The sequence below is a fragment of the Rosa rugosa genome, chromosome 2, assembly GCF_958449725.1.
Source record: "Rosa rugosa chromosome 2, drRosRugo1.1, whole genome shotgun sequence".
NCBI classification, from domain to species: domain Eukaryota; kingdom Viridiplantae; phylum Streptophyta; class Magnoliopsida; order Rosales; family Rosaceae; genus Rosa; species Rosa rugosa.
In genome coordinates, this window is record NC_084821.1 from 41,453,331 (window position 1) to 41,735,755 (window position 282,425).

At 38.5% G+C, this 282,425-nt stretch overlaps 17 protein-coding genes, 3 long non-coding RNA genes and 4 pseudogenes across 42 annotated transcripts; 20 read left to right on the plus strand and 4 right to left on the minus strand.

The window, feature by feature from the left end:
- The first annotated feature begins 251 nt into the window (after positions 1-251).
- On the plus strand, positions 252-6,165 carry LOC133733927 (kinesin-like protein KIN-12F). Its single transcript, XM_062161583.1, has 17 exons — positions 252-665; positions 775-828; positions 918-1,043; positions 1,322-1,405; positions 1,491-1,616; positions 1,725-1,784; positions 1,893-1,946; positions 2,061-2,153; positions 2,256-2,351; positions 2,516-2,664; positions 2,931-3,080; positions 3,209-3,338; positions 3,427-4,332; positions 4,448-4,543; positions 4,631-4,702; positions 4,800-5,543; positions 5,679-6,165. The coding sequence occupies exons 1-17, from the start codon at positions 381-383 to the stop codon at positions 5,919-5,921; spliced, it is 3,468 nt and encodes a 1,155-aa protein (XP_062017567.1). The 5' UTR covers positions 252-380; the 3' UTR covers positions 5,922-6,165.
- Positions 6,166-6,763: 598 nt separating this feature from the next.
- On the minus strand, positions 6,764-9,398 carry LOC133732357 (small ribosomal subunit protein uS8my-like). Of its 2 annotated transcripts, none has more exons than XM_062159895.1 (4): positions 9,239-9,398; positions 8,439-8,622; positions 7,347-7,507; positions 6,764-7,165 (listed from the first exon to the last, which is right to left on the minus strand). In XM_062159895.1, the coding sequence occupies exons 2-4, from the start codon at positions 8,566-8,568 to the stop codon at positions 7,067-7,069; spliced, it is 390 nt and encodes a 129-aa protein (XP_062015879.1). In that variant the 5' UTR covers positions 8,569-8,622; positions 9,239-9,398; the 3' UTR covers positions 6,764-7,066. The 2 variants fall into 2 exon arrangements, with proteins under 2 accessions (XP_062015879.1, XP_062015880.1); XM_062159896.1 differs by having other exon boundaries at positions 8,439-8,645; positions 9,239-9,390.
- Positions 9,399-13,219: 3,821 nt separating this feature from the next.
- LOC133733928 (chloroplastic import inner membrane translocase subunit TIM22-2-like) lies at positions 13,220-16,292 on the plus strand. Its single transcript, XM_062161584.1, has 5 exons — positions 13,220-13,505; positions 14,360-14,424; positions 14,606-14,678; positions 14,758-14,811; positions 15,907-16,292. Exons 1-5 carry the CDS (start codon positions 13,316-13,318, stop codon positions 16,143-16,145), a joined length of 621 nt encoding a protein of 206 aa, XP_062017568.1. The 5' UTR covers positions 13,220-13,315; the 3' UTR covers positions 16,146-16,292.
- Positions 16,293-17,485: 1,193 nt separating this feature from the next.
- LOC133730764 (uncharacterized) lies at positions 17,486-18,610 on the plus strand. Its single transcript, XM_062158292.1, has 3 exons — positions 17,486-17,506; positions 17,654-17,729; positions 18,288-18,610. Exons 1-3 carry the CDS (start codon positions 17,486-17,488, stop codon positions 18,608-18,610), a joined length of 420 nt encoding a protein of 139 aa, XP_062014276.1.
- A 996-nt stretch (positions 18,611-19,606) lies between these two features.
- On the plus strand, positions 19,607-24,030 carry LOC133732269 (uncharacterized). Of its 9 annotated transcripts, none has more exons than XR_009857009.1 (10): positions 19,607-20,405; positions 20,565-20,677; positions 20,800-21,140; positions 21,241-21,400; positions 21,986-22,096; positions 22,577-22,758; positions 22,869-22,965; positions 23,077-23,224; positions 23,805-23,854; positions 23,940-24,030. It is a non-coding gene; the product is annotated as an uncharacterized LOC133732269 (long non-coding RNA). The 9 variants fall into 9 exon arrangements; XR_009857012.1 differs by having other exon boundaries at positions 21,244-21,400; positions 22,565-22,758; XR_009857006.1 differs by having other exon boundaries at positions 19,608-20,405; positions 20,555-20,677; positions 21,244-21,400.
- An 11,245-nt stretch (positions 24,031-35,275) lies between these two features.
- Positions 35,276-36,511, plus strand: LOC133730765 (uncharacterized). The gene has a single exon (XM_062158293.1). It carries the CDS (start codon positions 35,276-35,278, stop codon positions 36,509-36,511), a length of 1,236 nt encoding a protein of 411 aa, XP_062014277.1.
- An 8,144-nt stretch (positions 36,512-44,655) lies between these two features.
- Positions 44,656-56,311, plus strand: LOC133730766 (leucine-rich repeat receptor protein kinase HPCA1-like). The gene is made up of 19 exons (XM_062158294.1): positions 44,656-44,794; positions 44,968-45,076; positions 45,166-45,237; positions 45,538-45,612; positions 45,709-45,780; positions 45,914-46,075; positions 46,153-46,227; positions 46,501-46,572; positions 46,676-46,747; positions 46,839-46,907; positions 52,457-52,531; positions 52,684-52,755; positions 52,954-53,088; positions 53,242-53,717; positions 53,863-54,017; positions 54,164-54,292; positions 54,381-54,600; positions 54,979-55,214; positions 55,599-56,311. The coding sequence occupies exons 1-19, from the start codon at positions 44,656-44,658 to the stop codon at positions 56,058-56,060; spliced, it is 2,877 nt and encodes a 958-aa protein (XP_062014278.1). The 3' UTR covers positions 56,061-56,311.
- Positions 56,312-100,840: 44,529 nt separating this feature from the next.
- On the plus strand, positions 100,841-109,365 carry LOC133733943 (leucine-rich repeat receptor protein kinase HPCA1-like). 2 transcript variants are annotated; one of them, XM_062161602.1, is made up of 20 exons: positions 100,841-101,082; positions 101,216-101,312; positions 101,541-101,658; positions 101,745-101,816; positions 104,129-104,203; positions 104,290-104,361; positions 104,451-104,612; positions 104,708-104,782; positions 105,059-105,130; positions 105,232-105,303; positions 105,408-105,476; positions 105,612-105,686; positions 105,855-105,926; positions 106,119-106,253; positions 106,401-106,885; positions 106,995-107,128; positions 107,209-107,337; positions 107,750-107,969; positions 108,075-108,310; positions 108,731-109,365. In XM_062161602.1, exons 2-20 carry the CDS (start codon positions 101,225-101,227, stop codon positions 109,193-109,195), a joined length of 2,826 nt encoding a protein of 941 aa, XP_062017586.1. In that variant the 5' UTR covers positions 100,841-101,082; positions 101,216-101,224; the 3' UTR covers positions 109,196-109,365. The 2 variants fall into 2 exon arrangements, with proteins under 2 accessions (XP_062017586.1, XP_062017587.1); XM_062161603.1 differs by having other exon boundaries at positions 107,212-107,337.
- Positions 109,366-113,576: 4,211 nt separating this feature from the next.
- LOC133733944 (DNA-directed RNA polymerases IV and V subunit 2-like) lies at positions 113,577-123,695 on the plus strand (annotated as a pseudogene).
- A 425-nt stretch (positions 123,696-124,120) lies between these two features.
- LOC133733942 (leucine-rich repeat receptor protein kinase HPCA1-like) lies at positions 124,121-131,130 on the plus strand. Of its 2 annotated transcripts, XM_062161600.1 has the most exons (20): positions 124,121-124,261; positions 124,543-125,815; positions 126,143-126,260; positions 126,353-126,424; positions 126,663-126,737; positions 126,827-126,898; positions 127,003-127,164; positions 127,275-127,349; positions 127,667-127,738; positions 127,842-127,913; positions 128,000-128,068; positions 128,170-128,244; positions 128,363-128,434; positions 128,585-128,752; positions 128,882-129,363; positions 129,431-129,564; positions 129,672-129,806; positions 129,892-130,111; positions 130,216-130,451; positions 130,556-131,130. In XM_062161600.1, the coding sequence occupies exons 2-20, from the start codon at positions 125,713-125,715 to the stop codon at positions 131,006-131,008; spliced, it is 2,865 nt and encodes a 954-aa protein (XP_062017584.1). In that variant the 5' UTR covers positions 124,121-124,261; positions 124,543-125,712; the 3' UTR covers positions 131,009-131,130. The 2 variants fall into 2 exon arrangements, with proteins under 2 accessions (XP_062017584.1, XP_062017585.1); XM_062161601.1 differs by lacking the exons at positions 124,121-124,261; positions 124,543-125,815; positions 126,143-126,260 and having other exon boundaries at positions 126,356-126,424; positions 126,663-126,735.
- Positions 131,131-133,742: 2,612 nt separating this feature from the next.
- On the minus strand, positions 133,743-136,768 carry LOC133729075 (uncharacterized). 9 transcript variants are annotated; one of them, XR_009856221.1, is made up of 7 exons: positions 136,259-136,768; positions 135,681-135,912; positions 135,429-135,538; positions 134,909-134,993; positions 134,649-134,714; positions 134,271-134,353; positions 133,743-134,017 (listed from the first exon to the last, which is right to left on the minus strand). It is a non-coding gene; the product is annotated as an uncharacterized LOC133729075 (long non-coding RNA). The 9 variants fall into 9 exon arrangements; XR_009856215.1 differs by having other exon boundaries at positions 134,645-134,714; XR_009856218.1 differs by adding an exon at positions 134,431-134,478 and having other exon boundaries at positions 133,743-134,353; positions 134,645-134,714.
- Positions 136,769-149,923: 13,155 nt separating this feature from the next.
- Positions 149,924-184,165, plus strand: LOC133730770 (DNA-directed RNA polymerases IV and V subunit 2-like; annotated as a pseudogene).
- Positions 184,166-186,992: 2,827 nt separating this feature from the next.
- LOC133733948 (leucine-rich repeat receptor protein kinase HPCA1-like) lies at positions 186,993-192,649 on the plus strand. Of its 2 annotated transcripts, XM_062161606.1 has the most exons (19): positions 186,993-187,241; positions 187,536-187,653; positions 187,746-187,817; positions 188,052-188,126; positions 188,215-188,286; positions 188,391-188,552; positions 188,662-188,736; positions 189,055-189,126; positions 189,230-189,301; positions 189,388-189,456; positions 189,570-189,644; positions 189,746-189,817; positions 189,996-190,133; positions 190,266-190,747; positions 190,815-190,951; positions 191,061-191,192; positions 191,276-191,495; positions 191,600-191,835; positions 191,940-192,649. In XM_062161606.1, the coding sequence occupies exons 1-19, from the start codon at positions 187,139-187,141 to the stop codon at positions 192,393-192,395; spliced, it is 2,838 nt and encodes a 945-aa protein (XP_062017590.1). In that variant the 5' UTR covers positions 186,993-187,138; the 3' UTR covers positions 192,396-192,649. The 2 variants fall into 2 exon arrangements, with proteins under 2 accessions (XP_062017590.1, XP_062017591.1); XM_062161607.1 differs by lacking the exons at positions 186,993-187,241; positions 187,536-187,653; positions 187,746-187,817 and having other exon boundaries at positions 188,052-188,124.
- A 4,800-nt stretch (positions 192,650-197,449) lies between these two features.
- LOC133733946 (DNA-directed RNA polymerases IV and V subunit 2-like) lies at positions 197,450-204,011 on the plus strand (annotated as a pseudogene).
- An 881-nt stretch (positions 204,012-204,892) lies between these two features.
- On the plus strand, positions 204,893-210,294 carry LOC133733947 (leucine-rich repeat receptor protein kinase HPCA1-like). The gene is made up of 19 exons (XM_062161605.1): positions 204,893-205,034; positions 205,352-205,469; positions 205,563-205,634; positions 205,823-205,900; positions 206,002-206,073; positions 206,197-206,358; positions 206,460-206,534; positions 206,712-206,783; positions 206,879-206,950; positions 207,068-207,136; positions 207,246-207,320; positions 207,482-207,553; positions 207,750-207,887; positions 208,020-208,507; positions 208,575-208,708; positions 208,818-208,949; positions 209,033-209,252; positions 209,357-209,592; positions 209,695-210,294. Exons 1-19 carry the CDS (start codon positions 204,932-204,934, stop codon positions 210,148-210,150), a joined length of 2,844 nt encoding a protein of 947 aa, XP_062017589.1. The 5' UTR covers positions 204,893-204,931; the 3' UTR covers positions 210,151-210,294.
- A 1,919-nt stretch (positions 210,295-212,213) lies between these two features.
- Positions 212,214-215,780, plus strand: LOC133730771 (uncharacterized). The gene is made up of 5 exons (XM_062158297.1): positions 212,214-212,225; positions 212,688-213,160; positions 214,758-214,845; positions 215,510-215,549; positions 215,652-215,780. Exons 1-5 carry the CDS (start codon positions 212,214-212,216, stop codon positions 215,765-215,767), a joined length of 729 nt encoding a protein of 242 aa, XP_062014281.1. The 3' UTR covers positions 215,768-215,780.
- Positions 215,781-216,176: 396 nt separating this feature from the next.
- Positions 216,177-217,383, plus strand: LOC133728335 (uncharacterized). Its single transcript, XR_009855785.1, has 3 exons — positions 216,177-216,373; positions 216,879-216,952; positions 217,112-217,383. It is a non-coding gene; the product is annotated as an uncharacterized LOC133728335 (long non-coding RNA).
- Positions 217,384-227,259: 9,876 nt separating this feature from the next.
- Positions 227,260-230,227, plus strand: LOC133730772 (probable LRR receptor-like serine/threonine-protein kinase At3g47570). The gene is made up of 6 exons (XM_062158298.1): positions 227,260-227,302; positions 227,743-227,886; positions 228,173-228,385; positions 228,599-228,652; positions 229,127-229,744; positions 229,830-230,227. Exons 1-6 carry the CDS (start codon positions 227,260-227,262, stop codon positions 230,225-230,227), a joined length of 1,470 nt encoding a protein of 489 aa, XP_062014282.1.
- Positions 230,228-230,619: 392 nt separating this feature from the next.
- Positions 230,620-233,290, minus strand: LOC133732082 (probable cytokinin riboside 5'-monophosphate phosphoribohydrolase LOGL10). Of its 2 annotated transcripts, none has more exons than XM_062159544.1 (4): positions 232,813-233,290; positions 231,934-232,062; positions 231,567-231,751; positions 230,620-231,483 (listed from the first exon to the last, which is right to left on the minus strand). In XM_062159544.1, exons 1-4 carry the CDS (start codon positions 232,999-233,001, stop codon positions 231,117-231,119), a joined length of 870 nt encoding a protein of 289 aa, XP_062015528.1. In that variant the 5' UTR covers positions 233,002-233,290; the 3' UTR covers positions 230,620-231,116. The 2 variants fall into 2 exon arrangements, with proteins under 2 accessions (XP_062015528.1, XP_062015529.1); XM_062159545.1 differs by having other exon boundaries at positions 231,934-232,057; positions 232,813-232,973.
- Positions 233,291-242,407: 9,117 nt separating this feature from the next.
- LOC133731796 (uncharacterized) lies at positions 242,408-243,166 on the plus strand. Its single transcript, XM_062159210.1, has 4 exons — positions 242,408-242,523; positions 242,612-242,737; positions 242,835-242,950; positions 243,078-243,166. The coding sequence occupies exons 1-4, from the start codon at positions 242,437-242,439 to the stop codon at positions 243,124-243,126; spliced, it is 378 nt and encodes a 125-aa protein (XP_062015194.1). The 5' UTR covers positions 242,408-242,436; the 3' UTR covers positions 243,127-243,166.
- A 4,168-nt stretch (positions 243,167-247,334) lies between these two features.
- LOC133733957 (transcription initiation factor TFIID subunit 6b-like) lies at positions 247,335-254,768 on the plus strand (annotated as a pseudogene).
- On the plus strand, positions 252,790-255,936 carry LOC133730773 (receptor kinase-like protein Xa21). Its single transcript, XM_062158299.1, has 7 exons — positions 252,790-253,051; positions 253,343-253,611; positions 253,771-253,984; positions 254,192-254,262; positions 254,417-254,627; positions 254,711-255,340; positions 255,429-255,936. Exons 1-7 carry the CDS (start codon positions 252,790-252,792, stop codon positions 255,830-255,832), a joined length of 2,061 nt encoding a protein of 686 aa, XP_062014283.1. The 3' UTR covers positions 255,833-255,936.
- Positions 255,937-256,277: 341 nt separating this feature from the next.
- On the minus strand, positions 256,278-258,825 carry LOC133733958 (probable cytokinin riboside 5'-monophosphate phosphoribohydrolase LOGL10). 2 transcript variants are annotated; one of them, XM_062161613.1, is made up of 4 exons: positions 258,414-258,825; positions 257,547-257,675; positions 257,181-257,365; positions 256,278-257,097 (listed from the first exon to the last, which is right to left on the minus strand). In XM_062161613.1, exons 1-4 carry the CDS (start codon positions 258,600-258,602, stop codon positions 256,731-256,733), a joined length of 870 nt encoding a protein of 289 aa, XP_062017597.1. In that variant the 5' UTR covers positions 258,603-258,825; the 3' UTR covers positions 256,278-256,730. The 2 variants fall into 2 exon arrangements, with proteins under 2 accessions (XP_062017597.1, XP_062017599.1); XM_062161615.1 differs by having other exon boundaries at positions 257,547-257,670; positions 258,414-258,578.
- A 14,080-nt stretch (positions 258,826-272,905) lies between these two features.
- Positions 272,906-273,759, plus strand: LOC133730774 (uncharacterized). Its single transcript, XM_062158300.1, has 2 exons — positions 272,906-273,402; positions 273,495-273,759. The coding sequence occupies exons 1-2, from the start codon at positions 272,906-272,908 to the stop codon at positions 273,757-273,759; spliced, it is 762 nt and encodes a 253-aa protein (XP_062014284.1).
- Positions 273,760-282,425: the final 8,666 nt, after the last annotated feature.

Below are 282,425 nucleotides of genomic sequence, written 5' to 3' on the forward strand. Positions count from 1 at the left end.
TTTTTCCCCTTGCCCGGTCAACACATCATCAACCCCACAAGGCAGCCGGTCAATACCAGACCGGTGGAAATGCTCTCATCTCGACGGAAATAGATCTGGAAGAAAAATAAAAAGGCATGAGGCATAATTATCATTTTCGAATAACTTTAACCAAGTTCATTAATTATTCTTTCTTTTAAAAAAAAAAAAAAAAAAAAAATCCTTGGATTTGAAATTTCACCTATAAAATTTCGCTGTATAACGGTCATCTATCTCCCTACTCCACTTCAAAATAACGCTCTCTTCCCTCTCTCTCTCTTCACCGTTTCAAATTCAAATCTGTACAGCTCTCTCTTTCTCTCTCTCCACCAAGCTCTTTCTCTCTCTTCGTCTCAGAAACAATGAAGCCGAAGAACACCGCCACAGAAACCACCGGCGAGTCCCGATTCTTGGGAACCATCTCCGCTTCATCGATTCGAAACCTCCTCCCCAGATCCATCTCAACCAAGCACGGCAAATCCTTCTTCAGCCACAAAATCACCACGCCAAATGCCGAAAACACCCCTCCTCCTAACCCTAACATCCAACCCGGCGGCGACGAATCTGCTTTCGCTACCAAGCCGCTACCAGTGCCGTCCGATTTGCCCAAATCTCCGACCGCCGCAGCTCAGAACATTCCGGCAAAGGTACTTAAGAAATGGAGTAGCTTAATTACTATTTTATTGTTCTGTAATTTGAAATTTGAAATTGGAGTGTGAATTGGAAAGTTGAGTATCGAAATTGTTTGGTTTGCAGGGTGAGATTGATGGATCTGACGAAATCCAGGCACCTTCGGACCCTGCAGTGAAGGTATGTTTGATAGTTTTTTACTTTTTCTATTGCTTGCTTTCATTGTTTTGTTTTTCTCATTTTTGATTTGTGGTTTGAAAACTGTATAGGTTGTGGTGAGAATTAGACCTACTAAAGGAGGAGACTGGACTGTCAACAAGGTTTCTCCCAATACAGTGTCGGTTGGGGACCGTGAATTTGAGTTTGATTCGGTTTTTGATTCGAAATCCGATCAGGTATGATATACTGAACTAATCTTCAATTATGAGCGTTTTCAGTTTTAGTTTAGCTAGGTGTAGATTTTGTTTCAAAGAAAAGAATACAGAAGATGAAAAGAAATTAGAATTGTGAACTTCTAGATGTTGTAGTAGAGGAATTGTTAAATAGGCACCATACAAAGCGAGTTACTTGAACAATATAAAGAGTGAGGAATGTTCTTATCGGTAATTTTCTTAGCTTCTCAGTTTCTAGGCTAGTGGATTTTGATACATGAGTATTGTTTGGTTCCCACCAGGAAGATGTTTTTCAGACAGTTGGTGTGCCCTTGGTTAAAAATGCCTTAGCCGGTTACAACACTTCGATTTTGTCATATGGACAGGTATTCATTCATATCCTACATTCATTTCAAGTATAAATGAATTCTGTAATGCCTATGTGAAAATGTTTTGTTGAATTTTTTTTAGAGTGGTAGTGGGAAGACATACACGCTGTGGGGTCCGCCAAGCGCCATGGTTGTGGATTCATCTCCTGATAGTTGCCAGGGCATTGTTCCTCGTATGTTCCAAATGTTGTTCTCGGAGATAGAGAAAGTATGTCTCTTGTTTTTCTACTTCATTTTGGTAAGTTGAAATGTAGAAAGTAAAATCATGTATCTGACATGTGTAAGTGAATGTATGTTTGGGATGATTATTGTATAGGAGCAAGAGAATTCAGAAGGGAAACAGTTTAATTACCAGTTCCGTTGCTCTTTTCTTGAGGTACATTTTTGTTTTCTTAATTAAATTCTTTTGGAAACTATAGGGCAACATTTGGTCTCTTTGGTCTTTGTGTAGTAATGTCTGTTGTCAATTTCTTCTTTATCACAGGTATATAATGAACAAATAGGAGATTTACTTGATCCAACCATGCGGAACCTTGAGGTGGGGATTTTCTTTATTTAGTTGTTTCACTCATTGTTGCTTTCATTTTCTTTACGTGTTTGCTTCATTAGAATATGATACGGTACAAATGAGTTTTGTTTTAAATTGCTGTAGATCAAAGATGATCCCAAAAATGGATTGTACGTTGAGAATCTGACAGAGGAGTATGTGACTAGCTATGAGGATGTGACACAACTTCTGATTAAGGTGGGAAATGTGCAATTTTTCCATTGACTATATAAAGGTCCAGATGTCTATTTCTTTGTACTGTGCTTTGCATACTCATCAATTTCTCTCTATATGGAGCAGGGGCTTTCAAGTAGAAAAGTTGGAGCAACTAGCACAAACTCTAAGAGCTCTAGGTCCCATATTGTTTGTACCTTCATCATCGAGTCATGGTGCAAGGTATCATCTCATATTGTTTACTGTGATGATTCAAACCTTCTTTTCTTTTCTGTCTTAAATGGTTATGTTTACTAGTGGATATTAATTTTTCTGGGATAGAAGGTGGTTTACTAGTTTTTTTTTGCCTGTCCCTTCGTTCAGTGATTTATTACTTGATTCCACAGGAGACCTCATCCAAGTGTTTTGGTAGTTCAAAAACAAGCAGAATGAGCTTTGTTGATCTTGCTGGTTTGGATAGGAATAAAGACGAGGATGCAGGTAGACAATGTGCAAGGGAAGGCAAATATGTAAAGAAGTCCTTGTCGCGACTTGGGTAAGAGTCCATAATCATTGTATTTGTCTATTTGATAAAGTTTCCATCAAGCGCTAGTTTGTAGACAACTTGCGGTGGTATCGTTATGAACTGAGAGATGCATTTCTAAAGAAGATATAAGAGAAACAATTTTTTTGATCAATTGAACATTCTGATATATGTATTATCATGTAACATGTTTATGGAAACAGCACAAAGACAAGTGTATTTCTAGATTTTGGGGACAATGATGTGACTTTTTAGTGGTTGATGCTAATTTGGTGCAGGCTTTTGGTAAATACTCTGGCTAAAGTGCATCACTCTGGAAAATCTGAAGATGTGCCATACAAGTCTTCTTGCTTAACACATTTACTTCGGGAATCACTTGGTGGCAACTCAAAACTAACAGTCATCTGCGCTGTTGCCCCAGATAACAAGTAAAGTTTGATTCATATACTCGTATATATGCAAGTACATACATGTGGTCATTGTGTAGTCATCCGTTTGAAAGTGCGCTTGAAAATTGAAAGAAACTGAAAACTGACTCTGCTTGTTGTGAATGCAGCAATCACAGTGAGATACTGCAAACACTAAGATTCGGAGAACGAGTGAAATCTATCAGGAACCAACCAGTAATAAATGAAATAACCGAGGATGCTGTTAATGATCTGAGTGATCAGATTCGTCAGTTGAAGGTACCATATTCTTTGGAGCAGATGTGGAATTCTGTCACACAGGTTGAATAGAATGCAATTTTAAGGTTTTTCATATTTTTGTTTGCAGGATGAACTTATAAAAGCGAAGTCTACCTCAGAAGGTGGTAGGAATGGATGTTTTGAAGGGAAAAATGTACGTGAAAGCTTGAATCAGTTACGAATTAGCCTGAATCGCTCTTTCTTACCCCGCATAGAGGATGATTCTGATGAAGAGGTATATGTGGATGAGGAGGATGTAAGGGAATTAGGTCAGCAGCTAGATAAGCTGCATAGTTCGTGTGAGGAGAATATAGGAGACGGGATGGACTTGATGAGTGAAGATGATGACTTCCATTCCTCAGAAGAAAAAGAAACAGAGGAATTTGAAGAAGTTAATATGGAAGAATCTCAGGATGAACTTCCTCCTAACACTAACTCAGAGGCTATTAATCCAGCAACTAGAAGTAGTGGCATCTCTATTAGCTTATGCAGTCGGTCTCCCATCCTTCAAGAACCTACATTGACAGAGTCTCCAAAAATTGGAAATACACAACGGAAAAGTGTCACTTTTGCATCAAGTTGTTCAGTCAGTCAGAACAAGGTACCAGACAATTCCAAGTTTAAGTCGGATGTGGTGAGAGAGTCCCTTGAAAACATCCAATCCTCTTTGCGGTCAAGTAGGAATTTTTCTGGTCCCACCGAGTCATTAGCTGCCAGCCTTCAGAGGGGCCTAAAGTTAATTGACTATCATCAGCAGAACTCTTCATTGAACAAATCTACAGTCTCCTTCTCCTTCGAGCACTTGGCACTGAAACCTTCTTCAGCTCAGACATTACCAGAAACAAGACCATCCATAGATGAGCCTTCTGTTTCTTTCCTTTGTGCATCTTGCAAAAGAAGAGTGCCTGAAGATGGTACCAATGGGGGCCAGAACAGTGTGAAGACACTGACTATAGCAGTTGATGAAGCAGGGAATTCTAAGCCAATGAAAGAGGTGTGTTGAGCTTAACCCACCTAACTCAGGAATCTATGAATGCCTTCTTATGTAGCTAGATAAGTGTCTATTACTGCCTTCTTATTTCATTTCATTTTTTTTTCCCTTAAATCAGGGTGCAGATGATGTAATGGAACCACCTACAACGAGGGAAGAGCTTGAGAATCGTTGCATGGAGCAAGCAGCTAAAATTGAGCAGTTAAATCAATTGGTAACTTTTTCTTTTTTTTGGTTTTGGACCTCAATGATTTTCTTCTCCATATTTTGGGTCTTACATGAATGAGAATCTGATTTCCAGGTAGAGCAATACAAACGTGAAAAATGTAGTTCAGTTGCAGAGTATGGTAAAGAAATGATACCATATGAGGAGGTAGGTAGTAGGTTAACTTCTTCATTCCAGTCCACATATGAAATATAATTTCATATGTTTTTTAAGTTCTCTTACATGTTCTCACTGTTTTTTGCAGGAGGAATGTGAGATAAAAGAAGTTCATAATGAGTTGGATCTTGGGTATGGGACTGCAAATTTTGATCAGAATGAGAAGGAAGCACTTCTTAAGGAAGTTCAGGTGCTAAGAAGCAAGTTGCAGTTACAAAATGATCCATCTGCCAGAAGGTCTACTGACAAACTGAGATCCTCCTTATTGTCAAGATCTATCCAACTACGAAAAAGCGGTTCATATCGAGATTTCAGTGGGGAAGAACTAGAGAAGGAAAGACAGAGATGGACAGAAATGGAGAGTGACTGGATTTCCTTAACTGATGACTTGAGAATAGATCTTGAGTCCATCCGCCGGAGAGCAGAGAAGGTGGAGATGGAACTGAACTTGGAGAAGAATCGCACAGAAGAGTTGGATGATGCACTTCATAGATCTGTCCTTGGGCATGCTAGAATGGTGGAACACTATGTTGAACTACAAGAGAAGTATAATGAGTTGGGTGGAAAGCACCGTGCCATCATGGAAGGGATAGCAGAAGTGAAGAGGGCAGCAGCAAAGGCAGGACGAAAAGGTCGTGGATCTCGTTTCTCCAAATCCCTGGCAGCAGAGCTCTCTGTATTGAGAGTGGAAAGAGAGAGGGAGAGGGAACTTTTGAAGAAGGAGAACAAAAGTCTCAAGATTCAACTCAGGGATACTGCAGAAGCTGTTCATGCTGCTGGAGAACTCCTTGTTCGGCTTAGAGAAGCTGAACATGCTGCATCAGTTGCGCAGGTAAGTCATGTTCTATGCTTCGAACGTAAAACTAATAAGTGCATCTTTGATGTGCATCAGTTGCACAGCTGTAGTAAAAGTTGTAGAGTGTTTGATGCTTTAAACTAATCTCAAGTGTTTATCCCCATAACACAGGAGAACTTCATGAATGTGCATCAAGAAAATGAAATGTTGAAAAAGCAAGTGGAGAAGGTTAAAAGAAAGCACAAGATGGAGATGATCACCATGAAGCAGTACATGGCGGAGAGTAAACTGCCACAATCTGCTCTGCAACCAATGTACCGGGAGGACTCTGACATTCCACACAACAACACAATCGTAGATGATGATCAGGCATGGAGAGCAGAATTTGGAGCAATATATCAAGAGCATTACTGAACTGGTGAACAATGATATCAAGCAAGAAGATTTATTATCTGGCTCAGGGAAACTTCTTCGCTCTGGGGGACTGGCATTGCAACCTAACTTGGGTTCATGCAACATACGACATTGAATTTCATTCCATTTATATTTTATCTTGTATGCTTTAATATATAACATTCATGCCTATTCATTCTCATAATTCTGTCCTGTATCAACGGCTCTGTCCTGTATTGCTGAAAATGCATACAACTTAAATTTATATTGTTGAGTGAGATGTATGTGAGTATTTAATTGCTTGCCCAGTTCACATGATCAAACAGTTACGGATGTGACTAGTTTCCTGAGAAATGATTCTTACATAAGAACCAAGAAAATTGACAGTTTGGATCAAAGGATTTCATGGTGTTGGTAATGGTAGAGGTCATATTTGAGGAAGTTATCTCTAGCTAGGTGCTGCTGTAAAAGGAAGAAACTGCAGGAAGAACCATAAGATCATAACTTAGCATCCAGCATGATATAAATCCATGGATTAACCCCATCGTGATATAGCTGTATATAGGAAACAGTTTAACAGTTCTGCACATTACATTTGCTTGCACTGGTGGGAAATTGGTTCTAAAACTGTTTCTTTTTTCTCTTCTTATTTTCGACAATAGTAAGACAACTGGTTTGTTACCAAATACTTCTCTTGGAAACAACTTACATAATATATCTAGACAAGCAAGTTCTCAAATTCACGGAACAAATATAATCATTCCATGTCCCGTCAACAACAATCCCAAATTCCCAATCAAGAACAATATTAAGACTGAAATAAACCTGAAAAGATATGTGTTGTCAAACTTATATCCAGTTTATACAGCGTGAAATTAACCCAGATAGGATCATTAAAGGATTTAAAGCCACAGACCATATGTTCCTCGTAAGGCGCACACACTTAGACACATAAAAAGACAATGAGGCAGCCATTTATGTGAAATAGAAAGTGATTGCATATGTTTTAAAGAGGAGCAATCATGTTCTACCATTGATCTAAATCATCAATTGGCACAAGATTCACATAAAATTGATTTGTAGGTAAACAAAACAACAAATTCTTGCTGGTGAAATCAGCCTCTCATCATGTACGAGAATCTTTACTGTTTCCACTAAGAAGATAGCTAATGAAAATAGCCAAGAACCTGACCCCCCACATTACGAGTAATAGCCTCTTCGTGATCCATTACACCTTCAGGAGTTGTAATCACAACATAACCCCACTGCACAGATGGAAGGAAAAAAAGGTATAAACCATTATCCTCTCATGAACACATTCGACCCCTAAAAAAAAATTTGCAGACAGATCTTCCGTGACAGGTATTTCAGGTATTTCAATAATAAAAGTGAGAATCAACAATTTTGACAGATCTTTACCCTTTAGACATCAGGAGGATAATATACCTGGTGCGTTGGAAGCTTGCGCTTTTTATACTCTTCAATATCTCTTGCCTTGACGTCTTGCCTGTAAGTAAGAGCTCGACAATCATTAACCCTGCCTTGTAGTTGAACTGTAATTTTCCCCACTCTATGCGGCTCAAAAACTTCAAAATCCTTGATATATCCTGAAAGGCACTCGGGAACATTATAACATGCAACAATTTTAACGAATATCATTCAAAGATAACAAGGATTTGTTATTCCTTCATACAAAGAAACCAAACAAGTGTTATGCATTTGATATAGAGCGAAACAGTACACTAGCTACTTATCTTTCTGACTGCCCATTGTATTCATAATACAACCTCCCAATGACCCACCCCTCTCATATAGCAAATGCTGTGAAGAAAGAATCCCATTTTTCTGGCCGAAGAATGTAGAATCTCTTTTCCATGGTCAAAGAAGTTTGAATCCCTTTTCGGGCTGAATATAGAATCTCTTCTTTTATGGCCAAAGAATTTAGAATCCCTATTTGGTTTCCAACAAAGACTAAAATTCATACCCAGTTCTAAGCTGTTACACATTTCCAAATTATTTCAAGCCAATATATATTTGAGGCTCATTGTTCAAACTTCCCGAATTATGCCTCACATCAAAGTGAAGATAGAATTGTCTGTTTTTCATAATTCTTTTACAGATTGACCATTGAAATCCCATGACATCAACAAATGTAATGTATTTGACAGTGTTTTACATCAGAGGTACGGTCAGATGAAAATAAAAATGAAACAGCAGGGCACTAAGCTAGTCAACCTGTTCAGGCAACCATCTTGTTGCTTGTGTGAACTAATGGAAATGAACAATAGAAAAGTTAAGTCGAATGAAGCCGAATTCCTAGAGTCCATATCATATAAGTCATATATTCTTAATCAATAAAAGTTACGACTTCTGAAACCCTCTGAGAGACAACTTTACGTTAAAGTAAATAAATATTAATGCAGAAAAATGACTTATTTAGTATTGAACACTAACGCTATTAATTGTAAGAAAATGGCTTATTTAGTATTGATTAATAAAATCAATTTCTAGAAGGAGGCGGCGAATAAAGAGTTTTACCTCGATTTTTCATAATTTTCAGGAAAGATGACATGACTGTGGAAATAGGTTGCAACTCCACCGTAGCTTTCTGCCTTTTCTCTGCATTCACTATTGCTCTCAATGCATTATTCAATATCATCCTACCCATCCTTGTCTTTTGCAAAATGCAAACTCAAAAATCCCACAGACCCAGATGAAGTCTCTGTACGGAAGAATACAATATTGCTGTGAGGTAAAGCAACCAACCATTTGGTAAAAGACTATGAGTTCAAAAGCAATGTCATAATACAACATATATTTCGATGTTCAAATGTGTCAACCGTGAATCACTAAATGTGTCAACTGAACTTCAAATAACTCGGTTCTGTGTTCTCAAAAACTAATTTGACAGTGGAAGTATTTTATAATACAATGCCCAATTGTTCTTCATGCTATCCAGTTCAAATCAAACCAACACAGTAACACTCAGCCTTTCTTTCCAACTCGAAATAGTAACTAGAAAGCAACAACAAAAACAATTATGTTTAACACAGCATTACAAAAACGTAGTATAAACTCACAAATACTGTAGAATTAGGGTTTAGGGTTTTAGGATTCGAATACTAAAATTTGCTTCAAAAAACCAAATAACATATGCTAAACTTGCCTGAAAAACCAATTTATGTCTAAAATTTTTCATCTTTATTACTGTTATTGTCGTATAATAACAAGCAACAAAACATGTAATACTGGAGATGATTATAGGCTTATAGATCAGAAATGAGAGTAAGAAGAAAAACCAGGAAGAGAAACTGGTTTAGAGGACAATAGAGCAATACCTCGACCCTTTGTCGGAGAAACCCAACAGCAAGTTGATCGGGAAATCTAACGAGGAAGCGAACAAGGGGGTGGCGAACGAGTGTGGAGTAGAAGGACCAAGCCGAAGCCTCCGAGTTTGAGAAAATGTTTTGGATTCCAACGACACAGAGATTCTCTTCCTCATATGACAACTATAACCCTGGACATGGGAAATAACAAATATGTCCCTGTAAAAAAGAAAACAGAAAAAACCTTCTCTAACAATTTGGCCAAAAATGTTTGGAAAAAAAAAAAAAAACAATTTGGCCCTATTACCCTCTTTTTATTTTTGTTTTTACATCAAAATGGCATGAAAAAGAGTATTTACAATGAAATACCCTTTTAACACATATGTTGACCATTGTGTCAAGGGTGCGTCTATTTCCACCCTACTAAATACTTTGTTCACCCTATAACCAAATATTTTCTTTAAAATTCTAAAATTGTCCTTAACAACAATTATTAACAGAGAAATAATGAAAATGAGAAATCCATTTTGTTTTAATTAAAACTTTACATCCCAATTATTATATCAGCTTTCTATACCAAAAATAAATAAAAAATCATCTTAGCTTCTTCATCACCAGCCAACCAAACAAATAATTAATTAGACAAAACTTTCAAGCTATAACAACGAGTGAAAAGAATTGTCGGTTAGTATTATTTTGTTATACTTCATGTGACTCGTGTTTTATTCTATGTCATAATAGTTGATGAAGGGAGAAGATAGAGAAGAGAAAAAGAAAAATGAAAGAGTAAAAAGAGACTAGAAGGCATGAGGTTTTTTTTTTTTTTTTTTTTTCTAAAAGATGATCAAATGGTTTCACTCTTGCACGAGGCATCAGACAAGGTGATCCTTTGTCACCATATCTTTTTATTCTATGTGGTGAAGGTTTATCGACATTAATCTCCCAGGATGTGAGTCAACGAACCATTCAGGGACTCACTATGTGCCCTCAAGCCCCTACATTGCACCATATTTTCTTTACAGATGATACTATACTCTTTGGTTCTGCCATAGATGAAGAATGCATGCAATACAAGTTAATTCTGGATACTTATGCAAGGGCCTCTGGACAAAAAGTGAATTTTCAGAAAAGTAGTGTGGTCTTCAGTAATAATGTTCTGGAGGATAGGCAACATCACTTGGCAGCTATTTTGGGGGTTCAATGTGTCAAGGAACATGATAAGTATCTGGGTTTACCTATGAGGGTGGGGAGATCCAAATCTGCAATTTGTGCGTACATCAAGGAAAAGTTGACAAAGACTTTAGTTAACTGGAAGGCAAAGATCCTTAGCTCGGCAGGAAAAGAAATTCTCATCAAAGTAGTAGCTCAAACCATGCCACTGTACGCAATGAACTGTTACTTACTACCTAAAACTCTGTGTGATGACATTTATCAGCTCTGTGCTTCGTTCTTCTGGGGTGACACCGATGACAAGAAAAAGATCCATTGGAGGAGTTGGGAGAAATTATGCCTCACCAAACATGAGGGTGGAATGGGTTTTAAGGATCTTTATGCGTACAACCTCGCCATGCTTGGCAAACAAGGGTGGAGGATACTCTCCAACCCTCATTCTTTGATTGCAAAATTATACAAGGCCAAGTATTTTCCACATTGCTCCTTCTGGGAGGCTGAAATGGGAGACTCGCCATCTTTTTCTTGGCAAAGCATTCTAAATGGTAGACCGGTGCTTAAGGCTGGGGTGCAGTGGTGTCTTGGCAATGGCACACAAGTCAATATTTGGAATGACGTACAAATGGATTCCTAACTGCCAGCAGTATATGATCCACAAACCTAGGGATTGTGTTTTTGAGTTTGTCTCGGATTTGATTGACTCACATACAAGACAATGGATTCCAGAGGCAGTAAATGCCATCTTTCCACCTGAAGTAGCTCACAAGGTATTTAGTATTCCTCTCAGTCGTCGAAATCATTGTGATAAGATTTGTTGGAGTCCAGAGAAAAGAGGCTTCTATTCTGTTAAAACAGCATACTGGATAGCTCGAACTCGGGTTTTAGAGAATGTTCTTGTCTCTACCTCTAGTGGTGATCCATTTCAGGAACTGTGGAAGAGACTTTGGAGTGCCAAAGTTCCGGGGAAGGTGCAGATCTGCGTATGGAGAGCATGCTCCAATTTGCTTCCTACACGAGCTAAACTTCTAACTAAAGGATATGAGGGAGACCTTCATTGCCTGCTGTGTTCTCATCTGTATGAGGACACCTCCCATATCTTTTGTACGTGCCCAACTGCAGCTGCTATTCTAGCTGCACCACCTTTCCAGTTTAACAGCACTATACTGCCTCGTATGGACCTAAAGGAATGGATGCTTGAACAGGCGTTGCACTTGAAGAAGGAGGTGTTTGATAAACTCTTGATGGTTATGTGGGCAATCTGGAAAAATAGAAACAACATGTTGTGGAATAATACAAAGTAGTCAGCGGATGCACTAGTCCTCGGTTCGCTTGCATGGTTGGATGAGTTTACCAAAGCGACACGAGTTGCACACTTGGCTCATTAAAAACTGAAAAAGACCTGGAAGCCTCCGGCAGTGGGAACGTGGAAACTTAATGTTGATGGTAGCTTCATTCCAAATACCACTCTGGGTGGTGTGGGAAGTGTTTTACCCGATGACAGAGGTAACTTTAGGGCTGCTTTTGCGAAACCTATCTCTAATGTGGCCTCTGCAAAACAGGTGGAACTTAGGGCTATCAAAGAGGGTCTCAACTTGGTGGCAACTGTTGGCAACGTTGTCATCGAAACTGATTGTTTGGACGCGGTATCCAGCATTGCAGACATGCAGTACACGTATTTGCATGAGGAAGGTTTGCTGGATGACATCAGGCACGAACTTCATCTGAGGAGCGACATTGTAGTGCAGCATACCTCCAGAGTTTGCAATAGAGTTGCTCACTGTCTAGCAAACTCAGTCTATGACGTGGGAAATGCCTGTATTTGGCAGACCTAAGCTCCAGCTTTAATTATGGAGCTACTGAAGCATGATTGTAAACAATTGGGATAAACCCCATTCTATGAATGAAATTTCTTTGGATCAAAAAAAAAAAAAAAAGGGTTTCACTCCTGCCCCCATGGTGACTCAAACCCATGACTTCGTACATAGGTAGAAGGCATGAGGTTGATGGTGGGCTAAGTTTTCTATTCCAGTTTTGCATTTTCAATGGTAATATCTTTTTTTTCATTTTAAAATGATTTGAGGGTGAAATTGGAAGTTTTAGGATAAAAATTTAATTGTAAGGTGAACAAAGCATTTAGTAGGGTGGAAATAGCCTCACCTTTGTGTCAATTGATTCTTTTTTCCTTTTGTTATATTTTTCTATGCAAAGTAAGTTTCTTTTATTTAGATAATTTTTGTTTTTCTTCAAAATGCAATAAAAGAATATGCAAATTACTCATAGGTGTCTGTTTTTATTACATTTTTGTAATGGCATTTTTGTAAATAATGAAAAATAAATATTTTGGTGATTTTATAGGAGATAAAAGCATATAGAAGATTATGGACTCTCTGTCTCGTTTGGTTCAATGGTTCGTGGAAAGAAAAGTAATTCCTTTATCTTTCCCATGAAAATTCATTTCTCTTTTTCCAAAAACTTTCCATTCCGATGTTTGGTAACATAAGAAAAGATATCCGGAAAATTGTTAAAAAGTTTGTAATTAATGCAATAAAATAATGTGTTGTAAGTAATAAATGCAATGAAAGAAAGAATCCTTTTGAAGTATGGAAGGAACCATTTCCCCCATATTTTCCTTTGCTTAAATATTTTCCTTTTATATCCTAAACGCAAGAAAGGAATAGATTTCCTTTTCCGATGCCTACTTTCCGCGAACCAAACCAGGCCTAAGTGTGGGAACAGCCCAGAGCAACAAAAACTTGGAGGTGTAAAGAGGCCCAAGAGCGAGCCCATGAAAATGAAACAAATTGTTAAACAAATAGAAATGGAAATGAAGTTGGCTCGGTAGTTTTGGGATTTCAGTCTCTCTCTCTCTTTAAGAAGATAGAATCGTAGAAAACTAGAGCAGTTGCAGCAGCAGCAGCCATGGCCGCCGCGTCGCCGTTGGATCCTCCGAAGCCCGACTCCGAAGCCGCCGACACCGACCCAAACCCTAACCCTACTAATCCTTCAAACGCGTTATTCCCTGTTTCCCCAAACGGCTCTGCTGTCTGCCTTCTCCGGTTCGCTGGGGACTCCGCCGGCGGCGCATTCATGGGCTCCATCTTTGGCTATGGTCTTTCCTCTTCCTCCTTCTCTTTCTATTCATCTCCCTATTTCATGGCTTATGGGAATTTGAGTGATTCTCGATATGGAATTTCGAATTTTTGACAATTTGGGATTGTGCTCTTTCTTTTAAGAATAAAAAGGATTGTTCTTTTTGTTCAATATTGCTTATTTTGAAGTATGCTAGTGTTTGAAAGTTTGATGTTATGGTTTGTATGGTGGAATTGAGTTCAAGCTACTTAATTTGATGCATGAGGGTGTGATTTGTGTCGTGGCCGTATGAATGCGATATGATTGTAAGTCAGTGATTGAGGTTAAGTTGTTAGAACAACACCAAAGGTTAGAAATTGCACGAGTCTGAGGGTGGAGATGGGTTGGTGCAGGATATATGACTGGTTTTGGCCTATGGTTTTATTGGTTATGTAATGCCTTTTATGTTCGGCATTGTTATCTTTATATTACTGCTAATTGCTTGGAACCATGTTTTGCTCGATGCAAGTACCATACCTTTAGAATTTGTCATCCAAGACAATTGCTTTAACACTGTGGTAGTGTGGTTTATATACAGCAATCATTGACTCTGTCACGAATTGACAGTGGCAGTGATTTCTGGGTAATTATGCACACATGGCAAGGGATGAAGAACAAACCATCCCTCTTAAATTTGGCTTTTGATTTGAAAATTTTGTACTTGTAAAAGGAAGAGATTCAAGGATATAAGTTTAGCACCAAATCAAATTTGCACAGACCCTTCTTAAGAATCTATGCCCAACTATCTCAGTTAACATGTTATATGCATATATGCAGTACATAGATCAAACTTTAAGAAACTTTTCTTTACCTTGCATCATCAATGTCTTTCAGGTGCGGGTTTGGTTAAGAAAAAAGGCTTTAAAGGATCCTTTGCAGAAGCAGGATCTTATGCTAAGGTATGAAATTTAAGTGATAGTGTAACTATTTGAGTAAGTTGGTTCATTTTCTTTTTTAATTTAAATATACTTTACTGAAATATTCATTATATTAACATTCTATTGATTTATTCTTAAGTTTTTTTAATAGTTTAGTTTCATTTCAGAATTTAAGGTTCCTTCATATGTTTTCCTTCTTCAGACGTTTGCAGTTTTGTCTGGAGTGCACAGTTTGGTTGTCTGCATTTTGAAGAGGCTTCGAGGAAAGGATGATGGTATGGAAGTTTGAATTGGAACTGGTACTACATATTGTTCATTTATTTAGATCATGATCATACTTTCTCCCTTGTGCAGTCATTAATGCAGGAGTAGCTGGATGTTGTACCGGTCTCGCCCTTAGTTTTCCAGGTAATACTTAAAAACAATATGACCAATCTCCAGTATCAATGTCCCTGGACACTTTAGCTCCTATACTTGCTATGTATATTAGTGCATTTCCTTGATGCAGCCCCTTCCTAAACCTCTTCTTCCACCCTTCTTAGAAATATGTACCAAAAATGGCACATTTATGTCAGTGAGATAGTAACTTGTTGACATGTAGTCTTTACATTTGGTACATGTAGTCATGATAGATTGTGTCCTCTGTTTCATTCATGCATCATATATAGTTTAAAGATATGCTTCCTCTGGGACGTATTTTCTCATATCCGGACATAGTACATTTGTTATATTACTACCTTTAGATGTTAAACTTGAGTTTTTATTTTCATATCTTTTGTCTAATATACCGACTTCTAATACATTCCTTTTAGTCTCAGCTCTAGGAATAATTTTTTTCGCTATCTTTTTTCGCGAACCACCTAAAGTTCCAACTAAAAAGTAAAAGGGTGAAATGATTTTTCATTATCTCAATTGAAAGTAATGATCCTCCCAATAGTGGGAGGATCATTACTTCGACTAGTCCCTGTGTTCCTCGAATGGATCTCTTAGTTGTTGAGAGGGTTGCCCAAACGCAGTATATAAGGCGTACCCAGTAAAACTTTCAAGTAAACCAGATAAAAAGATGGCGACTAGGGTTGCTGTTTCCATTATTATATAGTTTTAAGACATTATGTAGTTTTAAGACCACAATGGATCTATGATAAGATCATTTATTTACAACGGAATGGTATACAAAGTCAACAGATCTTAATGAATATAAAATATTATGGCTACACAAACCGTTGAGGGTAGTTCTAGATCTGGCCGCCCAAAATGAACTAATGCCGGGAGTTTATTGAAACCATTGAAGGGTGTTTGGTTGTTATTTTCTTGATTAAAGTAGTTTACAAATGAGTAAATGGTGACTTTGTTACTAAAGATCCTTTGTAATTACAAATTCTTGAACATATATCTCTGGTCTTTGCTGCACCTGTGTCTATACCCTGCTGAACACAGTTATGGTTGGCAAGTTCTTCGGTCTGGAGTAAGATTTTTATGCACGATTTGATTCTAATTTTGCAGGTGCACCCCAGCAACTTCTACAAAGTTGTCTCACTTTTGGGGCCTTTTCATTTATTCTTGAAGGCTTTAATAAGCAGCAGCCAGCTCTGGCACAATCATTTCCTCTGAGAATCAAAAGTGAAGAACGTCCTTCATTGGTGCTCCCTCTTCAACTATCACTTACTGGGGAACTGAAAGAGGGTTTCACCGCCTTCTGTAACTCCTTGAAAAATCACAAGGGCACTCCTCGCACAACCTAAGAAGTTTTGTTTCATCACTCTTAAGCGTTTTGATCTTTAATTTAAGTGGTTTCTTTTTGTTTCCCTAGTGAGATCGGGATGTTATCTTTGATGTAAATTTCTAGTTGAAATTCTAGTTGCAAGTTATGAAATTCGCCCATTGCTTTATTGATTCTGAATCCAGTATATTGGTTTTGACGACCATGGAAATTCATGGCCAACAACGAGAAATATCTAGTAATTGCCTAATCAAATGGAAACGGAGTATCCATGCATGTGGTACAATATGCACTGGAAGAAGCTTGGATGGATTGGGAACCTATTTTAAATAATATGCATTTGGGTGCACGAGCAAGTTAGTTTGCGCTCACTGTGGTGAGTCACTGCAAAAGGGAAAAGAGGGAAATGTAAATTCCAGAGTCCTGAGTCCGGAGTCCAGACCCACCTTAGCCTACATGTCATGTTGATGCCTTCATACAGAGATGCTCGTTGTAGGATGTAGTTACGAACTCGGTCAACCATCTCTATGGGTGAGGGCCACTACATGTTTGTATGCATCAAAATTTTTGATATGGTGGGCTTTAACTTCGATTTTAAAATGTTGTTTAGTGTACTGAAGAATTTGTCGCTCATTTTATATTGTATTAGATATAAGAATGTATATTCAGGTCTATTGATTTGACTTTGATTTAGAAGTTGGTCTCTTCTATAACTCGTGTTGTATTGAAACCCTAGTTGTAGCTTTTTCTTCTACTTAAATGAAATTGATTTCATTGTGATAAGAGACCTACTTCAAGAAAGTGTTCCCAAAAACTAGGCTCTTTCAAGAAAAGAAATTCTATTCGTTTAGCCCATATACTGCCATAATGAAATGAGATATGCAATATCCTGAGATGTGTGACCCCTAATTAATTGTTCCTTCTTATACCCATTACTAATTAGCTCGATCACTTTCCAAATAGATCATAATTTTTTTTTAGGGGCTAAGGATCCATGTTTTTGTTGTGATACTTATTTCTAGGGATCGTAGTTCTTACCATATTTGAACCATGAAAAATAAAAAGGAAAAATGAGATCATATCAACATTTTAAATTGTCACGATTCATTTCTTATAGTTTTAATTTTTAGACATTGTTAACCGCTGCAAATCTTAATCAAAACCTTCTTAATTTACACACTTCAAAGATTTTATTACCATTTGATCATAAATGACCAAAACCTGTATAAATACCACACCTTCATTTGACAATTTTCTCAAATCCATTGGCATTCAAAACTCGTACTATAGCCCGTATCGACCTTCTTCACTTTGTCTCTTTCCAGAAAACCCTAATTTTTCCAACCTCTCTTAAACCTAGCTATGGATTACAGTACTAACATGGTCAGAGACGATTTCTTCTTCTTTTTAGTTGTACATGTTCTTAAATTTCTTGTTACCAATTACTTTCTTCGAACTATTTTTTCCCATTTTCGATATTCTTTTTAGCTCTGAAATTTTGAGTTATGGTGGATCATTGTTTCTCTGCAGAGCTGTCTACTGAAAGTTGACACGCAATCTGGTGGATGGGAAAAGTGCCTGACCAAGATGCTGAAAAAAATCAAAGGTATAGTTACACTATTATTCTTCACTATGCATCCATCCATGTCTTCTTTTTTTATCCCTTTTTTATTCATAAAAACCTAGGAAAAATTTATTTCCCATCTCTTTGATTCTTTGAGGATGACAGATTCAATAAAACATATATCCATGCATGCAGTACACAAAACTTAGTACTTTATTGAGTAATAGAGCAATATTGTCAGTCATCAATTTCAAACAAAAGAGATTTTATTCGGCACATGCATGTTTCTCCTATAAGTGCATGCAGTACACAAAACTTAGTACTTTATTGAGTAATAGAGCAATATTGTCAGCCATCAATTTCAAACAAAAGAGATTTTATTCGGCACATGCATGTTTCTCCTATAAGTTATTTTAATAGAAATCGTTTTATCTCAAAGAAGTTTTACTTGCAAAAAGTAAATAAGAATTTGAATTTGTTCAAATGTGTTAAAAAAGTTTTACTAGCTAATTAAATAGGAATTTGTTTATGTATTTGTAATTTTGGGATTAGATTGAGTGAATGTATATGTATCAAAGTCTTTGTGTTTGTATGTTCTAGGAGCAAAGTATTCTTTAAATGTCCAAGAAGGAACGCTCCGTGTTTCTGGGAAAGTAAACCCGACGAAAGTACTGAACAAGCTAAAGAAGGCTGGGAAAGTAGCAGAGATCTTGTGGGTGAATAGTGGAGTAACTGACGGTGTTTATTTTGAAGACCCAACCTTGTATAGTAATCACTATAGTCCTTATAATAATGATTACAATTATGTGAACAATGGTTATGCAGCTGGATACCACCTTTCTTCTTCATACAGCCATCATCATCAGCTTCCTATCACCCATCATTATCCCTATGGCGGCCATGGTTATGGTGGATTTTATTGAGCCAAGAACAGTTTACATACTAATATCACCAATTTTTTGTGGGTGCAATTATATGAGTCAGCGTTGATCAGAAAAAGATCGACCGTCTTATATATTTAGAATTAGTATCTCCATCGACGTAGTATTCATGGTTTTTTGAGATTTGGGTACTACTTGATGTTTGAGATTAGGCATTTTGTTTCTGTTATGGGAGATTAAGAGTGTAACATTTCCTCGAGTTTTTTTCAAGAGGAAGCAGATTTTGTTTTTCCGGATGTTATTTTGTTTTGGGTGTTAATCGAGTATACTTTGTCATTTCCTTGATTAAGTATTATATAGTTATATTCCATGTTATTTGAATAGTTGAAATTTTATGTTTATTAACATCTGTATCAAGAATGAGAACTATTACAAATGAGTAAGTATGATATGGCTCTGTAAATGTCATGCATAAAATTAGACATTTCAACTTCAACGTACTCTGTTTCATGCTTCCGATAATGAGAAGCGCCATGGTCACAACCTCGAGACCTTGAAGCATGAAGAGCAGAAGCCGTTGGAGCATGACGGGCAGAGTGAAAGATATTTTGGAGAGGAGGAGGAGGCCATTAATGGAGAGGCGAGTTTTGGTATTTTTGTGTGTTTATGTCGTTAGACGTTTTGTGCTCTTGATACCATGAAAAAGATGTAATTGAGAGAAAAACCACACAAAACATTTGTGGGCCTGCCTGATGTATTTATATTGATATGTACATAGAACTTAATATTGAAGTGGAACTCCACTACACCAATTTCGGAATCAGACAACACATATCAGACGACAGCAAACATTTTAACTGTCGTCTGATTTAATCAGACGACAGCAAGAAATATTATGTCGTCTGAGTTTTTGAATCAGACAACAGTTTTTTCTAGGCTCTTGTGCAATAGCATTTCAGACAATGGTTGATTTTTTTCATGTTGTCTGAATGAATTAATTCAGACAACAGTTATTATGTGATGTTGTCCAAGGTTCATTTATACAATGGTTGATTTTTGCTGTTGTCTGATTATTTTCAGTCACACAACTGTTATTAGGTGTCTGTTGTCTGATATCTTTTAAGTCAATATCTGCTGAAAGATGTTGTCTGATTTGAGTGGTTCACACAATGCTTTTTAACTTGTCTGTTGTCACATGAGTTTCAGACAATGCACCTTATATTTGATGTCGTCTGAGTTTTAAAATTTTTTTTTTCCTATACAATGGCTGACTTTTAGCTAGGGTTGATATATTGCTTTAACACTTGGACAAAAATCAAAAATTTAACTTTTTCCCTCTCCATTCGACCAAAACACCCGAGCTCCCGCTTCTCTCTCTCAAAATCACTTTCGATCTCACCAACCCTCAGTACTCTCAGCCATCTCTCTCTCTCTCTCTCTCTCTCTCTCTCTCTCTCTCTCTCTCTCTCTCTCCCAGTGACCAGTGACCGCCAATCGACCACCACAGTGACGGCCTCCGTTCGATTCTCTTCCTCCTCCGCCTCGGAACATAAAAGATTAAATCCTGCGATTTCCTCCACCTCGAGAACGATCAAACAGCTTCATCTTCACCGCCATTCCTCTCTCTTCTCTTTGAATTTTGCAATTTTTGATTGCATATTTCTTTCATTTTCGATTAATCGCAGATTTTCATCATCTATTTTTGTTTTCTCTGTGCCTCCTTCTCATATTACTGTGCGAATTTGTGGGTTCAGGTACTATGGATTCATCAAGAAAAGCCAAGTCCCAGTACCCAATTCAAGATCCACTCTTTCCAAGACAGCATAGTCGAGAAAATGTAAGGAAACCTCTGGGTTCTTTAATTTGATTCGATTTTATTTCAAATTTAGGGTTTTTCTTTGTTAACAATTTGCCCCAATTCTGGGTTTCATTCTTTTTGAGAAAAAGAATGCAGCTTTTCTTTTGCTGATTAACGTGTGTTTCTAGGTTTGATTAGTAATAGAATTTATAGTCTTGTTTCTTACTGGAGGGCCAGTTGGGGCATTGATTGTTGCTCCTACGAGGATGAAGCAGCCTGCCATTGTATTGATGATCTGGAAAAAATGAAAAGTAGGTGATCTTTTATTGAATGTCCTAGCATTTGATTTTGACTTGGAGATAATGTTGTAGTGCTTGATTGATAAGCATATTGTTTTTTGTTTTTGTTTTTGTTTTTTTTTTTTTTTCCTCAGGAATTTATCATTGTGCAGTGGAGGGGAATGCTCTTAAGGCAATTGAACTGATAGAACAGCTGGCGAATGACTTACGGGAGAAAAATAAAGACTTGCATTTTGATCTTCTCAGCCTTCACTTTGTTGAACTTGTTTGCTCTAGAAATAAAGGGAGCACAGATCAGCATGCGTGAGTTTTCAATTTACTTTATTAAGTTTATCTATATCTTGATGTATCTTGTGCAGATACATCCAACAACTGAGAGATGCATGGCGTACACAATTTCTTTGTGACATTCATTGAAGTACTACAAGATAGGCCTCCTAGTCACATGTGGTGACTACCTATTTGAATGCTACAGGTTAGATTCATCACATTAACTAGTTAATGTTATCTGGAAAAGTGATTTTCAGTCGTACTTTGCTATTTTAAAATTCCTGCCTATCTAAATTGACTTCTAGCAGGGAACACGATCGGCTCTTTATTCTAATGACCGAGAGTCGATTACGGTTTCTGTGGAAGAAGTGACACCTAGATCTGTAGGTGCTCTTATAGCACTTTATGAGAGAGCGGTTGGGATTTATGCCTCACTTGTCAACATTAATGCTTACCATCAACCTGGTAAGTAAAACTGTTTTGACCATCCTTGGTTTGGCTTATGGTTGAATTCAACAACTGGTGGATAAGTGGTTATCTTGCAAGGTAAATCTCTTGCAAGATAATCAAAACTAGGGACTTTTACTGCTTGATGATTTAACACTTGAGTCGATTATGATAGCTTGTCAAATATGATTTAATATATTGTGAATTCTAATTATATCCTTTCTTATTTTGTATACTATAAATACCTTGAAGTTTGTAAGAACTGTTGAAAGAAGTCTGTCTCCTATTTTGTTTTGTAAGGTTTGTAAATTTTGACTTTGTTGCTGAAGTGAATGCAATTTGTGGTTTTTGGAGTTGCAGGAATTGGGTTTTGATGGATTAAAGTTTAATTTTTTGTTTTGAATTCTGTGATTGTGAGTTGAATATCTGATTTGCTTTAGTACTACAGTCAATGTATATGGGTCGGATATAGTCATTTTTCAAATCTGCATGTTTTTCTTGGTGCTTACTTTGGACCTATCATTGCTTGGAAAGGATAGTTCAGTATGAAAATAGATAATTTTATTGTTTTGAAGTCTAAGATTTGTATTGCATTTGTGATAGGATGAGTTGCTGCAAATGGTGCCACCTAAAAACTTAACACTATCTTTCTCATCGGAGAGTTCCGTTGAAGAACTTGAGAGAGAAAGCATTGCAGATGCTATTACAATATTGGTGAGTGTTTTCTCTGTTACATGTTGGTTCCTTTTAGACTGAACTGAAGTGTAAGTTATGTATTGTTACTATTTTGGTCTATTAATTTTATTCTTTGCCTACACTGATGATAAAATGATTGTTATTGTGATTTTCTGATTTAGTTTACTTTTTAGTATCTTAGTTTTCCCTGTTCTAGATGCACCTTGTGAGATTTTGGCCTTCTCACACCATGCCCATTGGTGTGATACCATCTTGCACACCCTTTTAAGCTATATGTTCTGGGGTGTTATGCATTTGGCATAGTTTCTATACGTCATTGAAGTCCATCTAAATTAGGAATATGTTTCATGATGAGTTTGTTTCTGTAAGACGCTTACACAATTTTAACTTTTGATGAGCCTCTCTTTCTCACGGAACTGCAAGTAGTTCATTTTTTCTTTATGGGCTTAGAAGTTTGTTTGTGTAAGACGCTTACATGATACTAAGCTTAATATGCAGGTTAGAGCAAACCGCTAAATGAAATGTATAAGTGAATGATAGAAGAGACATGGGCTGGATAGCGTATTGAGCTAGATGGTGGAAATGAAAGGCAATGTGCAGTCATTGGGAGATCAAGCTTGGAACACATAGCAAATTGTATTCTTCCTTAAAGTGACAGTAACAAATGTGATCATCATCTTGTGAGACTTTTCCCTTTGAAGTTTAACTAGGACAAGATTATGTCAAAAGTGATCTTCAGAACCTTAGCCATTATAGAGCATCCCTGACCTTAGATTCTCATAAAATCTAGGTTCTGATTCCAGTGCAACGGTTATAATTTCTTGCAGCGGGTTACCTCAACTCAGTGAATGGCTGAGAGTTCAGTTCTTGATGCACATACTAGTGAAGTAAGTTTTCCAAAAACTGTATGTCTTCTTTCTAGCAGCATTTTCAGTAGATTTATATCTTCAGACTACATGGTTTCTTCATGATTCTTACAGCAGTTATGACTCGTGCAGGCTCAAGAATCTAACAGTTACCGGCACTATGTGGCTTCAACAACCGAACGAGATGGTGGGGCAAATGCAAGGAAAATAGAGAGCCGAGAGGCTAGTTGAGGAGGAAAATAGAGATATGAAATGCAAGGAAATCAGAGTTTTCTTTAAGGTAGTAGAAATCATTGATGTATTGCAATTGAGACTTAGAACTGTTAGTTTACTTTCATTGATGATATATCGAACTATGTACAAAGTCAACATGGTGAACTTACAAAGGGGGCTCATTTAATTTTGAGCAAAAAATAGTATAATATGTACAACTGACACTAAGAAGATTTAAAAGCTACAAGTGAACGCTTGAATCTGGTTCACAGCTAAAAGTATAGTGGCTAGCAGATTAATCCTGAGATGTTGCAGAATATTCAAAAATGAGGCGTTTTGAAGGAGCAGAGCGTACGAAAAGCTTGCTTTAGATCCATAATGTTATTCGTCTTTCTATGGCAGTTGTTTTAATTCCTCTTATCTATTTTTCACCAACATTTTGGTTCCACTTTTCGTTTTTCTTTTTCAATCTTCATTAGTTTTGCTTTAGATCCAATATTATATGCTATCTATGTCCTAAGTTATGGATTTGTGATCTCGCTTTTCATTTTCATATTGTCCAGTCTGGTATGGTGAACCAGTAAGCATTTTTACCTTTGGGTGAGATTTTGGTTTCTCTTTAATATGATTTTTAACTCCTCTGACAGATTCAATTTGTTAATGGACGTGTACCACAATCTATACCAGAAATACAAGGGTATTTGGAGAATAATTTGTTACAAATAATTGAAATCTGAGTTGCAATTCAGCTCTTAATACTTTCTGTTGTTTTATTGTCTAAGGTTGGTGTGCGAGGACATAACTGGGGGTCTAGAGGATATTGCCATTCCAGCTAGCAATTTGGTCGATGATCCGCCTGTTGCTCCTACAGGCAAGTTGATTAATCATGGAGTAATACTTGTTACTTAGATAAAAAAATGTTTAAAGGCAAGTTAATTGGAATTCAAATTTCATCCAGTTGTCTTGTTGATTTGAGTCATTCTTCCTTATCAAATTACTTTGCCCTCTTCAGTTGCAATGGTGGAACTTTTTAAATTCCACATGTACTTTTCCTTCTATAAGTATCTCTTGGCAAGATGAGATTGGATCGAAGCAAAAGAATAACTTCCCATACCACACACACACACACACACACACACACACACACACATATTTATCTTTGGTATTTGTTGTTTGTATGCCACAGTTTTCATCACATAACTGAGGTTGATGCTTTTTGATGTAGGGCCTTCCCTCCTTGAATATCAAATGGTGAAACCCACAAGTCCAGCTTATGCTTTGCCAGTTGATGTTGTAAATATGGTTATCTTAGCAAGCATAAAGGAGTTAAGGCTTAAAGCTGCTGGTGCATTGTTTTCACTTATTTGTGAGGGTTAGGATGTTAATGCGCATCACATTTATGGACAAGTATAAGTTTATGGTTAGTGTTTTATGGTTAGGGTTAATGTTGGGATGGAATGACTTTGTTGAATATATGGATGAATGTATCGGATCTTTACATAAATGAATTTGTTTTGAATGTGTTGTCATTTGGATTCCATATATGCAGAATGTCGGTCTTTTGAATGTCTCTCAGACCATTCTATTCCAGCTAAAAACTATTGTCTAATAATTATTCATCATAAAATGCCTAGCAAAAACTGTTGTATGAGCTATCTAACTATAATACATTAAGGACTAAAATAATGAGAAAGCCATTGTCTAGCAAAACAACAGACAACAGTTTTTCGGAGAAACCTATAATATCAATAATGGATAGACAATGGGAATTTCAACTACATGTTGTCTGACCCAACCTTCAGACAACAGCAAGCATATAAGCCCCTGTTGTCTGACACAACCTTCAGACAACAGCAAGCATATAACCCGCTGTTGTTCTTTCTGGTATTCAGACAACAGACAGCATAGTAGTCGCTGTTGTAGTAAACTTTATCAGACGACAGTTTTTTGGTATTGTCTGATCCATGTATCAGACGGCATTGAGATAGACAACAGCAAAGTATATAATCAGACGATAGTGAAAAACTGTCGTCTGATTGAAAAATTGGTGTAGTGCTCAATCACCAAAGTGATAATAGAATACAAAGAGATCAATACGTTCATGTAACTGCATAATTATCTAATGAGATAATCATATGTAAATGATAATCACTAAGGTAAGAATCTTCAGGTGAGAGTGGGAGAGATACATTTAACATGATTAGCTTGAGTAAATGAATACTAGAAACTGCTCACACCCTATGGGTGTGGAGAAGTGAGTGGTTATCAGTTCTAAAGTGGGTAGCTCATTTCTGAAAAATAATATTTATTTTAAAAAATTATTTAATTTAAAATTTGACTTTTTTATCCCTGACATTTAAATAGATATATAAAGTTATTTAATATTTTGAGGGTATAACAGTAAATTTTTTTAATTTTGACTAACAAAGTTTATTCTCTTAATAATAGTATAGATTTATCATGTGAAACAGGAGATTAATTCGAAAAATAAGTAGATGAAGACAAATGTGAACCAGATGAGGATGAAGAGGATTGTGTTTTATCTTCGAGTCTCGAGGTTCAGGACTAGGACTTTGACATAATTAAGGATTCATTTTCTTTCTGACATAATTAAGGATTCATTTTCTTTCTTAATAAAAGTTCTAAGTGTTTTATGTAGATTTTGCGACATTTTAACGCTTACTATATGACACATGTTAAAAGTCGAAGATGTTTGTTTAACAAAATTGCTTATTCCCCAAGCAACATATGTAAGCCCAAAAGCAAGAAAAGGGGACGGTCCACGGTGAAAAACCCGAAGATCGAAAACAGATCAAACCTAGGACATCAAGAACTTGAAAAAGAACACCAGCAAAACTGAAAAGCCCCACATAAAAAAAATGTCCCAAAAGCAGCAAACCGTACCATGGAAACTACTGGAAGAGTAACCCTAGAAACCAACATGCACAGTTGCACACCACAGAGAAGCCACAGTTCTTTGTGCGTTTGAATTCAAAAGGAGGCCAAGGTCCTTTGTGGGATTAAGCAAGACTCTGAGTGGGACAACAAGAGAACTGGAGGCTATCTTAATTTGCCGGCCTCCACAATTCTGACAACAGTGAAGTCATTGCTTTTGTCTTTGTTGGTTTTATAATACATATTTTGAAAATGATACATAACATATTTGATTGTTAAGTTTCTTCGTTTGAATGTTTCTTTACAACAACTACAAATCATGTTACTACTACTACGTAAAGATTTTGACTTCCTACCAATCCAATGCCATCGATGTACTCATAATTTATTGAAACACCTTTGCATCCATATCTTTCTGGGGCAGAACTTATTCAGGGTTGCCCTTTGCCGGTTCCGTCATGTAAATTTCTCATACGGTTTTTGTTTGCTTTATCTAATATAGGCATTTTGAAATTTGGTGAAACCTTGAGGCTTGGCTTTATAGTAGAGAGACATATATTGGCTATTGACGTCTTTCCCAGTAAGACCTTAGAGTTGTACTGTTTTCATTTTTAATCCAATAAATTGTCGCACCAATCGGTTAAACTGTGGAAGAGTGTTTACTTTTGTTGCAAGGTTTGGAAAATCTGACCACGGACTTGGTAAAGTAGGATTCTCAATTATAAATGGCTTCATTTCCTGAGAGTAAATTAGTTTCGTGCACAGAAAATGGCGCATGAAATGGCTAATAAGGTTTTGATGCCCATTGCCTGTAAAGTAATGGGTCGAGCGGTCGAGCCCTTGTCACTCATGTATTTATGCTTGTCTTAACCAAATTTGTTGGTATTGCAGCAGAGGCAAACAACATGGATTGTAAGTTGTGTTCAATCCTCCACGTCGATTAGTGTATTGTTGGCTTGATTTTTCTGTATTCTCTGATGGAATTACTCAATGCATTCTGCTGGAATCATATCTCAGCTCCATAAATCATAAATCCATCTGGAGTGTTAAACTAAAGTTTCTGACATGCAGATATTTCCCTAGAGATTCTGATGCAAGCGTGGTGTAAGATCAAATATGGACATAACACATATCATCATAAAGTAATTGATGATTAGCTTAATATCAATCCTAGTTTAACATGGATATAAACAGTAAATCAATACTAGTGACTTAATGAAGTAGTGTATCAATTCATTAAGGATAGTAATCCATTGCTTAGTCGACAAGAAAGGCTATAAGTTGTGATACATTAGGAATCTAATAGTGAAACCTAAACCGACAAGGAATGCTTTAATGGGAAGCTTCTTGAGGTTTAAGTCTCATATATATACAGATGAATTGGTCCCTGATTACTACCACGACTATTGCATAAGTTCTGTCCATTGAGAAGCAAGTTGGTAAGTAACAGAAGACCACATTCAGTGATCGAGTTAAGCAGTTGCATAAGATGGAATCCATGTCTGTTATTGCTGAAGGTAAGCCTTAATCCTTTTATGATTGTTGTGCATATGTTGTGAGCATGTAACTATGGTTTTACAATTGGTATCAGAGCATAGGCTCACAAATATGAAAAATCGTTTTAGGGTTTTGCAAAACAAACATAAAATTTTTTAAGAGTTTTTTGCTTTACGGGTCAAGTAATTGATCAGGTTACTGACCAAGTCACTGGTCATGTAACTGGTCAGGTATCTGACCAAGTAAGTAACTGACCAGGTAACTGACCAAGTAACTGGTCAGGTACCTGATCAAGGTAAGTTACTTAAGTCGACTGCTGCATCTGGTTAATTATAAAATTCACGCTTCCGCTATGATTTCTTAAGCAGCAAATTGGGGAAAAAGCAAAAACAGGTTTTTCTGTGAAAATTGTTTTCGATTCATAGCATGATAATTAAGTTTTGATTGTGCCCAAGAACCCTAGTTGCATTCCCGGCGTGCGTTAGGCTAGAGTAGATGGTGACCGGATGAAATTTACAATTTCTTGATTGTTCCCTGGTTTCTTGGAATCGAATCAACTTTGGTTATGCTTGAATATGCATGTTGAATTGATTGATGATATGGTATTGTATCTGTGATTGTGTAAAATTGTATGAAGAACAGAAATCTCCCAGATTTTGTTTACACGTTAAAGTTGACAGATACAAGAGCTTAATTTTCTTACAAGGATGAATCTGGATAGAATGTAAAGTAAAAGAGCTCATATGTTTTGTGGTTTTCTGTTGGCATAAGTGATTATGATGCACAAAGCATCCTTCATTGATGTTGGCAGAAAAACATTGATCAGGTACGTGTAACTGGTCAAGTAACTGACCAAGCAACTGACCAAGTAACTGTACCTGATCGAGTAACAAAACTGAAATTGTGTTTTGTGTTTTAAAACTATGCTTCAGTTTTATCTTCCAAAGAAGTGGTTAAGTATGGTTTTAGAATACAAAACAGCAGTATGAATGCTTGATGAAAATAAATACGGATACTTAGAAATTTTTCTTCTGTCTAAAGATGTGGATAAATTTCTTTGGATAACTTGTTTTCATTGAACATGGCATATTGATAAAGAACTCCAGGATATTAAGTTTCTGCTCAAAAGTGATGCTTAATATTGTTTTGTTATGGACTGACATGAATGCAAGTATGGTTGTTTAGGTTTTCTGTATGTTCTTGTTTTGGTTACTTAAAGCTAAATAAAACACAGAAAACTTAAACATATTTTCTTTACAAACTGAGAACTCACTCGAATTTTTTGTTTTGCTCCTTAGGCAACTCTTACATGAACTTGAACAGTGTCTTGATGTTAACTGGAACCAACTATAGAGCTTGGCTAGACTCTGTGGAAAATTATATGGGAATGCATGAGAACATAGACTACTGCTTTACTGAGGATAAGCCTGAAGAGTTAAATGAAAAGAGCACCAAGAAAGATACTGACCTTTACAAGAAGTGGCATAGATCCAATAGAATGGCTAAGAACCTCATCAGAACATCTATGTCTAAGACTGTCAGGGGAAGTATAGAAGAGCCTGAGCTAGCATCAGATTTTCTGGAACTCATAGGTGCTAAGTTTAAAGAAAGTGAAAAAGCAGAAGCAGCTAGGCTGACTAAGGAGTTTCATGATTTGAAGTACATGGGTTCAGGGGGAGTTAGAGAGCATATTATGAAGATGATCAATATAAATGGCAGACTCAGGGAACTCTTAATGGGGGTTAGGGATGAGCAAGTAGTGCATTATGCACTACATTCCTTGCCTAACAGTTTTAGTCATCTTAGGACCAGTTACAACTCTCAAAAGGGAAACTGGACTCTAGATGAACTTATATCCATCTGTGTGGATGAGGAATCTAGGATCAAGGAAGAAAAGGAACCTGCTACAACCATTAACCTCATTGAGAAGCCTAAAAGGAAAAAGCCCCAGAACAAGCTCAAGCCTACCAAAGCCATAACTAAGAGTTCAACAGCTGCAGTGGCCAAGGAAAACAGGCCATTCAGGTTCAAGTGCTACTTTTGCAAAAGAGTAGGACACATGAAAAAGGACTGCACTGGCTATAAAAATTGGTTAGCCAAAAAGGGTAAGATTTTTTCTAATACAGTTTTTTCCTTAGAAATTAATCTTATAAATGTTGAACCACAGTCTTGGTGGATAGATTCAGGCTCACCTATTCATATTACTAATTCTTTGCAGGGATTCATAAGGAGGAGAATCCCAAAAAGTGATGAAGTGAACCTGTGTGTAGGCAACGGCATGAGAGTGGCAGTCAAGGCTATTGGAACCTTAAAGCTCGATTTAGGATTAGGAAAATTATTAGTTCTGGACAATGTTTTTTATGTACCTTCCATGAGAAGGAATTTGGTTTCAGTTTCTCTTTTAGTAAAATCTGGTTGTAGACTTGTTATGGATAGTAATGGAATTCTTATTTCTAAAAATTCTGTTCAAATTGGTTCTGGTGTTATTATGAATGATTATTTACAGTTAAATTGTTCAATGGCTCAACAAGAAATTTTACTTGTTGAAAATAACACCAACAGTACTAGCACTTTAACAGGTGTTAAAAGAACCAAACTAAATGAAAAGTCTGCATTTTTATGGCATAGAAGACTCGGCCATGTTTCAAAAGAGAGATTGAAAATTTTGGTGAAAAACAACATCCTAAATGAACTTGATTTTTCTGATCTAACAGACTGTGTTGAATGCTTTAAGGGAAAAATAACTAATACTAGAAAGAAGACTGCATATAGAAGCCAAAATTTATTAGAACTCATACACACCGATATATGTGGACCATTTAGGCATCAAACTATCTGTGGGAATGTGTATTTTATCACATTTATTGATGACTTTTCTAGATACAGTTATATTTATCTACTTTCAGAAAAGGCACAAGCATTGAAAGCCTTTAAAATCTTTAAGTCTGAGGTAGAAAATCAACTAGAAAAGAAAATCAAAACAGTGAGATCAGATAGAGGAGGTGAGTTCTATGGCAAGTACACTGAATCCGGCCAACAAAAGGGTCCATTTGCCTTGTTTTTACAAGACAATGGAATTAAAGCTCAATATACAACACCCTATAACCCACAACAGAATGGTGTTGCAGAGAGAAAGAATAGGACTCTTTTGAACATGGTTAGATGCATGATGTGTACAACAGGTTTGCCTAAATTTCTGTGGGGTGAGGCTTTAAAAACTGCAAATTATATTTGCAACAGAACACCTAGCAAAGCCATAGAAAATACTGCTTTTGAGCTTTGGTGTGGCAGAAAACCTAGTCTTCATCACTGCCATGTTTGGGGATGTCATGCAGAAGCTAGGATTTATAATCTAAGCTTGAATAAACTTGATCCTAAGACAGTTAGTTGCTATTTTATAGGTTATCCAGATAAATCTAAAGGCTATAAATTATATTCTGCTTATCATTCACCTAGAATTTTTGAAACACATCAAGTAAAGTTTCTAAGTGAAAAAGTTCACAATACAAACCTTGAGGATTTATCCTCAGATTTTGAGGAAATTGTGTCGGATGAGAATATAAGCGTAGCATTGCCTTTAGAACAAGAAGTAACTGATCAAGTCACTGGTCGAGTAACTGACCAAGTAACTGATCACGTACCTATAACTAGTCAAGCAACTGACCATGTCACTGACCGAGTAACTGTCACTGGACAAGTCACTGACCATGTAACTGGTCAAGTATCTGACCAAGTCACTGGTCGAGTACCTGTAACTAGTCATGTCACTGACCAAGTAACTGGTCAAGTACCTGTCACTGGTCATGTCACTGACCATGTAACTGACCAAGTAACTGTCACTGGTCAGGTAACTGACCACGTAACTGACAACCCTCAGCCTAGAAGATCACAGCGAGCAAGAAAACCAACTTATGGGGGGGAAGATAGTGACTACATTGTTTATCTGCAAGAAGCAGAAATTGAAATAGATTGTGCAGAGGACAATGATCCAACTACATTTAACCAGGCCATTGAAAGTAGTGAATCTCATCAATGGCAGCTAGCAATGGAAGCAGAAATTAATTCCATGAGTCAAAATGCAGTTTGGGAATTAGTTGAACCTGACCCAAATCAGAAACCTATAGGTTGTAAATGGGTTTTCAAAACCAAAAGAGATGCAAATGGCAATATAGAGAGACATAAAGCAAGATTAGTTGCCAAGGGTTTTACACAGAAGGAGGGCATTGACTTTACTGAGACTTTTTCTCCAGTTTCTACAAAAGACTCATTTAGAATAATCATGGCTTTAGTTGCTCACTTTGATATGGAGCTACACCAAATGGATGTTAAGACAGCCTTTTTGAATGGTGAACTAGATGAAGTGATTTATATGAAGCAGCCAGAAGGTTTTGTGCAAGCTGGAAGTGAAAACTTAGTATGCAGGTTAAGAAAATCAATTTATGGCCTTAAACAAGCTTCTAGACAGTGGTACAAGAAATTTGATTCTGTGATTTCTACTTTTGGATTTACAGAGAATCTTGTTGATGAGTGTGTTTACTTGAAGACAGTTGGGAACAATTTTATTTTCCTAGTTCTCTATGTGGATGATATACTTTTGGCTAGCAGTAACATTAAACTGCTTAAAGACACCAAGAGCTTTCTGTCAAAGAATTTTGACATGAAAGACTTAGGAGAAGCATCCTATGTACTAGGCATTGAGATTAAAAGAGATAGAGCACAGAGACTACTTGGTTTGTCTCAACAGAATTATATTACCAAAGTTTTGAAGAGATTTGGTATGGAAAAGTGTGCAGCTGGAGAAGTTCCCATGTCCAAAGGTGATAAGTTAACCAAGAAGCAGAGTCCTAATAGTGATGTTGAGAAAGAAATTATGGAGTCAAAGCCTTATGCTAGACTTGTAGGAAGTCTCATGTATGCACAAGTCTGCACTAGGCCAGACTTGTCTTTTGCAGTAGGGATTTTATCGAGATTTCAATCTAATCCAGGCCATGAACATTGGGTAGCTGGGAAGAAAGTGTTGAGGTACCTGCAGAAAACTAAAAGTCACATGCTAGTTTATAGGCAAGTGGAGGATCTGAAACTCGTTGGATTTTCAGATTCTGATTTCGCAGGGAACTATCCAGACTCCAAGAAGTCAACTTGTGGATATGTGTACATGCTAGCAGGAGGTGCAGTTGCTTGGAAAACCATGAAGCAAACACTAGTTTCAACCTCCACCATGCAAGCTGAATTTATTGCAGTATATGAAACTGTGTGTGAAGGACTTTGGATCAGGAATTTCTTGATGCAGACCAAAGTGTTAAGTCACATTGTGGCAGGCACACTTGTGATTTATTGTGATAATGAAGCAGCAGTTTTCTTCAGTAAGAACAGTAAAAGGTCAAATAATTCTAAACACATTGATTTAAAGTATTACAGTGTTAGAGAAAGGGTTAAGCATGGTGAGATAGCTGTTTTGAACATTGACACGAATTCGCAGCTAGCAGACCCCTTCACCAAGGCCTTGTCAGTAGCAGCATTCCAGAAACATACAGCCAGCATTGGAGTTTTAGCTAATCTAGATGCTTAGGTTCAGTATAGAGTTAATCCAGTTGGAGCAATTTAAATTTTTAAAGTTTTTGAGTTCTTGTATTTTTTAGTTGTGATCTTTTGACTTTATTTATCACAACTTATTTGTAATGACAAATTTTATTATTAATAAATTTTGAGGTATTTTCAGATTCTGGTTATTGCTGCAGTTTTTGTTGAATGTTCTGAAAATTATCGATTTTGTGTTTAAAGTTATACTTGCTATCAGATGGCTTAAATCATGTGAAGCATGATGTTAAGGTTCAAGCAATATTTTTAAGCCATCAGTGTTCAGTGAATTTGCTTGAGTTTCTGGTTTTAGAAACATAAAGTAGGACCTAATATATGTTTACTTGTTGATACACATTAACATATATTATATCACTTCTGGTTGAACATATGTGGATTGCAGAAGCTTGTGTTAGTGGTTTTGAAACTCTGCATTTTTGTTAAAATGTATACTGTTTCTTGCTCTGCATAAGTAACTGTGATCTGACCATGTTGGAATGGATTTTCGATTTGAGTTTGTTATCTGGCGCGCACTTCAGTAAGTTAAGTAGGTTTTGATGTTCTCTGGTGCAAATCATCGAGCATGATATGTGTGAGTCCAAGGGGGAGATTGTAAGATCAAATATGGACATAACACATATCATCATAAAGTAATTGATGATTAGCTTAATATCAATCCTAGTTTAACATGGATATAAACAGTAAATCAATACTAGTGACTTAATGAAGTAGTGTATCAATTCATTAAGGATAGTAATCCATTGCTTAGTCGACAAGAAAGGCTATAAGTTGTGATACATTAGGAATCTAATAGTGAAACCTAAACCGACAAGGAATGCTTTAATGGGAAGCTTCTTGAGGTTTAAGTCTCATATATATACAGATGAATTGGTCCCTGATTACTACCACGACTATTGCATAAGTTCTGTCCATTGAGAAGCAAGTTGGTAAGTAACAGAAGACCACATTCAGTGATCGAGTTAAGCAGTTGCATAAGATGGAATCCATGTCTGTTATTGCTGAAGGTAAGCCTTAATCCTTTTATGATTGTTGTGCATATGTTGTGAGCATGTAACTATGGTTTTACACGTGGGACATAAGTTGGGTGGGTTCAGTCGTTCAGATCCTTGTGCTCATGGCTGGAAAGGTATTGACTGCACAAATGCACGTGTTACCTGTTACCTCCATGCACAAGAGCACCCACTACCTAATGACGAAGTCATGGGTTCGAGTCACCATGGATGTAGAAGTGAAATCTTTTAATCCTCTTTTAAAAAGAAGTGAAGAAAGAAAAAAAAAAAAGTTGTTAGTCTGTTTCGACCTTCTAATATTTCCGAAAGTTACTTCCTTCCATTTTTGGACAGTAAAATGGCTGCTTAGAGCAAGTTCACCTGTAGTCAAGAAATGTCAAGGCGTAGACCAGTTAAGTAACTGTTCACTGCCATTGGACATGGGTTTCCACCCGTTTTTTTTCTTGACCAGTTTTAACTGTTCATCATTTTTTATTATTCTTTTTAACTGTTCATTGATTTTTTTCACTGTTCATTAAATTTTTATTTTTTTATTTTAAAATTAAAATATATTTGATGTAAATAGATGATAATAATGGAGATTTATGGATAATTAATGTCATAATTATGTAATTTACTATTTGGTTAATATTTACTGTGGACAAATTATGAGCCACCTACAGTTATCGATAATTTATCTTGAAATGAGTGAAGGCACCACTGACAATTTTTCATGAAATGAGTGAAGGCACCACCGACAATTTTTCTTGAAATGAGTGAAGGCACCACCGACAATTTTTTTGAAACGCTTGAAACAACCACCGACATCTTTGAATGGACCAGATCATTTGCATACTATTCAATCTAACAGTTATTGTTGATGTAATCTTATCTAAGATTTCAGATCAGATTACGTCAAACCAGGAGTGGACACGTGTCCTCGAAGTCTGATCACGATTTATGTGAAGATTATAAATAAATAGAGCAAGAGGCAACACATCATTCACACACAAGCTTATATTCGCAAATCTCCTTCTTTTTCATATCTCCAGATCCAACACATTTCCTCTCCTTCCCTCATTTCAATGAAGAGATTGTGGGCTAAGTATCGATAATCTCGAGATGAAGATCATGAAGAGATGTGTACGACTAATGCTCTTGTGGTAGCAGCAGTCGCTGAAGCTGAAGCTTCCTCTCAAACACGACGAGGGGGTTCTCGACCGGGGCTTGCACCGAATGAGGAGCGATTTAGGGAATCAAGAGGGAAAAACATGATGGAAGATTACTTTGTGGAGCGTCCAGTTTTCAGTGAAGAGGAATTCCGGACACAGTACAGGATGGGTCACAATGTTTTCAACCGCATCTCCAGTGACCTTTGTCGCTATGACCGGTACTTTGTCCAGAAATCAGATGCTGCAAAGAAAGTTGGACTACTTCCCCAGCAGAAGCTGATATGTTCCTTAATAATGCTTGCTTACGGTGTTGGGGCAGATCAATGCGCTGAGTATTGTCGGATGGCGAAATCTACCGCCATCGAGGCTCTGAAACGATTTACAAGAGGAATCGTTAATCTGTACTCAGCAGAATACCTCCGGGCTCTTACTCCGGCCGACCTCAGAAGACTTCTCGCCAAAGCTGAGAGAAGAGGCTTTCCTGGGATGATTGGAAGCATTGACTGCATGCACTGGCAATGGAAGAATTGCCCAACAGGTTGGGCTAGAGAATACAGCGGTCGAAAACGTGTGCCCACTATCATCCTCGAAGCAGTCGCATCTTATGACACATGGATATGGCATGCCTTCTTTGGAATGCCTGGATCATGCAACGACCTCAACGTGCTTGCTAAGTCTCCGTTGTTTGACGAGCTCACTACTGGTCGAGCCCCTCAGATCCAATTTCAAGTGAATAACAGAATTCACAATTTAGGCTACTATCTCGCTGATGGTATCTATCCGCAATGGGCGACTTTTGTGAAATCAATTCCAAGGCCTACACGACCCAATGATCTGAAGTTTTCCCAGGCTCAAGAGGGGTACAAGAAGGATGTGGAAAGATGTTTAGCCATTTTACAGTCGTGCTTTAGTATTGTTCGAGTAGCGGCTCGTGGTTGGGATAGAGAAGACCTTCGATACATCATGCTGACTTGTATTATATTACACAACATGATATTCGAGGATGAAAGACCAGATGACAGCGATGAGGATTTGGAGTCCGATGAAGAAGAGGATAACAATATGAGGCCCATGTTTGGGAAGGACCGACCGGTGATGACTTTGATCCTGTTGGTAGAGATGGTTATTATTTCAACGGATTCATGGATCGATACGATGCCATTAGAAGTGCAAACAGTCACTCAAACCTTCAAGAAGATCTGATAGAGAATTTCTGGAACATTCAAGGCAACATGGAGATCTAGATCAGCTGGTATAGGTTTTTTGGAATAATTGGCTAATATCTATGTTTTGTTATGTTGGTGTGCTTTGAATTTGGCTTGTATTATGTTTTGGGAAGTTGGTGTGCTTTTAATTTGGCTAATGTCTATGTTTTTTATGTCAGTGTGATTTTAAATTGGTTTGTATTATGTTTATTATGTGCTATGATTTTGAATATAAGGTGTGTGCTTTAATAAGAGGAATTTTCAAATACAACTTTTATTTCATAAAATCTATGCTTACATAAATGAAAAATTAGGAATAAGTACAATACAATTACACATCATGCATAATCACCTAATTATTCAAATCATGATCCACATCCTCTCTAGGAATCCAATTTGTGTTTGAAGGGTCATATTTAGGGTTAAGGTTGGTGGAATCACCCGTAGAGAAAGGTGAAAATTGTGGTTATGTAGGATATCTCCCGGGGTAAGGTGGTTGCGGATAATATCTACCGGGGTAAGGGGTTGTGGGAATCCACCGGTGAAGGGAGGTGGTGGGAATCCGCCGGTGAAGGGAGATTGTGGGAATCCATCGGGGTAAGGTGGTTGTGGGTATGCACCGGGGTAAGGTGGTTGTGGGTATGCACCGGGGTAAGGAGGTTGTGCGAATGGACCACCAAAATTTGGTTGTGGGAATGCACTACCAAAATTGGGTTGCGGATAGTATCCACCCATAGAAGGTGGCGTCTGCTCGCCAAGATCTTCTCTCTCCGCTATCTTCTTTTGCTTTGTTGACCAATAACGCTTTTTAGTTGGCGTCATCTGACTTGTATCCATCTCCATAATACGCTCTTCCCTCTCTTGTAATAGGATTGCCTCTTTTCGCATTTCCATTTGCAATCGGATACATTCTCGTTGATTTTCCTCTTGAAGACTTCGAGCGAATTCCTCATCGAGTTTTTTCTTGCCGGCGGTTGCCTCTATTTGGTTGTTCGCTATACTCAGGACTTTGATCTTTCACTGTCTTCTTTCCTTTCCGAATTGCTTCTTTCGCAGTCTACCTTCCTTGAGGCCTCACATTAGGATCTGCAGTTTCACCGGCAATTACCTCATCTACATCCATGTCCAAGTTGATGGGAAAATTTTCAGCAATTGGTTGTGTGTGCGTATGTTGACTTCCTACATTTGATGTTCCTCCGGATGTAAGGCTAGAGATGTCTTTAAATTGTGCAAAGCCCTCCACAACAGCGTAACTATCAAAACTCTGAAAATTGTGTCTACTTTTCTTCCCTCTTCTCTTCATCCCGACATGCCACAATTTATGTGCTTCCTCTTGCTACGCAATTAAAAAATATAATAAAAATTGCAATTAGTTCAAATATAAACGCTATTATGAAGGATTATCTATTATAAAGGTCATAATTTTAATAAGAAAGTATCTCACCGTTTTACAATAAAAATTAATAAGTACAAATATAAACATCGTTGTAATTACATCATTATTTATCAACTAATTATTTTAATTATAACGAAAAGCTATTACTACAATTAAAATGATATTATAATTAAAAAATTATTTATCAAGCAATATTTTACTATAATGTATCAACAAATTAAATGATTTATCAACAAATACATACCTCATCAACCGCATTCGAACCGCTCTTGTACCAATTTTTCGCTTGCCTTAATGCACAATGCCACTCAAAGAGTTCAACCTTCAAAATTTTCCACCTTCCCTGCAAAGAGGAAGATGATCGACTCTTGGGCCAATTTGCGACAAAGTGTCGCTTCACTCGCCTCCATAAGTCGTTTTTTTTTCTTCTGATTTATGCCCACAGCTGGATCTTGGCCTACAGCTTTCCAAGACTTGCACAATTGAACATCTTCCTCATCCGTCCATCTCCTCCCGGATTCGGTATTATCATCTGAACTTTGATCTCCCTCTTGTCCGGCCACTGGACGTGTGTTTCCCCTTTGTTCGGCCATTTTGGATATAAACAAATTTGGATGATGAGAGCTATATGAAGAGGAGGAAGCACAAAATTGGGTTACTATGAAAGATAATTTTTTGGGTGTGAGATGTAAAATAAATGGTAGGTATTTATAGAGAAATGTTTAGAATTTTTTAATTTTTTTTTGTTACCGTTTATTAACGTTACAAACATATATATACATGTTAATTGTAAGCCGTAGGATTGCCCATTTAATTGAAATGAAGGGCTGAGATTAATTGACCGTTAGGCCCAGATTTCAAATAGGACCAACAGCTATCTTCCACATGGCAAGGCCGACCCCCTCTCTCTGTCGCTACGCGACAAGCGACTGGCTTCACGCCTAAAGGCTTTGCGGCGCCACGCGTCGTCACACTGTCGTCCAGTTCCCTCCCTCGGCGCTTCGTCGTCTGCTGAGATGGTGCTCACGTTAGCCACGATCAGGGCTGGGCCTAGCTGTCATGTGGGTTTGGTCGGTCATGGAAATAGTCATGGACTTGACTATTTTCTTGGCTGTAGTCAAGAGGGGGTGGGTTTTGCCCGGTCTTTTACCCACCGTTGGAGCTGGTTTTCTCCCACTGTCGGTCACCAGTCAAGACTCCACCGGTGGAGTTGCTCTTAGTGTCAGAACATTGGCAGGCATGGGTTTGAAAGGTCAGCTACCCAGCGATATTCAGTACGTTGTTGTCCGAGCTAGAGACTCTGTAGGTCTTTTATTTCCACATTGCGTTTTACAGCAGTTATTGCTCAATCCAGGATTGCAGTGCCATATATTAAGAGGTTCAATGCTCAATATGTGTCATAGGCACTAACTGTTTTGAAACATATGTCATCATTGATAGATTATTTTAACTGATGTTGATCAACTCCTCAGTTATTCACTGAATTTATTATTCTATTTGATAATAGGTTCGCCAATTACTGCTTTTATGTAACTCATGTCTCATGATTTTTCATACAGGGACCTATCTTTGAATAAGGACATGACAGGACCAATTCCAACATTAATTCTAACAATCAGTTGGTTAGCCCAGTACCAAACCTTACCGACATGAATCTCCTCAACTATGTTCAAGTATCAACAATATTACTGAAGTTATGATTTCTATCAGTTGTTTAGCATTATACACTAGAGTCAACATGATAACTTAATTATGCATTTGTTTTGCCCTTTAGGAGAATACTTATCTGGTTAATTCATGCTTTTGTGAGAGTTGAATACTATTTTCACTATTATTCATCATACTCACTAAATTTGATGTGCAGGGATATGAGTAATAATACTTTTGAAGTGTCAGAAGTTCCTGATTGGTTTTCAATTAATCTTGCAGTTCTTGAAGACAGTGTACGTCTCATTCTTCCTCCATATACCTCTGTGTGTATCTGTATGTGTTTTGGGTTAAACATGTAAAATGTATTTGAAATATCATCAAACTAAAATTAGAAAATGCTCAGTATTAATGTATCTATCATTGATGGCAGAATGATGGAAAGCACACGGCTTCAGGGACAAGTTTTTCAAGCCCTATTTGGCTTTTACAATTCGCAGACGGTGTAAGTATCAAACTGATGCCCAGAAGCACACCACACTCAATATAATAAATGCTGCACCAATTTTAACGGCTTTAGTTTTAAATGTGGACTCTGTTCCAAAGAAGATAATGTAAACATAGGTAACACCGGTGTAACTGAATCCAGCCATCTTTTCCAACAGATTTGATTTCCATTAATTAATTTAGTTTGTGGTTAAATTATTACATGCTAAGAGCAACTTCAACATCTTCTCTATAATTTTTATATTATACGGAAGCAAAAGTCAAAGTTTTCCATAGTTTTTCTTCTCCAACTCCAATAGATTTCCTATTTTACAGTAATTTCTAAAATCTCCATAATTTTTTCCTTAAAATTTTAGAGAATTGCTATAAATTTAGGAAATTTTGTTTTCTCTATCCTCACTACCCCTAAAATGAGGAATATTGGAGCAGAAGTGGCTCATTTAAATTGAGAAAAATCAAAATATGAGGAACCTGTTGGAGTTGCTCTAAATTATCACATGAGTACAAGAAAATAAAGGAAATAAATAAATAACTAATCATAATAACTTTTATTTTTATTCCAGGCGAATGAAAGAAGTCAAAAATAAAAGAAGCTTAAAAGCTGAAATACATCTAAGCAACGCTTAAAAGCAGACACTACAAAAAAGGAGAACAAGAGTCCCAAGCAAAATCATGTCTAAAAGGAAAAGACATCTGAATATCTATTATAATACAGTTGGACAATATAACTTTAAATAATCAATTATTTTCCAACTTAGACGCTCTAAGGAGCTCCAAAAAAATCGGATTACCCTAGGTCTCCGTTTTTGAGAATTTGCTCGTCCGGCGGCGCTTGGGATCGGAGAGGTTTTTGCCTCGCTGCTACTGGGCCGCTGCCGGACGGGAATTACTATTCACTCTGAGAGGTCGTGAGAGGGGCTTTGAATCTCGAGGCTTGGATGGGTGGAGGTGGTGAGGTCTAGACGACATCGCTGGTTCTGTTCGCGTTGTGCAGGGATGGAAAGCTTTGGCTGGATTCTGCGGATCTGGGTAGCGGCTGGGTTCTGATGGGGAGCGACGACGGGGCTCGGAGGAGCTTTGCGGCGGTGACGATCTGGATGCTCCGGGCTGCTGCTTGCGTTTTCTGGAGAGGTGAGCGCGAAGTTGGCCAAGTGGGGTTGTACGGCGTATGCTGGGCCGGCAGGATGGTGTTGGTCTGTGCGGCACAGATATGGCGGACTGGTGGTGGAGAGTGGTGCAGCGTGGGCGGATGTGAGACTGATGGTGTTTTGGGCCTTGCTCCAAATCCTGTTGAGCCTTGCAGTTTTGGGCTTCCTTCTTTCGAGCTGTCCATTGGGCTTTAATTTGGGCTAGGGCTTTGCCTTTGGCCCAACCCTATGTTTTTTAGTTTTTATCTAAATAACAATAATTCCTTGTATTAGGAAACTAGGCACCGATGTGCACTCTATGTCTCCTTAGCGTCTCTGGAGTAGTACCGAAGGAGGATATCAGCTATTTCTACGATTTGAAATGTATAATGAGTGAGTCTATTTCTACGTACAATTGTGGTTACTACCACTACCTTCTTGTCTGTCTATGTCCTTAAATGACAGCGGCAGGATATGTAATGGCCTATTCTGGCTTGTGATGAATATATTATTTCACCCTATGGGCTTGATTAAAAAAAAAACTTTAAATAATCAATTAACTTCTAGTACTACTTTTCTCTCTCCAACTTGCTTGAAGAAATAGCCTGCTCAATCTCTAGGAGTTTGTCTTTCACACAATCAAACTTCTCTTTTAGAGGACCCAATCCACCACACATGAACCAGCCACATTCTTAGCCAATAGACCCACGTCCTTGACAAGCTGGATGGTAATCAGAGATGTGCTTTTTTCATGGCACTCTAGGTCATTTGGTCTGAATGAAATAATGTGTTGTGGAATGGGAGTTTCTCTTGTGCCTCAAATGCAGCCCAGTGGGCAAGTAAATTTCTTGAAGAATATCAGCAAGTTCATGTGCGTGAAAATGCAAAAGCAAGGAGGGAGAAGTCTAAATGGAGGAACCCTCCTAGTGGGCGGCTGAAGGTGAATGTCGATGGTAGTTACAGGGCTGAGTATGGTGATGGTAGAGTGAGAGTTGTGATACGGGATGAAAATGGTATGTGTCTGGCAGCATTGGCTCGTTATTTTCCACATGCTTCATCTGCCCTACACATGGAAGCTGAAGCATGTCGGGCTGGACTTCTATTGGCGATCCATCAGGACATGCCTGCTATTGACTTGGAGAGCGATTGCTCTCTTGTGATTACTGCTCTACAACATAATGTGGAAGATAGATCTGAGATTGGGCGTATTATTGATGATTGCAAGTCATATTTGACATCTTTTCACCCTTTTCAGGTTAGACACATATTCCGTGAAGCAAATGGTGCAGCCAATAGGTTAGCGCACCTCGCTAGTACGTTGTAATTATATTTCTGATGTATGGTTAGAGGAGACTCCTGTTATTATTCGGGATGTTCTCTAGCTATGAGGACTCTTGTACTGATGCTCGAGGTCAAGGTTTTATGTCCCCCTCTACGCATTTAGTTCATTCTAATATAATAAGTCAGGCGTGGGGCTGAGCCTCCCAGCTTGGCTGGGTTCCAAACCACTTCAAAAAAAAAAAAAAAAACTTCTCTTTTAGAAGCTACCGGCCTTGATCCTCTTTTTCTTTGATAGATTCTTTCAGCAAATTTATGACTTGTTTTTAACTTGCTCCTTATCGGCTTTAATATCAAGTTCTATAGCTTGCAAGTCTTCGAGTTTTTGGAAGAATTTGCTAGCCGAGAATCTAAGACCTCTTTGACTTTCATGCATTGTTCATAGTCAGGAATTAGATCATTGGCGAACTCAACATGAACTCTTGTGTTATTCTTAAGAAGTGTAATAGTTCTGGAAGATTTCACTGTCGCCATTAGGATATCTTTGATGGTGGATGTGAATGTCTCAAACAGGGGTAAAGCTATGGTATGTTAACATTTCTCATACATCAACTATTTTTACCACTTGAATGACTCATGTTACCACTTTGAGGACTAATATTACTGTTTTCATGACTCACTTTACTATATGCCTACTTGAGAATTCTGACTTTTTTGCCTCGATAAAGATGAAATTTTAACCTTCTTTCTGAAGTCCATAAAAACTTCAGCAAATTATGTCACCAAAAAGACACGGCAGTCGCGCTTTTTAGATTTCTAGTGAGAGTCGTAGAAAATGAAAGCCCTAAATACGGTGTACAAGCCTTAAGCCACCATTTGTAATACCACCAGGTGCATTCTCCCTCATGTGTTAATCTCAGGATATAAAATCGACTGTTGGTATTCCATTTCTGCTTCTGGTTTTCCTCCCTTCTGGCATGGAAACATTGACGCGTCTGATGAACACCTCCACTTCCTCTGTTTTCTCCGGCTCCTTAATTGAAGGAATCTCCGACCTCGAGGCTTTCTGCAAACAAGTGGGAGTATGTTCAGAGGTCAGAAATTTATTTTCTAGCTAGCTCAACGACTCGGCGAAACAATTCTTCCCCAGAAAGAATAGGCTGCAGCGAGTGAAGGCATGAAGAGTACATCACTCCTACTCGAGATTTGGAAATGTCTTCGAGGTCAGCCTCAGATGCAAATTGAGCAGCACTTCATCCTCGACACAACACGTGCCTTTTTAATTAAAGTGGTGCGAGTCTCGTCGAGGACAGAATCCACCGAGGAGGGCACGTATTCTGCATGGACAAGTAAATGATCCCGTGACATTTTGTATGTGAGACGACTATCAAGCAAAAAGAGAAAAAGGAAAAGGGGGCATACCATTAGCTTCACTCTTCCACCCTGAAAAGTTAATTTCTCTTTAAAATGCACACCACAGATGGAGAAGCCACAGTTCTTTGTGGGTTTGAAAAAGGGAGGCCAAGGGTCCTTTGTGGGATTAAGCAAGACTTTACGTGGGACAACAAGAGAACTGGAGCTGAATTGGGCTATCTTAATTTGCCGGCCTCCACAATTCTGACAAAAATGAAGTCAATGCTTTTGTCCTTGTTGATTTTATCAGACGTATTTTGAAAATGAGACATAACATATTTGATTGTTGAGTTTCTTCAGAAGAATGTTTCTTTACAACAACTACAAATCATGTTACTACTACTACGTAAAGATTTCGACTTCCCACCAATCCAATGCCATCGATTTACTCATAATTTATTGAAATATATACCTTTTTATCCATATCTTTCTGGGGAAGAACTTATTCAGGGTCGCCCTTTGCAGGTTCCATCATGTAAATTTCTCATACAGTTCTTGTTTTCTTTGTTTAATTCGGGCATTTTGAAATTTGATGAAACCTTGAAGCTTGGCATTTTGATATATATTGGCTACTGACTTCTGTCCCGGTAACACCTTAGAGTTGTACTGTTTTCATTTTTAATCCAATAAATTGTCGCACCATTAGGTTAAACTGTGGAAGAGTGTTTACTTTTGTTGCAAGGTTTGGAAAATCTGACCATGGACTTAGTCAAGTAGGTTTCTCAATTATAAAAGGCTAGCTTCGTTCCTTGAGAGCTAGTTTTGTGTACAGAAATGGCAAATGAAATGGCTAATAAGGTTTTGATGCCCATTGCCTGTAAAGTACTGGGTCGAACCCTTGCCACTCATGTCTTTATGCTGCTTGTGTTAACCAAATTTGTTGGTATTGCAGCAGAGGCAAACAACATGGATTGTAAGTTGTGTTCAATGCTGCACCCCGATTAGTGTATTGTTGGCTATTGATCTTTCTGTATTCTCTGACGAAATTAGTCAATGCATTCTGCTAGTATCGTATCTCAGCTTCATAAATCATAAATCGATCCATCTGGAGTGTTAAACTAAAGTTTCTGACATGCTCACATGCAGATATTTCCCTGAAGATTCTGATGCAAGCGTGGGACATAAGTTGGGTGGGTTCAGATCCTTGTGATGGCTGGAAAGGTATTGACTGCACGAATGCACGTGTTACCTCCATGTAAGTTGTTGGTCTGTTTCGACCTTCTGATGCTTCCGAAAGTTGCTTCCTTCCATTTTTGGACAATGAAATGGCTGCTTTGGTTTCAGAATATTGGCAGGCATGGGTTTGAGAGGTCAGCTACCCAGCGATATCCAGTTGTTGTCCGAGCTAGAGACACTGTAGGTCTTTTATTTCCACATTATATTGCATTTTACAGCAGTTATTGTTCAATCCAGGATTGCAGTGTCACATATTAAGAGGTTTAATGCTCAATATCTGTCATAGGCAGCAACTGTTTTGAAAAACATGTCATATTGATAGGTTATTTTAACTGATGTTGATCAACTCCTCATTTATTCATTTGAATTTATTTCTATTTGATAATCGGTTCCTCAATTACTGCTTTTTTTTTTTTTGGTCAGAAAAAAGGCCTCAATTACTGCTTTTATGTAACTCCTGTCTCATGATTTTTCATACAGGGACCTATCTTTGAATAAGGACCTGACAGGACCAATTCCAACATCAATTGGAAACTTGACAAAACTAGTGAACTTGTACCCAAAACATAAAAATAAACTTTTTTCTCATCTTTTATAGCTAAATATTCGGTACCTGACCATTATCCTACTAAATACTTGTTTGCATGCTAGAAACCTTGCTGGCTGCAGTTTCTCTGAGCCTATTCCTCACACTATAGGAACTTTGAAGAATCTATATTATCTGTAAGGATCTCTAAAGCTGCAATACTTTTATTTTTTTTATTATTAACTATTTTTGGTTTTAATGATGTTATGTCTGGGCCATTATGCTCTAAACTCCGGAAGCTTCTTCATATATATATATACACTTCTGCAGAGATCTGAATAACAATAGACTGAGTGGGCAAATTCCGCCTTCAATTGGTGATCTTTCAAATCTTTTCTATCTGGACCTAACTAGCAACAAACTTCAAGGATACATCCCAGTCAGTAGTGAGGTTACACCGGGTCTTGATATGTTACACAAGGCGCAGCATTTGTATGTCAACTCTTAGTAGTTTAGAGTTGCTTAGTCAATTTTTTCCCATCTGATAATTGTTTTTTCTTTAAATGCAGTCATTTAGGAGACAATCAGCTCTCAGGCGGAATTCCAACTCAACTTTTCAGCTCAAAGATGGTTCTGGTGCACTTGTAAGTTTTGTTAAATCACCTAATTGCTAGAAGCTAGGTGTTCGCTTTGTTCATTTGTATGGGGAAGTTTATATCTACATGTCTCTCCTTAGTGCACATTTCTTTTTCAAAGAGTATCGCCTTTTCTGCATCTTTCGGTATGGAATACTGTACGAAATATTTTTGATGTGTAATTGAGTAATTGAAGCCTTTTCATTTCGGAATCTCCAATTCTAAAAACTCCAATTCTGAAAACAGATTAAGTTTATCTTCTTGATCACTTTTTTGTGGCAGGCTCTTGAATAGAAATAATCTAACTGGCGAGATCCCTTCCACACTCGGACTTGTACAGACTCTGGTGACAGTGTGAGTATCTGTGCTATCTCCTCAACTGGCTTTATACCAAGTTTAGTGAAGGCTCATGCCTCTGTAGACTTGGTTGCACTGGATATAACTTGTTCTGTTACAGGCGCCTTGATTGGAATTCATTAAGTGGGCTGGTGCCTTCAAGCCTCAACAATCTTTCAAACATGACTGTACTGTAAGCTCACATGGAATGTCAAACAAAGTTTTGATATCTTGTTTGAATCCAACTTAGTAATATAACCTATTGATCATCGATATGTTTTCAGGTACTTGTCTAACAATCAGTTGATTGGCCCAGTACCAAACCTTACCGGCATGAATCTCCTCAACTATGTGTAAGTATCAACAATATGTTGGTATATTTTTGATAGTTGCTTCTACTTTGTATTTGAACAAAACATAATCGAAACCACAACTTTGTTGATTTGATTAATTTGCAGTAGCAAATGAAGCATCAACAGATCAACTTAACCCAGCAAACTTGTGTACTTGAGTTTTTGAACTTGTTCCTTCCTTTACATCAACCATCTCTTCCCTTATATAGGGTATAAGATTAACCTACAAAATATCTAAGATGAAAGCATATTAAACTAGATTAAAAGTACTTTAGATACAAAATATCTAGCTTAATTTGAGTGGAGCAAACAGTAATGCCAGTGGTTGTAAATTCACTGCAGTTAAGACTTTCACCGCAGCAAGTTTCGCGACAGCGAACGAACTCAACCTTTAGCGAACAGACTTAGTTATTCCGCGAACTGGTATTCGCGAACACTACTTCTTAGCGAACTCGCTTCAGCTTTTCCCCGCAGTGACCTCATCTCGCGAACGCACTTTAGCGAACATTCGCAGCGATCTCACTTCGCGAAGGCACTCATCTTGCGAACGCACTTTAGCGAACATTCGCAGATGGAGCAGGAAAGCATTAATTCTAACACTACTCCTTCTTAATGCTTTGCTTCTTCATTCCAAGTAGGCCTCTGAGGTATTCAAACCTCTCTCTTGGTAGAGCTTTGATGAAGATATCTGCAACTTGGTCTTCAGTATTGCAGTAGACCAAATCCACTTCATTCTCTTCAACTGCATCCCTAATGTAGTGAAACTTCAAGGAAATGTGTTTCGTCCTACAGTGATACACATGATTCTTGCTCATGGCAATTGCAGACTTGTTATCGTAGAGAATGGTTGTTGCAGATTCTTGTTTCTCACCAAAATCTTCAATGACTCTTCTGAGCCAAATTGCTTGCAAAGTAGCTATTGATGCAGAAACATACTCAACTTCAGCTATAGATAGGGCCACTGATTTTTGCTTCTTTGAAGCCTACGAGAATACACCAGTTCCAAGTGTGAAAGTATACCTAGATGTGCTTTTCAAGTCATCTACACTGCCTCCCCAATCACTATCTCAGAAACCAAAGAGTTTTGGTTCCACATTCCTCTCATACATGATTCCAAAGTCAATTGTACCTTGAATGTATATCAGGATCCTCTTTGCAGCTCCATAGTGTACTCTGGTTGGTTTGTGCATAAATCTGGATAACAGACTTGCAGCATACATAAGATCTGGCCTTGTTGCTGTCAAGTAAAGCAAACTTCCCACTAAACTTCTGTATATACTCTCATCTGCACTACCACTTCCATCTTCTTTTTGAAATTTTTCATTGACAACTAGAGGTGTTGCAACATATTTGCAACCAAACATCTTGAACTTCACAACCAAACATCTTGAACTTCTCTAGAATTGCCTTTGCATATTTTTTCTGTGTAATGAAGATTCCCTCCACTGATTGAACTATTTCAATTCCCAGAAAATAATGCATGATTCCCAAATCACAAATTTCATATTTCATCATCATATTAGACTTGAAATTTGAAATCATTTTTCACAACTTCCAGTAAATACCAAATCATCAACATATAAGGAGACAATAAGAATGCTTGATTTACCTTCAGTTTTGGTGTAAAGGGCAGGTTCATTTTCACTCCTTTGAAACCCTTTTTCTGTGAAATAGGAATCCATCTCACCGTACCAAGCTCTTAGGGCTTGTTTCAAACCATAAAGAGCCTTCTTCAGTTTGTAAACTTTCAGCTCTTTACCCTTGATGATGAAACCTTGTGGTTGTTCCACAAACACTTCTTCTTTCAGCACTCCATTTAGAAATGCAGACTTTACGTCTAACTGGTGTAGAAACCAGCCTTTTTGTGCAGCAATGGAAATCAGACCTCTTATAGTCTCATGCCTTGCTACTGGTGCAAAAGTTTCATTGAAATCGACTCCAGGTATGTGCGAGTACCCTTTTGCTACCAATCTTGCTTTGTTTCTTTGTACAGAACCATAAGCATTTAGCTTGTTTTTGTAAATCCACTTTAAACCAATAACATATTTGTTATCTGGTTTATCAACCAGCTCCCATGTATTCTTCTTCACAATCACATCGATCTCCTCTTTCATCGCAGTTCTCCATTCATCTTATTTCACAGCTTCTTCAAAATGTTCGAATTCAAACAAGCATGCATTGCAGCTTTCATACACATCATTCAAGCTTCTCAACCTGATCGGTGTTGAGCTTGGAGTTGATTGTGCATTTGAAGGTGCTGGTGAGGGTTGTTGAGGACTGTGAGGCAGTGACTGTTGCAGTGGATCAAGTTCCAGCTGTTCTGAAACCTCTTGTTCATTTTGAACAATATTATCTTGCACATCTTGTTGCAGGACTGAACCTTGATTCCAATCCCAAGATGATTTCTCACTGAAGAGAACATCTTTGTAGATAATCATTTTTTTCTTTTTCAAATTGTAGAGCCTATAGCCCTTTGTATGTGAGCTGTATCCCATGAACACAGACTTTTCGCTTGATTCATCAAGCTTCCTTCTCAGCTCCTTTGGAATATGTGCATAGCAGATTGAACCAAATACCCTCAAGTGGTTAACACTTGGTTTTCTTCCATTCCAGGCTTCAATTGGTGTCATTCCTTGCATAGCTGTTGTTGGATACTTGTTCATCAAATACACTGCGGTGTTGACATGGCTTCTGCCCAAAATTCTTGAGGCATCTTCTTGTCATGCAGCATTGACTTTGCCATTTCCACGATTGTTCTATTTTTTTCTTTCAGCTACCCCGTTTTGTTGCGGTGTATAGCTTACTGTGAGTTGTCTTTCCAAACCAATGTCTACACAGAAATTTCCAAACTCATTTGATGTATATTCGTCTCCTCTATCTAATCTTAGCACTTTGATCTTGAGATCAGATTGTCTCTCAACCATTGCTTGAAACTTCTTGAATACTAAGAACACATCAGACTTCTGCCTTAGGAAATAAACCCAGGTCATTCTTGAATAATCATCAATGAACGTCAGAAAGTATATGTTTCCAGCTTCTGTTATGGTTTTCATTGCACCACACACATCAGAATGAACTAACTCAAGTGGAACTTTGGCTCTCCATGCTTTCCCTTTTGGAAATGGATGTGTTGTTTTCCCAGTGCACATCCTTCACACACATCAGTAACTTCTTTGATTTTTGACAATCCCTGCACCATTTCATTTTGATGTAATTGCTTGAGACTTTGAAAATTCAAATGTCCAAGTCTTCGATGCCAGAGCCAAGGATCATCCTGTAGCTCCATTTTTCTTGCACTCTCTGTTGCATACTTGAGAGTCAAAAGAAAACTTCTGTTCCTCTTCATCTCAACTTCTACCATCAGTTTCTTGCTGCTCCCTCTCTCGAAGATATTGCAAGTGTTGTCACCAAAGTGTAGGTGATATGAGTGCTCAATGAGTTGACCAATACTTAGCAAATTTGAATCAAGATCTAGAACTAACATAACATCTCTGATGAACATTTTTCCATTTTTGGTTTCCACCGCAATACTTCCTTTGCCTTTTGTGTCAACCAACATCCATTTCCCACCTTCACTTTAGTGATGCTGTTGTAGTTAATATCATATAGAAGATTAGCATTCGCAGTCATATGACTACTGCAAGCACTATCAACAAGCCACACATTCTCACTCACTTGTGTAGTTGCAGCATAGCTGACAGAGAACATGTTGGTATCACCTTGTTCTTCAATGCAGTTTGCTTGTTGATTGCCTTTGTAGTTACAACCCTTCTTGACATGACCAAACCTGTTACAATTTGTACACTTTGGTTTTCCTTTAAACCGACATTCACCAGTATGAAGTTTTGAACAAATAGAACACTTTGAATAACTTGAACTGCTACTTCCTTCATTGTTTTTCTTTGTTAACTGATCTGATTTTCCTTCCCACTTCATGCCTTTATTTTTCCAGTTCTTCTTCATCTTTTGGTTTCCCTTTTGTGAATTAGAACTAGATGGCTCATCATTTTTCTGATTTGAGCTAAGACTCAGTGTTTGAAAAGCTTTTTCAAATGGTTCATCATGACTCATTAACCTCTGATCAAAAGCCTTAAGTGTTCCCATGACATCTTGAACACCAAGAGTTTCCATATCCCTAGTCTCCTCTAAAATACAGATTATAGCATCATATTTTCTATTTAGACTCATTAGGATCTTCTGGACTATTCTCTTCTCTGTAATGGACTCACCATAGGTTTTCATTTGATTTACAGTATCAGTCAGTCTAGTACTGTAATCATTTAGCAATTCAGTCTCATTCATTCTAGTATACTCAAAATCTCTTCTCAAGGATTGAAGTTTAACAGCTCTAACCTTTTCTGAGCCTTTGAACTCAAGCAGCAGAACATCCCAAGCTGCTTTGGTTGTTTCTTCATTTGAGATTCTTGGAAAGATCTCGTCTGAGACTGAGTTTTGCAGTATGCCTAGAGCTTTTACATCTTTCTTTATGTTTGTCTTCAACTCCACTCTCTGAGCATTAGAAATATTTTCAATTTCTGGAACTGTATAGCCTTCATCCACATAACTCCATAGTTCATGTGAGATGAACATGGTTTTCATCTTAATCATCCAGAAGTTGAAATTCTCTCCACTGAAGATTGGAACTCTGATTTCTGATGAGTTGCTTGAACTAGCCATATTAGATCAGTGCCTTGTGTTTGGTTTTTTTGATTCAACAGTTGATATGACCCAGTTGATATATATTGATCAACAGAGCTCTGATACCATGTTGGTATATTTTTGATAGTTGCTTCTACTTTGTATTTGAACAAAATATAATCGAAACCACAACTTTGTTGATTTGATTAATTTGCAGTAGCAAATGAAGCATGAACAGATCAACTTAACCCAGCAAAATTGTGTACTTGAGTTTCTGAACTTGTTCCTTCCTTTACATCAACCATCTCTTCCCTTATATAGGGTACAAGATTAACCTACAAAATATCTAAGATGAAACATATTAAACTAGATTAAAAGTACTTTAGATACAAAATATCTAGCTTAATTAATTTGAGTGGAGCAAACAGTAATGCAAGTGGTTGTAAAATATATTTCACCTCAGTTAAGACTTTCACCGCAGCAAGTTTCGTGACAGCGAACGAACTCAACCTTTAGCGAACAGACTTAGTTATTCCGCGAACTGTTATTCGCGAACACTACTTCTTAGCGAACTCGCTTCTGACTTTTCCCCGCAATGACTTCATCTCACGAACGCACTTTAGCGAACATTCGCAGCGATCTCACTTCGCGAACGCACTCATCTCGCGAACGCACACCTTAGTGAACATTCGCAGATGGAGTAGGAAAGCATTAATTCTAACACAATATTACTGAAATTATGTTTTGTATCAGTTGTTTAGCATTATACGCTACAGTCAATATGATAAGTTATGCATTTGTTTTCCCCTTTAATTAGGAGAATACTTATCTGTTATAGTCATGCTTTTGTGAGAGTTGAAAACTATATTCACTACTAGTCATCATATATACTCTCTAAATTTGATGCGCAGGGATATGAGTAATAATACTTTTGATGTGTCAGAAGTTCCTGAATGGTTTTCAACCTTGCAGTTCTTGACGACATTGTATGTCTCATTCCTCCTCCATATATCTCTGTGTGTATCCGTATGTGTTTTGAGTTAAACATGTATAATGTATTTGAAATATCATCAAACGAAAAGAAATCAGAAAAGCTTAAGTGCTCAGTATTAATGTATATATCTATCATTGATGGCAGAATAATGGAAAACACACGGCTTCAGGGACAAGTTCCTCAAGCCCTATTTGGCTTTTACAATTTGCAGACAGTGTAAGTATCAAACTGATCGATGCCTAGAAGCACACCACACTCACTATAATGAATGCTGCACCAATTTTAATGGCTTTAGTTTTAAATGTGGACTCTGTTCCAAAGAAGATAATGTAACATAGTCGTCTAACACTGTAGCTATATGCCATGGTAGATTTGCTGTGATAAATTTAAAGTGATTATTCTGACCTAGTACAGGGTACTAAGGAACAACAATCTCAATGGCTTCTTGGATATTGAAACCAATTACGGCAACCAATTGCAACTAATTGATTTGGAAAAGAACTCCATTACTAATCTTACACAAAGTGGAGAATCCAACTATACATTGATGTAAGCAATAGCTTCCAAACTTTGTCTGTAATTTCCTTGGGTACTGTTGAAGAACTAAATAATTTAGTTACTTAATAGATTAATTGTGAAAAGCTTTAGTGATTAATTTTTACCTCTATATGTCAGAACTATTTTTCGATTATCTTTTTGCAGACTTGTTGGTAATCCAATTTGTAATCAGACAAACATGGCCAAGAATTATTGCATTGTTGCTTCATCAGATTCCTTATACTCAACACCACCAAATAACTGTGCGCCCATTGGCTGTAGTTCGGGAAAAGTTTCCAGCCCGAATTGTAAATGTGCACATCCTTACACAGTAACTCTAGTCTTCTTATATGTCAGTTTCTCAGACTTTGGAAACTCAACTTATTACACAGAGCTAGAGATCTCTTTCATCCAATCTTTTCGGACTTACAACATTCCTGTGGATTCAGTTTCTCTGGGTTCTCCTTTCTTCGACTTATTTTATTACTTTCACCTGATACTAGAGGTTTTCCCATCTGATCAAGATCACTTCAACAAATCAGAAGCTTCAGCACTTGCTTCTGTGCTTAGTAACCAGACTCTCCCACGTCCCCCCTATTTTGGACCCTTCTCTGTTGCATTAAATTATGCTCACTTCGGAGGTAAGTGTGGATCTCACATTAAACTTGATGAGAAATTTGAACGTACATACTGCTTAAAAATATTTGCAATGTTAAACTCAGTCATATCATCAAATGTTAATGACCCAAGTGTATTTCCATTTCTATCATTTTGGGGTTCCTACAGGATCAAACAAGGCCTTGATAATTGGTGCAGCAGTTGGCTGTTCTGTGCTTCTGTTATCAATAGCACTTGTAGGGGTTTATGCTCTCCAACAAAAGGGGAGAGCAAATGAGCAACGAAGCAGAGCAGACGAGCAACGGAGCAGAGCACTCCCTTTGGTATGTTGTTCATCCCTACAAAAGTAATGTCGAGTACATTTTTATACAGATTTTCTTATGTATTATTTTTGGGGTAAATATGTTTTAATTGAGGTGAATGCACAATAGTATTGGTTGATTACTTTCCTTCATGTCATCAAATGCAGCAGGCTTGGCTATCAAAAAGCAGTCTTCCTCAGTTAAAAGGAGCAAGATTGTTTTCTTTTAAAGAGCTTAAGGATTGCACCAATAGTTTTTCAGAAGCAAATGATATTGGTTCCGGGGGTTATGGAAAGGTTAGCTTTTACTATTTTTAAATCTTCAATGTCTCATATTCCCACACTAAATAATTGTAAACTTACAAATGTGGTCAACATTTTACAGGTGTATCAGGGAGTACTTCCAACAGGCGAAATGGTTGCCATTAAACGAGCTAAAAGGGAATCTATCCAGGAAGGGATTGAGTTCAAAGCTGAGGTTGAGCTGCTTTCAAGGGTACATCATAAGAATCTTGTGAGCCTTGTTGGTTTTTGTTTGGAGCAAGATGAACAAATGTTGGTATACGAGTATGTTCCAAATGGTAACTTGATGGATAGTCTTTCAGGTAATCCATATACGGTATTGTTCTTCAATATAAATAAGAAATTAGGACCTTAATGCTTTTTATGCATACATACACTGGTCCAAGTATCTAGCTTATATTGACCTGTAATAGAATAGAATCTCCGATGATCTGAGAATTAGCAAATATGAAAATAATCAGCAGAATTCAGCAGTGTCATCCAATTAGGAGTGTATATAACAGATCCACCCTAGTACTGGTCTGGCATCCTTGAAATCCGGAAATTAAAAATTCAGCTTTGTTAGCTCTAGCTATTCTACCAGAGAAGAAAGGCCTGGAACGGAATCCAATTTTAATTACCAGGATTAATTATTGTTTCAGTTTGTTCTTATGTGATATATTAGAAAGTTTTCTGTGCAGGGAAGTCAGGATTTAGGTTGAACTGGATGAGGAGACTTAAAGTAGCCCTTGGCGCAGCGAGAGGACTGGCCTATCTTCATCAGCATGCAACCCCATCTATTATACACCGGGATGTTAAACCAAACAATATCCTACTAGATAAAGATTTAAATGCAAAAGTTGCCGATTTTGGTCTCTCCAAGTCTATGGCTGATAGTGGAAGGGATCATGTGACTACTCAAGTTAAGGGGACAATGGTCAGTAATCTTCGGACACCTCTGACATCAAAAATAGTGCATGCAAGTTCTTTTTCTTTTCATAAATGAAGGCTAAAACGATAATCGGAGTCATGGTCGTTCATCGCGTTAACTGATCGAGCACAGCATTTTCATAACTTTTTCTTCTTTTGGGAATTATGGTTTTCATTAGATTTGAGTTTATCGTATAGTTCTTGACTGCGACCAACTAAACACAAATTGGAAAAGCATGCCCCTGAATCAATCTTTAGATCACAAGCATATATTTCATCCAAGCAATGAAGACCAAATTTCTGTAGGTTAGAAAATACCAGAGTATATCATTGTAAATTTGTAACTTGTAAGTCATAACTGATCGAGTAATGATTTTGTTTATCGGTGTAGGGGTACCTGGATCCTGAATATTATATGACTCAACAGTTGACTGAGAAGAGCGACGTGTATAGCTTTGGCGTGGTAATGTTGGAGCTGATAACTGCTAGAAGGCCAATAGAGCGTGGGAGGTATATTGTGAGAGTGGTACAGACGACAATGGATAGGACAAAAGATTTGTACAACCTGCAAGAAATTCTTGATCCAGCCATCGGTTTAGTAACAGAGCTGAAAGGTTTAGAAATGTTTGTCGATCTGGCAATGTCGTGTGTAAAAGAATTACGACCTAGAAGGCCTAGAATGGGGGAAGTGGTGAAAGAGATAGAGAACATTATACAGATTGCAAGTTTGAACGCCGGAGCAAATTCAGCATCCACTTCAGCAGGTTATGAGGACGTGAGTAAGGATAGTAGCGAGGATCCCTACAGCGGTCATGTCCTTGATCATAGTGGGGTTTTCAACCTACAGAGATAGAGGCACAGGGAGAATGATATGCATTTAGAATATTGTTGAACTCGGTAGAAGTTGGATAGCTCTGTTGTATATATTAATTGTAGAATTTTTCTTGAATCTTTTGATGTTTATATCATAGTATCAGTATCATGTGATGTAGAAATTGTACGGCTATTGGAGACACAGTCAGCTTGTGATTAGGTAAGAAAAGAAGTAAAGAACCTATCTGCTACATGGTTAACCTGTAGTATTGGAGTCATAGTTATCATAGTATCAGTGTCTTCGATGATTGCTGCATGTTTAAGTAATTGAACTCTTTTCGATATGCCACCATATTGTTCCAATTAAGTTTCTCTCATAAGATTATGCGTGTATGATAACCGGCAAATTGGCCGGAAACCCTCATGACTATATAAACGAACACTGTTACTACACACACTCTGCTGGGCTGACAGTAACACTCAGATGCGAAAGTTAGGGTAATAACCGCTAGTTATTACTAAAAATTGTACATCATAATTTCAAAGTAAGAAAAGTAGATATGTAGTGGTAGAGGGGGTGTATTTTGAATGAAATTCAACATTTCTCATTAATAGTCTCAAGCTAGAGCAGTACATTACATACATTTCCACTGCCTTGAAAAATAGAGGGCAAATAAGAAAACGTGGTATATATATCTAGTACCACTCATTAATGAACATCCATGCTCACTTATTCTAAATAGGCCTATCTTACTATGATCGAAACGATTGCATAGTAAATAAGCATAGTACATAAAAGACTTAATTAAAAGGAAGGCTAAAGAAAAGCCTTATGAGCCCATACCCTCCACCAGGATCCCATAACCGAAACCCTAGTAAGCCGGAGCCCGCCTGTTTGGTCCAAACTTGGGCCAAAATCCACAAACTTGACACCCAATCTGTTTTGAGCACCCAAAATGATATGGGCACCCAAAGCTTCCCAGAATTGGGCTGCAAACATGACCTGGACCATACAGCAGATTTGGGCCGCCCAATCGAGTTGGGCCTAGAAACTGATCTTGGCACCCAACCCAGAATGAGCATACCCACTCCTGCTCTGATCACTGTCACGGCCTCCACCTTCACTGCACATACAAGATGCAGGCCATCTCGTCTCCGACCCATATCCACGACCGAATTCAGATCTCGCAAAACTCGAATCCAACACCGAGAATCATCAAGACTTTTGTCCACCTTGAGACGCCCCCGACGCGGCCGAGACCGACCACCGTCATCAGACTCTTCTTCCTCTACAAGTTTTCTTCGGCGAAGAACCGCTGACCTCACCATTTTCCTTAGATCCCAGAGCTCGATGACGCCAGAACAAGGCCTTCTTAAGTTCAAACCCGAGGGCCAGCCTCCTATCCACCCCCATCTTGAGGCAAGTCGGAGATCCGATTCATCAGAAACGGCGGATGCAGGAGCACCATACCGCCAATTGCCGCAAACTTTACCCGCTTCTAAGAGCAAGCCACCGTTGCCGCTTGGAGGAAAGCGCACGAGGCTCGTCCTTAGAGGTCTGCCGCCGACGCCTTCTTGATAGTTTCCACCTCTCTCCCCAACGGGTAAAGAGTTGGCATAGATTGAGAAAGTGATTGACGATAAACATTGCCATTGAAGCCTCAGCCTAAGGCGGCTAGGGTTGAGAGCCATAGTATGTGTTGGTAGTGGGGGTGTATTAGCATTCTGATAAGCAATATATTCTAAAAATAAAAAATAGAATTGGTAAACAAAATATTACAAAAACAAAAGAATTGACAAATATGTTTTTGGCCGACCTAGAATTGAATCTGGATGATGACCTTCAGATACTTGGAAAAACAAAGTCAGAAAACAAGATTGACTGACCCAAGTCTTCGATCATTAAAAGCTTGTTAGTCCAATACAATGTTGTGCGCAGGATCTTTTTAGCCATTTGTTAAAAATTTATAAATTTTTTGTTTTCTTAGAAAATCTTGATTAGTTATGTATTAATAATAAGGTTAAAGAAGACTTGCTCACCTAAGGGACAGTTTTTAAGGAACTGTGAGGGACAAGTGAATCTGACGGCTGAAAATAAATGCACAGTTTTAAGTTGTTATAATTTCTGCTTGTATATTTAATACATGTGGTTGAGATGCATTTGTCCCTCACAGCCTTAAAACTGTCCCTTAGGTGAGCAAATCTGAGGTTAAAGAACATTAACCGAATAAGTGTTGTAGACGAACTCTAGAGAATTTGTTGACTAGAAGCAATTAAGAACAAGATGAAATGAAAGTATAATAAGTTCCCAAAGGCAATTCCTAATATGTAAATGATAAACATTTATGACACGTTTACATATCTGGAATGGGAATGGAAATGAAAGGAGTGATTCTGGTGTATGAAATTTCATGCGTTTACTAACATATATAGGTATTAGAATAGGTGTGAGTCCTACCTCATTATTAGAAATCAATTCCTGAATCACTTTTAGTTTGATAACCAAGAGGGGTATGAGTTTAGGAATGATTCCCATACTAATTTTTTTCTTCTCCCATTCCAGTTGTCTTCGATTCATGACTTCTTCCATTCCAGTTGTCTCTGATTCATGACTTTTTTCATTCCAAGTAAGTAAATGTGCCACAATATCCCTGAGCAAAAAAATAGCAGATGCCTGAGTTAAAGTTGACCCTTCAGTTCCAACAAGAAAATTGACAGATCAGAACAAACACTGGAGGTTATTCATCCACCAAATAAACTAAAATAGATACTGCCATGAGAAAAATGACTTCAAGTGACATTTGAATGGTAAACAACTTGAACATAGAATCAAGACTCGAGTCCGACTTGAATTCAAGATGTAAACTCGACTTGGAATCCAAATCCAAATCCAGATTTGACCTAAGATACCAAATGTGGCATTGGAACCAACTAGAAATGCCCGACCCCACCAAGAGCAAGCAGAGCACACCAAGAAAATTGCAATCTTTGAAAATTGAAAGTTCGTATAGGGGAACTAAGGAGAAACCTAGCCTTTGTTGACGAAAAGAGAAGGATATCGAGAGCATTTCACTCCTACAATTTTCTCAATAGCGTTGTTCTTCAATGAAACACATTGTACGTATAATGATCTACCTTATGATCAATAAAAACACAAAGTAAAGTCACCATCAATCTTTCAGTTTCTTTATCGAGTTGTGTTCCCAAAAAAAGACCGCTCCCAAAACCTAGCCGCCTGTGCTCGGTGATCCAAACATAGCGACCACTACCAGTGTAATACCCTGAAAATTCGTTATTAATTTCTGACGATCTTTCAAAAATTATTAAGTTGGTCGTTTGTATGATTTCGTGGTTCGAGGGTGAGCGAAATTATTTCAAACAATTATTCGCTCGGAATGCTTCGATTCAAGGATTGACTTTTTATACATTAGAATTCTATGGAAACTTTCTTCATGAAAGTCGTAGAACACGTCGATACGAGTTCGTGGATATGTGGAACGCAAAAATCAGAGTTCGTATGAAGAAGTTATGACTTCCGGAAAAAGTTTCCATTTTTATATAAAGCCCAAAAGTTTGCAAAAATTGCAAAGAAGGACAGATTTCCAAAATTGAAAACCCGAGACCCAAGCCCTTCTCTCTCTCTCTGATTTGGAATCGCCTTAATACATTCGTCTGGCGATTTCTCCGCTGTCCGGCCACTGTTGGTCGCGCCACTGATCCCAAAAGCTTCGCCTCACCTTCCTCTCCAAGTCTGTGATAGCATCGGAGCACAAATCTAGTTATGGAAGGCGCAGCAAGAAGGAGAAGATCCACGGCGGCGCTGCGTAGGGGGGCTCGTCGGAACTCGAGATTCCGGCCACTTCAAGCGACAATTCTTAAGGGCTTTTAGAGCCCAGAGGATGTAGATGCTTCCCTCTAAGCGGCTTGCAAGGAATCGAAGTGTGGAGATCAAATTTTGGAATTGAAATTCTAGGGTTTCAATCGACCCTCTTCCTTCCAAGGTAAATTCCGGCCAATTACAACTTGACTTCAATGTAGTTGTGAAAGTTGTTGTACATGTTGTGAGGAAGATTTTGGCATAGGTATTCTGGCCCAATTTTGGACGTCGCCGGCAGCGGCCCTTGGCGGCGTTTCCTGCTATGTCAGGAGCAATTTCTGGTTCTATATATCAATACGAGCATTTTGATATATAATACGTAATTTTTGGAGATCGTATGAATATGTTAGGGTTTTATGATTTTAATCATCTCGGTTTTCGATCCATGAGGATCCGGCTGTCCAATCGACTTGTAGTTTTGAAGTATTGACCGTAGAAGTGTTCCGGAGACTTTGAGTGGTCTCGGATGAGGATCCGACCTTTGGGTCGTCATATAATTTTGAGAAGATGATCCTAAATGCGATCTGTGAGGATCCGACTGTTGGGTCATCGTTTTATTTTGAGTAATTGATCTTAGAAGTGTATTGGAATTGTGATTAGTGCTTGATGGAGTGTGTTCTGTACTTTATCTTGGCTGTAAGAGAAGACACAGTGGGATTTTGAGGTTAGTAAATCTCACGAGGTTTATTTATGAACGGAGTTATTTTACTATCCCAATTTATTTATTAAATTGTGAAATCGTTTTCATAAATAAATATTTATTTTAAATTATATGAACTTGATCGTCAACGGTTCATAGGAAAGTAAAATGAAGTTTTATTATAAAAATGATTTTTCACGGGTTTTGTATGTGTGAACTATAGTTGGTATTAGTAGCATTCCTGAACGGGTGACTACGTATATATATATATATATATATATATATATATATTTATTTATTTACGTGGAATATATATATTGGTGCAGTTGTGTAATGAGGTGGAATTAACATGTTTTGTGTGTTCGATGTTGCTATTGTTGTGATTTAATTTTCTAAGGAAATGAATGAATTTTGGTTGATTTGGAATGGGAACAATTTTATTATTAACGTTTCGTATTCGAGAGTTTTACTTATCAAATTGTGCTGGTGGTTTAAGGGGTGAAAACAATATTTCAAAATTGATTTCTATATTATTTTTGAGATGAGAGTTGAGCTTTGAAAAACAATATTTGTACGTTGCAGTCAATTATATTGTTTTGGAAAGTGTTGAGGTTGTGTAACATTTTGAGTCTTGAGTGACTTTTTAAAGGTTTTGGTGTTTGTACCGAGGGTCTTTGTACCAAGGGTCACATTAGTGACCGAGGGTGGTTATCGGAACCATGCCCTTGGCCGGGGTATGGTTACGACTCAGTTAGAGCTCTAATCTGTCCACCATTATATGTCATGGTGGGTAATAAGCAAGTTACTTGCGACTCATGAGTACTTGTTTTTAAAAGAGAGTTTGGAGTGTATTCTTTCTTTTAAAATGTCCGACGAGGGACTTCATTTCATATTATAGTGTGAGTTGAAATAATATGATTTTATCACTTTAGTGATGTATGTTACCTTGAGAGGTAAGGATGTCGAGTTTGAAAATGAGTCATTTTGTGGGATCGTTTATTTGGAATTGGAAGAGTGGTTTCTTGAATTTAAAGTGAGTCGTTTGATTTCCTTATTATTTTACTTTTTCATTTCTATTGCTTGATTTTAATGAAATCTCCTGAACTAAACTTTATGTATGGATTACTATGATTTCTTTTGTTTGATTTTAATGTAATCTCCTAACTAAATTACTTGCAGGGATTACTGTGGTTTTGTTTTGTGTGCTTTTTGGTGATCTCCTGAACTAATTTTCTATGAAGGGATTACTAATTTTTACCTTGTGTGATTGTAAGTTCGGTTGTGTTTTTTGGAGTTAAATGTCGTTGCTTTAATCTACCTCATGAGTTGAGAAATTATAAGCATGTGTTGTTTGAGTCTTTTTAGTTCAGTTTACTCATATGGGCTTAAAAAGCTTACCGGGTTTGTTGTTGCAACTCTTGTACTATTCCATGGTGTAGGGGTTCTTACTGCAGGTCAGGGTAACTAGGGTTAAGGCGCAGCTCATTGTCGCAACAGTATTAGGTTTAGAACCTATTTTGTTTATTTTATTTACTGCTGTTTGTAGTATGCTCCTGGTGAGCGTTTACATTTACCTGATACTTTCGTGTTGTGTAAACACTTGATGATGTAATATGTGACTCTAGAGAACGAGTCGGTATTGACATTTGGGAGCTTGGTTATTTTGTTACTTAGTTTAAAACTTTAAATTGAAAAAGCTTCTACGGATTATGAGCTAACTGTTGAGTTATCGCGTTTCAAATTTTGAATTTTCTTTATTCAAAATTCGGGGCGTGACAGCCAGTCTTTATTCTAAGTGGAGAAACCCGCTTCACATCCCGCAATCCAATCTCAGCCCTCCAACGCTGTTTTTTCCCGGCAACCACCCAACAAAACCAAGGTTTTTGAAACTTTTAGGGTTTCTGATTCTTGCCGAATTGAGTTCGATCTAGACCGCGGCGGACCTCCAGGGCCAAGCCTCAAGCACTTTCCTCCTAGAGGCAGTGGCGGCTTGCTCTTAGGAGCGAGTAGGGTCTCTGGCAATCGACGGTGTGGAGATTATGCATCCGTTGTTTCTCTTGAGTCGGGTCTTCGATCTACCTCATGTAGGTGGTCGATATAAGGCTTCTCTTGGCCTCGTCCTGCATTGGTCAAACTCGAGGACCTAAGGAAGATGGTGAGATCGGTGATTCACTGCCAAAGCAAGCCCGTAAGGGAAGATGAGTTTGGTGGGACCCGACCACGTCGGGGGCATCTCAAAGTCAGAATTCTTGGTGATTCTCGGCGTTGGATAAGGCCTATGCTAACATGGAGAGAAATGGCTCAGGATCCAGGGCGGAGATGAGATTGCCTACATCTCTTATGTGCAGCGGCAATGGTGGCTGCAACAGAGATTGGTGCAAGAGAGGGTGTGCCCAATCTAACTTGGGTGACCAGATCATTGTTGAGGCCCAACTCGAGGCCCAAAAATTGGCGGCCCAAATCGATGTGGATGCTGAAGTCCAAAGAGCTTTGGGTACCCTCAACATATATGAATGTTTTCTGAACTCAAGTTCTTTCATGGACCAAATTGATAGACTTTAATTCTATGGGATTTTGTATTTGGGATCTAGGAGGATTGGCTCAGCTAATCGCCATTTTGTTATCTATGTTTAAAGGGGGCGTCTATGTACTATGTTTATTTTCATAGATTTATAGGCTTGCTTTTAATACGTGTGCACTGGTCGTCTAATGAGTGGTGCCAGCATGCTACTTTCTTACTTGCCCGTTGTGTTGGCAGTAGAAGGTATGTATTCGTGTCGTTCTGGCTTGAGATGAATGAGAAACTACTATATCTTGATTCAAAAAAAAAAAAAAAACACACACACACACACAAAGTATTTCCTCTTAGGTTATCAATAGTACCTGAAGTCTACCCCCATTTTATTGATGATACCCGACCAAACTTTAATTTTTGTCATATATAGCCAATACTTAAAGTTTTCAATCTTATTTAAAATGGTACCTATGACCAACTTCAATTAGAGCTCCCTTGAAAAATGATTTATGTGGGAGCGTGAATCTCTGTTCATAGTCAAATGACCCATTTGCCTTTGCGTTCATTCTTCTTCCCCATTATGACACACCTACCAATCCTAACATTTTCTACTGTCTTGCACTCCTGCTAAATAATTAGAGGTGGCAAACGGGTCGGCCCTGCCGTCTTGGCCGACTTAATTGGGCTTCAAGCGGTGTTCAGGCGGGCTCGAGTCAGCCCTGTTATGGAGTGTTTCCCCTGAAAATGGGATTCTGTTAGTATAAGTTTATGTTTGGCATTCCCTATTTTAACAAAACTCTACTCTCATTAAGAAGCCCAAGTATGCAGCCCAAGTCCATAATTGTTTAATTATACCAAGTGTGGTTGTCTTGCTGTCGAAGACCCACTTGAAGTCTCAAAGATTAGTTTGTTGCTTTGCTGTCAGCTTCCCTATCTTGGCATAATAGTTTAATTGCAACTTGCTTCTTCTTCTCATTTGTGTGGTTGTCTTGATGTCAAAAGCCAAGGCCAAGTTTGAAGATTAGTTCAATTACAACTTGATACCTCATCACAGTTTGCTGCGTTGCTGCCTTGCTGTCGTGCTTCCCCATCCCATCTCATCTTGCTGTCTTGTCCAAGATCAAGCTTCAAACTTGAAGATCAAAAGAAGACCCCTCTTCATCATGGCTCAGGTAAGCTCATACATGTCATCTTTTTCACAAAGTCAATGGTTTTTCATGGGTTCCATTCGGGTGTCAGTTTTGATTAAGGAGTTGGAGTGTTTGGCTTATAGAATTGGCATTCCCAATGGAAATTAGGAGCATGGGTTTTCATGTGCAATCTGAAATTATGGGTATGAGTTTACCTACTCCAATTGAGCTTAAGGGTTCTTTGAGTGAACTGTCCTTCCTCTTCCTCCTCTATATATATGGGTTCTCTGTTCCTATTCGGGTATTGAAAATATTTGGGTTTTCAATCCCTTTGTTGTTTAAAGAACTATCTCTTTGGTTTTCTGTTTTTCAAAGTGTCTTGTTCCATGTTGAAAACAATTTGAAAAACAACAAACCATTCAATCATTCATACATATCATATCTTGCATCCCATGAGGTCATTTGGGTATTGCAAACTTCAAAGGTGAAATCTCCAAGAAGAACTTGAATCTCCAAGAAGAACTTGCTGCGTTCATAGCTGAGATTTCTGAGTTGTTCACTTGTGTAAACAATTAGCAAGGAGTGATTACAACTGTTTAGTGAGTTAGTCTACAAGGATTGCCACGTCAGTGCAATCCCTGAGTTGTAAACTTGTAATCTATTTTTCATTAGTGATTTGGTTTTGGTCTTTCAAGAGTTAAAGGCCACGCAGATGTTTTTCTCTCGATAGGGTGTTTACTGCGTTAACAAAAATCTGTGTTCTTTAATGCTTTAGTTGGTTTGTTTGATCGTTCAATATCAGCTCTCAGGATTGATCACCCAGTTGCAATCTCTGAGAAAGTTTTTGAACGAAAAAATTGGTTGTGAGCCTATTCACCCCCTTCTAGGCTCTTTCTAGGATCTACAAATTCGCAGGAACTAGACCCGTGATGTCCCGCCGTTCCTCTTGTTCGCTAAAAGCTACATGGAAAGGAAGAAGTTTCACTCCTCCGACGCTCAAGTCAGGATACATTTTATGTGGGAAAGTAGGAGAGGTTAGAGCTCAAGAAATCAATACCGCACAAATGAGGAGGCCAGGGGAGCTTCTATTTATAGATGTCGAGGGTCAATAGAAGTTTGTGCCAGCTGTTGCATCGATTCTCGCCCAGAGGATCATGTCCCCACACGTGTACGTCTACACTGCATCCTTCTAGAAGTCTTCGCCTGGGAAGCCCATGGGGTCGGGATAGGTCCCACGGTAGAGCTACTCGCTCTGCGCGAGCGTGGTGTTCACACTCAAGTGTATGGATACGCCTACAAGCCCGTTTCTTATCGGGCTCGGGCCAGCCCATATACTCAAACATTAGGCCCAATGTGGCCCACGGTCTAAGCCCACAACGTGTCGGGCCGTGATCGTGTTAGGGTAATAGGCAGGTCGTAACGTGCTCGTATCGTGTCGAAAATTAAAATTAGTCCAGGCCAATATTATAAATATAAGTTGCAACTCATGTACCACCGAAACTACTCATTAAAATTTAATGTTATAAGTTTATTATTTATAAATTATATATTATCTAATAAATATTGTATTATAGAAGTGAAAACTATTCATGTCTCATGTATCACTTAAAACTATTCGTTAAAATTTAATGTTATAAATTATAGATTATCTTTATATTATAAAAAATATATAAGTTGTAACTCATATAAAGAAATTAATTTATATTGTTTATAAATTATATATTATTAAAAAAAAACTACATTATAGAAATGGGTCGGGCCGTGGCCCGTAATATGTCATGCTCGGGCCGTGTCGGACACATAACTGGTTCGGGCTAGGCCATTAAGCCAATATTTCTTAGTCCAGCCCCACCCGTTAGAATAACACGTATGAGCCGCTTTTAAACATGCCGGGCTCGTGCCATGCTCGGACCTAACGATCCGTTTGCTACCTCCATAAATAATCATGGGGGGTGAAATTTGCACACCCAAAATTGCAAACCACACCCCCTTTTATGTTTTTAATAGAGAAAACTTCAGCTACCATCCCCAAACTATGCTGCCAAGGCCAATTTGATACCCGAACTCTCAAAAGTATCAATGTGATACCCAAAGTCGTATTTTGACATCAACGTGATACTTCCGTCAAAAATTTTTAACGGCTCCGTTTGTTTGCTGACGTGGCAAGCACGTGGCCCCCCAAAAAAAGTGCAATGACCGATTTACCCTTTTTTTTTGTTAATTCATTTTTTTTTTCTTTTCATTTCTTTTTCTTCTTCTTCTTCTTCTTCTTCTTCTTCTGGGATTTTGTTCTAGCCAAACCCCTGCAACCTCAGCCGCAACCTCCGTTCATCAAACCCCCGTCTTCGCCGGACACCAATTCACTTCCAGTTGAAACTAATTTTGTTCATCCATTGATACTTCGATAGATTAGTGAGCGGGAACTACGAATTCCATGTTCTTCTTCTTAACTTATGAACCCACAGGACAAGTACTCAACTACATTGAAGCCAAAACTTCGTAATCCAGAGGCTAGAGACCTAAACTACCAAGTCCCCCAATCCGGCCCATCTCTGACCCAAATTGACTAATACCGCGTTAATTTCCGGGACAATTCCGACCTGCCCATCCCGTAGTTCCTCGCCGCTGATTTTGTTCCTAGCTGCCCTCTGCCCATTGGTATTGTCCCGTCACCGACTCCATTGTCCATCACATTAAGCAAAACCATCAAACAAAACTACGCCTACAGAGCCATAATTACGTCTCTTAGACCCCCAATTCAAAATTCAAAGTCACCTCCTTTATAAATACCCCATCTTCTTCTTACTCCCACCAAAACAAAACAGATCGCAGAACCCAGAAAGATTTGCCTTTTTTCATTTTCGTGGGTTCCAATCAGATAAAGGGTTTTCGGAGATTTGATGGTGGGGGAGAAGAGTAAAGGAAAGCGATGGGGTTGGGTGGTGGGAGCTGTGATTGCACTGTACCCAATCTACGCCTACAGTGTATAGATCGGGTTAGTAACAACAGCAGCAGCAACCGGCGCCGGCTTGTCGTCTTCCTCCTCCACCTCTTCATTCTCCCCTCTCAAAATCGCATCTTTCATATTGTCCGCCGCCGTTTTGAATTCAAACATGAGCTTCTCTCACCGCCTCGATCCCCTCCTCTTCGCTGTCGCCGGCGCTCTCGATCCTCCGCCTGTCAAACTGCCCCTCCAATTCCCCTCCCCTCCTTACCCTTCTCCCCACCGCCTCGATCCCCTCTTCTTTGCTGTCAACGGCGCTGCCGCTTCGCCATCGGAATCCACTTTCATGCACCGCAGGTGCTTCTGGTTCGATCTGCCTTTTTGTGATAGAAAGGAGAGAGGAGTAGATTGGGAAAGGAAGAGAGAGAGAGAGAGCGCGATTGATCCCAGAAGAAGAAGGAGAAAAAGAAATGAAAAGAAAAAAAATGAATTAACAAAAAAAAAAGGGTAAATCGGTCATTGCACTTTTTTTGGGGGGCCACGTGCTTGCCACGTCAGCAAACAAACGGAGCCGTTAGAGATTTTTGACGGAAGTATCACGTTGATGTCAAAATACGACTTTGGGTATCACATTGATACTTTTGAGAGTTCAGGTATCAAATTGGCCTTGGCAGCATAGTTTGGGGACGGTAGCTGAAGTTTTCTCTTTTTAATAATATTTCATGTTACCTCTTTTTGCACTTCCTACAACACCCTCAGTCAGATTTCTTTTTCTTTTTCTTTTTCTTTTTGGGTCTTTTCTTCTCTCTCTCTCTCTCTCTCTCTCTCTCTTTCTCCCCCTATCTCTTCCCGACCACGACCAACACTCTCTTCTCTCTCTCTTACTCCAAATTTCATGTCACCTCTTTTGGCATTTCTTGCTGCTGTTACTGGTTTTGTTTGACGGAGTCGGGTGGATTGGTTTTGGGCATGGAATTGAGGCTAATCAGTATTGGCGGTTTGTTCAATTTTGTTGATTTTTTGTGAGTTTTGGTGATTTGGAATTTTTCAGGGTTTTGATTGGGGGTGGTTTTGGTCGATAGAGTGAGAAATTTTTGAGATTTCATTTCTGGGTTTGGTAGAGAGAATTGGATTTGTTTGTTGTTTTTGCTTTTATTTCAATGGGTGAGGTTATGGTGGATCTGAAAGTTGATGTTTTAAACAGAGATTGATGCGGAAAGCCCGTGGGAGACTGCTTTCTTCGTCAAGATAGTGTCTAGAATGTGCAGAATCAAAGTCTGCTCCTTGGTTTTACCTTTCTTTGGTGTTTGGTAAGACTCAATATGATAAGCCGAGACACAATGTGCTCACCCTTCTCTCTTGGTGCACAATAAGTACTCTGAAGCCTGTGGCCTTCCATGTTGGGGAACAATGCTCTCTGAATTGAGCTCCATGCCCACGGTTTTGCATCTTGTTGTTATGTAATCTAGGTTTTGTGCAATTTGATATGAGCTAGAAGATAATTAAGGAACAGTAACAAGGATGGAATTGCAGAAGAGAAAAGCAAATTAAACATGAAATTAGAGTAGATATAGTGAGATAGTAAAGAGAAAAGTTGGGATTGTGACCTGGTTTGGAAAAACGAAGGGTTGAGATTGGTAAAGTTTCAATGGAGAAGAGAGTGTAGTTGTTTAGAGAAGAATCTGAGTTTTGGTCGTGGTCTGGAAGAGAGGGGGAGAAAGAGAGAGAGAGAGAGAGAAAAGAAAAGACCCAAAAAGAAAAAGAAAAAAAAATATGACTGAGGGTGTTTTAGGAAGTGCAAAAAGAAGTAACATGAAATATTATTAAAAAAATAAAAGGGGGTGTGGTTTGCAATTTTGGGCGTGCAAATTTCACCCCATCATGATTCACTCTCACAACTCACATTCGGAATAGCATCCAAATCAACCGCTAATGCTTTCTGCAAAGAATTTCATATATTCTCATGCGAAATTCTTTGTCTGCGTCTTCGAGAACTCCTCCGAAGTTAATATTGAATTAATCATTGTTATAGATCTCCATTGAACAAGGATTAAATTAGCAAGCTGTTAATGAATCAATTTAATAGTCAAGAATTCCACCTAATCGCGATAGGCAAGATGAAACAAACTATATTTGATAATGACCCTTTCTTCTTTCTTCTTTCTTTTTTGTCTTTTCGTTCTATATAGGCAAGTTCGCTCTTTACAAATCTGGACCACAATTCTACTTGATTGTTCAACCACTCAATTCGTATTTTGTAAAAATTTATGGAGAGGTGTTCACGAGGAGGAGGCAACGACGACAACTCCTCAGCCAGCTTTGCGCCATCGTCCATTAGTCGTCTTAAATTGTCTTTCATTTTTGCTCTCTGATCGGGTCTTTTTAGCTCTTCAATGGCAGCCCTGGTCTCTTTTCCATTATACAAGTCCTCTAGCTCCCAACTAAGCTGTCTCAGGTGGGATTCAAGCTCTGCAATATTGCACCGCCGCTGCTTGCGGCGGAAGCACATTATCTAATACAGAGAAAGAGAGATTTTCTAGTGAATTTTGTATATTCATCCCCATCGTCGATCTATTCTGCTATATATATATGAAGAAGAAGAACCATCCGATAAGCCTTTCTAATATTATTAGGATTTATATTCCTGGTCTTGTAATATTTCCTATTTCAAAGTTAGAGCAATGCTTGCTATAGCTAGTCCTTATTTGATCAGGGTTACACTGTTGTAGTTTCCTAGTTGAGGTAAGTTTCAATATTTCCATGATTTCATCAGCAAAATCAAATGAATGAATCTTCTAGAGACTATTATACAGCGGCACAAGGAGACAGCTAGCTAGAGTATTGTTATATATACTAATATACACACACATGCACAGTCTATGGAAGGTAGGATTTCTGTTCAACCTACCTGTTGATCTATGTTTTGTATCGCAGTATCAGTATCCTGTGAGGAATGACTACTAGAAATTTGGCTATAGGACACCATCAAGTATTGGTGTGAGTTGACTACAATTGACACCATTCATCACATTAGCCACTATGCAGCCACCCTTCAAATGTCAGTCCCCTTCGATCCAGTTTCTAATGAGACAAAGAGCACCAATAGCCTAACGGTGCCTTGACAGCCATCATCACCTAAAAAACTACTGTCAGATGTCAAATCAAATTTGGCACCATTCTTACGGTGTCAAAATGTGATTATTCTAAATTAAATTTTTTTTATAAATAATGCCAAATTTGGCACCCTTCTTATCCACCTACATGCCATGCAATGCTTACAATCAATAGAAAGCTAGTGGAGCCAATTCTCAAATAACTCGAATAGTATACATTCATTGCAAAACTGGTTTACATCTAGTTTCAGGTTACCGAATAATTGGAAAGACAACAATAAATTCCTATAGGAAAGGGAAAAAAACTAAACAAATGTGCGTTATCCAACAACCTTTGCACAATTGCTTGATCACACAACTCGTTGCTGTTCTGATTTCCAATATCTGCCAAGAAAACAAAGGGTGCAATTAATACAGAGGTCATCTCCACCATGTGTACTTAACAATGCTAAATATGAAGTTACTAACAATATGGTCATTAAAATTAACACAATTTGTTAACAAATCAAAAATACAAAATCAATTACTCCATCTAAACCCACAAATCATTCTACATCTAAGAAAAACTATATCTCCCAAATAGAATGATTGATTATAATAGTTAAGATACCCAAATATTAGATCAATTCCAATCCCTTCTCACTACAAAAATTAGAAATATCGCAATCTCTTATGCTTTTCATTTGTCAATGCAATCTGATTTGATTAAATATAGCATATCATAACATGATGCTTTGTTATCTTCGATATTCTTATATATTGCAATTTCCAAAACATATGATGAAGTGAAAAGCGAAGGAAAATATTTTACATATACAAAATATGAGAATAAAGTTAACTACCTGTATTTAGAGGCATGTCAGCGACAGCCCCATATATCTATATATACATCAGGATATTACATGCATACCCTTCTGCATGCTTAACATAACAGTGCTTCATAGTTCATACTTGCTGTTATTATTTCTACCTGACAAGAAAAAATATATACACAATATAAGCATGATAAAAGCTTGTTGATAAGTTCTCCTAGTTTAGTTATCACTAACCAACCTACAAAATGAGTATCGTCAGTAAAATTACCGCACTTGTTTGCAGGCCTAAAGGTAACTCATGGCACCATCTAAGAATGCAACTCATTCTACATGTAAGCGAACCTACAAAAGCAAAACAGAAAAATATAGTTGAAACTTGTCCAGACGATAGTTCAAAACTAGCACCCTAATACTTTATTTACTAAAACATACAAAAGATTCAAACCCTTTCCTTTAAGGAATAAGTATAAAGTAAGTTAAGAGTAACAATTAGTATATACTTTGTGGCAAATGCTTATCTGATCAACCAAATACATATATAGCAAAACAATTATAACATACGGACTTTTTATCTCCAAAATTATTCATTAGGTAGCCATATATATTAACGTTCTCAATCCATACAATAAATTAAATGAGGAGTTCATACCTTAGTTTGGGAAACCTAAGACATGACACAATATCATAATATTTGTGATGAAAAATCTTGTACAAACATGATGCCCAAGACCTGTTAAGTCAAAAAAGTAAACTCAAAGTTAAGAGTGGCTTGAACTAATTAAACAAGCTAAACTGCAGAGATGAATTGAGTGGAGCTATATTCTAGTTCAAACTTTGATTGACAGATACACATAGGACCTGAACCTGAACCTGATATAGGTTGGGGAACAAATTAGTCTGATAGCATAGCAGAGGAGTAGAACAATATGATGTGTATATCTCATTAATAATTGCACTAACCCTTAAAGATAGGAACTTTTAGAAAAGAAAGTCACATCTCCTCAGAATGAGAAATAAGTATTTTGATGGATGTGATTGATTCACAGAGCTCGTTCAGAGCGTGTCACACCTATAAAGAAATCCATCAGAAGTTGGAGAAAATTCGCAAGGGCAAATTTAAATGTCAAGAAGCACCGAAACCCACTGTGAATCTGTGATATAGCTTTCTGAGATAGAGCAAGCTATTAAATAAGAATGGAGCCACTACAAATTAATTATAGAAATAACAAAAAATTAAATGGGGACAATATTTCAAAAATATATGTTTCTTAAAGAGAGATCACGAGTGATCTCAAAAATCAAATCTGGCAACAACTGCTATATTGAGTAGCAACCGGGGCAGCTTTTACTTCAAGTGCCACTAATTTGAAAATTCAATTCCTTTAACAAACTTCTTTGCAAGGTGCACTGGATTGCCAAAGAAGTTTATGTGACAAAAAAGTACCCAAAAGATGGAATTTCATATCAAACCCATTTTCTTAGCAATAAAAGCATGCTGATTTATTAGAGGAACTAACCCATCTTGCAAGTGAAGTGGCAACCATGATTGAAGTTGCAATAGAAAGGAAACATGAACAACTTTACTCATATAGTCACACATTACAATTCCAGGGTTTGCCCAGAAAAAAGTAAACGAAACTCAACATCGTCAGCTAAAGAATTCTACCATGAATTAAAAATTAAAAAGTTAAAAAATAAAAATTGAAGCTAGTACCTAGAGAAGCAAGCTCGATCGTGCTTCCCTGACCGATCACCAGTGTCAATCAGACTCAGGCCGCACAACCATAGCCCAGTAGCACCTGCCTGCGTGTGAGTTTGTCATTTTTCTAACTTAGAGTTTGAGGGGTATAATAGATCGTAGCCTCCGAAGCTCAATGGGGTTTGTAGGCAACAAAATTAAATCATCCTATATATACAGGTTATGTCAGATACAGAGAGAAGAAAAACCAATTAAAGCCACTCAAAAAATTAAAGAAGAAAACTCGCAACAAATCATACTAAGCACATACCTGATTGGAAAAGGGTATGAAGAAAGCAGAGGGGAGATGGATTAGGGTTTGAACTTGAAATCATGTAGCACAGTGAGTGATTGAGTGAAGAAATGGTCGAAGATCTACGAGCACCAAAACTGAAAATGCAACAAAATTGAAAAACTCACCAATCCAACGCAATGGTGGCATACTGCTGAGAATGGAGACCAAAATTAAATAGTGGCCCAGATCGGTGCTCTTTGGCCCATATTGTAGTAGTGATGCTAGCAACCTTCCCCTCCAACCTTTTCTTTTCCCTTTCTCTTTCTACCTTTCCCACTTATCTTGTGCCATTTGGATTCATTTATGATAACAATTCTATGTATTTACTACCTTGAAAAAAAACAACTAATTTCATTCCATGTTTTACCCTTATTTATTTTTGACCTTATTAAATGCTATCTATTAATATGAAAAAAAAAAAAAAAACTCTTGACTCTTTTGTTTCTTTAACATTTTTTTCATTTCTTATATAGGTGGTTCTATTCAGACCTCTTAATTTGCTCTTTGGACCTATCTACATTTTTGTCAAAATTTAATCCCTATTTTAATCCTCTATTATAGTTAAAAAAAAACTGAATATATAGAATGAATACCATTGATACACAAGAGTCATTTTTCTAAAAATACTCTCTTCCTTTGCAATTGTTTTTAGCCAATTGACAAATATAAATCATAGAGTTTTTATTTTTTATTTTTTTTATTCAAAATTTGTGATGCACTTCATAACTCCATAGCCATGAGAAATTAAAGAGGAAAAAAAGAACGAGTAAAGAGCATATTACATCACTTGAGATATGCAGGTGGTTTTAAATTATGCAAGAACCCATAAATTTTTGTGGGTTTTTGGGTTGAGAACGTAGCCTCCAGCTTGGCCTTTCTTCTGTACTCCAACACAATTGTACTTGTAGTTCTCAATTAAATACTCTACTGTATGCCTGTATTTATCCCTTTTGACGAAACTGTCGATGGCCCTTCATGCCATGTATAGAGTTTAGACATTAATTTCTTATTAAGAAATTTTCTCAAAAAAAAAAAAAAAAAACTTGATTAAGAAATGTATATTTAGTTAAGATTTATAGAGTGATTAAATCATTGAAATGACTAAATTTTTTATTTTAAAGATAATAATTTGTTTGTAAATTATATGAGTGAGGTTATTTGAGGAAGTTTAGTGAGGTTTAGTGAGTAAATTTAGTATTTGAAAATTTGATAAGAGGTGTGAAAAGCATAGAGGTCAAGTGGGTAAATTTGGAGGTTTCAATAGAAAAACTCTAAATATATATGTACAGAGAAACTAAAATTAATTACTTAATAAATGCATGTGAAACTAAATAAGGGTAAAGAGGGGAAGTGAAAACTTGTCTTTTAATTGTATTAATTAATTTGGGTGCGGCTATTGCCACCCTACTAACTATTTTTTTTACCCTACATTCTCTTCTCACCCTACAAATATTTTTTTAGTTTCATGTTTATTTTGTTCACCCATTTGCAGTACCCAAAATCTCCTTTTTCAATATAGGATTTAACTCAAAATCTTTTTCTATTTGGCTTCCTCAGTGGCTCTCTCAGTTGTTTTTGGCTTCCTCCTCGTCTTTCTCAGTCAATCTCATGAATCTTACTTAATCAGTCTCACCAAGTTCAACGATGAATGAAAAGATTAAGAATGAAGTTTAAGTACATATTCTGTAGGGGTAATAAAAAAAATTAATTGTAATTTTTAATGGTCTTAGTCAATCAATCTCGCCAGGTTTAACGATGAATGAAAATATTAAAAATGAAGTTTAAGTACGTATTTTGTAGGGTAATAAGAAAAATTAGTTGTCATTTTAAGTACGTATTCTACAGGGATAATAATTTGTTTGTAAATTATATGAGTGAGGTTATTTGAGGAAGTTTAGTGAGGTTTAGTGAGTAAATTTAGTATTTGAAAATTTGATAAGAGGTGTGAAAAGCATAGAGGTCAAGTGAGTAAATTTGGAGGTTTCAATAGATAATAATTTGTTTGTAAATTATATGAGTGAGGTTATTTGAGGAAGTTTAGTGAGGTTTAGTGAGTAAATTTAGTATTTGAAAATTTGGTAAGAGGTGTGAAAAACATAGAGGTCAAGTGAGTAAATTTGGAGGTTTCAATAGAAAAACTCTAAATATATATGTACAAAGAAACTAAAATTAATTACTTAATAAATGCATGTGAAACTAAATAAGGGTAAAGAGGGGAAGTGAAAACTTGTCTTTTAATTGTATTAATTAATTTGGGTGCGGCTATTGTCACCCTACTAACTATTTTTTTTACCCTACATTCTCTTCTCACCCTACAAATATTTTTTTAGTTTCATGTTTATTTTGTTCACCCATTTGCAGTACCCAAAATCTCCTTTTTCAATATAGGATTTAACTCAAAATATTTTTCTATTTGGCTTCCTCAGTGGCTCTCTCAGTTGTTTTTGGCTTCCTCCTCGTCTTTCTCAGTCAATCTCATGAATCTTACTTAATCAGTCTCACCAAGTTCAACGATGAATGAAAAGATTAAGAATGAAGTTTAAGTACATATTCTGTAGGGGTAATAAAAAAAATTAATTGTAATTTTTAATGGTCTTAGTCAATCAATCTGACCAGGTTTAACGATGAATGAAAATATTAAAAATGAAGTTTAAGTACGTATTTTGTAGGGTAATAAGAAAAATTAGTTGTCATTTTAAGTACGTATTCTACAGGGATAATAAGAAAAATGAATTGTAATTTTTAATCTAATATTGTCCTTTATTGTAATTTCATATTAGGATATTTTTTTTTAATAGTCATATTATGATATTTTAGTATTTTAATAAATCAGAAACTTGTAAGGTGAACAAAATAGTTATTAGGGTGGCAATAGCTGCACCTATTAATTTTTGAATTTTTTAGATAGTGGAATACACATGACATGCAATGAATGGGAAAGGTATAAAGGAAAAGGTTGGAGGAGAAGGTTGCTAGCATTCCTCTTCAAATGTTGTGATTACTATTTTACCGTAAACGCGCGTGAAAGTCATTTGGCCATGGCGGTTGGACTAGTTTTTTCGTGAAGCGGTTTCGATTTTTATCATTTGAGAATTGCTTCGGGAATGATTAGGTGATCCAGCAATTTGAAAGAAAAGTGCTTCTTTTTCTGTTCCATTTTTGTAGTTGAATTATTACTAAAGATTATGAACGTATGTATTGTCCAGGGTGAATTGGCCGAAACCCTTCAGATTTAGGTTGTAAAACTTCAAATTTTTACTAATTCAACATGTACAAGAAATACAAGAGTATTTGCTCTACCTTTGGATCAAATTAAGTAGTACATGGAATTAATAAAGGGGATTGAATAGATCAATCTTGACATATCAATCATTATACACATAATTCTTGTATATACAATGATCGATACCTTAGTGGCGGACGCAGAAAAATATGTCAATGGGGGCCGGCAGTAAAAAAAATAAACGACTATAAAATAAAACTTCGATTAATAAAACAAAACTTCAATCAGTACATTTTATATCAAATAGATTGATCGATTTTCATTTAGTACATGAATTGCGAATAAAGCACCCAAATAATTAATATCATAAACAACTGGAAGTAGATTATTTGAGGAATCAAGCTGACAAGCAAACCGAAACCATCTAGTCCAAATACAATAATAAAAGTAGGGGGCTGGAGCTGAGTATTAGATCGATCTTATTACCAGAGCAAAAATAAAGTTTCTAAAATGATGGTATCATCTTGCTCTCTTCTCCGAAACTCATTTGTCTGATCATAATGATGAAACCATATATTAACAATATGGCTGCAAGACACCATCTGCTTGGATTAAAAGAGAACAAAAGCCTATTTGTAGAAATGGTAGAATGATAGTCTACATCTTTCATTGCTGCTGTTTTCCAACACTTAGTAAAAACTGAATCTTTTCAGTTCTCGCCTTCAATTTGGAGTCTTGGGCGATAGTTATTGGAAAAATTTGCATCTTGCTTGTTCTAGAAGTGGTATTGAAACGATCGCAAAAAGTACATAGAGGGGTAGATCAGGGAGAGGAAGATGCAAATGAAAGTTCTGATTTTTCAATCGGGTCCATTTACAATGAATGAAACATAATTTTTGAATATTTCGATATTGCTAGCATAGAAGATGTTTAAAACCTTGTTACAATTTAATATTAGTAATCATCATGTGCTTCTTAAAAAAAAAAGTCAAAATTGATTAATTATGAAATCATGCACATAGTGTCCTAGTAAATAGTATGTGAAACTCTCATAAATTAGAAATATAAAATTAAGAAGAGAAAGAGGAATGAGGAATGGTAAGATCAAATTTAAAATAGTATGTGAAACTCTCATAAAATCATGCAGACTTGTAGACAAGCCAAATACTTTGCATATATTTACACGTGTAAGTTTCCTTTGTTTAGCTGTTGTGAGGCAGCAGATTACACAATATTCATGGGGCAGCATATTCCTTTTCCTCTGGGGGCAAACACCAATGAACATAGCATATATATGAAGCTGCTTAGTAAACCAAAAAAGTTCACTGGGGGTCCTCACGTGCGTCCGCTACCTAATCTGTCGAGCAGTAATAAAATACGCGTAGAAAAAATACGCGTAAAAAAAATACGCGTCAAAAATACGCTAAGAAATACCCACAGTATCGCCTATAAAATAGTAGCGCACTACTCTCTTCTCACTTGGCTTCACTCATTCCCTCTCACGCTTCCATCGTTCTCCATCTCTAAATCTTCTCTCTCCTTCCGATTTCGCAATCCGTCAGAAACCCTAGTTCGGTCCATCGCTCTCGATCTTTCAAGATGCAAGCTTCGCGACCCTTGAGCAATTTTCACTACCGCATTTCCGTCTCCGACAAAGATCCGGCCGAGCCCAGCCGAAAAAGAAAGCTCCGGGAGGATCATCACATGAGGGTCACGGTGGCCTGGGACGTGATGCGAACCTGCTACTGCTCCGACGATCCCACCAGGCCGATCGTTGATCTCGATTTCGAAACCGCCACTTTTCGCGATCTGGAATATCGGCTCTTCACCGTCATCGACGACGACGACGTCGGCGTCGTAGACAACATGATAACCCGAATTGGGCGTGTTGTTTATGGAGGCGTGCCGTTTGATGAGGTTAATGAGATGGTGCACCGAATACGGCGTGTCGTCGATGAAGCTTTTCGGTCTGGGCGACCAAAGGAGAAGCTGGATGTAACGGTGACGGTGAAAAACGAAACTGGGTTGCCACTCGAGGACTACGAAGCACTGCTTTGGGCAAGCAAGCGTCAATAGGATTAGGCTAATTTTTTTAATCAATTTTTTTAATTGATTTATTTTTTTTCTTTTCAAATTATTCAAATTGTACAAAATTCACAAATTCAATAACAAATTGATTTAATTTTTTTTTCCCAAATTATTGTCTTGGATTGATTTTTTTCTTTTCGTTTTCTTTTATTTGAATTTTACTTCCTATATACTTTTAACAAAGATTTCTGTGTACGGGTCAGATACATGTACTAGTAGACTAACTGCATATATTGGTAGGATTAACTAAATCTATTTGATGTATCATAGAACTTTTCATTTAATAAGAGCTAAGATATGAAAAAAAAAGGCGGAAGAAAAAAGGTTGAAAAGAAGGTGAATTAAAAAAGTTGTGCTTGTAATAGTTTTGAATATCTTGTTAGGAATCCAATTTATGCATAGAAGGGATTTATAATCTGATTTAACAAACCTTGCTGGCATGCATCGCGTCAACTATGTATGAATAACTAGTACCGACTTTTGTGAACTGTATCAGTTCTTATAGCACTGTACTCTTGTCTCTTGGATAAAAATGATGATTCATGAAAACTATTGCTATTTGACCGAAAAAAAAAAAACATGAGTGCTATGTTGTAAATTTTGCCAACTTTGGAGGTAAACCAGGATATCTCATTGAACTTAAAAACATGGGAAATTCGTCCAAACAGTGTCTGAACTTTTCCAGACTATTAATTTTCATACCTATAGTTTGAAAAATGTCATAATGGTACCTGAAGTTTTGGCCCCGACCCAATTTTCGTACCTAGCAACAGTAAAGTCGTCAATGACGTTAAATTTTCAGGGATATTTTCGTCATTTTACTATTCATCTTCTCTCACCACTCGTCTCCATCCTCTTCTTTTCCTCCACCGAAACCATGACATTCCCAGAAAACCCTCTGTGCTCAAATCTCTCTCTCTCTGTCTCTCTCTTTCTGAGGATGGAAATAGACGGCTTTGATCGGCTCCCGGACCCCGTGATCCTCCAGATCTTCGACCTGGTCTCGGACACCAAGACCCTCATTCGCTGCCTCGCCATTTCAAAACCCTTTAACTCCCTCGTCCCCCACATCGACTCCCTAGTCCTCATCGTCAACCACCTCATCTCCTCCGACTCCGACAACGACGTTTCCAACCTCCTTGCCTCTGCACTTTCCGTCGGTGTCGGTGATGCGATCGATACAGGGTTCGGGAAACGATGTGTCGTTGTCCCAGACGAGCTCGTCGTTGATGACGATGTGTTTGCCGACGCTGCTTAGTCTTTCGCCCATGATTTCCGGGGGACGCTGGGATGCAGGGTGGAGTGGGTTGCAGTGTTCAGAGCGTCGTCTCCTCCGACTCCTACTCCGAATGACTGGCGACGGTGGCAGAGTGAAGCCCGAAAGCTTCTCGGGTTTTCCGATGTAGTTTCTGAAGAGAGAAGAGAGAGAGACAGGGTTGGCCTCGGCACAAAACCGAGGCATTTTGTTCAAAACCATCTACCGAGGCAAATACACCATACAAGCTGACGAGTTTGAGGTTTGATCTCCAGATATATTAACAGATATGGAGGAGAAGAAAGGAGATGAAGAAAACAGAGAAAAAGAAAGAAGAAATAGAAGAATTGGAGAAGGAACAATTGAGATTTTGGGCTACTGGTATTTGCAACTTAAGAAGAAAAATTAATAGTAAGAAACTTTGTGGCTGGGAATCTGGAATGAAGGAGGAAGAGAGAGAGAGATACTTGCAGAGGCTGCAACACGAGAAGGAAGATGACAGAATGGTCAAAGAAAAAGTGTTTTTAAACTAAATGATATATATAATTTTTGTTGACCAGATACTAACGACAGGCAAGCATCCTGGTGGTTGGGGCGTTCATTCCCATATGTGTTGGGATGGGTTGGGGTTCGAGTCTCCCCAACGTTAAAGTTTGGTGATTATTTTGGATTTTCATTGTTTTAAAATTAATTTACTGTACCAAAATACATGAAGTACCGCTTTTACCCCTGAAAATTTAACGCCGTTGACGACTTTACTGTTGCTAGGTACGAAAATTGGGTCGGGGCCAAAACTTCAGGTACCATTATGACATTTTTCAAAGTATAGGTATGAAAATTAATAGTCTGGAAAAGTTCAGACACTGTTTGGACGAATTTCCCTAAAAACATTAGTTGCACATCCTGCTTGTCAAAAGTGTGCATGGTAAATTCAAATTTATTGTTGATTATTTGATGCCACATTTCTATTTTATTTCATTGGTGCATACCGTGCTAATGCTTGTGTTATTATTAGCAGTTATAGGGTTTATGATTTCTGCTTCACAACTAAAAGAGGAGGAGCAAATGAGCCATGAAGCAGACCAATCCCATTGGTACAATTAATGTTCATCCCTAAAGGATTGATCACCTTCAAGTTTGATGCATTAATTGATTACCCCTTTTGGGGATCATCTCTGTAATGTTACTTTCAGATTTCGAAAAAAAAAAAAAAAATTGATTACCCCTTTATGCATACATACAAAATTATGGATAAAGATGCTATTATTACGTCCATTTCAATCTGCACTGAATATGAATCTGCACTGGATTTAGGTTGAAATGGATGCGAAACTTAATAGTACGGATCATGCAACTACTCAAGTTAAAGGAACAATGGTTAGTATTATAATCTTCAAATCTCTCCTCTGTCAAAATAGTGCAATTCTCCATCAATTGGAAAGCTAAAGTGATAAATGGAGTTAAACTCATGGTTGAAGTGTTAATGTACGTGGAGAGGCCTTTGAGAAATTTTTTTTCCATACATGCTCTGCATGTACAAGTTATTAATTTTTTTTTTCAGAAAATAAAAAGATTTTTTTTTTTAATCAAAGGAAATAACTTTATAGATAGAAACTCAATAGAGCTTGGTTACAAGCATATCGTAACACATCTAGATAACAATCGCGGATGTTAACAAATTACTAGAAATTTGTGTTAGCCTAAGGCCAGAGTGGCCATTACATACCCTTTCGCTGCCATCTATAGACAGAACAAGAAGATATGGTAGTACCCATGGTGGTATATAGAGATAGGTCCACTCATTTGATGTTTCATGGTCCCCCATTACAGAATAACTTGAATCCTCCTTCAGTACTACTCCAGACGATTCAATAGTACCATTTATGTCAAAGTAAACATATTTTGCTGGATCAAAACCTCCAGGATCCCAAATATGAAACCCTAGCAGATTAGAGCTCATCAGTTTGGCCCACAAGAGAGCCCAATTCCAGCAATCCTTCACCCATTTAGGTCCCAAACCTCCATTGGGCCCCCAATCATATTTTACTGTGGGCACCCAGCATGGTTCGGACACCCAAATTTGTTGGGGCACCCTATCAAAATCTAGCCTCCGATCTCTAGCAGCACAGCCGCTTCTCAACCGGTCGACCAACTGCGTCATTGCCATGCAATCATTCGAAGCAGACTCCGCCGCCGCGCACACTGATCGATGCGTGTCTCTTCATCCTCAATCTGCATCACCTTAAGTAATTAGACTGCATCGTTCCCAGCCTCCGATCACAGTCGGATGCAAACATTGCTCGCCTAATTTCAAAGACCTGCTGCAATGGTAGATCTGCAGCCTGCCGCCGCCAGCCCGGCCCAAATCTCTCCTGCTCCCATCCTTTATGCCAAACACTAGAAGCTCTTTGCCATCTATGATTTGCGATGCCAATCACCGCCATCTTCATATCCAGATCGTATAGATGGTTGCCTCCCCCTGGTTTCAAGAAATGGGCTCCTCCAAACAAGCCTAGGTCTATCTTGAGCCGAGCTCTACTTGGGCGAATCCGAGATAAATGATTTCGCACCCACCGAGCCTTGGGTCTCCCCGGATCAGACCACCAATCCATCTCATTCACCTCATCCACGTCATTCTAGCGAGAGTCAAAAGAGGTGATGAAGGTTTGCGGGTTAGATTGGGTGGTTTCCACATGAGGTGGGCGTTGGAGGGCCATCAGCAGATGGCTTAGGACAGAGACCGTAGCAGGCAGCCATTGTTGGAACGCAAAGCCAAGGAGGCCAGGCTTTAGGAGGCTAGGGTTGGAGCGCAGAGCCGGCATTCTCTTATCTAGCAACATTCAGATTGCTAACGTTGTCGTACTTCGGAGTCAGAAAATAAAAAAGATTAAAGTTGGTTATTGCAGAGAAAAGAAAGTGGGTTGTGGATACTTTTTTTTCGAATTTTTTTTAATAAAAAAATATTTTGTAAATGTCTTAATTATCCTTGTGATTTAATTAATTTTCAAAGTTTATTAATCTTCTAGGGTCAATTCTGTCAAAATTTTAGATTTTGGCTAACAAAGTCTCTTCTCTTAATAATAGTATAGATATATACATGGCCCTTCTAGTGAGGTATCCCTTTTTTTGGTATTTTCTAGTGATAGGGCATTAGACCAACTTTCCGATCATATTTTTGCATCTCAACCGTTCAGTTTTTAGGTCATAATGTGTAGATTACTTCTGTAAATTTTCAGCCAAATTGATTATCATTAAGGCATTCAAAATGGCGATTTAAGATTATAAGTATGAACGGTTCAAGTTTGACAGATTTGGTTCGTCCGTTGATTTAATCTAGTTTAATACCTTAACGATTACCGATTTCGTTGAAAATTTGCAGAAATGATCTATACATTAGGACCTAAAAGCTGAACGGTTGAGATGCTGAAATGTGATCGAAAAGTTGGTCTAATGTCTTATCCCTAGAAAAACCAAAATAAGGGATCCCTTAGTGGAAGGCCCCCCCCCCTCTCACTCTCTCTCTCTCTCTCTCTCTCTCTCTCTCTCTTTATATATATATATATATATATATATATATATATATATATATATATATATATATATATATATACAGAGCTTCTCCGGTGCGGACGTCCTCACTTTTTGCTTAGGTGCGGATTTCCGGTTTTGACCCACTTTTCGATCACATTTTCACATCTTAGCCGTTCAGTTTTTAGGTCATAATGTATAGATCATCTCTGCAAAATTTCAGCCAAATTGATGCTCGTTAAGGCATTCAAAACTGCAATTTACAACAATTAACACGAACGGTTCCGGTTCGACAGATTCGGTTCGTTCGTGTAAATTGCAATTTTGGATGCCTTAACGATCATAAAATTGGCTGAAATTTTGCAGAGATGATCTATACATTAGGATCTAAAAACTGAACGGCTAAGATGTGAAAATGTGATCGGAAAGTGGGTAAAAACTGGAAATCCGCACCTGAGCAAACTTTTATATATATATATAGGGCAACTTGGATCCTGATTCCTGGATATTAGATGACAGAACAGTTGACTGAGAACAGTGATGTGTACAGATTGGGCATGACAGCGTTTGAAGTGATAGCTGTTTGTTTAGTACATTCTTGACCAACCATTTGTTTAGTAACAGAGCTGGCGAAGTACATTCTTGACCAACCATTTGTTTTGTAACAGAGCTGAATTCAGAAATGTCTGTCAATTTGACAATGTCATCTGTACAAGAGTTACGCCAAAAAGGCCTAAAAGGGGGGAATGGTGAAAGAGATACAGAACATTATACATATGTTGGTACTTGGAAGGGCGGTGCATAATTTAGCATCGACTTAAGCAGGTATGAGGATGTGAGTAAGGCTGGTGCCAAGGATCCTTACAGCTAGCGGGCATGTCCTTGAGTAGTGTGGGGTTTTTATCTAGAAAAAATATAGGCAGAGGGTGAATCATATGCATTTAGAAGGATTAAACTTGGCAGAATTTGGTTAGTTATATGTTAGTTAGTATTGTAAACTCAGTTAGAAGATAGGGATTGTCTTGAACCTTTTGATGTTTGTATCACAATACAATCATATGATCAAGAAACAGTCTGTAGTCTTGGAAACCTTCGTCAGCAAGTGAATAGGGTATGATGTATATATTTTAGGCACAAGTCATCACTCAGCTTTCCCCAATTGACACTTGCTCACTTTAAAGTGGAATCGAAAGGGATTTAGCGCAACTTGGTTGAGTTTGACAACCATATTTGTTGTTAGTTTGACAACCATTGGATTGAGTTAGGCTGACATGGCGGGCTCACATAGTTATCCAAACAAATCCTAGCAATAGTTTTTCTAGCACTGAAGCCGAATCCAACTAAAAGCTCCTTTCAAAGGTTGTGATTACCATTTTAACGTAAGCGCGCGGGAAAGTCATTTGGCCATGGCGGTTGGCCTAGTTTTTTGTGCAACGGTATTGATTTTTATCATTTGAGAATTGCTTCGGGAATGATTAGATGATCCAGCAATTTGAAGGAAAAGTGATTCTTTTTCCGTTCCATTTTTGTAGTTGAATTGTTTCTAAAGATTATGTACGTATGTATAATCCAGGGCGAATTGGCCTAAACCCTTCAGATTTAGGTCGTAAAACTTCAAATTTTTACTAATTCAACATGTACAAGAAATACAAGAGTATTTGCTCTACATTTGGATCAAATTAAGTAGTACATGGAATTAATAAAGGGGATTGAATAGATCAATATAATCTTGACATATCAATCATACACATAATTCTTGTATATACAATGATACCTAATCTGTCGAGCAGTAATAAAAGAAACCCAAAGTTGTTTTCTTATTCTTTCTTCTTTTTCTTTTTGTTTTATAAGCTGAAGTCTGCTGTTTATAGAGCCAAACAAGAATTCTAGAGGACGATTGAAGCACTCGAGTTGCTTGTTGTAAGAAACTATGGAAGAGTGTTCACTAAGAATGAGCAAACGGGGGATTCCCCCGCCTCCGCGCCCCTGCCCCCACCCCCGCTCCCCCATTCCCCATTTGGGGATATTTTCAAATCGGGGATTCCCCGCCTCGCCTCCTCGGGGAACAGGTTCCCCACCCCCGCCCGTGCATTTGCCATTTTCTCTATATGAACTTTTTTGTTTTTATATTTCGAAATTTTCTATTTTCTATCTTTTTAGAAAATAGAAAATTTCAAAATAGCATAAGATCACAAAATCACAAATGATCGGTCAATGCAATTCTGTCAAGCACCTAATCACATACGATCTCAACTTAGCATACAATTCACAAATCACAATTATACGACGATCCAACGGTCGGATCCTCACAGATCCCCTAGAGGATCATCTTTACCAATTTATACGATGATCCAATGGTCGGATCCTCACGGATAGCCTAGAGGATCATCTTTACCAATTTATACAATGATCCAACGGTTGGATCCTCACAGATCGCCCTTAGGATCATCCTCTCAAAATTATACGAAGATCCAACCGTTGGATCTTCCCGGATCGCCTTTAGAATCATCCTCACAAAATTATACGACGATCCAACGACCGAATCCTCATGGATCGCCTAGAGGATCATCTTTACCAATTTATACGATGATCCAATGGTCGGATCCTCACGGATAGCCTAGAGGATCATATTTACCAATTTATACGATGATCCAACGGTCGGATCCTCACGGATAGCCCTTAGGGTCATCCTCTCAAAATTATATGAAGATCCAACCATTGGATCTTCCCGGATCGCCTTTAGAATATTCCTCACAAAATTATACGATGATCCAACGATCGGATCGTCATGGATCACCTTTTGAATCGTCTTTTCACAATTATAGATGATCCAACGATCGGATTAGTGTATAGGTTTTTTTTTTTTTTTTTTTTTAGAACAAGAAAAATTATAAAAATGCCCTAGTTGAAAAAAAAAATTGGGGAACCCGCATGGGTAATGGGAAACCCCGCTCCTGCACCCCCGCGGGGAAAATAAGTCCCCCCGCTTGACAAATGTGGGGAAAACCTGCGGGTATACCCCGCCCCCGCCCCCGTTTGCCCATTCATACTGTTCACCGGCCAGGAGGAGGAAGCGTTGTTGTTTTCGATAACTCTTCTGTTAGCTTTTCACTGTCATCCATTAGTCCTCTTAAATTGTCTATCGTTGTTGCTACCAGGGGATTCTTGAGCTCGAAGGAATTATAATCTTCAAGCTCTTGAATGGCCTTGGCTCCTTTTCCCTTACGTAAGTCCTCTAGCTTACATTTAAGCCGTCTCAGCCGGACTTCAAGCTCGCCAATATCCTTACAGTAGTCGCACTGCATGTGCTTGGGGCGGAACCCAATGATCATCGATCTACTGCAAGCACAAAATTAAGAATAAGAAACTGATTGAAATTGTGAGAGAGATTGAAAAGTTTATGGTGAATTTTATATATTCATCTACATTGTGTTTTGTGCCATAAATAAAGAAGAAGACCAATTAGCTAGCTAGAGCCCTATATGGTTTCCCAATCTTGGTTTGATTTGGATTTCATATTTTAGTATTCAGTCCGGTTCGAAGAATTTGGAATGCTTGTATCAAAACTAAAATGAGGGATTTTTTTGTTTTTTTTGTTTCATGGTCGAAAGAATATGATCTTGTTTGAGTGACTAATGAAACCACACTATTCCACTACCAAAATCAGAACAAAACATCATGATGATTTAGAAACTTAATTGCTTAGATATTTAAACCAAAAAAAAAAAAAAAAGAGACCGGGGTTGTCATAGATTTTCTTGAGGAATGAGGAATGGTAGGATCAAATTTAAGTAGAGACTCTTTTTTTAAATCAAAATAAAGCTTCATTCAACTTGATATAAATTTGCAATAAAGGGTAAATAGTGACTTTGTTAAACTTAACAACCAAATCAATCAAAATTGAGAAGAGTACCACAGTCCACTCGACAAAACTTACGACTTCTATTTTAAATCAAAAACAAGTATTTATTTTTTATTTTTGAGAAAGCAAGTTGCAAATGAACAAATTTTGGTTTTCATTTTTTTTTAAATATGTTTTCATTTTCATTTTTTTATGCATTTTTGTCATAATCCTAATTTCACAAGGAGTAGGCGTAAAAAAATTCCCGTTACAAATACGCGTAAAAAAAATACGCGTAGAAATACCCAGTAATCCAGTATCGCCTATAAAATAGTAGAAGCGCACTACTCTCTTCTCGTTCTCACTTGGCTTCACTCATTCCCTCTCACGCTTCCATCGTTCTCCATCTCTAAATCTTCTCTCTCGTTCCGATTTCGCAATCCGTCAGAAACCCTAGTTCGGTCCATCGCTCTCGATCTTTCAAGATGCAAGCTTCGCGACCCTTGAGCAATTTTCACTACCGCATTTCCGTCTCCGACAGAGATCCGGCCGAGCCCAGCCGAAAAAGAAAGCTCCGGGAGGATCATCACATGAGGGTCACGGTGGCCTGGGACGTGATGCGAACCTGCTACTGCTCCGACGATCCCACCAGGCCGATCGTTGATCTCGATTTCGAAACCGCCACTTTTCGCGATCTGGAATATCGGCTCTTCACCGTCATCGACGACGACGACGTCGGCGTCGTAGACAACATGATAACCCGAATTGGGCGTGTTGTTTATGGAGGCGTGCCGTTTGATGAGGTTAATGAGATGGTGCACCGAATACGGTGTGTCGTCGATGAAGCTTTTCGGTCTGGGCGACCAAAGGAGAAGCTGGATGTAACGGTGACGGTGAAAAACGAAACTGGGTTGCCACTCGAGGACTACGAAGCACTGCTTTGGGCAAGCAAGCGTCAATAGGATTAGGCTAATTTTTTTAATCAATTTTTTAAATTGATTTTTTTTTTCTTTTCAAATTATTCAAATTGTACAAAATTCACAAATTCAATAACAAATTGATTTAATTTTTTTTCCCAAATTATTGTCTTTGATTTTTTTCTTTTCATATGTTTGCTTTTATTTGAATTTTACTTCCTATATACTTACTTTTAACAAAGATTTCTGTGTACGGGTCAGATGCATATATTGGTAGACTAACTGCATATATTGGTAGGATTAACTAAATCTATTTGATGTATCATAGAACTTTTCATTTAATAAGAGCTAAGATATGAAAAAGAAAGGCGGAAGAAAAAAGGTTGAAAAGAAGGTGAATTAAAAAAGTTGTGCATGTAATAGTTTTGAATATCTTGTTAGGAATCCAATTTATGCATAGAAGGGATTTATAATCTGATTTAACAAACCTTGCTGGCATGCATCGCGTCAACTATGTATGAATAACTAGTACTGACTTTTGTGAACTGTATCAGTTGTTATAGCACTGTACTCTTGGATAAAAATAAAAATGATGATTCATGAAAACTATTGCTATGTTGTAAATTTTGCCAACTTTGGAGGTAAACCAGGAATAATCAGGCCCGAACTTGAGATTTTGAGGCTTGAGGCGAAAAATAAAAATGGGCCTATATTTTTTATAGAGAAATAACCAAAAAATATTTACAAAAAAAAAATTGAAAAGAAAAATAAATACACAACAGAAAGGAGATTCAAACCTAGGCTAGGAGTAACATAAAAAAAAGGAATGCAACTTGCCAACTAAACCAATTTCATTTTTTTTTTTGATTGGGGGAGGTTAGCGTTAGGTAGTTAGCAACACACACACCCTTCGGGAGGTATCCCAGCAGAGCCGGACTAATCCATTCCGAGCGCCACGGGGCATTAAGCACCCATTAGCTGGCCACCAAGGCCTCATGGGGATTCGAAAGCCAGACTTGGGGGTTCCAGATTGGGACCTTCTACCACCCCACTATCCCTAGTGGCTACCAATTTCATTTTTTAGTAAAAGACTTACATTTTATTTACTTAATAAATTTTTTTAAATACCCCCAGAAAAAAAAAAAAAAAAATTAGGCCCCAACGAGACATTGAGCCTGAGACGACTGACTCACGGGTCTCATGTCAGGTTCGACTCTGAGGATATATCATTGAACTTAAAAACATTAGTTGCACATCCTGCTTGCCGAAGGTGTGCAATGGTAAATTCAAATTTATTGTTGATTATTTGATGCCACATTTCTATTTTATTTTTGTAGTGCCAATGGGATCAAAAGGGCCTTGATAATTGGTGCATACCGTGCTAATGCTTGTGTTAGTTATAGGGATTTATGATTTCTGCTTCATAACTAAAAGAGGAGGAGCAAATGAGCCATGGAGCAGACCAATCCCATTGGTACAATTAATGCTCATCCCTAAAGGATTGGGCATGAAATCAGCTGTCCCCAATTACGCTGTCACTATTCTGTCCCCATGCATTCATTGGTCCACAAAGAATAAAAAATAAAACAAAAGATTAAGAAAATAATTTTTTAATCTTTGTGAACCAATGAATCAATGAGAAGAGAATAGAGATAATGTATTGGGGACAGCTGATTTCATCCCAAAGGATTGATCACCTTCAAGTTTGATGCATTAATTGATTATCCCTTTTGGGGATCATCTTTGTAATGTTGCTTTCAGATTTCAAAAAAAAAAAAAAAAAAAAAAATTGATTACCCCTTTATGCATAAAAACAAAATTATGGATAAAGATGCTACTATTAAGTTTTGCATCAATTTCAATCTGCACTGGATTTAGGTTGAAATGGATGCGAAACTTAATAGTACGGATCATGCAACTACTCAAGTTAAAGGAACAATGGTTAGTATTATAATCTTCAAATCTCTCCTCTGTCAAAATAGTGCAGTTCTCCATCAATTGGAAATCTAAAGTGATAAATGGAGTTAAACTCATGGTTGAAGTGTTAATGTACGTGGAGAGGCCTTTGAGAAATTTTTTTTCCATACATGCTCTGCATGTACAAGTTATTAATTTTTTTTTTCAGAAAATAAAAAGATTTTTTTTTTTAATCAAAGGAAATAACTTTATAGATAGAAACTCAATAGAGCTTGGTTACAAGCTTATCGTAACACATCTAGATAACAATCGCGGATGTTAACAAATTACTAGAAATTTGTGTTAGCCTAAGGCCAGAGTGGCCATTACATACCCTTTCGCTGCCATCTATAGACAGAACAAGAAGATATGGTAGTACCCACGGTGGTATATAGAGATAGGTCCACTCATTTGATGTTTCATGGTCCGCCATTACAGAATAACTTGAATCCTCCTTCAGTACTACTCCAGACGATTCAATAGTACCATTTATGTCAAAGTAAACATATTTTGCTGGATCAAAATCTCCAGGATCCCAAATATGAAACCCTAGCAGATTAGAGCTCATCAGTTTGGCCCACAAGAGAGCCCAATTCCAGCAATCCTTCACCCATTTAGGTCCCAAACCTCTATTGGGCCCCCAATCATATTTTACTATGGGCACCATGCAAGGTTTGGACACCCAAATTTGTTGGGGCACCCTATCAAAATCTGGCCTCCGATCTCTAGCAGCACAGCCGCTTCTCAACCGGTCGACCAGCTGCGTCATTGCCATGCAATCATTCGAAGCAGACTCCGCCGCCGCGCACACTGATCGATGCGTGTGTCTCTTCATCCTCAATCTGCATCGCCTTAAGTAATTAGACTGCATCGTTCCCAGCCTCCGATCACAGTCGGATGCAGACATTGCTCGCCTAATTTCAAAGACCTGCTGCAATGGTAGATCTGCAGCCTGCCGCCGCCAGCCCGGCCCAAATCTCTCCTGCTCCCGTCCTTTATGCCAAACACTAGAAGCTCTTTGCCATCTATGATTTGCGATGCTAATCACCGCCATCTTCAGATCCAGATCGTATAGAGGGTTGCCTCCCCTGGTTTCAAGAAATGGGCTCCTCCAAACAAGCCTAGGTCTATCTTGAGCCGAGCTCTACTTGGGCGAATCCGGGACAAATGATTACGCACCTACCGAGCCTTGGGTCTCCCCGGATCAGACCACCAATCCATCTCATTCACCTCATCCACGTCATTCTGGCGAGAGTCAAAAGAGGTGATGAAGGTTTGCGGGTTAGATTGGGTGGTTTCCACACGAGGTCGACGTTGCAGGGCCATCAGCAGATGGCTTAGGACAGAGACTGTAGCCGGCAGCCATTGTTGGAACGCAAAGCCAAGGAGGCTAGGGTTGGAGCGCAGAGCCATTCTTATCCAGCAGCATTCAGATTGCTAATGTTGTCGTACTTCGGAGTCAGAAAATAAAAAAGATTAAAGTTGGTTATTGCAGAGAAAAGAAAGTGGGTTGTGGATACCTTTTTTTCAAATTTTTTTTTAATAAAAAAACATTTTGTAAATGTCTTAATTATCCTTGTGATTTAATTAATTTTCAAAGTTTATTAATCTTCTAGGGTCAATTCTGTCAAAATTTTAGATTTTGGCTAACAAAGCCTCTTCTCTTAATAATAGTATAGATATATACAGGGCCCTTCTAGTGAGGTATCCCTTTTTTTGGTATTTTCTAGGGATAGGGCATTAGACCAACTTTCCGATCATATTTTTGCATCTCAACCGTTCAGTTTTTAAGTCCTAATGTGTAGATTACTTCTGTAAATTTTCAGCCAAATTGATTATCATTAAGGCATTCAAAATGGCGATTTAAGATTATAAGTATGAATGGTTCAAGTTTGACAGATTTGGTTCGTCCGTTGATTTAATCTAGTTTGATACCTTAACGATCACTGATTTCGTTGAAAATTTGCAGAAATGATCTATACATTAGGACCTAAAAGCTGAACGGTTGAGATGCTGAAATGTGATCGAAAAGTTGGTCTAATGCCCTATCCCTAGAAAAACCAAAATAAGCCCTATCCCTAGAAAAACCAAAATAAGGGATCCCTTAGTGGAAGGGCCCTCTCTCTCTCTCTCTATATATATATATATATATATATATATATATATATATATATATAGGGCAACTTGGATCCTGATTCCTGGATATTAGATGACAGAACAGTTGACTGAGAAGAGTGATGTGTACAGATTGGGCATGACAACGTTTGAAGTGATAGCTGCTAGAAGGCCAATAGAGCGGGCGAAGTACATTCTTGACCAACCATTTGTTTAGTAACAGAGCTGAATTTAGAAATGTCTGTCAATTTGACAATGTCATCTGTACAAGAGTTACGCCAAAAATGCCTAAAAGGGGGGAGTGGTGAAAGAGATACAGAACATTATACAGATGCTGGTACTTGGAAGGGCAGTGCATAATTTAGCATCGACTTAAGCAGGTATGAGGATGTGAGTAAGGCTGGTGCCAAGGATCCTTACAGCTAGCGGGCATGTCCTTGAGTAGTGTGGGGTTTTTATCTAGAAAAAATATAGGCAGAGGGTGAATCATATGCATTTAGAAGGATTAAACTTGGCAGAATTTGGTTAGTTATATGTTAGTTAGTATTGTTAACTCAGTTAGAAGATAGGGATTGTCTTGAACCTTTTGATGTTTGTATCACAATACAATCATATGATCAAGAAACAGTCTGTAGTCTTGGAAACCTTCGTCAGCAAGTGAATAGGGTATGATGTATATATTTTAGGCACAAGTCATCACTCAGCTTTCCCCAATTGACACTTGCTCACTTTTAAAGTGGAATCGAAAGGGATTTAGCGCAACTTGGTTAAGTTTGACAACCATATTTGTTGTCAGTTTGACAACCATTGGATTGAGTTAGGCTGACATGGCGGGCTCACATAGTTATCCAAACAGATCCTAGCATTAGTTTTTCTAGCACTGAAGCCGAATCCAACTAAAAGCTCCTTTCAAAGGTTGTTATTACCATTTTAACGTAAGCGCGCGGGAAAGTCATTTGGCCATGGCGGTTGGCCTAGTTTTTTGTGCAACGGTATTGATTTTTATCATTTGAGAATTGCTTCGGGAATGATTAGGTGATCCAGCAATTTGAAGGAAAAGTGATTCTTTTTCCGTTCCATTTTTGTAGTTGAATTATTTCTAAAGATTATGTACGTATGTATAATCCAGGGCGAATTGGCCTAAACCCTTCAGATTTAGGTCGTAAAACTTCAAATTTTTACTAATTCAACATGTACAAGAAATACAAGAGTATTTGCTCTACATTTGGATCAAATTAAGTAGTACATGGAATTAATAAAGGGGATTGAATAGATCAATATAATCTTGACATATCAATCATACACATAATTCTTGTATATACAATGATACTTAATCTGTTGAGCAGTAATAAAAGAAACCCAAAGTTGTTTTCTTATTCTTTCTTCTTTCTTCTTTTTGTTTTATAAGCTGAAGTCTGCTGTTTATAGAGCCAAACAAGAATTCTAGTGGACGATTGAAGCACTCGAGTTGCTTGTTGTAAGGAAATATGGAATAGTGTTCACTAAGAATGAGCAAACGGGGGATTCCCCCGCCTCCGCACCCCCCGCCCCCACCCCCGCCTCAAGTTTCCCCCGCTCCCCCATTCCCCATTTGGGGATATTTTCAAATGGGGGATTCCCCGCCCCCCGCCCCTGCATTTGCCATTTTCTCTATATGAACTTTTTTGTTTTTATATTTCAAAATTTTCTATTTTCTATCTTTTTAGAAAATAGAAAATTTCAAAATAGCACAAAATCACAAATGATCGGTCAATGCAATTCTGTCAAGCACCTAATCACATACGATCTCAACTTAGCATACAATTCACAAATCACAATTATACGACGATCCAACAGTCGGATCCTCACAGATCGCCTAGAGGATCATCTTTACCAATTTATACGATGATCCAACGTAGGCCTGGGCGTCTGGACCCGAGAACCCGACCCGACCCGATCAAAAAAGCCCGATTCAGTTCGGTTTTCTGTTGGAAAATATCGATTCGGTGCAAAACCCGACCCGAATTACAGTTTATCGGGTCGAGCTCGGGCTTGATATTTTCCGGGACCGAAAGACCGAGAAGAACCGATTTCTCCTCCATCTAGGCCTCTCTCAATCTCCTCTCAAGCCAGCTCCTCCTCCTCCTAAACCTTTCCCCTCCATTTGCAAACCTAAAATGCTCCGACGACCCGAAACAACAACCCATCAACCACAACTGCATCATTTCCAGATCCAACATAGACACTAATAATATTTCATACACCCAGATCGGAGAAGAAGATCAGAAGGCTAAAAAAGATTGGATTTTGATTCCAATATCTGAAACCCAGTTTGTCCAATTAGTTCCAAAGCTAAATCACTCACCATCACCAAACCCAAATCCAAATCCAAAATCGAATGAGGAACCCATAGTCATTTGAATTCAGGCCCTTCTTCTTCTTCTTCATCGTCTTCCACTTCTTTTCTCTGCTCTGCTTTGCTGGCAATCATTCCCTTCGGTGAGCATGATCTAATTGATGATGATTTGATGAATATATGATAAATAGAGAATTGAATAATGGGGATTGGGGAGGAAGAAAAAAGAAAGAAAGAAAAAAAAAAAAAGAAGAAGAAGAAGATAAAGATATGTAGAATTGCAGAGGAAGAAGAAGAGTGTCGAAGAAAAGAAAGAGAGAGGAGAAAGTCAGAAAGTAAAAGGCATAGAGTCTCGTGCAATATTTATATTTAAATAGGTTCTGGGATGACCAAGGACGATATAAATATAAACATTGCACATAATATATTGAGAGAGTCTTGTGCTCCAGTGGTTGGGAGTAAGGCCTCTGTGTAAGAGGTCAGGGGTTCAAACCTTGCTTCTTACCCAATTTTGTGCATATTTTGCATATTATTTGGACAAGCTGGGAAACTGGATTTTGGGCCCGAAAAGCCCGAAGACCGAACCGGCCCATTTGAGATCGGTTTATGTCGGTTTCCAATTTTGAAAAAGCCCGAACCGGCCCGGACCGATTGTTTCGGGCTCGGTCTCGGTCTTACCAAATTTCAGGCCCGGCCTGACCCGAGCCCAGCCCTAATCCAACGGTCGGATCCTCACGGATAGCCTAGAGGATCATCTTTACCAATTTATACAATGATCCAACGGTTGAATCCTCACAGATCGCCCTTAGGATCATCCTCTCAAAATTATACGAAGATCCAACCGTTGGATCTTCCCGGATCGCCTTTAGAATCATCCTCACAAAATTATACGACGATCCAACGACCGAATCCTCATGGATCGCCTAGAGGATCATCTTTACCAATTTATACGATGATCCAACGGTCGGATCCTCACGGATCGCCCTTAGGATCATCCTCTCAAAATTATATGAAGATCCAACCGTTGGATCTTCCCGGATCGCCTTTAGAATATTCCTCACAAAATTATACGATGATCCAACGATCGGATCGTCATGGATCGCCTTTTGAATCGTCTTTTCACAGTTATACGATGATCCAACGATCGGATCCGTGTATAGGTTTTTTGTTTTTTTTTTTAGAATAAGAAAAATTATAAAAATGCCCTGGTTGAAAGAAAAAAAAAATAAAAAAAAAAAATTGGGGAACCCGCATGGGTAATGGGAAACCCCGCCCCTGCACCCCCGCGGGGAAAATAAGTCCCTCCGCTTGACAAATGATGGGAAAACCTGCGGGTACCCCGCCCCCGCCCCCGTTTGCCCATTCATACTGTTCACCAGCCAGGAGGAGGAAGCGTTGTTGTTTTCGATAACTCTTCGGTTAGCTTTTCTTTCCTCTTAAATTGTCTATCGTTGTTGCTACCAGGGGATTCTTGAGTTCCAAGGAATTATAATCTTCAAGCTCTTGAATGGCCTTGGCTCCTTTTCCCTTACGTAAGTCCTCTAGCTTACATTTAAGCCGTCTCAGCCGGACTTCAAGCTCGCCAATATCCTTCCAGTAGTCGCACTGCATGTGCTTGGGGCGGAACCCAATGATCATCGATCTACTGCAAGCACGAAATTAAGAATAAGAAACTGATTGAAATTGTGAGAGAGATTGAAAAGTTTATGGTGAATTTTATATATTCATCTACATTGTGTTTTGTGCCATAAATAAAGAAGAAGACCAATTAGCTAGCTAGAGCCCTATATGGTTTCCCAATCTTGGTTTGATTTGGATTTCATATTTTAGTATTCAGTCCGGTTCGAAGAATTTGGAATGCTTGTATCAAAACTAAAATGAGGGATTTTTTTGTTTTTTTTGTTTCATGGTCGAAAGAATATGATCTTGTTTGAGTGACTAATGAAACCACACTATTCCACTACCAAAATCAGAACAAAACATCATGATGATTTAGAAACTTAATTGCTTAGATATTTAAACAAAAAAAAAAGAGACCGGGGTCGTCATAGATTTTCTTGAGGAATGAGGAATGGTAGGATCAAATTTAAGTAGAGACTCTTTTTTTAAATCAAAATAAAGCTTCATTCAACTTGATATAAATTTGCAATAAAGGGTAAATAGTGACCTTGTTAAACAATATTCATGGGGCAGCATATTCCTTTTCCTCTGGGGGCAAACACCAATGAACATAGCATGCTTAGTAAACCAAAAAAGTTCACTGGGGGCACCAGCCCCCACTCGTCCTCACGTGCGTCCGCTACCTAATCTGTCGAGCAGTAATAAAATACGCGTAGAAAAAATACGCGTAAAAAAAATATGCGTCAAAAATACGCGTAGAAATACTGGATTACTGGTATCGCCTATAAAATAGTAGAAGCGCACTACTCTCTTCTCGTTCTCACTTGGCTTCACTCATTCCCTCTCACGCTTCCATCGTTCTCCATCTCTAAATCTTCTCTCTCCTTCCGATTTCGCAATCCGTCAGAAACCCTAGTTCGGTCATCGCTCTCGATCTTTCAAGATGCAAGCTTCGCGACCCTTGAGCAATTTTCACTACCGCATTTCCGTCTCCGACAGAGATCCGGCCGAGCCCAGCCGGAAAAGAAAGCTCCGGGAGGATCATCACATGAGGGTCACGGTGGCCTGGGACGTGATGCGAACCTGCTACTGCTCCGACGATCCCACCAGGCCGATCGTTGATCTCGATTTCGAAACCGCCACTTTTCGCGATCTGGAATATCGGCTCTTCACCGTCATCGACGACGACGACGTCGGCGTCGTAGACAACATGATAACCCGAATTGGGCGTGTTGTTTATGGAGGCGTGCCGTTTGATGAGGTTAATGAGATGGTGCACCGAATACGGCGTGTCGTCGATGAAGCTTTTCGGTCTGGGCGACCAAAGGAGAAGCTGGATGTAACGGTGACGGTGAAAAACGAAACTGGGTTGCCACTCGAGGACTACGAAGCACTGCTTTGGGCAAATAAGCGTCAATAGGATTAGGCTAATTTTTTTAATCAATTTTTTAAATTGATTAATTTTTTTTCTTTTCAAACTATTCAAATTGTACAAAATTCACAAATTCAATAACAAATTGATTTAATTTTTTTTTCCCGAATTATTGTCTTTGATTTTTTTCTTTTCGTTTTCTTTTATTTGAATTTTACTTCCTATATACTTACTTTTAACAAAGATTTCTGTGTACGGGTCAGATGCATATATTGGTAGACTAACTGCATATATTGGTAGGATTAACTAAATCTATTTGATGTATCATAGAACTTTTCATTTAATAAGAGCTAAGATATGAAAAAGAAAGGCGGAAGAAAAAAGGTTGAAAAGAAGGTGAATTAAAAAAGTTGTGCATGTAATAGTTTTGAATATCTTGTTAGGAATCCAATTTATGCATAGAAGGGATTTATAATCTGATTTAACAAACCTTGCTGGCATGCATCGCGTCAACTATGTATGAATAACTAGTACTGACTTTTGTGAACTGTATCAGTTGTTATAGCACTGTACTCTTGGATAAAAATAAAAATGATGATTCATGAAAACTATTGCTATGTTGTAAATTTTGCCAACTTTGGAGGTAAACCAGGAATAATCAGGCCCGAACTTGAGATTTTGAGGCTTGAGGCGAAAAATAAAAATGGGCCTATATTTTTTATAGAGAAATAACCAAAAAATATTTACAAAAAAAAAATTGAAAAGAAAAATAAATACACAACAGAAAGGAGATTCAAACCTAGGCTAGGAGTAACATAAAAAAAAGGAATGCAACTTGCCAACTAAACCAATTTCATTTTTTTTTTTTTGATTGGGGGAGGTTAGCGTTAGGTAGTTAGCAACACACACACCCTTCGGGAGGTATCCCAGCAGAGCCGGACTAATCCCTTCCGAGCGCCACGGGGCATTAAGCACCCATTAGCTGGCCACCAAGGCCTCATGGGGATTCGAAGGCCAGACTTGGGGGTTCCAGATTGGGACCTTCTACCACCCCACTATCCCTAGTGGCTACCAATTTCATTTTTTAGTAAAAGACTTATATTTTATTTACTTAATAATTTTTTTTAAATACCCCCAGGAAAAAAAAAAAAAATTAGGCCCCAACGAGACATTGAGCTTGAGACGACCGACTCACGGGTCTCATGTCAGGTTCGACTCTGAGGATATATCATTGAACTTAAAAACATTAGTTGCACATCCTGCTTGCCGAAGGTGTGCAATGGTAAATTCAAATTTATTGTTGATTATTTGATGCCACATTTCTATTTTATTTTTGTAGTGCCAATGGGATCAAAAGGGCCTTGATAATTGGTGCATACCGTGCTAATGCTTGTGTTAGTTATAGGGATTTATGATTTCTGCTTCACAACTAAAAGAGGAGGAGCAAATGAGCCATGGAGCAGACCAATCCCATTGGTCCCATTGGTACAATTAATGTTCATCCCTAAAGGATTGGGCATGAAATCAGCTGTCCCCAATTACGCTATCTCTATTCTGTCCCCATGCATTCATTGGTCCACAAAGAATAAAAAATAGAACAAAATATTAAGAAAATATTTTTTTAATTTTTGTGAACCAATGAATCCATGAGAACAGAATAGAGATAATGTATTGGGGACAGCTGATTTCATCCCAAAGGATTGATCACCTTCAAGTTTGATGCATTAATTGATTACCCCTTTTGGGGATCATCTTTGTAATGTTGCTTTCAGATTTCAAAAAAAAAAAAAAAAAAAAAATTGATTACCCCTTTATGCATAAATACAAAATTATGGATAAAGATGCTACTATTAAGTTTTGCATCCATTTCAATCTGCACTGGATTTAGGTTGAAATGGATGCGAAACTTAATAGTACGGATCATGCAACTACTCAAGTTAAAGGAACAATGGTTAGTATTATAATCTTCAAAATTCAAATCTCTCCTCTGTCAAAATAGTGCAGTTCTCCATCAATTGGAAAGCTAAAGTGATAATTGGAGTTAAACTCAAGGTTGAAGTGTTAATGAGGAGAGGCCTTTCAGAAAAATTTCTTCTTTTGGGAACTTGTTTAGCGAAATAATGCCTCTGCACTTCCGATCCTAAACTGTAGATTACCTTGGTCAACAGAGGTTTTCATTAGGTTTCAATTTAATGTAGTTGACCGGCCAAGATAACCATGCCTCATGAGTTTAGAAAATTTCTCATTATAATTTAAAGTTATGACTGAGTATTGATTTTCTTTATATATATATATATATATATATATATAGGGCAACTTGGATCCTGATTCCTGGATATTAGATGACAGAACAGTTGACTGAGAAGAGTGATGTGTACAGATTGGGCATGACAGTGTTTGAGGTGATAACTGCTAGAAGGCCAATAGAGCGGGCGAAGTACATTCTTGACCAGCCATTTGTTTAGTAACAGAGCTGAACACTTCAGAAATGTTTGTCAATTTGACAATGTCGTCTGTATAAGAGTTATGCGCAAAAAGGCCTAAAAGCGGGGAGTGGTGAAAGAGATACAGAACATTATACAGATGCTGGTACTTGGAACGGCGGTGCATAATTCAGCATCGACTTAAGCAGGTATAAGGATGTGACTGAGTAAGGCTGGTGCCGAGGATCCTTACAGCTAGCGGGCATGTCCTTGAGTACTGTGGGGTTTTTATCTAGAAAACATATAGGCACTGCAGGGTGAATCATATGCATTTAGAATGATTAAACTTGGCAGAATTTGGTTAGTTGTATATGTTAGTTAGTATTGTTAATTCGGTTAGAAGATAGGGATTATCTTGAACCTTTTGATTTTGTATCACAGTACAAATCATATGATCAAGAAACAGTCTGTAGTCTTGGAAACCCTTGTCAGCAAGTGAATTGGGTATGATGTATATATTTTAGGCACAAAGGCATTAATCATCACTCAGCTTTCCCCAATTGACACTTGCTCACTTTTAAAGTGGAATCGAAAGGGATGTAGCACAGCTTGGTAGCGCAATTGACATGTTATTTATGCTCCCCAAGAAACTGAGAAATGGCTTACAAATTACAAGTTAATAAGTACATGGAGTTCAAGGGTGCTGGTTTTGGACTCAAGAAAGTAGTCAGAGTTAACTTGATCGTCTTGGCGCCAAAATTTCTGGCATCAAACAAAATGGTTGCAACATCCGCCCAATCTTTTGTCAACGACAACTTTGCTTGGCTTAATTTGTTTTGAGCCTTGTCGTGTTCACTGGGCTCCATCCCAGTAAAAAACTAATAACGAACGCGTACTCTTTTTTCTTGTGAATAACAAATTAATATTTCTCCTTGTTGCAGTTGTTGAATTCGTATTATATGATTTTGTCCTACATACACTTGGAATAGTATATGCCAGTTTTGGGTTTTCCTTGTGATCATCTGAATATTTCTGTACGGGCCGGGGATGAGACTCAATCCATGCTACTAGGTACAGATAATGACCTTCAACCAATGAATATACTGAAAACTTTAGTTTAACACTTTTTGCCTCAATTTTCTGGGGAAGACTTATTCAGATCGTCCTTTTTATCCAAGATCCTTATGTGCTGTTCACAATAATCATTCCTTTGTTTTTGATCATGATCAATTAATATATGAATGTTGACTTCATAATCCAAAATTATCGGACCAATTGCTTTTATTAAAAGTTTTGGAATCTGACCAACTTTCTAAAAGTAGGTACGTAGCTTAATAGTTTAAGCTAGCTAGCTCAATAGTTTAAGATCTTGATTTGGTTTCATCTGAATTAGTTCTTCATAAGTTCTTATGCACAACAAGACAAGTGAAAGGACTTACAGGGCTTTGGTTCCAGTTTTCTGTAATGGGTCGAGCTCGAGCCATTGGTGCGTTTCCGGTGCTTGTGTTAGTCCAGTTCTTTGTTATTGCAGCAGAGGCAAACACTGAGGAATGTAAGTTCTCTTCAATTGTTATGTTCTTTCTCAAAGTGAAGCTAATCAGTTTTCCTTGATGGTATGGCAGCAGACATTGGTTTTTCTTCTTTAGCTTTGTTAATAAGCACCTTTTTGCATCCCCTAGTTGTACAAAGAGCTTTATGTAACTGTTTCTGCTTTACAAGCTTCTGGTAAGTCACTGACTGTGGATTGAAGCATTAAACATGATTTGAATTTTGGTTGCAGATGGTTATATGCAGATTCTTATGGATGAGTGGAATATAAAACCTCCTAGTTGGGTGAGTGCCGATCCTTGTGACGGCTGGGAAGGTATTAAGTGCACCAATTCACGCATCACTGCCTTGTAAGTTCTTGGTCTTCACCTTTTTAGTGCTCCTGGAAGTTACTTGCTTCATATTTTATGAGGATATTTCGTTTCTTTAATTGCAGAGTGTTGGCAGACATGGGTTTGAAAGGCCAGCTACCCACTGATATCGAGTTGTTATCTGAGCTACAAATTCTGTAGGTCTTCTATTTTCAATTGGCATCTTACATTAGTTATATCTGGGGCTTAATATCTATAATATGTGAGACCAAATTCCAGGAACACGGTTCAGTGCTCAATGTTTCATAAGTGTTCGCTTCTTTGAAGAATTTATCATCATTACTAGAATTCTGTTTGAAATGTAGTCCCAATTATCTGATGCATTAAAATTATAACAAATTACATATAAGTTATTGACAAAAGATGACTTAACAAATACATCCTCTAAATATTGAATTAAACATATTAGGACTAAATCTTACAAATAAGGACAATGTGCTCTCCACTTGCCACATGTTATGAGTTAATTTACTTTTTTACCCTTAACTACTTCTTTTAACTTCTAAGCTCTTTATAAGGATCAAATCTTATAAATAAGGACAATGTGCTCTCCACTTGTCACATGTCATGAATTAATTTATTTTTTTACCATTAACTATTTCTTTTGACTTCTAATCCCCTTATGTTACTTTTTTTTTTCTGAGAATAATTCTTTATGTTACTTTTTTTTTTTTTATAATAATCCTTTTATGTTACTTTTTTTTTTTTTTCTTCTGAGTATAATCCGTTTATGTTACTTTTTTTTTTCCTTGAGAATAATCTCTTTCTGTTACTTCACAAAACCTTACTCTCCTACTACTCTCATCTCATCATCTAATCCTGCTACTGCACTCATACTCGTCCAGTTCTGCTACTCGTTTTCTGCTACTGCACTCGTCATCGCCTAATCCTACTACTGCACTCATACTCGTCCAGTTCTGCTACTCGTGTTCTGCTACTGCACTCGTCATCGCCTAATTCTGCTACTGCACTCTTCATCCCCTAATCCTGCTACTGCACTCATACTCGTCCAGTTTTGCTACTACACTTGTACTTGTGTTCTGCTACTGCACTCGTCATCATCTAATCCTGCTACTACACTCACTGCACTCATACTCATTCAGTTTTGCTACTACACTTGTACTCGTGTTCTGCTACTGCACTCGTACAATCCTGCTACTGCACTCATACTCGTTCAGTTCTGCTACTACACTTGTACTCGTGTTCTGCTATTGCACTCGTCATCACCTATTCCTGCTACTGCATTCGTCAAATCCTGCTACTGCACTCATACTCGTCCAATTCTGCTACTACACTTGTACTTGTGTTCTGCTACTGCACTCGTCATCGTCTAATCCTGCTACTACACTCTTCATCATCTAATCCTGCTACTGCACTCATACTCGTCTAGTTCTGCTATTGCACTCTTACTGATCTTAATTTAAGAGTTTGATAATAAAGTTCGCGACAAGACGAGTTTGTAGGAATTTTCGGAGAATTTTTCGGATACCCGAACTAATTTTTATGAATTTTAGCAGTTTTAGTATTAAAGAAATTATTTCAGAAAATAAAAAAAAATATTGGCCCGATCTGGTCCGTGTGTTATCTCCATCACTTGATATCAACCGTTGAGATCAAGAATATAGTGGCTGGAATAGGACCGAGCACACCAGATTTTACCTGAAGCTTCAAGCTTCTTCGACCCCGATCGACGACCCGCGACCCAAATCAAGATCCGACCGGAATTCTTCGCTCCGACCACCTCCGGCCTGGAAACTTGTCGCGTTCGGTTCTTCACACCGTCGCCGTCACGCTTGTGGTTGTTCTGATCGTGCACCGTGGACGGAGTACGAACGCCGGAAAGCGTATAGCAGCTCCGGCGGGTTTTGCATTTTCCAGAGCTTCGAGTTGGACTCGCCGAAATCTGACGTGAGATCAACCACCGGCACCGAAGCTGTGGCAGTGTCCGGAGTTGGAGGAGGCGACGTTGAACAAGAATTGGAGATCTATTCCTCGAAGCCTTTCATGAATGAGTCTGTTGCCGGAACGGGATCGGAATCGTTGAGGAAGTCCAGTAGGTCTTCTCTAAGTCGCTTAACTTCGACCGAGTCTCCGAGTCGAACTCGTAGCTCCCAACTTGCTTCTTGATATTCATGTCTTCCATTAGAAATCGAAGAAAATCTGAAGAGAGATGAGAGATGAGAGATGAGAGGTCTGATAATGGCAGTGCAGTAATTTTAATGAAAAATTGTATTAATTCGTAATTACACATGAAATTTCAGAGGTTAAGTCTACTCTATTCCCCTTGGGCTTGGGCTTTGTGTCCTTAATTGTATAAATGTAATACAAGATGGGGTTTCTGTTTTTGTAAATTTGGTCTGTTACTTGTATGTAATTTTCTATTAAAATTATGGTTAATAGACATGTCAATTAGTCTTGTGGAACTCATTTCTGGTCATGTTTCATATAGGAATTTATCTTTCAACAAGGGCCTGACAGGACAACTTCGAGCTTCAATTGGAAAATTGACGAAACTAGTACACTTGTAAATGAAAATTACTGGTTTCACCACTCGTTGGTTTCTTATGCAATTGCCTATCTAACTAACTTGCTTTCTTGTTTGCACATCAGAAACCTGGTTGGTTGCAGTTTCTTTGGTCCTATTCCAGATGCTATAGGATCTCTAACGAAGCTGTCTTACCTGTAAGATGTCTGGTCTTTCTATTCCCTAGTGCTTTTTTTTTTTGGCAAATATGCAAAGTATGGCAATCTTCATTGGTTTTCTACTGCAGATCTCTGAAAAACAATAGTTTCAGTGGGCCAATTCCGCCTTCCATTGGTAATCTGGCCAATCTTACTTTTATAGACCTATCTGACAACAAGCTTCAGGGATCCATCCCAGTCTCTAATGGGACTACACTTGGTCTTGATAAGTTACTTAAGGCGAGACACTTGTATGTCAACAGTACTTATAATTCTTAGCTGACTAGTTTTCTTTACCTTGTATTTGTTCTGTCCATATTTTTCCTCTGATCTTTTTCAAATACAGTCATTTTGGGAACAATCAGCTCTCGGGCCCAATTCCACCTCGACTTTTCAGCTCAATGATGGCCATGATACATTTGTAAGTTTAGTTAAACTTAATAACTATGGCTTGAGGATCTAGTAAAAATCAATACCATTTGGCTACCGACAAATAGGAAATAGGAGCTATTTGTGTGAAAAAAAACATGTATCTAATTGTCTCTACTTTTGCACACATTTCGTATCTTAAAGGGTATTGCCTCTGCTAGCTGCGTCTTTTTGTAATGGAATATTGGATATAATGTCTCCGAATCCTGAGCTTTCATCATTTGGAAATGCAGATGTTAAAGGACACAATTTACTTTTATGTGTGCAGAATTTTTGACAGAAACAATCTAAGTGGTAGCATCCCTTCAACTGTTGGACTTGTTCAGACATTGCTGGCGGTGTGAGTATCTCTCTAATATTCACAAGTGTAGTTATACTGCTATTAGAGATGTGGCCTGCATACAGTTATTTGTACTGAATATTTTTCTTTTTCTGGTGCAGACGCCTGGATGGAAATTCATTAAGTGGGCGTGTGCCTTCGAGCCTCAACAACCTTACTAATGTGTCTGAACTGTAAGCATGGGAGGCATAACCAAATAAATAATCAGCATCTCTTTCAGGAAATCTTTGAACATTTTGTTTGGATTTCACTTTACTTAGAGAGGCTAATGTTTCAGGCACTTGTCCAATAATATGCTGACTGGCCCTATGCCCAACCTTACTGGCATGAATTCCCTCAACTATGTGTAAGAAGATAATATGCTGTCCATCACTTCTTTCCCATGGAGAATAATTTTACAGAATCTTTCTGTGAAAATTTCAAAACCATATTCAATATTATCGATATCATTTCTTGGCCCTTGACCAAATTTAATCTGCAGGGATTTGAGCAACAATACTTTTGCTGTGTCGGAGGTTCCTACCTGGTTTTCTACCTTGAAGCTTTTGACAACATTGTATGTTTTCATTCTTCTTCCATACATCATTAGGGAAGCTAATGGTAACATGTTTTCAGGCACACATGCTTGCACGTTGAGTTTGAGTGCCTGCATTTGCATTTGAAATATCATCAAAAAATTAAGAAAGACTAAGTTCTTGAGATTGACAGCAACCCTGTATTGCAGAACGATGGAAAACACGGGGCTTCAGGGAGAAGTTCCTCGTGCCCTCTTCAGCTTTGGGAATTTGGAGACAGTGTGAGTATCGTACTCATCTTTATAGCACCACCACCACATTGAATGTAATAGAAGTTACATGAATATAAACAATGTTAGTTTTGAACATAGGACTCTGCTCCAAAGAAGAGAACACATCAAAGGATCTAGCACTCCATTTACTAAATATTATGTCCGAAAGTTATGAAAATAATTATATCTGACATGCGGCAGGGTACTGCGGAACAACCTTCTCAGTGGCATATTGGATGTTGGAAACTCCAGCAACCAGTTGCAACTAATTGATCTGCAGCGGAACTTCATTACTGAACTTGCACCAAACAAGGAAGGATCCAACTACACATTGATGTAAGCAAATTACATGATATATTACATATTTGTCACTCGCATCTTTTTAGGGTGTCAGAGAGAAATGGAAGATTAACTGCCAAAAGATGTACCTAGTTATGTGTTTTATCAAATTGTTGAGCTTAATTATCCATTATCTTTTTGCAGACTGGTTAATAATCCAATTTGTGAGGGGAGTCAGACTAATAATTACTGCATTGTTTCTCCAACTAATGCACCAAACGAAATGTCACCAACTTTAAGTAACTGTACACCTGTTGCTTGTCCTTCAGGCCAGGTTTCTTCCCCCAACTGTAAATGTGCATCTCCCTACAGAGGAACTCTAGTCTTCATATTTGTTTCTTTCTCAAATTTGGGAAACTTTAGTTATTACAGAGAGCTTGAGAACGCTATCATGAAAAGTTGTCAGTCCTTTAACCTCCCCGTGGATTCAGTTTCTCTGGGTCGTCCTTCCTGGGGTTCATCTTTTCATCTTGAGCTAGTCATAGAAGTCTTCCCATCTGGTGATCAAGTGCGCTTCAACCAAACAGGAGCTTCAGCAATTGCTTCTGTTTTAAGCAACCAGACTCTCGAAGGGCGTCCAAGATTTTTTGGACCCTACTCTGTGTTTTATCCTTCCGGCAGCTCTGGAGGTACTCTGCATTGAACTTAAAAATACTAGTTGCATGCATTTCCACTTCAGAAAGAGGGAATGCTAACTTACTCAACACAATTGGTTGCATCATTTTGAGGAGCCTGCAGGATCAAATAAGGGACTGCTAATTGGTGCATCCATTGGTGGTTCTGTGCTTCTGTTATTAATAGTCCTTGTAGGGTTTTATGCTCTCTACCAAAAGAGGAGAGGAGACTCGCCATCACGTGGATCAATCCTCATGGTAAGACCATATACAACTGAAAAAATACAGCACTAGCCCTTAATTTATATGACGTTTAATTTCATGCGATATACATGCAGCAGACAGGGGTTTCAAATGTCAGTGGTCCACAGTTAAAAGGAGCAAGGTTGTTCTCTTTTGAAGAGCTGAAGAAATATACAAACGATTTTTCAGAAGAAAATGATATTGGATCTGGGGGTTATGGCCAGGTTAGCCTGAACTGTCTTTCATTGTGATAGAGATTATTTTCTAAATGTACGATTCCACCATGCTAGTTGGCCTAAGGACACATCATTGCTTTGTTTTGCCCACTCTATAAGATGGCGATCTTAAATTCTTAATTACTGCCGGAAATCATATACCACTGTTTTGTTTTTATGTTTTTACAAAAGTTGCTCTAGTTCCTGCCCTATATTATAAATTCACAACAAAAAGTACAGAAGTAAATATTAGATTATGCTCAAACCCTGTTTCCTTTTATTTCGAAAATAATACTCCCTAATGTTCTTGTGGTTGCTATCAATGGTGAAGCCAAGATTGCCACAATACATGGCAGACATGCCATCCCATTGGTAACTGCTACATAGTTATACTATGTATAATTTGGTAACATTTTCTCAGGTGTATCGAGGAACTCTTCCTATGGGCCAAATGGTTGCCATTAAAAGAGCTAAACGGGAATCTATGCAAGGTGCGCCTGAGTTCAAAGCCGAGGTTGAGCTTCTATCAAGAGTACACCATAAGAATCTTGTCAGCCTTGTTGGTTTTTGTTTGGAGCAAGGTGAACAAATGTTGGTATATGAGTATGTTCCAAATGGTGATCTGCTGGATAGTCTTTCAGGTATTTCATGCAGTTCTTTACCTTCATTAATTTATGAATTCTAGGACTTTGAGGCTTTAATCGGTTAATTGTTGATCAATACATATGGTTACTTTGTCTATGCAGGAAAGTCAGGAATCAGGTTAGACTGGATGAGGAGACTGAAAGTTGCTCTTGGTGCAGCAAAAGGTCTGGCATATCTTCATGAACATGCAAACCCTACCATTATTCACCGTGACATCAAATCAAACAACATCCTACTTGATAAAGATCTGGAAGCAAAAGTTGCTGACTTTGGTCTCTCCAAGTCTATGGCTGACAGTGGAAAGGATTATGTTACTACTCAAGTCAAAGGGACAATGGTCAGTATACAAAACTCCAACTTTTCATTATTGGTGGTGTGATAGTTAGTGAAGTATTTTCATAGCTAATAGTGTCAAATGAGTCGACCTCTATTTTTCTAATTACTCTTAGTGAAATAATACAAGCCTGATCTTGTGAAGAATCACTTCAAAGATTAGAATGAAAATATCCTTCTCTAGCAATAAAATGAAAGAAAATAAACACTGTTGAGATACCTTCACGTTCTCATAGAAACAGTATGCGGTATATATAAGGACTAAAGACTTAGTCGGAATTTTTGGTTTTAAATTCCATGATTTTATGCTCTCTGACCCTGCAGCTGTCTGAAACATCTCTTTTATTCAGGCTTGAGTTCAGAATATTCAAAATACCGCAATATCATCTTCATTTTAACCAAGTGTTGATTTTCATGATTACAGGGCTACTTGGATCCTGAGTATTACATGACTCAACAGTTGACTGAGAAGAGTGATGTATATAGCTTTGGTGTGGTAATGTTGGAGCTGATAACTGCGAAAAGGCCAATAGAGCGAGGGAAGTACATTGTGAGAGTGGTACAGTCGGCAATGGATAAGTCAAAAGATTTGTATAACCTTCATGAAGTACTTGATCCAGCCATTGATTTAGAAAATGATCAGCTGAAAGGTTTAGAAATGTTTGTCAATTTGGCAATGTTGTGTGTAGACGAATTACGGGCTAAGAGGCCTAGAATGGGGGCAGTGGTGAAAGAGATAGAGAATATAATACAGATTTCTGCTACTAATTGGAACGCCGGTGCCAATTCAGCAGCTACTTCAGCAAGTTATGAGGATGTGAGTAGAGAAGTTTCCAAAGATCTTTACAGCGTCTTGGATTATAGTGTGGCTGTTCAAGGACGAAGATAGAGGCATGATATATGTATAGTAACTTGCACAGTACTTAGACTATTGAAATTGGTAGAATTTAGATTGATGTGTGAATATCAGTTATTTTGGTTTGAACAAGGGATTTGAACCTGCTGATGTTTGTATCAGTATCTTATACATATATATATTCATAAGAGATAATTACAGATAAGTGCATCTTTGGATGTTTTTTTAGCCATAAGGCCACCAACTAATTTTTTCCCTCATAAGGCCACTAAATTAAAAATGGTATTATATTTTGGATATAAAAACCAATATATTTACATAAAGGCCACTAGAGTAAAAAGTCAACACCATTCTCTCTCTCCTCTCCGGTCAATTCCGGCCGACCTCCGCCCAACTCCGGCGAGGTCTCCGGCGTGTCTCCGGCCAACTCCAACCAACTTCCGGCAAACTCCAGTGACCACAAAAGCTACTGTTACTAACACTAAAAGCTACTGTGGCTAGCAACAAAAACTACTATGATGAGATTTCACTGTGGCTAGCAACAAAAGCTACTATGATGAGATTTCCGGCTACCTCCGGCGAGATCACAAAAGCTACTATCACTAGCAATTAAAGCTACTGTCACTAGAAATAAAAGCTACGCTGGTTAGATTTCCGGTGAGGTCACAAAAACTATTATCACCAGCAACAAAAGATATTGTCACAAACAAAAACTACGCTGGTGAGATTTTCAACGAGGTCAGAAAAGCTACTGTCACCAGCAACAAAAACTACTATTACCACAAAAAAAGATACTGTCACTAGCAACAAAAGCTACTGCTACCAACAAAAACTAGTGTCATTAGCAACAAAAGCTACTCTCATGAGATTTCCGGCAACCTCCGGCGAGGTCACAAAAAGCCACTGTTACCAGCAATAAAAGCTACACTCCTCAAAACCAAAATCTACTATCCCCACCAACAAAAGCTATTGTTACAAATACCAAAAACTACTGTCATCAACAATAATAACTACTGTCATCAACACCAGAAAACTACTCTAACCAGTAACAAAAATTACTGTTACAAATATCAAAAGCTACTGTCATCAACAATAATAACTACTGTCATCAACACCAGAAAACTACTCTCACCGGTAACAAAAACTACTGTTACAAATATCAAAAGCTACTGTCACATTGTATATTCCTTTGAAACATGCAGAAACTATATGGTCTCAACACACAAATCTACCAACAGAGAACACTAATCAGTACATGTCCATAAATCAACCACAAAATCTAGTGACAAAAGCCAACAATGCATCAAATCAGGCACAAGGAACAAATGAGTTTCTACCTTTTCCAAAAACAGTAACAATACAAAATTCAAACCACAATCTATACCAAAATCAAAAACTCAGCAAAATGAATGGCATTGAGGACAACTCGTCACCGGAAAGAAGCCGAACGAAATCGAATCAGGGACCGGTGCCGGAATCTCATTTTCAGATGCGAAGGACGGCGGCGTCAGCCACAATTCTCCCAGCTACACGCTCAATTTCGAGGACGACACCACATGCGTCGACGACATCCTCCTCCGGTCGCAGCTGTCGGCCTTCGCCTCCTGGAGTTTGACCCCGCCGGAGAAGTCGACCACGAGTTGGCGTATTCTGAACGACTTTCTAGAGGAAGATGAGGACAACTGGAGCTGGAGGTCACCGACGAGGAACAAAGCTGGAGGTCACCGAAGGCGAACAATCTGAAGGAGAAGCGTCACCGATCGATGCGTCGTCGGATCTCCCGAGCTCAGATCTGCTTCGAATCGGCGTCGAAATCAGAGAAAACGTGGGAGAAAGAGGAGGAGGTGGTGAAAAGATGCCGTCTCGTTTCGCTCCGATCCGTAACAAAGCTTCTCTCCGTCGAGATCGTTCGGCCAGCGATGAGCAATTGTCGGTTGCCACCAAGGGAGAGCTTCTCACGTCGGAGATGTTCTTCATCAGCGACGCCATGGATGACAGCCACGGAGAGAGAGAAGGTTGAATCGCCGGCGAGAGAGAGAAAAGAGAGAACGATGGGTCTGTTTTTTTTTTTTGTTTGAAGAGAATGGATTGAATAGGATCTCAGGTTGGTTTTGACGTCTTGTTAAATAGAAGGGTAAATTTGTCAGAGACAAAATAATTTGAAGGTGAAAGTGGCCTTAAGAAGACAAAAAGAGTTGTGTGGCCTTATGGCTAATTTGAGTTTCAAAATGACACTTTTATGTAATTTTCTATATTCATAATGTCATATTGTTGGAACCATAATGGTTCCATTATTTACATTTGTTTGAGACGACACATAAAATTGTGGCCCAAGTAATAGACTGAAATGTTTTTGTTCATAAAATTATAGCGGACATGAATTTCTAGATAAAGATTTCATAACATAAAACCAAATGAGTTCAATCAATACTTTATGAAAGGAAAATATTGTTAAATCCCCTGTTAATAATAATTTTTCTTTTCTAATTCTACTAAAAACCCTAGCTTTCTTTCTCTCCCATAGCCGTCCAGGTCTCCTCCTCTTCTTCTAGTGTCGTTCGTCCGGCGGCGGCTCAGCGTCGGTGTCGACCTTGGTTGCGTTGATGCTATAGAGTTGCTGCCGGACGGGTGGTGTTTTGGCTTGCCTTCGGGCCTGGGATGGGTTTGCTTGGAGGCGGATCAATGGTGGTGGTCAGTCTACGGTGTGGTCTCACTGCAACGCTTGAGGCGGTATGGTCATGATCGGTTTCCTGGGTCGGCGCTAGGCGGCGTGGGATGGTCTCACCAGACGACAGCGGCTGTGTGTTGGCGTAGGGTGGTCACCAGATGGCGGCGGCTGTGTTTGGTTCCACGGAGGTGGTGGATCGGGGTGCGGTTTTTGAGAGGATTGTTGCCGCAAGCCCTCTGGAGATGGTGTCGAGGTTCGTCTGGCTCTGATGGTGATCCGGTATGTGAGACGGCGGTGGCGGTCGTTGGATCTGATGATGCTGCACAGCGAAGCAGGGCTGGGCTGGGCCAGATTTTGGTTTGCGTCTGGGCTGGGCCTCGCTTGGGCTTTTGGGCTGCTGCTCTTAATTAGTTTTGCTTGTTTTTTATTTGTCAATAAACCCCTTGTTCTATAGGGGATTGTTTTAGTGGGCTTCGGCCCGGTTTAGGCTTTTTTCTTGAGTCGTTAGTTAGGTGACAAACCTCGATCATTTTTAGCTCGATCGGGTTTGTCTTATCTATGCTCGTTGAAGCTCCTCTAGGAGCCTTTGTAGAAGTACTTGGTTTCAAAGTACCACAATTGCGTGCTCGGCGTTTGGAGTCAGGTAGAATAGATTGCCTACGAGGCGAGATGTTTTTACTAGCATAGCCTACTCTGCGCTATCAATGTATATACAGAGTAGTCTTTTGTACTATTCTAACCCATGATTCAGGGTCATATATATTAATGCTATGAACTCTTTATTTCACAAAAAAAAAAAAAAACTTTATGAAAGGAAAAAAAAAAAAACACCAATATCCCGAACAAATATGCAATAGATGAGCAAACATATGTAAACGTGACATTGCAATATGACTTGGTATACACTTTATATGCAAAGGTGATTATTAAACTTACATAGTCAATAAATAAATTAAATCAAAACAAAATATTTCTTATTAATTGTAACAACTTGATTAAAATTATAAATTTGACGAATACATACTACAATACATCAAAATATAAACCAAGTGAGTTTAATTACCAAAAGCCCAAAAGGCCCAACAAAGGGACAAGTTCAGACAATATCAATTAATGTACTAGAGCAATTAGAAAAGACCCATCTACTTTTTTTATCCTTGCATTTTTTTTAGGCTGGTTAACATAATTTTTTGTCTAATCCACGTCTCAAATACCACATATCAGGCAAAATAGAAGTGAGGATACTTTTGGTATCTCATCCCATGATAGCATAGGGGCAGTATGAATAAGGAGTTAGAATAAAGAATTACGATCGGTGAATCAGATGTGTCATGTGACACATACATCTCACACTATACTTTTCCATTTCTAAGAGATAGAAGAGTCTTCGATCAAGAGGTTGACCGTTGAATTTGTTCAAGTGACTGTATACATAAGTTTCAAGGCAAAAATGATATTCTCAGTGATTCACTTGAAAAGCAAATGACATTTCATATATAACTATTTATTGTAAGTTATGAAATTTGATTGGTCGGATGAAGATGTTATGTGTCACGAGCAATATGTTTGAGTTTTTCCTTTGTAATTTCTTTTTATACGAATTTTTCCCTCGTAATTAAAAAGTTAAAAAAACTCGTACATTTTGAGTCATGTTCACTTATTCAATTGATTTCTTTTATTGGTTAAGTAGGTCTATGAGACCTACTTAAAAAGAAAATAATTTAAAGGAAATGTTAAACGGCAATATAGGAGTGTTGAGAATCTTTAGACGTCTTAGCTCCTGGCGCGTGGTACCAAAAAGACGGAGCAGATCGGAGACAGAGAGAGTGATCGACTGGAAAAATCCGAGAACCCTCTCACCCGCATTGTTCTTAAACCCTAAAAGGTAAGACCTTTCATTTCTCACTAGTCTCTCAAAAACCAAACTTTAGACAAAATCAGGGTTTAGGGTTCTATCTACACTACTCTGCTCATGTCTGTACCTATCAATTTCCAAACTTTCTCTATTTTCAGGACAGAAACTTAAGATAGGATGAAGCTGGTATTTGTTTGGTGTGGAATTTGGGTTAATTTTATTGAAATCTGTACTCTTCCGTGCCAGAATAATGAAATGAGAGTTGGGTTTTGGTGGATGAGAGAGCGAGCACACACTTCTAAGTGGTTCTAGTATTTTTGGTGCATTAACGTTAGAAATGCTACTAAGAATTAGCATGGAAAGTATGACATGTATAAGAACTACAGCTATAAGCATTTCTTTTGGAATTAAATGTTGCTTAGTAGATAAATAAGATATGAGCTGGTTATCTACTATAGGAAGAAAAAAGGTGCTCAACTGGAATGTATATTTCAAATTCTTCACACTTGAATGTATAAGAAACAAGCCTGTTTTCTCTAGTATTGAAAACAACCTTTCTCATTCTTGGTGAAAAAGTGCTGCCTCGTTGTGGGCCGAGTACCTTTATTTGTTTTTTTTTTTTTTTTATAAAATTATTACTGTTTACCTTCCCTCCTGTTTCTCTACAATCAATTAACACATAGGGATATTGTTTATTGCTAAACTGATATTGTATGCGCTTTTCATTTTCTTGTGCTCTCGACAGTTTTCAAATCCAATTGGGGCTTCATCGGTTGCCAAGGGAGATATTGGTATGAGTAGTAAGGGGGAAAGCTTTTCCAATCGGGTTGACATGGATATTGATGATGATAATGAATCTGTTGATTTGACTAGCATACATAATCTGGGAGAAGCTTTTTTGAAGGATTTCTGTAAGGAGGCATCAGTTTCATTCTTCAACCAGTATGGCCTCATTAGTCACCAAATAAACTCGTACAATGACTTCATTAAGGGGGGTGTATTCAATTAAGAGTCTGTAGGATTGTTTTGTATTTTAAAAGTCCTTTAAAATCTTGTGGTATTCAATCAAGATTTTAAAAAGTCATTTAAAATCTTGTGGTATTCAATCAAGATTTTAAAAAGTCCTTTTAAATCTAGTGGTATTCAAAAGGCCAACGATTTTGAAAGATTTTATTAAATGCTTGATTTTGTAGGATTCTAGGGTGCTTGGTATAAATACCAAACCCTATCAGAAATCCACCCTCTAGACATGAGATTTTGACGTCTTTTTTTTTTCTTTCTCTCACTCTGAAGATGAAAAGACGTCAAAGAGAGAAGAAGAACTTACCTCGAGCTGACCTCAACCTGTGAATCTTGGTGGAAATTATCACTTGTTAAAAAGGTATTTTTGATACTCATGTTCAATGTTGATTGTACTGGTTTTGGGTATTAATTTGATCAGATTAGAACGTTTATGTGGACAGATTATTCTTCTTTTGACATTGAAAGAACATTTTTATTCAATTTGCTTAAGGATTTCATATACCTAGTTTGCGTATTATGTGTTGGATTCTGCATATTTGGTTTGATATTGTTTCTCAACTACTTGGCTTCTTTTGGGGCTTTTTCTTTTTTAGGTTGAAATTTATGTTTGGCTAGCTTTGTATTGGACTATTGAGCTTTATAGAAAGATTGATGTCCTTATTAGAAACTAATCAAATTATCCTTATTTGTACCAATGAGAACAACAAGGGTTTGTTAGCATTCAAAAATATGTTGTTGCTGCTGAAAACAATACGGATCTTGTTTTTGTGATCGGTGCAATTTGGTTCATGGCAAAGTTGAGACGGACTTTACTGATGATTTTGTATCATTTTGTAGTTATCCATTGAGTGCTGCATACTGTATCATTGCCAGGCATATAGGCTTTCTCTAAACTTAAATGAGGTTGTCAATTGTTGGTGCATACACTTGCTAGCTTTAGAATTATGCCATTTAAATCCGTATATAAATATATGGAGCTCCCCTGGAGTTTTACCTGTGACAGGTACTCAACACGTATGCATTCTTGCACTCACTTGTGGGATGACCTCAGATTGTAGATTGCTATATGAAGAAGTCCTAGTTAATTAAGTTGAAACTCGAGTTACAGTGAAAGCCTCCCTTGAAGCAGTCATTAGAATTGTATGTTTAATTTTAACCTAAACTATCAACTGCTCTTAGAGCTTTGCAATTTGAATTGGTGCTTGCTGATCATTAGAATTGTATGTTTAATGTGCTATCTTTCTACCACATATGCATTTTTTTTAGAGAACACAAACTTATGATTAAGATAGAAAGTTGTCATACATTCCAGTAGCATATTCATGGTGCATCACACAGTTACCTTAAATATTAGAACAAACTAAAAATACAATTCAAATAGCAAACTTGAACGATATATAATATCCAAATAACATGTTCAAGAGGGGATGGATTGTGCAGAGTTGAGTTCCTGGAGCTCAGAAACCGTGACTTTTGATGTTATCCTTCTTCACAATGCCAACCTGAACTAAGAAGGCAAACACATTCTTTCGCTGATCACCTTGAAGTTCAATCACTTGGCCTTGTTCTGGGTCCTGGACAACTGTACCACTGCAGCAAAATTCCTTCTTAAGGTCTTTGAGAGTCTTGTTGTAGCTAAATTCCTTCTTCAGTCCCTGCACTGTTGTCAGGCTTTTCCTGCCATTTCGTTGCTGTATACGAATGTGCACATACTCTTTTGTCATCAAAAAAAAAAAATGTGCCATCTTTTTTATTAGTTTTGACCAGAGTGGCATATTATTGTTTTTATCCAAATCTGCTATATTGTTTGGATTTGCTACTATTTGCTAGCTTTTACCATAATAAGGTATAGCTAAGTGAATTCTTTTTCATTTATTTACACCCTACTTTTCTTCTCTTTCAAATTTTCGCATTGTCTTTTCTCCAGAGTGCGACGAAGTAAAATTTGGGATGCTATCAAGGAGATCCCAAACTTGGATGAAGCTACCGGTTTCAAGGCTCTTGAGTTGCTTGATACCAAAACAAAAAAAGATGGATTCTTGAATATGTCTCCTCAAGAGCGATCAAAATGGATATTCCACAAGATGGGAGGACTATAAATTGTGACTTGCAATGTTATGACGTCTTATGTGATATTATTATGAATTATTGTATTATGTTTGTCCAAAAAATTATAGTATTTTATTATATTCTTTATTCCAATTATTGTTATAAGGACAATCCATGCACTTATGAAATGTAAACAAATCTAAACAAATCCTGCTAATACAATACATTAAACTCTGTTTAAATCCGTGTGGAGTTAAAACAATCCGTGGATTCTACAGAATCCACGACAATCCACGGATTATAAAAAATCAATCAGAATCATTTAAAATCTAGATTGAATACACCCCCCTAAAAATGGTATACAAAGAGTCTTTGATAGTTTTGATGAGATTATAGTTTTGATGAGTATAATATGCTACCTAGGCATGCTCGGCTTCAAAATATGACATACTCAGCCAAGATCAAAGTGAACGTTACTGTTGAGGTAAACAAATTAGATTGCTAGTTTGATTAAATGCATGAAAGTTACTAGATCGGATTCACATTAGGTGATTTGTGTACAAAACTAAAAACTATTGCAGTAATATTTGTCTCGTGTTGTCTTTGAGACGTATGTCTACTCCACTTTTCTAACCAGGGTTTGATTTACAATACATTTGGCATAATGTTATTTGAATGCATTCACAAAAAGGCAGCTAAAATTGCAGGGGACACTTTCATAGTTTGATTATAATATGCCTGTGGGTGGGCATACACATAGAGTAATATCATCTTATGGAATACTAATCTGAAAGGATTCGTTTATATTTCGAAACTTCTTAAACCTTCTTATATATCTCTTTTTATTTATTTCTTTATTTATTTTTAATTTTTTTATGTACAGGTATATACTCAAAATCTTGTCAGAAGTGAAAAGTTTAAAACTGGGAAAGAACAATGTCTTGACAAGCAGATTGTGACTACAGAGAGTAGAGATGTCTTTATTGGTAAGCTCCCAGTGATGGTGAAGTCTGACTTGTGTTGGATGAAAGACGAGAAAGCTGACTGTGAATTTGACCATGGAGGTTATTTTATAATCAAGGGTGCAGAGAAGGTGAACTCAAAACTGTTTTACTCTGTTTCCTGAATCAGTTATTTTCTTGAAAATCTGTCTGCAAATATCATAGGATTTTACTTGCTCCTTGTTATTCAATGCCTTTAAAAAAATTCTACGTGTGGTTTTCTATACATAATTTTAGTGACATCTGTGGGATGCCTATTGCAGACCTTTATTGCACAAGAGCAGAGCTGTCTGAAGAGACTTCTAATTACAAATAATCAGGGGATCACAGTAGCATATAGGTCTGAGGTAAAGCGGCATAGACTACTAATAAGATTATCAGGGATTTCTCAACTTGAAAACATTGAAGGAGTAGAGAAAGTTTTGTCAGTGTACTTTATGTCAGCAGAAATCCCTGTCTGGATTTGGTTTTTTGCCCTTGGGTTTCTTCGGACAATGAAGTTACAGATCTGATTGATTATGGCAAAGAAGATGCTAGCATTTCAAGCATTCTAGTTGCCTCAATTCGTGATGCTGACCAACGAAAAGATAACTTCAGGAGAGGGAAGAATGCTCTCACATATGTTGAAGAGATGATAAAGAATACCACGTTTCCTCCTCGGGAAAGCATTGAAGAATGCATCAGCATGTATCTGTTCCCCAATCTCAGGGGCATGAAGCAAAAGGCTCGGTTTCTTGGCTATATGGTGAAGTCTCTTTTACAGACCTTCAGAGGCCACAGGAAATGTGACAACAGAGAAGAATTGAAGAACAAAAGGTTTCACTTGGCTGGTGAGCTTCTAGAGCGAGAGCTGAAGGCACACGTAGGACATGCAGGAAGGCGCATGGCAAAGGCTTTGCAGAGAGACCTTTGTGGTGACCGTGTTGTCCGCCTGGTTGAGCAATATCTAGATGCTACAGTTGTAACTAATGGCATCTCCAGAGCATTCTCAACTGGAGCGTGGTGTCATCCTTTCAAGAGGATGGAGAGGATGTCTGGTGTGGTGGTAAATGTTGGGAAAACAAATCCACTGCAAACAATGGTAGATATGAGGAAGACACGCCTCCAAGTTCAATACACGGGGAAGGTCGGAGATGCCAGTACCTTCTCACTTATTTTATGTTTTGTTTCATGCTTTTCTTGCAATGACTGTCCCTGTCAATGGTGAAATGACCGAATGTTATAGCTCAAATATTAGTGGCCAGCTCTAGATATTTATGTTTTGGTCAAAGGGTCTTCCTTGTGTGTTTTATTTATTGAAATGAATTAATGACCTTCTGATAGTGAGAGACTATCAGAATCTTTACATAATGATATTCCTTCAGTATTATGTGCTGTGCTTTCATGTGGCAAAAAAAATATCACAAATAGAGTCCTGGACCTATTAAGTTTCTTATCTTGGTTGTAATTGGACTGATTAGATAACTTACTGAGTTTTGGTTGAATTTGTGAAGTCACCTGTAAGCTTTTGCCGTTCTGTTATTGAAGAGAATGCTCTACGAATAGATCTAACAGTGAATTCTGTTAAAGATAGCTCAGTCAGTTGGAGTGCTGGACAAAGATATAACCCTTGTTTTTTCACTTTTATCTTCATCAGTTTATTCGGATGCCATTTCTATAATCTGAACAGAAATGATTTCTGTTGTTCGGGTTGTGTCCCAGAACCTCTACACACACACGCCACCACCACCACCAATAGTAGTTGCATGTGTTTAGTCTAGGGCGTCTTAATTTTTATTTATTTTTTATTAATTTTTCTTTTTTCACTCTTGAGATAATTTTTTACAGAACTGTGGATAATAGAAGCTTGTGGATGCAGGCATCCTTCTCACTGGGGTGGGGTTTGCTTTATCTCAACCCCAGATGGTGAGAATTGTGGGCTTGTGAAACATTTGGCTACCACTGCACTGGTAAGTACAAACATATTGGAGCCCATATTGCCCGACTTTTTCTCTTGTAGCATGGAGGAGCTGGTAGATGATACTTCAACATCACTTCATGGGAAGAATAAAGTTTTTCTCAATGGGGATTGGGTTGGCGTTTGTGAAGATTCCCATGATTTTGTCACAAAACTAAGGACATTGAGATGCAGGAAAAAGTTGCTACATCAGGTTTTCTCTTGTTCAGAATTCACATTGCCTACTTTTATTTGATCGCCATGATTTCATTGTGCTGCAGTTTAGCAAATTAATTGAACTATGATGTATAAAAAGTGAATTTGGATGATACTGTGTTATATAACAGCTTTAGGGGCATATGTTTTCTGATTATCTTAAAAGGCTAAAAGCTTTTTCTTTTTGTGTTTCTTCTCTTCATTCCAAAGCATATATACATTAGAAGTGATGTGCTTTGATTCTAAAAAAGCTATCAAATGGCAGTTGCATGGGTTGTTCCTTTCACACCTTTTCTATGCTCCTGTCTTTTTTTGACTGAGGATTTTTGTTTTTTGTTTTTTTCATATTTCTTGCTTTTATACAGTTATCAATCTTTATGTAGCAGGAGCAAACAAAGTTTTAATTCACCTCCTATCTAAACAATGACTTTGCAAATAAACAAGTTGCATGTGTATAACAAGGATGTTTCAGTTATTAGGGAGAATTAATCTTTGGTAATAATATTGTCTTAGGTGGAAATCAAAAGAGATGAGCAGCTCCTGGAAGTACGCATATATTCTGATGCTGGAAGGATTCTACGTCCTTTCCTGGTAGTTAAGAATTTGAATAAGATTAAAGAATCAAAAGGGAAAAAACACACGTTCCAGGATCTTCTTGGCAATGGAATAATCGAGCTCATTGGAGCTGAAGAAGAAGAGGATTGCTGTACAGCATGGGACGTCAAGCATCTATTTATGGAGGGGAAGTCAGCAGTCAAGTACACACACTGTGAACTGGACCTATCATTTTTGTTAGGCTTAAGTTGTGGTATCATTCCGTTTTCAAACCATGATAATGCAAGGAGGGTTCTATACCAGTCTCAGAAGCACTCTCAGCAGGCCATTGGTTTTTCTGCCACAAATCCTAACCACAGAGTGGATACTCTGTCTCACCAACTACACTACCCTCAGAGGCCGCTTTTTCGTACTATGATATCTGATTGCCTTGGCCAACCAGGAAACCTAGTGAGCCATAAGAGAGTTATGCCCAAGCCTGAATACTTTAATGGCCAAAATGCAATTGTTGCGGTCAATGTGCACCTAGGATATAACCAAGAAGATTCTATTGTGATGAACCGCGCATCTGTGCAACGTGGTATGTTCAAATCTGAGCACATACGGAGCTACAAGGCTGAAGTTGAAAACAAGTTCTCATTGGGAAAAAGGAGGAAGCCAGATGACTGTATAAATTTTGGCAAAATACAGAGTAAATTTGGAAGTGTTGACAGCCTTGATGATGATGGATTCCCCTGTATAGGTGCATATCTGCAGAGTGGTGATACTATTATTGGGAGGTGCAGTGAATCTGGTACTGATCATAGCATCAAACTGAGGCATACTGAAAGAGGAAAGGTTCAGAAGGTTGTACTTTCCTCTAATGAAGAGGGAAATAATTTTGGTGTTGTATCCTTAAGACAGGTATTCCTATGCAATTGATTTAATATGTTATCTTAGACATCTATTTGGATTGCCGCATATCTTCAAATGCATGTAAAATTATGTATTTTGAGGGACACCGTGGTTTGTGGTTAATATATGATGTGTGTGGAAGATGGCAGCAAAATGCCCTTAATCTTCTGCAGATGAATTGACATCGAATAGTGTTTTGTATATCGCCTGCCTATTGCTTTCTGTATTTACTTATGAGAAACCAAATTCCATAGACTAATGACATTTATAATCTTTTGGCTTAGGTTCCTTCTCCTTGCCTTGGAGACAAGTTCTCAAGCATGCATGGGCAGAAGGGTGTCCTAGGATTTTTGGAGTCTGAAGAGAACTTCCCCTTCACAATACCGGGGATAGTTCCAGATATTGTAATTAATCCACATGCATTTCCTTCACGACAAGCTCCTGGTCAACTCCTAGAGGCTGCTTTAGGGAAGGGGATTGCCTGTGGTGGCTCAATGAGATATTGTAATTAATCCACATGCATTTCCTTCACGACAAGCTCCTGGTCAACTCCTAGAGGCTGCTTTAGGGAAGGGGATTGCCTGTGGTGGCTTAATGAGATATGCAACTCCTTTCTCTACTCCCTCTGTTGACGACATCACAGATCAGCTTCATAGGTAACTCTTCATTCTATTCATATGACTTTTACCTTTAACTTTATTTTATATTTGACAATTCGATGGGGGATCTAACTTCTTTGAACCATACTGGAAACCTGCATTCCTGTGGTGGCTTCTTTGAAATGTATCTCTCTATGGATGTGCCTGCAAAATTTAATGCCTGTCTTTCCTCAATTTCCAAAATGAGAAGTATTATAGGAAATTAAACAACCAGTCATCCATATGAAAGGGAGGATCAAAATTTGATCATAAGAAATCAGTTGAATAAATGTGAATCTGTTAATGTTTGTTTCTGAGGTGCAGTAAAGTTGGCTAACTTGCTTGGATTTGAGGTTAGTTGAGTTGAGTTGTATATTATGTGTTGTGTTGAGACATTTACTTCTTCGATTTTTGGGCAATGTTGCTGAGTCTACATCATGTCTGGACTTTTATTACATGTTTGCCACTATAAAAAGTGGTTTTCTTCTGTTTTATAAAACTAGCAAAATTAAATAACGTTAAAAAGTGTTCAGTACTGTGTTTCATGACTCTTCAGAATGTTCGTGCCATGAAAACCTTGCGAAATGTAGTGTATTTTGCTACTATGGCACCAAGTACCACTGTTTTGTCTCTTCATTTTTTAGTTATCCATTCTTTTCCAAATGGAATTTACATGGTTACCTACAAGATTATTCTTATGTTTAGAAAAGAATATTTAGTTATTGAACTCCCCACTCTCCGCTCCCCCGTAGATGGATTAGAGTGTTCAGTACTGTGTGTCATGACTCTTCAGAATGTTCGTGCCATGAAAACCTTGCGAAATGTAGTGTATTTTGCTACTATGGTACCAAGTACCACTGTTTTGTTTCTTCATTTTTTAGTTATCCATTCTTTTCCAAGTGGAATTTACATGGTTACCTACAAGATTATTCTTATGTTTAGAAAAGAATATTTAGTTATTGAACTCCCCACTCTCCGCTCCCCCCTAGATGGATTAGAGTGATTCATGTAGTGCTTAATATCTTTGACAGAGCTGGATTTCAAAGATGGGGAAATGAGAGAGTATACAGTGGTCAAACTGGTCAAATGGTTCGCCAACTGATATTTATGGGCCCAACATTCTATCAACGTCTCATTCACATGTCTGAAGACAAAGTGAAGTTCAGGAACACTGGGCCAGTTCACCCTCTCACCAGGCAGCCAGTGGCAGACAGGAAGAGATTTGGTGGGGTAAAGTTTGGTGAGATGGAGCGCGACTGCCTTATAGCCCATGGAGCATCAGCAAACTTACATGAACGCCTTTTCACTCTTAGTGACTCCTCCGAAATGCATGCTTGCCTGAAATGCAAAAATGCGGCTAATGTGATAGATGGAACAGTTGTTGGCAGTAGAATCAGGGGTCCATATTGCCTGGTCTGTAAGTCTGTTGATGACATTGTCAGGTTGAATGTTCCATATGGGGCCAAGTTATTGTGCCAGGAACTTTTCAGCATGGGCATAAGTCTCAAGTTTGAGACCAGGCTCTGCTGAGTGAGCACTAGAAACTCTGTTTCGGGAGCGCTATAGAACTTTGTTTTGTAAATGACTATGAATATCTCTCAGTTACTGCCCCGTAGGTTTTCAAGGATTCTAGTTCCAGTGGTTGATTGTAATTTCTAACTCTCTTTTAACTTATATGTTTTAGTTTTGTGTGACCAAGTCATGAGCATAATTAGGCTTTCTTAATTGGCTGGGGCCCAAAACGTTTTACTAATGGTTGCAACATCAATCAACTAATTTGCTGGATTTGGTTAGTCATGTAGTATTCACGTGTACATTTGGAGTGTTGTTGCAGTTGTTGATTTTCAATTGCTTCATTTGATTGTTTCAGAGACGATGACTACGTAAAGATAATGACTTTCTACCAATCCCATGTTAATGGGTATACTGCTAACCTAGTTTAAACCTTTCTGGGGATGACTTATTCTTTCTCATGCTGTTACCTCTGTTCTTTGTGCAATATATATTCCGTTCTGTCATAACCAGTAAAACCTCGGACTATCCGAGGGTCGATATCTCAATAGACTTAAATACGCTCCATCTGACTTACTTCTTCACAGATTGTTTGTTCTACACAGCAAAAGTTGGCTAGTAAGGTGACTAAGAAGGTTTTGATGCCCATTTGCCATAAAGGCATAAAGTAATGGGTTTTGCCACTCGTGTGTTTCGGCAATTCCTGTTAATCCCATTCTTTGTCATTGCAGCAGAGGGAACTGTTCAGGAGTGTGAGTTTTATCCAACAATTTAGTTCATAGGTTTATGACAGGCTATTGATATTTCTTCTTCAGCTAGCTTGATAGCACCTTTCTGCATTTCCATAGTTTAAACTTGTTCAGTACTCGCCATTTTGTTGATGTACTTGCTTCTTGTCCATAAGACAGTTGTCTTATGTAGCACTCAAGAGTTTCGATTAACATTGAGTTATAGAATGTAATATTGTGAATTCCTCAAGTCAGTCTCAGCTCATTGCTGAAGAACTAAACTGATGGAAAGAATCTTGATGCAGTTAATGCTATTACGGGACTCCAGCATGAGTGGGGCATTAAACCTCCAAGTTGGAATGGTTCAGATGATCAGATCCTTGTGGCAACTGGGAAGGTATTGAATGCACCAATTCCCAGATTACTGCTATGTAAGTTCGTAGTCTCCACCTTTTTTACTCAAATCTGCCAGTTTAGTGCCCAGACAATCCGAGATTGTGGTGATCATACCAAATTAAAAATTGAAAAGGAGAAGACTTGCAAAATCTTTAGCTCAGACAACGATTCAATTTCCCTGGATAGTGTAAAAGATCCCACAAAAGAAAATATAACTTATAAGTAGGTGGTTCTTACCTAATTATACCGAGGCCTTTTGTGATTAAAACCCCACACCTAACGGGTAACGGGTGGTTAAGTTAGGACAATATCGGTATAATGGTAGGCCATGAGCCACACTTGTCACTATTTAACAAATAGCCGACCTTTCAAACCCATGTCTGCCAATGTTCTGAAATAAAAAGCAGACGAATCAGTAAAAGGAAAATGGTGGAAGCAAGCAATTTTGTGTCTGCCTAATACCATGAGCATGGGATACAACTCCGCTATTCAAAAAAAGAAAATTCACCCTTTCAAAAAAAAAAAAAAATTATGAGGTTAACTAGGCCTTCTTAATTGGCTGGGGCCTAGAATTTTTTACTAACGGTTGCAATATCAATCAACTAATCTTCTGGATTAACTTGGTTGAGTCGTGTTGTATTCACGTCAACATTTACATCATCCCCGACATATCTAGGACTAAATTAATAATTGTTGGCGCTGTAGTTGTTAATTTTGATTTGCTTCATTTGATTGTTTCTGAGATGATGACAACGTAAAGATAATGACTACCAATTCAATATTAAGGATTTACTAATAACTATCTTTCTGGGGATGACTTATTCAAGATCATCCTTCTCATGCTGTTTCCATTTCTGTCATGTTCGGTAATACCTCGGACCCTTTTTATTTCCAACTTATTATATAATTGTTGGACCACTTGATTCAACTATGGATGGTTCCGTTTGTTACAAGTTTGACCATGGACTGTCCGGAGGTCGATATCTGAAAGGTTTAAATATGCTCCACCTGAATTACTTCTTCCTAGATTGTTCTACACAACAAAAGTTGGGCTGGTAAGGTGATGAAAGAAGGTTTTGATGCCCATTTTCCATAAAGTAATGGATCGAGCCACTCAAGTATTACGGCTGCTCGTGTTAATCCCATTTTTTGTTATTGCAGCAGAGGGAACTGTTCAGGAGTGTAAGTTTTATCCAACTTCAAGCTACCTATTTAATCTTTCCATCATGTAGTCAATCACTTTTTGTTGATAGGTTTAAGACAGGCTATCAATCTTTCTTCTTTAGCTTTCTTCATTAGGATCTTTCTGCATTTCCATAGTTTGAACTTATACAGTGCTAGCCAAGTAGCCATTTTATAGATGTGCCTGCTTCTTGTTAACAAGACAGTTGTCTTAAGTAACACTCATGAGTTTGGATTAACATTAGAGTTGTATAACGTAATTTGTAAATTCCTCAAGTCATTCTTCGTTCATTGAAAAACTAAACTAATGGAAAGAATCTGATGCAGATAATGCTATTATGACACTCAGGGGCGAATGGGGCATAAACCCTCCAAGTTGGGTTGGTTCAGATCCTTGTGGCAACTGGGATGGTATTACTTGCACCAATTCACGGATTACTGCTATGTATGTTCCTGATCTGTTTCCACCTTATTTAATGCTCATATATTTGCCTGCATCCATGTTTTTTTTATTGATTTGTCTGCTTTTAATTTCAGAACGTTGGCAGACATGGGTTTGAAAGGCGGGCTACCTAGTGATATCGAGACGTTATCTGAGCTACAGATTCTGTAAGTTCTGTTCTACAATTTTCAAGTAGTTGTTTATCATTTGCCAAAAAAAAAAAAAAGGAGAGGAAGTTTACCACAACCCAGGAGTATCTAGGCACTGACTAGTTTGAATAATTTATCATCATTAGTAGAATTATGGTAACTACTTTAACCAGTTGCTTCATCCTCTAATAGTCATTGGTAATAGATTTGTCCATTCCTTGTTTTGTTAACTCATTGATCATCATTTTTCGTATAGGAATCTGGCTTTCAACGAGGACCTGAAGGGACAACTTCAAGCATCAATTGGAAACTTGACCAAACTAAAAACCGTGTAAAAGAAAATCTATGATTTCTCCAGTAGAGTAAATATTTGTATCTATGTGATTGTTTATCCTCCTAACAAATTTTGTTGCATACCAGAATCCTGGATGGTTGCAGATTCTCTGGTCCTATTCCAGCTACAATAGGATCTTTAAAGCAACTTTCTTATCTGTAAAGTTTCCAAATTTTTGATCCCCTGCTCTCCTTTTTCTTGTAATTATATGTTAGGCTGATATGTAGTAATTCCGGAACTCTTGATTTGTATGCTACTGCAGATCTCTGAAAAACAATAGATTTAGTGGTCCAATTCCACCCTCCATTGGCAATCTAGCCAATCTTGTCTTTCTGGACATATCGGACAACATGCTTGGGGATTCCATTCCAGTCTCTAATGGGACTGCACCTGGTCTTGATATGTTAAATAAAACAAAGCACTTGTAAGCCCGCTCTTGTTAGTCATTTTAACTTAAACATTTACATGGTACCTTGGCATTGTTCTTTCCAATTTATGTCCTTCTGATTCTTTCTGTATTTTCTTTAAATACAGTCATTTTTCTAATAACCAGCTCTCGGGCAGCATTCCACCTCAACTGTTCAGCTCAAATATGCCTCTGATACATTTGTAAGTGTTGTATGTTAAAGCGTTCATTTTCTAGAGGAGAAACTTGAAATATGGGAATGATTAATACAATCTGCAGAATAGAACAGGAAATGTATGAGTTCATGTTTATATGCGTTGCATTTCTAATTGTCTTTCCTTAGTCCTTACCGCACATTTCAGTTTCAAACAGCATTTCTAACTAAATGAAAAGTCATTGACATAAAAACTTAGGAATCAAAGCTAATTTTTTTTTTTCGTTTTCATTTGGAAAATTCCAATTCTGAACTGCCAAAGGAAACACATCAATTTCATCTGATCCAGTTCTTTTTTCTGTGCAGGATTTTTGACAGAAATAATTTCACTGGCAGCATCCCTTCCACACTTGGACTTGTGAAAACTCTGGAGGCAGTGTGAGTAAATATTTCATATCCTCGAGTGAATTTATACCAAGGCTATTACAGATGTGGTCTATATAGTTATTGAGTACTGAAAACTTTTCTTGTTTTGGTGCAGACGCCTTGATAGAAATTCATTAAGTGGGTCTGTACCTACGAGCCTCAGAAATCTTACAAATGTGTCTGAACTGTAAGTATGAGGGGCATACCAGATAAATAATTAACATCTATTTCAGTACAGTTTTGAACTGTAAGCTATTTGTAATATGTTTTCAGGCACTTGTCCAACAATAAGCTGACTGGCCCGGTGCCCAACCTTACTCTCATGGATTCCCTCAACTATGTGTAAGTACCAACTACTGTGTTTTTACAGAATTAGCTATCAATTAGTTTTTTCTTATAAAGAAAACTGTTCAAGTCATGGCTTATGAAATTTTAATCTGCAGGGATATGAGCAATAATACTTTTGATGCGTCAGATATTCCTAATTGGTTTTCAACCTTGAAGTTCTTGACAACATTGTATGCTTCATTCCTCCTCTATATACATACCTTTGTGCTTGCGAGTATGAAATGTCATTGATCAGAACACAATAATCAAGTGCTCAAAATTAACATACCTATCAACCCTCTGTGGCAGAATGATGGAAAACACAGGACTTCAGGGACAAGTCCCTCAAGCCCTTTTCAGCCTTCAAAATTTGGAGACAGTGTGAGTATATCATAATGACATTTAGTAGCACCACACTCACTGTAATGGATGTTTCATGAATCTAAATGACTTAGTTTTGAAGTTGGCTCAGCTCTAAAGAAGAGAACAAGGATAAAATTTCATTTATGCAACTTATATACGGTTGTATAGTTACAGTGATGATCATATGACCTGCTATAGGATACTGAAGAACAACAGTCTCAATGGTACATTGGATATTGGAACAAATTATGGCGACCAATTGAACCTAATTGATCTGCAGAAGAACAACATTGCTTATCTTGCACCAATTGATGAGGGATCCAACTACACATTGATGTAAGAAATAGTATGCATATTTAGTGTTTCCTTTTCTTTAGGATGCTGGATACTGAAATATCAACTCTCTAAAGACTAACCAGTTATTTTCTTGTCATAGTATTAAAAGTAATCATTCATCTTTTGCAGTCTAGTTGACAATCCAATTTGTGAGGGGAGTCAGAATAACATGGCAAAGAACTACTGCAATGTTTCTCCTCCTAATTCCTCAATTTCAACTACACCAAGTAATTGTGCTGCCTGTAGTTCCGGCCAGGTTGCTTCCCCCAACTGTAAATGTGCATCTCCCTATACACGGACTCTAGTCTTCTTATTTGTTTCTTTCTCAAACTTGGATGACGTCAATTATTACAAAGCTCTCTCAGACAATCTCACAAGATCTTTTCAGTCCAAAAACCTTCCTGTGGATTCAGTTTCACTGAGTCATCCGAGCTGGAGCTCATCTTATCAACTTGAAATTATCATAGAAATTTTCCCATCCGGTGATCAAGTTAGCTTCAACCAAACAGAAAGTTCAGCGATTACATCTGTTATTAGCAACCAGACTCTAGAGGGACGTCCAAATTCTTTTGGACCCTACTCTTTTCTTGTTCTTTACACCAACTCTGGAGGTAAATATGAAAACCACATTTATATCTATACTTCTTTCTATCTCTCATCATTTTATGGTGCCTACAGGATCAAACAAGGGCGTGATAATTGGAACGGCAATTGGTGGTTCTGTGCTCCTTTCATTATTAGTCTTTGTAGGGCTTTATGCTCTCCACCAGAAGAGAAAAGCAGATGAGTCATTGAGTGGATCGATCCTTTTGGTAAGCCATCAATAACTTAAAAAGTAGTTAGAGGACTTGACACAGTTTGTTTTGTGACTTACTGATGAAGGGGGTAATTTTATTGAGTTAATTTTGTAAAAATGCAGCAGACAGGGATTTCAAATAGCAGTGCTAGTGGTCCTCAACTAAAAGGAGCAAGATTGTTCTCATTTGAAGAGCTCAAGAAATGCACCGATGGTTTTTCGGAAGCAAAAGATATTGGATCTGGGGGTTATGGCCAGGTTACCTTTGATCATCTTTCATTATTATAGAGACTTAATCAAACATATCACTACACTATATATGACTTTTGGAAACATTTTACAGGTGTATAAGGGAATTCTTCCAACAGGGCAAATGGTTGCCATTAAAAGAGCTAAACGGGAATCTATGCAGGGAGGAGTTGAGTTCAAAGCCGAGGTTGAGCTCCTATCACGAGTACATCATAAGAATCTTGTTGGCCTTGTAGGTTTTTGTTTTGAGCAAGGGGAACAAATATTGGTATATGAGTATGTTCCAAATGGTGATTTGAGGGACAGCCTATCAGGTATTCCATGCACTTGCACTTTACAAAGCTTGTTATAGAAGGGAAAGTATATATTTTACTCTGTTATCAGAAACACTTCTTGATTCATTTGTATCTTGGTTCAGGGAAGTCCGGAATCAGGTTGGACTGGATGAGAAGACTTCAAGTAGCACTTGGTGCAGGGAGAGGTCTGGCATATCTTCATGAACATGCAAACCCAACCATCATACACCGGGACATCAAATCAAACAACATATTACTCGATAAAGATTTAAATGCAAAAGTTGCTGATTTTGGTCTCTCCAAGTCAATTACTGATAGTGGAATGGACCACTTATCTACTCAAGTTAAAGGGACACTGGTCAGTAGAAACTCTTTTAACTCCCCTCGCAAAAATAATTCAATGTAGAAATTATTACAATAGTACCTTAAATATAACTGAACTGTGGTTTTCCATGATTATAGGGCTACTTGGATCCTGAATATTATATGACTCAACAGTTGACTGACAAGAGCGACGTGTATAGCTTTGGCGTGGTAATGTTGGAGCTGCTAACTGCTAGAAGGCCAATAATGCAAGGGAATTATATAGTGAGAGTGGTACAGATGACAATGGATAAGTCGAAAGATTTGTACAACCTTGATGACATTCTTGATCCATTCATTGGTTTAGGAACAGAGCTGAAAGGTGTAGAAATGTTTGTGGATTTGGCAATGTCTTGTGTAGAAGAATTAAGGGATAAAAGACCAAGAATGGGGGAAGTGGTGAAACAGATAGAGAACATTATACAAATTGCTGCTTTGAACGCCGGTACTAATCCATTGTCAACTTCAGCAAGTTATGAGGAATATGAGTGTAAGGACAGCGCCGAGGATGTTTACAGCAGACCCTTTGATTATAGTGGAAGGGGTTTTTGACGGATGAAGATGGAAGTTTAGTGAGTATGATAATTCTTTTATAAAATTGAACTTGGTAAAGTTTGGAATGTTTTTAGAATTTTAATACCTTAAATTGATTTGAATGGGGGATTTGTGTTGAACCTTCTGATTTTTTGTGACAAGGAATTGCTAAATATGGAACTGTAGGTTGCATTCAGTATCATATGAGTAAGAAATAGACCAACAAGGATTGCTTCTCTCTTGTCTTGGAGATTGTTACCTGGTGTAAGTGGAGTTCTTTTTTTTTTTTTTTTTTTTGGGAAAAAAGAAATGAATTGTATTAATACGCAATTTAGATAGTTACATCAGTTCTAAGTGCATGGGATAGCCATTGTGGCGCATCCGCAACCCAAACTCGAAATGCAGGAAACAAAAGCGCGTTGCAATTGATGTCATCAAAAGAAAAAACGTTTGTTTCAATTGATATGATTTAGTTTAGGGGAGTGAATCCCCACTTCATCTTCTATGGGAAATGGACATATGTACTCACAAATAGTTGAGACGGCGAGTGATTGATCTGGGCGAGGAACCTCCTATGGAGGAACTGATGGATACTGAAGCAAATGGCACGCTGCAGGTGGTGGAAGCAGAGGCAATGGCATCTTCTGCGGTTGAGTTGCGGTCTTCCCCCAATTAGTTTGTTTCTTTTAGTTTCTTGAATAATGTAGGGTGAATAAAAAAAAATCAAGAATTAAGATAATTTTTTTTACAATTGTCACGGATTCAAATCTTACTAATATAAGGAATGCACAGTTTTAACGGTGAGTCAACCAGTGTTAATGCAAGTGAATCAACAAGATCAATTGGTGATTTTCTCAATAAGTTCGCACAGAGCAACTGAACGATTTCTAGTGGTAAAACTCAATCAAGGTTAAATACTTTTCCTCATCATATATTAACCTCTGACCTATCCCGGTTACAAAATTAGATCACACAAATTACTTTTCCTCATCATATAATAACCTCTGACCTATCCCGGTTAGAGGTTATTATATGATGAGAAAGAAGTAATTTGTGTGATCTAATTTTGAATGATCATCGATCTATATTATACATTACTTGATATTAAGTATATTAAGTTTTCATAATAAATATAGATACAGATACAATGTCCATATTGTAACAGGATTAGAATCTTTAAGTAATTTTAACAAAAAAAAAAGTAATTTTAGTACTTTATTCTTAGGGTCCTTGACCAAAAGCCCCAAAATGAGCCAAAGTTATCCCACTTACCCCAGCAACAGATTTTTATTCCCACTAACCCAATTTAAATTGAAATAACAAATTTACCCTTAGTCTAATTAATGAATTACAACTACCCGCCCTTCTCTCCTCTCTCTCTCTCTCTCTCTCTCTCTCACGCTCACGCTTCGAGCCACTGCACGGCCTTCAGCTCCGTTCTCTGGTCTAGATGGCCGGCGGCGAAACGAGGACGACGATGACGTCGATGGAGGTGATTCTTGGTGAAGGCGCAGATCCGGCTCCATCGATCATCGCCGATGTTGGTGGATCGGTGGTCGCAATTTTGGAGGCGGTTGGGTATTTTTTTCTGTTTGGAGGATAGAGCTCTGCTGTGTAGGAAGTGTGATGTTGCTATAATACCTCACTGTGAATAGTTTTGTTTCCGGTCACCGGAGGTTTTGCTGACCGGAATTAAAGTTGGGCCGGAGCCCGATCAACCTGGGTCTGATGGTGGCGGCGGTGGTGTTGCTGGGTCGTCTTCTTCTGTCAAATCGGACTCTGGGGCTGTGTCGAAATGTGAAGCGAACATTCAATTGGCGGAGGAATGCAAAGTGGCGCCGTCGAGTGTAGCTGGGATGTCTTTTGCTGGTGGTTCTGCAGCTGGGTCTGTTCCACAGTGGCCTATGGATTCACTGATTTCGATCAGAGCTTTGGGTACATGGATAATGGATCGTATAAGGTTTGTGCTCATTGGTTACAATGTGAAACTGATTATACATTGGATAGTAATTTCGTATTGAGATGATGATATTGCAATCTCTATTATGGGTTCCAATTCTGCATTGGCCATTAGCCAGTCAGAGTGGATTTGATTTTCTTGAGGCCGTTATTGACAGTTGGTTTTGGTGAAAGTGAAACCTCATAGATTTGTGTTATCCTCCTTTAGCTTTTGCGAAATGGAATCCAAACTTTGCAAGTTGGGTCTCCATCGGCTGTGGAACTCACAAAATTGCACTTTATTTTTTCCAACAAGAAATATCCTATACAAGGGCTTGTACTCTAGGTTTTTTCCTCGAACTTTTATTTTGTCTTGAAAAAAACCACCCTTGTGTCTGATCACTACTTATTGTTGTGAACTTGTGATTATCAATTTAGCACTGCATAATGTTGCTTATTTATTTTGCCAGGCTGACTGCGGTAAACTTGGGGATTCTGATTCATCAATTTTAAGATCATCTGAGGCAATAGAAGTGTGTTCACTACTACAAAAAATGGATTTAAGGACATTCAAAAAACGTCCTTAAAAACTTTTAAGGACGCTCGAAAAAAACGTCATCTATCAAGGAGTCATAGTAAGTCATCTTTTAGGACGTTCAAAAAACGTCCTTAAATGTCTACAAGGACGTTGAAAAAGTGTCCTTGTTTCTATTTTCAAACGTCTTCTAATGTCTACAATGACACTAAAAAAACGTCATTATAACTCAAAAAAACGTCATTTAATATCTAAAAGGACACAAGAAAAACGTCCTCGTATCTCATACAAACGTCATCTAATGTCTATTAGGACGTAGAAAAGACGTCCTTGTATCTTTTACATGACACAAAAAAAAAATTAAAATATACATAATTTAGTACAAGACTAGTGACCAATGTATCTATTATAACTAAAATACAATACAATGAGCACAAAGTTATTAAGCAATAACTAACGATTCAATAAATAACTACTAACAATAATCTAACTATACAAGTTCAACCCACAGCGTATTCATTGTGGATGTCCATGAATTCGTCTCGACTCTTGAACTGTAAAAATCAATAAAATAGTAAAGAAAAATAAGTGTTGATGATAATATGTCACATTTTGAAGTACCAACAAGTGTAAATTTAAGTTGTTTTAGAGTCTGTAAAATAAAAAATGAGTTGTAATAGGTTTTCTGGAGATTGCACTTCTGGACAAGATAGAAGCAGTAAGCAATCAGATTAACTTCTTCAGTATAAGAAAGCAAACGAGCAAGAAAACTAATAGTATTAGTCATGCCTTTAGATAGTTACATACCTAGTGAAAACATTGCAACTTTCAAACAGCCTTAATGAATGGTCTCAACTCCAAAGACGATTTCTCACTTAGATTATAAATGTCTGCAAGCAAAAGCAGAAGTTTCTTCATATATATCTTGTAAAAAGGCTAAATTGTAATAATGAGTTTTGCATGGCACCTATAAGCTCCTATGTGTTGCCACTAAGCATTCAAATAGTTATTTCCACTGAACAAAGATAAGTCACATAAGTAATAAATTCCCAAAATGCAACTTTCATAAACGCATCGTATAGGCCATATACATATAACTAACATAGCATGAATCCACAATCCACAAAAACAAGTATAAGACAAGCATAGACCTATTAAGAAAAACAAGAGCTCTGGATTACCTACAGCTACAGATCTTCCCATCTTTGCAGGGCAAACCAAGTTCCCATCCATAATTATATAGTTTAAAATCTGAAAAAAGAAACATATTATCTGTTATACAGTAATACACTACCAATTAAGTGCTGCTGTTGACGTAACAAAGGGCACAGAAATGACTATGTTTGCTAATATACAAATACTGTAGGAAGGAACATAATTGTTTATTGTTAAATAGAAGACAAGGTATATGAAAAATTGAAAATAAGTCTGGAAAGAAACATTACCTGAAACAAATGCATTATTTGATCTTGAGTAAGAGACAAGGGGAGGGATTACTCAAGTTAAGCCTAGAGAAATTATAGCAGGGAGCTGCAAGATACAGAAACCAAAGTAGACACATTTTAGTACAAAGTGGTGAACATCAAATTCCTGTAAAAGAGGGAACTCTAGAAGTGCAAGTACTCTGCAGAGACACATAATCTATACGTTCTCATTGATGCATGTCGAAGAACCATAAAGGGAAGAAAAACGTATAAAACAAGTAATTGGAAATAATCCATTATTTCATAAAAAGATGGAGCAGGATAACCATGATACTCCTGGGAAAGGTTAATTACTAAATAGCAAAAGTCCTAACAGTTGTCAACAAGAGCCAAAATGCAAAATATGGCAACTATCTAGACTAGAAACGCATATTTTGTTAACAAGTAAAAGAATGGATAAGCATTAAACATCAATGCAAAGGATATTTTGATAACCAAGAAAAACTGGTAGCAAAAGATCATTACCAGTCAAATGGTTTACCTTTTCCTATTCATACGAACGGAAAGTATTGAAGTCAAAAAGTTCAATTCTCGAAGAGCAGTTCCAATTGTTGTATTGAACAAACAGAGACGACGCGGAGATAAAGATGGCTGTGGCAGTGAGAATGTCATATGATTAATAAAAGAGTAAACCATAAGTAAATATTTGGTGCTAGAAGTGAAACAACATACATACTTATTTTCAAAAGAAACAGATTCTACTGATAAAAAAATTGATGCAAAAATAACATACCTCTTCACCAGCTCCAACAATGGCAAGAAGACTAGAGCTAAATAGCATTTCAACAATAGCGAAAGCGCCAATAGCTAACCAAAAATAAATTAATTAAATTGTAAACCACAGTTGTTAATTCCAAAAATTACAAGGAGTAAATAAATTGGATAACTTGCCTCGTTCATAGCAGAGTCTCCCTGTATTAGAATTGAATACTTTGAAGCCATCCTTTGTGCCTATGGCAAAGCAACTGCCGAATTCGAAAGAAATACAAATTTTCAGAAATAGAAAGCCCCACAATCTTTTAAAAATATTAAAATTCAAATTCAATATTAGCTCCCTTAGAATCCATTTATAGTAGAATATATTATAGAAGAACCCAGATTTGAAGCAAAACTGACAAACTGACAAAATCTTGAAAACAAGCCATCTCAAGTCAAAATTGAATGAATCAGACCTCAATTTAAGAATAAGAAACAAGAATGACGAAACCCATAACTCAAATTTGCAATCCAAACAGCTGAAATTATCATACAATCATGAATTAAAAAACAAATTCTATAACATGGATTAGAAACCCTAAATCAGATGGATACCATAGATTAGGCAGCTAGATTCGCGCATAGCTGAGAGGCTGGTCAACGCCGGAGTATGAGATCTTGCCCTTCACGAGGTTACAGTCGAAGTGGTGGAGGTCGTCCCGGCGATGGTGCGTAGTGATGAGGTTGAACACAGTGTTATCGGGATACTTGGCGTGTTGGAGGACATCGAATAGGCCGATGGTGGTGTCCAAGGTCATGGTGATATCGAAGATGGAGGAGGCTAGGCAAAGGAAAGATTTGGGAGGAGAGACAGAAGAGATTTGAGGGGAGAGAGAGAGAGCAGAACGCGAGAGTGATTTTCTAGGGAGTGAATAGTGTTTTATCTTTTTTGTTGTGGTTTCAGAAATGACGACCTAGACTTCCGCTACTACACTGCGCTTAAGGGAAAAACACGGAAGATTGTAAAAAATTAAAACGCGACGTCCTTATTAAGTTATAAGGACAGTTAAATAAAAAACTGTCTTTGTATCTTTTAGTTGGGTGTCTACAAAGCCCATTTCTGTAGTAGTGGTTAAGAGTATATTGGGGGGCAATAGGCGTCTATTGGGGGCCAATAGACGTTTTTAAATTGATATAATCTCTTCATTTTTTTATTTAAACAAAGTTTTATTTGTCTAAATTTAGGGAGATTAGTTCATATTCTGACAACTGAAAGTTCTATTGGGGGACAATAGACATCTATTGGGGGGCAATAGATGTCTATTGGGGGGCAATAGACGTCTATTGAGGGGCAATACATGGCTGATAGACGTCTATTGGGGGGCAATAGATGTCTATTTGGGGCAATATCTAAACGTCTATTGGGGGGCAATAGACGTCTACTCGGGGGCAATACATGGCTGATAGTCGTCTATTGAGGGGCAATACATGGCTGATAGTCGTCTATTGGGGGCCAATAGATGTCTATTAGGGGGCAATAGATGTCTATTGGGGGCAACAAAACTTTCCGGTGAGATTTTCAGCAATTTCCGGTGGGCGGCAGCCGGTGACCGGAATCCGGCGAAAGTTGGCCGGAATCCGGCGACCGGTGACCGGATTCCGGCGACCGGTGACGGGATTCCGGCGGCCGGTGACGAGCTTCGGCGAAGTCTCCTATAGTTTCTCTCTCTTCCATTTTCTCTCTCTCTCTAAGTAACAAAGGGGTGAGGGGTAAAATGGTATTAAAAAAAAATTAAAAACAAAAAAAAAATCTTAATGGGGTATTAGGGAAGACTCCCTTAGAGTGTATTGGGTAAGAGGGAATTAAAAAAACTTAATGGGGTAAGGGAGAAAAAAATCCCTAGAAATGGGGTAAATGGACAAAACCCCTTATTCTTAAGTCATTAGCTTGTTATTGTAGTTACTTTATATAAGAGAAAAATTCAGGTACCGTCCCTAAACTATGCTGCCAAGGCCAATTTGATACCCGAACTCTCAAAAGTATCAATGTGATACCCAAAGACCTAAATTGGTATCAACGTGATACTTCCGTCAAAATTTTCTAACGGCGCCGTCTGTTTGCTGACGTGGCAAGCACGTGGGTCCCAAAAAAAAGTGAAATGACAAATTTACCCTTTTTTTTTTATAGAAAAATTCATCTACTGTCGCCAAACTATTTTGCCAAGTCCAATTTGATACCCGAACTCTCAAAAGTATCAATGTGATACCCAAAGACCTAAATTTGTATCAACGTGATTCCTTCTTCTTCTTCTTCTTCTTCTTCTTAGGGTTTCGCAGCGCCAAGCAGCTTGGGGCTGAAGCTTCCAATCGAACCCGATACTGGTCGAAGAACCTGCTGGTGCTGAGATGATCAACGACCCGTCCGCGTAAATTGGGGCCGTCGAGCTGTTGAGCGAGACGAGGCGTTCAGCCGGAAGGTACCGTGAGAGAGTGACCGTCGAGGCGGAGTATGTACGGTCTCCGAATGGAAGGCGGTCCAGTTCTAGGGATGCCATTTTAGCTATTCTTCTTCTTCTTCTCTCTCCTCCTCTCTCTCTCTCCTCTCCTTCTCCTCCGCCTAAACCATCAGTAACGCCGCCGAGATGGATTTGTAGCAGGAATTGGAGAGGATCTCGGCGGCGTTAGTGATGGTTTGGGCGGAGGAGAAGGAGAGGAGAGAGAGAGAGAGGAGGAGAGAGAAGAAGAAGAAGAAGAATAGCTAAAATGGCATCCCTAGAATTGGACTGCCTTCCATTCGAAGACCTTACATACTCCGCCTCGACGGCCACTCTCTCACGGTACCTTCCGGCTGAACGCCTCGTCTCGCTCAACAACTCGGCGGCCCCAATTTACGCCGACGGGTCGTTGATCATCTTAGCACCAACAGGTTCTTCGACCGGTATCGGGTCAATCGCTTCAATGCCCAAGCTGCTTGGCGCCGCAAAACCCTAAGAAGAAGAAGAAGAAGGAAATCCCAGAAGAAGAAGGAAGAAAAAGAAATGAAAAGAAAAGGAAAAAAATGAATTAACAAAAAAAAAAAAGGTAAATTGGTCATTTCACTTTTTTTGGGACCTACGTGCTTGTCATGTCAGCAAACATACGGCGCTGTCAGAAATTTTGGACGGAGGTATCACGTTGATACCAATTTAGGTCTTTGGGTATCACATTGATACTTTTGAGAGTTTGGACATCAAATTGGTCTTTGCAAAATAGTTTGGGGACGATAGATGACTTTTTCTAAAAAAAAAAAAAGAAGGGGTAAATTGGTCATTTCACTTTTTTTTTTTGGATCCACGTGCTTGCCACGTCAGCAAACAGACGGCGCCGTCTGAAAATTTTGATGGAAGTATCACGTTGATACCAATTTAGGTCTTTGGGTATCACATTGATACTTTTGAGAGTTCGGGTATCAAATTGGCCTTGGCAAAATAGTTTGGGGACGGTAACTGAATTTTTCTCTTTATATAAATAATGATGAGTCCACAAAATCATTCTTACATTCTCCCACTTGGACCATCATTACTTATTCAATTACAAGATTAACAAAAATCAAGGAAGCAGCTACTAAAATGTGCACATGAAATTGCATAGACTTCATAACTTAATACAGGCTTAGTCAAGTTACAATGACTAGTATAGAGCTAAGGAAAGAACATGCTTACAAAAGCAAGTCACCCCAGAACTACTAAACCAGTTTTGCAACTCACAGAAGCTCAATTGATACAACATTTTTTGTAGACACAATTCTTGCATAAGAATCTAAAGGATCAACGGTTGAAATCATTGAATTAGGGTCTCATACTAGTGTAAAATAGTAAAAATCCTCAAATTCTTAGTCCTCTCTAGAACGGGCATATATATAAATATATGGAGGATCAAGAGAGGACATCCTTACTTTAAGAATTTGAGAATTTTTACTATTTTACACTAGTATATAACCTAATTCAAGGATTTCAAACGTTAATCCTTTAGATTCCTATGCAAGAATTGTGTCTACAAAAAATCAACTAAATCCAACCTGTTGACCTGTACAACAGGTTTCACTAACTAATGTAATTTAATATATATTCATTAAAAAGTTGATGTATGGAAAACATCAACACACCTTAGACTTACCCTTGATTTACATATACATTTGGCATATTGTTATTTGAATGCATTTGAAAAAAGGCAGCCAAAATTGCAGGGGACACTTTCATAGTTTGATTATAATATGCATGTGGGTGGGCATACACACAGAGTAATATCATCTTATGGAATACTAATCTGAAAGGATTCGTTTATATTTCAAAACTTCTTAAACCTTGTTATATATCTTCTTTTTGTTGAAAAATGTTGACTTTTAGTGTGCCTTGTCAAACTAGGATTAGTTCTATGATTGTAATAGGAGAGAAGGTTCTAGAATTCCTAGTCATATTCGGAATAGTTTTTCTTGTATCATTAGAATATGTACTTTTTAATCCCTATATATAGGGTTCATATTATCAATAGTGGAATATACAATTCTCTCATCAACCTCTCTCAATTCTCATATCCTTAAACACGTTATCAGCACGAGCCCTAACCACAAAACTCAAAACCAGAAAATCCTTCACTGTGAGCTTTGCTTGCATCTAGCCCTACCGCCACTGCCATCCTCACCTGTGTGCCTGCCCTACAGCGCGCCCGTGCGCCCTTTCTTGCCCCTGCAGCACTTTCACATTGCAGCTAGCGTCGCTAGAGCTTTTCTGGCTCGCACCCGCGCATCAAGGAGCCACCCTCGGCCCTCACCTTTGGCAGCAACCGTCCACTACAACCGGCAAGCCACCGAGCCATCCAAAACCCTCCAACGACACCAACTCAACCAAGCTTCCAAGTTTTCAAGGTTTCAAGCTCCAAATTAACAATTAAGTATTTAAGATTAAAGTTCCTGCTTTCTGTATTTAAATTCTTTTCTTTTCTTAGGGACTTGCAACCTCCCTTCTTCTACATCCCACCTTTCTTATAACGTGGGTTCGATTCTTTGAAAAACGGAATCGTGGGGATTCACGCTAAACGAACTAAGAGCGTTAGTAAGACTTCAGACTAAGAGCGTCTGTAAGCATCAATCGATTTATGACCATATAAACATCATTGTTTCGATCTAATCCAAAAAATTCTTGGAAATAGATTTCTTGGTAGCATAGCTCGGAAATCTTATTATTATTAGTTTTCGTGGAAGTTTTTAACTCTGAAACTAATCTATTTTTCCCCTTCTCTTTTTGATGCCGAATGAGCCAAAGCTCGACTTCCCCATATTGGACTCAACAGGGTCCGAGTGCCATAGCTGGGTAACCGATGTTGAGAATTGTAGGGGCACTTTTGATCGGAGTTGTACGGCAGTGGATATTCATGGGTAAGGACCCAAAACTTTGCCCCTTTATCTGAGTTAGCGAAGACTAGGCCCAACAAACTTCGAAAGACCTGAGAATCCTAGGAAGCTTGCTGTTGTGTTCTTCCCGGCAGCTCCTTGTATATGCACGGCAGTGAGTTGATCATTTCAAAAAAGGCTTGGCAAGATGCATGTGGCGTGGGAGCTAGAAAAGCATGAGTTTCAGAAGAAGAGATCTCAGCAGTGATGGCATATTGGTTTAGGTAGATAGAATAAGAGATTTGGGTAGGATATGAATTGGAAAGGATGGAAAACTAAAGGTGGATTTGGGAGAGATGAAGCATGGCAGAAGAAAAATGCTAGAGAGCTTGCTAGCATACCCCCTTCTCATCCTCCCCCTGGTTACAGCAGTAGCTATTTATATGCAATTCTAGCAGCCAAAGGAATCTCGGTGGAAGGTCTCTACTGCTGGGTAAAGAGATGGCTTGGGTTAAATGCATGTACTGGATTTTGTATTGCCTCTTGATCTGTCAGGTTTTGTCTAAAGAAGATTATGGAATAGGTTTGGCAGATTTTCTGCCGTGAAATCTGCTGCTGGGATTGCAATCCCAAGATTTCTGCTGTGTTGCTGGGATTATGGGATTATGTTATGCAGCTAGGATCAAGAATCCTATGTTTAGCATTTACTATTTTGTTTGGTTCTAAAGGATTTGGGCTCTCTCTCTTCTTCACTTACCCGTATTAAGAGTTAGGCTGTTGGGCATGAATTTTGGTCCCAAGTCCAAAATTATCAACAAGCCTAAAACTAATAACGAGCCTCATGCAATTCCGTTACCTTCCACACCACACCCATTCTTGTAAGCCCCAAGTGCGTGAATGTGGCTTGGGTCCACGTGCGTGGCGTGATGTTTGCGGGTGTAATTTGCCTCAAAATATGAGTTGGGCTTGTTAGCTGGAAATTTGGGTGTCAACATTAGCCCCCTTGATTATGTAGGTCGCGTGACTGTATCTCGGGCTACATAATCAAAAATCTAGAGACTTACTGCGTGATAACAATTTTTTTTTTTTTTTAGTTGGCTTGCGTATCTTACCGATACGAACTATGACTTATCAAGCTTCTCACGTGACAACAGATTCTCGTCATCATTGGACTCCTAGTTAGAAGAGATGAGTCATACTTTTTGGTTACTTTCCTTCTAGGGAAACGGCAATGGCGTGTAAAGTCTTCTTCTTTTCTCTTCTTTTCCTTCCATATTTTGATTTGCACAAGACGCCTTTCTTCTCAAGAGTCAGACCCTCGATCTAAGGAAAGAATGCTTTTCTCCTTTCAAATTTCTTTGGCTTGAGAGACTCCATCTCCACTCCCTTACTCTTTTACAGAACAAATTGAGTGTGTCGGGCCCATTGTAGAGCCGATTTGCGATTCCTTCTGTGCTTGGTAAGCTTGGCCGACTGCATCTTCTTTTGCTCGGTGCGATTTTCTTCTTCTTGATTCTGCATTTGCTCATATTGTAGCCTTATGTTGGTTCACGCAATATCAATTTGCTAACGTGATTAAATATTGCTCAGCGACATTGCCGATTTGCTGCCGTGATTAATCTGTTGCATGTCGCGTGCTTTGTTCTGGCGTTATCAATTCTGCTGCTGTAATTGCTTGTCGCCTTAGCCATACTGGTTCATTGCTGTGATTGACCTGCTACTGCTGTGACCAATTTTGGTATCAGCATTGATTTGTTACCACGTGTTTTGGAAGGTACCCAACCTGTAAGTATTTCCTCCCATTCATAACGCGTCCCCATTTTTTCTTTTACTGCCATGATAGCGACGGGATTGATACAGCAGGGTATTATTGGATGTGTCTTCTCAGCTTGGGCTCAATGGCCTTAATTTTTTTGCTTAGTTCTTTGCTTGATGTGTGATAATAGATTGATTCGGCATGAGTGGCTTGGACTATTTCTTCTCTGTGTTATGCGTGGAGTTTTCTTTTTATTGCTGTAATTGCAATTAAACATGATGGAGCTTGTTGTTAGTCTATTTGGTTCATCATGTAAGTTGCTTCTATTAGCTTGGCTGGGCTATGTGGATTCAATAGTTTCAATTTTAGCTTAGTCCCTTGCTCAGCGTGTGATTATGGATTGGTTGAGCGTGGAGTAGCTTGGATTCTTTTCTTTTGGCATTATGCGTGGAGTTTTTACTGCTGTGATTGCAATGGAACATGATGTAGCTTGGTATCATATAGTTTAGTTCATCATGTAAATTGCGCCTGTTAGCTTGGATTGACCATGTTGGTTTTAGTTTTGCTTGGTTCCTTGCTTGGAGTGTGAACAACATGTAGCTTGGCATGTAGTAGCTTTGCTTGGGGTGTGTGCTTTGGTAGCTTGAGCTTGTGGCCATCTTAAGCATTTTGAGAGGGAATCACTATTAAAAAAAGAATGAGCTTGATTGCTTGGCATGGCCCTCATATGTTCCATGGTAGATGCACGACCTTAAGAGAGGAGCGTGGCATGGCTTGTGTATGTATGTCTAATGCTTGTATGCTTACAATTACTTTTGCTTAGCATAAGCTTGTTTAAGTATTGGCGTGTTTCTCTTGGTCGTGTATCTGCTTGGCTTGAGCATGAGCAAGTGCTTAGCATGATGTTTGAGTGGCGTGAGCACAAGCTTGGCATTAGCATGGACTTGGCATGATATATTTGTTCATAGAGTTAGGCTAATATGCCATGTATTAAGCATGAAATTTCTCGTGATTGCAACCTTATATAGGGTTTAGACATATTTGGGCTCAGATTTCATTGATTTCTTGTTTACCTCTACACTTTATAGATCCATCTCAACAATGATTTTTCTTTTAGAAAATCAGGTATGATTTTCTCCGTGATGCTTTGAGGGAGAAATTAACAGCTTGGATTCAAGATTTTCTGCCTTTAATCAAAACATGTACAGGACATTTAAATGGTAATATTTGATGTGAAGAATGGGCACTAAATTTGGTGATAGACCGGATATGTAAATGCTTGTGTAGAGTAATAAAGGCTTAAAGTATGGTTGTAGATGCTTGTGTAGAGTAATGAAGGCTTAAAGTATGACTTTGGTTGCTGAATTTTGTATGGGTAGCAATATTTGGATCTGATGTTGAAATCATTGCTTGTGAAAGTTTGTATAATGCTTGCTGGATCGTAAATGCTTGCGCTTATGACTTCTCCACATTTTTTGCTTCAGATGAGATACCCTGTGCTTGAACTCTGACTTCACAAAATTGATTACGGCAGCTTTTGTTTCAGCAGTGGAGTAGTAGAGGCCAATGACACAGGATATGAGAGTATCAATTCCGATGATAAACTAGATGTCAGTAAACGGTGGAAGCTTTGAACACAGCAATGAAGTGAGCTTTAACTTGATCACGGTAACTGAATTTTTTTTTTTTTTTGCTTGAATTGCTTAGCTTGCTTTTCCTTCATTGTCACAGATTTGCATGATCATGTGCCTGACTAGCATATCTGAGTCATATACATTCTTTTTACTATATCTTGCTTGGTGTTATCTTCTAGATCAATAAATGCTTTCATGTAGGATTTTCATTTGTATAGGATTTCTTTGTGGCTTGGCTTTGGCTTGCTTACTTATTTTAGCATGCTCTTTGTGGATTTGTATGACTTATGGTAGCTGTGGTAACGCATTGACCACACACAACCTTGACTTTATTGCAGTGGTGCTAGCTTTGTCGTTGCTTTGATTGGCTGTTGGAAATTAGCTTACTGGGCTAAATCGCTGCATTGTGGTCGTCACGATATCCAGGTGAGCATCAATACAAGAATCTTCTCGTGAAATATGCTTTGCATTTGATTATTCAAAGTTGTATTCTTGAATGCAATTGAAACATCGGTTGATCTTTTCTCTGGTGGTGAACTCTTTATGCTTGCTGCTTGGATTTGAATTTGCTCAATAATCACAACGATTGATTGATAGTATATGAATATGGATATTGCTTGTCAAGAATTGAACAGTGATATAGCATGAATTTGCATGGCATGTTTTGCTGTGGCTTGTTTTAATTGTTGCAGTTATCACATAACATACTTTGTTTTGTTGCTAGGATTGTGATGTAACCTGCCTTTGTGAGCCCTTTTTTTCTTGCCGTTTGTAAGCCTTTCCTATTTTACTGCTATAATTGTGAAAATGAATGTTATAGCTTAGCGTTGCTTGGCTTGGTATATGTAACTTTCTTAGCTTGGCCTGATCATGTTACTGACACTTATATCAGTAATTTGCTTGGCTTGAATTTGCGTTGGTTTGCATGGCATGGTCTTGCTTGATTAGCTTTGATATTGTAAAACAAAAAATATCTTTGCTTGGCTTGGCTTTTGTTTCGATTGAACTTGTGATAGTCATGCTTGGGCATATTCTAGGCATGAGCTTTTGATGGCTTGAGCTAGCAGATGCATGATTATTTCAGTTATATATCAAGGGAGAGCACATTGGCATTGAAAAGAATGAGTTCAGTTGTTTTGCATGGTTCTCACATGGTTACTTGGTGGACGCACTCGTTTGAAAGAGAGAAGTTTGTATGCTTGGCATGGCTGTCTTGGTTATGATCTGATTGACATATGCATGAGGTGTTCTAGGTATTAGCTTGGCATGATGGTTGTTTAAAGGGTTAGAAGTATTTGTTGCTTGATAGGAAGGTGCTTTTGGTTATTGAAACTAGGTCTGGTCATTTTAAGAAGAATTGAGATTTGGTCTAGCTAGCATGATAAGAGGTTGTCACAACAGCAAGAGATTGTTTAGAAAACATTTGGTATGGATAAGGTTAAAAATAGGTTAGCATGTTGGTTTAACGAAGTACGATTATCACAAAATGGTTTGGAAAAGACTATTGATTTGAATTATATGGCATGGCAGTGGTTCGTGTTGCTTTTACAGCAGCGTTTGGCAATTTGGTTTTTCGCACTGTCTTGCTTGACTCTCCAGGTATACATGTCTTGATTAATTTGCTGTCATGTAAGGAATTTGGCTTGGTAAGAGCATGAGCTTGTATGATGTCCGCCTTGCTTGTTTTGGTTTGAATAGATTCAATTAGTGACCATTATGCTTGGGCACGTCGTAGGCATGTGCTTGATGGTATAAGCTTGTGACTTCCTCAAGTTTCTTCAATGGTCAAATGAGAGTGCATTAGTGTTGGAAAGCATGTGCTTGGATGTAATGGCTTGGCGTGATTCTCACTTGGTTTTCGATGCATATAGGATCTTGCAAGATACGAGCTTGGAATGACTTGCCTTTGTATGCTTGTTAGTTCGTTGTTGGATGCACGACCTTAGAGAGAAGCTTGGCATGATTGGTGTTTCTATGCTTATATGCTTGAAAAATATTTTTGCTTGGCATAGGCTTGTTTAAGTATTGGCTTTTTACTCTTGGTCATGGATCCGCTTGGCTTGACAATGAGCTTGCCATGAGCATGAGCTTGGCATGATGTATGAGTGGCATAGGCATGAGTTTGGCATTGTGTAGATGAATTTTTGATTATTCGAACATCATAAGAACTTTGACTCTTTCTGTTTTTTCTTTTTTCTTTTCAAAGTCATGATGCCTTGAATGGGTAGAAAGTGATTAGAACTGATCCAGCAGTAGCGTGCTTGGAAGCCTTAAATTCTAGTTTGTATTTTCCAATGAATCAATAGACTATAGGCCTGTGCTTTTCATCATGAAGCCCCCAAGTATACCTTACTTCAAGCAAAACCAATCTTTTGCATGTAACACAGCAGTGACACAACACCATAGATATGCATGCATAAAGGCTGTCATGTTTGCTCGCAAGTCATGATTCATGCTTGAGTTACATAATAGATATTTTAAGCTCAGGTCTAATTTGATATAGCTAGCATGTTCCAACTATACTCTCATGACTATCACTTGTTGACTAATCGCTGGCTTGGCATGGCTTGGAATTGTTGAATCAGGATTTAGTAGGAATTGCAGCCACTGCATGAACTTCTGTTGGAATTGCTTTAGTACAAGCTTTAATGACTCGTGTGTATGCTTGGTTGATTACGATGATAAGCTATTTTGTCTTAGAGGGAATAAAGACAACAGGTGATGAAAAAATGGTTAGAAGTGTTTATTTCTTCATCTAAGAAAATGAAGGGGATGGCATTAGACGTCTGATTATAAGAATGGATGGCATTTTAGTCAGGGGGTAGACTCAGATATTGAAAGGATTGTGGTGCAAAGTTTGGTTTTAAGAGTATGCATGTATGCTTGATCGTCTGAAATCAGTAGCACATGGAAGCTTGAATCTTGAATAAGTGCTTGTTGATCTTTGAGTTTGAATGATACCTTGCTTGCTCAAATTCTTTGAATTGAATTGTTTTTCCCAGAGTGTGGCAGACCCTTCTCCTTCGGGATTGAGGGTGGGACTTGCTCCCTACATCGTCTGTTTCCGAGGAACTAATATCGCCTAATCCCTTATTTGTTAAAAAAAAAAAAAAAAATTGTTTTTCTTCTGTGGTCAGATAGGATTAGCATACTAAAAGTTCAGTTTCTTCGTGGATGTATTTGGACGTCATCTTTATTCCCAGCAATAAAATGGGTCGAGTTGTTGATCTCAGAGCTTCGGGCCTGCAAGGTAGTGAATACCTTAATATCGGCACTAGAAAAGCTTAGAATATTTGAGTTATTTTGGGCATAATGGTTTTTTTTTTTTTTTTTCCGAGCTCCTTTTAGCATGGCGGTGAGTGGTGACTTGCATGATTTACTAGCAACTTGATCATGAATAAGCAACGTTACAGTCTTGGCTTTGTTCCAGCAATGAACTTTCTTTTTCTCTTGAAGTTGTCAGGGCATTTGAGCACCTTGAACAGCTTAAATTGCTTGGGACATTGCTTGAGTTAGTTGCATGATGCTCAATCCATTTTGCTTGGTTGCTCCCGTCTTCATGCATGAATTTTTTTTTTTTTTTTAACAGAATGAATGTTGCGCTTGAAGTTTCTTTTCACTTCTTCTGTATGCTTGAAAGACTTTATTTTCAAAATAAGATTGTAAATTTTGAATGTGTGTGCCTGATACGAATATGCATGAGATCCGTCAATAATATAGTAGTTCTTCTTTTCTTCAAACTTGCTTGTTGCTGGTTGGTTTGGCGTATGGATCTGGCATGGAAAGGTGTTCTTGAATGACGCAATAGATATGGTAGAAGCCTAATTATAAGAGTGCCTATGCTTGATGTATTGATTCTGTTTTAAATCAGTACGCTTGAGTTATACAATAAATTGAAATGGTATGACTGATTGTGGATAGTGGATTTGCTTGAGGTGTTGTCAAGATTTGTATATCAATGTAATTTGGTGCTGGTTATGGTATGTAAAGGGAATGATTTTGCCTGATTTGAATATTTTTTCTTTCAGATGGATCAGCTTGATGCATGAATATGAGGCTCAAAAGTTCAGGATGGATGAGCTGCTGTTAAGGTAATCAACATAAACCAACTCATCAGCCCCTAAGTGCAGTAGCCTGATTAAAAGTACAAGATTTAACTTTTGCTTGCATGTTCTCCGTCAATGAATATCGCTTGAGAAGTGTGAGGGGCTTGTGCTTATGGCCATAAGCTTGTTTGCATCACTTTGAACTTTGTTGCTGTTTTGCTTGATTGTATCCAGCTGTGTTGTGACAGCAAAAGCATAGATAGTTTGAAGAAAATTGTCATCCTACCATGGAATAAGAGCATGATTTTTTTTTTTGAAGCATAGAGCACTGCTATGAAATGGAAGGAGCCATGGTTAAATCACAGCATGTTTTTTTGAAATTCATTAAGCAAAGCCCCCAAGTATTCTTGCATGATGGTTGAAATTACTTGTGCAGAAAAAGGATAGCTTTGAGTTTGAGTATACTGAGTTGATTTAGACATGGTATTGACACAAATAAGGACTGATATATTTTTTTTCATGTTGTTGGGAAGGTTTATGACAAATCTGGTAAATAGGCTCGAAATGCTTGAAAAATGGCTAAACAAAGGTAAGGTAGTTTTGTGGCACTGATGGTTGTGATGCTTGCAGGATGTTTATATATAGCTCCCAGCAGTGGTACTCAAGATCCGGCGTGAGATATGTTCAGCAAGGAAGAAGTTAGCTGCTGGAATCATGGCCTAATTTCCAGGCAGAAGGTTCAAACCTTATCAGATCTAGAAGAAATGCATCAACTGGTGATGAGGTTATTTGTGGTGGCTTGTTTGGTTTTGTTGAAGCCTCAAGGTGAGATAGCTTTTATAATAGGACTCTTAATTTGTTCACTCAATATTGAAGCTTGAATAATGAGTGACTAAATTTGATTTTGATAGCTTTCATGATTCCTGTTACAGAAACTCATGGATTGAAGTCTCATAGTCAATACAATAAGCAACAAGCTTGTGTTTCAATGAGTATTGGCATGTTCATCAAGAGAGCTCCCCTTGATTGCATCTGATACATATTGTCAGTGATAAAGCATGATTGGTTTGAAGTGAGCATGGTAAATTTCTGGAGAAAAATGCTGCTGTTAAGGAAGCTGAGGTGGAAACACAGCCTAGTCCCCAGCAGTGTCGCCAAAAATGTAGGGGCACTTTTGATCGGAGTTGTACAGCAGTGGATATTCATGGGTAAGGACCCAAAACTTTGCCCCTTTATCTGAGTTAGCGAAGACTAGGCACAGCAAACTTCGAAGGACCTGAGAATCCTAGGAAGCTTGCTGTTGTGTTCTTCCCAGCAGCTCCTTGTATATGCACGGCAGTGAGTTGATCATTTCAAAAGAGGCTTGGCAAGATGCATGTGGCGTGGGAGCTAGAAAAGCATGAGTTTCAGAAGAAGAGATCTCAGCAGTGATGGCATATTGGTTTAGGTAGATAGAATAAGAGATTTGGGTAGGATATGAATTGGAAAGGATGGAAAACTAAAGGTGGATTTGGGAGAGATGAAGCATGGCAGAAGAAAAATGCTAGAGAGCTTGCTAGCATACCCCCTTCTCATCCTTCCCCTGGTTACAGCAGTAGCTATTTATATGCAATTCTAGCAGCCAAAGGAATCTCGGTGGAAGGTCTCTACTGCTGGGTAAAGAGATGGCTTGGGTTAAATGCATGTACTGGATTTTGTATTGCCTCTTGATCTGTCAGGTTTTGTCTAAAGAAGATTATGGAATAGGTTTGGCAGATTTTCTGCCGTGAAATCTGCTGCTGGGATTGCAATCCCAAGATTTCTGCTGTGTTGCTGGGATTATGGGATTATGTTATGCGGCTAGGATCAAGAATCCTATGTTTAGCATTTACTATTTTGTTTGGTTCTAAAGGATTTGAGCTCTCTCTCTTCTTCACTTACCCGTATTAAGAGTTAGGCTGTTAGGCATGAATTTTGGTCCCAAGTCCAAAATTATCAACAAGCCTAAAACTAATAACGAGCCTCATGCAATTCCGTTACCTTCCACACCACACCCATTCTTGTAAGCCCCAAGTGCGTGAATGTGGCTTCGGTCCACGTGCGTGGCGTGATGTTTGCGGGTTTAATTTGCCTCGAAATATGAGTTGGGCTTAAAGCATGAATTGGGCTTGTTAGCTGGAAATTTGGGTGTCAACAAGAATCATCTCACTTCAAAGGGAATTCTACCCATAATCAGGGAACCAAATCCGGAGCTCGTATTTGAGCGCACGACTATAAGACATGCTCAAGCTCTCATCTTGATGCGACGACACATGGATAAATCACTCCGTTTGGAGTACATGTCGATCAGAGATGCAAGAGAATTATGGGTAGCGCTTGAAGAGCGTTTGAAATATGTTGGATTAAGTGCGTTGCTTAATTGACTAAGTAAAGGGAAGTAAAATAAGGGACATTGGTTGCGTTGATCTTTGTTTCTTGGTTGATGATGTTCCATGGTAATTGACAAGATTAAGGGATGCATGAATATGTTGTTCTTGAATTGTTCTTGATAAGTTGTTCTTCGAAAATTCTTCTTTTCCCACCTTTGTATAGAAACGATTTTAATCTTTTATTTGTTTTCGAAAATTTATGTTTTTCAATCTTCAAAAACCCCCCAATCTTTATGTTATGTGTTTTTGTATATTTGTAAATAATTAAAATTAACTTAGAGTTATTAGGTAGCATGTTCATATAAATAAGAAATAATAAAATAAAATAAAATGTTTTTAAAAATTCGTGAATAGTGTCTCCGTGAATAGTAAATATGTGTTAGTGTTTTCTAGGAATTAATTTAGTGTTTTTTAGGAGTTTGTTTTGTGTTTTTTAGGTGTTCCTAAATTTTAGGGATGCTTTGGTGTTTTTTAGGAAAAGTAGTTAGAGTTAGTTTTGACTTAGGATTTCTTGTTTGACTTGGTCAATAATATGTATCCTTGTTGTATATGGATTCCCTATGTGATATGGATTTGTAATTGTGTATAAATAGGAGTGGGATTTCCAAAACCTTTTCTAACTTGTATTCTCTCTTCTTTTCGAATTGTCTATATATACTTGTATATTTTTGTTGTTCTCTCATAATCCTTTTCTCTCTAATTTCGTGTGATATATGTATGTGTTCTCTCTAACTCTTTGTTGTTTCTAATTTTAAGCATGCTTGTATTTGTAAACTTGTAATATTTTCATAAAAACTTGTATATTGTATCTTTGATTTCGTAAATTGTATATTCTTTTCTTTAATTTGTTTCTCACATGTTAGCACCCTCAATCCCCGGTTTAGAACGATCCCTGCTTACTCTATACTAACGCTCGACATTTTCAGGGTTTAAATTGGCGATGCTTTTGCACGTATCAATTTTTGGCGTTCCCCCACACTTAGCTTTTGCTAGTCCCTTAGCAAAATCAACATAACAAACCAAAAAGACTACAAAACAAAAACAAAGAAAAAGACTAACGAAAATAAACTAAGTATGGAAACGAAAAACACTAAAACACAAAGACTCAAAAACATTGACACACAAATGACTTCTACGCCCTTTAACATATTGTCTCAGCAATCTCATACTTTCAAGTCACCAAGATTAGCACTTAACCAAGTATCACATCTTCAAGATATTCAAGAGCTAATTACAACATATAATCCACATATAAGCATGTAAGACTTGGGAGTAAACAATTGTGATGGGGGGAGCTCAACACACTTCAAACAAGTCATGATTCAAACCTCACATAGGTATATCACTCTTTCTTCTCTCAGATTCAAGGCTCATGCTTAAAAGCTTATCACTCAAGTATATGTGAAAGATTACGAAGTAGATCACATACATAAGAAACGAAAGCATATATATATTTTTCTTAAAGATCTCATGAAAGATATTAACCACATGCACGAATGAACCCAAGCCATAAGTTCAACAGTTATAACTCATCTCCACATCAAAGGCTGTCCCATCTTAAGGATCAAAGAGGTCTTACAATTAAGGGTTGTAATGGGGCCAAGGCTTAAGGTTAAAAGAAACGAAGGGATAGGAAAATCACAAAGTATCCTAAAAACCTAGTAGAGCACTTGTAGACGTAGAGAGACTGTCTTTGAAATCCACCATGTGCATAGCAAAACGTCATGTCTTCCTTTGGGCTTATAAAAGGGCCATGTGTCATCATGTTGGGCCCAAACTTCATTCTAACCTTCTTTTGAACAAGTGTGAATCGGACAAAGACCAAATTCTTCAACAATGGGCCTTCAATTTAAAGTAAACTCCAAATCCACTAAGTATATGGGACTAAAATCCATAGAACTTAAACAATAATAACACATTTTTTCTTTTAATTGCCGAAATATTCTTTCTTTCTTTTTTTTCACGATTTCTTTTTCTTTTCTTTTTTTTTTCTTTCGGCAATTACTTACAAATATTCATATGGACAAGTCTACCCCCACACTTGAACTTCTTCATGCCTTCAAAATTCATCCTTGACGCCAAAACTCCAAGCAAAGTCTCGAAAATATGCTCCACTAAGTCCTTAGAACAAAGGGTAAAGATATAACTATACTAGGGTTAAGGTTAAGGAATTTTGAGGGTGATGAAAGAAAAGGCTTAATGTAGGCTCAAATGGGTTAAACTAGGGGAGTCCCGCGACGGGCACAAATGGGGACACAGGCTTTATTTGGCAATGGTGGTAAAATCCTAAGTAAGTTACCTTTATCCTTTCCAGAATCAGGGACATGTATTGATAAAAGTCTCAACAAGCATAAAAGTGAATTCTAGCATTCTCTAGTCTATTAAACTTAATCTATGGCATGTAATCAATCAAGATGAAAGAATAATGAGATCAACAAAATCATCGCCAAGAAAATAAGAGTATAATCATTTTTTCATTAATCACTCAACAAAGAAAGGGCACATGGCTCAAATTCTCACTAGGGTTATTATGAATCACCACTTATCTTCCACATGTTCATATTCTGTACCAAAGTTACGCATGCACCATATCTACTACACATTCATATGCTTTTCATAAGTCATAATTAACCAAAGAATAACATCAAACATTATCTCAATCTTGTGATCCTCTTTTAGCCTTAATTTCAGAGATATAAGCACATCCTAGACAGTTAAAAGGGCATCCTAAGACTCAAAACACAAAACAAAAACAAAAGAAAATTTTTTATTTTTTTTTAATTTTTTTGTGAACAGTGACGATTTATTATTAAAGTGACGAAAATAATTTTTTTTTTTTTTGTTTTTTTTTTTTTAAGACCACAAAACTAGCTATCTAAAAACAAAGTGAATCGTTAAACCCTTCCCCCACACTTAAATCATGCATTGTCCTCAATGTATAAACAATTATAAAGCATGCAAAGCATCAATCAAGCATAGAAGAATAGTTAACGCAACAAATCCTAAAAGAAAAGCAAAGTTGACGAAAATAAAAGAGAAAAGAAGAGTTCAAGAAAGCAAATCTGCGTTGATGGCTCCTCCACAGCTACGGATGGAATGGGTTGCCTCCCATGCAGCGCTTAATGTTTAAAGTCTTTCAGCCTAGACTTGTAGCTCCATTTATTCCAATGTATACACACAACAAAAGATCACAAGTATGGATATATACAAGACCAACGAAATTTTATGTATATATTTACAACTTTTACAATTTTTACAATCTTTTAAGTAGTTAACTCCAATAAGGAATCGTGAATCAAGGTATAGACACACGGCCCAAAGATTCTAATTTTAATACAAGTCTCCCTTCCCTTTATCTTTTGGTAACTCTTTTCACACAGAGCCAGGTAGTAGAGGAACGATTTTGGCGGAGCTCAGCTCACTTAATTAGCAGGGGACGAGAGACCCTTTGCTAGCACCTCTCATATCCAATCAACCTAGACACCCTATGCTAATAAGGTGCGCCTACTTGATAAAGAAAACTTTGACAAGTATTAACAAGAGAATATTTCATCTAGTCCATTATGACTCACAACTTCTTACCAAACCCAACTATTCTCCAAAATTGTCTAAGGAATTGACTTCAATAAGACATCATGGACTATTGTTTTGGACGTGCGGCCCAAGTCCTTGCCTCCACACATATTTCTTCTCAAATCCTTTGGGCAACCTTACTGAAATGGCCAGTGCGGGGGAGGACGAACACGAGAGGTAAGAACCATTTTGGCACAAGCTACTCCCACATAGTGGTTTACGCTCGTTTGTATGCCTTTCTGGATTCAAAACCCATCATGAGCGTTGTCCCCTTCCTAGTCACCATCTCACATAGGCTATACTTACTTAGATAAGAGAAAACCTAAGTGCAAGACATTTTTCAAGTGTTAACAAAAGCCGCCCTCAACCTTAAGAGACCTGAATCAGGCACTAATAAGGGGTTAAGGCTAATGTCAACAAAAGAGACTTCACCTATTCCATAATAGTTCATAATCCCTTACCAAAATCATACCTTAGTGGCGTTTTCATCACATGAAGACTTTTCAATCCCCGGCAACGGCGCCAAAAATTGATACGTGCAAAAGCATCGCCAATTTAAACCCTGAAAATGTCGAGCGTTAGTATAGAGTAAGCAGGGATCGTTCTAAACCGGGGATTGAGGGTGCTAACATGTGAGAAACAAATTAAAGAAAAGAATATACAATTTACGAAATCAAAGATACAATATACAAGTTTTTATGAAAATATTACAAGTTTACAAATACAAGCATGCTTAAAATTAGAAACAACAAAGAGTTAGAGAGAACACATACATATATCACACGAAATTAGAGAGAAAAGGATTATGAGAGAACAACAAAAATATACAAGTATATATAGACAATTCGAAAAGAAGAGAGAATACAAGTTAGAAAAGGTTTTGGAAATCCCACTCCTATTTATACACAATTACAAATCCATATCACATAGGGAATCCATATACAACAAGGATACATATTATTGACCAAGTCAAACAAGAAATCCTAAGTCAAAACTAACTCTAACTACTTTTCCTAAAAAACACCAAAGCATCCCTAAAATTTAGGAACACACCTAAAAAACACAAAACAAACTCCTAAAAAACACTAAATTAATTCCTAGAAAACACTAACACATATTTACTATTCACGGAGACACTATTCACGAATTTTTAAAAACATTTTATTTTATTTTATTATTTCTTATTTATATGAACATGCTACCTAATAACTCTAAGTTAATTTTAATTATTTACAAATATACAAAAACACATAACATAAAGATTGGGGGGTTTTTGAAGATTGAAAAACATAAATTTTCGAAAACAAATAAAAGATTAAAATCGTTTCTATACAAAGGTGGGAAAAGAAGAATTTTCGAAGAACAACTTATCAAGAACAATTCAAGAACAACATATTCATGCATCCCGTAATCTTGTCAATTACCATGGAACATCATCAACCAAGAAACAAAGATCAACGCAACCAATGTCCCTTATTTTACTTCCCTTTACTTAGTCAATTAAGCAACGCACTTAATCCAACATATTTCAAACGCAGGTATCACACAATCAACGCAAGTCATGATCTCATGCATTCGAATCATTAAGAACAAGTGAAAGTTTGGTCAATGAACATGCAAATCCAAGTACTCAACGCAAGTCAATTCATCACATGCATAATCTGATCTCGACCTTTGTCCAAAGCCTTTACTACCATATTGAATTAGGGTCACAACGCATGAACCTAATTACTAGCTCCAATTACATGCAATCATCCTAAGCGTGCACTCAAAGAACAAAAACATGCAAAAGTTATCTATAAAACAAAATCAGATTATCAATCCATATTTCGGCAACCTACAAGCATCAAAGACACACAAACACATCAATCATTAAAAAGAACATCAAAATAGCATCCAAAAATCAGAAAGTTAACTCATGGTTTCGGTTTTACACAAAGAAAATCAAAACATAAATTTCTATCTAACAAGTCATAAAACCGAGAAGAATACATATGAAAGGTGGTATGAACAACCCTTAGTTACGTCCCAAGGTCCAACGCAGATCCAAGGCGGTGGCACAAAGTGAAGATCATGGCAAAGATGGAGGATGGCACGGCTAGGAACTTGCAAGATGCGAAAACCTGAAACTCAAGAGCAAACCGGTGAGAAACGAAATTGTGGAGAATAATGTGTGTCTACCCCTGAACTTCATACACACAAGGTATATATAGGAAGACGTCCAAAGCACTCCCAATTCGTTTCTACTTGGTTTCTCCAAAGTTGTGTTGATTTAGGACTTCTTTGGCACAAAGCAGATTTTCGGTAGTCTTGACCTCAGTGTACTAAAACGGCCATAACTTCTACTAGAATATAGATATCGCCGAGATGTAAAATGTTCTGGAAACTAGACATCTGTAGCTTTCCAACCATATGAAGATCATAATTTTCTGAGCTCTGAGAGATTAATGGCACTCCGTTGAAGTTGACTGATCTGCACAGGCAGTAATCCGAATCTGAAATGGATTTGACTTTAAAGCATAACTTGTGTCCATTTAGGTTTTCCTTCACATCACATGCCTTTCACATGTCTTCCACGCCACTTCTAGATGCTTCATGAATACTCCTTAAGCTCTCCTAGCTTCCACAGGTCTCCAAGTGCAAGTAGAACTCCATATGCAAGTAGGTTTCCTAGTCAAATACTGCTTCCTTTTCTGCGAGATATTCTGGACTCTTCTGGAACCTTCTTGAGTAATCCTTATCCAACAGGGACTCCTTATCACAATAGGTTTCCTTATCTGAGTAGAATTGGGTTTCCTTGTCCAAGTAGAACTCCTAGTCCAAGTCAGCTTCAGACTCCTACTCCAACTGGGATTCCTTCTCCTAGTCAAACTGGGATTCCTTCTCCTAGTCAAACTGGGAGAACTTCCATTTCTTCATTTCTTTCCATTTATGCGCCACTTGTGCCTTCCTTAGCCATTTTGGACTTTGAGACTCCATTTACACCTACAAAACACTAACTAAGTTAAATTGATCAAGATAAAGGAAATAACTTAGCAAAATATAGGGTTTAAACATTATAAACGTCGCATTTTATGCTCCTATCAGAGCGTTTTGGCAATGTCCAAGATTCCCTCATCCCCGACTTGAAGGTCCAATGGAGCAATTTTTGTTTTGCCGACTTCAAGTCCGTTGCTAAATATAATTCAGAAGCTCTTTGCCTACAATCCATGTTGAGATTCTGTGGACAACCTGTCACCGAGCAAGAGCTAATTGAGAAAACTCTCTCTACCTTCCCCGTCTCAGCAATTTTGGTTTCAAAGCAATACAGAGGTGAATACAGTGCTAGACGGATCACGAGGTTTCATCAGCTAATTAATGTCATGTCTGTAGCTGAGAAACATGATAACATCCTCGTGAAGAATTATAATTCAAGGCCCGTTGGGACTAAGAGAGTTCCTGAGGCGAATTATAATGCACCTAAAGGGTGCAAGGAGCGGAATCCTAAGAATAAGGGACATGCTGGACGTGTGGGTCCATATGACTGCCCTAAAAAGGAAGGAAACCTCCAAAATGGAGCAGGAACACGTGGCAAACATGCCACACGTGGGAGACGTGGCCATGGTGGTGGCGCCAATCCCCCTAGGGGACGTCCACAACGTGCACAAGGTACGTGCACCTCAATTGAAGGGAGGCAACCACAATGACGTGTGTCATCGATGTTGATCAAGTGAGTATTAGTTCAAACAATGTAAAACAAGCAATCAATTAGTTGCATGATACAAGGCATATAGGGACCTGAGAGAGCAAGAAGTCTATCTTGCCGAAGAAGGAGATGATGGTGATGACAATGATGTCAATCTCACTATAACGGACTTCAAATCTGACAAAGAAGTGCACAAGGATGCCGCAGATTTTGATTAGAATAGTCTCTCTCTTTTTTTCAAGAATTATGTAATGGCAATTATGCCTTAATCAATAAATGACATTTTGTATTAACTCTTTCTCACTAGGCTCATCCAAGATTAATTGTGATGTCTATGAAATGTTTGAACTGAGAGAACGGTTTTAAAAGTGAGCACTGCTCCACCAAAATCTCGCCTTACCTTACTTGGTCACAACCAAATTGGAGTTACCGAACGGATTGAGTGAATACAATTTGTCTACGTTTGATTTTTATTTTGGATCGAATTTGGTCAAGAAACTTTGATGTAATCATTGGATATTTTATTAATAAAGTATCGATTTATTTTTTGAATGTCTTGGACATATTTTAATTTTGAACTTTATTATTTTTCAGTATGTTTCCCAGAGAGCTAGAATGCCTCGTGGATAGTGCAACCTCACATACTATACTTTGAAATAGGCAACTCTTCTCATGGATGACGCCTACTCGATATTCTGTGACTATAATGGCTGGATCATCTAAATTGATTCATGGTAGAGGACCAGCCCAATTTATGTTGCCAAATGGCACAACTATTAATGTTACCGAAACTCTTTATGCTCCTAGGACTGGAAGAACCCTATTGAGTTTCAAAGATATAAGAGCCAATGGTTTTCATGTGGAAACACATTGTGAGAATGGACAAGAGTTCCTTGGCATCACCTCTAATGACTACGGACATAAACGAGTATTAGAGAAACTTATGTGTCGCTCTAGTGGGTTGTATGCAACCACTATTCGAATTATTGAATCCAACCATGTCATGAGAGATGACTTATGGGATTTTGACACATATAGGCTTTGGCATAACCGTTTTGGGACATCCCGGTTGTGATATGATGATCCGTATATTAAAAACTTCACACGGATATCCATTCCTTAGAACGAAGAGAAGTAAAACTCGAATTTTGAACCATAAAGAAGCATCTGTGCCTCACGGCGCCATTCCTATGCAAGTTCGGCCATCAAAGGCCGGCACCGCTTTCCGCCTGCGGCCCAATAGTGACATTGACACCACACGTGCTTCCTTGCTTCAAAATTCTACTTCTAAAGTCCATTGTGACTTCATGGCTCAACCAAAATCCTCATTGGTTGTATCAAAGCCCATCTTTCATTCTGCAAAGCCTGCTCTTTAGCAAAATTAGGATCAAGACCATCCCATGCAAAGGACACTAAAGAAAACATACCATTCTTGCAAAGAATCCAAGGTGATATTTGTGGACCTATTCAACCACCTTGCGGACCATTTAGATATTTGATGGTGTTACATGTCATGCTATTGTCCACAAGGAATGCTACATTTGCTAAACTCCTAGCACAAATTATTAAGTTAAGGGCTCACCACCCTGATCATCCTATTAAGTCTATAAGATTTGACAATGCTGGGGAGTTTACATCAAAAACTTTTGATGATTATTGCATGTCCATTGGGATTGAAGTTGAACATCAAGTTCCTCATGTTCACACCCAAAATGGTCTCGCAAAAGCTGCCATTAAACGACTACAAATGGTTGCTAGAGCATTGGTTATGCACACCAATCTCCCTATTTCTGCTTGGGGCTATGCAATATTGTATGCAGCTGTGCTTATTCGTTTGAGACCCACTGCCACTCAACCCTTTTCTGCGTCCCAGATGGTGACTGGGTATGAGCCTGATGTCTCACACTTACGCATATTCGGGTGTGCAGTTTATGTGCCAATAGCGCCGCCACAGCGCACTAAAATGGGTCCTCAAAGACGATTATGCATTTATGTTGGATATGACTCTCCAACTATTATCCGCTACTTAGAACCCTTGACAGGGAATATTTGCGGATTGTCACTTTGATGAGACAGTCTTCTCGACGTTAAGGGGAGATAAGAACATAAATGTTCAACAGGAACGACATAAATTGTCGTGGTCTGTCCCCACTTTGTCTCATCTTGATCTTTGAACCGCACAGTCTGAAATTGATGTGCCGAGAATTCTCGATCTTCATAACGTAGCAGATTCGATGCCTGATGCGTTTTCTGATATCGCTAAAGTGACGAGATCACACATATCTGCTGCAAACGTGCTTGCAAGGATTGATGTCCCTAAAATTAGAGGACATGACGGCATCTCAAGGGAACTTGAGCATGGCGCCAACGTCCCCTCCTATGGTGATGTTATGGCTAGGCCCATGGCTCTTGCCAGGAAGCGCGGGAGGCCCAAAGGTTTGATGGATTCTCACCCAAGAAAGAAAGCGAGTTTGGCACAAAATAATCCATTAATCATCAATGTAAATAATCAATCTCATGAGAATATTCCGGATTATGGTTATGTCCAAGAGACATCATTGGGGGACACTCCAATGTCAGAACCAATTCCAAAGAATAGGGAGATATCCATGAATTACACTAGTGTACATGAGATGATGAATAGAAACTCTATTTCTATTGATGATGCCTTTGCATATTCTGTTGCAAAAGGAATTATAGAGTATGATGATATCGAACCTCTCACTGTTGAAGAATGTCAACGAAGAGCGGATTGGCCTAAATAGAAAGATGTGATCCGGGCTGAATTAGATTCACTAGCAAAGAGACAGGTATTTGGGCCTATAACGCAGACACCCCAAAATGTAAAGCCTGTTGGTCATAAATGGGCATTTGTTAGAAAGCGTAATGAGAAAAATGAGGTTGTTAGATATAAAGCCCGCCTTGTGGCCTAAGGTTTCTCACAACGCCCTGGAATCAACTACGAGGAGACATATTCTCCCGTAATGGACGTTATAACATTCCGCTACCTTGTCAGTTTGGTAGTTTCATAAAAATTTGACATGCAGCTTATGGATGTGGTTACAACATATCTTTATGGGGATCTAGATTCAGAGATATATATGAAGGTTTCAGATGGACTTCAATTACCCAAATCCAGTGACTCTAAACCACGGAGAGCATTTTCAATAAGATTAAAATGCTCACTATATGGATTAAAACAATCCGGACGGATGTGGTATAACCGTCTAAGTGACTACTTGATTGGGAAGGGATATATTAACAATGAAATATGCCCATGCGTGTTCATTAAAAGAACAAGTTTCGGATTTGCAATTCTAGCAGTTTATGTCGATGACATGAACCTAATTGGAATTCTAGATGAGTTAAAGGAAACTGCTAAGTATTTGAAATCCGAATTTGAGATGAAAGATCTTGGGAAAACACGGTTTTTTCTCGGTTTAGAACTCGAGCACCGTAGTGATGGGATTTTGATCCATCAGTCTGCATATACTCAGAAAATTCTAAGGCGCTTTAATGAAGATAAAGCAAAGCCTGTGAGTACTCCCATGATTAGCCGTAGTCTTGAGCCCGGAAAAGATCCATTTCGTCCAAAGGATGAGGACGAAGAATTATTAGAGGTCGAAGTGCTCTATTTAATTGCAATAGGCGCATTATTGTACTTAGCTCAATGCACAAGACCGGACATCTCATTCGCAGTGAACTTGTTAGCTAGACATAGCTCTGTGCCAACATGCCGCCATTGGATTGGTGTAAAGACAATCTTTCATTATTTAAAAGGTACGATTGATATGGGCTTGTTTTATCCCTACATAGAGAAAATGAATGACGAAAGTTTGGGATCGAACCCCAGAAGGCAAAAAGCCGCCGTCCATAATACAATAACCGGCCAAGTAGCCAGCGCCGGCGCCCCTCCATCAAAATGACAATGATGTTTTGATGGGTTTTGCTGATGCAGGGTATCTCTCTGACCCTCACAATAAAGGTCGCTCCCAAACAATTTATGTCTTTACCATGGGAAGCACTGCAATATCTTGGAGGTCTACAAAACAGACTCTTGTTGCTACTTCCTCAAATCATGCAGAGATTATTGCTCTACATGAAGCCGTGCGTGAATGCATATGGCTAAGGTCTGTAATTAGACATATTCGAGGAACTTGTGGTTTGAAGTCTACCACAGAGGAACCCACATTCATTTATGAAGATCATTTAGTTTGTATTGAACAAATGAAGTTAGATTTCATCAAGGGCGACAACACCAAGCATATATCGCCTAAATTCTTTTATAATTAGCAACAACAATCACTTCTAAAGATTGAAGTGAATCAAATCCGATCAGAGGATAATGTAGCAGACTTATTCACTAAGTCGTTACCTAAATCCACCTTCGAGAAACATGTGAAGAGCATCGGATTAAGAAAGCTATCCGAACTCCCATGATTGTAGCAATCAGGGGGAGATATCGATATCAGGGGGAGGTATGATGTCTCTTCATGTTCGATCTCGAAGAGTGAAGGACGTGTTGTACTTTTTTTCTCCTCCTCGAGGTTGTTTTTGTCCCACAGGGTTTTTCACTCGAGCAAGGTTTTTAACGAGACAATGATTAAAGCGTCACCACCAAGTTTGAGCAAGAGGGAGTGTTGAAGAATGTTGACATTTAGTGTGCCTTGTCAAACTAGAATTAGTTCTATGATTGTAATAGGAGAGAAGGTTCTAGAATTCCTAGTCCTATTCGGAATAGTTTTCCTTGTATCATTAGAATATGTACTTTGTAATCCATATATTTTTTTAATTTTATTTTTATGTACAGGTATATACTCAAAATCTTGTCAGAAGTGAAAAATTTAAAACTGGGAAAGAACAATGTCTTGACAAGCAGATTGTGACTATAGAGAGTGGAGATGTTTTTATTGGTAAGCTCCCAGTGATGGTGAAGTCTGACTTGTGTTGGTTGAAAGACGAGAGAACTGACTGTGAATTTGACTATGGAGGTTATTTTATAATCAAGGGTGCAGAGAAGGTGAGCTCAAAACTGTTTTACTCAGTTTCATGCATCAGTTATTTTCTTGAAAATCTGTCTGTGCAAATATCATAGGATTTTACTTGCGCGCTCCTTGTTGTTCGATCAATGGTACGCTAAAAGGAAGCGCATAATTTAACCCTGCATGTAGTTGTTAGTATAGAATAAGTAGGGATCATTCTAGCCGGGGATTGAGGGTACACCTGTAATTGCAAAAACAAATAAAGAATTATTAAAAGTAAAAAGTATTATTTACAAAAATAAAACAAAGAATAAAAATATATACAAGTGAACACAAAAGAGGGGGGATTTAGAATTAAAATTAAAAATTAAAATAAATAAGATAAAGAAAATGTAAAAACATATATACAAGGGTGGAACGCAAGGAATAAAGATCAAAACCATATCCATATGAATGAAATCCAATTACAATTCCTATAGTTGATTTTCTATGTCATGAGAAATAAGTTGACCATGTGAAACGCTAATAAGCAAACGATTTCCCATTTTTTACTTTCCTTCAATATTTAATCTAAGTGAAAGCACCTAAATTAAACCTATTGAACATGCAATCATAGTCTAGAAAGCTAGCTACTCAAGAACACATTCAATGCATGAAGAACAAAGAAAGGATGTCAACCAAAGTGCACAACCTAGTATGAAAAAGTTCATCTATTTGCAATCCTCCTTAATTGATTTCGACTTTTGTCCAAAGCCTTCACTACTTAAATCTAGCTCCAATTACATGCATATATCCTAAGTTGGCCACCAAAGAACACATACATATAAAAGTTTTCTATAAAACAAAATCAATTAAGCAATCTCACATAAGCAACTTAGAAATCAACATATAAAATCACAACTTTATTTCAAAACATAAAAATGGGCTTTAAACTTTGCCCTTAACGTCATGTTAACTAGAATTCATAACTCTACAAATCAAACAAAGGAAAATAAAAGCAAGTATGAAATACACCGTGAAAGATGGATGACAAGCCTTGAGACAAAGAACTTGAAGATCCTTGAAAGCAAGCAATCTTCTAGGGACGACACAAGGATGGATGGCGGATAGGATTTTGATGTATTGCATGACTTCTTCTCCTCCTTGATTGAACGCAGAGCTTCTGAAGACTAGAGAATGGAGAGAACTTTTGTGTGTAGAAAAGAATGAAAGAATTGGTGTTGAAGTTTGATGGTGTGTTAAAACATCTAGCATAGGGGGGTTTATATAGGGGGACGGCCAAGCTTCATGATCCTTTCCCAAGGAATTAATCTAATAATGCCACACAGCTTCGACCAATCACGTAGCGCCACGTCAGCTCTGCCATGTCACTCAACCAATCAAAAAGCTCCAAAATCAATCCCTAATATATTGTTGCTGATTTTCCATGATTTAATCTGATTTTATTCACAATTTTCGGCCAAATATCTAGGCATGAACCTAGACAATGTATCTGGACGCATTTTGGACCTTTTCTCCCTTAAATCTCTCCATGGCTTTATACTTAACATCCTCCCCTTGATTTTCTCTTGATTTTCACATTAAAATTGCAGATTTTATTCTCTAATTTCAGCCAACATATCTTGAGGGAATTAAGGAACGAATCTGGACTTGTTTTGAGCCTTATCTTGTTGCACAATCCCTTGAAACTCTCCCATGATTTTCTCAACATAATCTCCTTGATTTCCCATGCAAAAATCAGATTTAATCTCCCATAATATCTTCAAGTCATGTGGTCTCCTAATGCCTTCAAGTTTCCTAGCCTCATCAGGATTCCTGCGTTGACTGGGATTCCTAGTTGGACCAGGAATAATTCATTTCTTCATTTCAGCTCATTTCTGCATCCCTTCTGCCTTTAAGCTCATTTCTTCTCCATTTATTCGATGTACCGAGAAAATAGAAACTAAATTAAAAATGATTAAGTAAAGGAAATAACTAACCAAAATATGGGGAAATAACTATTAAAACATCGCATTAAAATGCTCCTATCAATCAATGCCTTTACAAAAGTTCTAACTGTGGTTTTTCTATACATAATTTTTGTGACATCTGTGGGATGCCTATTGCAGACCTTTATTGCACAAGAGCAGAGCTGTCTGAAGAGACTTCTAATTACAGATAATCAGGGGATCGCAGGAGCATATAGGTCTGAGGTCAAGCGGCATGACTAATAATAAGATCATCTAGGATCTCTCAACTTGAAAACATTGAAGGAGCAGAGAAAGTTTTGTCAGTGTACTTTATGTCAGCAGAAATCCCTGTTTGGATTTGGTTTTTCGCCCTTGGGGTTTCTTCGGACAATGAAGTTACAGATCTGATTGATTACTGCAAAGAAGATGCAAGCATTTCAAACATTCTAGGTGCCTCAGTTCGTGATGCTGACCAACGAAAAGATAACTTCAGGAGAGGGAAGAATGCTCTCAGATATGTTGAAGAGATGATAAAGAATACCACGTTTCCTCCTCGGGAAAGCATTGAAGAATGCATCAGCATGTATCTGTTCCCCAATCTCAGGGGCATGAAGCAAAAAGGCTCGGTTTCTTGGCTATATGGTGAAGTCTCTTTTACAGACCTTCAGAGGCCACAGGAAATGTGACAACATAGAAGAATTGATGAACAAGTGGTTTCACTTGGCTGGTGAGCTTCTAGAGCGAGAGCTGAAGGCGCACATAGGACATGCAGGGAGGTGCATGGCAAAGGCTTTGCAGAGAGACCTTTGTGGTGACCGTGTTGTCTGCCCGGTTGAACAATATCTAGATGCTGCAATAGTAACTAATGGCATCTCTAGAGCATTCTCAACTGGAGCGTGGAATCATCCTTTAGAGGATGTCTGGTGTGGTGGTAAATGTTGGGAAAACAAATCCACTGCAAACAATGGTAGATATGAGGAAGACACGCCTCCAAGTTCAATACACGGGGAAGGTCGGAGATGCCAGATATCCGTGAGTACCTTCTAACTTATTTTATGTTTTCTTTCATGCTTTTCTGTCAATGGCGAAACGACTGAATGCTTTAGCTCAACTATTAGTGGTCAGCTCTAGATATTTACATTTTGGCCCAAGAGTCTTCCTTGTACGTTATATTTATTGAAATGAACTAAGGACCTTCTGATAGTGAGAGACTATCAGAATCTTTACAAAATGAAATTCCTTCAGTATTATGTGCTGTCTTTTCATGTGGCAAAAAAATTATTCACAAATAGAGTCCTAGACCTATTAAGTTTCTTATCTTGGTTATAAATGGACAAATTAGATGTTACTGAGTTTTTTGTGAATTTGAGTGAAGTCACCTGTAAGTTTTTGCCGTTCTGTTATTGAAGAGAATGCTCTAAGAATAGATTTAATAGTGAATTCTGTTAATGATATCTCAATCAGTTAGAGTGGTGGACAAAGGGGGTTGTCTATAGTACTTAGATGTTTATCATACACTCATTTAAATCTAATTGAACCAAAATTACAATTTAGTTGAACCAAATTTACAACATTGACGACAAAGTTATCACATTTGTTTTACACATTTACATATAATTGAACCAAGTTACCACATCGACAACAATTTGTTCATAAACTTGTAAAAATATCGTAGGTGGAGTAATTACCTCTAATAGAACTAAAATTACTCAAAAAATAACTCTATTTACCACAATGACAACAAAATTGTTGTCAAATCTGTAAATGAGTGTATCACATACATGCAAGTACTGTAGAATTTCCCGTGGACAAAGATATAACCCTTGTTTTTCATTTTTATCTTTATCAGTTTATTCAGATGCCATTTCTATAATGTGAACAGAAATGGTTTCTGTTGTTTGGGTTGTGTCCCGGAATATATATATATATATATATATATATATATATATATATATATATATATATATATATATATATATTGTTATAGAGAAACTGAAATTGAGAGGAAATCGCTGTGTATTCTCATTGATAATAGGGGCCTCTTTATATAGAGGATTACAATGCATAGAGTCTGAATCATACAAGGAAAGATAATCTCTAGATTCTTCTAATTAAACCCTATTACCACTAGGTCAAGTAACCTAGAGTTTGGGCCAAACACAAATTAGGGTTTTACTTGAACACTCCCCATTGTGTTGCCCAAACGCGGTGCTTCTCTCGTTGCCTCATTAAAAACCTTGCTGAGTAACAAAAACCCAGTGGGACAAAAATAACCTCGGTCGAAGGGGAAAAAGAGCACAACAGACCCTTCACGTTTCGAGACCATACATGTAAACATCTCCCCCTGATGACAACGGTCATGGGAGTTCGGATAACTTCCGTAAAACGATGCTACCAACATGTTCCTCGAAAGTGGAATTTAGGCAATGACTTAGTGAGCAAGCCTGCCACAATGTCCTCAGATTGAACCTAGTTCACTTTGATCTCGATGAGAGTTTGTTGTTGCTGATTATCCTTGGTGTTGTCGCTTTTGATGTAGCCTTGCTTCATTTGTTCAAAACAAGCAACATTATCCTAAATGCTTGCAGGCTCATCTGTGGTAGACTTCAAACCACAACTGTTCGAACATGCGTAATTATGGATCCAATCCATATACATTCACGAACCTCTTCGTGCAGAGCAATGATCTCTACATTGTTCGAAGATATAGCGACTAGGGTCTGTTCTGTAGACCTCCAAGATATCATGGTCTTTACCCATGGTGAACACTTAACCATTTTGGGAATGACCTTTGTATGGGTCAGAGAGATACCCAATATCAGCAAAACCTTCCAAAACACATGTTGTTTTGGGATGGGGATAGAGGACGCAAGCCAGTGTTGGCGGCGTTCTTGGTGTGTGATTGGTCTGAATCCATCATCTCTCTGTAGGGATAAAACAAGCCCATATCAATCGTACATCTCAAGTACCGAAAGATATCTTTTACACCAATCCTATTGGCGTCGCGTTGGCGCAAAGCTATACCTTAGCTAACAAGTTCATGGCAAATGAGATGTCTGGTCTTGTGCATTGAGCTAAGTACAATAATGCGCCTATTGTACTAAGTAAGGCATTTCTGCCTCTAGCACATCTTCGTCATCATCCTTTCGACGAAGAGGATCCTTTTCAGGATCAAGACTACGGACGATCATGGGGGTGCTTGAAGGCTTGACCTTGTTAAAATGCCTAAGGCCATCTCCAATAAGGAGGGCTATAGGTAACCTTTGGCCCTTTTTGCTAAAAAATGAACTCCAACAAGGAAAGGTCCAAAGGGCTAGAGGTGGAGAGGGGGGTGGAGAGAGCTACATTTAGCCCTATGGGTGGCCCTTTAGCCCTTGGTGGGACCCACGGAAATCAGCCCAATTAAGGGGTGTGGTGCAATGCATGGTTTGATCCAATGGCCAATAATTAATAACATTTGCAATCCAACGGTATGTAATTAAGCATAACTTAATATATATATATATATATATATATATATATATATATATATATATATTTTATATTTTATAAAGATGAATTTTAGTTATATAAATTAGTTTCTTTTAAGTGCATGTATTTTTTAATTTATTTATTTTGTATCATGTTAATGAAGTTTATGTAATATTTTGTATCATTCAATCGAGAATCTACATATTTGCTTCCGAAATGGCACGTGGCACTTAAAACATCTATTCAAAAATGTTATCAATAATACAACATAAATACCTCATCCAAATATACCTCTTAAAAATTAATTTTTTCCTCAACAATTAATTTTAGTCTAAATTATAATATTATTAAAATAAAATAAAATCATACAAATTAGAAAACATAATGTAAAATCATAAAATACTTGAAAGGGCTAAAATTTAGCCCTCCCTTACTGGAGATGATTCACTTGTTCATGAATAAACAATAATATTTCTGGGGGCTAAATTATAGCCCTGGACCCAATATAGCCCCTCCTTACTAGAGATGGCCTAAGCATCTATCGACACGATGCTCAAGTTCCAAACCGAGACATAATCGTGTTCTCCCAAAATCCTTCATCTCAAACTCGGATTTCAAATGTTCAGCGGTTTCCCTTAACTCTTTAAGGGCTTCTAATGAAGATCATGTCCAACATGAACCGCGATAGAATCCGAAACTTGTTATGGAAACGCGTGGGCATATCTCTTCCCAATCAAGTAGTCACTTTAGTGAGCGTTTCAACCTCTTTGTAAACGCGCTCCGTGGTCTAGAGCTACTTGACTTGGGTAAATGAAGTTCACCATGAACCTTCATGTATATTCCGTATCTAGATCCCTATAGAGATACGTAGTGACCACATTTGTAAGCTGCATGTTCAGTTATTCGGAAACGGGCTAAATACAAATTACTACCCTGTGGTTTAGGTCCAAAATCAATTCAGTCCATGAACTTCCAATTTCATCAAAAACACCCCTGCACTTTCAATTTTGATCTAATAGGTCCAATTTGTTAGTTTTCCGACAATTGAGTTATTTAACTTGTTAATGTGGCTCATATATGGCCTATGTTTTATGATGTGGTGTCGAGGTGGTCTGCATAGTCAATTTAGGAGTGAGTCATACTATTAAAAATAAATAGTTTTTCAACAAATAATCCAACCATAACTTGAATCCATAACAGAATATTAACGAATTGGACCTATTAGATCAAAATTGAAAGTGCAGGGGTGTTTTTGATGAAATTAGAAGTCCAGGGACTGAATTGATTTTGGACCTAAACCACAGGGTACTAACTAGTATTTAGCCCTTCGGAAACTACCAAACTGACAGGGTAATGGAGTGCAATGACATCTATTACGAGAGAATATGTCTCATCGTAGTCGATTCCAGAGAGTTTTATGAGAAGCCTTGCGCCATAAGGCGAGATTACCATCTCTTTTTCTCACTACGCTTTCTAACGAAGACCCATTAGTCAATAGGTTTTATGTCAGGAGGTGTTGGCATCACTGGCTCAAAAACCTTCCTCTTCGTTAGAGAATCCAACTTAACCTGGATCGCATCTTTCCATTTAGGTCAGATTTCTCTCTACGTTGGCATTCATTCATCAACGGAGCGTGGTTCGATGTCATCAGACTCAACAAACTCATGCGCAATGAAATGCGCAACTACATCATCAATCATGATGGAGTTTCTATCCCACGTCTCATGTACACTAGTGTAAGTTTCATAGAGCTCTATATTCTCAGGAATAGGTTCTGACGTTGAGGTGTCCCTCAACGATAACCATAACCCGGAAGATACTCATGAGACGGATTTTGAGTATCGATGATCAAAGGATTGGAGTGTGCCAAAGTATCCTTCGAACCCACGGGCCTCCCACGCATCCTAGCTGGGGTCATGGCCTGTAACGCTAGAGTGCCACTCTCTTTGGCATTGGCGCCATGCCTACCTTCGTGTAGGGTGGCGCTACGTCCTCTCGTAGGGACGTCCATCCTTGCAGGCATGTTTGCAGCATATTTGTGTGATCTCGTCACTTTAGTAGGGATCGAGATAAGACATAGTGGGGACAGGCCACGACAATTCATGTCGTTCTTGCTGAACATCTGTGTTCTTATCTCCCCCTAACGACGGGAAGATTGTCTCATCAAAGTGACATCCGCAAATCTAGCGGTAAGGAGATCGCCATGCAAGGGCATTAAGTGGCGGACGATTGTTGGAGTCTCAAATCCAACTGAGTTGCTCATTCGCCTGTAAGGACCCATTATAGAGCGTTGTGGCGGCGCAATTGGCACATAAATGGCACACTTAAAAATGCGTAAGTACGATACTTGTACCCAGTCACTAGCTGTAATGCAGAGGTAGATTGAGTGGCGGTGGGTCGTAGACGAATTAGCATAGCTGCATGCGATATTGCATCACCCCAAGCGGATATAAGGAAATTGGTGCGCATTACCAATGTCCGGAAGACCATCGTAGTCGTTTCCGCGAGACCATTTAGGTGTGTTCATGGGAATATGATGTCCAACATCAGTCCCAATACAATAACCATCGAAAGTCTTCGATGTAAACTCTCTAGCATCGTCAAGTTCAATTGACGGAATTAGGATGATCCGGGGAGTGAGCCCGTTGTCATATGATATTTGCTAGGAGTGTAGCATAAGCAGCATTTACAAGCGGACAATGGCACAACACGTGACCAACGTGTTTGCGTGTCAACCAATATCATAAGATATTTAAACGTCCGCAAGTTGGTTGAACTAGTCCACAGAATCCCCACAGATTCTATGTAAGAACATAATGAGTATTTTCATATCCTTTGCATAGGACGGTCTCAGTCCTAATTTCCCTAAGGAACGGGCTTTGTAAAACGAGCGAGAGGCTTAAGAAGCAACCAATGAGAATTTTGGTTAGGCCTGAGCGTCTGAAACGCTATTCTGAAGCAAGTTGGTGATTGCAGCATCACCTGGGGCGCCATCACCATGATGGACGCCATCCATGGCGTCATGGATAGGGACTACGCCAGCCCTAGGCTGGTGGTGGACGGAGGCGGTGCCCTAGGCAGCAGCGTCGGTCACACTTAGTCTAGGAATCAACTTTTGATTCATGCTTCATTTCGCTGGAGAGAAAAGATGTCCGTGTGAAGTCTTTTGTAGACGGATCATCATATCATGACTAGGATGATCTATCCTGTCGTGACAAAGTCAATATGTGTCTAAATCCAAGAGATCTTCTCTCATAATTTTTATTGGATTAATAGCTCGAATAGTGACATAGAGTCCACTAGAGAGACACATAAACTTCTCTAAGATGCGCCTTTCTTCGCAATCATTAAAGGTATTGCAAAGGAACTCATTTCCGTTCTCTACATGCATTTTCGCATGGAATTTTGTTGGCTATTCATAGGGTACGATTTGCCCTAAGAGCGTAGAGAGTTTCTGTGACAGTAATCAAGGTGCCATTTGGCAAGTGGAACTTGGGCTAGTCCATGTCCTTGAATTAATACTGATGGCCCAGCCATCGTAGTCACAAAGTCATATGCTCAGAATCAAAATGGAGTCATAATGAAAAGAACTCAAAATTTTATTCGTAAGCCAACAGAGTACATCATTGTCTCTTAACCATTAGGAGAATCTAATCCAAATGCTAGCTAATGCAAAACAATGGTAGTCGTCTAACTTCTTTTGGTAATTCCAAAATAAATGTGACCAGGTGAGTAGAGAGATGTCGGTGGAGCAGGGCTCGCTTAAGTACCACTAATCTCAGAACCTTCCTAGACATCACACTTACTTTGGGTGAGCCTACTTTGAAGAAAGACTAAACCATTGGCATTTACTACAAAGTATATGGCAATTGCCTATTACATCTCTTGGAAAAATAAAGACTTAAAACAGAATTGGCGATCTATTGATCCCAGCCAGATTTGGAGTCTTCAACCCTTCACTCTAGATCATCTTCTTGATCTTCTGGTTCCACATAGTGAGCTTCTCTTGCTTCACAATATGCTTTGTAGGCGGTGACAAGTTCTTCACGAGCTCTACAAATGTGTGTCCAATGATCAGACACTCCACATCGAGAACATACATCTCTTTGCTCGAACTCCATTGATTGAGGCGCTTTGAAAGCGTCATTTAGATGGCTCTTAGTGTTGGTGGCGCCACCAATATGGCCAGAGGCGTTGCCTCCCTCTCTCTTTCCACGTTTACCTCTTCGGTTTCGTGTTCGCCTATTTTGGCGGTTACCTTCCCAAGTAGAGCGATTATATGGACTAGAACGTCCAGAAATATCCCTAAGATTAGGGTTTCACTCTTGGCGCCCTCTCTTAGAGGTGCGACTATAATTGGATTCCGGAATATGCTCTGTTTCCACGGATCTCGAATTATAGTTCTTCACAAGGATATTGTCATGCTTTTCAGCGACATTTATAGCTCCAATGAGCTCATGAAACCTTGTGATCCGTCTTGCATTAACATCGAATCGATAGTTCTTAGCAACCATCAATGCAGAGACGGGGAACGTAGAGAGAGTCTTCTCAATCAACATCGCATCTGTGATCTCTTTACCACAGAATTCCATTAAGGATTTAATGCGAGGTGCTTCCGAGTTGTAGTCAAGAACTTACTTGAAATCACAGAAGCGGAGGCTATGCCATCTCACTTCTAGGTCAGGAAGCAGGGAGTCACGGACGTTGCCAAATCTTTCTTCGAGTGAGACCTAAAGCCTTCTGGGGTCTTCTTCATTCATACACTCGTACTGGAGCGAATCATCCATATGACGAGTCATTAGGATGATGACTTTCGCCTTATTTGCCTCTAAGGCTGCTCTATTTGCTTCCAAAGCTTGAGCTTGCTCAACAGTTAGCACGTCCTGGCTAGGCTCGAGAATCGTATCCAGGATTCCATCGGCCATGAGATGCTGGCGGACATCACGAACCCACCTGTGATATTCAGAGCCAGTTATTCCCAATGGAGCAAAGTCCAATTTGTTCAGGTTACTCATCCTGAAAGAGAACAAGAAATTAGGGTTAGTTTCGGAGCGTGAAAGGCTACCACGAAAACATATAAAATTTCTGAGCGTAGTCGCTTCCAAGAAATTAAGAATTTCCGAGCGTAGTCGCTTCCAAGAAATTCGATTCCAAGAGGGGTTGGATTAGATCGAAACAATGATGTTTGCGGTCGATCGTTTTATCTCAACAAACTCTAAGTTTGGAGGACTCTACAAGCTCCAAGCTTGGAGTGAGCACGAACCCCCACAGTTCGGCTTAATTTGGTCTCCCCTATGATAAAGAAAAGGGGGTAAAAGAAGGGAGGTTGCAAGTCCCCGAAAAAGAAGAGAAATTGAATTTAAAAACTCTAAAAAAAAGGGAACGTTTAGTAAAAAATTCCTCAAAATAGGTCGCCGGAAAATTTGGCCGGAAAAATGGTCGGAAAAAGTCGCCGGAAAACTGCCGGAAAGTGGTTGACCTGCGTTGACCAGAAGGTTGACCGGCGTTGACCAGAGGGTTGACTGGAGGCTGACGTGGCACTGATGCTGACCTGTCAGGATGAGGTGTCGTTGTCGCTGATGTGGCTGTGCTGACGTGGAAGATGACGTGGCGGTGGGTCAGGTGTGTCAGTGGGTCGGGTCAGGTCAATGGGCTTTTCTTCTTTGGGCTGGGCTCCATCTTCTTTCTTTCTGGGCCAAGCTTCTTCTCCCTTTTTTTTTTTCCTTTTCTTTCTTTTCTGCCGGTTCAAGATGCAGCTGCTCAGGTGGCCGGTTCACGTCTTTTTAGGCCGGTTTTTTGGACCTTTTCTTCCAGTTCCTGAAACTTCAGATCAATGGACTTCTGATACCAAAATTTGGTGAAAATTGGAGGTCCGGAAGATGGTGAACCGGTGGAATATTTGCTACAAGTTGTATGGAGCTTCCGGTGGCCGGTTCAGTAGGTTTCCGGCCGGTTCTTGGGATGACGCCGCCGGTTCTGGACTCCTGGAATCGAGCTCTTCAAGGTGTGAGGTGGAGGCAGAAAAGTCTTCAAGGTTTTGTATTCGGATTCAAGGTTTTTAGCTTCTTGAATCAAGGTTTGGCTATTTGTTTCAGGGTTAGGGCTTCGTGCTGATAACGTGTTATAGAGAAACTGAAATTGAGAGGAAATCGCTGTGTATTCTCATTAATAATAGGGGCCTCTTTATATAGAGGATTACAATGCATAGAGTCTGAATCATACAAGGAAAGATAATCTTTAGATTCTTCTAATTAAACCCTATTATCACTAGGTCAAGTAACCTAGAGTTTGGGCCAAACACAAATGAGGGTTTTACTTGAACATATATATATATCACACCAATAATAGTTGCATGTGTTTAGTCTAGGGTGTCTTAATTTTTAGGGCTAAATACTAGTTAGTACCCTGTGGTTTAGGTCCAAAATCAATTCAGTCCCTGGGCTTCTAATTTCATCAAAAACACCCCTGCACTTTCAATTTTGATCTAATAGGTCCAATTCGTTAATATTCTTTCAAATAGTTGGATTATTTGTTGAAAAACTATTTATTTTTAATAGTAGGACTCACTCCTAAATTGACAAGGCAGACCACCTCGACACCACATCATAAAACATAGGCCATATATGATCCACATTAACAAGTTAAATAACTCAATTGTCGGAAAACTAACAAATTGGACCTATTAGATCAAAATTGAAAGTGCAGGGGTGTTTTTGATGAAATTAGAAGTTCAGGGACTGAATTGATTTTGGACCTAAACCACAAGGTAGTAATTTGTATTTAGCCCTAATTTTTATTTTTGTTTATTAATTTATCTTTTTCGCTATTGGGATAATTTTTTACAGAACTGTGGATAACAGAAGCTTGTGGATGCAGGCATCCTTCTCACTGGGGTAGGGTTTGTTTTATCTCAACCCCAGATGGTGTGAATTGTGGACTTGTATGTGAAAAATTTGACTGCCACTGCACTGGTAAGTACAAACATATTGGAGCCCATATTGCCCGAGTTTTTCTCGTGGTAGATGATACTTCCACATCACTTGATGGGAAGAATAAAGTTTTTCTCAATGGGGATTGGGTTGGCGTTTGTGAAGATTCACATGATTTTGTCACGAAACTAAGGACATTGAGACGCAGGAAAAAGTTGCTACATCAGGTTTTCTCCTGTTCAGAATTCACATTGCCTACTTTTATTTGATCGCCATGATTTCATTGTGCTGCAATTTTTCAAATTAATTGAACTATGATGTATAAAAAGTGAATTTGGATGATACTGTGTTATATAACAGCTTTAGGGGCATATGTTTTCTTATTATCTTAAAAGGCTAAAAGCTTTTTCTTTGTGTATTTCTTCTCTCGATTCATTCCAAGGCATATATACATCAGAAGTTATCTGCTTTGATTCTAAAAAAGCTATCAAATGACAGTTGCATGGGTTAATTCCCTTCGCACCTTTTCTATTCTCCTGTCTTTTTACTAATCTTTGGCAATGGTATTGTCTTTGTTGGGAAAATTAATAGAATGGAACTAATAACCCCAACCACAAAAGGATAATATGCAAAGAAATAAAGGGGTAAAAGAAAGAGAACACCGGATATAACGTGGTTCGGCAAGGTGCCTACGTCCACGGGGCAGCAACAACAAGAACTTCCACTATGATAAGGTGGGTACAAGAGATACACAACTTCAAGAATACTACTTGAAGGAAACTCTCTCTCTCACACTTGTTTTGCTACCTAACAACTACAACACTCTCAACTTGGAGTGGACACTCTTCACTCTCAACTTGGATGAAGATGTGATTGGATTGGATCAGATGAGACTTAATTGGAATGGGCAAATGACCTCTCCTTATATACACCAAGGAGGAACTCTCTAGATGACTTCATTAATGCTCCATTCAACCACCTTCATTTAATGCTCCTTCATGAATCTTCCACATTCATCTTGGTCCAAGCACTTCAAACTCTAGAACCAAGAGATGTTTGACCCCTCATAAATTCCTTGTGGGAAACTAGAATACATTATTCTAGAACCAATAGATCATTCATGAACATTCTTTGAATTTGGTCTGGATAATTAACAATCTCCCCCTCCAGACCAATCCGGGGAAATGCGAAGTGAGACTTCTACTTGAAGTCCATCCCAGCGGACTTGCTGCAATACTCCAACTTCTGCTGTGGAACCACTTTAGTCAACATATCAGAAATATTTTTGTTGGTGTGAATTTTCCTCAATTGGAAAAACTTCTTTGACACTACATCTCGAATCCAATGATAGCGATGATCAATGTGCTTAGTGCGAGGGTGTACATTGAATTTTTGCTCAAGTGAATAGCACTCTGACTATCACAATGCACCACAGAATTTTCTTGCTTCACACCCAATTCTTGAACGAACCTTTGCAGCCATATAATTTCCTTGCCAGCTTCATTTGCTGCTATATTCTCAGATTCTGTGGTGGATAAGGCAACACACTTCTGTAACTTGGACTGCCATGACACAGCTCCCCCAGAAAATGTAAATAAGTATCCAGAAGTGGACTTTCTATTATCAAGGTCTCCTGCCAAATCTGCATCTGTGAAACCTTCCAAGACTGGTCCTGAACCACCAAAACACAAACACAACTTTGAGGTGCCCCTCAAATATTTGAGTATCCATTTGACAGCTTCCCAATGCTCTCTGCCAGGATTAGAAAGATATCTACTAACAACACCAACTGCACGTGCAATATCAGGGCGGGTGCATACCATGGCATACATAAGACTACCAACAGCTGATGAATAAGGGATACCTGCCATCTTGTCTTTCTCCACTTGTGTAGTTGGGCATAAACTTCTGCTTAACTTGAAATGATTTCCTAGAGGTGAGCTTACTGGTTTAGCTTCTTTCATGTTGAACCTTTCAAGCACCCGTTCAACATACCTCTCTTGTGACAGCCATAATTTCTTCGCTTTCCTATCACGAGCAATCTCCATGCCCAAAATCTGCTTAGCTGGCCCTAAGTCTTTCATGTCAAATGACTTTGATAAATTTGCTTTCAACTTGCGAATTATAGAAACATCTTGGCCCACAATCAACATATCATCAACATAGAGCAACAAAATTATGAAATTACCTCCAGTAAACCGCTGGATATAAACACATGGATCTGCATCAGTTCTCTTGTACCCATGACCCACCATGAATGAGTCAAATTTCTTGTACCATTGCCTCGGCGCTTGCTTAAGCCCATATAAACTTTTCTTCAACTTGCAAACCATGTGCTCTTTTCCCTCAACCTCAAAACCTTTTGGTTGCTCCATGTATATTTCTTCTTCCAAATCACCATGAAGAAATGCCGTTTTCACATCTAATTGCTCCACCTCAAGATCCATGCTAGCAGCCATGCCCAAAATAACTCTGATAGAAGTCATCTTGACAACTGGTGAGAAGATCTCGTCAAAATCTACTCCTTCCTTCTGCCCAAAACCTTTCACAACCAAGCGAGCCTTGAACTTTGTTAACTGTTCATTCTCATCTCTCTTCAACTTAAACACCCATTTATTTTTGAGTGCTTTTCTGCCTTTAGGAAGCTCCACCAACTCATAGGTGCCATTCTTCAATAAGGACTCCATTTCAGACTTCATCGCCGACATCCACTTATCACTGTCTGCATGAGTTTTTGCCTCCTCAAAACATTCAGGCTCCCCATCATTGGTCAATAGAATGTATTTGGAATATGGATCATCTCCATCACTAGTGACCAAAATATATTGTGAAGAAGGATACTTGGTACTTGGCTTTGGCACTCTGTTGGATCTTCGAACTGGTACTTGGGCATTTTCTAGCTGCTCCCCCTGATTAGGCTCCCCATGATCATGATCCTCCTGATCATTATCTTCAGGTTCTGCTGCTTCTGCTTCTGCTTCTGCTTCTGCTTCTGCTTCCCCCATATCTTCATTTACCATATCTTGAGTTTTGTCACTAGGTTCTTGTAGAAGTGGTGATGAATCGTAGGTGAGGCGGTCTGCATGTTCTACTTCCTTTTTGTCAAAATCCGCAATGGTTTGACCTTCATGGAACACCACATCTCTGCTTCTGAATAACTTCTTGGTCTTTGGATTCCACAACCGGTAGCCCATCTCTTCATTGCCATACCCAAGAAAGATGCATGGCATGGACTTGTCATCTAGCTTTGATCTTTGCTCCTTTGGTACATGTACAAATGCTTTGCACCCAAACACCCTCAAGTGGGAATATGAAGCACTTTTACCGGTCCACACGCCTTCGGGAGTCTCCAAGCCCAACGGTACACATGGTGTTCGGTTGATAAGGTAACATGCGGTTGTCACTGCTTCACCCCAAAACTCTTTTGCCAGGTTGGCCGTCTTCAGCATGCTTCTCACTTTTTCTAGAATAGTGCGGTTCATCCTCTCTGCTACACCATTATGTTGTGGGGTGCCAGGAATTGTCTTCTTGTGTTTGATGCCATGCTTCGAACAATAATCTCTGAACTCGTTCGAAGTGTACTCTCCGCCATTGTCACTACGGATACTTTTGAGGGTTCTTCCTGTCTCCCTCTCCACCATGGCATGGAACTCCTTAAAAGTTTGGAACACCTGGTCTTTTGATTTCAACAAATAAATCCAAACCTTTCGTGAAGCATCATCAATATAAGTGACAAAATATTTATTATGACCTAGTGATTCAACTTCCATGGGGCCACATACATCTGAGTGTACTAGGTCTAATACATTTTCTTTCCTTGTAAATGTTCTTGTGAAACTAACTTTATGTTGCTTACCAAATAAACAATAATCACAAGGGTCAAGTGAGGTACCTTTGGCAAAGGGAATTAGAGACTTCTTTGCCAAAACTTGCAATCCCTTCTCACTTATGTGGCCTAGCCGCTTGTGCCATAAACTTGGAGAAGAATCATCTACAACATTCAACTCTCCTTTGCATATCTTGCCATATGTCTTGTAGAGGGTACAACACAACTTCCCTCTAGCAACCACTAGTGATCCCTTGGTAAGCCTCCACTTTTGATCACCTCCATGATGATGAAACCCTTGTCGATCAAGCACACCGGTTGACATCAAATTGAGACGTAGACCTGGAACATGTCTAACATCTTTCAACACAAGCTTGTTGCCCAAAACGGTCTCAAAACAAATATCTCCAATTCCTGAAATCTTGGAGTAGCCATCGTTGCCCATCTTCACAATCCCAAAGTCACCACCTTTGTATGTAGTGAAGTACTCCAAGTGTGGAGTGGCATGGAAAGAGGCTCCGGAATCAACGACCCATGCAACACCGGGACAATCATCAACATGTAGACATTCACCTTCAAGACAAAGGAACTCACACTCATCATGAGACACGGAAGCTGCAGTGTTTTTCGTGTCATCCTTGGGTTGATGAGTATTGCCATCTCGACCCTCCTTTGGATCCTTCTTCAACTTGTTGCAATTCTTCTTCATGTGGCCAAAAATACCACAATGATGACACTTTCCATTGAATCTTGTCCTCGATCTGCTTACACTCCTTCCATGGCCTTTGGGACCTCTACTTTTGCTCCTTCCTCTATTCTCCGCCACAAAGACTTGGGTATTGTCGGAGCTTGAAGATTTTCTTCTAGTTTCTTCATTCAACATGTTACTCTTAACATTATCCATAGACAATACACCATTTGAAGCGGAATTACTTACAGTTACAACGAAGGTTTCCCAATTGTCCGGCAACGATCCCAATAGCAATAAGGCTTGCAACTCATCATCAATCTTCATGTCCATCGTGGCCAATTGATTGATTGTACTTTGGAAGTTGTTGAGGTGCTCGGTTACTCTAACACCATCTTTGTACTTCATGTTTACAAGCTCCTTGATTAAAAATGCTTTCTTGGCAGCAGTCTTCTTCTCAAACAAGGACTCCAACTTCAACCACAATTCATGTGCGTTGGTTTCTTTGGACACATGGTGGAATACACTATCATCCACCCATTCGCGGATATGACCAATGGCTTTGCGGTTCATCTTCGTCCAATTCGCATCCGAGGTCTCTTCTGGCTTGGCCTCCTCTCCTTCGATTGGCTCATGTAAATCTTTGCAATAGAGAATATCCTCCATTCTCGGCTTCCATGTAATCCAATTAGAGTGGTTAAGTCGGATCATGGTACTCCTTGAACCTTCCATTCTAACGCCCCTCACGAACCAAGGGCTCTGATACCACTGTTGGGAAAATTAATAGAATGGAAATAATAACCCCAACCACAAAAGGATAATATGCAAAGAAATAAAGGGGTAAAAGAAAGAGAACACCGGATATAACGTGGTTCGGCAAGGTGCCTACGTCCACGGGGCAGCAACAACAAGAACTTCCACTATGATAAGGTGGGTACAAGAGATACACAACTTCAAGAATACTACTTGAAGGAAACTCTCTCTCTCACACTTGTTTTGCTACCTAACAACTACAACACTCTCAACTTGGAGTGGACACTCTTCACTCTCAACTTGGATGAAGATGTGATTGGATTGGATCAGATGAGACTTAATTGGAATGGGCAAATGACCTCTCCTTATATACAACAAGGAGGAACTCTCTAGATGACTTCATTAATGCTCCATTCAACCACCTTCATTTAATGCTCCTTCATGAATCTTCCACATTCATCTTGGTCCAAGCACTTCAAACTCTAGAACCAAGAGATGTTTGACCCCTCATAAATTCCTTGTGGGAAACTAGAATATATTATTCTAGAACCAATAGATCATTCATGAACATTCTTTGAATTTGGTCTGGATAATTAACAGTCTTAGGTGGAAATCAAAAGAGATGAGCAGCTCCGGGAAGTACGCATATATTCTGATGCCGGAAGGATTCTGCGTCCTTTCCTGGTAGTTAAGAATTTGAATAAGATTAAAGCATCAAAAGGGAAAAAACACACGTTCCAAGATCTTCTTGGCAATTAATGGAATAATGGAGCTCATTGGAGCATAAGAAGAAGAGGATTGCTGTACAGCATGGGACGTCAAGCATCTATTTATGGAAGACAAGCGGAAGTCAGCAGTCAAGTACACACACTGTGAACTGGACCTGTCATTTTTGTTAGGCTTGAGTTGTGGTTTCGTTCCCTTTTCAAACCATGATCATGCAAGGAGGGTTCTATACCAGTCTCAGAAGCACTCTCAGCAGGCCATTGGTTTTTCTACTACAAATCCTAACCACAGAGTGGATACTCTGTCTCACCAACTACACTACCCTCTGAGGCCGCTTTTTCATACTATGGTATCTGATTGCCTTGGCCAACCAGGAAACCCAGTGAGCCATAACAGAGTTATGCCCAAGCCTGAATACTTTAATGGCCAAAATGCAATTGTTGCGGTCAATGTGCACCTAGGATATAACCAAGAAGATTCTATTGTGATGAACCGCGCATCTGTGCAACGTGGTATGTTCAAATCTTAGCACGTACGGAGCTACAAGGCTGAAGTTTAAAACAAGTACGTTCTCATTGGGAAAAAGGAGGAAGCCAGATGACTGTATAAATTTTGGCAAAATACAGAGTAAATTTGGAAGTGTTGACAGCCTCGATGATGTTGGATTCCCCTGTATAGGTGCATATCTGCAGAGTGGTGATATTATTATAATAATGTGCAGTGAATCTGGTACTATTCATAGCATCAAACTGGGGCATACTGAAAGAGGAAACGTTCATAAGGTTGTACTTTCCTCTAATGACGAGGGAAAAAATTTTAGTGTTGTATCCTTAAGACAGGTATGTTTTCCTATGCAGTTGATTTCATATGTTATCTTAGACATCTATTTACATTGCCGCATATCTTCAAATGCATATAAACTTATGTATTTTGGGGTGCAGTGTGGTTTGTGGTTAATATATCATGTGTGTGGAAGATGGCAGCAAAATGCCTGTAATCTTCTGCAGATGAATTTGACATCGATTAGTGTGTTGTATATCGCCTGCCTATTGCCTTCTGTTTTTACTTATGTGAAACCAAATTCCATAGACTAATGACATTTATAATTTTTTGGCTTAGGTTCGTTCTCCCTGTCTTGGAGACAAGTTCTCAAGCATGCACGGGCAGAAGGGTGTCCTAGGATTTTTGGAGTCTGAAGAGAACTTCCCTTTCACAATACAGGGAATAGTTCCAGATATTTTAATTAATCCACGTGCATTTCCTTCACGACAAACTCCTGGTCAACTCCTAGAGGCTGCTTTAGGGAAGGGGATTGCCTGTGGTGGCTTAATGAGATATGCAACTCCTTTCTCTACTCCCTCTGTTGATGACATCACAGATCAGCTTCATAGGTAACTCTTCGTTCTATTCATATGACTTTTAACTTTATTTTATATTTGACAATTCAATGGGGGATCTGACTTCTTTGAACCACACTGGAAACCTGCATTTCTGTGGTGGCTTCTTTGAAATGCGTTTCTCTATGGACGTGCCTGCAAAATTTATTGCCTGTCTTTCCTCAATTTCGAAAATGAGAAGTATTATAGGAAATTTAAACAACCAGTCATCCATATGAAAAAGAGGGTCAAAATTTGATCATAAGAAACCTTTGTCAGTTGAATAAATGTGAATCTGTTAATGGTTGTTCCTGGGGTGCCGTAAAGTTGACAAACTTGCTTGGATTTGAGGTTTGTTGAGTTGAGTTGTATATTATGTGTTGTGATGAGACATTTACTTCTTCGATTTTTGGCAATGTTGCTGAGTCTACATCACGTCTGGACTTTTATTACATGTTTGCCACTATAAAAGAGTGGTTTTCTTCTGTTTTATAAAAACTAGCAAAATTAAAAGAACGTGAAAAAGTGTTCAGTACTGTGTGTCTTGACTCTAGTATGTTCGTGCCATGAACCTTGCAAAATGTAATGTATTTTGCTACTATGGTACCAAGTACCACTGTTTTGTCTCTTCATTTTTCAGTTATCCATTCTTTTCCAAGTGGAATTTACATGGTTACCTACACGATTATTCTTATGTTGAGAAAATAATATTTAATTAGTTATTGAACTCCCCACCTTCTGCTCCCACCTTTTCTGGATTAGAGTGATTCATGTAGTGCTTAATATCTTTGACAGAGCTGGATTTCAAAGATGGGGAAATGAGAGAGTATACAGTGGTCAAACTGGTCAAATGGTTCGCCAACTGATATTTATGGGCTCAACATTCTATCAACGTCTCATTCGCATGTCTGAAGACAAAGTGAAGTTCAGGAACACTGGGCCAGTTCACCCTCTCACCCGGCAGCCAGTGGCAGACAGGAAGAGATTTGGTGGGGTAAAGTTTGGTGAGATGGAGCGCGACTGCCTTATAGCCCATGGAGCATCAGCAAACTTACATGAACGCCTTTTCACTCTTAGTGACTCCTCCGAAATGCATGCCTGCAGCCTGAAATGCAAAAAATGCGGCTAATGTGATAGATGGAACAGTTGATGGCAGTAGAATCAGGGGTCCATATTGCCGGGTCTGTAAGTCTGTTGATGACATTGTCAGGTTGAATGTTCCATATGGGGCCAAGTTATTGTGCCAGGAACTTTTCAGCATTGGCATAAGTCTCAAGTTTGAGACCAGGCTCTGCAGAGTGAGCACTAGAACTCTGTTTTGGGAGCGCTATAGAACTTTGTTTTGTAAATGACTATGCATATCTCTCAGTTACTGCCCCGTAGGTTTTCAAGGATTCTAGTTCCAGTAGTTGATTGTAATTTCTAACTCTTTCAACTTGTATGTTTTAGTTTTGTATGTTTTAGTTCTGTGTGACTATGTCATGAGCATAATTAGGCTTTCTTAATTGGCTGGGGCCCAAAACGTTTTACTAATGGTTGCAACATTAATCAACTAATTTGCTGGATTTTGTCATGTTGTATTCACGTATACATTTACATCATCCCCTAAGTAGCTAGCTAGGACTAAATTATTAATTACTGTTGGAGTGTGGTTGCAGTTGTTGATTTTGAATTGCTTCATTTGATTGTTTCAGAGATGATGACTACGTAAAGGTAATGACTTTCTACCAATCCCGTGTTAATGGGTGTACTGATAACTTAGTTAAAACCTTTCTGGGGATGGTTTATTCAAGATCATCCTTCTCATGCTGTTTCCTCTGTTCTTTGAGCAATATAATTCCATTTCTGTGGGCCAATGGTTTGAACATGGAAGTTGGTTAAATTTTTTAAAAGTTTTGGAATCTGACCATGGACTATCCGAGGGTTCATATCTCGATAGACTTAAATAGGCTGCATCTGAGTTGCTTCTTCACAGATTGTTTGTTCTACACAGCAAAAGTTGGCTAGTAAGGTGACTAGCTAAGAAGGTTTTGATGCCCATTTGCCATGAAGTAATGGGCGTTGTGCCACTCCTGTGTTTCGGCTACTCCTGTTAATCCCATTCTTTGTTATTGCAGCAGAGGGAACTGTTCAGGAGTGAGTTTTATCCAACTTCAAGCTAGAGATATGTCATCTTTCATCATGTTATTAATCAGTTTAGTTCATAGGTTTATGACAGGCCTTAATATTTCTTCTTTAGCTTGCTTGATAGCACCTTTCTGCATTTCCATAGTTAACTTGTTCAGTACTAGCCATTTTATAGATGTACTTGCTGCTTCTTGTCCACGAGACAGTTGTCTTAAGAAGCACTAAAGAGTTTCGATTGACATTGACTTATAGAATGTAATATTGTGAATTCCTCAAGTCAGTCTCAGATCATTAATTGCTGAAGAACTATAAACGTACTGATGGAAAGAATCTGATGCAGTTAATGCTATTACGGGACTCCAGCATGAGTGCGGCATGGAAAGTTGGAATGGTTCAGATCCTTGTGGCAATCCCAATATGTAAGTTCGTAGTCTCCACCTTTTTTATTCAAACCTGCCAGTTTAGTGCCTAGACAATCCTAGATTGTGGTGAATATCAACTTAAAAATCGGAAATAAAAAGCAAAAGAATCATGAGCTTAATTAGGAAAATGGAATAAAAAGCAAACCTTTCAAACCCATATGTCTGCCAATGTTCTGAAATAAAAAACAAAAGAATCAGTAAAAGGAAAATGGAAGCAAGCAATTTATATGAGCAATTTGGTATCTGCCTAATACCATGAGCATGGATACAACTCGGTTATTCAAAAAAAGAAAATTCACCCTTTCAAAAAAAAAAAAAAAAAAAAACATAAATAAAAAAGAATAATAATAATAAAAAATTATGAGCTTAATTAGGCCTTCTTTTTTTTTTTTTTTTTTTTTTTTTTTTTTAGGCCTTCTTATTAATTGGCTGGGGCCCAGAATTTTTACTAACGGTTGCAATATTATCAATCAACTAATCTTCTGGATGAACTTGGTTGAGTCGTATTGTATTCACGTCAACATTTACATCATCCCCGACCTAGCTAGGACTAAGTTGTTGTTGTGTCGTTGTTGATTTTGAGATGCTTCATTTGATTGTTTCTGAGATGATAACAAGTCAATGTTATAAGGGGATGACTTATTCAAGATAATTAATGACTCTACTAATTCAAAGTTAAGGATTTACTAATAACCTAGTTAAAATGTCTGTGGGGATGACTTATTCAAGATCATCCTTCTCATGCAGTTTCCTCTGTGTTAGAGAGGAAATATCCCACATTGGAAAAGTGACAAATAAAATATAACTTATAAGTGGGTGGATCTCACCCAATTGTACCGAGGTCTTTTGTGATTAAAACCAGTTGAGACAGTATCGGTATAATGGTGGGCCACGGGCCACAATTGTCGCTGTTTAACATGGTATCAAAGCGGGTCCTTCTCCAATTGCGTCTCCACGTAGGCACGTATCATGAGCCCAAATTGGGGTTCCTTGTATTGCCATCGAAATTACCAAGTGTCCAATGTGGGCCTTGGTTTGTATTTACCAAGTGTCCAATGTGGGCCTTGGATTGTATTGACCAAGTCTCTGATATGAGACTTGTGTCACAATTTCCAATGTGGAAATTGGATTAATTAATTTCACGTGTAGACCTAGAGGGGGCGTGTTGGAGAGGAAAGATCTCACATTAGAAAAATGACAAATAAAATATAACTTATAAGTGGGTGGATTTCACCCAATTGTACCGATGCCTTTTGTGATTAAAACCCAACACCTATCGGGTTGTTAAGTTGGGACAGTATCGGTACAATGGTGGGCCACGGGCCACACTTGTCGCTGTTTAACACTCTGTTCTTCGTGCATTTTGTGATTAAAACCCAACACCTATCGGGTTGTTAAGTTGGGCTCTGTTCTTCGTGCATTTTGTGATTAAAACCCAACACCTATCGGGTTGTTAAGTTGGGACAGTATCGGTACAATGGTGGGCCACGAGCCACACTTGTCGCTGTTTAACACTCTGTTCTTCGTGCATTATTCATTTCTGTCATGTTCAGTAATTAATACCTCGGACCCTTTCTATTTCTAAATTATTATATAATTTTTGGACCACTTGGTTCAACTATGGATGGCTCCGTTTGTTACAAGTTTCTAGAATCTAACCATGGACTCTCCAGAAGTCGAATCTGAAAGGTCTAAATACGCTCCACCTGAATTACTTCTTCCTAGATTGTTCTACACAACAAAAGTTGCCCGGTAAGGTGATGAAAGAAGGTTTTGATGCCCATTTTCCAAAAAGTAATGGATCGAGTCACTCAAGTATTACGGCTGCTCGTGTTAATCCCATTTTTTGTTATTGCAGCAGAGGGAACTGTTCAGGAATGTAAGTTTTATCCAACTTAAAGCTACCTATTTAATCTTTCATCATGGAGTCAATCAGTTTTTATTGATAGGTTTATGACAGGCTATCAATCTTTCTTCTTTAGCTTTCTTGATTAGGATCTTTCTGCATTTCCATAGTTTGAACTTATACAGTGCTTCTTGTTCACAAGACAGTTGTCTTAAGTAACACTCATGAGTTTGGATTAACATTAGAGTTATATAATGTAATTTGTAAATTCCTCAAGTCATTCTTCGTTCGTTGAAGAACTAAACTAATGGAAAGAATGTGATGCAGATAATGCTATTATGATACTCAGGGATGAATGGGGCATAAACCCTCCAAGTTGGGTTGGTTCAGATCCTTGTGGCGACTGGGATGGTATTACTTGCACCAATTCACGGATCACTGCTTTGTAAGTTCCTGATCTGTTTCCACCTTATTTAATGCTCATATATTTGCCTGCATCCATCTTCTTTTTATTGATTTGTCTGCTTTTAATTTCAGAACATTGGCAGACATGGGTTTGAAAGGCGGGCTACCTAGTGATATCGAGACATTATCTGAGCTACAGATTCTGTAATTTCTGTCCTACAATTTTCTAGTTGTTTATCATTTGCCATAAAAAAAAAAAGAAAAAAAAGTAGTTTACCACAATCCAGGAATATCTAGGCACTGACTGCTTTGAATAATTTATCATCATTACTAGAATTATGGTAACCACTTTAAGTTGCTTCATCCTCTAATAGTTATTGGTAATAGATTTGTCCATTCCTTGTTTTGTTAACTCATTGATCATCAATTTTCGTATAGGAATCTGGCTTTCAACGAGGACCTGAAGGGACAACTTCGAGCATCAATTGGAAACTTGACCAAACTAAAAACCGTGTAAAAGAAAATCTATGATTTCTCCAGTAGAGTAATATTAGTTTCTATGTGATTGTTTATCCTCCTAACAAATTTTGTTGCATACCAGAATCCTGGATGGTTGCAGATTCTCTGGTCCTATTCCAGCTACAATAGGATCTTTAAAGCAACTTTCTTATCTGTAAAGTTTCCAAATTTTTGATCCCCTGCTCTCCTTTTTCTTGTAATGATATGTTAGGCTGGTATGCAGTAATTCCGGAACTCTTGATTTGTATGCTACTGCAGATCTCTGAAAAACAATAGATTTAGTGGTCCAATTCCACCTTCCATTGGCAATCTAGCCAATCTTGTCTTTCTGGACCTATCGGACAACATGCTTGGGGATTCCATTCCAGTCTCTAATGGGACTGCACCTGGTCTTGATATGTTAAATAAAACAAAGCACTTGTAAGCCCGCTCTTGTTAGTAATTTTAACTTAACATTTACATGGTACCTTGGCATTGTTCTTTCCAATTTATGTCCTTCTGATTCTTTCTGTATTTGCTTTAAATACAGTCATTTTTCAAATAACCAGCTCTCGGGCAGCATTCCACCTCAACTGTTCAGCTCAAATATGCCTCTGATACATTTGTAAGTGTTGTACGTTAAAGCGTTCATTTTCTAGAGGAGAAACTTGAAATATCAGAATGATTAATACAATCTGCAGAATAGAACAGGAAATGTATGAGTTCATGTTTATATGCGTTGCATTTCTAATTGTCTTTCCTTAGTCCTTACTGCACATTTCAGTTTCAAACAGCATTTCTAACTAAATCAAAAGTCATTGACATAAAAACTTAGGAATCAAAGCTAATTTTTTTTTTTTCGTTTTCATTTGGAAAATTCCAATTCTGAACTGCCAAAGGAAACACATCAATTCCATCTGATCGAGTTCTTTTATCTGTGCAGGATTTTTGACAGAAATAATTTTACTGGCAGCATCCCTTCCACACTTGGACTTGTGAAAACTCTGGAGGCAGTGTGAGTAAATATTTCATATCCTCGAGTGAATTTATACCAAGGCTATTAGAGATGTGGTCTATATAGTTATTGAGTACTGAAAACTTTTCTTGTTTTGGTGCAGACGCCTTGATAGAAATTCATTAAGTGGGCCTGTACCTACGAGCCTCAGAAATCTTACAAATGTGTCTGAACTGTAAGTATGAGGGGCATACCAGATAAATAATTCACATCTATTTCAGTAAAGTTTTGAACTGTAAGCTATTTGTAATATGTTTTCAGGCACTTGTCCAACAATAAGCTGACTGGCCAGGTGCCCAACCTTACTCTCATGGATTCCCTCACCTATGTGTAAGTACCAACCAGAAACCATATTACTGTGTTTTTACACAATTAGCTATCAATTAGTTTTTTCTTATAAAGAAAACTGTTAAAGTCATGGCTTATGAAATTTTAATCTGCAGGGATATGAGCAATAATACTTTTGATGCGTCAGATATTCCTAATTGGTTTTCAACCTTGAAGTTCTTGACAACATTGTATGCTTCATACCTTTGTGCTTGTGAGCATGAAATATCAATGATCAGAACACAATAATCAAGTGCTCAAAATTAACATACCTATCAACCCTGTGTGGCAGAATGATGGAAAACACAGGACTTCAGGGACAAGTCCCTCAAGCCCTTTTCAGCCTTCAAAATTTGGAGACAGTGTGAGTATATCATAATGATATTTAGTAGCACCACACTCAATGTAACGAATGTTTCATGAATCTAAATGACTTAGTTTTGAAGTTGGCTCTGCTCTAAAAGAGAACAAGGATAAAATTTCATTTATGCAACTTATATACAGTTGTATAGTTACAGTGATGATCATATGACCTGCTACAGGATACTAAAGAACAACAGTCTCAATGGTACATTGGATATTGGAACCAATATTGGCAATCAATTGAACCTAATTGATCTGCAGAAGAACAACATTGCTGATCTTGCACCAATTGATGAGGGATCCAACTACACATTGATGTAAGAAATAGCACGCATGCATATTTGGTGTTTTCTTTCTTTAGGATGCTGGATACTGAAATATCAACTCTCTAAAGACTAACCAGTTATTTGCTTGTCATATTATTAAAAGTAATCATTCATCTTTTGCAGTCTAGTTGACAATCCAATTTGTGAGGGGAGTCAGAATAACATGGCAAAGAACTACTGTAATGGTTCTCCTACTAATTCCTCGATTTCAACTACACCAAGTAATTGTGCTGGCTGTAGTTCAGGCCAGGTTGCTTCCCCCAACTGTAAATGTGCATCTCCCTATACACGGACTCTAGTCTTCTTATTTGTTTCTTTCTCAAACTTGGATGACATCAATTATTACAAAGCTCTCTCAAACAATCTCACAAGATCTCTTCACTCCAAAAACCTTCCTGTGGATTCAGTTTCACTGAGTCATCCGAGCTGGAGCTCATCTTATCAACTTGAAATTATCATAGAAATTTTCCCATCTGGTGATCAAGTTAGCTTCAACCAAACAGAAAGTTCGGCGATTACATCTGTTCTTAGCAACCAGAGTCTAGAGGGACGTCCAAATTCTTTTGGACCCTACTCTTTTCTTGTTCTTTACACCAACTCTGGAGGTAAATATGAAAACCACATTTATATCTATACTTCTTTCTATCTCTCATCATTTTAAGGTGCCTACAGGATCAAACAAGGGCGTGATAATTGGAACTGCAATTGGAGGTTCTGTGCTCCTTTCATTATTAGTCCTTGTAGGGCTTTATGCTCTCCACCAGAAGAAGAAAGCAGATGAGTCAATGAGTACTGGATCGATCCTTTTGGTAAGCCATCAATAACTTAAAAAGTTCTTAGTGGACTTGACACAGTTTGTTTTGTGATTTCCTGATGAAGGGGGTAGTTTTATTGAGTTAATTTTGTATAATGGAGCAGACAGGGATTCCAAATAGCAGTGCTGCGGGTCCTCAACTAAAAGGAGCAAGATTGTTCTCATTTGAAGAGCTCAAGAAATGCACCGATGGTTTTTCAAAAGCAAATGATATTGGATCTGGGGGTTATGGCCAGGTTAACTTTGATCATCTTTCATTACAATAGAGACTTAATCAAACATCATTACACTATATATGACTTTTGGAAACATTTTACAGGTGTATAAGGGAATTCTTCCAACAGGCCAAATGGTTGCCATTAAAAGAGCTAAACGGGAATCTATGCAGGGAGGAGTTGAGTTCAATGCCGAGGTTGAGCTCCTATCACGAGTACATCATAAGAATCTTGTTGGCCTTGTAGGCTTTTGTTTTGAGCAAGGAGAACAAATATTGCTATATGAGTATGTTCCAAATGGTGATTTGAGGGACAGCCTATCAGGTATTCCATGCACTTGCACTTTACAAAGCTTGTTATAGAAAGGAAAGTATATATTTTACTCTGTTATCAGAAACACTTCTTGATTCATTTCTTTCTTGGTTCAGGGAAGTCCGGAATCAGGTTGGACTGGACGAGAAGACTTCAAGTAGCACTTGGTGTAGCGAGAGGTCTGGCATATCTTCATGAACATGCAAACCCAACCATTATACACCGGGACATCAAATCAAACAACATACTACTCGATAAAGATTTAAATGCAAAAGTTGCTGATTTTGGTCTCTCCAAGTCAATTGCTGATAGTGGAATGGATCACTTATCTACTCAAGTTAAAGGGACACTGGTCAGGAGAAACTCTTTTCACTCCTCTTGCAAAAATACTGCAATGTAGAAATTATTACAATAGTATCTTAAATATAACTGAACTGTGGTTTTCCATGATTATAGGGCTACTTGGATCCTGAATATTATATGACTCAACAGTTGACTGACAAGAGCGACGTGTATAGCTTTGGCGTGGTAATGTTGGAGCTGATAACTGCTAGAAGGCCAATAATGCAAGGGAATTATATAGTGAGAGTGGTACAGATGACAATGGATAAGTCGAAAGATTTGTACAACCTTGATGACATTCTTGATCCATTCATTGGTTTAGGAACAGAGCTGAAAGGTGTAGAAATGTTTGTGGATTTGGCAATGTCTTGTGTAGAAGAACTAAGGGATAAAAGACCAAGAATGGGGGAAGTGGTGAAACAGATAGAGAACATTATACAAATTGCTGCTTTGAACGCCGGTACTAATCCATTGTCCACTTCGGCAAGTTATGAGGAATATGACTGTAAGGACAGCACCGAGGATGTTTACAGCAGACCCTTTGATTATAGTGGAGTTTTTGACGGATGAAGATGGAAGTTTAGTGAGTATGATAATACTTTATAAAATTGAAGTTGGTAAAGTCTGGATTATTTTTAGAATTTTAATACCCTAAATTGATTTGAATGGGGAATTTGTGTTGAACATTCTTTTTTGCAACAAGGAATTGCTAAATATGGAACTGTAGGTTGCATTCAGTATCATATGAGTAAGAAATAGACCAACAAGGACTGCTTCTCTCTTGTCTTGGAGAGATTGTACCCTGTGCAAGTGGAGTTTCTGCATCCAGCTATTTTTTTTTTTTTTTTTTGAGAAGAAAGAAATTAATTGCATTAATACGTAATTTAGATAGTTACATCAGTTCTAAGTACATGGGATAGCCATTGTGGCACACCCGCAACCCAAACTCGAAATGCAGGAAACAAAAGCGCGTTGCAATTGATGTCATCTAAAGAAAAAACGTTTGTTTCAATTGATAAGATTTAGTTTAGGGGAGCGAATCCTACACTTCATGCAAAGTATGACACTCTTCTATGGGAAATGGACAAATTCACAAATAGTTGAGACGGCGAGTGATTGATCTAGGCAGAGAAGTGGCTTTCCAGGCCCCCTGGATTGCTGATTCCAGGTGCTCTGTTGTCTCTGTGCATTCTATTGCGCTTGAACGGCATCAAATTGACCGGAAGCCTTCGCTCCGATGCATAGATCACCCCCAATAATTTGCAACGTATGTAGGCAGGATCCAAAAAAAAAATATATTGCAAACCTCATCTTTTCTCGGCCACAATGCAATGTTTTAATGATTGATTTCTTTCGATGAATAAAAATGATCATCTATGCAATTAGTAAGTCAAACTATAAACAGTGTTATTATAGAAACTTATTTGACTTGAACAAAGACCTACCAGTAAAACCCTAAAAAAATAACACGATGAGTAGCCATGATCAACCTGTCCTCCTCTCCCAGATTGTTGGCCAGTCGCATGAGGGAGACACAGTCCTGACCAATGCCAACTGCATTTGTGAAACCATGCCAAATTGCAAATTTTACACAATAAAATCCAAATATATACTGCTCTGGAGCTTGATGATGAGGAACCTCCTGTGGAGGAACTGATGGATACTTAAGCAAATGGCACGCTGCACGTGGTGGATGCAGAGGCAATGGCAGCTTCTGTGGTTGAGTTGGGGTCTTCACCCAATTAGTTTGGTGCATTAAAAAGAAAAATTTCAAGAATTAAGATAAAAAAATTTACAATATATTGTCACGGATTCAAATAGGAGATCCGAAGATCACCCATTACATTCGTTGCTCAAGTAAGTGCACTGACTACACATTAAAAATGACTACTAGCCTAGACTACTCCGCCTTGATCAATGAGAAGCTACAACGCCAAAAAAACCAGTACATCCGCCTATGACCTTTTTCGTGTACATCAGTACTGACCCTTGGACACATTGTAACAACCCAAAGAAACAAGGTATACAAGGCCAAGGCCACTGCACCCACCAGTAAAAGATGGAGCATTATTACTCAAAAAATAATAATAAACAAAAAATAAAATTGGGCCCAAAGCAAAGCCCAGACCCAATAGCATTCAAACCCTAGCCGAACTCCAAGCTGCAGCAGCCACCACACCACCACCACGTTTATGAGACCCTAGCCACTGCCACGACTCCCACAAGTAGACTTCAGACGACCATCCACCCCACCATCGTTGCCAACACGCCGACAAGAAGCACCACCTCCCCCAAACGCCTCCTTCCCACATGGTTCCGAAGCACCCATACCGGCCAGATCAGAAAACTCTGATCCAAAACGAGCTCGTTGAAGCCCCACCTCATGTCGTTCTGCCAGCCGCTGCCGTCAATCAAGGGAACAAAACGTCGATACCACCCGTCTGCCACCACCAAAGCCTCCAAATGATCAGAAGATGCAGGCCCACCACAAGCTTGTCAAGGTCCAAGCCGCACTGCCTCAGCACAGATTGAGAAACAGCCATCTAAACGTCCCCGCCCGGCCGCACTCATCGTTCACCAACAAGGCTAATAGCCTGGCGCAGCACGGGAGCCGCCGAACGAGAGTCTCCAAGCTTACCTAAGGAAACCTAGCTGCCCTCTCCTTTCTTGAGAGAGCGAGAGAGTAAAAAATGTCTTCACGAGAAATTATTGTTTTACGGATTCAAATCTTATTGATATAAGGAATGCATAGTTTAACGGTGAGTCAACCAGTGTAACGCAAGCAAATCAACAAGATTAGTTGGTGATCTTCTCAATAAGTTCGCACAGAGCAACGGAACGATTTCTAGTGGTAAAACTCAATCAATGTTAAATACTTTTCCTCATCATATATCAACCTCTAACATATCCGAGTTAGAGGTTATTATATGATGAGAAAGAAGTAATTTGTGTGATCTAGTTCTTAATGATCATCGATATATATTACACAAACTACTTGACTATAGAAGAAAATTAATGGTATTCACATGACAAGCAAATGGTATTATATATAAGTTTTTATTGTAATTAAGCTATGAAATTTGATTGGTCGGATGTAGATGCTACGTGGTGCAATTGATATGTTTAGAACTTGTCATTTGTAATTTCTTTTTATACGAACTATTCCTTTGTAAAGAAGAGAAAACATGTACATTTTTTGGTCATGCTCACCTACTCAACTGATTTCTTATTCAATAAGTAGGTAAATACAAGAAAATAATATAAAGGAATATTAAACGGAAATATAGGAGTGTTGAGAATCTTAGACGTTTTAGCTCTTCACGCGTACCAAAATGACGGAGAGAGTGATCGATTGGAAAGAGATGGGTCATTAAGTTCGTAATCTTGTTGGGCCTTCAAACAAGTCCATTGCAATCCAAAAGAAGCCCTCTAGTTAACAAGAAATATGACATGCCTAGGTTGTCAAACAACTAATATACGGCTTCAAGAACTCAACATGCCTAATTATCACGCGATACACGTAGACCCAAACTACGTTTGGGGCTTATATCAAGGGATGTGGTGTGAAATGTAACAAATTCTATAATGTCTATAGTTAAGATGAGATCCTTCGATAACTTTAGACTTGGGGACCGAAATTCTTGTTTGAGGGACCAAAGTCTCAACATGGGCTAGTGGAGGAATGAAGAGAAAGCCAAGCAAAACTAAAGCCCATTAGAGCCATTTTCCCATTCAAAGTCTATTAGGTTAGTCTCTAGCCCTAAGCTCATCAGGATCATCTTCTCTCACAAATGAGAAACATCGTTATGTCAAGATCACTGCTGGGATTGATGTTCTACCATTTTTGGTAAAAGCCCAAAATTCATGGAAAAGCTTCCGAACTACTATCCTCAGCAATCTTGTTTCAATTTTCAATAACCCTACAATTCTATGATCACAATTTACAATAGCAGAAATTGGGGGAGAATCTCCCAAAGATCAAAGCAGCGTAGAACTTAGGATGATCACCGTCCTATACCTATACCACCATCCTCCACTCTCATAGCCTGAATAAATTTTCACCAATTTGGTTCCATGGAGAAAACTAAACTTGAAAGCTTAGGAACCATCTCCCTGAAATTGAAAATGCTCTCTCAGGACCCTCAATCCTTGGCATCGATCTTCTTCTCCCACCTTCGCTATAAAAAGTGGGTCCACTATCGCTGAAATTCAAGCAACAACGACCCAAAGACATCTGGCAAGAGATCAAGCTTCATCTCTGAAAAGCTAGTCATCAATACCCAAACAACCTAACCCACAACCCAAAATCAGGCTATTGCTGGAATCCTCTGTCCACTAAATTCTCAGGCATCTAGCTCCCAGACCACATCCATCTATAAGCTCCATTCTTGTGAAATCAGTTCTAATTGCTACTGTTACCATCCGGCTAGTCGCAACAAAATCGTTCTTAGGTCAAACCTTTGAGCAATTTTGGGCCTAATCTCGTTTCATTAACAGAGTTTTGCTGTTGAAAATCCAGAGAACAAAATCACCCTCATAAAGTTTTTATTGTAAGCTATGAACTTTGTTTGGTCGGATGTAGATTCTATGTGGCACGATCGATATGTTTATATCAAAATGAATATCTTTTTCCCTCCCTTTCACCTCATGGCCACACCAATCTTGAACTCAGTTTCTAAGTACCTTGGTGACTTGAGCCCCGCCAACAAGCAAAAACAAATCTTAATGTTCTGGCTCCCCATTTCGTTGATCGAAAATCCTTTTAGTGGTAATACTTTAACAATAAAATCAGCATATTGATGATAAAGAAAAGCAACAGTATTTATAGTAGGGGCTTTCTTATCCACCTACACCACCTGCCTCTGTCTCTCTGCACCAATGAGCAGAAAGAAGCCATTGATGACCTCCTCATCGCCTCCATTGTGACAGAGATCGACAAAGAAGTGCTGTCATGAGTTTTTTTTTTTGGAAAGGGTAAAATTGGATTTTGAAAATTTTAAAAACTAAAAGCGGTCCAAAAAGAAAATTTGGAGATCTGAATAGACCCGCTCTTTCAGATTTCTTATCCGATAAGCCGGTAGGACCTACTTAAAAAAGAATAAAAATATAATGCAGTGAGGAATGATCCTAGACGTTTTAGCTCCTCGCGCGTGGTACCAAAAAGACGGAGCAGATCGGAGACAGAGAGAGTGATCGACTGGAAAAATCCGACAACCCTCTCACCCGCATTGTTCTTAAACCCTAAAGGTAAGACCTTTCATTTCTCACTAAGTCTCTCAAAAACCAAACTTTAGACAAAATCAGGGTTTAGGGTTCTATCTACACTACTCTGTTCATCTCATATTCATTTCTGTATCTATCAAGTTCCAAACTTTCTCTATTTTCAGGACAGAAACTTAAGATAGGATGAAGCTGGTATCTGTTTGGTGTGGAAAATTTGCTGCATTTGGGTTAATTTTATTGAAATCTGTAAGGGGGAAAGCTTTTCCAATCGGGTTGACATGGATATTGATGATGATGATGAATCTGTTGATTCGACTAGCATACATGATCTGGGAGAAGCTTTTTTGAAGGATTTCTGTAAGGAGGCATCAGTTTCATTCTTCAACCAGTATGGCCTCATTAGTCACCAAATAAACTCGTACAATGACTTCATTAAAAATGGTATACAAAGAGTCGTTGATAGTTATGGTGAGATTATAGTTGAGCCTGGGTATGACCCGTCGAAGAAGGGGAATGCAGAATGGCGGTATGCTTCTGTCAGGTTTGGGGCGGTGCTGTGAATGATAGGGAGTATTATATGCTACCTAGGCATGCTCGTCTTCAAAATATGACATACTCAGCTAAGATCAAAGTGAACGTTACTATTGAGGTAAACAAATTTGATTGCTAGTTTGATTAAATGCATGAAAGTTACTAGATCGGATTCACATTAGGTGATTTGTGTACAAAACTACAAACTATTGCAGTAATATTTGTCTCATGTTGTCATTGAGATGTATGTTTACTCCACTTTTCTTGCCAGGGTTTGATTTTCATATACATTTGGCATAATGTTGTTTGAATGCATTCGAAAAAATGCCAGCTAAAATTGCAGCGGACACTTTCATAGTTTGATTATAATATGCCTGTGGGTGGGCATACACATAGAGTAATATCATCTTATGGAATACTAATCTGAAAGGATTCGTTTATATTTCAAAACTTCTTAAACATTCTTATTTATCTTTTTTTTTTGTTTATTTTTTTTTATGTACATGTATATACTCAAAATCTTGTCAGAAGCGAAAAGTTTAAAACTGGAGAAGAACAATGTCTTGACAAGCAGATTGTGACTACGGAGAGTAGAGATGTCTTTATTGGTAAGCTCCCAGTGATGGTGAAGTCTGACTTGTGTTGGCTGAAAGACGAGAGAGCTGACTGTGAATTTGACCATGGAGGTTATTTTATAATCAAGGGTGCAGAGAAGGTGAGCTCAAAACTGTTTTACTCTGTTTCCTGTGTCAGTTATTTTCTTGAAAACCTGTCTGTGCAAATGTCACAGGATTTTACTTTGTCCTTGTTATTCAATGCCTTTCTACCTGTGGTTTTCTATACATAATTTTAGTGACGTCTATGGGATGCCTATTGCAGACCTTTATTGCGCAAGAGCAGAGCTGTCTGAAGAGACTTCTAATTACAAGTAATCAGGGGCTCACAGTAGCATATAGGTCTGATGTCAAGCGGCATAGACTAATAATAAGATTATCTGGGATTTCTCAACTTGAAAACATTGAAGGATTAGAGAAAGTTTTGTCAGTGTACTTTATGTCAGCAGAAATCCCTGTCTGGATTTGGTTTTTTGCCCTTGGGGTTTCTTCGGACAATGAAGTTATAGATCTGATTGATTATGGCAAAGAAGATGCAAGCATTTCAAACATTCTAGTTGCCTCAATTCTTGATGCTGACCAAAGAAAAGATAACTTCCGAAGAGGGAAGAATGCTCTCAGATATGTTGAAGAGATGATAAAGAATACCACGTTTCCTCCTTGGGAAAGCATTGAAGAATGCATCAGCATGTATCTGTTCCCCAATCTGAGAGGCATGAAACTTCTTGGCTATATGGTGAAGTCTCTTTTACAGACCTTCAGAGGCCACAAGAAATGTGACAACTGAAAAGAATTGAAGAACAAGAGGCTTCACTTGGCTGGTGAGCTTCTAGAGCGAGAGCTGAAGGCACACATAGGACATGCAGGGAGGTGCATGGCAAAGGCTTTGCAGAGAGACCTTTGTGGTTACTCTGTTGTCCGCCCGGTTGAGCAATATATAGATGCTACAATAGTAACTAATGGCATCTCCAGAGCATTCTCAACAGGAGCGTTGTGTCATCCTTTCAAGACTATGGAGAGGATATCTGGTGTGGTGGTAAATGTTGGGAAAACAAATCCACTGCAAACAATGGTAGATATGAGGAAGACACGCCTCCAAGTTCAATACACGGGGAAGGTTCGAGATGCCAGATATCCGTGAGTACCTTCTAATTTATTTTACGTTTTTGTTTCATGCTTTTCTTGCAACAGCTTTGTTTCTGTCAATGGTGAAACTACTGAATGCTATAGCTCAACTATTAGTGGTCAGCTCTAGATATTTACATTCTTCCTTGTACGTTATATTTATTGAAATGAATTAGGGACCTTCTGATAGTGAGAGACTATCAGAATCTTTACATAATGAATTCCTTCAGTATTATGTGCTGTGCTTTCATGTGGCAAAAAAATTATCACAAATAGAGTCCTGGACCTATTAAGTTTCTTATCTTGGTTATAAATGGACTGATTAGATAAGTTACTGAGTTTTTTGTGAATTTGAGTGAAGTCACTTGTAAGCTTTTGCCGTTCTGTTATTGGAGAGGATGCTCTAAGAATAGATTTAATAGTGAATTCTGTTAATGATAGCTCAGTCAGTTGGAGTGGTGGACAAAGATATAAGCCTTGTTTTCCACTTTTCTTGTCATCTGTTTATTCAGATGTCATTTCTATAATCTGAACAGAAGTGATTTCTGTTGTTTGGGTTGTGTCCCGGAATCTATATATATATATAGACACACACCCACACCGCCAATACACACACACACACACGCCACCAATATATATATACACCACCAATAATAGTTGCATGTGTTTAGCCTAGGGTGTCTTAATTTTTATTTTTGTTTATTAATTTATCTTTTTTCGCTCTTGAGGTAAGTTTTTACAGAACTGTGGATAATAGAAGCTTGTGGATGCAGGCATACTTCTCACTGGGGTAGGGTTTTCTTTATCTCAACCCCAGATGGTGAGAATTGTGGGCTTGTGAAAAATTTGGCTACCACTGCACTGATAAGTACAAACATATTGGAGCCCATATTGCCCGAGTTTTTCTCTTGTGGCATGGAGGAGCTGGTAGATGATACTTCAACATCACTTGATGGGAAGAATAAAGTTTTTCTCAATGGGGATTGGGTTGGCATTTGTGAAGATTCTGGTGATTTTGTCACGAGACTAAGGACATTGAGACGCAGGAAAAAGTTGCTACAGCAGGTTTTCTCTTGTTCAGAATTCACATTGCCTCCTTTTATTTGATCGCCATGATTTCATTGTGCTGCAGTTTAGCAAATTAATTGAACTATGATGTATAAAAAGTGAATTTGGATGATACTGTGTTATATAACAGCTTTAGGGGCATATGTTTTCTTATTATCTAAAAAGGCTAAAAGCTTTTTCTTTGTGTATTTCTTCTCTTCATTCCAAGGCATATATACATCAGAAGTTCTGTGCTTTGATTCTTCAAAAGCTATCAAATGACAGTTGCATGGGTTGTTCCTTTCACACCTTTTCTTTGCTCCTGTCTTTTGACTAATCATTGGTAATGATATTGTCTTAGATGGAAATCAAAAGAGATGAGCAGCTCTGGGAAGTACGAATATATTCTGATGCTGGAAGGATTCTACGTCCTTTCCTGGTAGTTAAGAATTTGAATAAGATTAAAGCATCCAAGGGAAAAAAACACACGTTCCAAGATCTTCTTGGCAATGGAATAATCGAGCTCATTGGAGCTGAAGAAGAAGAGGATTGCTGTACAGCATGGGACGTCAGGCATCTATTTATGGAAGACAATGGGGAGTCAGCAGTCAAGTACACACACTGTGAACTGGACCTGTCATTTTTGTTAGGCTTAAGTTGTGGTATCATTCCCTTTTCAAACCATGATCATGCAAGGAGGGTTCTATACCAGTCTCAGAAGCACTCTCAGCAGGTCATTGGTTTTTCTACCACAAATCCTAACCACAGAGTGGTTACTCTGTCTCACCAACTACGCTACCCTCAGAGGCCGCTTTTTTGTAATATGATATCTGATTGCCTTGGCCAACCAGGAAACCCAGTGAGCCATAACAGAGTTATGTCCAAGCCTGAATACTTTAATGGCCAAAATGCAATTGTTGCATTCAATGTGCACCTAGGATATAACCAAGAAGATTCTATTGTGATGAACCGCGCATCTGTGCAACGTGGCATGTTCAAATCTGAGCACATACGGAGCTACAAGGCTGAAGCTGAAAACAAGTTCCCATTGGGAAAAAGGAGGAATCCAGATGACTGTATAAACTTTGGCAAAATACAGAGTAGATTTGGAAGTGTTGACAGCCTTGATGATGATGGATTCCCTCGTATAGGTGCATATCTGCTGAGTGGTGATATTATTATTGGGAGGTGCAGTGAATCTGGTACTGATCATAGCATAAAACTGAGGCATACTGAAAGAGGAAATGTTCAGAAGGTTGTACTTTCCTCTAATGACGAGGGAAAGAATTTTGGTGTTGTATGCTTAAGACAGGTATGTTTTCCTATGCACTTGATTTAATATTTTATCTTAGACATTTATCTGGATTGCCTCATATCTTCAAATGCATGTAAACTTATGTATTTTGGGGGACACCGTGGTTTGTGGTTAATATGTGATGTGTGTGGAAGATGGCAGCAAAATGTCTGTAATCTTCTGCAGATGGACTGGCATCAAATAGTGTGTTGTATATCGCCTGCTATTGCTTTCTGTTTTTACTTATGAGAAACCAAATTCCATTGACTAATGACGTTTATAATTTTTTGGCTTAGGTTTGTTCTCCTTGTCTTGTGATGCAGGACAAGTAGCAAAAGAACTGTAGAACTAGGGTTTATTTGCAGCAGTCTTGATTGTTAGAAAGAAAAGGGATTTAGAATAAGAAACTTAAGAAGAAAAGGGATAGAACTACTAGCATCACACCAGTAGGGTTTCTAGGCATCACACCTAGAGAACTTAGGCATCACACCTAAGGTAAGGCTGCATCACACAAACCTGGAGAGAAGCAAAAGCTTTCAATTTTTATTAACTCAAATCTGCCAATAAAAGACTACAAAGGCCTCTATATATAGGGAGGCTAAGATAACTCTAGAATAACTAGGGATATCCTTAAAGAATCCTAAAGAAATAATCCTAATAATTATAAGAATCCTAATAATAAAAGCCCAGATATATTTGAACTACTTTCCAAATCTTGACTTAAAATATTCTGCTTGTATTCTTCATCATCTTGGAGACAAGTTCTCAAGCATGCATGGGTGTCCTAGGCTTTTTGGAGTCTGAAGAGAACTTCCCCTTTACAATACAGGGGATTGTTCCAGATATTGTAATTAATCCACATGCTTTTCCTTCACGACAAGCTCCTGGTCAACTCCTAGAGGCTGCTTTGGGGAAGGGGATTGCCTGTGGTGGCTCAATGAGATATGCAACTCCTTTCTCTACTCCCTCTGTTGATGACATCACAGATCAGCTTCATGGGTAACTCTTCATTCTATTCATATGACTTTTACCTTTAACTTTATTTTATATTTGATCAGTCGATGGGGGGTCTGACTTCTCTGAACCATACTGGAAACTTGCATTTCTGTGGTGGCTTCTTTGAAATGTGTTTCTCTATGGATGTGCCTGCAAAATTTAATGCATGTCTTTCCTCAATTTCTATAATGAGAAGTATTATAGGAAATTTAAACAACCAGTCAACCTTTTGAAAAAGAGGATCAAAGTTTGATCATAAGAAACCCTTGTCAGTTGAATAAATGTGAATCTGTTAATGTTTGTTCCTGGGGTGCAGTAAAGTTGACTAACTTGCTTGTATTTGAGGTTAGTTGAGTTGAGTTGTATATTATCTATTGATTGTTATGAGACATTTACTTCTTGGATTTTGGGCAATGTTGCTGAGTCTACATCATGTCTGAACTTTTATTACATGTTTGCCTCTATAAAAGAGTGGTTTTCTTCTGTTTTATAAAACTAGCAAAATTAAATAACGTTAAAAAGTGTTCAGTACTGTGTGTCATGACTCTTCAGAATGTTCGTGCCATGAAATCCTTGCGAAATGTAGTGTATTTTGCTACTATGGTACCAAGTACCACTGTTTTGTCTCTTCATTTTTCAGTTATCCATTCTTTTCCAAGTGGAATTTACATGGTTACCTACAAGATTATTCTTATGTTTAGAAAAGAATATTTAGTTATTGAACTCTCCACCCTCCGCTCCCCCCTTAGATGGATTATAGTGATTCATGTATTGTTTAATATCTTTGACAGAGCTGGATTTCAAAGATGGGGAAATGAGAGAGTATACAGTGGTCAAACTGGTCAAATGGTTCGCCAACTGATATTTATGGGCCCAACATTTTATCAACGTCTCATTCACATTTTAGGAACATTGGGCCAGTTCACCCTCTCACCCGGCAGCCAGTGGCAGAGATTTTGTGGGGTAAAGTTTGGTGAGATGGAGCTCGACTGCCTTATAGCCCATGGAGCATCAGCAAACTTACATGAACGCCTTTTCACTCTTTGTGACTCCTCCCAAATGCATGCTTGCCAGAAATGCAAAAATGCGGCTACTGTGATAGATGGAACAGTTGATGGCCGTAGAATCAGGGGTCCCTATTGCCTGGTCTGTAAGTCTGTTGATGACATTGTCAGGTTGAATGTTCCATACGGGGCCAAGTTATTGTGCCAGGAACTTTTCAGTATGGGCATAAGTCTCAAGTTTGAGACCAGGCTCTGCTGAGTGAGCACTAGAACTCTGTTTTGGGAGCGCTATAGAACTTTGTTTTGTAAATGACTATGAATATCTCTCAGTTACTGCCCAGTCGGTTTTCAAGGATTCTAGTTCCAGTGGTTGATTGTAATTTCTAACTCTCTTAACTTATATGTTTTTGTTCTGTGTGACCAAGTCATGAGCATAATTAGGCTTTCTTAATCGGCTAGGGCCCAAAACGTTTTTAAATCATGTTGTCTTCACGTATACATTTACATCAGCCCCCAACTAGCTAGGACTAAATTATAAATTACTGTTGGAGTGTTGGTGCAGTTGTTGATTTTGAGTTGCTTCATTTGATTGTTTCAGAGATGATGACTACGTAGAGATAATGACTTTCTACCAATCCCATGTTAATGGGTGTACTGATAACTTGGTTTTAACTTTTCTGGGGATGACTCATCCTTCTCATGCTGTTTCCTCTGTTCTTTGAGCAATATATATTCCATTTCTGTCATATCCAGTAAAACCTCGGACCCTTTTTATTTCCGAGTTATTAATTGTTGGACCAATTGGTTTGAATATGGAAGATGGTTACATTTGTTACAAGTTTTGGAATCTGACCATGGACTATCCGAGGGTCGACAATCTCGATAGACTTTTTTTTTTAAAATTTTTTTTATTGAGATCACACAGTATACTCCTAGGCTTCCTAGGCCCAGAGACTAATCCGTACGCGGGGAGTCATGTCAAAACACTTCTTCCCCCCGGCCACCAAGAATAGATTGGGATTTAAACTTCAATCAGCGTCAGTGAGATTCGAACCCGGATGTGGGGGCTCTACACCTGGAGGCTTTTACCAACTCGACCACTTGTGATGGTTGACAATCTCGATAGACTTAAATAGGCTCCATCCTTACCAACTCGACCACTTGTGATGGTTGACAATCTCGATAGACTTAAATAGGCTCCATCTGAGTTGCTTCTTCACAGATTGTTCTACACAGCAAAAGTTGGCTAGTAAGGTGACTAAGAAGGTTTTGATGCCCATTTGCCATAAAGTAATGGGTTGTGCAACTCGTGTGTTTCGGCTACTCCTGTTAATCCCATTCTTTGTTATTGCAGCAGAGGGAACTGTTCTGGAGTGTGAGTTTTATCCAACTTTAAGCTAGATATATGTCATCTTTCATCATGTAATTAATCAGTTTAGTTCATAGGTTTATGACAGGCTATTGATATTTCTTCTTCGGCTTGCTTGATAGCACCTTTCTGCATTTCCATAGTTTGATCTTGTTCAGTACTAGCCATTTTGTAGGTTTGTTTCCTGTCCACAAGACAGTTGTCTTAAGTAGCACTAAAGAGCTTCAATTAACATTGAGTTATAGAATGTAATATTGTGAATTCCTCAAGTCAGTCTCAGCTCATTGTTGAAGAACTAAACTGATGGAAAGAATCTGATGCAGTTATTGCTATTACGACACTCCAGCATGAGTGGGGCATTACACCTCCAAGTTGGAATGGTTCAGAACCTTGTGACAACTGGGAAGGTATTGAATGCACCAATTCCCGGATTACTGCTATGTAAGTTCGTAGTCTGTTTCCACCTTTTTTATTGCTCATATATATTGCTTGCTTCCATTTTCCTTTTACTGATTCGTCTGCTTTTTATTTCAGAGCATTGGCAGACATGGGTTTGGAAGGTCGGCTATCCAGTGAACTTGAGACGTTCTCTGAGCTAAAGATCCTGTAAGTCTTCTCCCTTCCAATTTTTAAGTTGTTATTCACCACAATCTAGGATTGTCTAGGCACTAAACTGGCAGGTTTGAATAACTTGCATATCATCATTACCAGAATTATTTTAGCTTCCTTAACCATAGATTTGTCCATTCCTCAATTTGTAAGTTGTAACTAATTTTCCATCACATTTTGTATAGGGTTCTGTCTTACAACAAGGACCTGACAGGACAACTTCACGAAGCATCAATTGGACGCTTGAGGAAACTGGAAATCTTGTAAGAAAAAAAAAATGGACCAGTGGTTTCTGCAGTAGAGCAATTATTATAATACTTCTATGTGATCGTTTGTCCACCTAATTAACTTTGTTGCATGCCAGAATCCTGGATGGTTGCGATTTCTCTGGTCCTATTCCAGCTACAATAGGATCTCTAAAGCAACTCTCTTATCTGTAAGGTTTCCAAACTTTCTATCCCCCCACCCTGTTTCTTTGTTTTGCAGCTTCCTTCTTCTAATGATATGTGTAGGCCTATATGCAGTAACTCCCGAACTCTTCATTTATATCCTACTGCAGATCTCTGAAAAATAATAGATTCAGTGGACCAATTCCGCCTTCTATCGGCAATCTGTCCAATCTAGTCTTTCTGGACCTATCAGACAACAAACTTGAGGGTCCCATTCCTGTCTCTAGTAGGACTACATCTGGTCTTGATATGTTAAATAAATCAGAGCACTTGTATGCCCCCTCTAGTTAGTACTTTTGAGTTGATTAACTTTGACTAGTATTGTACTCTCCAATTCATGTCCAACTCATTTTTTTTTTCTCTTTAAATACAGTCATTTTTCAAATAACCAGCTTTCAGGCAATATCCCCCCTCAACTCTTCAGCTCAGAGATGGCTCTTAAACATTTGTAAGTGTTGCTAAATTGTTCATTTTCTAAAATAGCTTGAAGATGGGGATCTATGCAATTTCAGCATATAATATGAAATGTATGACCTCATGGTGCATATATACTTGCCTGTCCTTGGTGCACATTTCAGTATTAAAAGGCATTGCTAACTGAATGAAATTTTTTTTGTCTGTGCAGGATGTTAGACCGAAATAATCTAGATGGCAGCATCCCATCTAAACTCGGACTGGTGAAAACTCTGCAGGCAATGTGAGTGTTTTTCATATCCTCAAGTTTATACCAAGATTTATCCTCAAATGTAAAGGTAGTTTCACTTAGTATATGTCTTTCTCTGGTGCGTACAGACGCCTTGATAGGAATTCTTTAAGCGGGACTGTGCCATCAAGCCTCAACAATCTTCGGAAGGTAGCTGAATTGTAAGTATATATGGACCACCAATTAAGAAATTTAGGCATACCAGTTTCTAGGAAAGTTTCAAACATCTTGTTTAGAATTCATTTTACTAAGAGAGGCTATTTGTAATATGTTTTCAGGCACTTGTCCAACAATATGCTGAGTGGCCCGGTGCCGAACCTTTCTGGCATGGATTCCCTCTATTATGTGTCAGTCGCAACCATATTACTGAATTTGATTTTACAGGAATAGCTATGAATTACTTCTTTCCCTTAATGATTATATTACATTCATGCTTCTATGAAACTTTATTTGCAGGGACATCAGCAATAATTCTTTTGATGCATCAGAGTTTCCGAATTGGTTTTCAACCTTGACGTTTTTGACAACATTGTATGCTTCGTTCCTCTTTCATATACCTGTGTGTTTGCACAGTTGTATCATGCATTATGTGTGTTTGGGTTTGAATGTGTCTATTTGCAATTGATATATCATCGAGCAGAAGATAATTAGTTAAATGCTCGGAACTAAAGTACATATCAACCCTGTGGCAGAATGATGGAAAACATAGGACTTCAGGGACAAGTTCCGCGAGCCCTTTTCAGCCTTGAATATTTGGAGTCAGTGTGAATATCATGCTGATATTTAGTAGCACGCATACTGAATGCAATAAATGTTACATGGATCTAGACTTCGTTTAGAAGATGGATCTGGTCCAAAGAAGAGAATCAATAATAAAGGAACCTTTTATTCTAGTTTTACAGATTCGATAAGGTTGTATATGTACAGTTATGATTACATATTATTATTGGACTGCTACAGGGTACTAAGAAACAACAATCTCAGTGATTCATTGGATATTGGAACCAATTATAGCAAACAATTGGAGCTAGTTGATCTGCAGAAGAACAACATTGCCGTTCTTGCACAGAACTATGATGGATCCAACTACACGCTGATGTAAGCAATATATAGCATAAAATATTTCACATTTGTTGTTGTCTTTTCTTTAAAATATTGGTTCAACTTCCGAAGGGGGTAACTAGTTATGTGTTTGTCATATTGTTATTAGCAATTATTCATCTTTTGCAGTCTAGTTGAAAATCCAATTTGTGAGGGAAGCAAGTACAACATGGCAAAGAAATACTGTAATATTTCTCCACCAGATTCCTCAATTTCAACTCCAGGAAGTAACTGTCCTACTCCTGTCTGTAAATCCGACCAGGTTGCTTCCCCCAACTGTAATTGTGCATTTCCCTACACACAGACTCTAGTCTTCTTATTTGTTTCTTACTCAAACTTGGAAGACGTAAACTATTACATTCTTCTCGCGGAAAATCTCACAAGATCTTTACAGTCCCTCAACCTTCCTGTGGATTCAGTTTCTCTGAGTTATCCTAAATTGGACTCATCTTCTCAACTTGAACTGATAATACGAATTTTCCCATCTGGTGGTCAAGTTAGCTTCACCCAAGCAGAAGAGTCAGCTATATCAACTGTTCTTAGCAACCAGACTCTCGATGCACGTCCAAGATATTTTGGACCCTTCACTTTTCTTGTTCTTTACACCAACTCTGGAGGTAACTATGAAAACCACATTTTGATCTATCCATGTTTCTCTTTCTCATCATTTTAAGGTGCCTACAGGATCAAACAAGGCCGTGATAATAGGTACAGCAATTGGTGGTTCTGTGCTCCTTTCATTATTAGTCCTTGTAGGGCTTTATGCTCTCCACCAGAAGAGGAAAGCAGATGAGTCAATGAGTGGATCGATCCTTTTGGTAAGCCATCAATAACTTAAAAAGTTCTTAGTGGACTTGACACAGTTTGTTTTGTGACTTCCTGATGAAGGGAGTAATTTTATTGAGTTAATTTTGTATAATGCCGCAGACAGGGATTCCAAATAGCAGTGCTAGTGGTCCTCAACTAAAAGGAGCAAGATTGTTCTCATTTGAAGAGCTCAAGAAATGCACCGATGGTTTTTCAAAAGCAAAAGATATTGGATCTGGGGGTTATGGCCAGGTTAACTTTGATCATCTTTCATTACAATAGGGACTTAATCAAACATCACTACACTATATATGACTTTTGGAAACATTTTACAGGTGTATAAGGGAATTCTTCCTACAGGCCAGATGGTTGCCATTAAAAGAGCTAAAAGGGAATCTATGCAGGGAGGAGTTGAGTTCAATGCCGAGGTTGAGCTCCTATCACGAGTACATCATAAGAATCTTGTTGGCCTTGTTGGTTTTTGTTTTGAACAAGGAGAACAAATATTGGTATATGAGTATGTTCCAAATGGTGATTTGAGGGACAGCCTATCAGGTATTCCATGCACTTGCACTTTACAAAGCTTGTTATAGAAGGGAAAGTATATATTTTACTCTGTTATCAGAAACACTTCTTGATTCATTTCTATCTTGGTTCAGGGAAGTCCGGAATCAGGTTGGACTGGATGAGAAGACTTCAAGTAGCACTTGGTGCGGCGAGAGGTCTGGCATATCTTCATGAACTTGCAAGCCCAACCATTATACACCGGGACATCAAATCAAACAACATTCTGCTCGATAAAGATTTAAATGCAAAAGTTGCTGATTTTGGTCTCTCCAAGTCAATTGCTGATAGTGGAATGGACCACTTATCTACTCAAGTTAAGGGGACACTGGTCAGTAGAAACTCTTAACTCCTCTTGCAAAAATAATGCAATGTAGAAATTATTACAATAGTATCTTAAATATAACTGAACTGTGGTTTTCCATGATTATAGGGCTACTTGGATCCTGAATATTATATGACTCAACAGTTGACTGACAAGAGCGACGTGTATAGCTTTGGCGTGGTAATGTTGGAGCTGATAACTGCTAGAAGGCCAATAATGCAAGGGAAATATATAGTGAGAGTGGTACATATGACAATGGATAAGTCGAAAGATTTGTACAACCTTGATGACATTCTTGATCCATTCATTGGTTTAGGAACAGAGCTGAAAGGTGTAGAAATGTTTGTGGATTTGGCAATGTCTTGTGTAGAAGAACTAGGGGATAAAAGACCAAGAATGGGGGAAGTGGTGAAACAGATAGAGAACATTATACAAATCGCTGCTTTGAACGCCGGTACTAATCCATTGTCCACTTCAGCAAGTTATGAGGAATATGACTGTAAGGACAGCACCGAGGATGTTTACAGCAGACCCTTTGATTATAGTGGAGCTTTTGACGGATGAAGGTAGAAGTTTAGTGAATATGATAATACTTTTATAAAATTGAAGTTGATAAATTTGGATTGTTTATAAAATTTTAATACCTTAAATTGATTTGAATGAGAGATTTGTGCTAAATATGGAACTGTACGTAGGTTGTATTCAGTATCATATGAATAAGAAATAGACCAGCTGAAATGGACTGCTTCTCTCTTGTCTTGGAGAGATTGTTATCTGGTGTAAGTGGAGTTCCTTTGCATCCAGCTTAAACAGGCTATATAAACTTTATGCAAATTGATACGATTTTAATTCATAGATACCTCAAGCAAAGTATATGACACTCTTTTATGGGAAATGAACATATTCACATATAGTCGAGACGGGGAGAAGTGGCTTTCCGGGCCCCCCGATTGCTGATTCCAGGTGTTCTGTTGTCTCTGTGCATTCTGCTGTGCTTGAACCACATCAATTTATCTAAGGAAACTAGTTGATATAAAAATAGTAAAACTCGAGACCGAAAAAAAATGTAATGTTTAAGGAAAACTAAAATTGGGAGAGAATTGAGTCATACTTTCATTGATAATAGGAACCTCTTTATATAGAGGATTACAAGACATAGAATCAGAGTTGTACAACGAAAGATAATCGTACAATTAATCGGATATCTATGAATATCTCCGAGAATATCTCTAATTCAAAACCTTATTATAACTAGGTCAAGTAACCTAGAGTTTGGGCCAGACACATATTCTGGATTTACTTGAACACTCCCCCTTGTGTCGCCCAAACGTGGTGCTCCTCTCGTTGCCTCATTAAAAACCTTGCCGAGAAACAAAAACCCTGTGGGACAAAAATAACCTCGGTCGAAGGGGAAAAATAGCACAACACACCCTTCACGTTTCGAGACCATACATGTAGACATCTCCCCCTGATGTCTGCATCTCCCCCTGATGACAACGGTCATGGGAGTTCGGATAACTTCCGCAAACGATGCTACCAACATGTTTCTCGAAAGTGGAATTTAGGCAATGACTTAGTGAGCAAGTCTGCCACACTGTCCTCAAATCGAACCCAGTTCACTTTGATCTTGAGGAGAGTTTGTTGTTGCTGATATCCTTGGTGTTGTCGCTTTTGATGTAGTTTTGCTTCATTTGTTCAAAACAAGCAGCATTATCCTAAATGCTCGTAGGCTCATCTGTGGTAGACTTCAAACCACAATTTTTCGAACATGCGTAATTATGGATCCAATCCATATACATTTACGAACCACTTCGTGAAGAGCAATAATCTCTGCATTGTTCGAAGATATAGCGACTAGGGTCTGTTCTGTAGACCTCCAAGATATCACGGTCTTTACCCATGGTGAACACTTAACCATTTTGGGAAGACTTTTGTGTGGGTCAGAGAGATACCCAACATCAGCAAAACCTTCCAAAACACATGTGGTTTTGGGATGGGGATACAGGACGCAGGCTAGTGTTGGAGGCGTTCCTGGTGTGTGATGGGTCCGAATCCATCATCTCTCTGTAGGGATAGAACAAGCCCATATCAATCGTACATCTCAAGTACCGAAAGATATCTTTTACACCAATCCAATGGTGTCACGTTAGCGCAAAGCTATATCTAGCTAACAAGTTCATGGCAAATGAGATGTTCGGTCTTGTGCATTAAGCTAAGTACAATAATGCGCCTATTGTACTCAAGTAAGGCACTTCTGCCTCTAGCACATCTTCGTCATCATCCTTCGGACGAAAAGGATCCTTTTTCAAGATCAAGACTACGGACGATCATGAGGGTGCTTGAAGGTTTGACCTTGTCAAAATGCCTAAGCATCTATCAACACGATGCTCAAGTTCCAAACCGAGACATAATCATGTTCTCCAAAAATCCTTCATCTCGAAATCGGATTTCAAGTGTTCAGCGGTTTTCCTTAACTCTTTAAGGGCTTCCAATGAAGATCATGTCCAACATGAACCGCAATAGAATCCGAAACTTGTTATGGAAACGCGCGGGCATATCCTTTCCCAATCAAGTAGTCACTTTAGTGAGCGTTTCAACCTTATTGTACACTACAAAAAATAATTGCAATGGCCACCCCAGTTAGCGTCGGCGCAAAAATGCCGTAGCTATTGGTCCTAAATTTGCTACGGGAAACAAGGCGTCGCAAAAAAAAAAAAAACTGCGACGGCAAAGGGGAGCCGTAGCATAAAAATAAAAAAATTTGCGACGGCAAAGGAGAGCCGTAGCATAAAAATGCTTAAATGGCAACGGCATTAAAAATGCCGTAGCAAAATTTTTCCTAATACTTGCTTCGCTGCAATTGCCGTAGCCTTTATTTACAAACTTAACCTAGCTCCAAGGCGCCAAGAGACGAAAATTAGGCGCGTCTAGATTTTAGTTCCCTGTGAACTAAACACAAACTCCCCTGAGATTTGAAACCTAAACACAAACTCTCTTCTTCTTCCTGAAACATTCAACGCCTTCTATTCTCTTCTTTTCTTTCTGGGTAGGCGGATTTAGGCCTTTTTTTTTTAAGCTCTTTTCTTTTGATCGCAAAACAGATCGATTCATTCGATCCCCAAAACCAGCAAAACAGACCCAAGCTCCACCGCAACTCTTCGCTCTTCGCCCTCCCCCAAGCCACAGCAGAACAGATCGATTCATTCGATCCCCAAAACCAGCAAAACAGACCCAAGCGACCGCAGCTCTTCGCTCTTCGCCATCCTCCAAGCCATCGCAGCTCTTCGCTCTCCCCCAAGCCACCGCAGAACAGATCGATTCATTCGATCCCCAAAACCAGCAAAACAGACCCAAGCCACTGCAGCTCTTCGCCCTCCCCCAAGCCACCGCAGCTCCACCGCAGCTCTTCGCTCTTCGTCCTCCCCCAAGCCACCGCAGCTCTTCGGCCTTCGCCTTCCCCCAAGCCACCACAGCTCCACCGCAGCTCTTCGCTCTCCGCCCTCCCCCAAGCCACCGCAGCTCCACCGCGTCTCTGCCTCAGACTCCCTCTGCTCCGTGCCTCTGCCTCGAAACGGTAAGTTCTAATTTCTAAACTTCAACCGCAATGAATCTTCAGTCTGCTAAAATCAATCCCAAAACCATGTCATTGCTTGATACCCTTTGAAACCATGATGATCTTCTGTACAAAGGAAACTAATTTCATTGTAAAGATTCTACCTTTAATTCATTTTCTTACAAATTCCATTCAAATCGATGGAGTGAGAGATACGATTGGAAGTTTGAATTTGTATTTCATTATTTTGGTTAGTGGGTAGTTGGGTACTGACTACTGAATCTGCTGATCTATTTTGGATACATGAATTGGTGTTGATTGTTGAAACATTGATTATTGGTGTTGGTGTTGATGTTGATTATTCTTCAGTTCTTCGCATTGTTCTTCTGTTTGAAGAGAAGAAGTAACTGTTGATTGTTAATGAATTAATTACTAATTATGCTTTTACTTCTAAGTTTGCTGTGAATGTGTGATAGTGTGATTTAGTCTTGATTGAGTGAAATTCCTTCAAGGAGGCGATATGATGCCGGGGATTGCTGTTGGTGGTGTTGTCCTTATGGGTTTGGTGAAGCATGGTGGTCTGGGCCTGGGCGTTTTCCGCTGGTTTTACTGCTTTTGGGGTTCCTTTTCTTGTTTGGACGGTTGCGTTTGCGGTTCCTTTTCTTTTGCTATGAGTTTGACTCTCTCTTAGACTTTGTTTTCTTCTTTATCAAATATGTGAGCTAGTTTGTTTCTGTGAATTTTTGGGAAAAAAGATTGGAAGCAATGTTGAGGTTATGAGGTTCATTTTGCTGTAATTAGTGCTCATTTTGCTGTATTTTGGTTGTTTCTTTTGGTTTCAGGACGATTCCTATTGATGATAATGCCCAAATTTGAAGGATTTACGTGTATATCAGCCTTGGGTTATTGACTCAATCTTGAGGTGGAGGTGCGTTGAGAAAAGCAGGAGAGCTGCAGCTTCTGGTATTTGAGTTGTGGCCTGAAACATCCGATTCCAGAGTCATTGTTCATGCATGTAGATTGCTTCTACGTTCTGGTGTTTGTTTTGTTTTTGTTTTGTATCCAGTGGTTTGTGTTTTTTCTTAGTGTGATGCAGCCTGGCCCTAAGTATGACCCCTAGGACCCCTGCTATTAGTTTTATTATAGTCTTCTTAAATGTTTTCTGTTTCTGTTAGAAAACAGTCATGATCAGTTCAGCAATAGGAATCTACAAAGAAACGACGATTCTAGATTTTTTTCTTTTCCTAGTTTCCTGCATCAGCTGTGATCCATGATTTGTAATATATACATATATATATGTCAAGAATAGAAGTTGTTGACACAATGAATTTCATCTGTATCATCCCTATAATTGAGAATCATAATTAAATTGTGCACGGATATTTGCACAATATAATTATGATGTTGTGACTGTTAACTTTTTTTATTTATTTTTTATTTTTCTTTGCACGCTTTGAATACATTGTATTGAATATTAATGTCTAATGTGTCCAGTAGTGCAGGGATAAACCGTCTCATGTCATACATATCTCATGTCATATATAGTGTTTTAAATGATATACTGTTCTTGCCTTTCTGCAGAAACTAATCATTATGTTTCTCCTGCTAATACTTTTAGTGTTGATGAACTACGAAAGCTTTTGTCTGACAAGGATGCATACCATCAGTTTTTCCTGTCGCTCGATCAGGTCAAGGTTCAAAATAATGTAAGTTCTACATGTTACTTTTAATATTGCAGCTGTCATACTTTTTTAAGATATAGAATCACACCTAATAGGTTGTATAAGTAAGTTCAAGTGTAGTCTAGATGTTTGTTTCTTCTTTGGTTTTGACTTTTGAATGTCACTTGGCTGAAATTGGTTACACAAATATAGCACTTGGACGTATAAATCATGTGAAGGAGTGACAAAAGAACTTGTGCATATCATCATAGAGATTATGGTTATACGGTCCATTCAATTAATTTTGCAAGCCTAAACTATTGATTGGATGTTATCTCATTTTATAATGATTAGTAATCAAGACTCTTTAGGCCATGTATTGAAAATGTGCTTTTCTCAAGTAAGTTGTACTCTGCATATTCACACTCACATTGATCTTGGTAGGATCTATACTAGCTGTTATATTCAACTAGAAACACCACTCATGCGATGCATGTGTACTATGATGGAAGTTTTCTGCAGAAGAATGGAAGTTGTGAAAAGAGAATGTACAGAATCCAAGTGAGAGAAATTAGGATGTAGGTGATAGAAACTGATAAATAGAAGGGCATTACTAAGATCCTATGATAAGCTGTGATTAAAGACAGTTCTCTTATAGTAGTAGATGCGTGCTTTGATATGATGGCCTTTTTCTTTTTCCTGATGTCAGTTAAGGGAAGAGCTACGAAAGGAAACTCTGCAGTTAACTAGTGAGTCTTTAAATCATTTTCTGGATTCATGTCCTAAATTTTATTTGCCTGTTCTTGAATTACATGAAAAAACGGGAGTCTAATTATTATTTTATCAAATAGGGGAAAACTTGGAAAAGGAACCGCGCATGGTGGAACTTAGAAACCAAGTAGGGTTTATAACTTTTTGGTTTCTCCTACTAGTGGCAATCTCAGTGCTAAAAATTACATGTGTGTAATATGCTAAATTTGAACTTTGATTTTGACGTGAGCAGTTTAAAGATTTGTTTTTATTAGATCATGCCTTTTCAAAACTTGTCCAATTTGAATATACCCTTCAACGTAACTGTTCGTTTGCCAACCAGTTTTTTCCCTGTTCATTTAATAGCTTTAAATTTGATGCGAAGGCATGACAAGGTTTTGTTTGTGTGCCAAGTTGTCCTTCACCTAGAGATTTAGTCCTATGCTGGTACTCTTAAGAACTACTCTGGTTTCTTCTAGATCTAGTCTTGCGTAGTTATATGAATTTGAACCAACTAGCAAATAAGATGAGTGATATATATATATATATATATATATATATATATATATATATATATATAATCACTGTTAAGTGTTCTTGTTTGGGTATAAAACTTATCTTCTTCTATAGTTCCGTACCCTTCTATCAATGTTAAAATTTCTATGTCCTTAAATGGAGTTTTTTTTTTTTCCTTCTTATTCATATATGCAATCCTGCTTGCTCAGTAGTTCTTATTCTCTAGTGTGTGATGTTAGGTTTCATTGGTATTGATGCAATTGTTATCAAACATGGTAATGATAACAACAGCACAATTGGACTCAAGGTACTTCTATCTGTCTCTGTAGTATATTAATCTCAGGAAAATGTAATTTATTTGTTACTTGACTCTACTATTTTTCTTTATAAATATCTTCATTTGCAATATCTTTTTTACTGTACACTTGGACATATATTTTGACTATACTAACAGCATCCCATTTTTCGGAAATTCATAAAGTCATTTATTCAAGGCTTCCTCCCTGGAATTTCTTTGAAGCTTTTTTTCTGATATTTCTTCCTTCTATATTGGTGATAATGTCCAAATTTGAAGGATTTACTAGTATATTAGCCTTAGAGAGGAGATCTGCTACTAATTATCACAAAACTCAGATTTATTAACATATTTCTTGGGAGCATAATCACTGGAACTACGTTTCAACAATTGGATAAGTTCCATTGTTGAAAATGAGAAATTTTTTTATGCTCTACTTCTCACCTATAATTGAATTTGATTATTGTTATTATGGTATTTTGTTACTTTTGTTCATTAATTGGTCTTGATCTTGCAGGTGTGAAAAGACTTGTCTTTGCAGCTGATTTTGGCTTCGCAAATCACTTGTTACCAGGGTATTATGTATTAAAGGTACTACACTAGACATGACCTTTTTCTTGAAACTTACTTCAAACTATGAATAAACTATGAGGACATTGAATTCTCAGTAGTAGGTTCTATTTCATTACAGTTTCATTTGCTCTTTTCGAATGCAAGTCATGTTTACTTTAGATGATGTTTTGACTGTAGGATCCTCTAAGATATTGGTAGGTGTCTGAAACTATTTTTGGTTTTGGTTTTGTTTGCTGGAGTTTGAAAGGTTTGCTGAAGTTTCCAGAATCTAGTGAAGATGGAGAAAAGACGCTTTCCAATCACCAAGTATTTCATAGTTTGCACTTCAGTATATAAATTTTGCCTATCAGACATGAGCTTTTTGTATTTTAATTTTGTGAATTTTGAACATTGCTGAGATGTATGAAATTAGTGTAACATTCTCTTTCTGTAAAACTTTTATCCAAAAATAATTAAAAATTGGCATGCAAATATGCATGCCAAATTTTTTTTTTATTTATAATCAACACTTTTGCGACGGCATTTTGCCGTGGCTAAAAATATTGGCGACGCCACCAACGGCGTCAGAAGCTTTGCCGTAGCAGAGCCGTCGCAAATGCTTTTTTGCGACTGCAAAACAGCTTTTTGCGACGGCAGGCCGCCGTGGCTGTTGCAATTTTTTTTTGTAGTGGTAAACGCGCTCCGTGGTCTAGAGCCACTTGACTTGGGTAAATAAAGTTCACCATGAACCTTCATGTACATTCCGTATCTAGATCCCCATAGAGATATGTAGTGACCACATTTGTAAGCTGCATGATCAGTTATTCGGAAACTACCAAACTGACAAGGTAGTGGAGTGCAGTGACTTCCATTACGAGAGAATATGTCTTATCATAGTCGATTCCAGGGCGTTTTGTGAGAAGCCTTGCGCCATAAGGCGAGATTACCATCTCTTTTTCTCACCACGCTTTCTAACGAAGACCCATTAGTTAACAGGTTTTATGTTAGGAGGTGTTGGCATCATTGGCTCAAAAACCTTCCTCTTCGTTAGAGAATCCATCTTAACCTGGATCGCATCTTTCCATTTAGGCCAAATTTCTCTACGTTGGCATTCATTCATCAACAGAGCGTGGTTCGATATCATCGGACTCAACAAACTCATGCGCAATGAAATGCGCGACTACATCATCAATTATGATGGAGTTTCTATCCCACGTCTCATGTACACTAGTGTAAGTTTCATAGAGCTCTATATTCTCAGGAATAGGTTCTGACGTTGAGGCGTCCCCCAACGATAACCATAATCCAGAAGATACTCATGAGACGGATTTTGAGTGTCGATGATCCAAGGATTGGGTTGTGCCAAAGTATCCTTTGAACCCACGGGCCTCCCATGCATCCTAGCTGGGGTCATGGCCTGTAACGCCAGAGTACCACTTTCTTTGGCGTTGGCGCCATGCCTACCTCCGTGTAGGGTGGCGCTACGTTCTCTCGTAGGGACGTCCATCCTTGCAGGCATGTTTGCAGCAGATATGTGTGATCTCGTCACTTTAGTAGGGATCGAGATGAGATATAGTGGGGATAGACCACGACAATTCCTGTCGTTCCTGCTGAACATTCGTGTTCTTATCTCCCCCTAATGACGGGAAGACTGTCTCATCAAAGTGACAACCCTCAAATCTAGTGGTAATGAGATCGCCTTGCAAGGGAATTAAGTGGGGAACAATTGTCGGAGTCTCAAATCCAACGTAGTTGCCCATTCGTCTGTAAGGACCTGTCATAGTGCGCTGTGGCGGCGCAATTGGCACATAAATGGCTCACTCAAATATGCGTAAGTACGAAATACTTGTACCCAGTCACTAGCTGTAACGCAGAGATACATTGAGTGGCGGTAGGTCGTAGACGAATTAGCATAGCTGCATGCGATATTGCATCACCCCAAACGGATATAAGGAGAGTGGTGCGCATTACCAATGTCCTGACTACTATCATAGTCGTTTCCGCGAGACCATTTGGGTGTGTTCATGAGAATATGATGTCCAACATCAGTCCCATTGCAATATCCATCGAAAGTCTTCGATGTAAACTCTCTAGCATAGTCAAATTCAATTGACTGAATAGGATGATTCGGGGAGTGAGCCCGTTGTCATATGATATATATGTGCTAGGAGTGTAGCATAAGCAGCATTTACAGGTGGACAATGGCACAACACGTGACCAGCGTGTTTGCGTGTCAACCAACATCATGAGATATTTAAACGTCCGCAAGTTGGTTGAACTAGTCCACAGAATCCTCACGGACTGTATGTAGGAACAGAATGAGTATTTTCATATCCTTTGCATAGGACGGTCTCAGTCCTAATTTCCCTAAGGAATAGGCTTTGTAAAACGAGCGAGAGGCTTTAGAAGCAACCAATGAGGATTTTGGTTGGGCCTGAGCATCTGGAACGCTATTTGAAGCAAAATTGGTGATTGCAGCATCACCTAGGGCGCCATCACCATGATGGACGCTGTCCATGGCGTCATGGATAGGGACTGTTCCAGCCCTAGGCTGGTGGTGGACGGCGGCGGCAGTCACACTTAGTCCAGGAATCAACTTTTGATTCATGTTTCATTTCACTCGAGAGAATTGATGTCCGTGTGAAGTCTTTCGTAGATGGACCATCATATCATGACTAGGATGACCTATCCTATTGTAACAAAGCCAATATGTGTCTACATGCATTTTTGCATGGAATCCGTTGGCTATTCATAGGTGCGATTTGCCCTAGGAGCGTAGAGAGTTTCTATGACAGTAATCAAGGTGCCATTTGGCAAGGGGAACTTGGGCTATTCCTTGTCCTTGAATTAATACTGATGGCCCAGCCATCGTAGTCACAAAGTAATATGCTCAGAATCAAAATGGAGTCATAATGAAAAGAACTCGAGATTTTATTCATAAGCCAACGGAGTACATCATTGTCTCTTAACCATTAGGAGAATCTAATCCAAATGCTAGCTAATGCAAAACAAAGGTAGTCGTTTGACTTCTTTCGGTAACTCCAAAATAAATATGACCAGGTGAGTAGAGAGATGTCGGTGGAGCAAAGCTCGCTTAAGTACCACTTATCTCAAAACCTTCCTAGAAATCATACTTATTTTGGATGAGCCTATGTGAAGAAAAACTAAACCAATGGCATTTAGTACAAAGTATATGGCAATTGCCTATTACATATCTTGGAAAAATAAAGACTTAAAACAGAATTGGCGATCTATTGATCCCAGCCAGATTTGTAGTCTTCAACCCTTCACTCTAGATCATCTTCTTGATCTTCTTGTTCCACATAGTGAGCTTTTCTTGCTTCACAATATGCTTTGTAGGCGGTGACAATTTCTTCACAAGCTCTACAAATGTGTGCCCAATGACCGGATACTCCACATCGAGAACATACATCTCTTCGCTCAGACTCCATTGATTGAGGCGCTTTGAAAGCGTCATTTAGATGGTTCCTAGTGTTGGTGGCCCCACCAACATGGCTAGCGGCGTTGCCTCCCTCTCTCTTTCCACGTTGACCTCTTCGGTTCCGTGTTTGCCTATTTTGGCGGTTACCTTCCTAGGTAGAGTGATTATATGGACCAGAACGTCCAGAAGTATCCCTAAGATTAGGGTTTCGCTCTTGGCGCCCTCTCTTAGGGGCGCAACTATAATTGGATTCCGGAATATGCTCTGTTTCCACGGATCTCGAATTATAGTTCTTCACAAGGATGTTATCATGCTTTTCAGCGACATTCATAGATCCAACAAGCTCATGAAACCTTGTGATCCGTCCTGCAGTAACATCGATTCGATAGTTCTTAGCAACCATCAATGCAGAGACGGGGAAGGTAGAGAGAGTCTTCTCAATCAACATCGCATCTGTGATCTCTTTACCACAGAATTTCATTAAGGATTTAATGCGAAGTGTTTCCGAGTTGTAGTCAAGAATTGACTTGAAATCACAGAAGCGGAGGCTATGCCATCTCACTTCTAGATCGAGAAGTAGGGAGTCACGGACGTTGCCAAATCTTTCTTCGAGTGAGACCCACAACCTTCTGGGGTCTTCTTCATTCATACACTCGTACTGGAGCGAATCATCCATATGAAGAGTCATTATGATGATGGCTTTCGCCTTATTTGCCTATAAGGCTGCTCTATTTGCTTCCAAAGTTTGAGCTTGCTCAACAGTTAGCACATCCTGGCTAGGCTCGAGAATCATATCCAGGATTCCATCGGCCTTGAGATGCTGGCGGACATCACGAACCCACCTGTGATATCCAGAGCCAGTTGTTCCCAATGGAGCAAAGTCCAATTTGTTCAGGTTACTTATCCTGAAAGAGAACAAGAAATTAGGGTTAGTTTCGGAGCGTAAAAGGCTAGCACGAAAACATATAAAATTTCTGAGCGTAGTTGCTCCCAAGAAATTATGAATTTCTGAGTGTAATCGCTTCCAAGAAATTCAATTCCAAGAGGTATTGTATTAGATCGAAACAATGACGTAAGTGGTCGATCATAAATTCTCTACAAACTCTAAGTTTGGAGATCTCAACAAGCTCTAAGTTTGGAGTGAGCACGAACTCTAAGTTTGGAGTGAGCACGAACCCCCACAATTCGGCTTAATTAGGTCTCCCCTATGATGAAGAAAGGGGGGGGGGTAGAAGAAGGGAGTTTGCAAGTCCCCGAGAAAAAGAAGAGAAAAGAAATAAAAACTTCAAAAAACAGGAACTTTTAGTAAACCATACCTTTTAGGATTGCAGAGCGTATTCGATCCTCGTTGTAAGATTGCAGACGAGCTTCACTCCTAGGCGAATCAAACCTGTAGGATTGTAGACGAACTTCAGTCCTAGTGTAGGCGAACCGATTTGTAGGATTGCAGCGTGGTTTCGATCCTTGTTATAGGATTGCAGACTGCTATCAATCCTAGTTGCTGAAACTAGTAGACGAGAGGTGCGCGGGGCTGCTGCTGGCAGGTTGCGCGCTGGCAGGCGCTGTGGGCGTGCGTGGCAGGCACGGTGTGCTGCTAGAGTGCGTGCTGGCTTGCAACGTTGGGCTGCAGAGATGTGCTATCGATCCTAAGTTAGGATTGCAACTGGTTTGCAATCCTGGTCAAGGCAGTTGACGAAGCCGGTCCTAGGTGGATGCGGTGCTGCAAGGGCAAGCGATTAAACTTGTGCGTAGGCTAGTAGCGGTAGGGGCTTGCAACAGGAACAGGCGCATGGGCGCGTAAGAGAAATGCAAGGCGAATGGAAGCGAACCAGAAAAAGGATTTTGGGGTTTTGGCTTCTTGAAACTAAGGTTAGGGCTCGTGCTGATAACGTGTTTAAGGAAAACCAAAATTGGGAGAGAATTGAGTCGTACTTTCATTGATAAACCTTGACTCCAACTATTTGACAAGTATATAATCAGCGTACATATAGTAATTTTCTTTCTGTAGTAATCAATTTTTGAACTGACTCCAAAACCGGTTAATTTTTGTTACGAGTATACAAACACATTGTGATATGTATGAAGAAACCAATCGACTACTATATTGCGGTTAGATTCCATCGATTCATATAGCAGAAGTGGATTTGAAACATCAATATTAATCCAATTGTTTAAGGAAATAGGATGCAAAAGAGATTGTAGATCGAGAATAGTTGTGTATTCATTGATAATAGGAGTCCTATATATAGGGATTACAAAGTACATAATCTTAGAGTACAAGGATTCCTATTCTAACTCAGAGTAGGAAATCTCTCCTATTACAACTATAGAACTAATCCTAGTTTGACAAAGTACTGTTTCTTCAACACTCCCCCTTGTGTCGCTCAAACTTGGTGGTGACGCTTTGATCGTTGCCTCGTTAAAAACTTTGCTCGAGTAATAAAAACCCTTTAGGACAAAAACAACCTTGAGGAGGAGAAAAAGAGTACAACACGTCCTTCACTTTTCGATATCAAACATGTAGACATCATACCTCCCCCTGATGTCGACATCTCCCCCTAATTACTACAATCATGGGAGTTCGGATAACTTTCTTAATCCGATGCTCTTCACATATTTCTCAAAGGTGGATTTAGGTAACGACTTAGTGAATAAGTCCGCTACATTATCCTCTGATAGGATTTGATTCACTTCAATCTTTAGAAGTGATTGTTATTGTTGATTGTAAAAGAACTTAGGCAATATATGCTTAGTGTTGTCGCCCTTAATGAAACCTAACTTCATTTGTTCAATACAAGCTACATTATCCTCATAAATGCATGTAGGTTCATCTGTGGTAGACTTCAAACTACAAGTTCCTCGAATATGTCTAATTATAGACCTTAGCCATATGCATTCACGCATAGTTTCATGTAAAGCAATAATCTCTGCATGATTCGAGGAAGTAGCAACAAGGGTCTGTTTTGTAGACCTTCAAGATATCGCAGTGCTTCCCATGGTAAAGACATAACCTGTTTGGGAACGACCTTTGTGAGGGTCAGAGAGATACCCTGCATCAGCAAAACCTATCAAAACATCACCATCGTTTTGATGTAGGGGAGGTGGGTAAGGCCGGCCGCCCTCTGTGGCGGCGGCAGTGCCGTCAGCGACATGGCCGGCCACGGCGGTGTAGACGGCGGTGCTTTGCCATATGTGGTCCGATCCTATAATTTCGTCATTCCTCTTCTCTCTATAAGGATAAAACAAGCCCATATCTATCATATCCTTTAAGTATCGAAAGATTGTTTTTACACCAATTTAATGGCATCGCGTTGGCGCAGGGCTACATCTAGCCAACAAGTTCATAACAAATGAGGTGTCTGGTCTTGTATTGTGTTAAGTACATTAATGCACCTATTGCACTTAGGTAGGGCACTTCTGCCAATTAACATGTCTTCATCATCATCCCTAGGACGAAACGTATCCCTCTTAGGGTCAAGACTATGGATGGTCATGGGAGTGCATCTTGACTTATCCAAATGCCAAAGCATTCATTGACACGGTATACAAGTTCTAAATCTAGACAAAATCGTGTTCTCCCAATGTCCTTCATCTCAAACTCGGATTTCAAGTGTTCAGTGGTTTCTCTTATCTCTCAAGGGTTCCAATTATGTTTATCAACATAAACAGCGATAATTGTAAATCTAGAACCTGTCATGGAAACGCGTGGGCATAGTTCATCATATCTCTTCCCAATCAAGTAGTCACTTTAGTGAGCATTTCAACCTCATTGCAAACGCGCTCCATGGTCTAGAGCCACTTGACTTGGGTAAATGAAGTTCACAAGAACCTTCATTATATTCCTTATCTAGATCCCCATAAAGGTACGTAGTGACCACATTTGTAAGCTGCATGTTCAGTTATTCGGAAACTGCCAAACTGACAAGGTAGTAGAGTGCAATGACATCCATTACGAGAGAATATGTCTTCTCATAGTTGATTCCAGAGCGTTTTGTGAGAAGCCTTGCGCCATAAGACGAGATTACCATCTCTTTTTCTCATCACGCTATCTAACGAAGACCTATTAATGTCAGTAGATTTTATTTTAGGAGGTGTTAGCCTCTCATGCCCGAAATCCTTCCTCTTCGTTAGTGAATCCAATTCAACCTGGATCACATCTTTCCATTTAGGCCAATTTTCTCTACGTTGGCATTCTTCAACGGAGCAAGGTTCGATGTCATTGGTCTCAATAATCCCACGTCTTTATGTATACTAGTGTAGTTTGTAGAGATCTCTATATTCACAGGAATTGGTTCTAACATTGAGGCGTCTCTCAACGATGTCTCTTGGACATAACCACAATCCAGAATATTCTCATGAGATGGATTTTGAGTATCAATGATCAATGGATCAAGTTGTGCCAAACTCGCTCTCTTCCTAGGGCGAGAATCCATTGAACCTATGGGTCTCCTACGCTCTCTAGCGGAACCCATGGCCTATGACGCCATTATGCCACCTTGTGGCGTCATCATACCATTATCCATGGTGGTGGTGCCATGCCCATCTCTTCTGGGTGGCGGCACGTCCTCTTGTGGGGACATCAATCCTTGCAAGCATGTTTGCAGCATGTATATGTGATCTTGTCACTTTTAGGGGATCGAGATGAGACATAGTGGGGACAGACCATGACAATTCCTGTCGTTCCTGTAGAACGTTGACATTTTAATCTCCCCCTACCGACTGGAAAACTGTCTCATCAAAGTGACAATCCGCAAATCTAGCGGAAAAGAGATCGTCTGTCAAGGATTCTACATATATAGCGGACTTATAGTTGGAGATTTATATCCAACACAATATATATGCATTCGTTGCAATGACCCATTTTGATGCGTTGTGGCGGCACAATTGGCACATAAACCGCACACTCAAATATGCATAAGTACGAGATATTAGACTCCATCCAGCCACTAGCTGTAACGCAAATAAAAGTTGAGTGGCTATGAGTCGTAGACGAATTAGCATAGCTGCATGAGATATTGCATAACCCCAAGCGGAAATATTGGTGCGCAATACCAATGTCCAGGCTACCATCATAGTCGTTTAATGGTGGCTTTTCCACGAGACCATTGGGGTGTGTACATGGGAATATGATGCCTAATATCAATCCCCAATGATATGCAATAGTCATCGAAAAATTTTCAATGTAAATCTCTAGCATTATCAAGTCGAATTGACTGAATGGGATGATCTGGGTAGTGAACTCATAGCCATATGATCTAGGCTAGGAGTTTATCATAAGCAGCATTACGAGAGGACGATAGCGGGACACGTGACCAGCGTGTCCACACATCAACCAACACCATAACACATCTAACCATTCCTCAAGTTGGTTGAATTGATCCACAGAATCCTCTTGGATTCTATGTAAGAATTGAATTATTTCCTTAGTGTCCTTTGCATAGGATGGTCTTGATCCTAAAAAAGCAGGGTTTAAAGAACAAAAGATGGGCTTTAGAAGCAACCAATGAGGATTTTGGTTGAGCTATGAAGTCACAATTGACTTTAGAAGTAAAAAGAGGAGGTGAATTAGGGTTCTTGGCATCAAAGCCAAGTGATGGCCACAGGGGGTAGGCGGCGCTGGCCATTGGTGGCTGGTCTAGCATGGTGGCGGCACCGTAAGGCTCGGGAGGTTCCATGCTTTTCCTCGAATCAATTTTTGATTCTTACTTCTCTTCGTTCTGAAGAATGGATGTCCGTGTGAAGTGTTTAATAGATGGATCATCATGTCACGACCTGGGTGTCCCAAGTGGTCATGCCAAAGCCTATATGTGTCGGAAACCCATAAGTCATCTCTCATGACATGGTTTGATTCAATGATTCAAATAGTGGTTGCATACAACCCACTAGAACGACACATAAGTTTCTCTAATATCGTTTATGTCTGTAGTCATTAGAGGGGATGCAAAGGAACTCTTGTCCATTCTCACAATGTGTTTCCACATGAAAACCATTGGCTCTTATATCTTTAAAGCTCAAAAGGGGTTCTTTCGGCCCTAGGAGCGTAGAGAGCTTCAGTGATATGAATGATTGTGCCATTTGGCAACAAGAATTGAGCTGGTCCTCACCATGAATCAATTTAGATGACTCTACCATCGTAGTCACTGAAGATAGAGTAGGCATCATCTCCAGAAATAATTGCCTATTTCGAAGTATGGTGTGCGTAGTAGCACTATCCACGAGGCATTCTAGCTCTCCGGGAAACATACTTGAATGAATAAAGTTCGAATCAAAATCGACACTTTATTTCAATGAAAGCCAATGATTACGTCAAAGTTTCTAAATCAAAAATTTAATCCAAAAATGATAATCAAGCTTAGACAAGTAGTAGTTACTCAATCCTTTTGGTAACTCCAATTTGATTGTGACCAGAAGGTAAGGCAAGATTTTGGTGGAGCTATGCTCACTTGTAAAACCGTTCTCTCAGTTCAAACATGTCCTAGACATCACAATTAATTGGATGAGTCTAGTGAGAAAGAGTTATAACCACTGTCTTTGTTGATAGTTTCCAAAATTTGGATTTGGATTGAAAACAATGACGTTTGTATGGTCAAATTTTGATGATCACGAACGCTCTTAGACTGTAGCCTACGAACGCTCGTAGTCCGTAATATTTCGATGCTCATAAAATATTTTCGTCCGTAGTTTATGAACGCTCTTAGTTCATAATTTAGCGTGAACTCCCCACGGTTCCGCTTTTGTGAATATAACCAAGTTACAAGAAAGGTGGGATGTAGGAGAAGGGATTTTGGAAGTCCCTGAGTATAAGAAAACAAAAATTAAAAGAAGTAGGAACTTTTATAAAAACTTACTTAGTGTTTTCTTGTTACCTGATCTTGCTTAGCAAGACTAAAGCACACGCGTGTTGATGCAGGCGTGCAAGGCTGATCCGGTTTTGCGTAGGTGTGCAGGTAGGCACGGGCGGCGGCGCAGGGAGGCGCACTAGGTAATCCTAGGGGAGGGTTCTAGGGTTTCACAATTTAGAGAAGAAGAATGAATGATTTTTGGCTTCTAATTCAGGGTTAGGGCTCGTGCTGATAACGTGTTTAAGGAAATAGGATGCAAAAGAGATTGTAGAGAATAGTTGTGTGTATTCATTGATAATAGGAGCCCTATATATAGGGATTACAAAGTCCATAATCTTGGAGTACAAGGATTTATATTCTAACTCGGAGTAGGAAATCTCTCATATTACAACTATAGAACTAATCCTAGTTTGACAAGGCACACTAGATGTCAACATTCTTCAACACCAATGAAATATTAATTTAAGGATGCCAAGGGCCAAGAAAGTGAAAAAACTAAACTTGGGTGCTGATCATAATCATCATATAATTATTTGTTCATGCAGGTACCATACCAAATGAGATTGGTCATCTTCCACGTTTAGAGGAATTTGTCCTGGGTGGTAATAATCTCAGTGGCCTCATCCCAACCTCAATCTTCAATATGTCGATAATATCAATGATATCACTTGACAGCAACCAGTTCTCAGGTAACCTCCCAGCAAATATAGGCCTTGATCTTCCAAACCTACAAGAGCTCCTTGTAGGAGCAAATAAACTCAGTGGAAGAGCCCGAATACATCTCTAATGCTTCTAAACTCACAAACTTACACCTGGTCAGCAACCCATTTTCTGGTTTTATTCCTAGCTCGCTTTGTGCCTTAACAAACCTTGAGCGACTTAATTTAGGCCACATTAATTTAGCTATTGATACTTCGGCTCCAGAAGTGAATTTTTTCTCTTGTTTGGCTAATTTTAGAAAATTGAGGATACTAGCCTTCCCGAGCAATCCATTGAAGGCTCCACTTCCCATTTCCTTTAGGAATCTCTCTACATTACTTGAGACCATTGAGCTAAGCAATTGCAGCTTGAGAGGTTACATTCCAAATGATATTGGCAATTTGAGCAGCCTGACACTCATAGCTTTGGACTACAATCTATTAAGTGGAACCATTCCAACCTCAGTAGGAAGATTACATAATCTCCAAGGTCTGTATGTATATAAAAACAAATTGCAAGGATACATCCCAGACGAACTTTGTCAGCTAAAAAACCTGGTTTCATTGCTCTTGGGTTTTAATCAACTCTCTGGTTCAATACCTTCATGTTTGGGTAATCTAGGCCAAGCACTAAGAAGTCTCTATTTAGGCCGCCCCAATTTGTTAACTTCTATAATACCATCTACCTTGTGGAGATTGACAGATATCATGCAATTAGACTTGTCATCCAATTCTCTAATTGGACCACTCTCAGAAGGTATTGGTAATATGAAAGTTGCCACATAGATATATCAAACAACCATTTATCTGGTAATATTCCGAACAGCATTGGGGGGCTACAGAGTTTGATCAATTTCTACTTGGCAAATAATAGTCTTGAAGGCCCAATTCCAAGTTCACTTGGCAACTCGCTAAGCCTGGAATCCTTAGATTTATCTGAAAACCACTTGTCTGGAGTTATTCCAAAGTCTCTTGAAGCACTCTCATCTCTGCAATATCTAAATTTTTCTTTTAACGGACTCCAGGGAGAAATTCCAACAGGCGGGCCTTTCAAAAACTTCTCTGCTGAATCATTTCTTAATTTCTAACCATGGACTTTGTGGTGCATCCCAATTTCAAGTTCCAGCATGCAAAAGGAAAACTGGTATATCTATCTTCAAGTATGTTATTCCGGGGATCTTGTCAGCACCGCTTCTAGTGACCTCCATTTGTATGTATATTGATCTTACAGAAAAAGAAAAAGGTGAAAGCTGCAACAGAGACTACCTTCTTGCCTCAACTTCTATGGAGAAGAGTTTCATACCAAGAACTTCTAAGTGCGAGTGTGCGACAAATGGATTCACCGAAAGCAGCTTACTTGGAGATGGGGGTTTTGGTTCAGTATACAAAGGAACACTGTCAGACGGTATGGAGGTTGCCATAAAGGTTTTTAATTTACAGTTAGAAGGGGCATTCGCAAGTTTTGATACTGAATGTGAAATGTTAAGCAATATTATTCGTCACCGAAATCTCATCAAAGTCATCAGTTGTTGCAGCCAGATTGATTTCAAAGCTCTCGTATTGAACTACATGCCTAACGGGAGTCTTGACAAATGGTTGTATTTTCAGAACTTTTCCTTGGACATCCTTCAGAGGTTGAATATATTGATTGATGTTGCGTCGGCATTGGAGTACCTTCATCATGGTTATGAGACACCTATTGTCCATTGTGATTTGAAGCCCAGCAATATATTACTAGATGATGATATGGGTGCACATGTTGCTGATTTTGGCATTGCAAAACTCTTGGGTGGAGGAGATTCTATGACTCGAACCATGACCCTTGCCACAATCGGTTATATGGCTCCAGGTAATTACAGTAATTTACTATCTAATATTTCAATATATATTTTGTCCTTAATTAATTTATTTTGTTTTCACTTACATATGTGCAGAATATGGAATGGAAGGAATGGTCACCAGAAGAGGGGATGTGTATAGTTTTGGTATTGTAGTGATGGAGACATTCACAAGAAGGAAGCCAACTGATGAGATCTTCGCTGGGGAAATGAGTTTAAAGCAATGGGTTGCAAATTCACTAGATGCAGGTGCGATAGTTAAAGTTGTGGATGCGACTTTACTTGGAATAGAGGAGGATCATGATTTTGTGAGCAAGAGGGAATGCTTATCATCTGTTATGAGATTAGCTGTTGGTTGTTCAGCAGAATCACCAGAAGAGAGAGTAAATATGCAAGAGGCTCTCGCCACGCTTAAGAAAATCAAGATCAAGTTTTTGAAGGACGTTGGAGGAGGTGTTGAACAGCCCTCTTCTTCAAGGATCCGAATCTTCTAAAATCGTAGGGTTGTAAAGTTATGTAAAATTCATAAAATCATGATGCTCGAAGTGATCTAAAGGTCTAGATTGTCTCCACATCAGCTTTAGTTTTTAACTGATTAGCAGGATGGATGCAAAGTTGTAGTGCCAATGAGATGGATGCAAAGTTGTAGTACTACATACTTGTTGAATGAATACCAGATACTCTACTGATATTTATGAAAATGGAACCAATACTTCATTATAGATGCTTTCGTGGTTTGGATAATTAAATTCATATGAACAAGAGTTAAACCTATATTTCCAGTATTATAGGTCCAATTTATGGAACAGTGTACAAACCAGGATCACATTGTGCGTAGTCCTTGGTTGTATGATCAGAATCAAAATCGTAGTTTCTGCCCAGTTAATACGATAATGCTTAATCCAACTCATCGATAATTAATGGCAGTTCTTCCAATGCAAGAATATTCAATCATACATGCATATAGACATCCCAGTATAGAGAATTACATAGTTGGGATAATTGCAACGGAACTGCTACAACCCCTAAACTTCGCTCACTCAATCATGGGCCATACTGCGAGTCTAATGGCGAGGACCTGAGCATCAAACGTTCCATGAACATTCATGACCATCTTCTGAGAGTTTCCATAAATGCCAGAAGCTTTCCTAGTCTCTTCCCCAACCTTTCAAGCAAATCCCCTTACCTTTTGATGTTAGTATCGAATACGATTCCAAAATGAAGTTTAGTCCATAACGAACAATATTCAGTGTTTTTTAAATTGTTAAGTTCTCAACAGGCTTTCACACCATTATCATATATTGCAGATACACTAATGGGAAATACGGACAACCACTTCATCAACTCCAAATGTTATCACGAAATCGTTCAGCTTGCACTAAGCTATTCTTTTTCATGGTTACCTTTGTCACTAGCATGTAGGTTATAAAAATCTGACAAATAAGATAGAGCCTCAGAGTTGCTATCACAAACCTTCCACAGAGATGAAACCTCTCCCTTGGAGAGAGTACCCCAATCCTCACAATCATCAAGAAAGTCCAGTAGCTTTGAGTAGAACGAGTCATAGTTCATCAACAAGAATGGAACTGGAAGCTCTGATCCAATCCGTTGTAGCTGAATTAGTGCTAATATCTCAAAAATTTCATCTAGAGTACCAATCCCACCAGGGAGAGCAACAACTGCGGTCCTATCAGCACTACTGCTTCTTACTGCAGCATCTACCAGCCCATGTTTTCTAGCAGAGAAAAACCTGCAAGTTTAAAGCATTTCTTAAATTTTTCAGGATTTTGAAACTGCATTGGTAATCTTTCTAGCAAATAAGTATATCTTTACCTGCATGTTAGATAAACTTCTGAAGGCAGGTAAGGATGGTAATTTGACGCTGTCCATTCGCCAGCTTCTTTACCAATCTTAAATCCACCAACTGATTTTCCTGCTTGCAAAGCACCTTTAGTAGCAGCATCCATTAGCCCTGGACCAGCCCCCGTCCATGAAGTACATTCCAAAAGGTTTGCAATCTGCTCAGTAAGATGTTTGGGAAAAGAAAATCTCATTAATTGGCTATTCAGAACTTAATTCCAGAACCCATTTCATGTTTTAAAGCTACTGTATGTGCCCTGCGGTAGCAGCTATACAAAAATACTTTTTGTATGATCGTGTACTACTGCAAGCAAGGCAGGACAAAACATCTCTGACTCACCTCTCTACCCAACTCAAGTACTTGCAAATAATGTGAATGATCAGGTCCCATCCTTGAAGATCCCAAATACACGACCCCTCTCCCAAGTCTATGTATCAGTTCATAGCATCGTTCAATCTCTTTCCTGACCTTTCAACAATGAACGAAACATAAGCAAACAAGCCCTTCAAAATTGTATTCCTATAACTAGTAGTTATCCTGTTGAAACAGAACAATCATAGCAGTCGCCAGTCGGCAATATTCCTATCATGAAATTAGTAACAAATGGGTACATGATATGCTGAAACAAAACTATATAAAAGATCAAATCGTCCTGAGCTAAGCACACACATATATTTTAAGAACAGTTAAGCCTACAAATACTGTTAAGAGCTAAGCCTACACATTTTAAAGTGTTTTTCTTGCACCATCACCCAGAACAGAATGAAAGAAAAAAAGGTAAAAGTCCAGAAGTCAGCAGCAGCAGGAATGGCTCAAACACCATTCTATGCTACTTAAAACTCATAGACTGAAAACTGAAATTAATTCAATCATCCTATCTCTAATTGTTTTTGCATTTTAATTTGATCATACAGGTGAATTGAGTATGTTGTATATTAAACTGAAGAAAATCTCAATTTAAACGGGTATCGAATATCAATATATATCTAGCAAAAACAGTTCTTCCTGCTGCATTTATTGGAAACTCACGACATTTGTCCTGTCTACTTCAAATTTTCAATGTGGGACTCCATCAATAGTTGAACATAATAACGAAGTGGACTAATTTCTATTGTCCTCAGTAGAAAATCGAAACCTTAACACAAACCAATGTAAAAACTAATAATCTTCAGCAACCCAAAACCAAATAGCACATACAGATGAAAACTGAGTACATACCTCAATCGGGCTTGTTCTCTCATCAAAATCAACTAATTCAGACTTGCTTGACATAACCCTTGACCTTGAGAGCTTGAAACTAATATTGCGCCTCCCTCTTTCTCTGACCGATTGAATAGTTAAAGGTCTCTGATGAGAAGTTCTTACAAAAACATGAGAACCCAATGATCCCAACACCGAAAACGCCATCCTCAAATCTTCTAAACGCGTTGAGAACTGAGCTACTGGACGGATGTCGGAGTGGGCATGTGTGCTCAACTCAAACTAACAGCATTTCGTTCAGGAAAGAAAAAGAGAACGAAACACGAATACTGTATACTCTCAAATTGAGCAACTGTGAAAGTCAGTCTGATGCAATCATTTGGAATCTTGTGAGAGATAACTATAAGGGGAATACACATGGACCACTCCGACCAAATATTACAAGGCAAGTTTTGATGGGGAATGGGATGTTGTTGTATTTACTGCTGTCTTCGGCCTTCGGTGAGTTCGGTCTCCGTTTTTTTTTTTTTCGAATGGTAGTTTAGTCATAACTCCAAATTTATTATTTAGACTTGTCATTTTTTTTTTTTTTTAAATTTAATGTTCCTGCCTCATGCTTTCCCGTTGCATATTCTGATTCTCTTTCTTTCTCTCCTCATCTTTGTATGTATCGTGCTACTCATAAAATACTGCCAAGTTGATCAGAATCTCTTGCAGTAGTCAGCCTTTCATTTGGCTTTTGCAGTTATTTCAATTTGATTTTATGATGGAGGTTGCTAACCAAAAATTTATAATTAAGACGAACTAACTAATTTTGTTTCCCCTGGAGAATTTGATCAAAGTTCATCTTCCTATCCATCAATATCTTGGTCCATCAATTATGTTGAGCTTGGTGATGACATCGCAGAGAGAGAAAGAGAGAGAGGTAACATAGCATCATCAGTCATCACAGATGTTAGCCTGTTAGGTCTCACAGATAGGTGGAGGAGGTGGGAAGTGAAAACAGAATATGGGAAAATTGGAAATTTGATGTATAAAAATATAAAAGGAGATTAACAAATACGGAAATCTGATTTTTTTTTTTTTTTTTTTTGAACAAACCTAAATAAGGCGACTATCATTCATCTAAAGCCAGAAAGGGCCATTACATATCCTCCATCTACCATCATGGGGTAGATAAAGAGTTTGTGGTAGTAGCACAATGATACATAGATTAGATCCAATCATTTGACGGTTCCATGCTCATAAAGGGAGCTTATAGACTATTAACTACTGCATAGTAAATAGGCAGAGTAAACTAAACTCGATGACGCTCACTAAAAAACTATAAGCATTAGCTCCCTAACAAAGCAGGGAATTATTGTAATCTAAAGGACTAAATTAAAATAGCAGCCCAGCAATGGGAACCCACTAAGAGAGCCCACGCCCAAACTTGAACAGAAGTGGCCCAAACCCTAGGCCCAGTCACGTCTCCTCCGATTAGGTCATAGCACATCAACAGCACAGCCCCTCTAGGACGCTGCCGCAGGCGCCAACCAGTACTCTCGCCTCCACCACCAAAGCCCAGACGCCGTCAACAATCCAGAAGTCACCAACATAGGAAAACATCAGAAGATCCGACCCAAATCGGGTTGAAAACACCCGAGCATCCAATGCCATGACAATTGCAGAGCCCGCGACGCCACAAGGGCAATGAAGACCGATGCATCTAGAAGAGGTGACAACAACCCAGTACCAAAGAACGCACGGGAACCCGATGCCAAGCGACTCCATCAATTCGATCGCACCCCCTTCCGAGTTCCGCCGAGCACCAGTATCACAACTCCCGTCCGGCAACAAGCCGCACAATATCGGAGAGGCCAGTGGCCAGCCCAGACATCGGGTCTCCGCCGGACGTGAGCAACTTGTAGAAAGACGACTTCTGGTCTTAGGTGGCTAGGGTTTTGGTTTATTGTGTCTCAAGTAAAGTTTTATATGGAAATCTGAATAGAACCACCCTTTTGCGAATTTAATCAAGAGTAATTTTGAACACAATCTTATTAATGTGGAAGGGAACCCAAATTATGTATTCTAAAAAAAAAAAAGGAAACTCAAGTTATGTGTGCCTGCCTCCAACATGATTATTTGTTTTAGTTGTAATATGGTAGAATATTTTAGATCTCCTACTGTATTTAATTAGAATTCTTTGTACTCCAAAATATTGTATATGTAATCCTCTATATAAAGAGATTTTTATTATCAATGAAAGTATTCAAGTATTCTTCCAAATTCTTTTGTTTTACAACACGTTATTAGCATGAGGGCCTAATCCTGAAACAAAAGGCCAAAACCCTAGAAAAATCCTAAAATCTCATTCTACCATACTAGCCTCACCTACCTTCGACCAGCGCTGCACGCCCGCTAGCCCCACCAACTCGTTGCACTAGCTTTACACACCTCACTGCACACCTGCACCTCCGGGCTGTCTGCATGCAACTAGGATTGAAGCTTAACAACAATCCTATCTCATAATCGAAAACACATCTGCAATCCTAACAAGTAAGTTTTTATAAAACTTGTTGCTTTGACTTAAAATTCCTGCCTTCTTGCACTCGAGGATTCTAATATCCCTTCTTCTGGCTCCAACATTTCTTATAATATAGGATAATTGAGCCAAATTGTGGAGTTTCGTGCTACTCCAAACAAGTTGTTCGTGGAGGTATCAAAAACGATCGACCATTAAACATCATTGTTTCGTTCTAATTGAAAACTCTAGAAATTAATCTCCTGGTAGCGATTTATGCTAAGAAATTAACTTTGTTATCGTGAAATTGTTTTACACTCCAAAACTAATTTGTTCTTGTTTTCCCTTTTCAGGATGTCAAATTTGAACAAACTTGATTCTACTTCACTATGAACACCACTCGAGCATATGGTTGAAAATTAAGAAATCAATGGATTGCGAATGAAGAGCACTTTGGGAATATTCAAGACTCCCAACTTCCGAATTGCGTAAGAGATGACAAAATCTCCGCCTCACAGACTATAAGTCAATACTTAAGTATTATGCGGAAATCCTTAACATTAGATCTGTGATGTCATCCTGTTATCAGAATGTTACAAATGAGAAATTGATTGAGAAGATTCTCTACACCTTATTGTGAAAAAAGATTATAATGGCACACCTAGGGAGGTCGCTACGATCGAAACCCTAAATCTAGGGGTAATCAATTCAAACGTTTTGGTCCATCTAGTCTCTTTACTCAGGAAGGAAACTGCTAAAACAATCAAGCGGACACGTGGCCCTGGAGGATGTGGTGGAAAGAGAGGGATTGCCCCACCACTGACAATGGTGGCGCCGCCCCGATTATAGGGCCCACAATATACGTGCACATTCTGCACCTCAATCACGATAAGATCAACTGTAAACCGTAATGATGAAGTGTGTTTCCAATGTGAAGCAATTGATCATTGGGCAAAAATGTGCCATGCATATGATTTAATAGCTGCACAAAGCTTGAAATTAAAGGAAGCAAGAATAGCTTATCACACAAAACATGAATAATCAAAATGGCGAGCTCTAGGTTGTAGATTTTTGATTCTACCAATGTCAAACGGCATAGAAGTCGCCGGTTTTGATTCGATTCTTTTATTTCCAAGAATGATTATAATGACACATGTCAGAGTCTTATTGTTGCCTTCGGTCTGTAGGTTTTATTCAAATAGGCTCATCCAAGGTAGATGTGATGTTAAGGTAAGAAGTTGAGATTAGTGGTACTTAAGTGAGCCTCGCTCCACCGATATCTCTTCTTTCTTACTTGATCCTGTTTATTTTAGAGTTACCAAAAGAAGTTGAGTGACTACTTGTCAGACCCCAAACTCGAGTAATAACTTAAGGGGTTCTCAAGTAAGAGAATAAAGGGATATTGACTATTTGCACAATTTGACCCTAAAAATTGTCCACTTACTCCACCAAAAAGTTTTTAATCCCATTTACCCAATTTAAACATCAATGACAGTTTTACCCCTATTTTAATTAACAAACTACACTCCTCTCTCTCTCTCTCTCTCTTCCTTCCTTCCTTCCCAGCCTAGTCAACTCAGCGACCGCCATCAGCCTCGAAGATGCCGAGTTCTCCAACCACCGTCAGCCTCGAAGATGCCGAGTTTACCACCATCTCCACCGGACGAGGAATGGACGACAATTGACATACGAGGCGGTTAGGGATGGAGATTTCGGCGTCTCGCACCAGAACCAGAAGGGCATAATGATCAAGAAGCAGCGCGCCCCGATCCCCGACGCGGTGGCGCATTACCACACGCACGGGGTGGACCCTGACAAGTGTCGCTTCGCCGTGACGCAGGAGATCGCTGCTCCTGTCTCCACCGTGTGGTCGGTGGTCCGATCAGACGCTTCAACAACCCCCAAGCCTACAAGTACTTAGTCAAGAGCTGCTGCATCATCGTTAGGGACAGCGACGTCAGCACCCTCCGCGAGGTCCAGGTCATCTCAGGGCTTTCGGCCAACAACAGCACGGAGAGGCCGGACGTGCTGGACGAGGAGAGCCACGTCATCAGCTTCAACATGTTGGGTGATGACCATAGCCTGTATTTTTTTTTTTGGTCAGAAAATAGGCCACACTGCCACAGGCTGTCTGGTATGAGAAAATATGCAGAAAATGATGTTTTAATTCCAGTTATGCACTAGAATAGCATATGTTTGATAGATTTTGTAGATTCGTGACTGACTTTACTAATGATTAACTGATGTAATTGTTTTGTTGGGAAAATAAACACTTTATTGAGGGACAATAAACATTTTATTGGGGGGCAATAATGCTTCTATTGGGGAGCAATAAACATCTTATTGGGGGGCAATAAATCTTTTATTGGGGGGCAATAATGTTTCTATTGGAGTAAACCTTTTGTTTAGGGAACAATAATATTCTCCGGTGACATATGAGATCCCCGACGACCTTTTTAGAGACACCCGATGAGGTTTCCGGTGACCAGAGTTTGGTGAAGTCTCCGATGACTTCTCTCTCTAAGTGACAAAGAGAGGGAGGGAAAAATTGTCTCAAAAATAAAGAAAAAATAAAATAAAATACTTAATTGGGTATTAGGGCAAAAAAATATGTAATTTATTAGGAAATCTTATAAAATGTTTGGATAAGTGGGGTTAGTGTAGCTCAAATTTGGGTAAATGGACATTTTCCTAAAATGTTAATAAGACCAATATAGATAAAATCTTAGCCTAAAAGTATGAAGTAGTTCAGGATGGACTTTGATTTAAAGAAAGAAAAGTAAGTAACATTAAACCAAATGAATACTATATGTTAATCAAGCAACAAAAGATATTATCTGAACTTGAAAACTGTAGGTGAAAGAACTGAAAATTTATTCAACAGAATTATGATGAAAGAGAGATACAAATTAAACAGAAATATTAATGCAGGAACAGCTTAGCTTTGGAAATTTATTAAAAATCCATTTGTATAGATATGAACTTGAAATTTCGTAGAGTCAGAGTAGAAATGTTAAGGTAGAACATACTAAAATTTTATGCAATTCATAGTTCTGGATGCAAGGAAAAAGATAAGCACAAACTGGCTGTACCGTCAGGTTTTATAAAACAATTAATCCCAGCAGCATTGTCAACTTTGAAAATTCACCAAAAATCCATTTTAAGTCCAATTGACAAGAAATCAGTTTTGAAACAAGCATTGAATGTCTAGTTCAATATACATAAAATATAGAGGTTAAATGATTCAAATGGGAGTCCAAATCTCAACAGAAATTCAGAGGATACATTCAAAATGCTGGAACTTTTCCAAACGCAGACCAAAATTGGAAAAATCACCAAAGATTCACTTTGCTTCAGAATAAGATGAAACTTTCCATATCTGTTTTTTAACTAACAGAAAAGATACATATCAAAATTTCAGATCATTTAGAGGCCAATAAGTTGGGAAAAAGAAATACCAAAAAGGGCTATGCTGCAGGGCAGTTTCTGCGAAATTCTAGCTAATTGACTTTTCTTTGGGAATGAGCAAAGGGTTCAAACTTGTTTTGTTTTGGATGAAACTTGTTTGGAGCAAGTCTTCTAATGTCAAATTTTTAAAGAAAACAAAGCTAGCTCAGTTGAAATCAAAATTGAAAGATGATTCGAAATAATAATCAAAATTTATGCAGAAATATAACTATAGATTTGAAAAGCCAATATGGCGTCTCTTTGCAACACTTTCTTACTTCTTGGTCAGATGATAGACAATGATACGAATAACTCAATCAAGAAGAAACCAAGAATCTAGTAACAGACTCATAAGAAAGTTAAATTCATTACACAAGCAAAAAAGCTGAAACGATCATTAGACTTACTCCACAACAACATAACATGTATTACAACACAAACGAAAAGGGGAAATACATGGTTGTTCATACCCTGGTAAATACATCTTAAAGTTTCCCTTTTGTACACATACCAAACTATCAACAAAATCTACAATTTTCCACAATCTAGTCCCTCAACTGAACTAGCCCAAACTAATAGCTTAACTCAACCAAGAGATAAGCTGCCAAAAATCTAGAGATCTTAGGACATCTCCAATGAGGGGCTAAGGGATTGATATAGCCTAAAAATTAGTGTTTTCCATCTCCAATTGGGAGCTATGCTATTACAAAAAAGAGCTTGGAGGGGCTAAAAGGGCCATGGGCTAGGGCATATATAGCCATTTGTTTAGCCCTTGGGCTTGATTTGTGTGGGGACCACGTTGGTGGCTAAAAACCCAATCTGAAGTATTTTCATGGCTGATGTCAGCTAAGTCTAGCCGTTGGAATTTATTTATTATTATTTTTTTTGGTCGGCTAAATTAATAACATTTGATCAAAAAAATAATTATATGAGTGGAAATAGTAGCATAGTTATAAAATACTAGCCTCTTAACACATGCTCACGCGTGTGTCAATTGGCCTTTTTAATTTTTTTTATACTTTATTTGTATCTACAATATTTATTTGAGTTTTTATTTGTTTTAGTAATTTCTATAAAAAAAATGTTTATTTTTTATGAAATTATGAATAACTTTTTGTTTAATAAGTAATCTTTCTATTTAAACTGCCAACTCTAAAAAAAAAAAAAAAAAAACTGCCATTGCAGTTAACAAAACGTTTAAGATTTTTTTTTTTTTGGTAATTTCTTTCAATTCAGTTTGCTATTATATTTACTATTTTATCCTTCATGTGTTCAATTATAAATTTTTAGACTATAATCAAAGAAGGGTAAATTGTGGGTTTATGAAAATTTAACCATAAGCCTTATTGGCTTAATTAATACTGATATACTATATATTAGAAATACATAATGAAAAACAATAAAATAACATGGCATTTAAAATTATAGCCCTAAGGGTTGGAGATGGTAGAAATTATAGCCCTTACTATTTGCATGAATAGTGATTAGCCCCCCACAGCTGGAGATGGCCTAACATCACCCAAAGCTCCACTTATCTACTGACCACCACCTGAAAAGTTAGAGGAAAAAGTCTGAGCATAAATGCCTAGTAGATTTTTCTTGTAAAGTTTAAAATGTATAATTGTAGTTATATCAAAAATCTGTATGTGCTATTCTTGAAACAGCTTTGAAAGAAGTTCAGGATAGAAATTTAGTCTGAACTCAAAGAAAAGCTCAACAAGTTCTCAAACCACAAATAATCCATCATATAGCTGAAACATCAGAAAGAAGGAGAGTACGTTTCTTTGGTAATATAGCAGAGAATCGAACTAAAATTCATTGAGTTAGAAACAACTATTTAATTTTCCAGATCAAAGCATCAATTATCACATGAAATTCAACATTACTGGAAAGGATTTTGGCATACCTGGCCATTCACTTGCATCTCATAATCTTAACAAACTGCCTTCACAATGGGCTTCCCTAGGGAAATTGGGTCATCATGCCCATTACAACCCAAACTTTAAGGGTCATTGTGGCCGTAATATAAGCTACCACACCATTCTTATTAGCCACAAAATATCCACTTCCATTACACAAACATACATCTCTCATTTGGATTTCATTAAACAAGAGCAACAAAACTATAATTTTCAACATCAGCTAAAGCATTTAAAGCATAAAAAGGGGTGTGATTTCTATCTTTGGATGAATTTGTCAAAGCAAGATCTGTTTGGGAGTTTCTCTTGCGAAATCATGGTTCTCAAATAATTCGTTAGATTGGCTATTGGAGTTGGACTTGCTGCATTTGTTGGTATACAACTTATATCCAATGACCTATCCTGTATATTTTGGAATTGAATGAATGATGAATTGATTAGAACTTAACCTGATATTGTTTTTGTGACAAATGCTTCTGCAGAAGGGTTATGTTGGACAGGGACCTTGGAGAGGTAGACTTCGAGAATGAGAATGAGAATGAAGTATCATAATTCTGTTCTCAAACAAGAAGTTCCTTCTTTGGGGTAGCTCAAGCTAAACTAAAATTGAGGGGCTTACCTAGATTTGACTGGCTTCATAGGATTTGAAAGTGACTTGACAAAATTTAAGAGTGGCTTGACAGGATTTTGGAGTTCCTATATTGCTAATAATTCAAGAATCTTTTTGCATCTCTCTAGTCTTTTCTTTATCATTGAAATAATAATGTCAAAACTTTCAAAAGGCATATCATATAACTTATAACAATCATATTCAAAAGAATTTGGGTCTGCATGAAGAAGGACAACATGATATCTTCCTTCAACAAATTTTTGTTGCAAAAGGTACGTTTAAAGTTGAAATTGGTATTCAGCAATATCTAATTTTAATTGTAAGTATAAGAGGTCAAACAACTGATGAAGGTCTTGAAACAACAATAACCATTAAAAATAAGGTTTTCTCCAAACATTCCATAATTTAATGTTAAAAATAAGGTTTTAACATTCCAAACATTCCATATTTTAATCCATTAAAAACAACAATATCCTTATAAGAGGTCCTTTAATAATAATTATATATTTATTTTATTTTATTTTATTTTATTTTTTACTTGGTTGAAGTTCTTTTGTTTTGCTATAACAGTAAACTATTTTCTAGAATTCGCAAAATATATAGGTAATTCCTCCTCTAAATTTGAAATTCTAGACAGGAGATTAACACCCGTACTTTTTTATGTTAGTTTTGCGCAAACCTATTCAAAACTTTCATCATATATATCTTTTACTTCTTTAGTTTTTCTTAGTTGAAATCTCAAAAGCCTAGAAACATATAAGCGACCTTAAACACATAGATTTTGATTTTAATCATATGTTGAAAACAACAATAATGAGAAAGATTGCATGCATCCGTATTTTCTCGATCACCATGAATATATAGCTTCTTCGTTTTCTGATGCATCTGTTTGTTTATCATTGAAGTTGGATAACAGAGAACAGAATTCTCGACAGCGAGAGATAAAGGAGTTGGCTATGGGAACAACTACTTTGCCCTTTTTTGTGAGGAATGTGTTGTTGCTGCTTGGGATTCTAGGACCACAAGTATTGAATTTATAAGTAAAGCCTCCAATTCTTTTTGTTTCTGTTTTCTTTTCTTACACATAAATATAGTTCTCCATGAGTTTGTACTTATTATTCTGCTTGTTTCATGTACCAAGAAATGATGAGACTCCTAATAAGATGTTCAAGATAACTCCTAACAAAGTCTGTATAAAAGCAGGAGTAGTTGATGCGCTTAATGCAATGCAGAAACATGTACAAGAAAAGGTAAGAGCACCTATATATTACCACCGTTCTAAGTTTAACTTGCAAAAAAAGAGATTACAATTATTGTTTTTGTGTGTGTATAACACAGGTCAAGAAGAGACTAGACAAAGAGAAACCCTTTTCTGTTCTCAATGTTTCATTTGATGTGTTCAGAAAATTAGTTCGTTTGGATGACGAAACTGAGTGCCTCATCACTGGATGGGATGAAACATTGGTACGTTTCTAGTTATAAAATTAATCATGTAAACTTTGAAAAGTTTTCATTCCTTTACCTATCCTCATATCTTTTATTCTTAATCTATTGGTTGTAGGAACGCTTTGATATGTGGCACGCTCATCCATTTCCTCCCACTGAATTGAAATCAGTGGAGAATTACCAAGCATGCGGGACTGGGAGGTTTTATGCTCTTAAGATGTTAAAGCAATTGTATGTGCTCTTTCAAAATCACACTCACACATCAGTTTTTTAATTTCTCCCTCTGAATTTTTTGTTGTCTACTTGATTTTGTCAGCATACGCTACAATTTCATTATACTAACTCAGTATTTTACTAGATATGAACCCAACATGTGTGTTGGAGAAGCTGAAGAGGTTGCTATATGATGTTTACTTGAAGTTGGGTTTTATGAACCATGTACTGGTGGAGCCCTAAAGGGTAATACATCTCTCTATTCTCTCTCTCTCTCTAATTAATCACTCAATATAACTATCTAATATAAATCAGTAACTATAATATCAATTTTTCTAAAACGATATGTATGTCTGAAATACCATATTTTTAATGGTCTTATTTACACTAGTGTTTTTTTGTGTTGTTTTGCAGTTTGTTGTGTGCTAAAGGATGGATGCGTACCTTTATATAACTCCATCGATGCTTTAACAGTGTTGAAGGAAATCGACTTATGTGTGCCTAATCAAATTAGGATTAGTTCCATGATTGTAATCGGTGAGAATGTTCTAGAATTCCTAGTCCTATTCGGAATAGTTTTCTTTGTACTATCAGAACATATACTTTGTAATCCCTATATATAGGGCTCCTATTCTCAATAATGATATACACAATTCTCTCATCAATCTCTCTCGAATCCTTTATTCTTAAACACGTTATCAGCACGAGCCCTAACAACAATTATTTTTATTTTTATTTTATTTTTTTTGCTTGGTTGCAGTTCTATTGTTTTGCTATAACTGTAAACTATTTTCTAGAATTCGCAAAATATATAGGTAATTCCTCCTCTAAATTTGAAATTCTAGATAGGAGATTAACACCCGTACTTTTTTATGTTAGTTTTGCGCAAACCGTTTCAAAACTTTCATCATATATATCTTTTACTTCTTTAGTTTTTCTTAGTTGAAATCTCAAAAGCCTGGAAACATATAAGCGACCTTAAACACTTTGATTTTGATTTTAATCATATGTTGAAAACAACAATAATGAGGAAGATTGCATGCATCCGTATTTTCTCGATCACCATGAATATATAGTTTCTTCGTTTTCTGATGCATCTGTTTGTTTATCACTGAAGTTGGATAACAGAAAACAGAATTCTCGACAGCGAGAGATAAAGGAGTTGCCTATGGGAACAACTACTTTGGCCCTTTTTTGTGAGGATTGTGTTGTTGCTGCTTGGGATTCTAGGACCACAAGTATTGAATTTATAAGTAAAGCCTCCAATTCTTTTTGTTTCTGTTTTCTTTTCTTACACGTAAATATAGTTCTCCATGAGTTTGTACTTATTATTCTGCTTGTTTCATGTACCAGGAAATGATGAGACTCCTGATAAGATGTTCAAGATAACTCCTAACAAAGTCTGTATAAAAGCATGAGTAGTTGATGCGCTTAATGCAATGCAGAAACATGTACATGAAAAGGTATAAGAGCATCTATATATTACCACCGTTCTAAGTTTAACTTGCAAAAAAAGAGATTATAATAATTGTTTTTGTGTGTGTATAACACAGGTCGATCAAGAAGAGATTAGACAAAGAGAAACCCTTTTCTGTTCTCCATGTTTCATTTGATGTGTTCATGAAATTAGTTCGTGTGGATGACGAAACTGAGTGCCTCATCACTGGATGGGATGAAACATTGGTACGTTTCTAGTTATAAAATTAATCATGTAAACTTTGAAAAGTTTTCATTCCTTTACATATCCTCATATCTTTTATTCTTAATCTATTGGTTGTAGGAACGCTTTGATCTGTGGCACGCTCATCCATTTCTTCCCACTGAATTGAAATCAGTGGAGAATTACCAAACATGCGGGACTGGGAGGTTTTATGCTCTTAAGATGTTAAAGCAATTGTATGTGCTCTTTCAAAATCACACTCACACATCAGTTTTTTAATTTCTCCCTCTGAATTTTTTGTTGTCTACTTGATTTTGTCAGCATACGCTACAATTTCATTCTACTAACTCAGTATTTTACTAGATATGAACCCAACATGTGTGTTGGAGAAGCTGAAGAGGTTGCTATACGATGTTTACTTGAAGTTGGGTTTTATGAACCATGTACTGGTGGAGCCCTAAAGGGTAATACATCTCTCTATTCTCTCTCTCTCTCTAATTAATCACTCAATATAACTATCTAATATAAATCAGTAACTATAATATCAATTTTTCTAAAACGATATGTATGTCTGAAATACCATATTTTTAAAGGTCTTATTTACACTAGTATTTTTTTGTGTTGTTTTGCAGTTTGTTGTGTGCTAAAGGATGGATGCGTACCTTTATATAACTCCATCGATGCTTTAACAGTGTTGAAGGAAATCGACTTATGTGTGCCTAATCAAATTAGGATTAGTTCCATGATTGTAATCGGTGAGAATGTTCTAGAATTCCTAGTCCTATTCGGAATAGTTTTCTTTGTACTATCAGAACATATACTTTGTAATCCCTATATATAGGGCTCCTATTCTCAATAATGATATACACAATTCTCTCATCAATCTCTCTCGAATCCTTTATTCTTAAACACGTTATCAGCACGAGCCCTAACAACAATTATTTTTATTTTTATTTTATTTTTTTTGCTTGGTTGCAGTTCTATTGTTTTGCTATAACTGTAAACTATTGTCTAGAATTCGCAAAATATATAGGTAATTCCTCCTCTAAATTTGAAATTCTAGATAGGAGATTAACACCCGTACTTTTTTATGTTAGTTTTGCGCAAACCGTTTCAAAACTTTCATCATATATATCTTTTACTTCTTTAGTTTTTCTTAGTTGAAATCTCAAAAGCCTGGAAACATATAAGCGACCTTAAACACTTTGATTTTGATTTTAATCATATGTTGAAAACAACAATAATGAGAAAGATTGCATGCATCCGTATTTTCTCGATCACCATGAATATATAGTTTCTTCGTTTTCTGATGCATCTGTTTGTTTATCACTGAAGTTGGATAACAGAAAACAGAATTCTCGACAGCGAGAGATAAAGGAGTTGCCTATGGGAACAACTACTTTGGCCCTTTTTTGTGAGGATTGTGTTGTTGCTGCTTGGGATTCTAGGACCACAAGTATTGAATTTATAAGTAAAGCCTCCAATTCTTTTTGTTTCTGTTTTCTTTTCTTACACGTAAATATAGTTCTACATGAGTTTGTACTTATTATTCTGCTTGTTTCATGTACCAGGAAATGATGAGACTCCTGATAAGATGTTCAAGATAACTCCTAACAAAGTCTGTATAAAAGCATGAGTAGTTGATGCGCTTAATGCAATGCAGAAACATGTACATGAAAAGGTATAAGAGCATCTATATATTACCACCGTTCTAAGTTTAACTTGCAAAAAAAGAGATTATAATAATTGTTTTTGTGTGTGTATAACACAGGTCGATCAAGAAGAGACTAGACAAAGAGAAACCCTTTTCTGTTCTCCATGTTTCATTTGATGTGTTCATGAAATTAGTTCGTGTGGATGACGAAACTGAGTGCCTCATCACTGGATGGGATTAAACATTGGTACGTTTCTAGTTATAAAATTAATCATGTAAACTTTGAAAAGTTTTCATTCCTTTACCTATCCTCATATCTTTTATTCTTAATCTATTGGTTGTAGGAACGCTTTGATCTGTGGCACGCTCATCCATTTCTTCCCACTGAATTGAAATCAGTGGAGAATTACCAAACATGCGGGACTGGGAGGTTTTATGCTCTTAAGATGTTAAAGCAATTGTATGTGCTCTTTCAAAATCACACTCACACATCATTTTTTTAATTTCTCCCTCTGAATTTTTTGCTGTCTACTTGAGTTTGTCAGCATACGCTACAATTTCATTCTACTAACTCAGCTGGGTTGTCTTTGAGATAAAGGTTGCATGCTTTTACTGGTTGGTGTGTGATTATGGTGTTGCATGCTAATTAGTTTCACTGGTTGTTTCTAGCTAGGGTGAAGAGTCTTTTTTAATCTCATCATCAGATAACTTACATAGATGAATATACTATACTGATTAACATGGCAGGTCGAAGGGAAAGGAGAAGGGATGAAAATTAGAGGGAAGCCATAGATTTTCTAGGGAATTGTGAAGGGTTAGAGGAAAATGAGGAATAAAAAGTGAAGGGACAAGAATAATTCTGAAAAAATGGCATGTGCATGAGGTGTCATGTGACTTTTTTATCGGAAAAATACACCGACGGACTAAAGTGATAGTCCGAGTTAAAGATGAGTGACTAAAGTGAAATTTTATAAATGTGAGTGACCAAAGTATCGCTCAAGCGAAAATTGAGTGATTAAAAGTGTATTTTTTTTCTTCCTTCTTTTAATGTAAAAATACGAGATTGATCCCCCACAGCTCCTGAAATGTAAAAATAGAAAGAAACACGGGGAAATTTAGTTCATTCGTTCCTTCCTCGTAGGCCCAAAATTCCGAACCATGTCTCTTCTCTGGGCCTGCAACTCCATCACCGGCAGTCCTCCATCACTACCACTCAATCCATAACTCGGACTTACTTTAGGTTAGGCCTGGCAACGTGCGGGTATAGTGCGGGTACCGTGCGGGTTCTTAACGGGCCGAGTTCTTAACGGGTCGACCCGGTAAGAACCCATTAGCTTAACGGGTTTCGCGGGCTAAACCCGGCGGGTTTGTGGGTTATCCGTTGGAACCCGTTAATACCCGTAAACATTTTTTTTTTTTTAAAACTTTTTATCAAAGCAACTAAAACCAATTAAGACTTATGTATATAACCCCGCATTTGCCATTTTCTCTATATGAACTTTTTTGGTTTTCTATTTTGAAATTTTTTATTTTCTATCTTTTTAGATTTTTTTTCCTTTCCTTTTTTGACAAAAAATAATTCACAAATCACAATTATACGACGATCCAACGGTCGGATCCTCACAGATCACCTAGAGGATCATCTTTACCGATTTATTCGATGATCCAACGGTCAGATCCTCACGGATCGCCCTTAGGTTCATCCTCTCAAAATTATACGAAGATCCAACGGTCGGATCACCTAGAGGATCATCTTTACCGATTTATATGATGATCCAACGGTCAGATCCTCACGGATCGCCCTTAGGTTCATCCTCTCAAAATTATACGAAGATTCAACGGTCAGATCCTCACGGATCACCTAGAGGATCATCATATGGGTTCACGGGTTACGGATTTAAATGCCAGGCCTACTTTAGGTAATATCATCATATGAAGCTGACCCAGATGAGTTCTTGGAATTTTCTTTCATTCATATTGCTAGAAATAACATACTCAGCTTCTAACTAAGTGGGTTCTTGCTATGAAGATTAATTGAGTGAAAGAAAGATTACCCACAAAACCTAGGATGAGCAACGTGCCTAAAGAAGCAATTGAGGTCGTAGCACAGTCGCACAGAGCATTGGCATTACCAATTTGTCTCCTGATGTTGCACTTGCTCTCACCCCAGATGTCGAGTACCGGATTCGCGAGATCATGCAGGTATGCCCATGTTGTTGTGGTTATATGATAAGTTTGTGTTTCTTAATTTTGTGTGGTGTTGTGTTTTGGTTCAACATTGTTGTTGTCTCAAAAACCGGAAAGAACTAGCTTTAGTTTAGCATTAGGTTTGGATATAGGAATTAGACATATCCAAATGTTTAACAGTGCAAACGCTTATGTGCCTAAAATGCTATTAAGGTAGTGTTGATTAAGTATTAATTGTGAGGAGTTTGTGAGGAATGCATCGTTACACGATTCAATAAAAGTAGCAATTGGTGAAAGTATTTGAATCTTAAAATGCAGGAGGCCATCAAATGCATGCGACAGTCGAGACGGACTGTTCTGACAACCGATGATGTGGATCGCGCACTTAAATTAAGAAATGTGGAGGTAAGCTGTGTTGTTATTCAGATGCAACTTCCTTTGCAGTGTTTATGGTTTAGGGTTTACTTTCAGTTTCTGGTCTATTTATCTAGGCTCACATCATACTATCTCATAAAAAGAATAATAGTTTGCTCGTCTTCTACCTGCCTTAGCCAATATATGGCTTTGGTTCTGGAGATCCTTTGGGATTCAAGAGAGCTGCTGGACATAGGGATTTGTTCTGCATAGATGACAAGGATGTTGAATTTAAAGATGTAAGAACTTATTGACAACTTTTAACATGATTTTCCATGCTAATTTTAACAATTTTCTTAACTTCTCACATTATACGTATTCTCACATTATACGTATCACATGATACATACAGGTGATTGAGGCACCTTTGCCAAAAGCACCATTTGATGTATCCGTTACTGCTCACTGGCTGGCAATCGAAGGTTTTCAACCTGCAATTCCAGAAAATGCTCCAGTTGAAGGTATCCTGCCTAAACTTAGGTGCAAGGTTTCTTGGCTAAATGAGGGATTTGATCTTTTACCAAATTATTATCCTAGTCTACCATGCTGAGGCAGGCATCATACCATGAATTATCATTTGCATATATACATAAAACCTGTTTAGTCACATACTTCTCTGATCAGTGATGATGTAATATTTGTGTTGCCTTCTGAAGTTTTATGTTCTTTATACTTTAAACTTCTAATTTGGATTGGTATTCTGGTTTTCTTTTTAGCGCTTGCTGTATAGTCTGATGTCAAAAAATCTGAATACAAGGAAGATGGACTTCCTGTAGTCGTTAAATTGCCCATTAAGCATGTACTATCAAGGGAACTTCAGGTATCTCTCTTTCCATGTTCTGTATGGCTTTTTCAGAAAATAACAATTTAGTGCCATAATTTCTCTGTGGTTTCTGCAGCTTTACTTTGAGAAGATCATAGGGCTCAATCAAAGGTCTAGCTCAACCCTTTTTGAAGAAGCATTAGTGAGCTTGGCAACAGATTCAGGGCTCCATCCGTTGGTTCCTTACTTTACGTGCTTGTTGCTGATGAGGTAATCCTGAGATGATAACTCCAAATTGGACTCATTACTATATGTTACTTATTTGTGGCAGTGTTTTCCTGTGATCATCTCGGGTTACACGCAATTTGAATAATTTTCTCCTCCTAGTTGCTTTAATGGGTCTTGTCCGGAGCCTTCTTCAAAATCCTCACATACATGTTGAACCTTATGTAAGCACTCCCTTTTATCAACTTTTTTTTTCTTTTTTCGAAGGGGGTTTGGAACCCAGCCCCACGCCCGGTTCCATTATTATATTAATAGTAGAATTTTGCAATGGGGGCGACATAAAACTGAACTTTTGAAGTACAAGGAATATGACCAAATTTCATCAATAATGACCAGTTTATGTATTTGAAATTTATATGCTTAATTTCAAGTGAATTTGTATCCATCTAATTTGGTAATTTCTTCACGCTACACCAATTGATGCCTTCTGTTATTACCTGCCTTGTTGCAAAAAGACTAGGGAATAGATATACTGACAATCACTGGGAACTTAGAAACCTTACTGCCAACCTGGTTTCTTCAATCTGCAAAAGGTGAAGATTCTCTTTTTGTTAAGTTTATTTCTTTGTTTGAGACAAAATCATATGAAACACTGTTCTGCAAATACATTTGCAAGTTATTGAGGTAGATAAGTGTGCTCCAAAGAAGTATGATCATTAGTTTCAATTTAATTAATCATGTTTCATTCATCCATTCTGCACTGGCAAATCTTCTCTTTATTGTCGGAAGGTCAATTTAGAAACATATAAGGTAAAGGTGGGCATATATCATGATCTTTTAATTGATTTATACATGGAAATATATACATTACAAATGTACGTTATAGTCGGGCTCGTTTCAATAAACCAAGAACCATGTTCACACAAACCTGATCTGCGACCAATTTTAAGAAAGCATAGTCTGACACTCCGATCAATCTTCCCTTGCAATTTTTTACATGGAATGAGAACAAGACTTCAAACTAATGAGATTCTGATGTGTGTGAGTGTCAAGGTAGACTATATGTATGTATTACTATTGGAGAGTATAGATTCCCAGATTGAGGCCTCTCCACCCATTCCCAATTGGTTTGAGCTTGGATGCTCTAACTCTAACATGGTATAGGAGCTCCAACCATTTGTGTGCTGGGCCCTATGAATTCCAATGTAAAAGTTCGTTGGACGTGCCCCCATGGGAGGGGGCATGTTGGAGAATGTAGAGACCCGGCCCGCCTTTGGAATTCTAAGTATTTCAAATTTGTTTTCGTTTGAATAGTTTCTAACCATGAGCAATGTATTTTTGCAGATTTAGACATTTTTGTCATAATCTTCAGCCACGTTTGACAAGGACTTTGCTTCACGCCTTCTTGGACCCAACCAAAGCATTACCCCAACATTATGGCGCAATTCAAGGGCTAGCAGCTCTTGGTCCCAATGTGGTATTCTCTCCTAAAATGCTTTTGTATTAGATGAATTTTCTACCAAGGCTGCACTATTGATGTATTAGCACATTCTTGTGTAGTCTTAGTTGTAGCTGCTTGCATTGTCTGAGTGGGCTTCTGCTATTCCTAGCAGAAACACCTTTTCCTTTTTGTGTTGTTTTAAGCAATTGCTACACTTTTTGACTTTGAACAGGTTCGCTTACTTATACTACCAAATCTCGATTCGTATATGCAACTTCTTGAGCCAGAAATGATACTTGAGAAGCAAAAGAATGAGATAAAGAGGCATGAAGCTTGGCGTGTCTATGGGGCCTTTGCTGGTTAGTTCATAATTCAATCTGAACTTTATTGTTGTGTTAATGGTTTTTCTATCAAATCAAACATGGATCTAACTAAACTGTTTATAGCGTGCAGCTGGCCAATGCATGCATGACCGGCTCAAGATGTTCCACAGTTTGCTGTCTGCTCCAGCTCATCCTGTTTGGAAGTGCAATGGAAGGATTGCAACAACAATGACAAGTATGCCTTCCTTTAACTTGATTAACTGCTAAGATACGTGCCTGGATATGAGTTCATCCAATATAACACTCTTTGTGTTATGATTTTGACATGTCTAGTGTTATATCTATGCACTTTGGATGATAAAGATCTTATTTGAGGATGTATTTAAGAGAACCTGAAGGTTGACTTCTAATGGGGCAATAAAGGATCTTCGTCTTGTAATAATGTGTCTTTGGAGGATGATTTAGGGCGGGGAGGGGTAATGTGTGTATGTGCTAGGGTACACTGTATGTAAACCACCCAGAAGATGAGGCCATCATATAGTAAGAGCAGAAAAGCATGCATGGTAGATGCGTTTTGTGTATGCTTCGTCACCAGTAGTTATGTGCATGTAGGTTTTGTGTGTATGTAGAATTGATGAGAAATGAGGTGTGATTTCAGCAGCTTCCAATCAATAATAATTATAGTGTCCTGTTAATTGGAACCAATGTTCAGATTAGTCTTTGTTGATGTTCCTTTAGATATACTTCATGAGACCAATCAGCTTAGAGATGTAACATATATACATAGGTTTACCTTGTTGCTTGCTTAGCATCTAGCTATGAAGGTTGCCAAGATTGTTACCTCATTTAACTTAATATATTAACATCTACACTTTCCCATAGCAATCTTGTGCTTAACGTTTTTCCTTTCAATCAAGATAAACGCAAAGCAAGCACCGACAACTTGATGCTGCAACCACCACTCAAAAAATTAGCTCATGATGGTATGGTTGGAGCATTACCAATGAACACCATGCAAAGGTAATAATTTCAAAAGAGTTATGAGAAATAGTACTTGCAGATGATTTTAGTATATATGTCGATTAACTTTTTCAGAAATTCCAAAAGAGATTGGCACTCTGAATCAGTTGGAGAAGTTGAGTGTGCTATTTAATGCCCTTGAAGGGCATGTTCCCCTGGCTGTGTTCAACATGTCTTCTCTGAATCTTCTGGCTCTATCTACAAACAATTTGAATGGTAGTGTTCCAGACAATATGTGCCAACATCTTCCGAACCTTCAAGGTTTGTATTTGTCTAACAACAATTTTGACGGCCAACTTCCATCCAAATGGTCGCAGTGCAAACATCTTCTTGTATTATCGATGGGGTATAACATCAGCGGGAGCATACCCAAAGATATTGGGAACTTAACTCAGATAAAGACGATTTACCTTGGCTCCAACTATTTGACAGGTATATAATCAGCGTACATATAGTAATTTTCTATCTGTAGTAATCAATTTTTGAACTGACTCTAAAACCGGTTAATTTTTGTTACGAGTATACAAAGTTACAAACACATTGTAATATGTATGAAGAAACCAATCAACTAGTATACTGCGGTTAGATTCCATCGATTCATATAGCAGAAGTGATTTGAAACATCAATATTAATCCATAAAATATTAATTTAAGAATGCCAAGGGCCAAGAAAGTGAAAAAACTAAACTTGGGTGCTGATCATATAATTATTTGTTCATGCAGGTACCATACCAAATGAGATTGGTCATCTTCCATGTTTAGAGGAATTTGTCCTGGGTGGTAATAATCTCAGTGGCCTCATCCCAACCTCAATCTTCAATATGTCCACAAGATCAATAATATCACTTGACAGCAACCAGTTCTCAGGTAACTTCCCAGCAAATATAGGCCTTGATCTTCCAAACCTACAAGAGCTCCTCGTAGGAGCAAATAAACTCAGTAGAGTCCCCGAATACATCTCTAATGTTTCTAAAATCACAAACTTAGACCTGGTCAGCAACTCATTTTCTGGTTTTATTCCTAGCTCGCTTTGTGCCTTAACAAACCTTGAGCGACTTAACTTAGGCCACAATAATTTAGCTATTGATACTTCGGCTCCAGAAAGAATTTTCTCTCTTGTTTGGCTAATTTTAGAAAATTGTGGATACTAGCCTTCCCCGAGCAATCCATTAAAGGCTCCACTTCCCATTTCCTTTAGGAATCTCTCTACATCACTTGAGACCATTAAGCTAAGCAATTGCAGCTTGAGAGGTTACATTGCAAATGATATTGGCAATTTGAGCAGCTTGACACTCGTAGCTTTGGACTACAATCTTATGAGTGGGAGCATTCCAACCTCAGTAGGAAGATTACATAATCTCCAAGGTCTGTATGGATATAAAAACAAATTGCAAGGATACATTCCAGACGAACTTTGTCAGCTAAAAAACCTGGTTTCATTGATCTTGGGTTTTAATCAACTCTCTGGTTCAATACCTTCATGTTTGGGTAATCTAGGCCAAACACTAAGTCTCTATTTAGGGCCCAATTTGTTAACTTCTATAATACCATCTACCTTGTGGAGATTGACAGATATCATGCAATTAGACATGTCATCCAATTCTCTAATTGGACCACTCTCAGAAGGTATTGAACTATTGATAGTATGAAAGTTGCCACATATATAGAATCATAGATATATCAGACAACTATTTATCTGGTAGTATTCCAAGCAGCATATATCTGTTAGTATTCCAAACAGTCTTGAAGGCCCAATTCCAAGTTCACTTGGCAACTCGCTAAGCCTGGAATCCTTAGATTTATCTGAAAGCCACTTGTCTGAGAGTTATTCCAAAGTCTCTTGAAGCACTCTCATCTCTCCAATATCTAAATTTTTCTTTTAACAGACTTCAGGGAGAAATTCCGACAGGCGGGCCTTTCAAAAACTTCTCTGGTGAATCATTTCTTTCTAACCATGGACTATGTGGTGCATTCCTATTTCAAGTTTCAGCATGTAGAAGGAAAACTGGTATATCTATATTCAAGTATGTGATTCCGGGGATCTTGTTAGCACTGCTTCTAGTGACCTCCATTTGGATATTGATCTTACAGAGAAAGAAAAAGGTGAAGCTGCAACAGAGACTACCTTCTTGCCTCAACTTCTATGGAGAAGAGTTTCATACCAAGAACTTCTAAGGGCGACAAATGGATTCACCGAATGCAGCTTACTTGGAGATGGGGGTTTTGGCTCAGTATACAAAGGAACACTGTCAGACGGTATGGAGGTTGCCATAAAGGTTTTCAATTTACAGTTAGAAGGGGCATTCGCAAGTTTTGATACTGAATGTGAAATGCTAAGCAATATTCGTCACCGAAATCTCGTCAAAGTCATCAGTTGTTGCGGCCAGATTGGTTTCAAAGCTCTCGTATTGAACTACATGCCTAACTGGAGTCTTGACAAATGGTTGTATTTTCAGAACTTTTCCTTGAACACCTTTCAGAACTTTTCCTTGAACACCTTTCAGAGGTTGAATATATTGATTGATGTTGTGTCGGCATTGGAGTACCTTCATAATGGTTATGAAACACCTATTGTCCATTGTGATTTGAAGCCCAGCAATGTATTACTAGATTATGATATGGGTGCACATGTTGCTGATTTTGGCATTGCAAAAAGCTTGGGTGGAGGAGATTCTATGACTCGAACCATGACCCTTGCCACAATCGGTTATATGGCTCCAGGTAATTACAGTAATTTTACTAGCTAATCTTTCAATATATATATTTTGTCCCTAATTAATTTATTTTGTTTTCACTTACATATGTGTAGAGTATGGAATGGAAGGAATGGTAACCAGAAGAGGGGATGTGTATAGTTTTGGTATTGTAGTGATGGAGACATTCACAAGAAGGAAGCCAATTGATGAGATCTTCGCTGGGGAAATGAGTTTAAAGCTATGTTTTGCAAATTCATTACATGCAGGGGCGGTAGTTAAAGTTGTGGATGCTACTTTACTTGGAATAGAGGAGGATCATGAATTCATGATTTTTGTGAGCAAGAGGGAGAGAGTAGCTGTTATGAGACTAGCTGTTGCTTGTTCAGTAGACTCACAAGCAGAGAGAGTAAATATGCAAGAGGCTCTCGCCACGCTTAAGAAAATCAAGATCAAGTTTTTGAAGGACGTTAGAGGAGGTGTCGAACAGCCCTCTTCTTCAAGGATCCGAATCCTCTAAAATCGTAGGGTTGTAAAGTTATTTAAAATTCATAAAATCATGATGCTCGAAGTGATCTAAAGGTCTAGATTGTCTCCACATCAGCTTAGGTAAAGTTTACAGTTTTTAACTGATTAGCAGGATGGATGCAAAGTTGTCGTGCTAATGAGATGGATGCAAAGTTGTAGTGCTAATGATACTTGTTGAATGAATACCAAATACTCTATTGATATTTATGAAAATGGAACAAATACTTTATTTATTACAGTATCTAAATTCATATGAACAAAGAGTTAAACCTATATTTCCAGTATTATAGGTCCAATTTATGGACCAGTTTGTGCAAACCAGGATCACATTGTGCGTAGTCCTTGGTTGTATGATCAGAATCAAAATCGTAGTTTCTGACCAGTTAATACGATAATGCTTAATGCAACTCATCGATAATTAATGGCAGTTCTTCCAATGCAAGAATAATCAATCATACATGCATATAGACATATCCCAGTATAGAGAATTACATAGTTGGGATAATTGCAACGGAACTGCTACACCCCCTAAACTTCGCTCACTCAATCATGGGCTATACTGCGAGTCTAATGGCGAGGACCTGAGCATCAAACGTTCCATGATCATTCATGACCGTCTTCTGAGAGTTTCCATAAATGCCAGAAGCTTTCCTAGTCTCTTCCCCAACCTTTCAAGCAAATCCCCTTACCTTTTGATGTTAGTACTCGAATATGATTCCAAAATGAAGTTTAGTCCATAACGAACAATATTTAGAAAAACACTGAGTGTTGTCAAGTTCTCAACAGGCTTTCACACCATTATCATATATTGCAGATACGCTAATGGGAAATACGGACAACCACTTCATCAACTCCAAATGTTATCAAGAAATCGTTCAGCTTGCACTAAGCTATTCTTTCTCATGGTTACCTTTGTCCCTAGCATGTAGGTTATAAAACTCTGACAAATAAGATAGAGCCTCTGAGTTGCTATCACAAACCTTCCACAGAGATGAAACCTCTCCCTTGGAGAGAGTACCCCAATCCTCACAATCATCAAGAAAGTTGAGTAGCTTTGAGTAGAACGAGTCATAGTTCATCAACAAGAATGGAACTGGAAGCTCTGATCCAATCCGTTGTAGCTGAATTAGTGCTAATATCTCAAAAATTTCATCTAGAGTACCAATCCCACCAGGGAGAGCAACAACTGCGGTCCTATCAGCACTACTGCTTCTTACTGCAGCATCTACCAGCCCATGTTTTCTAGCAGAGAAAAACCTGCAAGTTTAAAGCATTTCTTAAATTTTTCAGGATTTTGAAACTGCATTGGTAATCTTTCAAGCAAATAAGTGTATCTTTACCTGCATGTTAGATAAACTTCTGAAGGTAGGTAAGGATGGTAATTTGACGCTGTCCATTCGCCAGCTTCTTTACCAATCTTAAATCCACCAACTGATTTTCCTGCTTGCAAAGCACCTTTAGTAGCAGCATCCATTAGCCCTGGACCAGCCCCCGTCCATGAAGTACATTCCAAAAGGTTTGCAATCTGCTCAGTAAGATGTTTGGGAAAAGAAAATCTCATTAATTGGCTATTCAGAACTTAATTCCAGAACCCATTTCATGTTTTAAAGCTACTGTATGTGCCTGCGGTAGCAGCTATACAAAAATACTTTTTGTATGATCGTGTACTACTGCAAGCAAGGCAGGACAAAACATCTCTGACTCACCTCTCTACCCAACTCAAGTACTTGCAAATAATGTGAATGATCAGGTCCCATCCTTGAAGATCCCAAATACACGACCCCTCTCCCAAGTCTGTGTATCAGTTCATAGCATCGTTCTATCTCTTTCCTGACCTTTCAACAATGAACGAAACATAAGCAAACAAGCCCTTCAAAATTGTATTCCTATAACTAGTAGTTATCCTGTTGAAACAGAACAATCATAGCAGTCGCCAGTCGGCAATATTCCTATCATGAAATTAGTAACAAATGGGTACATGATATGCTGAAACAAAACTATATAAAAGATCAAATCGTCCTGAGCTAAGCACACACATATATTTTAAGAACAGTTAAGCCTACAAATACTGTTAAGAGCTAAGCCTACACATTTTAAAGTGTTTTTCTTGCACCATCACCCAGAACAGAATGAAAGAAAAAAAGGTAAAAGTCCAGAAGTCAGCAGCAGCAGGAATGGCTCAAACACCATTCTATGCTACTTAAAACTCATAGACTGAAAACTGAAATTAATTCAATCATTCTATCTCTAATTGTTTTTGCATTTTAATTTGATCATACAGGTGAATTGAGTATGTTGTATATTAAACTGAAGAAAATCTCAATTTAAACGGGTATCGAATATCAATATATATCTAGCAAAAACAGTTCTTACTACTGCATTTATTGGAAACTCACTACATTTGTCCTGTCTACTTCAAATTTTCAATGTGGGACTCCATCAATAGTTGAACAAAGTGGACTAATTTCTATTGTCCTCAGTAGAAAATCGAAACCTTGGCAAAAACCAATGTAAAAACTAATAATCTTCAGCAACCCAAAACCAAATACCACATAATGATGAAGACTACATACCTCAATCGGGCTTGTTCTCTCATCAAAGTCAACTAATTCAGACTTGCTTGACATAACCCTCGACCTTGAGAGCTTGAAACTAACGTTGCGCCTCCCTCTTTCAATGACCGATTGAATCGTTAAAGGTATCTGATGAGAAGTTCTTACAAAAACATGAGAACCAAATGATCCTAACACCGAAAACCCCATCCTCAAATCTTCTAAACGCGTTGAGAACTGAGCTACTGGACGGATGGCGATGGCGGAGTGGGCATGTGTGCTCAACTCAAACTAACAGCATTTCGTTCAGGAAAGAAAAAGAGAACGAAACACGAATACTGTATACTCTCAAATTGAGCAACTGTGAAAGTCAGTCTGATGCAATCATTTGGAATCTTGTGAGAGATAACTATAAGGGGAATACACATGGACCACTCCGACCAAATATTACAAGGCAAGTTTTGATGGGGAATGGGATGTTGTTGTATTTACTGCGGTAGAGTGCTGTCTTCGGTCTCCGTTTTTTTTTTTTTTTTCGAATGGTAGTTTTCGAATTGTATTAAACAGGAAATCTCTTTTCTATGTTTGGTCCAAACTCTAGGTTACTTGACCTAGTGGTAATAGGGTTAAATTAGAAGGATCTAGATTTCTATTCAATGTAAGATTACTTTCCTTGTATGATTGAGATTCTATGCATTGTAAACCTCTATATAAAGAGATCTCTATTATCAATGAGAATACACAGCAATTTCCTCCCAATTTCTGATTCCCAAAAACACGTTATCAGCACGAAGCCCTAACCCTGAAACAAATAGCCAAACCCTGATTCAAGAAGCTAAAAACCTTGAATCCGAATACAAAACCTTGAAGACTTTTCTGCCTCCACCTCACACCTTGAAAAACTTAATTCCAGGAGTCCAGAACCGGCGGCGGCACCCCAAGAACCGGCCGGAAACCTACCGAACCGGCCACCGGAAGCTCCATACAACTCGCAGCAAATATTCCACCGGTTCACCATCTTCCGGACCTCCAATTTCCACCAAATTTTGGTATCAGAAGTCCGTTGATCTAAAGTTTCAGGAACCGGAAGAAAAAGTCCAAAAACCGGCCTAAAAAGATGTGAACCGGCCACCTGAGCAACTGCATCTTGAACTGGCAGAAAAGAAAAAAAAGAAGAAAAAAAAAAGGGGAGAAGAAGCTTGGCCCAGAAAGAAAGACGATGGAGCCCAGCCCAAAGAAGAAAAGCCCACTGACCTGACCCGGCCCACTGACACACCTGACCCACCGCCACATCATCTTCCACGTCAGCACAGCCACATCAGCCTGCCACGTCAGCCTCCAGTCAACCCTCTGGTCAACGCGGTCAACCTTCTGGTCAACGCCGGTCAACCACTTTCCCTCAGTTTCCGGCGATTTTTCCGGCCACTTTCCGGCAGTTTTCCGACGACTTTTTCCGACCACTTTTTCAGGCCAAATTTTCCGTCGACCTATTTCGAGGTAATTTTTACTAAACGTTCCCGTTTTTTTAGAGTTTTTAAATTCAATTTCTCTTCTTTTTCGGGGACTTGCAACCTCCCTTCTTCTACCCCCCCTTTCTTTATCATAGGGGAGACCAAATTATGCCGAACTGTGGGGGTTCGTGCTCACTCCAAGCTTGTAGAGTCCTCCAAACTTAGAATTTGTTGAGATAAAACGATCGACCGCAAACATCATTGTTTCGATCTAATCCAACCCCTCTTGGAATCGAATTTCTTGGAAGCGACTACGCTCAGAAATTTAATATGTTTTCGTGGTAGCCTTTCACGCTCCGAAACTAACCCTAATTTCTTGTTCTCTTTCAGGATGAGTAACCTGAACAAATTGGACTTTGCTCCATTGGGAACAACTGGCTCTGAATATCACAGGTGGGTTCGTGATGTCCGCCAGCATCTCAAGGCCGATGGAATCCTGGATACGATTCTCGAGCCTAGCCAGGACGTGCTAATTGTTGAGCAAGCTCAAGCTTTGGAAGCAAATAGATCAGCCTTAGAGGCAAATAAGGCGAAAGCCATCATCCTAATGACTCGTCATATGGATGATTCGCTCCAGTACGAGTGTATGAATGAAGAAGACCCCAGAAGGCTTTGGGTCTCACTCGAAGAAAGATTTGGCAACGTCCGTGACTCCCTGCTTCCTGACCTAAAAGTGAGATGGCATAGCCTCCGCTTCTGTGATTTAAAGTCAGTTCTTGACTACAACTCGGAAGCACTTCGCTTTAAATCCTTAATGGAATTCTGTGGTAAAGAGATCACAGATGCGATGTTGATTGAGAAGACTCGATCTCTCTACCTTCCCCGTCTCTGCATTGATGGTTGCGAAGAACTATCGATTCGATGTTAATGCAAGACGGATCACAAGGTTTCATGAGCTCATTGGAGCTATGAATGTCGCTGAAAAGCATGACAATATCCTTGTGAAGAACTATCATTCGAGATCCGTGGAAACAGAGCATATTCCGGAATCCAATTATAGTCGCGCCTCTAAGAGAGAGCGCCAAGAGTGAAACCCTAATCTTAGGGATACTTCTGGACGTTCTAGTCCATATAATCGCTCTACTTGGGAAGGTAACCGCCAAAATAGGCGAACACGAAACCAAAGAGGTAAACGTGGAAAGAGAGAGGGAGGCAACATCTCTGGCCATGTTGGTGGCGCCACCAACACTAAGAGCCATCTAAATGACGCTTTCAAAGCGCCTCAATCAATGGAGTTCGAGTAAAGAGATGTATGTTCTCGATGTGGAGTGTCTGATCATTGGGCACACATTTGTAGAGCTCGTGAAGAACTTGTCACCGCCTACAAAGCATATTGTGAAGCAAGAGAAGCTCACTATGTGGAACAAGAAGATGATCTAGAGTGAAGGGTTGAAGACTACAAATCTGGCTGGGATCAATAGATCGCCAATTTTGTTTAAGTCTTTATTTTTCCAAGAGATGTAATAGGCAATTGCCATATACTTTGTAGTAAATGCCAATGGTTTAGTCTTTCTTCAAAGTAGGCTCACCCAAAGTAAGTGTGATGTCTAGGAAGGTTCTGAGATTAGTGGTACTTAAGCAAGCCCTGCTCCACCGACATCTCTCTACTCACCTGGTCACATTTATTTTGGAATTACCGAAAGAAGTTAGACGACTACCATTGTTTTGCATTAGCTAGCATTTGGATTAGATTCTCCTAATGGTTAAGAGACAATGATGTACTCTGTTGGCTTATGAATAAAATTTTGAGTTCTTTTCATTATGACTCCATTTTGATTCTGAGCATATGACTTTGTGACTACGATGGCTGGGCCATCAGTATTAATTCAAGGACATGGAATAGCCCAAGTTCCACTTGCCAAATGGCACCTTGATTACTGTCACAGAAACTCTCTACGCTCTTAGGACAAATCGTACCCTATGAATAGCCAACAAATTCCATGCGAAAATGCATGTAGAGAACGGAAATGAGTTCCTTTGCAATACCTTTAATGATTGCGAACAAAGGCACATCTTAGAGAAGTTTATGTGTCTCTCTAGTGGACTCTATGTCACTATTCTAGCTATTAATCCAATAAAAGTTATGAGAGAAGATCTCTTGGATTTAGACACATATTGGCTTTGTCACGACAGGATAGATCATCCTAGTCATGATATGATGATCCGTCTACAAAAGACTTCACACGGACATCTTTTCTCTCGAGTGAAATGAAGCATGAATCAAAAGTTAATTCCTAGACTAAGTGTGACCGACGCTGCTGCCTAGGGCACCGCCTCCGTCCACCACCAGCCTAGGGCTGGCGTAGTCCCTATCCATGACGCCATGGATGGCGTCCATCATGGTGATGGCATTTAGGGTTTAGTCCCTATCCATGACGCCATGGATGGCGTCCATCATGGTGCGCCCCAGGTGATGCTGCAATCACCAACTTGCTTCAGATTAGCGTTTCAGACGCTCAGGCCTAACCAAAATTCTCATTGGTTGCTTCTTAAGCCTCTCGCTCGTTTTACAAAGCCCGTTCCTTAGGGAAATTAGGACTGAGACCGTCCTATGCAAAGGATATGAAAATACTCATTATGTTCTTACATAGAATCTGTGGGGATTCTGTGGACTAGTTCAACCAACTTGCGGACGTTTAAATATCTTATGATATTAGTTGACACGCAAACACGTTGGTCACGTGTTGTGCCATTGTCCACTTGTAAATGCTGCTTATGCTACACTCCTAGCAAATATCATATGACAACGGGCTCACTCCCCGGATCATCCTAATTCCGTCAATTGGACTTGACGATGCCAGAGAGTTTACATCGAAGACTTTCGATGGTTATTGTATTGGGACTGATGTTGGACATCATATTCCCATGAACACACCTAAATGGTCTCGCGGAAACGACTACGATGGTAGTCCGGACATTGGTAATGCGCACCAATTTCCTTATATCCGCTTGGGGTGATGCAATATCGCATGCAGCTATGCTAATTCGTCTACGACCCACCGCCACTCAATCTACCTCTGCGTTACAGCTAGTGACTGGGTACAAGTATCGTACTTACGCATCTTTGAGTGTGCCATTTATGTGCCAATTGCGCCGCCACAGCGCTCTATAATGGGTCCTTACAGACGAATGAGCAACTCAGTTGGATTTGAGACTCCAACAATCGTCCGCCACTTAATGCCCTTGCATGGCGATCTCCTTACCGCTAGATTTGCGGATGTCATTTTGATGAGACAGTTTTCCCGTCGTTAGGGGGAGATAAGAACACAGATGTTCAGCAGGAACGACAGGAATTGTCGTGGCCTGTCCCCACTATGTCTCATCTCGATCCCTACTAAAGTGACGAGATCACACAAATATGCTGCAAACATGCCTGCAAGGATGGACGTCCCTACGAGAGGACGTAGCGCCACCCTACACGGAGGTAGGCATGGCGCCAACGCCAAAGAGAGTGGCACTCTGGCGTTACAGGCCATGGCCCCAGCTAGGATGCGTGGGAGGCCCGTGGGTTCGAAGGATACTTTGGCACACTCCAATCCTTTGATCATCGACACTCAAAATCCGTCTCATGAGTATCTTCCGGGTTATGGTTATCGTTGGGGGACGCCTCAACGTCAGAACCTATTCCTGAGAATATAGAGCTCTATGAAACTTACACTAGTGTACATGAGACGTGGGATAGAAACTCTATCATGATTGATGATGTAGTTGCGCATTTCGTTGCGCATGAGTTTGTTGAGTCTGATGACATCGAACCACGCTCCGTTGATGAATGAATGCCAACGTAGAGAGAAATCTGGCCTAAATGGAAAGATGCGATCCAGGTTAAGTTGGATTCTCTAACGAAGAGGAAGGTTTTTGAGCCAGTGATGCCAACACCTCCTGACATAAAACCTATTGACTAATGGGTCTTCATTAGAAAGCGTAGTGAGAAAAAGATATGGTAATCTCGCCTTATGGCGCAAGGCTTCTCATAAAACGCCCTGGAATCGATTACGATGAGACATATTCTCTCGTAATGGATGTCATTGCACTCCACTACCCTATCAGTTTGGTAGTTTCCGAATAAATGAACATGCAGCTTACAAATGTGGTCACTACGTATCTCTATAGGGATCTAGATACGGAATATACATGAAGGTTCATGGTGAACTTCATTTACCCAAGTCAAGTAGCTTTAGACCACGGAGCGCGTTTACAAAGAGGTTGAAATGCTCACTAAAGTGACTACTTGATTGGGAATAGATATGCCCACGCGTTTCCATAACAAGTTTCGGATTCTATCGCGGTTCATGTTGGACATGATCTTCATTAGAAGCCCTTAAAGAGTTAAGGGAAACCGCTGAACATTTGAAATCCGAGTTTGAGATGAAGGATTTTGGGAGAACACGATTATGTCTCGGTTTGGAACTTGAGCATCGTGTCGATAGATGCTTAGGCATTTTGACAAGGTCAAGCCTTCAAGCACCCCCATGATCATCCGTAGTCTTGATCCTGAAAATGATCCTCTTCGTCGAAAGGATGATGACAAAGATGTGCTAGAGGCAGAAGTGTCTTACTTAGTACAATAGGCGCATTATTGTACTTAGCTAAATGCACAAGATCGGACATCTCATTTGCAGTAAGCTTGTTAGCTAAGAGATAGCTCTGCGCCAACGCGACGCCATTAGGATTGGTGTAAAAGATATCTTTCAGTACTTGAGATGTACGATTGATATGGGCTTGTTCTATCCCTACAGAGAGATGATGGATTCAGACCCATCACACACCAGGAACGCCGCCAACACTGGCCTGCGTCCTCTATCCCTATCCCAAAACAACATGTGTTTTGGAAGGTTTTGCTGATATTGGGTATCTCTCTGACCCACACAAAGGTCATTCCCAAACTGGTTAAGTGTTCACCATGGGTAAAGACCGTGATATCTTGGAGGTCTACATAATAGACCCTAGTCGCTATATCTTCGAACAATGCAAAGATTATTACTCTTCACGAAGTGGTTCATGAATGTATATGGATTGGATCCATAGTTACGCATGTTCGAACAGTTGTGGTTTGAAGTCTACCACAGATGAGCCTACAAGCATTTAGGATAATGTTGCTTGTTTTGAACAAATGAAGCAAGGCTACATCAAAAGCGACAACACCAAGCATAATCAGCAACAACAGACTCTCCTCAAGATTAAAGTGAACTAGGTTCAATTTGAGGACAGTGCGGCAGACTTGTTCACTAAGTCATTGCCTAAATTCCACTTTCGAGAAACATGTTGGTAGCATCGTTTGCGGAAGTTATCCGAACTCGTATGATTGAGATTCTATGCATTGTAAACCTCTATATAAAGAGACCCCTATTATCAATGAGAATACACAGCAATTTCCTCCCAATTTCTGATTCCCTAAAACACCTCCAAATTTATTATTTAGACTTGTCATTTTATTTTTTTTGAAAAAATTTAATGTTAGTAGTACCCCTAAGTAAAATTGAAAAAAAAAAAAAATCAATTTCAATTTTCCTGCCTCATTGCTTTCCCGTCGCATATCCTGATTCTCTTTCTTTCTCTCCTCATCTTTGTATGTATCATGCTACTCATAAAATGCTGCCAAGTTGATCAGAATCTCTTGTAGTAGTCAGCCTTTGCAGTTATTTCAAATTTTCTACAATTTTGTCATTCAAAAAAAAAAAATTCTGAAATTTTATTTTAGAATTTAGGAATTTTGCCTACCATGTGGGCCCCACCAGTGCCAAGTTGGCATGCCACATCAGCTACTTAACAACTCTATTTAACGGAATCATGACGGAGGGGTCTATTGGATGAGAAATGATAGTGTGAGGGTGTTTTTGATGAAATTGAAAGTTCAGGGACTGAATTGATTTTGGACTCAAACCATAGGGTACTAAACAGTATTTAGCCCTTGATTTTATGGTGGAGGTTGCTAACCACAAATTCATAATTAAGACCGTTGGTTTCTTAAAGTTAGTTCATGACGGACGAACTGATTTTGTTTCCCCTAGAGAATTTGATCAAAGTTCATCTTCCCATCCATCAATATCTTGGTCCATCAATTATGTTGAGCTTGGTGATGACATCGGGGAGGGAGGGGGGGGGGGGGGGAGAGAGAGAGAGAGAGAGAGAGAGAGAGAGAGAGGTGGCCGTAGCTTCATCAGTCATCACAGATGTTAGGTCGGAAAGATAGGTGGAGGAGATGGGAAGTGAAAAAAGAATATGGGCAAAATTAGAAATTTGATGTACAAAAATATAAAAGAAGGTGCAAATAGCAAATATGGATGTCTGAATAGAACCACCCTTTTGCGAATTTAATCAAGAGTAATTTTAAACACACATTTTAATCTTTTTTTTTTTTTTTGAAATGGGCTGGTGCGGCTGCCCTCAAGCCTTAATTAATGAAATTGCAGAATACAAGGGGGGGACGTAGAGCCTGAACCCCAAATTACAATAAGCAAAAAGAGAATATCCTGAAATAATACCAAGACTCTCTACAAAATCTATTTATTCCAAGGTTCGAAAAAAAGCTAGGCGCTAGTCGGGCGGTGGACAGGGGACTAGCGCCCAGACGCCTAGGCGGGTGCCTAGGTGGCGCCTAGGCGGTTTTGTATTTTTTTTAATTTTTATGTTATATATATATATAGGAAAATAAAATAAGAGGAGGAATATATATATATATATTATTAAACTTTTGTTTAACTAAACACTTATTTAATTGAATATTTATTTAATTAAATGAAGGAAACATAGAAGCAGTATTCAATTATGAAGCCCACTTGCCCATCTATGACCTATCCCTTCTCTCTCTCTCCACAAACAGCAGCCACACATTTTATTATATTCCATTCTTCATGGTGTGGTGATCTGATCCTTTCTTCTTCTTCTTCTCTCTCTCTCGACAAACAGCAACCAAGTAACAGCCACCACCCTCCACATTCTCTCTCTTTTCTCTTTTCATCAATTTTTCTCTGTTTCTTCATCGTTCAATCACCGAGTGAATAACCCCACAAAAAGAAGGTCGATCTCAGTTCTTAGATTTCAAGACTTCGTGGTTTTTCAATTGCTCTTATCAGAGGCAATATCCTGGTTTTCAATTTTGAATCAACATGATTGAGAGAGCTGGATTTTAGTTTTGAATCAAAGGGACTGAGAGAGGTGGTAAGAGATTCAAAGGACGAGGTTTCAATTGTTTCAAATTAGAGCTGAGGTCTCTTTCTAATCCTTGTTTTGATTTTGACGAGAATAAAAAAAATATATATATATATTCAACGCCCAGCGCCTAACGCCCAGGCGGAGCCGCTTAGGACCGCCTAGTCTCCTCCTAGACCGCCTAGGCGGCCGCCTGAGAGCCCAACGCCCAATCCATTCGCCCACCCCTTACTCGCCTCGGTCTGCTGCCGCCCAGGCGGCCTGGGCGGCCGTTTTTTAGAACACTGATTTATTCTAACAAGCACCAAATAGCAAAGAGTGCACGAATGGCTACTCCATTTGCTTTGACATAGCGGTGACATACCGGAAAGATAACTCTATCACAAAGAAGCATCATTACAAATAGTACAGCTTTCCCACTATGTTGCCACACGGAAATCAATCTGGCGACACTCAATTTCATTCTGCCACTAGGAGGTTGCGTCCATTTGATGAAACAAATAGTTCGCCGCCTCGCTAGGCCAGACAAGGCACACTGGGTGCGCATACCGGGACCAAGCCCACGTCGCCATATCGTAAAGTGATAGGGACTTATTACCGGCATAAAGCCACGTCTAATTAAATATAACATACGATAAAATATAAAAATAAAACATTTTAGGACCTGAGCCCTAACACAGACCCAGGCCCAAAATCCATCCAGCCCAAGCAACAAAGCCCGGGCCCAAAGAACCAAGGCAGTCAGCCTCCATTCCTCTCGCCCACCCCAACGTCGCGCCTGCACCATCACGCCACCTCGCTCACCACTCCGCCATCGATGTCGGGCCTCCAACACCGCCGCTCTGTCGCCACCGTCAGACCACCATAGGAGGACGCCATCCAACTCCACGATCCCAACCCCACACAGCCTGGATCCGGATCATGAATCCAGACCCAAGAGGACGACAGCCCGAACACCGCCCCGCTCCATTCCTTCACCTACCCATGGTGGCTCCGCCGCCTGACCCATCGCAACACCATGGGTCCGCCCAACATTGATCCCACCCCTCAACGACAAAGCATACCTGGGTGCAGCCGAACACGAGAGGAGATGAGGACAGAGAACTCCACGCCTCAGCCTCCGAGCATCGAACTTGTCCATGAGCAATAGAACCCGTCCGGCCGCACGCACAATGCATTGACAAGGCCGGCGGCCAGAGCCAGCGCCGAGGCGCAGCCGGACAGGCACAATCCCAACCGGCGTTCTCTAGGTTTTTCTCTCTCTAGGTCTCTCTCTTCTTGTTTCTCCTTTTAACACACATTTTAATCTTATTAATGTTGAAGGAAACCCAAATTATGTATTCTAAAAAAAAAAAAAAAAACAGAAACCCAAATTATGTGTGCCTGCCTCAAACATGATTATTTGTTTTAGTTGTAATATGGTAGAATACTTTAGATCTCCTGATCTGTATTTCATTAGAATTCTTTGTACTCCAAGATATTATATATGTAATCCTCTATATAAAGAGGTCTTTATTATCAATGAAAGTATCCAAGTATTCTTCCAAAATCTCTTGTTTTACAACACGTTATTAACACGAAGGCCTAATCCTGAAACAAAAGGCGAAAACCCTAGAAAAATCCTAAAATCTCATTCTGCCATACTAGCCTCGCTACCTTCGACCAGCCCTGCACGCCGCTAGCCCCACCTACACGATGCACTAGCTCTACACACCTCTAGCCTCACCTGCTCGCTGCACACCTGCACCTCCGACCTATCTGCATGCAACTAGGATCGAAGCTTAACAGCAATCCAATCTCAGAGTTGAAAGCACATCTGCAATCCTAACAAGTAAGTTTTTATAAAAGTTGTTGCTTAAAATCATTCCTGCTTTCTTGCACTCGGGGATTCTAATATCCCTTCTTCTAGCTCCCATCTTTCTTATGACATGGGATAATTGAGTCGAACTGTGGGGTTTCGTGCTACTCCAAACAAGTTGTTCGTGGAGATATCAAAAACGATCGACCAATAAACATCATTGTTTCATTCTAATCTAAAACTCTTGGAAATTAATTTCCTGGTAGCGATTTACACTAAGAAATTAACTTTGTTATCGTGAAAGCGTTTTAGGCTCCAAAACTAATTTGTTCTTGTTTTTCCTTTTCAGGATGTCAAATTTAAACAAACTTGACTCTGCTTCACTATGAACACTACTCGAGCATATGGTTGAAAATTACCCAAGAAATCGATGGGTTGCGATTGAAGAGCTTTTTGGGAATATTCAGGACTCCCAACTTCCGAATTGCGTAAGAGATGACAAAATCTCCGCCTCACAAACTATAAGTCAGTACTTTAGTATTATTCGAAAATCCTCAACATTAGATCTATAATGCCATGTTGTTATCAGAATGTTACATATGAGGAATTGATTGAGAAGATTCTCTACACCTTATTGTGAAAAAAAATTATAATGGCACACCTAAGAGAGGTCGCTACTAGCGAAACCCTAAATCTAGGGGTAATCAATTCAGACGTTTTGGTCCATCTAGTCTCTCTACTCAGGAAGGAAACTGCTGAAACAATCAAGCGGACACGTGGTCGTGGAGGATGTGGTAGAAAGAAAGGGATTGCCCCAGGCTTAAGAGATCATTCGGCCAACTAAGAAATGTTGAAATGAAGTCTCGTGGTGAAGGTGACAAAATTATGTTGGGCTCAAACATTAAGCTAATCCTCAAGTTAATTAATATATAGTTAATCCATTTTTTATTTATTTGGTAGGAAATAAGCGGAGTTACGAAAATCGTGAGAAAATGAAGCGAAATGGAGCAATTCGGAGTTTTTAACAAAAGGACGAAATTGTGGAAATCTTAATTAAGCAATTAAGTTAATCGATTAATGCAATTAAGCTTAAGCACAAAACGTGCAGCATGCAAGGAAAGATGGGCACCCATTGCTTAATTATCATTTTGACACGTGGCAGAAATACAATTAAACATTGGGGTTTAATTATGAGGATTAGCAGCATTTCTTTCTTTCTTTTACTGCCAAAACGCACAGCAGCACCTGCACACCCACCATCACCTTATTTTCTCTCTTTGGCCACTCACATGCTGCCACCTCAACCGTTTCTTATCCTCTTTCCATTCTCTCTCAGCCACACCGAGGATACAAAGGGACATTCAATTAACTACATCCTTCTTCTCGAACAGCCGCAACCCACCTCCATCTTCTCTCTCATTCTCTCTCTTCCCAATTTATCATTCTCCACCATTTTTCAAGGAAAATTAAGGGGCTTTTACTTCCCACACCATCAATTGCTCATCAACGTACACAAAGAGATTTTACTTTTGGTAAAGAGTAGGGGCTTAATATCAAGTTAGGTTCATGTTTGCCTATAGCAAATTGTGAGCCTAATTTGTGTTCCCTCTCTCCTCTAAACCTTTCTCTTAATTTCTTATGTATTGGATGATGTATTTGAGTATGGGTAGTGAGTAGTTCAATTTTGGGAGTTAGGGTTGTGAAACCCTAACTCATCTTGTGTAAATATTGATGCTTTAATTTTAATAAATGCAATTTCCAATGTGTATGCTTTAAATCCGAATTTATTGGTCCTTAGAAGCATGTTTCTAGGCTTTGTCAACATTTGAAATTATGTTGTGGGCAATTGTGATAAATAGATTGATAAATTGACAACTTATTAGTCTTGTGGCATCTAGGATTTAAGTGTGGTGACCATTAGCTAGCTTGATTGTGGCTAAGCTTTCTTGGGTCTCTATTATCTTGCTTTCTAGACCTCTAGTTTTAGATGTTGCGGCCTTAACCGGCGTAATGCCTAAGTTAGAGAGTTGATTGTGGCCCTAACCGGCATAATCAATACACCGAAAGGATAATTGGTCTAGTAGCCTTAACCGGTACTAAATACGGGACTTGACACATATAGGAAATGCATGCATTTGTGAAATTGGCATTGATGTTTACAAGATAGTTAGTGTGAATCACCCGACACTAGCTCCCATGTTTCCTTTAATTTGAAAATCCAAATTTAATTTCTTGATTGATAATTAGTTGTTTGTTTTATTTTAGTTTGCATTTAATTTAGTTAATTCTCAATTCAAAAATCCCGAACAAAATTCTATCTTCCATTGTGCATAACTCATTTGGGCCACAAGTTAGTGGCTTTGATTAGGCTTAGTGTGAGCTAAGTCGTGCATTGCCGAGGCTTGGTGCCTTGTGAATATTTTCCTTTATTTTTATTTTATATTTTTCTTGTGTGCTTTTAGTATCCTACCGCCAATTACCTCGGTTAGGTCCAACGCCTAATCCCTGAGGTACAATAATCAAGGTTCAAATACTTCCCTTACTTGACACGATTCGTACGCTTGCGAGAGTTTATGCATCAAGTCAACTTACCTTTGCTTTGAATGCTTATAGGTGTGCATGAATCTTATTGTTCAATCAAGTGAAGAGCATCCATCTCCTCCAAGCACACCAAGTGACGATCAAGATCATATCATTCAAGAGGATAGTGGTGAAGAAGAACCTCATCCCATCAGTCCACTCACTCTACTTCAATACGTTGATAGAAGAGCAAATAGGTTGCTAAGGCAACTAAGGGAGGAGCGTCCTAAAGCAAAGATGGGTGATGCACCAAGGCCATTGAAGGACTACACCGTTCCTACTTTCACTAATCATCCAAGTTGCATTGTCTTGCCACCATGTGCTCATGCCTTTTCCATTATGCCAAGTACCTCCCAACTTCTACCGGCTTTTGATGGTGGCTTCACGGGCGATCCATTTAGGCACATCAAGCTATTCAATGAAGTTTGCTCAACGGTCCAACTCAATGGTATTGATGAAGACAACCTTAGGCTAAGGCTTTTTCCCTTCTCATTGAAGGATAAGGCCAAAGATTGGTTGTACAAGATTCCGACGGCAAGTATCAAATCATGGGATGACATGAAGGCTACATTCCTCAAGAAGTACTTTCCACCATCAAAGAGCAATGCATTAAATAACTCACTCATGACTTTCCAAGAGTTCCCATCGGAGTTGTTCCATGAGTCTTGGGAGAGATTCAAAGACATGGAGCAAAATTGTCCTAATCATGGTGTCAAGAAGTGGTTGCTATTTAGCACTTTCTACAAGCCAATATACCAAGAGAAGAATTGACAATGCTTGTCAAGGGAGCTTTATAGAGAAGAATGAGATTGTAGCGGAAAGGGTACGGTTCTTGACTCACTAGCCGAGTCATCCCAACTCTATGATAATCAAAGTGATAGGAGACCGGTGAAAGAAGCCAATGTCATTTTGAAGGATCAACAAAGAAGAGGAGGTATGTATGAGATGGATCCACCAAGCACTCAAATGCAAATTGAGTTGAAGAGGATTGAGGCCAACATGAATAAGAAGCTAGACTTGATTCTTAATGCTCAAGAAAACCGGGAGCAACTCCAACCTATGTCAAGCAAGATGGTTGAGCAAGTTTGCTTAATTTGTGAGAGTGATCAACATGAGACAATGTATTGTCCAAGAGGATGTGCACTTCAAGTTGATATGGAGCAATGTAACCAAGTTGGGTTCCAACCAAGGCCAAGAAATGATCCATATAGTAACACCTACAATCCCGGATGGAGAAACCACCCTATAACTTTGTGTGGGGAGGCAATCAAAACCGAGATCAAGGGTTTGGCAATCGTGATCAAAGCCAAGGTTTTCAAAGGCCTAGTGGTGGCTATCAAGGTGCAAGCTCCTCTAACTACAACAATCATGGAGCTAACAATCAATACCAAATGGCACCTTATCAACCTCCACCTCAACCACAACCTATAGTGCCACCTCAAGAGTCATTAAAAAATCCTAGTGTGGAAGACATGTTGATGAGTTTGTTTGTGGAGAACAAGGGTAATCAAGCAAACCAAGATGAGAAGATCAATGTCTTTCACCAAAGCATGAGCAAGCTTGAGATACAAATGGGGCAACTAGCCCATGAGTTGATCCAAAGGAAACAAGGAGTGTTTCCAAGCCAAGTGGTCAACAATTCAAGGCATGAAGCCAAGGCCATCACTATTTTGAGAAGTGGGAGGCAAGTTGAGAAAAATGTGTACATTTCCACTAATGAAGAAGTTGTAACTCTAAGCGAGCCACTGGGTTTTGAAAGGAGATCAAAGCATGAGCAAGTTGTGTTGGACTACAATGAAGGACAAGATGAGGTCTTGAAGAACAACTCAAATTCCATGGCCAACCATGAAAAAGAAATGTCCAATGATCATTCAATCGAGAGACCATTCCAAAGAGGTATCACTTTTAATCCTCCTTTGAAGATTGTGCAAGAAGAAGAAGTGTCTCTCCCTTACCCTCAAGCTCTATGGCAACAAGAGAAAAAACTCAAGAAAGAGAGCCAATTAAGGGAGATGATTGATTTGTTCAAGAAGGTTCATATAAACATTCCACTCCTTGAAGCCATGAAGACAATCCCACTTATGCTAAGTTCTTGAAGGATATGTGCATGAAGAAGAAGAAGTTCAAAGAACATGAGCAAGTGGCTCTTTGTGAAGAATTAAGTGCTATCATTCAAAGAAAGCTTTCACAAAAGCTCAAAGATCCGGGAAGCTTCACTATTCCAAGCAAGATTGGAAAAACTACTTTTGACAAGTGCTTGATGGATCTTGGGGCAAGTATCAATTTAAAGCCCTACTCGGCTTTGAAGAAGCTTGGTCTTGAATGAGCTTTGAAACCAACTTCATTCACTCTCCAATTGGCGGATAGAAGCGTGTGGTATCCTAGAGGAATCTTGGAGAATGTGCTTGTCAATGTAGCAAAGTTTGTGAGACCGACGGATTTTATAGTCTTAGACATGGAGGAAGCCCCCATAGTTGGCAATGAGCTTCCTATCATCTTTGGGAGAGCTTTCATGGCCATCGCCGGTGTCAAGATTAATGTGAAGAAAGGCATCATGAGCATGCAGGTGCTTGGAGACAAAATCAAGTTCCAAATCTTTCCTCTCCTTCAAATTCCGGATGACATGAATGAATGCTACTTTTTGGGTTACTATGGAGAGGCAAGAGTAAAGGGAGATGAGAAAAGTAAGAAATAAGCTTGGGCACCTCTTCCGGTCTTACCATGTTCACAAGGCTTTGAGTCACTCCTCACCCCCATCAAGAAGAAGAAACAAATAGGAGATTGCTCAAAGGAGCACTTGTTGACATGAGAGCTTGCTTGGGAAGTTCAAAGAAGGTGAACAAGGGAGATGGTTGTCTCAAGAAGCCCCCTTGAGTGAATCAAGGGTCAACGGACCGGAAAGATGTCTTTAAAGCAAAGCCCTACTTGGAGGTAGCCATGCTCATGATGCAAGATGAAGGACAAATAAAACTCTTGAAATAGCACCAAAGATGACAAGTTTGGATGGCAAGGTTTTGGCCTTGTTTGTTGGTGATTGAAGGTGTTTATAATGTAGATCATGGTTTTCAAGGGGGAGTTTCTCTCAATCATTCACTTGCATTTTTCATTTTCATGTCTACTTAGTTGTTTGTTGTGTTAAAAATTTAAGTTTGGTGAGTGGTTTTGAAAAAACAGAGCAAACGATCGATCTCTTGTTCGAGACGATTGATCGATTTGAGTGACTGAGAGTAAGGCAGTTCTAAACGATTGATCTTTCAATTGAAACAATCGATCTCAAGCCCTCCCAAAAAAAAAATTAGTTATTAAACGATCGATCTCTTCATGCAAACAATCGATCGCAAAAAAAAATAAAAATAAAAATAAAAAATTTGTTTTTTGTTTTGTTTTTACTTTATTTTATTTTGTAAATCCCAATGTTTTAGGGGGAGACTTCATTGTAGTTGTACCTTCATGATGCTTTTAGCCATTCTTTTTGCAAATTTTTATGGCTAAGCTTTTGTTCATTCACTTTCATATTCTTGATGCATGATGGTACTTTTGTTTTCTTTTTCACCTTAATTAATATTTGAATAATGTTGGGTTTGATGTAGATTTTTTATGGAGAATTTCTTGCTCAATGATGATACTTGGCACTATTGGAGTTGGATTGCAAGGCCCTTGCCTTGTTGGTTATTGTTGGTGTCTTGCTTGGAATTCATGGTCTTCAAGGGAGAGAAATTTCTAACTTACTCTTGTCAATTTGTTTTTTTTTCAATTTGTGATTATTTAGTTGGTTTTTGTTTTATAGAGAGCTTGTTTCTTTCTTTTATACTTGGACTTTTCATTGAAATTGCTTTCAAGAAAATACTTTGTAACATTAGGGACAATGTTAAGTTCAAGTGTGGGGGGAAGTTATGTTAGTGTTTAGTATTAAATTGAAAAAAAAAAATGTTTTTAGTTTATTCTCTTCTATTACTTTTTGTGTTGATTTTAGGTTCCTTCCAATACCAATGATGAACTTGAGCTTAATATAAATGTGGGCTAGAAAGCATCTTTGGGTCTTATGAGCTTTATTTTTCAAAATAAATCATTATGGATCAAGTGTTTGATTTCATTTATATCCATATTTGTCATGTCAGTATATTGAGATAGAGAAGCATAGTTAGACTTGTGGGAGCTATTACATGTCATATAGTGAGATTTGAGCTTAATTCAAGTGCATGCATCCTTATAAGCACTAATTTGTTCATGAATGAATATCTCATTTGCTTTGCATCTCTAGAACTTGCTTCATATCTTTCGAAACTCTTTGTCTCAATTTTACATCTTGAAAATGATTTAGGCAACTAGGAATCCACCATGGCCAAAATAGTATATCCCAAAAATATTGAATATCCTTAGAGTGCCATTTTGAGCCTTTATGTTAACCTTTCAATTCTTCACACCATAAATGTCTACCCTTAACTTAAACACTTGCCTTACCCTTTCAAGTTTTCTTAATGAGCAGTACGAGATTGTTTATGTCATGATGCTAAAAGAAACAAGTTTGGGGGTACTCGGAAAAGAATAAGTGTAGTGGTGTTCTTCGTTTTGCAAATTTTACTTTTTGTGAGCTAAAAAAAAAAAAAGGGGAGAAACAAAAGAAAATCTCAAAAGAATGTTATTTCAATTCAATAATTAGTTTTTGTTCAAGTTTGGGGGAGTGGTGAGAAAGTGGAAATTTTGAGCACCTTTAGTTCTTAAGTTCTTAATCTCAAAAGGATTGTTGCTTATTAAGTTGATTGAAAATTGTTTTTCCATTCCATTTCATTTCTTTAACCCCTCAACATAAGCCTCATTACAAGTCTTTTTTCATCCAAGATGTGATTTTGTTGATAAGTGGAGATAAGATTGAAGAGCAAGCATATGGCGGTATTGCATGAGATTGTTTTGAGTGTAAAATAGTTAACCCATAAACACTTGTGTGAAAAATAGAGTGAATATCTTGTGAGTTTATGGTTAACATGGTTTGACATGCATTCTCAATTTTGGTACATTGAAATGACAAATTAAAGACATGTTACACATTTCAAAACGCAAGCATTTGATCCATGATCCATGAAGTTTTAAGACCTAACTTGATTTCCATGCCCTATGTATATTGTGTTCTTTGAGGAAATTGTTGGAAGGATTAGGTAGTTGTTGTAGTGTCGGATTTGGGTTAATTTGCTTGAGGACAAGCAAACTTCAAGTTTGGGGGTATTTGTTGGATCATAATTCATATACATATTTGTGCTCTAAAACATGAAAATTACTTGTTCTAAAGTCCAATTTAATGTTGACTAATCAAATTCCAGTAGAAAATCTTAACAAGAGGAGAAAAAAGTGAAATTTCGGCATATTTTCCGTTTCCGGCCACATTCATGGAGCAGCAAGGAGGATGAGTACCATAGCATCTATTCCATTACATCCATTCACCATCATTCTATCTTAACCAAATTCCAAAATCTTTTGGTTTCAATTCAACCAAACACTCCATATTATCCAAAAGTCCATCATTATCAACACTCCAATATCTATCATGTTTTAGACTTAATCATCATCCCTCACTCATCATTTCCAACTCCAACCTACACCATCACTCCCATGCAATTTTCCCTTAATTTTGGGATCTATTACCACTCTTATACTCCACCTCCATGCTTCTTACAAGGCTTGAGCTGCTCCCTTTTGCTTCTCAACACCATTTCACTTCTCTCTCTCTCTCAATCTATTTAAGCACTCATTCTCTCAAGGAAGAGGGCATCACCCACACTTAGCCATTACATCATTTTCTCTCTCTATTCTCTACTCAAGTGCTCACCAAACTTAACACATCTCATACAGCTCTTCAGGGAACGAATTCCATTATTGTCGTAAAAGTGGCTACATTGGCCATCATTGCGAATACCACAAATCGGACAAAACAGGTTTGTCACTCATAGTTTAGCAGCTTCAAATGTTGAACATTTTGACTAACTCAGCAATGCAGAATCCTTGTTTTGAGCCGAGTAGGGTAGATAGTCATCCTCTTGTACTTGAGCCTTCTGACCTGTTTGCAGTTTTATTATTAGACAACCAAAGAAAAAAAACAGCAATGGTTGATGATGTTGGCAACAGCCAAAAATAAAAAACAATGCAAAATAATAATAAAAAAAGCATAGATCTATACGTGGCAATATCACAGAATAAATGAAGAACTTGCAGTGTCTAGGAATCTCAGACACTAATTTTGCGAGGAATGCTCAATTAGCCAAACGAAGCAATTGCGACCAACTCTAAAAATTCATGTCAAACTTTCCATCCGTTATAGATTTCTCAAAAACATAGGCATAAAACTAAATCCTCCAGAAAATCTCCTCAAAACAATTTAAATAACTTCCCGCACGAACCCTAAAAACAAAGATGAAAAGCATACCTTGAGTTTTCAGAAAGATTGGATCGAGATTCGCTGGCTGGGTTGGGTTGTCACGACGGTCGGATAATCGTTCCACAAGGTTAGACATAATCACCGCTGCGTCTGAGACTCAGAGAGAGAGAGGAAGAAAAGTAGAGATTGGGGCTTTTTAGAATTTAGGGTATGGCGTTGGGTGAGAATAAAACGAACTTGCCCGTTCTGTTTTTATATAACTTCGCCACCCCAGGTTGGTCCGTGGCCGAATGAAAAATTTTGAAGAATGATAGGCTGAAACCTATACTTTTCTTCTTTTTTATTGTTTTTCCTATCCCTACTGGCTTACATTTCAGCTTGCAAAGCTACTACCGGTCCCTGTCCCTGTCCCAGTCCCATTCGAATTTGGATTTTAATTTGGACCGTATACATATACCACACACGATATATCTAAGCCCTAAAACATAAGCGGAGAAGCATATAGTGGATAGCTAGAATCGACATGAACTCTGGGATGAACACTATTTCTGGTAAGGAAGTACCTCAACTCATGCTTTATTCTCGAGACATACTGATGGGGGATACTGGAATGCACTCGGAACCATTGAAATTCGATGGGGAGCACGACTTGAGAAAAACCTAGGTTAGAAGGCAAAAAGGTCATAAGGAATCAGAACCAGAGGATGATTATGTGGCTGAAGTGGAAAATTTTGAGTCGCACATTTGTGGCAACTATAAACATGAGTATCCAAGATTTGCAGGTGCTAAATTTGCACTGATGACAGCAAAAGTGTATTGTCCGTCTTGTGGTCTTCTCAATAATGGCCAATGTAGCCACTTTGACTGTGATGATGGACATACTTCCCTCAAGACTTGTAATAAATGTGGTAAGCATGGCGAGCACTGGGGTTCTAAGTGTCCTAATGTTGCATTGCGGTCTGACAGTCCCACACAAGAATCAGATGGTTTGTTTGGCGAGCTCTTGAGTTATGATTTAGAGGATAATTATGTGGCTGAAAATGAAAATTTTGAGTCGCACATTTGTGGAAACTATAAACATGAGTGTCCAAGATTTGAAGCTGCTAAATTGGCACTGTTGACAGCAAAAGTGTATTGTCCGTTTTGTGGTCTTCTCAATGATGGCCAATGTAGCCACTTTGACCGTGATGACAGACATCCTTCCCTCACGACTTGTAATAGATATGGTAAGTAAGGTGAGCACTGGAGTTCTGAGTGTCCAAATGTTGTTAGTAGGAGTCTTCCACCTCCTCTCAAGATCTATAGGAGATGTCGTAAGTCTGGGGAGCACTGGACTTCTCAGTGTTCAAATGTTGTGTTGCACTAAACTCCTACTAACAACATTTGGACACTCAGAACTCCAACGCTCGCCATACTTACCACATCGATTATAAGTGTTGAGGGAATGATTTCCGTTATAACGGTCAAAGTGTCTACATTGGCCATTATTGAGAAGACAACAAAACGGACAATACATTTATGTTGTCATCAGTGCCAATTTAGCAGCTTCAAATCTTGGAAACTCATGTTTATAGTTGCCACAAATGTGCGACTTAAAATTTTCTTTTTCAGTCACATAATTATCCTCTAAATCATAACTCCATAGCTCGCAAAAAACACCATCTGATTCTTGTGTGGGACTGTCAGACCGCAATGCAATATTAGGACACTCAGAACTCTAGTGCTCGCCATACTTACCACATCTATTACAAGGCCTGAGGGAAGGATATTCGTTATAACGGTCAAAGTGGCTACATTGACCATCATTGAGAAGACTACAAAACGGACAATACACTTTTGCTGTCATCAGTGCCAATTTTGCAGCTTCAAATCTTGGACACTCATGTTTATAGTTGCCACAAATGTGCGACTCAAAATTTTCATTTTCAGCCACATAATTATCCTCTAAATCATAACTCCATAGCTCGCCAAACAAACCATCTAATTCTTGTATGGGACTGTCAGACCACAATGCAACATTATGACACTCAGAACTCCATTGCTCGCCATACTTACCACATCTATTACAAGTCTAGAAGGAATGATGTCCGTCATCACGGTCAAAGTGGCTACATTGGCCATCATTAAGAAGACCACAAAACGGACAATACAGTTTTGCTGTCATCAGTGCCAATTTAGTAGCTGCAAATCTTTCACACTCATAACTATAGTGCTCATCCACTTTGCCACATTTTGAACAACTCGGAAACCCAAAATTTTCCTCTGCAGCCAAATAATCATCCTCTGGTTTTGATTCCTTCTGACAACTAAATCTAGACCAGGATGCTTAGTAGTTGTACCCTCTGATTCTTGTGTGAGATTGTCAGACAGCAATGCAACAATTGGTCACTCGATACTCAAGTGCTCACCAAACTTAACACATCTCATACAGGTCTTAAGGGAACGAATTCCATTATTGTCGTGAAAGTGGCTACATTGGCCATCATTGCGAATACCACAAATCGGACAAAACAGGTTTGCCACTCATAGTTTAGCAGCTTCAAATGTTGAACATTTTGACCAACTCAGCAATGCAGAATCCTTGTTTTGAGCCAAGTAGTGTAGATAGTCATCCTCTTGTTCTTAAGCCTTCTGACATGTTTGCAATTTTATGATTAGACAACCAAAGAAAAAAAACAGCAATGGTTGATGATGTTGGCAATTGCCAAAAATAAAAAAAAATGCAAAATAATAATCAAAAGCATAGATCTATACGTGGCAAGATCACATAATAAATGAAGAAGTTGCAGTGTCTGGGAATCTCAGACACTAATTTTGCGAGGATTGCTCAATTAGCCAAACGAAGCAATTGCGACCAACACTAAAAATTCATGTCAAACTTTCCATCCGTTATAGAGGATCATTATGTGGCTGAATATGAAAATTTTAAGTCGCACATTTGTTGCAACTATAAACATGAGTGTCCAAGATTTGTAGCTGGAGTTCTGAGTGTCCAAATGTTGTTAGTAGGAGTCCTCCACCTCCTCTCAAGATCTATAGGAGATGTCGTAAGTCTGGGGAGCACTGGACTTCTCAGTGTTCAAATGTTGTGTTGCACTAAACTACTACTAACAACATTTGGACACTCAGAACTCCAACGCTCGCCATACTTACCACATCTATTATAAGTCTTGAGGGAATGATTGCTGTCATAACGGTGAAAGTGTCTACATTGGCCATTATTGAGAAGACTACAAAACGGACAATACACTTATGTTGTCATCAGTGCCAATTTAGCTGCTTCAAATCTTGAAAACTCAAGTTTATAGTTGCCACAAATGTGTGACTTAAAATTTTCCTTTTCAGCCACATAATTATCCTCTAAATCATAACTCCATAGCTCGCAAAAAAAAATCATCTGATTCTTGTGTGGGACTGTCAGACCGCAATGCAATATTAGGACACTCAGAACTCTAGTGCTCGCCATACTTACCACATCTATTACAAAGCTTGAGGGAATGATGTCCGTTATAACGGTCAAAGTGGCTACATTGGCCATCATTGAGAAGACATAGACAATACACTATTGTTGTCATCATGCCAATTTAGTAGCTTCAAATCTTGGACACTCATGTTTATAGTTGTCACAAATGTGCGACTCACAATTTTCATTTTCAGCCACATAGTGGCTACATTGACCATCATTGCGAATACCACAAATCGGGCAAAACAGTTTTGCCACACGCAGTTTAGCAGATTCAAATATTGAACATTTTGACCAACTTAGCAATGCAGAATCCTTGTTTTGAGCCGAGTAGTGTAGATAGTCATCCTCTTGTTTTTAAGCCTTCTGACCTGTTTGTAGTTTTATTATCAAACAACCAATGAAAAAAACAGCAACGGTTGATGATGTTGGCAACATCCAAAAATCAAAAACATTGCAAAATAATAAAAAAAGCATAGATCAAATATACGTGGCAAGATCACAGAATAAATGAAGAACTTGCAGTGTCTGGGAATCTCAAACACTAATTTTGCGAGGAATGCTCAATTAGCCAAACGAAGCAATTGTGACCAACTCTAAAAATTCATGTCAAACTTTCCATCCATTATAGATTTCTCAAAAACATAGGCATAAAACTAAATCCTCCAGAAAATCTCCTCAAAACAATTTAGATAACTTGCCGCTCGAACCCTAAAAACAAAGATGAAAAGCATACTGTGAGTCTCCAAAAAGATTGGATCGAGATTCGCTGGCTGGGTTGGGTTGTCAAGACGGTCGGATAGTCGTTCCACAAGGTTAGACATAATCACCGTTGCATCTGAGACTCAAAGAGAGAAAGGAAGAGAAGTAGAGATTGGGGCTTTTTAGAATTTAGGGTATGGCGTTGGGTGAGAATGAAACGAACTTGCCCGTTCTGTTTTCATATAATTTCGCCACCCTAGGTTGGTGCGTGGCCGAATGAAAAATTTTGAAGAATTATAGGCTGCAACCTATACTTTTCTTCTTTCTTATCGTTTTTCATATCCCTAATGGCTTACATTTCAGCTTGGAAAGCCACTACCGGTCCATGTCCCAGTCCCATTCGAATTTGGGTTTTCATTTGGATTGTATACATACACCACACACGATATATTTAAGCTCT

Excerpts from the sequence above, each read along its gene's own strand:
- LOC133732357 (XM_062159895.1), bottom strand. The coding sequence starts at position 8,568 with ATGGGTAGGATGATATTGAATAATGCATTGAGAGCAATAGTGAATGCA. Across the intron at positions 7,508-8,438 it reads GAAAATTATGAAAAATCGAG|GATATATCAAGGATTTTGAA; the intron begins GTAAAACTCTTT and ends AGTGCCTTTCAG. Across the intron at positions 7,166-7,346 it reads GCAAGCTTCCAACGCACCAG|TGGGGTTATGTTGTGATTAC; the intron begins GTATATTATCCT and ends CCATCTGTGCAG.
- LOC133730773 (XM_062158299.1), top strand. The coding sequence starts at position 252,790 with ATGTCTTCTCTGAATCTTCTGGCTCTATCTACAAACAATTTGAATGGT. Across the intron at positions 253,052-253,342 it reads TGGCTCCAACTATTTGACAG|GTACCATACCAAATGAGATT; the intron begins GTATATAATCAG and ends TTGTTCATGCAG. Across the intron at positions 255,341-255,428 it reads AATCGGTTATATGGCTCCAG|AGTATGGAATGGAAGGAATG; the intron begins GTAATTACAGTA and ends ACATATGTGTAG.
- LOC133730766 (XM_062158294.1), top strand. The coding sequence starts at position 44,656 with ATGGCAAATGAAATGGCTAATAAGGTTTTGATGCCCATTGCCTGTAAA. Across the intron at positions 45,238-45,537 it reads TTGTCCGAGCTAGAGACACT|GGACCTATCTTTGAATAAGG; the intron begins GTAGGTCTTTTA and ends TTTTTCATACAG. Across the intron at positions 46,228-46,500 it reads AAGATGGTTCTGGTGCACTT|GCTCTTGAATAGAAATAATC; the intron begins GTAAGTTTTGTT and ends TTTTTGTGGCAG.
- LOC133733928 (XM_062161584.1), top strand. The coding sequence starts at position 13,316 with ATGGCCGCCGCGTCGCCGTTGGATCCTCCGAAGCCCGACTCCGAAGCC. Across the intron at positions 13,506-14,359 it reads GGGCTCCATCTTTGGCTATG|GTGCGGGTTTGGTTAAGAAA; the intron begins GTCTTTCCTCTT and ends AATGTCTTTCAG. Across the intron at positions 14,812-15,906 it reads TCTCGCCCTTAGTTTTCCAG|GTGCACCCCAGCAACTTCTA; the intron begins GTAATACTTAAA and ends CTAATTTTGCAG.
- LOC133730772 (XM_062158298.1), top strand. The coding sequence starts at position 227,260 with ATGCAGGCGTGCAAGGCTGATCCGGTTTTGCGTAGGTGTGCAG. Across the intron at positions 227,887-228,172 it reads TGACAGCAACCAGTTCTCAG|CCTTCCCGAGCAATCCATTG; the intron begins GTAACCTCCCAG and ends TGAGGATACTAG. Across the intron at positions 229,745-229,829 it reads AATCGGTTATATGGCTCCAG|AATATGGAATGGAAGGAATG; the intron begins GTAATTACAGTA and ends ACATATGTGCAG.
- LOC133730764 (XM_062158292.1), top strand. The coding sequence starts at position 17,486 with ATGGATTACAGTACTAACATG. Across the intron at positions 17,507-17,653 it reads TGGATTACAGTACTAACATG|AGCTGTCTACTGAAAGTTGA; the intron begins GTCAGAGACGAT and ends GTTTCTCTGCAG. Across the intron at positions 17,730-18,287 it reads GATGCTGAAAAAAATCAAAG|GAGCAAAGTATTCTTTAAAT; the intron begins GTATAGTTACAC and ends TGTATGTTCTAG.
- LOC133732082 (XM_062159544.1), bottom strand. The coding sequence starts at position 233,001 with ATGGCGTTTTCGGTGTTGGGATCATTGGGTTCTCATGTTTTTGTAAGA. Across the intron at positions 232,063-232,812 it reads AGAGAACAAGCCCGATTGAG|GTCAGGAAAGAGATTGAACG; the intron begins GTATGTACTCAG and ends CATTGTTGAAAG. Across the intron at positions 231,484-231,566 it reads GAAGTTTATCTAACATGCAG|GTTTTTCTCTGCTAGAAAAC; the intron begins GTAAAGATATAC and ends TTAAACTTGCAG.
- LOC133733948 (XM_062161606.1), top strand. The coding sequence starts at position 187,139 with ATGCCCATTTTCCAAAAAGTAATGGATCGAGTCACTCAAGTATTACGG. Across the intron at positions 188,737-189,054 it reads AATATGCCTCTGATACATTT|GATTTTTGACAGAAATAATT; the intron begins GTAAGTGTTGTA and ends TTATCTGTGCAG. Across the intron at positions 189,457-189,569 it reads ATGGATTCCCTCACCTATGT|GGATATGAGCAATAATACTT; the intron begins GTAAGTACCAAC and ends TTTAATCTGCAG.
- LOC133730765 (XM_062158293.1), top strand. The coding sequence starts at position 35,276 with ATGTGTACGACTAATGCTCTTGTGGTAGCAGCAGTCGCTGAAGCTGAA.
- LOC133731796 (XM_062159210.1), top strand. The coding sequence starts at position 242,437 with ATGTTCAAGATAACTCCTAACAAAGTCTGTATAAAAGCAGGAGTAGTT. Across the intron at positions 242,738-242,834 it reads CTGGATGGGATGAAACATTG|GAACGCTTTGATATGTGGCA; the intron begins GTACGTTTCTAG and ends TATTGGTTGTAG. Across the intron at positions 242,951-243,077 it reads CTTAAGATGTTAAAGCAATT|ATATGAACCCAACATGTGTG; the intron begins GTATGTGCTCTT and ends GTATTTTACTAG.
- LOC133733943 (XM_062161602.1), top strand. The coding sequence starts at position 101,225 with ATGGGTCGAGCTCGAGCCATTGGTGCGTTTCCGGTGCTTGTGTTAGTC. Across the intron at positions 104,783-105,058 it reads ATGATGGCCATGATACATTT|AATTTTTGACAGAAACAATC; the intron begins GTAAGTTTAGTT and ends TTATGTGTGCAG. Across the intron at positions 105,477-105,611 it reads ATGAATTCCCTCAACTATGT|GGATTTGAGCAACAATACTT; the intron begins GTAAGAAGATAA and ends TTTAATCTGCAG.
- LOC133733947 (XM_062161605.1), top strand. The coding sequence starts at position 204,932 with ATGCCCATTTGCCATAAAGTAATGGGTTGTGCAACTCGTGTGTTTCGG. Across the intron at positions 205,470-205,562 it reads AATTCCCGGATTACTGCTAT|AGCATTGGCAGACATGGGTT; the intron begins GTAAGTTCGTAG and ends TTTTTATTTCAG. Across the intron at positions 207,321-207,481 it reads TTGACGTTTTTGACAACATT|AATGATGGAAAACATAGGAC; the intron begins GTATGCTTCGTT and ends ACCCTGTGGCAG.
- LOC133730774 (XM_062158300.1), top strand. The coding sequence starts at position 272,906 with ATGTTGATGAGTTTGTTTGTGGAGAACAAGGGTAATCAAGCAAACCAA. Across the intron at positions 273,403-273,494 it reads CCTTACCCTCAAGCTCTATG|CCATGAAGACAATCCCACTT; the intron begins GCAACAAGAGAA and ends CACTCCTTGAAG.
- LOC133733942 (XM_062161600.1), top strand. The coding sequence starts at position 125,713 with ATGCCCATTTTCCATAAAGTAATGGATCGAGCCACTCAAGTATTACGG. Across the intron at positions 127,914-127,999 it reads CTTACAAATGTGTCTGAACT|GCACTTGTCCAACAATAAGC; the intron begins GTAAGTATGAGG and ends ATATGTTTTCAG. Across the intron at positions 128,435-128,584 it reads CTTCAAAATTTGGAGACAGT|TTACAGTGATGATCATATGA; the intron begins GTGAGTATATCA and ends ACGGTTGTATAG.
- LOC133733958 (XM_062161613.1), bottom strand. The coding sequence starts at position 258,602 with ATGGGGTTTTCGGTGTTAGGATCATTTGGTTCTCATGTTTTTGTAAGA. Across the intron at positions 257,676-258,413 it reads AGAGAACAAGCCCGATTGAG|GTCAGGAAAGAGATAGAACG; the intron begins GTATGTAGTCTT and ends CATTGTTGAAAG. Across the intron at positions 257,098-257,180 it reads GAAGTTTATCTAACATGCAG|GTTTTTCTCTGCTAGAAAAC; the intron begins GTAAAGATACAC and ends TTAAACTTGCAG.
- LOC133733927 (XM_062161583.1), top strand. The coding sequence starts at position 381 with ATGAAGCCGAAGAACACCGCCACAGAAACCACCGGCGAGTCCCGATTC. Across the intron at positions 2,154-2,255 it reads TGACACAACTTCTGATTAAG|GGGCTTTCAAGTAGAAAAGT; the intron begins GTGGGAAATGTG and ends TATATGGAGCAG. Across the intron at positions 5,544-5,678 it reads ATGCTGCATCAGTTGCGCAG|GAGAACTTCATGAATGTGCA; the intron begins GTAAGTCATGTT and ends CCCATAACACAG.
- LOC133730771 (XM_062158297.1), top strand. Across the intron at positions 214,846-215,509 it reads AGGTCAAGGTTCAAAATAAT|TTAAGGGAAGAGCTACGAAA; the intron begins GTAAGTTCTACA and ends TCCTGATGTCAG. Across the intron at positions 215,550-215,651 it reads GGAAACTCTGCAGTTAACTA|GGGAAAACTTGGAAAAGGAA; the intron begins GTGAGTCTTTAA and ends TTTATCAAATAG.